Below are 278529 nucleotides of genomic sequence, written 5' to 3'. Positions count from 1 at the left end.
CAGTTATTCAATTCAGCTCATCTATTGAGGTTTCTATTTTTAAAATTGTATCTTACAGTTTCAAGATCTCTGATTTGTGTCTTTTTCACCTATTTGTACTTACAAACTCTTATTTTTTATTCTAACACTTATTTTTGTTTCTTGGATGTGTCAGCCTCTTTTCTCTCTGAAATTACTAAATATATTTGTTGTAAAGCTTTTTGCTTTTGTAATGTTGCATTGACTGTCTTTGTATTCAAGCCATTGTTTACACACTCACTTCCTTAGTAATGTGTGCTGTAAATAGAATACCGGCTCAAAGAGAATAGTTTTGAAGACTCCTGGAAGCTTCTAGTTTGCTTCCTGGAAAAGTAAAATTATTCCCACTATCATCCATCCATTCATTAATTCAAAATAATAGTGACAATATATATGTTGGCATATGGCAGGAATATCTCTTTTGCTACACTTGCAGTAATTCAAACTGTAGTGAAAGATATAAATTGCCCCAGATCATCTCCCCCAGCTACTCCATAACATATACTGTCACTCTGCTAGGTCCCCTTTTTGTGCATTTTTCCTTTGGGGCGATATGATTTCACTTCCAAAGGCCAGTACATGAGACTTCTTCCTCATTCTGCCTGGGGGCCACTAGTGCTCATTGCCGAGGGCAGAGGTTTGGAAGTGCTTAATCTCTACCAGGACATCCCTAGCCAATGACTGGAGGTGGCAGGGTTATGAATACCCAGCTTCCTGGTGTCGGTCCCAACAACTCGGAGATCTAAATTATACTACAGGGCTCCTGTGAGATAAGCCTGAACATGTACCTTGTTTGGGTTCTCCTTCCTTATTCTGCTTCTCCCACTCCCTTATCACTTTCTCTGGGGAACTCTTCTTTGGCAAATCACTTATACACAAATCGTCTCAGGGTCTGCTTCTGGGGGAAATGACCTAAGACACACTGCAATACCCCTGCTATAAATAATGCTAATTTGGAGTGCTTGGTCTCATACTTTTTCTCTTGCTTCTAAAACTTGTGTAGACATGGGAAAATGTTATACATTTCACTATCATCCTGTAATTCACCTTCATTCTTTATTTAGGTGGGTATCTTCCAAGTTGATACACAAAACACAAATTTTACACTTTTTAAAAAGTGCAATCAACTTTATTGAGGTTCCCTAGTATGCATATACTTTGACTTCTCAAATATCACTATAGATAGACACTAATATTATTTCAAATTTCATGCTATTGCAGTAACCTTGTATTGGCAGTGTTCAATAATGAAGTCAGGCTCTTGAGAGAGAAGGAGCCTTTGGCATTTTATAAAGTTCCCTTTAAATATGAAAAGACAGAGCCCAGAAGTCTGGGAACAGAGAGAACGTTATGTTCTGGTCATGGGGTGAGAAGTTGTAAGATGACAACTCAGGGACCAGTTTCTAACCATATAAAGGAGAAATAAAATTTCCTGGCTCAGAGACAAGCATTTTGGAAGAAACTGACAGGAAATCCGGAGAACTTTGAGGCTCCTGTGGGCCTTCCTCCAAGCCTCCCCTTTGGTGTGAGCGCCCGAGGAGGGACCTAGCGCAGCCGCCAGGTGGCTCCTCCCTGAGTGCTGCTGAGGGACTCTGCTGGAGCCATTTGGAGGGCTGTTGTCCGTGCTCTGAGGATAGTCAAACACTTTGACTCTCATTCCTGCCTTCAGGAAGATGTGTTGATCTAAAAGCAGAAAAACTATGTCTGTCTGCAGGGTGGATAGAAAGATATATTTTGGGCGTATCCTCTTTAAGAAAAAGAAAAATTATGTACCTTCCTTATAACAACCTCTGGGGGCTGCAGCAGAGCAAGGAGGCATGTTTTGATAGAGAGGGCCTTCGTTAGCTGCCCCCGACGGGCCTGACTCCTGCAGGCTGTGGAGAGAATGTCTGAAATGTTCCCAAGGTCGCCGCGGGGGAGTGGGAGGGAGCTGAGAACTGGACCACCGGACCCCTTGGCATGGCATGGGGGATAGACAGCCTACTCCAGGGTCTACTGAAAATATAGTTAATTGTTGGAGAATGAGGGACACCCTCTAAACTACAGAGGGGCCCAAGTCAGCAGGAGAAAACTGTGGAGCTGCCATGTGAGCAGTCATTACATGAGGCCAGTGCCGAGAGTATGGCAGGACATCACATCAGCCAGAGGCTGGGGTGCATGCCAAGGAGAGGGCAGCTGATGCCCAGGATCGTCAGGACGACTATCCAGTGGAGGCCAGAGAGGGCCAAGAAGCACTGATGAGATATAGACAGGACGGGCCCCTGGCCGGAGAGAAGGAAAGGCGAGCAGGGAGAATCCTAAAAGACTACCTTTTAAGCCAGAAGTGACTGACACACTTTGAACTGGTAAGAGAACAGCTTTGACCTGGAATTGGGAGCTTGGAGCTAGAGTTTAGAGAAAGAAAGAACATTCGAAGATCATATACCCAGAGATGTTTCCCTTATTATTAGTAAACCCACTGTTTATCCTTGAACATTCATCTTTGCACACTGATATTTTATTTTTGTTGGATTAGTTCTGAGAAATGGCTTGTAAATGCTGTAGGTTTTAAAATACATATTTTATCCAGACATCTATTTAATTACATTATTAATTATAAGAAGTTTTTTTATTGGTTCCTTTGGGTGGCCTAGGCATATCATCACATCCATGAATCACAGTACATATGTCTTCACATTTCCATTTGTTTCATGTCTTGTTGAGCAGATCAGACTTCTAGAACTACAAAAGATGTATATTCCTAATTTCAGAAGGAATAATACTTAACATGTCATTGAGCCATTGCTATGTGTCAGGCACAGTTCTAAGCACTTTATATATATTATTTCATTGTCACTACAACACTGAAAGGTAACATTCTCATTATCTCCATTTTGCAATGAGGAAACTGTGGCCAGATAGGTTAAATACCCTAAGCCAAGACAGGAAGTGGTAGAGTTGGCTCTGACTTAGAGCCTGCTGGTCTTTACCTCTAGCCAGGTGTGTTGGTAAATGTTTTAACATCCAGTTATCTGGAAAAAAAATGTGCCCTTGTTTATACACTTGCCAATTCTGGTGGTGTAAATACTTCCTCCATGGGTGACCTGGCATCACTGAATGTGGGTTTGGGAAGAGATCCTCATAATTCCTTTTGGGAGCCAGAACTGGCCACTTCACCAGTTCAGCACACCACACACCACAGCCTCTGGTGTTACACCACAGGATGAAGAGGAAGTGCTGTTTAATAAGATACCTATTAACCTCCAATTCTTTGGTTTTCAGAAACACCAATCAGCTGGAGCTGGCCTAAGCAGAAGGTGGAATTTACTAGAATTGGTACAGTCTCAGAATGAAGAACAGGAGGCACTGGGAATGGGGAACAGGGCCATAGAAGGACTGGGAATGCAGAAAAGATGTGTTGTGGGGCCTCAATGGGTCTCCTGTCTCCGGTTCTTGCAGAACAATACCACCCACTGCTCCGTAACTTACTAAGTTTCCTGCCACCAGCTGGTACAAGGGTCAGCTCAGGCCAGTCAGCCATGACCATGTGACATTAGTGGGTCTGTTTGCCTGTGGTCATGAGCATATTGGGGATGTCAGTCTAGATGAGAATCAGGCCCTTCTGTCTGTGAAACTGTTCCACAAAAACCCATCTTCATGCTGTGGTCCTCTGGGCTCCTTACCATCTGGGCCCTGATGACCTTTTTGAATGACATCATCCCAGGCAGTTTCCCCTTTGCTCACTCTCCATCCTGCCCTTCACATTAGTCCTTGAGCATTACAAGCTCATGCTCACCTCAGGGCCTTTGTACTTGCTGTTCCACAGGTCTTCTCATGGCTTACACCTTCCTTCATTCAGAGAGACCCTCCCTGAGCACCTGCCTGAAACAGTCTACTCCATCCACGCCTATCTGCTTACCTGCTTCATTGTTCTTCACAATGCTTAATGTCACCCAAAACTGTACTATGTATTCGACTTTCTGCTCAGGGTCTCCCCACTGGGATGAGCCCATGGGCTCAGGGATTTTTGTCTTGTGTTTGGCTGTATTTTCAGCATCTGGAACAGTGCTTGGCATGGAGTAGATACTCCAAACCTATTTGTTGAATGCATGATTAAATGAATGATGAATGAATGAGTTGCAGGCTTATTATGAAGAATACACTTAAAAATAAACCTTAACTATTGACTTAGTTTTCAAGAAGACTTTTGTTTATTCTGTACTTGAATAAAGTAGTATTTCTTTAAAAATGAGATGTAATTCCGATTTTTAATGGTGTGGCCTTCCCTGACCTACCCCTTAATGTGCCTCCTCCCAAGCCCACCTTACTGTATCCTAAATCTCTGAGGTTTTGCAGTAATATGTAGAAATAGGCTTTTGTTGTTCATTTGAGGCAGAAATAGTAGAGGTTAAGTATGATTTGATGACCTGAATGCTGTCATGGTAAGGAAGGGAGTGGCACGGAGAACTGGTGTTTTGTTTTCTATTTTTAAAGGCTCTGTGCAAGCAGAAAACATTTCCATTTGTGTACAAGACTGTTTCACAGAGGATTCCTGCAAAAGTTCTCTGTAGTTAAACCCCTGTACAGTAACTCAGAATTATCATCCAAATAGGCAGCTGAGGAAAAAGGGCCCTCTTTCTGCAAAAAATAATTGACCAAAGCACATTTCCAAGTGTCTGTCAAAAGGAGAGACATTTATTTTTCTCATGAAAAATTCAGAGCAAGAAGGAAAATATTATTTTCACAAGAGAAGCATGCCTTTGGCCATAGACAAGATTTTTTTCTTTCCAAAGCTGAGGAGATTTTCAGTTGAAGGAAATTGACAACTTTGTCTCCAGGCTGAATTGTATAGTTTTCACCAGCAACAGCTGTGTTTACTGATGGCCCTATGTTGTCTCCAAAAAAAAATTCAAGATTCAGTTAAAGGATTGGTGTTCTCAGACAATTACCAACAAACGTTCTCTCACTATTTGTGGAGCTCCAAGCTTCATGTCCTTACCTTTGAAAAATTACCTCAGAAGTTGACATATCTGGTAAAGTAGAATGTCCATACTGCTAAAGCTGTGGTTTCAACGTTGACTGCACCTTAGATTCACCTGGGAGCTTGAAAAGAAAATGCCCACCCATTGCCAGAGCTCTACCCAAGCCCAGATAAATAGAAAATATGGGCCCATACATCCTAATTGTTTTGAATTTTTCAGTATTAGCCAGGTGATTCCAACCTGTGGCCGGCATTGAGAACCACTCCCCTCCAGCCCTTACCACAGTGTACAGCTGAATTCCATCCTGGATGGGCATCTGGTGGTGGTGCCCACTGATCCTGCTCCCAGGCCAAGTTGTGAAGGCGGTTAGGTGTGTCCTCACTCTCTCACCTGCCTCTCTGTGCCCTTCTCCCCACTCCTGGAAACATGCCCCCCGGGGTATTTCTCAGGTGTTCTTGCTCTGCCCTGTGCCCACAGTTAAGCTGTTGGGCCCCAAGGAAATTCTTCCTTGCTGAAAAACAGTCCCACAATGTTCTCACCCTTTCCAGAGTAGTGTTATCCCTCTCGTCTCCCCACTTCCCCCAAACAAACAAACAAACAGCCCACCGCATAATAGAAAAAAATGTGGAATGTCACATAATGCAGCTGGTGAGTTGGAGGTAAAATTGAGGAGAAGAGGGAAGTCCTTCTGGCTCCCATCAGATCCCTTCTGGTAAGCGATGGTCTGTTCCAAAGGGTGGTTCTGCGGGGGACTCTGGCAACTTATTCAGCCTCTCTTTCTGTGCCTCAGTCTCCTCATCTGTCAAGTGGGGATGATATAAATACTGACCCATAAAGTTATTGTGAGGATTAAGTGTGTGAGGCATTTGAAGAGCCCTGATACGTACTAAGAGGCTGATGTACTTTAGCTGTTATTACTATCATCATTATCAGTGTTATAATTTCAAATTCTTGAATTTATAGTAAATTGGTATGATATATAGTTATTAGTTATTACTATTACTAATATATAGTGTTAGAATTATTAGTATTGTAATTTCAAATTCTTGAATTGCTTAAGGGAGAGTCCCACATGGAGCAAGCAAGTACATTCAAATGGAGAAGGCATTATGAAGGATTGTCTTTTGCAGCGAACGCAGTCAGATAAGGTTTTAAAAAGTATTTTGAGCTATGATATCTTCATTGACATATGTATCTTGCTTCTGTATCTCAAGGCAATGTTTAGTGTATGCCATCCATTTAGATAGATAAATTCTAAGCGCTTTTGGAAAAAATGCCCTTTCTTTACTTGTATATCTAAGACTCCGGAAACGATGGAAATGAGAGTGAGCAAATGCATAGCTGGAGAGAGACAAGTGCCTCTCTAACTGACTAATTCAACACAAAGTAATGAATTCAACAAACATTTCATAAGAAACTCTGTGCCATATGCCATGCGAGGAAGTGGGGACACCACAGGGAGGAGACATGGTGCATGCCGTCACGTAGCTCACAGTCCTGTGTGCTTGTGGAAGCGGGTGTTGTCCAACTCCAAGTCACAGACCACCGCGATGAAGACATGCACAGACCCTGCTTTCTTCAGAATTGGTTTAAAGCCCCCAGATAAACCATAATGTGTGAGGGTACTATGAGGAGGTTGGACTTGTTTCTCCTCTCAAGGGTCTTACTTTTTTAGGAAGGCTGGTTGGTCAAACAACTTATATATTCTTTTGCAGGAAATATGCTTTTTTATCTGGCACAGAAAAGTAAGAAGAGTATTTCTCACAAAGAACTGGGAGCAGAAATGCCCAAAATTTCATTGGTATTTCCCTTTATTTCCCTTTTGTGAGTTTTCTGAAGAAAGCTTAGAAGGGTGTGTTTGATTTTTTTAAAAGCTTCACTAAATTCATAGATGCTTTCAAATGGCTTAAAAGTGGTTTTTAGATCATGATAATAATGTGTAGTATAATTTTACTTTTACCATTGCCTAAAAATCTAATTTTTGTAAACGAGTAACTTTTGGCTGAACATTTCCAAGGTTCTTTTTAAGTTTAAAGAGTTTTAAGACCTACATCAGAATCTAAGAGATCTTCATTTATATTTGAACTTTAATTCACAATGAACTCCCACACTTGACAGTACTGCACCTCTTTCCTGTAGCCTTTCTGAGATAACCAGCTGCTAACTCACAAGAATGTGACCTAAGTGAGTCTGGTGTCTAATGTAGTATTACTGCAATGTTTCTTTAAAAATGTGTTTTTATTTGTATGAAATCTACTCTCTCATCTATTTGTTTTATAAGATATGATTTGTTTTTAAATATATGGTGATCTCAATGGACCGCACTTTGGAATCCATGCCCTTGCGCAGTCCTCTTCTTCGTTGATGGCGGTGTAGCTCATGACTTGCTTTAACCAACAGAATGTGGTGAGAGTGATACTGAGCTGTCCCATGACTAGCCTTTAAGAGGACTGCTTCCTCCTCTTGCAGTGTTTATTTTTGGGAGCCATGGGCTGATATAAAAGCAAATCCATACCCTGTTGAAGAGATGGCTCTGAGACTGTGTGGAGAGAGGGAGAGGCCCAGCGAGCTTGGTATTGCAGATGAGCCTCCGGATGACTCCAATCCTAGCTGTCATCTGACTTCAGCTGCACGTAAGATCTCAAAAGAGATCAGCAGAAGAATCACCCAGTTGAATCCAGCAGTCCGTAGAAGAGACAGTAAGATGCCCTAAGTTTTGGAGTACTTAGTTATGTAACATAGTTAATAATATATGACAAACCTGTTAACTGTAAGACTCCAAATGAAAGGAAAATGAATTGGTCTCCTCAGAATAATTCATGCAACTACCTTGAAGAATGTTTGCAGGAAAGTAAGTTGTCAGTACACGGAAAGTAAAACACTTAGTATCTAGTTAATGAGTAGCATTCTTATTCTTGATCAAAGAACTCATCAAAAAGTGGGAGTCTCTCTGTCCTGGTCCTCACCAGTGCTCGTGGCTTCTTCTCATCTTCCCCCAACTCCTCTGAGTCAGAGCTAGCACTGTCCCAAAGAAGCTGTCCCCGGGCTTCTTGTTCATGGAGCCATGATTCCATTTTGCCAATTTTCCGAGAACAATAGTCATTCCTTGCATGATGTTCCCAAAACACTTCATTTGAATTTCCTACAAAAATTAAAAAGCTTATTTAATCACAATTTTTCCCTAACAATGATTTATTTGTTTGCCTAGATTTTCACAATCACTGAATAATCTGCTTGTTATTTTTGAAATCTGTGGATTTGCTCTCTCCATCTATATGATTTCTCAACTGGTGTCTTCATAAGCATTAAAAATATTTTTCTTGTTATTTAAAAAAATTTTTAATCTTCTCAAAGTCACACAAATAATACAATACACACCTATATATACCCCAACCCACTGACAACATTTTGTCAGGATATTGCCTTATTAATATATATGAAATAATGTATATATAACACACACACACATATATATATATATATATATATACATATGCTTTTCAGCTGAACCATGAGAATTAGTTGAAGAGTCACATCCCCCCCCAAATATATCACCACAAATCCAGGAACAAGGACAATTTTCCCACATAATCACAATACAATTTTTACACTTAGGAAATTTAACATTGATGTAATACTACTGCTTTCTGATATATGGTCCATATTCAAATATCTATGGTTGTTCCAGTAATACTCTTTATAACTGCTTTTTATTTGCCCATTTGTGTTTTTAGATCCAGGGTCCAATACAGGATCATGCACTGCATTTTATTTTCTTGTCTCTTAGTAGCATTGATTCAAGAACACTGCTATCCCTCTCTTCTCTCCTTCCTTGCTTCCTTCCCCCCCACCCCCCGCACTCTCCCCCACTCTCCCAGGCACTCTCATCTCTGCCCATCTCTCTGTGTGTCCTCTTGTTCCTGCTCTCTCTCCTAGTCCACTTCCTTCTCACCTTCCTCTGCCTTATCTTCCTCATTCTTTCTATGCTAACATTTCAAAGAACCCAGGTCAGTTGTCTTACATATTGGCCCTAAATTTGGGCTTATCTGATTGTTTCCTTGTGATTAAATTAAAGCTAAACATTTTTGGCAAGAATATTGTACAAGTGATGTTGCCTAGTACTATTTATTGACTGTCTACTATGTGCTAGGCAGATGATGTATGCATTTTCTGTCTTTCACATCAAGTCTGACTTCATATCAGAATTACCTATGGAGCCCTTAGATACACAGATACCTGGGTGGCACCCCAGACCTATAGACTAGGGAGCTCAAGGGGTCAGGCATTTTATTTTCCATTGTATTTTTTTTTTGGAGAGATTTGATTGATTTTTTGGTGTAGAATTTTCTGTATGGATGGATGTCTTTACTTTAGCTTTTCACTTAAGCAGTGCTCCAGTGCCCTTTTAAAATGCACTTCAGAACAGGTTCTGAACATGGGTGTGTGTTGGAAGCCACAGGACAGCCTGAGGCTACTGAGCAATGTGGCCTGGTTGCAGTGTGGGTCTGGGTGCAAGAGTGGCAGCAGATGCAGCTAGGAAGGCAGGCTGCAGCTAGATCCTGAAGGCTTAGAGGATCACAGCAAGGTTTAGACTTGGTCCTCAGGCTGGTGGAGGTTCTCGAAAGGATGTTTTTTTAGCAAAAGAGTGATATGGTTGGATTTGTATTGTGTTAAGTTTCTCTGCAGTGCTTTAGGACTTTATTGAGCATAAGAACCACCTTGGGATCTTGATAAAATGCAGATCTTCACTCAGTAGATCTGCCGTGGTCCTGAAGTTTCATCCCAGGTGATGTAGATGCTTCTGGTCTGTGACAATTCTTTGATTACCAAATAAAGCAGTGGTTCTTAAACTTTACTGGTATAAGAATTACCTGGCCATTAAACCCAGATTGCTGGGTCCCACCTCTTCAGTTTCTGATTCAGCCACTGCGGCTGAGACCCTAACAAGTTCCCAGGAGATGCTGGTGATGTCTGGGGACCGCCCTGAAGGTGGAAGGAGATAGAAGGAGGGTAAGACTGGAGGGAGGGGTACAGCCCTGGTGTGACATGATGACCTAAGGGTGGTATTGGGAATGGGAGGGAGAGGGGAGATTTCAGCACTAGGTGACAGCAGCAGGACTTTGAGACTGACTAGGTGCAATAGTGGGAACATAAGGGCTGGAAAGGCCCTGGGTCCCTGGCCTGAGTGACACAGAGCATGGAGGTCTCACTTGCTGAGACAGTGGATGCAGCAGAAGCCTGGATGGGTAGCGATGCTGGATTGTTTTGGGCATTCTGAATGAGCAGAAGAGGGGAAAGGGTGGGGAGGGGGAGAGAGTGTCTGCATATGCCACCAGACTGACTGATACCAATTTGCCATTGAGTACATCCCTATGTGCTTCATTCTCTTTTACCACAAGATGAGGCTCTTTTGCCTTTCTCCTCCTAGGGATGGAGCAAAGATTGCAATAATGCATGTAAAGCACAGTAACCCTCTTAAAGGAGACATCCTACTATAGTTAAGTTTCTGTCTTTTCCTCCTGGCCATCTAAAATGATGTGACAATATGATCATTACATTCTAGGCTGCAGGACCCCAAGGCTATTTGCTATCCACTCCTTACTGCCGTTCCCACCAGGAGTTTATCTGATGAAGTTTTAAAAACACTTGAACTATTTTATTTTGCTAAAAAAATTATATGACTCACCCAGACTTCTCATCAAGGTATCACCAGATAGCAAGGTTAGGTCACCATCATTTCTTGGGATGCTCTGAAGGATTTTCTTGGCTTTATGGTCCCTCAGTGTTTGCTTACTAATTTTTGCCTCCTTGTGAAGACTTTTCTTCAACTCCACTTGGGCCTGAAAATGACCAGCTATAAATGATTATTGCTCTCTTCACCGAGCTGCTTTCACCAGCGTAGGAAAACAAATTGGTCACTTTGCAAATTATGTCTGTGTCTGTCCCATCTATGGTCTTCTAGGCAGAACATGGGTTGTTTTTTCTTATTAGAAAGTACAGAAACTTTCTTTGTGCACAGGTTTCTTAGGAGAAAGGAGAGTGTACCCGAAAAGTCTCAGGAAGGTATGGCTTGATTAAGATGAGAACCCTTATAAAAACATGTCTCTGTAGGCCAATTAATATGTTTGGAATTGCAGAAGACAGTAACTTTAGGCTTATTTCCTAGAGTGAAGAATTTGGAATATGACAGAGACAGGAGACATTACTTTAAAGGTATTTGTTACAACAGATCTTTTTTATAAGATAACTCTAGTGCATGAATTATGGAGAAATGCCTAGGTATCAAACTTAAGAACAACTCCCCCTCTACCTTTTACTAAACTGAGAAAAATTATCTAACCTGGTTTTCTCATAGCCAGAATGTCATAGGGGCAATTTATTTAAAACACAAAAGGAGATACTTGAGACACAGATAGATCTTGAGAGAACTGAAGCCAGAGAAAAGACTCCGAAGGGTTGGTAGCACAAGAGAGCTTGCTGATTCTTCCCAGCTCCAGTGGTTGGAGATTTGGCTCCAATGACTATATTTAAAATGCTAGGTAAAGACTGAAGATAAATACATAACCATATTCATGTGCCAGGGCAGTGATTTTGTAGAGTAAACTTGGTAAATATGACATTCTTCTCCCCTCTTTTCAGATTTACCTCTTGTCTTTTATGGTTCATTTCCAGCATTTGCATCTTATGTAAGTATTGTCTTTTCCCAGAAGTATACATTGGAGTTTGCATCTTCTGTTCCAGTTCCTGCTATGAAAGATGGCACAATCATTAGTATGGGGATAATTTGTTACTGACTCTGCAATCCACAGCTTGAACCTTTGTGATACAGAGTGAAATATTAATCAGTCAATCATCAATCATAATTCATTGAGATCTCTTGGGGTGTTGAAGGTGGATCACTGCAGTTTCCCTTGTCCTTTGCTCTGCTATCAGTGAATGAAGTGGTGCTTTGCTGTGTATGTAATGTAGAGTTTCACGAACCTTGAGTGAAAATATCTTCCCACATCTCATTGGGACAAGATATCACTTCCCCTGTCAACAGCTGCTTATTACTATCTCCCCAGAAATGTGTTCTGGTTTGATGACACCTGACCCTCTCTCTGCCTCTTCGGCCATTGGCTAATTGTCTGGCTATGAAATTAGAGGAAAGACACCGAATGGTTAAGTGGAACTTATTTCTGAAGTGTGTACCAGTATAAGCCCTTGTATATTTTAGGTTAGGAAGGATCTGGGTTGCAACTTGGCGATTTTGGTGATCTCCCTGTCGTGCATCATGAATTCTGATGGAACAGTGCAGATAGTTTTGAGGGCAACCAGGGATGGGTATGCCCTCATTCCTCATTTTCTGTGGCCAAGAAAGGGAAGGGATATGGAAGCCAAATGTGCTCAGCGATATCTTCCATGCTGGCCTGGATCAGTGACTATGTGGGCTGACAGGAGCGCATCCCTGCAGGTGGCCTGCAGGATCTAAAGTTACCTGGGCCTCTTTTACCAAATCAGCCAGGTGCATAGCAGCGTCTAGCTGGCTCCAGTCAGGAGTGGAAAGTGTTGAAAATCTACTACCTCACAGTTTTCAGTTCTACCTGAGAGGAGTTTTCTCGGCAGAGTTTGTAAAAGGAAAAAGATCAGACGACCCTTTCCAGGATGACTTTTTGGTGATTTTGTGATAAATAAGCTCACAGATATGATTTCCCCTGAAAACTGGCCACCTGAGGGGAGGAATGAAAGAGAAGAGTGATGCTGGGTTTCTCAATTGAACACTTCTAGAATTTCCAATGCCCAAGGACTACTCCTCCCTCTCATCTGCAGCTCCCTGTTTTCTCCCGGAGGCAGAGATGGGCCCATCGTTCATCCGAGAGGCCAGAGTAATTGCCAGCTGGAGACAGGCCCGGAAGAGAACGGACAGCTTTGAGGAGACCTAACTGAATAGTTTAATCGCCTGATTTGCCTTTGAAGTCTTCTGTGAAAAGGATAGCCAGTCCCCCGCGACCCAACCCCTCCGGTTGTTGCCAGAGCTCACCTTTGCTTTGTGAGCTGTCCTGGCTGCTTGCTGGCTCAGGAGCCTTTCAGAAGTAATTACTTGCGGCAGGTCAGTGGGTTCAAGCTTCTAGAAGTCCAACATTTAGAGCATTCAGCATTCCTCATACCAAGAGATGATGAAACATAAAAGCCAGATATTAAACTGTCTTAACACCTTGCAAAAGCAGCACTTACTCCTGACAGCACACAGGGAGGGCGATTTCAACAGGATTATAGTAGGATCTGTGCAAAAGGCTTTCAACCTCTCTGGATTCCTTTTTGTTCTATTGCACTGTTGCCAGTGACTTATTGATCTGAATATTGGTCAGAGAGTTAAAAGACTAAGAATCCTTTTCTGCCTGCATTGAGGGAACACGTCTAGAGTTATCAAACAATGTGGATCTTAGAATATTAGAGATGAAAGAGGCATCAGGAAGTTATTTTATTCATCCCTTAACCATCCACCTGAACTACTCCAGTCCTTAGGGAAGCGACCCATATTTAAGAGCTCCAGGGAAGCCTCCTCAGCCTCCTCAGCCTCCTCAGTACTGGTCACTGGTGCTTATGACACACATTTAAAGTGAAAGTGCAATGTGCTAACAGATCTTAGACATGGTTTTTTCCAGCAGGGGCTTGGCTTTATGGGGGAGGTCATGGTGGAGTTTCAAAGGATCACTGAGACTGCGCCCTACTTGCCTCAGATGACTTAGCGCTCTGGAAGCTGGAGCCCTGGGAAGTGACAGTAGGCCTGAGAGACAGAGGCTGGCTCCTTCACACTGGCATGCAGTCAGGAATCTGGAGGGTCATGGAGTTTATTTGATCACTTGATGAATATGTATTGAACAAATGCTACATGCCAGGCAGGGGGGTGCAAGGGTCAACAAAAATGTGCATGATCCCTCTGGAGCTTGTAATCTATGGGGGAACAATTGCACTTTTGCTTGTGTGACTATTTTATTAATAATTACAAACTGTGATTAGCACTTTGAAGGAAAAGTCTGTAGGGCAGGACTATGATAATATATACCTGGAGGACTCTACCTTGGAAATGGGGTGTGGTATGAGCTGAATTGTGCCTCCCCATTTATATGTTGAACTCATCCCCCAGTATCTCAGATGTGACCTTATTTGGAAATAGGGTCCCTGTAGGTGTAATTAGTTAAGATGAGGTCATATTGGAGGAGGGTGGACCCTTAATTCAGTATGTCTAGTGTTCCCATAAAAAGGGGAAATTTTGTGACATACACACACAGGGAGAGCACCACATGAAGGTGAAGGCAGAGGTCGGGGTGAAGCCTCTACAAGCTGAGGAACGACGGAGAGTGCCAGCAATCACCTCAGGCTAAGAGAAGCACAGAACACATTTTTCCTTTCAGTCCTCAGAAGGAATCAACACTGCCAACAACTTGATCTTGCACCTCTAGCTTCCAGGACTGTGAGATAATACATTTCTATTGTTTTAAGCCCCTCCAGTTCATTTTACTTTGTTAACAGCAGCCTAGAAAACTGATGCATGGGGGAGAGGAGTAAGGAGGCAGTCCAAGGAAGTTTCCTGAGAAAGTAATTTTTCAGCAGAAGTTGGAAGTTTGGCGAATCTTAGAGGGCTAAGTTGTTCCAGGTGGAAGGAACAATATGAACAATAGCTCTGAGGTGGGAGAGAGCGTGATCTGTTGAAGGAATAGCAAGAAGTCATTTGACTGCAGTTCAGAGTGAGAGGGAGAGCAGCGCCCGTGAGGCAGCAGAGGTGGGCAGGAGCCGGCTCTGGCAGGGCCTAATGGGGCATTCTTCTTGAGAGCAATAGGCAGTCACTGACATATGTCAAGCAAAGTAGTGACATGATTACATCTGCTTTAAAGAAAAGATCACTCTAGCTGCATTGTAGAAACTATGGAGAAGAGCTATTATGGATGGGAGGAGAGTGGTTAGAGGACAAAGATGATGGCCTGGAAGCTCATGGAAGGAAACCCATGCACTTCAATATTTAAAACTGACCAGACAAGATTTGTTATGGTTGGTGAGAGAGTGAAGTGCCCAAGTGACATTGATATCCAAGGGATGGAAAGGGTGACCATTCACTGAGACGGGGAATCCTCAAGGAGGAACAGGTTTGGATGGGATATGGCAGGAAGATGCAAGTTCAGTTTGCAGCAGGTTGAGTTGAGATGCCTTTGAGATACACCATAGATGGTGAGTAGATAATTAGGTTAAGGGCATTAGAGGTCTGTGCTGGGGATGCATGTTTGGGAATCATCCCTGGGTAGAAAATAACTGAAACCATAGTCATGGGTGAGAGGTAAAGCATGAGAAGGGCAGACCCAATGACTGAAAGTTTGAGGAGCTCCAAACTGAGGTTGGTGCCTGGGGATGAGCTGGCCAAAGAGACCAGAAGTGATGGCTCAAGGTGCAGGAGGAAAACCAGGAGATGCCATGCTACAACAAACTGTGAGCACCACTCCTACCTTAGGCCCACAATAAAGACAGATACTAATGTATTTTAAAATTATGTTCATTTTAGTCTGATTTGCTGCATTTTTAAGGGACCAGGGTAAAAAGAGATGGCAAGATCATGGAAAATGGACGTGGAGCACTCCTGAGGAGCATGACCATGCCTCCTGCTACTCCCATACAACTGCCTGGTGCCTGGGCCTGTTCTCTAGGGAGAACAGCCAGCATTCCTTTCTCCTGGAGCAGCCACAGCTCACCTGGCAAGGAAGGAAAAAGGGCAAAAGTTATGCGGGCAGGGAGGAGAGACAGGGGGAAGACCTCATCGTAGCGTTAGCTATGCACCAGGCAGTGGGTATTTGTGGTAGGAAGTGGCTCACAGCTGTCCGTTCTCACCTCTGGGGAGGAAGTGGGATTTGTAGCATAAAACTTAGCAAGGATGTAATGAGAGGTGATGGATTACTAGTAAGCGAGGCATTTGTCTGGATCTCTTCTCTGCAGGACATAAAGATGCGGGGAAATGGGACTTGCTGGCGCAGGAGGCAGCTCAAATCAGAAGCTTGAGGGGAATGAAAGAGGATAAGGAGGCTGAGGGAGAAGGGATATCCAGGCGCCTGTGGGTGGAAGAATCAGCAGTGGCTGGGGGAGGTTTTGGGGAGTGAGGAGAGAACAACGAAGTGTTTATGCCATCGCCTGGACCTGGTCAGGATTTGGTTCTTTGCAGCCACTGTGTCCATCATGCCCAAGGTCACAATATGTCATCTCATTCAATCCTCACATGAATCCTGTGGATAATTATGATGACTCCCCATTTTAAAGAGGTGAATAATTTGTCCAAGTTTGCACAGCTAGAAAATGGCAACTCCACTCTTTCCCTCACCATTTGTTCCTAAACCTGATTTATCATTAGAACTCTTGGAATTAAAAAAAAAAATTCCTAGGCTATTCATTCACTAGAGCAGATTTAGGTTCCCAGCAAAACCTAGCAGAAACTATAAAGAGTTCCCATATACTCCATATCCCCACACATGCACAGCCTTCCCCACTGTCAATGGTACCAGAATGGTACATTTGTTAAAATTGACAAACCTAGATTCAGATGTTATTATCACCGAAAGTCCAGAGTTTACATTACAGTTCACTCGTGGTGATGTACATTCTATGGGTTTGAACAAATATATAATGACATATCCACCAATGTAATAACAGAATAGTTTTGTTGCCCTAAAAATCCTTTGCGTTTTGTCCATTCATCCTTCCTTTTCTCCCCCTGACACCTGGCAACCACTGACCCTTCCACTGTCTCCACTGCTTTGCCTTTCCTAGAAGGTCAATGTACTTGGATTCACATAGTACCTGGCTTTTTCAGACTGGCTTCTTTCAGTTAATAATACACATTTAAGTTTCTTCCATGTCTCTTTATGACTTAATATTTCTTTTAAATTTTTATTTTGGTATCACTGGTATTAATCTACAATTACATGAAAAGCATTATGGTTACTAGACTTCCCCCATTATCAAGTCCCCCATTACTCCATTACAGTCACTGTCCATCAGCATAGTAAGATCTATAGAATTACTACTTGTCTTCTCTGTGTTGTACTGCCTTCCCCGTGCTCCCCCCCACTGCACATTGTGTGTGCTAATCGTAATGCCCCTTTTTCCCCCTTATCCCTCCTTTCCCACCCATCCTCCCCAGTCCCTATACCAGGTAACTGTTAGCCCATTCTTGGTCTCTGTGGGTCTACTGCTGTTTTGTTCCTTCAGTTTTTCTTTGTTCTTGTACTCCACAGATGAGTGAAATCATTTGATACTTGTTTTTCTCCACCTGGCTTATTTCACTGAGCATAATACCCTCTAGCTCCATCCATGTTGTTGCAAATGGTAAGATTTGTATTTTTCTTATGGCTAAATAATATTCCATTGTGTATATGTACCACATCTTCTTTATCCATTCATCTACTGATGGACACTTAGTTGCTTCCATTTCTTGGCTATTGTAAATAGTTCTGTGATAAACATAGGGGTGCATATATCTTTTTCAAACTGGGCTTCTGCATTCTTAGGGTAAATTCCTAGGAGTGGAATTCCTGGGTCAAATGGTATTTCTATTTTTAGTTTTTTGAGAAACCTCCATACTGCTTTCCACATTGGTTGAATTAATTTACATTTGCACCAGCAGTGTAAGAGGGTTCCCCTTTCTCCACATCCTCGCCAATATTTGTTGTTGTTTGTATTTAGGATGGTGGCCATCCTAACTGGTGTGAGGTGATATCTCATTGTGGTTTTAATTTGCATTTCTCTGATGATTAGCGATGTGGAGCATCTTTTCATGTGCCTGTTGTCCATCTGAATTTCTTCTTTGGAGAAGTGTCTGTTCAGCTCCTCTGCCCATTTTTTAATTGGATTATTTGCTTTTTGTTTGTTGAGGTGCATGAGCTCTTTATATATTTTGGATGTCAACCCTTTATCGGATATGTCATTTATGAATATATTCTCCCATACTGTAGGGTACCTTTTTGTTCTACTGATGGTGTCCTTTGCTGTACAGAAGCTTTTCAGTTTGATATAGTCCCACTTGTTCATTTTTGCTTTTGTTTCTCTTGCCCAGGGAGATATGTTCATGAAGAAGTTGTTCATATTTATGTCCAAGAGATTTTTGCCTATGTTTTTTTCTAAGAATTTTATGGTTTTATGATTTACATTTAGGTCTTTGATCCATTTTGAATTTACTTTTGTGTATGGGGTTAGACCATGATCCAGTTTCATTCTCTTACATGTAGCTGTCCAGTTTTGCCAACAGCAGCTGTTGAAGAGGCTGTCATTTCCCCATTGTCTATCCATGGCTCCTTTATCATATATTAACTGATGATATATGTTTGGGTTAATATCTGGACTTTCTATTCTCTTGCACTGGTCTATGGATCTATTCTTGTGCCAGTACCAAATTGTCTTGATTACTGTGGCTTTGTAGTAGAGCTTGAAGTTGGGAAGTGAGATCCCCCGGCTTTATTCTTCCTTCTCAGAATTGCTTTGACTATTCAGGGTCTTTTGTGGTTCCATATGAACTTTACAACTATTTGTTTCAGTTTGTTGAAGAATGCTGTTGGTATTTTGATAGGGATTGCATTGAATCTGTAGATTGCTTTGGGTGGGATGGCCATTTTGGCAATATTAATTCTTCCTAGCCAAGAGCATGGGATGAGTTTTCATTTATTAGTGTCCTCTTTAATCTCTCTTAGGAGTCTTGTAGTTTTCAGGGTATAGGTCTTTCACTTCCTTGGTTAGGTTTATTCCTAGGTATTTTATTCTTTTTGATGCAATTGTGAATGCCATTGTTTTCCTGATTTCTCTTTCTGCTATTTCATTGTTAGTGTATAGGAATGCAACACATTTCTGTGTGTTAATTTTGTATCCTGCAACTTTGCTGAATTCAGATATAATTCCAGTAGTTCGGGAGTGAATTCTTTAGGGTTTTTTATGTATAATATCATGTCATCTGCAAATAGTGACAGTTTGACTTCTTCCTTACCAATCTGGATGCCTTTTATTTCTCTGTTTTGTCTGATTGCCATGGCAAGACCTCCAGTACTATATTGGATAAAAGTGGAGAGAGTGGGCATCCCTGTCTTGTTCTCAATCTTAGATGAAAAGCTTTCAGCTTCTCGCTGTTAAGTATGATGTTGGCTGTGGGTTTGTCATATATGGCCTTTATTGTATTGAGGTACTTGCCTTCTATACCCATTTTGTTGAGAGTTTTTATCATGAATGGATGTTGAATTTGTCAAATGCTTTTTCACCATCCATGGAGATGATCATGTGGTTTTTGTCCTTCTTTTTGTTGATGTGGTGGATTATGTTGATGGATTTTCAAATGTTGTACCATCCTTGCATCCCTGAGATGAATCCTACTTGATGAAGGTGTTCGATCCTCTTGATGTATTTTTGAATTAGGTTTGCTAATATTTTGTTGAGTATTTTTGCATCTACGTTCATCAGGGATATTGGTCTGTAATTTTCTTTTTTTGTGGAGTCTTTGCCTGGTTTTGGTATGAGAGTGATGCTGACTTCATAGAATGAGTTTGGAAGTATTCCCTCCTCTTCTAGTTTTTGAAAACTTAAAGCAGAATGGGTATTATGTCTTCTCTGTATGTCTGATAAAATTCAGTGGTGAACCCATCTCATCTTGGGGTTTTGTTCTTGGGTAGTTTTTTGATTATCGATTCAATTTCATTGCTGGTAATTGGTCTGTTTAGATTTTCTGTTTCTTCTTTGGTCAGCCTTGGAAGATTGTATTTTTCTGGAAAGTTGTCCATTTCTTCTAGGTTATCCAGTTTGTTAGCATATAGATTTTCATAGTATTCTTAATAATTCTTTGTATTTCTGTGGTGGCCATCATGATTTTTCCCTTCTCATTTCTGATTCTGTTGATGTGTGTAGATTCTCTTTTTCTCTTAATAAGTCTCACTAGGGGCTTATCTATTTTGTTTATTTTCTCAAAGAAACAGCTCTTGATTTCATTGATTTTTTTCTATTGTTTTATTCTTCTCAATGTTATTTATTTCTTCTCTGATCTTTATTATGTCCCTTCTTCTGCTGACTTTGGGTTTCATTTGTTCTTCTTTCTCCAGTTTAATAGTTGTGACTTTAGACTATTTGTTTTGGATTGTTCTTCCTGGCCTAGTATGTGGTCTATTCTGGAGAATGTTCCATGTGCTCTTGAGAAGAATGTGTATCCTGTTGCTTTTGGATGTAGAGTTCTGTAGATGTCTGTTAGGTCCATCTGTTCTAGTGTGTTGTTCAGTGCCTCTGTGTCCTTACTTATTTTCTGTCTGGTTGATCTGTCCTTTGGAGTGAGTGGTGTATTGAAGTCTCCTAAAACGAATGCATTGCATTCTATTTCCTCCTTTAATTCTGTTAGTATTTGTTTCACATATGTCGGTGCCCTTGTGTTGGGTGCATATATATTTATAGTGGTTATATCCTCTTGTTGGACTGAGCCCTTTATCATTATGTAATGTCCTTCTTTATCTCTTGTTACTTTCTTTGTTTTGAAGTCTATTTTGTCTGATACAAGTACTGTAACACCTGCTTTTTTCTCCCTATTGTTTGCATGAAATATCTTTTTCCATCCCTTCACTTTTAGTCTGTGTATGTCTTTGGTTTGAGGTGCATCTCTTGTAAGCAGCATATAGATGTTTCTTCATTTTTTATCCATTCTATTACTCTGTGTTTTTTGATTCATGCATTCAGTCCATTTACGTTTAGGGTGATTATCTATAGATGTGTACTTACTGCCATTGCAGGCTTTGGATTCATGGTTACCAAAAGTTCATGGGTACCTGCTTTACTATCTAACTGTCTAACTTTAACTCACTTACTATGCTATTATAAACACAGTCTGGTGATTCTTTATTTCTCTCCCTTCTTAATTTCTTCCTCCACCCTTTATATGTTACGTGTTTTTTTCTGTACTCTTTTATGTTTCCTTTGACTACTTTTGGGGATATCTGATTATATTTTTTGCCTTTAGTTAGTATATGGTTGGTCTGCTTTCTTTGCTGTGATTTTATTTTGTCTGGTGACATCTATTTCACCTTAGGAATACTTCCATCTAGAGCATTCCCTTTAAAATACCGTGTAGAGGTGGTTTGTGGGAAGCAAATTCCCTCAACTTTGCTTTTTTGGAAATTGTTTAATCCTGCCTTCAAATTTTAATGATAATCTTGCTGGATACAGTATTCTTGGTTCAAGGCCCTTCTGTTTCATTGCAATAAATATATCATGCCATTCTCTGCTTGCCTGTAAGGTTTCTGTTGAGAAATCTGATGATAGCCTAATGGGTTTTCCTTTGTAGGTGATCTTTTTTCTCTCTCTGGCTGCCTTTAATACCCTTTCCTTGTCTTTGATCTTTGCCATTTTAATTATTATATGTCTTGGTGTTGTCCTCCTTGGGTCCCTTGTGTAGGGAGCTCTGTGGGCCTCCATGGTCTGAGAGACTATTTCCTTCTCCAGCTTGGGGAGATTTTCAGCAATTATTTCTTCAAAGACACTTTCTATCCCTTTTTCTCTCTCTTCTTCTTCTGGTGCCACTATAATGTGAATATTGTTCCGTTTGGATTGGTCACACAGTTCTCTTAACATTCTTTCATTCCTACAGATCCTTTTACCTCTCTCTGCCTCAGCTTCTCTGCATTCCTTTTCTCTGATTTCTATTCCATTGACAGACTCTTACACCTCATCCCATCTGCTCTTATGTCCTTCTATCGATTGTTTCATTTCTGTTATCTCCTTCGAGACTTCATCCCTTAGCCCTTGCATATTTCTATGCAGGTCCATCAGCATGGTTATGACTTTTATTTTGAATTCTTTTTCAGGAAGATTGGTTATATTTATCTTTTCAGGCCCTCTCTCTGGTGTTGTTAGAGTGGATCAGGTTTTTGACTGGATCAGGTTCTTGTACCTTTTCATGGCAATAGAAGTGATCACTGGCAGGTGGAGCATGTGTCAGCTGGGAGAACAAAGTCCCTTCCTGCTTGCTGGTCACCTTGCCCTTATCCCCTCCCTGTGCCAGTTACCTGTATACAGGGAGTAGTCTCTGGCTTAATCCCCTGAGCTGCTGTTGGGGAGGCTGCCCTTGGGATAGCCTAGGGCACTGTCCCCAGTTGCAGGTGTGCTGGGTGTCTTCTCCTGCGAGAACGGCATCCCTTCTTGCCTTCCGGACTTTGCGCCTGCTTCCTATGCCTGTGCTGGGCATGTGCATGCTGGCAGCAGCCTCTGCATCTGTCCCGGTTAGCTGCACACTGGGAGAACACTCTGTGTGGTTGCTGTGGGCAGGGCTGTTTCCTGACTGTTCTACAGCAGTGGTGGGTCAACCGGTTTACTTGCAGCACCAGTGGCGGGGAATAAATGGCAAGCTGCTTATCGCTGTGAGGGCCTTGGGTGCCTGAAGTTCCTTAAGATTCCCAGCCTGCTGGGCTGAGTGTGCTGGGATGATTTTGTCCACCTGTTAAACCCTTGTCCCTTTAAGACTTTTAAAGTGCCCACTTTTCTTTTGTCCCAGGTGTATAATTGCTAGATTGTAGGGTAAGAGTATGGTTAGTTTTGTGAGAAACTGCCAAACTGACTTCCAAAGAGGCTGTGCCATTTTGAATTCCTATCAGCAGTGAATGAGAGTTCCTGTTGTTCCACATTCTCTCCAGTACTTGGTGTTGTCAGTGTTCTGGATTTTAGCCATTCTAAAGGTTTATGATTATATCTCGTTTTTATTTGCAAATTTTTTGATGATGTATGATGTTGAACATATTTTCATATGTTTATTTACCATCTGTAGATCTTCCCTTCTCTTCACATTGTCTCTCACAGAGCAGAAGTTTTAAATTTTAATTGTCTAGACTTTCAATTTTTTTTTTTTTTTAATATCTATTTTTCAAAACTCTCCAGAGGATTTTGATGATTTCCTAGGTTGGTGTGCACTCGTTCCCAGACTGCCTCAAGTTAATAGAGGAACTAAATCAAAGTAGACCCCAGAGGATTTGTTTATGGAGCATTATTAAAAAACTGAGTCTGAAGAAGTCAGTTGTTTAATATTTTCAGTTACTTAATCTAGCCATAAGTTCTTTGGGGCCAAGTTTTTCTTTGAAAATATGAATATATGTTTTTCTATTTTCAGCCTCATTTTACTAAAATTCATAGTTCTGATAAGGGTTCTGTAGTTAAGTGTCTTTAAGAACTCTTTCCGACCAATTGTTTTCTTCTTGGCCTTTGAAAAGAACCTGAGTACCACACTATTCCTCCACAAAGGGCACTAGATGGCAGCAACTAACATTGCAAATAGGAATCCTGCATTAAATCATTTACATTTGGCCTGAGAAGCACTGCAGAAAGAAAGTGTTGGAGGATTGGCTTCTCTAAGCAAACCAGTAAAATAAAATTGCTTTGGCATTCTGGGTTTATATCTATGTTCCCTTTCCCCACCTGAGAAGCAAGATGCCTCACTTCATTATCTTCAGACAGAATATAATGGAAAGAATTATTGAAGAATTGGTGTGGTAGAATGACATCTTATGTTATAAAAAAATATATCAGTTTTCTAGGGTTTCTGGCTTATTTGGCTTCTCAAACAAAACAAATGTAATAATCAGTTGAAGTGTCCGGAGATGCAGGAACAGAGATTCAGTCAAGCCTAAGTCACTCAGCTTGGTGACACTAACCTGAGATGGTTGCTTCTTTTACTAGCAGGAAGTGATAGGTAGGCAGGAGACACTGAAAGAAACCGTAAAATCTGTTTCGTACTATGAATGAAGAATGTGTCTGGAAAGAAAGTAAAGGTGTCCGGGGCGGCCTTGGAGCAAGAAATGATAAGACCAAGGAGGAATTTGTGGTCAGTACATTGCAATGAGTTCATCTTTCAATAATGTTCTTTGCTCCAAACATTTGGCAATGAAAAATAAGACATAAAAGAAAAAAGATGTAGGCAGGCTTTGATATAATATCTTCATGGACCAGAAAACAGAAAAAATGAACATACTTGGGGGAAGCTGGTCATTGGAAATAGAGTTCCTTTTGGCTATGAGATATTTCTGTAGGTTAAAGGGGACCAAAAGTGCTCCGTATAAGATGGGAAACTAGAGCCAGGATCAAAGCTTGAATCAGGATTGAGTTGTTCTCCACCTTTCTACCTGGTATAAAAGAGCTGCATCAAAATGTAAGCTGAGAGATTTATTCTGTAAGCATTATCAAAAAGTTGAATATGAAGAAGCTAAGACTTTATAACAAAAAATTTTAAACTCTAGATAAATGGATTATTTTCTGGAAGGATTTAATTAGCAAAATTGAATCAGGAAGAAGTAAGATACCTAAATCAACTAAGAAATTGAGCTAGTAGGAAAATTTCTGAATTCCTTCAATTTCCAGTGTCCAAAGGTGGTTTCATAGGCCTACTTTACCAAATTTTCAAGGAACAGATAACAACTGTGTTTTATCAAATGTTTTACAATACAGGGAAAAGAAAAAGGTAATCAGCTCATTTTATAAAACTAGTATAACCTTGAGAGCAAAACTTCAAAAGGACAGTGTGGGAAAATTATAGAACAATTTCACTTATGAAAAATAGGCACAAAAGCGTAAGCATATAAAATTCAGCAATGTGTTTATATATGTATCTCATGACCAAGGAGGATTTATGCCAAGAATACAAGCATGGCTCAACGTAATATCATAAAATCTATTAGTGTGGTACATTATATCAATGAGTTAAAAAGAAAAATCATAAGAATATTATAATAGATGGAGGAAAAAATTCAATAAAATTTAACACCCAGACCTAAGAAAAATTCTTTAGCACACTAGAAATAACAGGAATGCCAATAAATTAATAAATGGCATTGTACCAGATATTTCCATTTGTTTCTCCAGGCCCACCTGCACATTTCTCTATCCTGTTGTCTGCCTGTAAAGATGAGCCAGTTTCTCCTGCTTTCTGGCTTTGCATTGGGTTCAGCCACTGAGGAGCCCTACCAGGAGATCTGAGAGAGGAAAAGGAATGAGGTCAGGGTATTTCTTCTTCTGGCTTCCTCCCTGCAAGGTCATTTTGAGTTGCCATAGTAGATATTAAGTCTTAGCTTAAAGGTACATAATTAAGGCAGTGTGCAATTCCTATGGAGGTACACAAATAAGGCAGTGCAACAGAAAAGAGAGCCCAGAAAGAGACTCAGGAAGTTCTGGAAATTGGATATATGACAGAAGTAACATTTCAAACCAATGGTAACAGAATGGATTATTCCATGAAAAGTGCTAGGACAACAAATTATTCAAAGGGAAAAAAAGTAAAATTAGATTCCAGCTTTATACCTGCACATAAATGAATTTCACATGGATTAAGACCTAAATGTGAAAAGGTAAATATTAGAAATTTTAGAAAGAAAGAATGAGAATATCTTTATGGTCTTGGGAAAATAAAAATTTCTAAGATAAAATACAAGAAATACAAAATATAAAGATTAAGATTGAGAAATTTGACATTAGAAGTAGAAATCTGTGTACACACACACACACACACACACACACACACACACACACACACACACAGGAAAGGCAAACAGACCATAGATGGAGAGAAGATATTTGTAACATGTATAACTAACAAAGGACTAGATCCAAGATACAGAAAGAATTCTCACAAATCACTGAGAAAAAGATAGAAAATGGCCAAAGAATTAGAAAGGGCAAGGAAAGGGAAGGAATTTGTGACTAATTATATAATATCAAAAACAATGAAACCATCCAAGTCAGAACTATCCTCCTTCTCTCTCACCAGCAGTCTTTACGCTCATCTGTCTCCCCTCTCCATTCATTCAGTTACCATGTATTCAACACATAGTTATTGATCACCTATTATGTGTCATGTACTCTTCTAGATACTTGGATACATTAGTGAAGGTAACAAACATCCCTGCCTCTGTGAAAATTATATTCTAGCACTGGTGGTGGTCAACAGGAAGCAGTGAAGAAAACACACAAAGAACATAACAGGTGAGTCAATTGCTTGGTGTGTTAGGTGGACATAAGTGATCTGGGGGAAAGAAAAGATAGTGAAGAGTCAGGGGAATCAGGAGTGCCAGGGTAAGGGCTGCAATTTCAAAAGGTTGTCATAACTAATCTTATAGGGAAGGTGAGAGTTAAGCAAAACTTTGGAGATGAGGGAGTCATCCAAAGAGATCACTCAAGGACATAAAATATGGGACTGAGGGTGGGGACCATCTCCACTTTAGGTTGGACCTAAGAAGGCTGAATGAGATGGTGAGTCAGACCAGAGGGACAGTGATAACCAACTTAGCAAAACAGGACAGGCATATTTGATTCAGAGTTCCTGAGCAGAAGCTCTCAGATCTTAGCAGCTCCAAATTGGAGATCTTAGCAGCTCCAAATTGGAGAACCTTAGTTCATGACCTGCTCTTCACTTTGAGGAGTAGATGTTCAGGAAGTGGAGAGAGCCAAATATGCAACTCAAATTATTTAGGATGCAATTAGATTTGGTTTAATAATTAAAAATACTTTCAGAATTTTCTTTGGCAGAGATTAGGCTATTAATTAACATGTCATGGGAACCCGGCATTTATTATTCTCTCCCAAACCCATTTGTGGTGGAAAATGTGCTGAGCCTCATTTGTGAAGATAATTATAGTTGAAGTCTTTGGGAGTGTCTGCCAAGTTCCCAGTGATTTCCCTCTTCTCTGGGAGCAGCTTGCAGAATCTATAGGGGTGGGGGAGGATTGCTCCTCCGCTCACATTTTCTGCATAAGCATATATCCTCTGATCACAGCTCATTGAAACATAATTGGAATCATGAGCAAAGCTGAGCCAGTCAGATCTGTTTTTCCCCAGGAATTTAAAATTGGAGCCAGAAGGGCCAGAGCAGTCTGTCCATTTGACTGGAACTGTAAGATGCAGATTCAGGGCAGCCGTATTTCACTACATGGCCTTGAGGAGCAGAGAACATCAGTCTGCAGAGAGAAGAGTAAAGCAAATGCATGGAGAGGAGCTTAGAGGAGTCACATGGGGAGTTATGCCTTTCCCGTTGCAAGGCACAGCTCTTCCCTGATGTCCAGGTGCCTCCTAGCTCTTGGGTTCTACAAAACAGTCCTATATCCTGTAATTCATCACATTGGCTGCTTTGGCTAGTCCATTGGATTTCCAATACAGTGATGCTACAGATCTGCAATAGCAGGGAGTGCCCTCTGATTTTTTTCCCACCAGGAAAATAGGTCTTACTATCATTCATTCATCTTTTCATTCACTCACCATTCATTCACTCACAAACTTTTGTGGGGTACATATGTGACTGAACATATAACACTAATAAGACATAGTCCTTGCACTCAAATAATTCATTAGTCTTGATTCCTTAGGATGTGGGGGTGCAGTCTTTGATTCAGAAATACCAAAGTTCTGTTTTTGAGCTTGATTGACTTGAGAGAATCAAAGCCTAACTTTAGCTGATTTAGGGTTGATAGATAGCACAAGTACTTTGTAAAATATAGACTGCTACACATTTTTCATTGGTTATAGTAATATTTTCTATTTGAGTTATTTGGCTTAGAGGCACCTCATGAATAGATATTAAACACTCCTTTAAAGGCTGCTTTTGATTTGAGAATAAAACAAGGTTTTAAGTTGTTGAGTTTAGCTAGAGATTTCAAAAATTTTAAATTAAGTATCAGTTTGATATAATTATACTTTATTTTTCTTTAGCTAAGCAATATTTTGAGGCTTCTAATATTTTGGGAGAAGATGATGCTCTTTTTCTGACCAAAGGATATAATCACTTCAAACAATGATTGTGAGCTTCTGGAGAAGACAGATAAATAAAAACCAACTGAAACAGAAATAATCTGCAACAAATGAGCTCAAACACCTCTGGGATTGGTCCAGAGGTCTGGGTGAATTGTGGAGCAGATGGTATTTAGCTCCAATTCCATTTGTCAAATGTCAATGATAGATCCTGCTCACAGAGAGCCCCAAACCCTCCTCTTAGCTTATGCTCATTTTCAAGGATCCACTCAGATCTCTTTCACCCTCTAGGATGAGAGTTGAAATTTATAATTCTCTAGAGGGGATTAATTCAATATTGATTAAGGTGAATGTATTTAAAGCTCTTGCTTTGCTGCTTTGGAATCCAATGTTCTCAATTTCAACAATCAGTTAACATTTAAAATGGTAAAATGTTAGGGATACAGGGTTACAGACAGCAACTGTGCTGATGTTTAAGAGCACACAACCTTTGGCTGGTTGATAAGTGGCCTCATCCGTAGGCAAGTTAGTTAACTCTCTAAACCACATGTGTAAAACAACTCTTCCTTCCTCATGAAGGGGTATCAGGATTAAATGAATGACACAGATCAAGTTACCTAGAGTATATCTGACTTGTAGTTAGGTTATAATTAAATAGTGGCCATTGGTGTTATTGTTATTATTGTTTAATGCAAGTGGTTTCCTCATAGACATCCAACTAATCAAAGCAAGATTCAGGTCCTCTGAGTCCCATCATGACCATGTCTTTTGTGCTATACATCCTTCTTTTTTGGTGGTGGTCCTACAAGTAAAATCACTATGAAAGGAAATCCTAAAGAAATATGGTCTTTGCAATCAACAGCATTCGCATTCTCCTTATCTTGTTCATTTTCAATACCCCTCATTTATGATCAGAGTTAAAAAGGGATGTTACCATTAAATTCCTTATGAAGCCTTTTAAATTCATCTTACTTGAAGTCTTCGTGGTGGATGCCTTTTAATAATACTTGTTTCTCCCTGTTCCAGTGGGATGTCAAAATCTGGCACTTGAAGGATTCGGGGAGAAATAAGAACAAATCATTAAAAATAATTTACTATTAAATTAGGCTGATCATTAATCATTAGACTTGTTAACATAATCTGGTGACTTTTCAGTTGTGTATGTCCAACTTATAGGTTGAATGTGGAGATGAGACACATAAATCAGGGGCTATACCTGAATGCAAGTGATACAATATTAGCCTACTAATACTAAATCCTACCAGGATATAATTTCTGCTTTCCTCATTTCCTCACCAGATTGGTATTTAAAGGAAGATCTAAAAAAAAATCACAATGAATTGACTATAAATGTTATTCAAACATAGAACTTGACCTGGAAAATAGATTTAATGATTTGTTTTATTTTCATGAAATCTCTCCAAAATAAATATTGGAAATCAGAGAAAAATATAGGTTTAAGAAATGAAAATAAATTATTTTTAGATGAAATAAATGGCAGATAGATAGGTTACATAAAAGGAAGAAGTGATAAATTGAAGTTTGAGTCTGTAATAGAAGTATATGCCGTGTTTGACATTGTATATTCCCAGTTAAATAGTCCCCCCAACTAGGGAAAGAAACTCCCACAGTTGCTACTATACTACAACCTATGTATCAGTATTTTTTTCTGGTGGAGCAAGCCAGGGCTACAAAGTTAACCCTTGTTAGAATACATTATTGATTTCATTTATTAGCTTGATTATCCTGACACCTTAGGACTATACCATGACCAATGCTGCATGAATAAAGTTCTGTCCTTTCCTCCTAACTATCTGGAAGCATTCTGATTTCTAGATTGTTGTGTAGACTATCCCACAGCCCCACTTTTCATTCTAAGTGGAAAAAAATCCTGGGGTATTCATGTGTATCTATTCTTACCACATTTGAATAACCATCTTAAAACTTTTTTATGTCCTTATTTTCTTTCAAGAGATGCCAGTATATTGAGCAAGAATAGAAACAAGGGTAATGGAAACAAAAAAATATTGGGTTTAAAAATGAAAATATTTCTGGCAAAATATTTTCAGCACCCTTACTACTCATTATTTTCATACTATGATGAGCGGTCTTAGAATTTATCTAAGTAATAATGATATCACCATATTATTTAATTTGATTCTCTCAAAATGGTATAGGCTGTGTCCATCAGTTATTCTTAGTACTGATTTGTAGATGAAGGAAATTGATGCAGTAACTTGCTCCCAAGTCATACAATTTAGTATTTGGTGGAGCTGGGGTTAGATTACAGATCTCTTGAAAATAGTGATCAGAACACTTACCATCCCCTTGTTATTTATTCTTAATGGGATCTTGTTATTTCAAAAACAAGAACATTTTCAGGTGGGACTGTAATATATTAGAATCAGGTTTTACCATTTACTTACCAAAATCTTAAAACTCTGGATAGAATGTTTGGGTAAAAAAGGAATTCTTCCATGAAACTAGAGGAAAATTCCCATTCATGTGCTTAGAAAGTTGGAGAACATAAAAGTAGGCTATGTGGAACCAAGCGGTTCTACAGAAAGTAGCCATGAAAATCAGTTTAGGTAAGATACACCACACAGTGAAAGAGAATATAAGGCTTTCTGGCCAACTGAACCAAAAATGGGAACTTACTTGCATTATTGATCCAGAATGTGAAGAAAAGAGAAAATTACATCCATGTATATGTATGTATACATTATATATTTATATTTCTCTTCCCAAGTTAGAATAGCTCTTTAATTATCACTGTGGTTGTCATTAAAACATTTAACATGTCTTATAAAATATCCCAGGGTAATTTATAGCCCCTGTAAGTTCAGAGCTCCCCATCATAATGGGAAAAATTTCTCTTAGTTTTGCAGATGTCAGAACTTGATTCATATTCTGCATAAAAAATGTGGTGTTGGGGAGGGTGACTCATCCGTTCGGCAATAAATCCATTCTGCTTGGGGTGGTTCCAAATACACATTAGTGTGATACAGTCCTAAAGTGGTGCTTTCAAAACAACAAAGCCTGATGCATTAAACGGTACTGGAGAGAATGATTTAAATTTAGAATTTAGTCAAAACATATGATTGTCATAGTTTATCACATCTTTATACAATTTTATCTGGCAACGCTAGGTATAAACATTGAAAGCACTATAAGCTGAAACAAAAATGATCTTTTCCTTCTCATGCGGAATGGTGTAAAGCCATTTGCACACAGTTTACACACTCATTCTTATGTATGCAGACTACTTACAGCTGACAAATATTCAACTTCACATTGAAAGGTGTTCCCTTACATTTCAGTAATTTAGAAACTTTCTGAGATTATGGAGATAGAAAGTCAGGTGAATCTGTCAGTAGCCCTTCTTGACCCAAGTACAACAATCTCAGGCTGAGTTACACATTTACCTGAAGAATATCTTCCATACCAGGTGTCTCGTAGCGGCGGCAGCTGCCCTTTTGAAGCTTTATTCCAGTCCTGCAGTCTTGCAAAGGATTCTGAACTCTTTTCTTCCAGAGTATTATGGAATGCAAACTCCACAGGGCTGGCTGAGGGAGTCTTTTCCTCCTTGTTTTGCAAGGGTGCTACTTTGGTCACCCTAGGGTAAGCCTTAGAGTGGCTCAGGCCCATTTCACATTAAAGACATTCAAAGGAAACCTATGAGGAAAGTGGTTTTGGGGCCTTTCATGTAACTGGTTTTAACTAAGCTTTTTCAGAAATTTACTGTGATTCTCCAACGCAGTCATTTGCCTCGTGACATCTTTCTAGTTCTGTTTCGCCACACACTAACCCCTCTGGCCACTTCCTGGGAGGCTGGTTTCCATGGAGACTTGCCTTCAACTCCTGCTTTGCCATTTCAGACCTAAAAGAATTCAGTTAAACATTGACTTGGTTATGCTGCTTTCTGAAAGACTCAGTGGTAGGAATGGAAACCTCTATTGATCATTAAACAAATCTCTAACACCAGGAAGGCTGTTAACAGAGATGGGGAGCAGAGGTCTGGAGAAGTCTTAAACTTGATGCTTTCATTATGTATACCTATGAACACCATCTGTAACAGCTACCAACTGAAAATAGCCAAATCACTTCTGGAAATGAAGGGATGCATGCTAATCATCATTTGTTAATCTTAATTTGTTAATTTTAATTGAAGAATTTATTTTCCAAATAGGAAAGAAAACGGCAGAATGGCTAAAATAATTTTATTTTTCTGCCAATAACTTGACTTGCCTTTGACAGGGATGAACACATTACAGGAAGGCAGGAATTTTTTCCTGGGCATAAGGGGACAATCTTCTTGAATCAGTGGTTCAAATAAACCTTGAGTTTTCAAAGATAGTTGATTTAAATGTTAAAAAAAGAAACAAAAAGACTGGAAGGAAATGTGATGAAATGTTAAGTACTGATTTTTGAATGGTGGGACTACAGGTGATTTTATTTCATTTTCTATACTTAGAAACAAAACTCTCAAGTTTTAATTATTCATGACTGCAGATTAGTCATGGTTTTATCATATCTGTATGTTCAAAGAAATTTATTTTTCATTTTTGCAAACTCCATTTGCTAAGAGGCTAATATGGGTTTGGAAAGTCATGATAGCCAATAGTGTTCATCTAGAAAGATGTCTGAGTTTAATTTTTTCCTACTCACTCCATGTGCATTTTACACAGTTTTCTCTGTGACAGAGAAACTTGTAAGATAGAATATACATATATAAGAAAGAATATATAATATATATTAACAGTATCTGCAAACAAAATTACCTCTGATAACTAGAGACTAGTTTAATTACAAAGATTAAAATACTTAAACATTATCTTGTCAGGTTTATTTGGACAAAATCAGTTCAGTATTTCTAAGGGCAGGGGAAAGTATTGCAAACTAGCGATAAACTAGAAATTGTACTGGAAACTGTGGACTTTATGAATCTGGACCAGTGAGGATTCAGCTCTGAATTTTGGCTTTATTATTATTTAAATTTGAGAGACTGTGGAGAATTTGAGCCTTTGTAGAGGAAGTTAGTTAATTGTGGAGGAAATGATAAAGAAATGAAGATTTGCGCTGTGTTCGTTTCTCTTTCTATTACTAGCTACATCCAAGCTTTGTAACTTGCCTAGATTACTCATCCATTCCATGTGTCAATTTCCTCATCTTTAAAATGGGATTAATGATAATATTTCCTGAAGAGTGAATCAGTTGAGAGCTCTTAGAATAATACTTGACATACAGTGGGCTCTCTGTAAATATTAGGCAGTATTCTTCTGGTCCTGAGGAAATATTGTGACATGTCTACATGTGTTAAGATAGTCTTTATTACCCATTGGTCAGAATCCATTAAAATAGGCATATTCCTATACACCTAAGTACAGACAGGACCACTGAGGAAAGGGTGAATTAATTGGGTCTCCTTAACTGGATCTCACCTATAGAGTTATATGTAAGATATAATTTCTTAACCACACAAGTCAGAAAATATTTTAAAAGGTCACATCCCCCCAAACCTTGACCATTTTCAGACTACCTACAATACTTTATAATGAGCCCTTGCTGTTCAAGAATGGTTATGAGCATGCATTATAAGATGAAAATATGATGATGACTGTAAAAGTCAGAATTTGTGAATATAAAGTGAGAATATAAATTTATCAATGTTGTAAGGCAGAGAGGATTTAGTTAAATTTCTCTAAAGCAAAAGATAGTGCCCAGAGAAAGCTTTATTAGGACAGAGGATATAGAGGGAAAAAGAAGAAAAGAAGAAGGTGATGGCCCAGGAGGAGAGGAGAGGAACAGGAATCAACAGTGTGGGTGAAATTGCAATATTTGCAGAATCTCTCCCCTGGCTTTAGTGCATCGGCATATCAGTAGGTGTTTCCAAGGAGTGGAGAGAATTAGTCCATCTACATATCAGTAGGTAATTACAAGGGGTAGCGAGGGCTTATCTGGACCCGAGAGGTTAGGTGGAGCTCTCTTCTGCAGCAGCCAGGTCAGGAGAGGGACAGGGACGACTGCTTGTAAGAAATAAAAGGGTTTCACAAGTAGTGATTCTATAGCATCTTAACACGCTGATAGACAGTGACTGTAATGGGCTATGTGGCGGGGGGGACTTGGTGATGGGGGCAGTCTCGTAACCATAATGTTGTTCATGTAATTGTACATTAATGATAGCAAAATAAAAATTAAAAAAAATCAAAAAAGCCTAGGCTACTACATATAAGCAGGAAAAAAAAAAAAAGAAATAAAAGGGTTTCTTAACTTTATTTCTCCCTTTCACTGATTATCGTTTTAGAGGTATTTTGCCCTGGGACTTCCCCCCTGGAGTTAACAAATAGCCAAATATGCTATTTTCACATTTGAGGGGTGGGAACTCCCAACTTGGAGCAGCTCTACAGGCAGCTTGGCCATGGGGTTCCCCAGGAATATCCTTGCCCAAGCTCAGAGCGCTCACACATTTCTTTGAACACCTTCCTTCAAGACACGTGGTGAACCCAGCTCCTGTTAGCTGCACTCCTAACTGCCTCTCCAGCCTTTAGATCCAGAGGAGGGAGGAGGCAAAAGCTACACAGCTGCTTTCTCAGCCGGAAGGCTCTGCTTTTGTTCTTGGTTCACTGGCTGTGGGCAAAATTGTTAAAGATCTTGTTAGTGGGTTGAAATTCTATGGAAACTCACTTCACATTCATAGGAGATGCATAGATTTTCCCATTCTCTAATAAGAGAAAGTTTTACATTTCAATGATGGAGAGCTTTAAGTGTGAGTTTGGCATCCAAGAGTGGCTGAGACACCCTCTGTTTTCCTTACAAGCTGTTATAGCCTTTTTTACTCTACAGTATCTAATCACAGCCAGAAAGACACAAGCTTGCGTGCATGTGTATGGAAACTTTGCCTACCTTTGGTCGTTGGATTGTGATTTCACAGCTCTTCCTTTAGTTTTGATGGACTTCCCAGGGCCATCCACACTCTCTTGGCCTCCCACCTTGATAAGATGGCTCGTGGAGACAAGGAGCCTGAGGAGAGGACAGGCAGACTTTCTACAGGTAGCTCACCAGTGCTAAGTGAACCAAATGGGAAATGGTGATTACAGTAGCAGTAGGTGCTAAGCAGCTACAGACAAATAGAAAACCATACAAATGCTCGATTGCTGTGTATATTAATGGGTAGTAAATGAAAAAATTTAAACAGTCTAATATTGGACAAATGAGTTTCTTTTTTTAATGGGCTGTGGATATATACATTTGTGAGACAGGGACCTTTGGTATAGTTTGAGTAGGGTGAGGGCCTCCAGAAAAAGCAAAGCAGGATATTGAGTCAGAGCAATGTAACTACATGCAAGGAAACCCCCTACCAAAACTCTGTTAAACATTAAGCTCTAGAGTCATTCTTCAGTGAGATCAGTTGATATTCCCCAGATAAAGAAAAGTAACTCATACTTTTATTATGCTAATCTTTTGTAATCATGTGTAAGATTCACTTTAGCATGCTAAAAGGGACTTAATGTCACATCAAGGACAAACATCCTAAGACCACTTTTAACAAGTCCACACCCCTAAGCCCTTTATCAGTTCCCCCAAATCCTCAACTGCCCATAAATCCCCTAGACGATGCACAACCCCGGGATCTCTTGTCCCCTCCTCCTGCAAGCCAGGAGCTTTTTCCTCTTACTTTATCTCTAAATAAAAGCCTCTCATTTACTTTCCTACTTTGAGTGTTTGTAAAGTTCATTCTTTGACTCCATGAACAAGAACCCCAGCATCATTTGGATGTTTTATATTAAGCAGGTGATGAATGGTAAGGTGATATTCCTTAGGATAGGATGATCGTGGTCGGGAGTCAGGTTGGTTATGAGACAGGGACCGTGGGTATAGTCAGAGTAGGGTGAGGGCCTCTGGAAAAAGCAAGGCAGGATATTTGCAGTCAGAGCAATGTAACTACATGCAAGGAACCGCCCCCCCCTACTAAAACTCTGTGTTAAATCTTCAGCTGTAGAGTCATTCTTCAGTGAGAACAGTTAATATACCCCAGATAAAGAGGAGTAGCACAATTTTATTTTATGCTAATTATTTATAATCATGTATAAGATTCACTTTAGCATGCTTAAAGGCCCAGGCCTATGTGCTGTCTTTCCTCCTTCAGACCTGATGAGGTGATTTTGTAAACTGGGCAAACTAATTTAGCCTGCAGACCCAGCCATAACACAGTAAAAGGCAAGAAAGATTCCACCTTAAAGATAAGATTGCACTTAATTTACTCTTTAGCAAACAATGCCTCAGCCCACCTTGGGGTCAGGCTGAGCAGGTGGCCTTGTTTCATATGCCCCCAGACCAAGATGCTGGTATCTCAGGGAAACATCAACAGAGCAGGAGGTTCCTTGTATCAAGTTAATTGTAAATATCCTACAAAGTCCACACCCCTAAGCATTTTCTCATGTTCTTGAAAAATCCTCAACTGCCTATAAAACCCCCTAGACAACACACCACTACGGACTCTCTTGTCCCCTCCTGGCCTGAGCCAGGAGCTCTGTCCTTTCACTTTATCTCTAAATAAAAGCCTGTACCTTGATCTCCTACCTTGAGTGTTTGTGAAGCTCATTCTTCGGCTTCGTGAAGCCGGCATCAGTTACATTGCCTTTTGACCCTTCAGCATACAGTTTTCTTGGAAAGGCTTCAGGCAGTACTTAAAACGACATGTCTATAAATATTTCTTAGGGTTGGAATTAATTTCAATCATGGGTCATTTAGCAAATAGGGCTTGAATTATAACTGTTTACAGGATTCCTAAATCATGCTGCTAATAAAGTTACAGATTTTCTGCAGCTGATCTGTAATGGACAAGCAATTACTGGAGTCTTTTCAGCGATGTGATTATGTGTTTGGATGCCAACTAAGCAGAGTTGGTGTATGACCCAAACCTTAATTTTCCTCCCAGTGATTATTTCCCTCTATATTTGTCCATACATTGGGCATAAGAGTGACAGTGTAACCAGACCTACTTGGTTTAGAAGTTCTGAAGCAAAACAAATGGAGAACATGTGAATTGAAGCTTCTTGTATAAACTGTCAAATGAGATCAGTTGAATCAAATTTGTATGCTTACCCTTTAAATGTAATCTGCAGGTTCATCATTGAATCAAACACTAAAACCAAACAAACCTTCACATACCTACTCCTCTGAAGACAGCCAGTGTTGAGTTTCTTAAAATGCTTGCTAGTGGGTTTAACTTAGGGAAGAGAATTTTTGTATATTTTCTCTCTCATTAGAAGAACATTAACCTTTGGCTATAATAATCCTTTATAAGCTGTCTTTAGAAAACCTTCTTCCTGCCTTTTTTTCTTAAGACAAGATTATATTTTAATTATTGTCCATGGATATTTGTCTCAAGAATTTACACAGAAATTCTAACCTTTAGTATATGGTTTCTGTCTGGGCTAAACAGTCATTCAGGATATAGGCCTTGATTGTATCATATTCCTTTTTTCCCTGATAAGGGGCCTGCTCTTATGGATGATAACTAAAACAAATTTTAGAGACTTCTGTTTTTTCAGAAATTTAAATTGTAGACTCAGAGGTGATGATGTGAATATTTAGCTTAAGAACAGGGTGGAGAGGAGTGTGGTGAACCAGATGTCCCAAAGTTCAGGGTGGGCTAAAGTGATCCAGAGCAGAGCTTCAGCTCATGGCTGGTGCCATTGAACTAAAGGCTAGGCTGGCCAATGCTCGTGCCTGAGCTCAGAAATCTCAGTTGTCAATGATATGTGGCAAAATGCGTCTGCTCTGGGTTCTGTACAAATCAAGGATGTCTCCCTGCTCTGGGAAACTCTATACTTTGATTTTTAAAAAATTGTTCTGAGATAAAATTTAGGACACTAAATAAAGAGACCTTTCCAAAAGATTTCCCTTTCCTTTTATTCTCTGTTTTATTACTTTTACTTCCCATCCAGTGTAATGCCAAGCAATACCGAGATTGCTCTGGCCCGCGTCCTCACTGCTCTGGCTCACTGCCTGACAGACTGTTCATTTGTCCAGGTGGTCCAGGAAACCTGATCTGGTGTAGGTCACAGGAAAATGCACTGAGAACACAGGGCTTCCTGTCCCCTGTGGTGGAGCTGCCACCAGCACAGGTGCTCAGCCTCTCTGACCTCATGGGTTACTTGCCTTGGGGCAGAAATTATATGTGCATGATGATATCCAGTCTTGAGTCTATTGGAACAGGTTTTTCCTTTCCTTTCCTTTCCTTCCTTCTTTTTTTTTTTTACAGACAGAAAGCAAGTCAGCGTGATTGCTAAACAAAGAGATAGAGGCAAAAGATTTGCTAATCATAAATTTGCCTCCTTGCTATCAATTTGCAGCCTAGTAAAGGACTGCTGCTGAGGCAAGGCAGGGGTTTTAGATTTCACTTTATTAGAACAATGCAGTTTCCTATGGGTCTTTGCCAGGGCTCCCTCAGTTATTCTGTGGAAAAGTAGGTCCCTGGTGCTGGACTCACAAGCAATCAGGTTCTCCTTCAGACCCTCACCCCTTCTAGATGTTTCTTGCTGTAACTGGCACAATGCCCTCTGCAGGATTTACACTTAGACTTCAGACATCTCAAGGCAAAAAGCAGTAGTGAATTGCTATGTAACTGCACAGCCATGGTGGCTACAAGTGCATAGGTTCTGTGTAACCAAAGTCTCTGGGAGTATCTCCAACCTCCTTGCCTGTTGCTCCTGGGAAAGCAGGGTGAGGAGGCTGCTGTCAAGGAGAAGCTGGGGGAAGCCCACTGTGCCAGGCGCTATGTGGGGATATCTAAGGTGCATGAGACACAACACTTAGCTTTTCCACTGGATTCAAAATCTAGCACAGACTGGAAAGGCAAGGAGTGGAGCAGAGCTCAGCTGATGCTAATAGCTGTGGTTTTGTGAGTACTTCCACAGCTTCCTGCTGCCCTGAAGGTAAAATTCAAACTCATTTACCAAGTATTTTAGTCCGACTTCCCTCAGACAAAGCTTCCCTCAGACAAAGCTTCCAGTATAAGCGGTTTATTTGGGAGGTGATCCTAGGAAACACAGGTAGATGATGGGTGGGGATGTAATTCAGAGAAGGGAAACAACCTAATAAAGGGTAGTTATCTAGCTTGTTCCACCATGCGTGAGCAGAACTCAATCATGCTGTGGATTTCTGGGAAATGGTGCAGCATCCACACCTCAGAGAGATCCCACTAGAGGAGCAAGGGAGCTGGGCTATCTGTATCCCACGCCTGCCTGTTGCAGGTCGAGAAATGCTGAGGGGAGGATAGAAGGGTGTTAATCCTTGGCATTCCCAGCCAGCCACACACCTGAGACAAGAGAGGGCTCTAGTGTTTCAGGGAAAGCCTGAGACTCAGAGTGGTGAGTGTGCTGACCGTGTGCCCTGCAGTGATAAAGGCCTCGAAGCCTGGGAGGGCCCCCAACAGACTCTGCTAAACATGCTCTTTCAGGTCCCCACACAGGCAGGCTCTGCAGGCTCTTTCCAGCCTTAACTCAGGAAGATGGAGTATATGAGGGGCCTTAGTGTTTGAGAGAGATGGTATTTCCACAGGGCCGACTAAGCTTCATTATGGAAAGCTGCTGATAAGTGGCAAGCAGGAAGGCCACGTTGGCATCAGGCTGCAGGCAGGGTGTTGCACAGGAACACGCTGTTCACGAGATCTCTAGTATGATCTAAGAGCTGCTGCGTTTGAGTTAGTGGACCTATGAGCTCTTCTAATCCATCTCATGCATTTTCTCAGTCTGTACAACAGCCCTATGAGGTAGAACGCATTATTCTCTTTTTGCAGCTAAGGACAAAAGGCTCAGAGAAGTTCAGTAACTTGGCTAAAGCCACATGCTTGAAAGCGGTAAAGACAATCATCCACGGCTTTTTGTTTTGCTTGGCCTTTGTGGTTGTTAGAGATCTAAAATGTCAAATCTTTTCATCTAAAGCAGTTCTCACATCGTTTACATGCCACTAACTTGTTGAAGAGACTGTGGAATCAGTGGTCCTGTGGAATGTCCCATATTCTGGATCTGATTGTTCCCTCCCTGAGTCATTTAGCTTGTTCCTCCAGCCCCTGAACTTTGTGTAAACTGAGTTCTAATAGCTTGTTGGATGCAGGTTCAATCATTTGGCAACATTGATTCTAGGTGGCTCTGTCTGCGGCACACCGCACCCATCCAGAGGCTGACGGGCCAGTGGGTTGAGGAGGTCACAGTTGATCCCTCCATTGCAAAGTTGCTTTTTTTCCCAATAAAATCAGTGAATAATGTGTGGGATGGTGCTTTCTAAGACTGTGCTCTTAACCATAATATAATAAAACTATCACAACTACAAGGTTTCAAATTAGATGTGGACCATGCCAAGTCTGACTTCCACCATGAAGCTGAGCATAAACTGAGAGGCATCTGAGTCTGACTTCAGACTGCCTCAGCCTTCTTTTAAAAAGAACTGGAGCAGAGGCAGGATGTGCCTCCTTTGCATATCCCTGGACCCAGACATGGTAGAGGCTTTATGAGTTTATCTTTTCAGGTTCCATGTGCAGATAATAATCAAGGCCATGGGGGTCAGGGCCATGGGGGCTGCAGAACTTGTCAGCATGGGAGATGCTGGCACAGAGCCGAGGACTGTGGCCTCAGCTCCTGCCTTCCTTTCTGGGGCCTGACGAGTGGTAGGGGCGGCCCCTCCTTTCCTGCCCTTGCCCAGATTCATCCCAGCTGATGCTGGGCCCCTCTTTGTCTCTCATGCCAGCTGCTGCAGGTCCCAAGCAAGCAAAGAAACTGCCAGTTTCCACTTCTAATTATGTTAAATGGGCCTATTAGGCAATCAGATCTGGTTGAGCCCGAGAATAGAGTCCAAAGCACCAAGTGATAACATTCCCCAGCGCTATGTTTTCACTAACATCTGCCTAGCCTGGTGAGCTGCCCAAGGTATCCAGGTGTGTCTGGGGGTGGGGTGGGGGGAGGCAGAACTCTCCTGGGAGAGCCGAGGGAAGAACTGCCCTGCTGCTCCCCCGGGGCCCAGAGGCAGACCCCACTGGCAGAGCCTGGCACTTTCCCTGCACATCACCACATTTCCTTGACATCTGAGTCCAGGGACGAAGTTCATGGGCCCCTCCATTCCAAAAGAGAGAGAGACAACCAGTAATACTAGTGGTTTGCCCTAAAGGGCAACCACAAGGCTTGGAGTGGGTGAGCGCTGGCTGGCCCATCTAAAAAGGACTCTTAATATTCTTCCGCATTCACAAGTCTTGCTGGGTCAGCAAAATACACATGGAAATACCCCTGAGCAAAGTAGTTGTACAGACCTTTGGTCACATCTAATCTTATTTTGTTCCTGGAGGGCAGGAAAGAAGTCTGCATGAACGAAGCAAGTTTTCAAGAAAAACATTAAAGCCCAATGAGGGTGTAGTGTGAATAGTGGAAAACTGACATAGGTAGCTCTATGGTCAGGGAGCAGGGAAGGTGGAGCTCAGAAGATTAAGAGCTAGGAAGACTGCTTTCGTGTTTGGAGGGACATGGCCCTAGGAAGCAATGCCGAAGTCAGCCCCAGAGCCAAGGGAGTGGCCAGCTCAAAGGAATAGCTAGGTTAGGGCACATGAGCATCTGGAGATGGGGGGTGGGGTTTCGGCCCATCGGAGAGAAGAGTAATCCTTATTTGGAGGGAACTTCTGTTTTTCATTCTTGTCAAATGTTTTACAAAAGTTCCCCTCCTAGAGGGGGCCAAACCCCTTCAATGTATATTCCTATTCAAAACACTTGGAAGAGACTAAGTCAGAGTCACATGGCACACAGTCAAACTAGAACAGTGACTACGGCCTACCTTCCTCCTGTGCCCACTCTCACCCCCCCGCTCGCTACAGACTTAAGGCAGAACCTCTCATGTAAGAAAGCCTGTGAATGTTTCTTGGAAGAATGATTCCCACTGGAGCTTCCCCTCTCTTCTGTCCCAGGCTCTGGTAAAAAAAAACCCTGGGTTTCTAATTTGTACTAGATCTCCAGAAAAACATAAGAAAAAAATCCTTAAATTCTCATTAAGCTCCTAGTGAGTTTTATTACAGGTACAAAGAAGGAAAGCGGTGACCATTTTGGATCTTGCAGCTGTTGACCTGTAATTGCCTTTCTTGTCATGTACATTGGTGTAAGACCGGAGAGAACAGAGGAAGGGACAGGTCTCACTGGAGGAACCTGACTCCAGCCAAGTAAGGAAGAGAACGGCAAATGTCACTCAAATGATTCAACAGACGGTCCCTAGCCGCAGGTCCCACCTAGAACGTGCGTCACAGTACTCTCTCCCCAGCAACCCAGCATGACAAATCATCGGTGATTACGACACCCACACTGGCCAATTAGTTCTGTTCACAATATCCTCAGGGCTCTCCAAGACCCCTTGATAAGCCTGTCACCCCTCCTGCTGGGCGTGACTTCTCTGGCCTGTGGATACGTGGACCGGTGAACCTCGCCCGGGATTGCGCTAATAAATTTTTTTTCCGCTTCTTTGTTGTGGCTTGCCTGGTCAGGTTTTGTTTACCTTACATTTGGTACTGAAACCCGGGAGGATGGTGTGGGGCCCCAGCAGGCTCCCCCTTCCTCTCCTGACCCGGGACCTGTCTCCAGAATAGGACCTGATCCCAGGGCCTCAGACAACTTGGTGAGTCCCTCATCTTCCCTGCTCCCTCCTCCTACCCTCTGCGGGGCACCCAGTCTGAAATCGCAGCCATGTCTGGACACCCCTCCAATCTGTGCCTATTTGGCTCTGGTATAGTGGAGATGTCCCTATCTCTGGATCACCAAACCTGTTTTTCCCATCCCTAACCAGAGTATATCCGGATGCTAGACCTACTCTGGGGCCCGGGGATGGAGGAGATAGTCATGGGAAGCCAACACTCAAGACCTGAGGCACAGACCCCACTGAGGTGTCTTACCTCCCATCTCACTACTCTGGGCATATCTGAGGATATCCGTAAATGGAAGGTGATCTTCCTTTGTTCCCGGGCCTGGTCCCAATATCCTCTGGATAATCAGTCTTGTTGGCCCCACAGGGAACTTTTGATTTCGGCCTCCTCACTGATTTCAGCAATTATTGTCACCAGACTGGGACATGGTGTGAGGTTCCCTATGTCCAGGCCTTTTGGGCATTGCGCTCCTGCCTAGACCTCTGTGTCGAGTATTCCTTGGCCCAGGTCCTCCTGGCTAAGTCCCCTGGTAGGGCCTACCAACTTCTCACTGTGCTGCAATCTTCCTTTACAGATCCCCCGGAAGACCTTGGCCTCCCCCCTCCAGCCCCTACCCTTCCTTCTCCTTCTCCTCTATCTCCTTTTCCTCAACCAACTGCCCCTTCCCAACCCCCCTTCTTATTCACCCTCCGATCCCCAGGCCTCTTCCATTCAGGTCTCTTCTGGGCCTACCCCTGTGTCATCTCCCGTCTCACCCCTCCCCCATCCGGCTCCCCCCACACAAACTGCCATCCACTTTAGTCCTGCCAAGTTCAGTCAATTCCCTTCCCCCACCTGCCTCTGTTCCCGCTACAGGAATACAACCACCTGCCTCCGGTCCTACTGATGTCACATCTAACTCCTCTATTTCCAGGCTTAATCCTGCCACTTGCAAGTTATACCCCACCCTTCCATCATCGCCGCCATCTTGTCCTTCTCCTACATTGCTTCCTACCCCCGCTCCACTGCCATCTTATGTCCCCATGCCGCCTCTTAACTGGGCCAGCCCTCTGGTCACTAGATCCCAGGCCCAATTATTAGCCCCCCTTCAGGAAGTGGCTGGCGCTAAGGGACTGGTTCGAGTACATGTTCCCTTCTCCCTGGGATACCTGTCTCAGGAAAATGCCTGGGCTAATACTCTGCCAATCCAACTGCCTATACCAAGGAGTTTCGATACCTCACTCAAGCATATGAACTCACATGGCATGACCTCCACATGATTCTAACCTCCACTCTCATCCCAGAGGAGCATGATCATGTCACCTCAGCAGCTCGAGACTACACCAACCAGGTACATAACTCCGACCAATCTCTACCGGTCGGGGCCACGGCAGTGCCCGCTGAAGACCCACAAGGAACTATCAAGATAATGCCACAGGTAGGACTAGGAGAAATCAGATGATCCCGTCTTATTGCAGGTATGGATAAGGCAGCTCAAAAAATTGTTAACTATGACAACTTGAGGGAGGTGACTCAAGAGCCTAATGAAAACCCAGCCTCTTTCCTTAATCGCTTAACAGAGGCTCTTACCCTCCACACCAGTTTAGATCCTTCCTCACAACCGGGGTCCATGGTCCTTGCTACCCACTTTATCACCCAGTATGCCCTGGACATCCGGTGTAAACTAAAAAAGGCAGAAGAGGGCCCCCAGACTCCACTCTGAGACCTGGTAAATATGGCCTTTAAAGTTTATAATGCCTGAGAGGAGGAAGCCGAGGTTGTTTGGGCCCAGAGGCTAAAACAGAAGGTGGCCCTTCAAACCTAAGCCCTGGTCACTGCCCTGCGGCCAGCACAGGGGTCCCCTGCCTCAGGAAACAATCTGAGACCCGCCTGCCTCTGGGAGCCTGCTTCAAGTGTGGCCAGGATGGCCACTGGGCAAAACATTGCCCCAACCCCAGGCCACCTACTCGGCCCTGCCCTGTCTGCAGACAGAAGGGTCACTGAAAGTCAGAGTGCCCCCTTGGGATGAGCCATCCTCAGGCGACAGAATTTTGCAGAGGGCCAGCTCCCCGGATGGGCCCCTCCTCAGAACTCCTGGGTCTCCTAGATGACCGAAGCTGCCTGGACTTGAGCACTCTGATCACCCTTGCTGAGCCCGGGCTACAATACGGGTAGCAGTCACACGGCGATCTGGAGGGAAAAGAGATTCTTAACTACCTGGGGAACTCCGGTGGTCAATAGTTGGATCGAGGCCTTCCCCACGTACTAGGAAACAGCATCCATAGTGGCTGAGATTCTGTTAGAACACATCATCCCCCAGTTTGGCCTCCCAGCCTCCATCCAATCAGACAACGGTCTGGCATTCATCTCCAAGGTCACCCAACTAGTGGCCGAGACTCTCAATATCACCTGGAAGTTATATTCCCTACCACCCCCAGTCCTCATATTTTTCAACAGTGACTGGCGGAAATCTCTCAAGTTACAGTTAACCAGATGCTGTTACACCAGTACTTGCCCCTTTCCTCCAAACCACCCCCGGCCACATACCAGCTGTAACTTCCCCACACCGCCCCTCCTCAGCAGGAAGTAGCTAGAACAAGCCAGTGCCCCCTATGACAAAAAGGCTAGAATGTAAGACTGGAGAGAGTGGAGGAAGGGATGGGTCTCACTGAAGGAACCCGACTCGAGCCAAGTAAGGAAGAGAATAGTGAATGTCACTCAAATGATTCAACAGAGGGTCCCTAGTCACAGGTCCCACCTAGAACATGCATCACAGTACTGTCTCTCCAGCAACCCAGCATGACCAATCATCGGTGATAACGACACCTACATAGGCCAATTAGTTCTGTTCACAATATCCTCAGGGCTCTCCCAGCTCCCTTGATAAGCCTGTCACCCCTCCTGCTGGGTGCGGCTTCTCTGGCCCGTGGATGTGTGGACTGGTGAACCTCGCCCAGGATTGCACTAATAAATATTATTTTGGCTCCTTTGTTGCTGCTTGCCTGGTCTGTGTAAGAATAGAAATAGGTTAGCATAAGCATAGCCATCTTAAAGGCCTAGAAGCCATTTTCTGAGTATGTGACTTAGAAAGAAAAACTGGAACTAGGTAAGGCCTTGAAAAACAAGCTAATCATGAACACCAGATGGTGGGCAGCTGTGGCCTTTAGTCAGCTAACCTTGGTCAGCTAATCCTACATACCAAGCTTATCGTGCAGAACCTCCCTGACAATTGAGGAGTGGTCTTATCTTGCTCCTGCCTAACCCCAGGATGTATGTCTTGCAAGAATAATGTGCAGCTGTGGAAAATTACTATGAGTTAAGTGTTTTGAAAATGCTATATAAACCCTTGGCTTTGAGTGCTCGGGGTCCTTGTTGAGACCCGCTGCGTCGGGCTGACTTGGACCCCAGCTAGCTGGCTGAATAAAGACTTTGCTTGAATTTACATCTCTATGCCTGTGTAGTTTGTTCTCTGGAGAAGCCTCGGAAGTCCGGACCCTAACATTTGGGGGCTTGTCCGGGATACGAGCGGCTTTCCTGAGAACAAAGGACAGCTGGAGGCAAGGTCTAATTGTCCAGACGGGGCAGTGTAATTCAAGGGTCGCCCCCTCGTGTCTGCATAAATCCGTTATAAAGCGGGAGTCGCCATCCCGTGTATGGTCTCGGGTTAGTGGTCCCGAGTGAGGAAGTCCGGGCTGGTAGTCCCGGCCCCCAGGTTAGCGACCCTGGGTAAAAGCCCAGGTAACCAATCCTGGCCCTAGGGTCCGAGTGACTCAGCCTTAGGAAGGCAAATCCGATCGGCAGAAAACTGGCGCCCGAAGAGGAAAAGATCGAGCTCGTCACCCTGCGGCAGTCCGAGTGGACGCCCTTCAGGAGAATTACGAGAGTTTTTGAGGACCCTGAAAGTGGTGAGTGTGGTGCGTACCAGAGTGAGAAAAGGACCGGTCCCAACGAGTGCGATCAGATGTGGTGTGTGTGCTTGGTGTTATCATTGACTGTTTTACTGTGTTTTGGTTTCGGTTTATATTTTTTTTGCGCTTCTCATTTTAAGTTTCCTTGTTCTAAGGTTCTCCTGCTCTCTCCGTTCCTCCTTTCTGCCACTACATCATTCCCTGCGGGCACGGGTCGGGCAATTAAGAGCCATTAGGGCGCCCGCTGCTAGAAGACTCCCGTGACAGGATAAGGGGGTCACAGCCGCGAATCCCAGATAAATTCGCGTCCCCCGCGGAAGGAAAACTGTGCAACGACAGGCACTTGTTCACAAGCACATACAACAGTCATTTTGTTTGAAGTGGCATCTTCATCCTTCGCCTTTGTCTCCCTCATATTCTTTTTCCTTCTTTCTCACCATGAGACAGACTCAGACGACCCCCTAAGTGTGTAAATGAATATATCTTTCTACCTCCGGATGGTATTAATGAAATTGATTTAAAGACAAGCGCTTGTGAAAATTGGGTATTCTAAAACTTCCAGAAAACCTGATAAAAAGTGTTAAGCATTAATGCTAATTTGAGTGTGCCTGAGGCGGGCATCTCCTTTTGGTTATCAGCTGCCTAAATTTACCTGAGGTCATTTAAGTCATGTTATCTGCTAAATCTTTTAAGAATAAAATGCTTAAAGGCTTGGCTTTGTCTAATATTCAGTAAAGGTCTTGTAAGTAATCTAGAATAGTTGTTACGAATGAGTGAACTAAATGACTGAAGCAAGTGAACACCTTTTTAATTGTGTGTTACAGTGTGTATACCTACCTACTGCCTGAGAATCTTTGTAGTAACCTAAAACCTTAAAGTTTTGCTAAGTTAAGAAGATATACTCTATGAGAGATTGTGCTGTAAAGCTCATGGTTACAGAAATTATAAAATGTGTTCATAAATTTGTCAATCTAAAGAATGTTAGTTTAACAGTTTACAATGGCCTGCTTCTCGGTGTTCACTGGAAATTAAAGTTTCTAATGGTTTTAAGTTTTAATTAAAACTACTTAAAGTAATAAACATTTCTCTATGCTAAAAAATGTATGTTTTAATAAGAAAAAGTATAAAGAATAAAAAGTCTTCTGCATGCTAAAGAATGTGTTTTGTGATAAAGGAAAGTAACTTTGTTCTAAAGTACAGCTATTTATTTAAAGAGAGAAAACAGCGTGGTGCCTTTTGTTGTAGAGGACCCGCTCAGCCTGTTGCTTTGGGGGGAAGGTCAGGATGTTTAGAGATTAGGTGAGATAAACCCAGTCAAGCCGCAGGCAAGCCCAGGCATAATTCTCACCGGCTTATGTGCTTGGGACCATGGGGCAAATGAAGAATAAATTACTATATTCTTACAGATATAGTCGTGCCTAGTGAAATTAAAGCAAGTGAGTCTTGATATCAAGTGCACAGCAAAATTAGAATCTCGTTTCTAGTTAAACAGTTTTCTTTAACTGTTAGTCTGCTCTTAATGTTGAAAGATCAAAGCAGTTTCTCATGCTTAAAGTCTCAGTGAGTTGCCAGAATATTTAAAAAAAAAAATGAAATCGTAATATTAAAAAGACTAAAAGCTAAAGTTTGTTAACAACTGTATAACCTTTATTTGCCTTTGAAATATTTTGTTATTGAAAACGATTGCATGGCCTGAGAAACTGAATTATTTATTCCATATATTTTTATAAGTGGAAAAATCTCTAACCAACAAATGATTAAAGTTGTTACTGATTATTTGTTTTCTTAATTTATCCTCCTAAGCAGAATGGTAACAAAGCTTTTTTCAGCTGATTAAATGCACTTAGTTAACAAACCAAAATTTATTCTTAAAAATTAAACTAGAATCTGGACAAGATTATGTTTCTCCCAGAAAAACAGGTTTCACTGTAAAAGTTTAAATGGACAAACGTGTGACGACTTTTGAGAAAAGTTGTGATAGATTTTTTTGACAACCACCAGGTCTTCTTGTTTAATTTATATGCTGTATGTTTAAAAAAAACATGGGGCATAAAAGGAAAGGAGCGACACATAGCAGCAATTAACTGGAGAGTTCCGCTTTATTAGGGAAAGGTGCTGGGTTATATAGGAAGGGGCATGAATTGATTGAGGTGTCACTTCTACAGGGCTGTTGGCTGTTGGCTAGGTGCTAGGATTGGGAGGGGGAGCGAGAGGTGATTGGGCTTCAGGTGGCGCCAGCGAGAACCAAGGACCCCCCCCCCCCCAAGAGAAGCCGGAAGTTTGCCATCTTACTAGTGGTGGTCCTTCAGGGGACTCTCCATATTTTTTAATGCAAATGATCTTAGAGCTTTTAATAGAATTTGCATAGCAGCTTATATCTACTATTAAAGAGTAAAACATTCTTGAAGCTTTCAGAGAAGACCTGTAGACTTATCTGATATATATATATATATATATATATATATATATATATTTACCAGGAAAGCACTGTGAAAGAGAATGATGCTAAACTTTGTTACTGAATGTTTTGTATTACAGAAATATCAGAATTTCCTTATGTCAACTGTCTTACAGTAAGCTCTCATCAGATCTTTAACCATTGTTATTTGTAAGTCTTTTGTCATTTATAGTATTATCCCTAAACTAGTAAAGAACTGGATTTCAGCAGAACAGGTATTAGTTACATAAGATTACATAAACTAAAGAAAATGATTTTGTGTCTTTTTGTTTCAAATGTTGCTGATAAAGTGTTTTAACCTTGTTCTCTTAAACTGTCAACAGTTTAGTAAATGACTATCTTTATGAGCAGAATTGAAACATCCTTCTCTTGACCTGATCCCTCCAGAGTTTAAAAACTTTCAGTGACTGTTTTTGTATTCCATGGCAGTATGTTTATTTGCACGAGTTCAATAAGAATCTGCTTTCCTTGTGATAAGACTACTTAAGAACACTGATTATACTGCCAGGGCTTTGACTGGAATGTCATACCTGAGAGACATGTGCATGGACTCAGATGTGAACAACTTTAAAGAACTAAGATTGACTTTATAAAGCCAACAAAGCCCCTTAGAAGAACTGGCCTGGTACCTTGCTTACAGAGTTCCCAGCAGCCTTACCAGGTGAGTAAAGAAGGTCACTTCCTGGCAGGTGCAGAGACCTCGAGAAGAGAAGAATTCATCCAAATCTACAGGTCCTGCAGGCAAAGCCTGATGGCAAGTCTAGCTTGGCTGTCTGGCCTCAAGAGGCCTTTAAAAGTTCAATCTGAAATTCCTTACAAAAAGTTCCAGCAAAGCATATTTAAAAGAGCATGTGTAATCAATTGCTCTTCTTGCTGCACTTGTGCAAATGATCAAGCCAGCTGTTAATTATTTTCTTAACCTAGTTACTTCTAATAAAAATGAGGGTGATTTTAGAGAAAAGTATTGTTTCAATAACGGCAGCCTCCTTCCAGAATAGAAAATCCAACTCCAGATGTTGCTACATAACCTAATAACACAATTTGTTTTATTTTACCTAGAAGCCACAAAACTGCAAATAGTAATAGAAGCGCCAGCCTTCTGAGGCCCTCTCAACTGACCAGTGATAGAGACCTAGCTGCACCCTTTACTGCGCCCCCTTCTCAGCACGAAGCAGCCAGAGCGGTCATCGCCCCTTTTCCCTAGCAGCAGCTAGAGTCCCTATCTGTAGAAGACAAAGACCGAGACTCACTTTATCCTCTGCAAGTAGGCAAAGAACCTGCATTGAGAGAGTTCCTAAAACTTACACCTCCCTCTGCAACAAGACAGAAGTAATCAGCACCACCCCAGCTTATTCTAACAAGTAGTAGGCCCGCCAAACCGGAGTCACTCCATGTGTTACCTTTATCAAAGAACGCATTAGCACCATGCAAATCATAGTGTTGAGACAGAACTATCAGAGTGTTAACCAAACAGATGACCCCTAATTTCATGATTGAAATAGATACAAGAAGAAGAGGGGAATGTAAGAATAGAAATAGGTTAGCATAAGCATAGCCATCTTAAAGGCCTAGAAGCCATTTTCTGAGTATGTGACTTAGAAAGAAAAACTGGAACTAGGTAAGGCCTTGAAAAACAAGCTAATCATGAACACCAGATGGTGGGCAGCTGTGGCCTTTAGTCAGCTAACCTTGGTCAGCTAATCCTACATACCAAGCTTATCGTGCAGAACCTCCCTGACAATTGAGGAGTGGTCTTATCTTGCTCCTGCCTAACCCCAGGATGTATGTCTTGCAAGAATAATGTGCAGCTGTGGAAAATTACTATGAGTTAAGTGTTTTGAAAATGCTATATAAACCCTTGGCTTTGAGTGCTCGGGGTCCTTGTTGAGACCCGCTGCGTCGGGCTGACTTGGACCCCAGCTAGCTGGCTGAATAAAGACTTTGCTTGAATTTACATCTCTATGCCTGTGTAGTTTGTTCTCTGGAGAAGCCTCGGAAGCCCGGACCCTAACAGTCTGGTTTCATTTACCTTACAATTAGGAAGACCCACGAGGAGCATTTCAAGTCCCTTGATTTGAAGAAAAGCTTGGACGCAGAAGCTGCTTTCTCAAAGCTGAAATGTGTGTGGAGGTAACGTCCATGAGGACTGTGGCATGCCCCCTCTCCAGAAAGTTGAAGGACAGCTCCCTTCAACCTGGCCAGTCCTTGCTGCATCTCTTCCCACTGCTCATTGCAATTTTGACTTCCATCTCTGGCCCCTTTACCAAGATGGCTAACAAGGACATCTGTTTGGTAAGGTGGAGATCACCTCACTTACAAGGTGAAGGAGTCTCCAGTACATTCACAGGCTTTAATTGGAAATGATTTCTAGCTTCTTCTGAGCTGGGTGAACCAGCCTGTTGGAAAGCCAGCATGGTCTGGAGCTGCCAAGTCATGCATTTGAACACCCATGATGAGGTGCTGTAGCAGAAGATAAAAATCAAGTGTGCTGCAACTAAAAACTTAGTGAAAAATTTCCACACACTCAGAAAGACTACCAAATGGTGACTCGTGATCCCATTGTGTTAAGTGATACTTGACTCAACCCAGTTCCAGTAGAATAAAAGAACTTAGAACACCCCTTGAAATGGGGTTTGACCTTTGGACTAGGAGGCCCCTATAGTTCAGAGGTTCTCACGCTGAGTCATCTGGGCTCTGACTTCCCCGTGGAGACAGCAGCTTTTTCTTTTTGTCATTTTTCCTTCTCCAGGGTAGCTCAGAATGAGATGACCCATATAGGTGGCATAAAGGGATGAACCTGGGCACCAAGAAGCCTGTGTTCTGGGGCTAGCTCTGTGTTTCACTAGCAATAACTGTTACATTTTGTTCACCTCGTGGTATGCAAGGTGTAGTATCAGGCACTTGACCTAATTAGGAGGCAGTAGACTAAGTGATTAAGAGCTTGGGCTCAGGAGACAGCTGCCTGCTTTGAATCATGCCTCCGTCACTTTCTGTGTTAAGTTACACATTAAGCTGTGTAACTTAATGTCTCTTTATGCCTCAGATCTGGTTTGTAGAATGGCAACAAAAACAGTTCTTACCTCATTGGGGTTGTTATGAAGATGAAATGAGCTAATATGTGAAACACTAGAAGAGGGCCTGGTATTGTCTATAAGATGTTTATAAGTGTTAAGAATAATAATAGAAATAGAAATAAGGCCCCACAATTCTATGAAGTAGGCAGCTTTTATTTCTATTCAAAGATGAGGAAATAGTAGCTTAAAGCCGTTCCTAAACTACTGAGAGATGGAGTCTGGATCCCAAACCATGAGCTTAACCCCCAGCACCTCCCTAAGGCCTCAGTCTGCCCAACTGTAAAATAAGGGGGCAACGTGGGCTCTGAGGTGCCTTTCAAACCCTAATATTCTACAAGCCCACTGCCCTCTAACCCTGTGCTCTCCACCTCTGCAGTTTATAAGGGATTTTCTCTTCCAACTTCAAATATGCCCAGCCCTCCCTCAGTCTAGAAGTTGGACCTTTCTGTCCATGCCAGCTTCAGTATTCCTTCCTTATCTTTAAATCCCAAGTTAAAAGGTGTACAGTCCACTCCCCTGAATCTCACATCATCTCCCTCCTATTTCCCCACCTCTATAGCTCAGCTGGTAAGGCTTCCCTGAAGGTCAGCGATGACTTCTACCCAAAGCCATTTGCCTTTCCCAGTTCTTCTCTTTCTTCCTCTTGCTCTGTCATAAACATAAACACTTTCATATAGTTCATGACATTGTGCCTCTTTTTTACCTCCTCAACCCAACATTGTATATTGGAGAACTTCTCAGGTCAGTCACCAAGAACTACCTTATCATTTGTGATTGATTACATTATTCATATACCTGATTATTCCCTTATTGATTGATGTTGAGTTTGCTTTTAATTCTTGATTGCAAACAATGCTTCAGTGAACATTCTTGAATTGCTTCTTTGGGTACAGAAGTAAAAATTTTTCTGGGATACATGTCAAGATGGACTTGCTGGGGTATGGCATTACATATTAATAGAAGTCTTTATTTTAGCTGCTAACTTTTAGGTCAGTCCAGCTCAAATCCAGGATCAAGGCATATTCTTAGTAGGGACACTGTTAGGAGATCCTATTTCAGCATTTGTGATTCACCCTAAGCTGACGTTGCTGCTGCCTCACCTCTGACCGTGGTAACCCAGTGTCTGAGCTCCTGCTTTTGTGCATTTCCTTTCCTGTCTCAGGGAATTGCCCTGATCTCACCCGTGTCTGGGTCGCCAAACACTGTACCTGTATCTCTGAGACACCCAATACCTACCTGTTGGAATCTCTACCAATGACTGCTCTGCACACTGGCCTGGGTGGACACACCAGCTCTTGGCCTCTGTTCTAACCTTGACTTGTAGAATTCTGATTTTGCTTGTCTTTTTCCCTCAGTCAAGTGAACTATGGCATGGCCCCATTAGAGTCCACATTCGTCAGCCCTACTTGTGATATTAATAACCTAAAATGACCCCTTGTTTGCCTCCTGCTTTACCCTGAAGTCCTGTTTAGACTTAGCCATGTCCTGGCCTGTGGCTGCCCAAGCTTACACGATGTGATTAGGTTTCACAATATCTTATAGTACTGATTATTCCATTTCTGATCACTCTCCGGGGTTTTACCTAGTGAAAAACTACCCTTCTTTTGTTTTTTCCCTGATTCTTTGATATTCTTTAAGGCTGAGTCTTTGGCCTGCTATTCTAAGTGCTTACTTCTTCAATGTTTTCCTACCCTTACTTACCTTAATAGACGTAAACACAGCTTATTACCAACTCTACATATCCAGCCTTCACCTTTCCCCATGCTCCATTACTGCATTTCTAATTGTTTACATTACATGTCCCTTTGGATGTACTGGGCTCTGAATTTGCCTGATGATACATACGAGAAGTGGTGGGTTGCGAATGGAATCTAGTCTGATTCCTGAGCCTATGATTTTGACCAGTGTGCTATGTATCAAAGGAGATGTTAAATTCTCCCCCATTACCTCAAATCCATGAGGTACATTCAGTGTACATCTTGTCACATTTTGTTTCATGTTCATATGAATACATGAACAGATATATGGGGGTTTTGTCCTTTTAAAACAACTGAATCATATTGCATGTTTTCATTTCATTTAATTAATGTTTATTGAATGCCCATTTTGTGCTTGGCACTGTGCCAGGTATTAGGATGAAGTGAAAGATGTATTCCCTGCTTTATAGGGATACGTATTTATCCCTAGGAATATTTAATCTCCTAGATTAATAGATTGAATATCCTGGTTTGTTCAGGGTTATTATCATAAGACGCTAGTTTTTTCAAAGAATTAGAGTACAATAAATATATTCAATGTTAAATAATACTAAATCTAAGTTTTTCTTTGATTAAGATATCATTTTACATTCTTGAAATATCTTTGCCTTTTTAGTATAAACATCAAATATCTTTGAATAATACAGCAAAAAATTCTATTATTTGAGTCTTCAGGTGTTTGGATTCTGGAGAAATAAGGCTACACTGTGCATTTAATCAGCCTTTTTGCCGACCGTCTTTTCTTAAACACCACCCTCCCCATAGCCTCACATTGTATGGGTTTGGTATCATTTCCTTGGATCCAGGCCAGGTGCCACATAAATTTAAAAAGAAAGCCCTTTATAATGTTGTCTAGGTTACTGGTGTGTCCAATTCTTGAACTAGTGATGAACTTTATGGTCTATTTAGCAGAGATTTTGCTTTATCATTTCACCCCTGAAGGGATAAAGTGGTGGTGACTAAAAAAGAAAACTTGTTTAGTTGAAAACAAATTGTTGGCTGAGAATGATGATGGTTTGCTGAGTGTATCAAGGAGAAAGTTGAGAGTTCTTGCAATTGATCTGAGAGCTGCTAAGTGTTTTCTTGTATATGTTGGTAAAAGCTTGGTTAGAGACAGAGCTTGAGTTATAGGTATTTTTACTGGAATTTGAAGATTGTCTCTTCAGAATTACTCTGGAGGTAACTAGCCACCTTTAAATCGAGTACAGGTCCTCATTTGTAATCTTTATCCTGCATGGCTTTCCTACAGTCTTGAATTTTGTCTGATAATAGGAGAAAAATGATTGATGTTAAACTGTGTGTGAGAGAGTAAGTTAATAAATCAGTCTTCAATTCTTTATCTGTAGAATGCAGTATTGCGTTGTACATGGTAGTGGCCTACTTAAGTTCTGGGAGTATATCAAATCCCCCAAACAAGAGCTGAGATGTGATCTCTTCATTGTGACTGATGTTCCAGCATCTGGGATCATGTTTACTGGCTGTAATCCAGTTCCAGGGGCTGCTATTGAACAATAATGATTGCAATCCACAAGTGATCTGTAAAGAGGAATGTCTCAGCTTGGATTACAACAATTTGTTCTGCCGCTTTTTTTTCTGATCAACTTTATTGAAGTATTGTTTGTAAACAATAAAATGCACACATATTAAGTACATATTTCAACAAGGGTAGATAAAATGTATACATCCATGTGACTACCACCTCAATCAATGTGCAAAATATTTCTCCCCAGAGAGTTACTTTGTGCTCCATCCAGGTTATTCTTCTCTCCATTCCCCATACTCCTAGCTCTAGGGAGCTGCTGACTTGCTTTTGTGTCTATGGATTCGATTTGTTCTTTCTACAGTTTCATGTGAATGAAAGCATCTGGGACGTACTTGTTTGAATCATCTGGGACATAGACGGTTGTGTCCATTTTCTATAACTCAGCATAATGATTTTGAGATTCATCCATGTTGCACATATGAGATGTTTATTCTTTTTTGATGTTGTCATATTCCATTGTATGAGTATATCATAATTTACTTATTAATAATTTCCCTGTTGATGGGATTGTTTTGGGTTGTTTTTAATTGTTGACATTGTTGACTATTATGATTAGAGTTGCCTTGAACATTTGTGTACAAGTGTTCATGTGGACACAAGTTTCATTTCTCTTGGTCAAGTGAATAAAAGTAAAATAGCTGAGTCATATTTTGGCTTCTTAAGAAACTGCTTACACAACTAACGGGCTTTTCAAAGTGGCTTTTCAACATGGTTTTACCATTTTATATTCCCACCAACAATGTGTGAGAGTTCTAGCTCTTCCACATCCTTGTCAACATTTAGTATTTTCAGTTATTTAAATTTTAGCCATTCTAGTGGGTGTGTAGCAGTATCTCATTGTAGTTTTAATTTGGGTTTCCATCTGAATGGATGCTACTTTACATTCATCTATCTTCTTTGGTGAAATAATCTGTTCAAATCTTTTGTCCATTTTAAATCTTTATTTTTGTCCATTAAAAATGCATTTTGGTTCTTTTATTCTTGAGTTCTAAGTTTTTGAGTTTTGGATAAAGGTCTTTTATCAGATATATGCTTTGCAAATATTTCTCCCAGTCTGAGACTGCTTTTAGATTTTTTGAAGAATGTCTTTTGAAAAGCAAGTTTTTAGACTTCTTTGGAGTCTAATCTCTCAAATTTGTTTATAGTTTTTGCTTTTTGTATTCTGAGAAATCTTTGCCTAATTGTTCTGCTACTTAAAAAAAAAAAACCTTTTCTTACAATGATCAAAATGAATTATTCACCAATGATATGACTAGATACTTAGAAAGATCAAGACAACTGACTTAACAATTATGAGAGCTAATGAGAAAATTAAATAAGGTGGCCAGGATGAAACTCAGATTGCAACTTCCTTGTATAAGAAAGCTGGCAGGAAGGCCCACACACTCAAAAGGGGTGACCAAAGGGGCTTTTTGCCATGGTGGTGGTAGGGTTAAGCATTAAATAGCAGGAAGCCATTACTAGCCTTAGGCCTGAAGGATCAGAGGAAATATGCAGTTTCTAGAACACAGGGAGACTTACAGCTGTATGAGGGGCCCCTCTGATGGAGGCTGTGGTCAATTGGTGGAGGAATATAGCCACTTTCAACCTGTGACCAGCAGGGAGGGAGTCAGGTGAATAAATGCTTCAATCTCTTTCTCCTCCCATCCTCTGAACCTTCTGCCAATGCCTCTCATTAGCCAAACTCAACTGGAAGCCAAATGATAAGGATGATCATCTGACATAGTCAATAAAAATCAGCCTCTCAGAGCTGACTACTGGTTCTTTGGCATAAAGAACCCAAACTGACTAGAGGGAAACCCCAGCTTCCAATTTAATGAAACACTGAGTGTGTTTACTGGTGGAATCACTTCTCCCTGGGGCAGGATGCCTTACAACACCATTAAGCTCAGGGCTGCAGCATCAATGTAAGAGGCAAAACTCCATACATGGGTTATTAAATCTAATAGTGAGAGGAACCATGCCCACCTCCACCCCTTGATTCCCAGACACTACAATTTCTCGCTGCAAGGAGATGGCACTGTAAATTTGCCTCTGGTTTATTGCACATACTCTGTCTTGTAGGAAGGCACCACATCTACAGAATTAGGCCCTAGACTTGGCTTTCAGAAACCTTGTTCCCATAGCTATGGAGATACAGCTTCTTTCAGAGCAGTCGTAGAAGCTTTCTGGTAACTTGTTGTAGGACTTTGGTGGGAAATGCAAGGCCCTAAGCTTATCAGTTTTTCTCCAAGCTGTCCAGCTCACTTAGAAACAAGTGACCAACCCCATACTCCACATAGTATATTTCCACTAAAATGTTCTTTAGCAGCAATGGCCTGATCATCCAGAGACTACCTTTTGTAGAAACTTGACTCCAGGTGACTAAAACTGTGCATTAAGTAACTTTTTTGTCACTCTGCCATTGACATTCTGTGTGCCTTTGATGAATGGAAACATGGCCATTAATACCTTTAAACCTAACCAATCAAAGAGCCAATGCCAGATTCCCACCCTCACCCTCTGTTCTCCTGGCACCATGGCTGGTATTAATAACTTTTTCAATCAAGGTTTAGGCAGGAGAGCTGAGTCCCTATGAAAGTGATGAGATGAGTGATTTATTGTGGAATTAGACTGTAAACAATTATGGGGGAGATATGTAAGTGAAGATCTAGAAGTGGTAGGGCCTCCTGAGACAGCAGCTTTTCTAGTTTTTACGGCAAGTTATATCCATAATCCCAAAACAGTCTTGCATTCCAAATCCAACCACTAGAAGAAATCGTATTTTGTTGCTCTTCCGTTTGTTTCCATAGTAAAGTTAAAGATGCTGTCAGTGAGATAAAAAGACATTGTTTTCTTCTTCCATTTCAACCTGCTGCATGATATTGAATCCATTCATTCATTCAACAAATTTTTCTTAAGCACTTACTGATCTAGAAGCTGGAACTACATTATGAACAAAATTGGTCAAAAAGTCCATCCTTATGGAGCTTGCATTCTGATGAGAGAATACTATAAATTAGGCCATCTAATTGTTATAGTAGATTGGAAGAGGAAAGGAAGTGGCTATTGAGAGGGAGGCTGACAAGCCTGAGACCCAAATCCCCAAAACTAGGTGTTTCTGCACCTGGTCTCGCTGGCCTCCCATAGTCTCATCCCACCTTGCCTTGCGTGCCTTGTCCTTAACTCCTCAACACTGACTCACCTTTCTAGCAAATGAGTTCTTTCTCCCTGTTCTTTCAACAAGCCTTGTCTTTCCTGAAAATCAAGCATCCCCACGCATGCATCAGGTTCCCTGGAGCCATTCCCAGGTCCCCCTGAGGCCTCCCTCTTTGATTCTGGGCTGTGACACATTCTAGAGCTAAGTTCTTAGCCTAATGTATTTCTGGCACATCTCCTCCTGTCTCCAGACCCCTCTTGCCCCTCACATGTGCACACAGCACTGGTGGTGTGGTCACTCATTCTGATCCAGATTTGCAAATTCATATTTTCTATCAGGTGAATCTGGAGCAGGGTGAGTGAAGTGCAGCAGTATCTCACTTGACCAAAAAAAAAAAGAAGTGTCAGTTTGCTGGGGCACAGAGAATGTGCACAGTTGGGAAATATAAATAAGAATGGCTGCAGAAAATAGATGGATGTGGAGCATGGAGATGATTTCCAAGTGGACATCACATAGTTTCCCTTGAAGAAATTAGCAGGGCTCATCCCTAACTCTTAACAGGATTAGGATATTATTCTGCCTTGGAAAGAAAGGACAATTGTCAAGGTGCAGATGAAACACTGTTTCCAGGAGATGGAGATGTTTCACAGTGCCTGGGACAAGGGCAAGCTCAGTCATGGTTTCAAAACACAGGACTTAGGGACCATACTTCCCTATATGTAGGGGCCCAAGGGAGTGACAGGCAGTCTGTGTGTGCTTGCTAGGTCTAGAGGCAGTATGTGATCTGAAGCGTTGGAAACTGTGCCCCTCAGCCTGGAATCATGTTTAGGATCTTGTCTAACCTTGTGACTCAGGGGCATGGGGACCAACACTGGCTCATGAGCACGCCTGTGTGGGGTGGGGTTTAGAGCGGGTGTGGAGCTGACTCAGGCCTGTGCACCTTTCTCAGCTCAGTCAGTCCTCAGCAATGGTGCACCCTATGGCAGTGTAGGAGAAGATTCCCAGGCCAGGAGGCTTAAGCTTCCTTTGGTGTAATCTCTAGGCTCACTATCATGGTGTAGGCAAATTTCAGCTCCAAAGCCAACACTCAAAATTCTCCTGGGAGTCGGAGGAAGCAGTGTAAAGTCATAGGTACAGGCTGCCTTCCTATTAATAGTTCCTATTAACATTTGTAGAGTGCTTTTAGCAGTTGTAAAGCTCTTTCATGTATATAGCCCCAGGAGTGCTTCCCAGATGAGAAAAAGGCTTTAAGAGGTCACGAGGAATCATGTAGAGGAGTCAGGACTTAGACCCAGTGCCCCCAAACCTGTGCTTTCTATACCATAGCACACTACATTTTGCCTAATGGACTGCAAAATAGCTGCCAGCCATTGTCTTCAGAGACTAACATTTTGCCTGTGAGTTTGTTCATAGTTCTGATGTGATAAAATCTTTTTGTGGAATGTTAGTAGGCAGATTCTTTTATTGGAAAGACACTAGATTAAAACTCACAAGCCTTGAATTCAAGTTCCAGCTTGGCCACAGGAGGGCTGTGTGATCCTGAGCCAGCTTTTTAACCTCTCTGGCCTTAGGTTCTATTAAACAAGGGACTCAAACTTGATGTCTGTACTGTTTTACGGCTGTCAAATTCTCAAGTGAACCCTGTTCTATTGGAGAAAACCATGCAGATGTCACTAAAGACAGGCTTTCTGAAAAACAAGCTCCAGTTCTGAACACCCTATCAAGTCTTTAACTTTTGTAAAGTCAAAGATTTGGCCTAAGAATCTTTGTAGTGTCTGTATGGCCACAGCTTTGTGTGTCTGTTGCAGTTACCTAGTTCCATGTAACCTAAGAGTAGTTGCTTAAAACAACAAGGATTTAGTATTTTTCACAGTTCTGTGGGTTGGCTGGGCTCAGCTGGACTGTTCTTCTGCTCCCTCCTGGGTCACTCCTACGGCTGTATTCAGCTGGATGCTTAGTTGGGTCTAGAATGTCCAAGATGGCCTCACTTACATAGTGGGGCCTAGGTTTTGGCTATTTACTGGGACTCTCAGCTCTCCTCAACTTGTCTTTCCAGCAGGTTCACCCACACTTCTTTTTATGCAACTGAAGGCTTTGAAGAGGGTAAAAATGCAAGTTGCAGGGCCTCTTAAAGCCTCAATTTGGAAGTCATACAGCATCGTTTCTGCTGTATTCTATTAATCAAATCAAGTCAGGGTCAACCTAGATTTGAGGGTAGAGGAAACAGACTCTCTACCTCTTGGTAGGAATAGTGGCAAGTCTCCTTTGCAAAAGAGCACACAGCATGCTGTCTTTAAAAAACAATCTGTGAAAGGAGAAGGAAATTATCCATGGATGAACTGGTGATGCAGATCAATAGAATAAGTAGACTCAGGATCCCCAAGTGTGCTGTGTCTCAGGGATGCCCAGACAGCTCACTGCATTTCTTGAGAAGATTGTGAGCTTCTGGGGTGCATTGGTAGAACTGGTTATCCATTACTAGTTGTCTACCTTAAGATGGACCCTATCACCTCTGAAGATTCTTCTTCTCTCTTCACTCCCTGCTCCTCCCTCACCATTTACCTACCTCCTGTCTCCCACCCCACTCTCATTGGCTCTCTGAACCCTTGTACTTGAGCTACTTATTTTTCTGGGAAGGGTGGGAAGGTATCTGGTGGAGAGTCCTATTCATTTGTACTGAAGTACCTGTGCACATACACACTCCAGGCCACACCCTTTGTGGACCACTAGAGAGTGTGTCATCTGGGGGACACAGTTTGCCTGCCATGGGGTGTTGCTTTGTTTTGTTTTTTGATCTGTGTCCTTCCTATAGGCTTTCATTCTCCAATTAGGCCATGAGCCCCAACAAATCCTATTGTTTTACACTAATGCTGCCCCCTTTTTACCTGTTTCTGTCATCTACCAGGCTCTTGAGGGAAGTTGTGTTTGCACCCTTGATCGAGTCCCAACACCACCAATTTAAGGTCAGGGAAACAAACAGCCCAGAGAGAAGAGGTAATCGACTTCTATAAACAAACAAACAAAAACTACTCATCCTTTTCTTTCTCATTTATTATTTTTTCATTCTTTCAGTAACCCAGCAGTAGAGTTCCTAAGGGAGAAAATCAATATTTTGGGTGTTAAAAAGGCCTAGAGCTTGGGTCTCTAGGCTTCCCTTCAGGCAGCCCCTTCCAGCCTGTGGGCTTGGCCTGGAACGTAAGGAAGGAAGAGTGTTTGCTGCTCCCAGGTTAGGTCAGCATTTCCCTGCGATTCCATGAGATCATCTGGACTCTCCCTAAGCTCAGTCCCTAAGTACTGAGCAGACTTGATTTTGTGTCCTTGAGGAGCCCTGAACAAGTGAAGTTGTTTACAGAGCCCCATGAATCATGTCACTTGTTGTGTTTCAGCAAATAATAAAAGCAAATGTGAAGCTCAAGTGAGCAGTATTACTTTGTGCAAACACTACAAAATATGTCTTTCAGCTTGCATTGTTGACTCCTAGAGAACAGGGGCCAGGTCACTCATTTGCTCAGCATCTAGAACACTGAATATAAAATTGTGCTTAATAAATAGTTGAAGCCATGAGTGGAATTTTTTTTTAGGTCAATAAGGTAAGACTTCTCTGCTTTCTCCTTGGATTAAAGACTTGGTGTCTGACATCTAACTGGCTCTGCGATCTTATTCAGATCTGTCTGAGCCTCACTTTTCTCATATCTAAAATGAAGTTAGAGAAGACAATATCTTGTGTTCATCCTAGGTTCAAAATTCTATAATTCTTTCATATTATATTGGTTCAAGAAATACGAAGAGGTACTTTGATCCAATATTTTCTAAGTTGTGGTATCAGTTTCTCACTTTTTGACTTCTGGGGTTTAAGCCCTTCTACTAAGAGAAGAAGAAGCAATTGGTGATTCTTGAGAGACATGCTCAGGAAGTTATGCTCAAGTTGAAGAAATAGAGTCTTACAGTAGCTATTGAGTGTGAGTCCCTGTGGCTCATTTTTATTTTACGCCACCAAATCTTGGAACAATGAGAGCTGGGGGAAGGAGAGAGCCAGAATAGCCTGTGGGTTTATAGGATAGGTCAATTATTGAAAATATTGTTTATTTAATAGATTATAAGATAATAAACCGAGAGACTTATTTCTAACTTTTCCAGGATGAGGAAGACTGGTGCTTTCTGAATATTCTGCTATGAATGTGAACAGAGACATAATGCCTGGCATCTAACTGATACTCAGTACAACTCAGCTGAGTGAGCCGATGCATGAATCAATGCATGATCTATATTGATGCATTCTTTTCTACTTAAACAGGAGCGAATCAATTGAGTTTTCTTCATTCTTTCTCTCTTTTCTTCTCTCCTGGTTTGAAAATTATGCATACTTTTTATATTCTCTTAGTGGTTGCCTGTAGTTCTGCTTTTCCCCAGATACAGTCTCATGTCCCCCATCCCCCTAACCCCTCTCCAAAGAGGCTGCCACTGTTACAATCTTGTTATTTTTTCCTGAGATACAGAGGTAGATTTTCTATGATGCTAATGAAGCTGAAGTTCAGAGCCCCTCCCTTTCATGCTGCAACATTTTAGTACATATTTAACAAATGTGAAGTTAATTATTGTCTCCATCCTCCTCCCACGAGGAGCTGCAGCATGCACATAAAGAACTGTGTGACTTTTCCAATATATATAGACAGAAATCTGGAGAATATGTATGGGAATGGATATTGAGAGTGTGTGATTAAGGCAGAAGGAATATAAAGCTGGAAAGCCTTAAAAATGGGGCTGAGGTTTTAGAGAAAGAGGGAGGGACAGGGAAGGGAGAGGATAGGAGGAGGAAGGGGGAGGGTAGAAGGGAGGAAGGGGGAGGGTAAAAGGGGGGAGGGGGAGGGAGAAGGAGAGGGAAAGAGAGAAAACCGTGGACAACACTTTGGCCTGTGCCTATGGGTTCTAGGCTGTTCCTGCTCTTCCCATCCTGCCTGCGTTTCCTATGGATTTTGAACTTGCTTAGCCGGCCCCCACAAGTGCATAAACCAATTCCTTGTAATAAATCTCTTCATATAACATCTAGTGGTTCTACTTCTCTGGTTAAACCCTACTGTTCAACTTGTCCTCTGACCTCACAGGGCACTTTTTTCAAACTCTTCTGCACCTGCCTTGTGGTTCTGTTTTATTTCTTCATTTATCTTTTGGAACATTTTGAAAGTGGTTATTTGAGAGTCTTTCAAAAATGATTCCCTTATTTACGGTTCTTGATTGCCAATCCTCCCACTTGCTGAGTTGATACCTTTCTCCACGTAGAGCAGAACTTTTACATATGGACTTCATTTCAGCAGTAGTTGTTCTCTGTGGGGGGTCTGTGGTATTTGAGCAGTGAAATATTTTGTTGAGTTGTCTCTATAGTGAAGTTGCACCAGAGGTCCTGTGAGTTGTCTCCAGTTCCAGGCCATTTTCCGTGCTAATTTATTGCCCTTGAATGCCTCCACCTTGCAGGTAATATGAATTCAGATCCCTCACCCATGTAGGGCACAAATCTGGCCTCTAATATTTATGGTGACTCTTTTTCCATTCACACAGTCCCACACAGACAGGATGATTCCTTCTATCATCTTTAAGTCTGTGGACAGAATATTTCTATTTGGCCTTCTTGAATGCAACACCCATGCTGTGACTTTCAGCTTTATTCAGTTCTTGATTTTATCAGTTCTTGATCCAAGCATACACAGAACCTTGGGCTGGAATCTTCTTCTCAGAGTGTAGGTCCCCAGCCTAAGGTGTTATGGGCTATTCTGATAACTTGGTGAGCTGTTTGGATCCAGCTTCCTTTCACATCTAACTTTTAGTTCATTTTTTATTTCTGACACTAGAAGACTTATCTTTCTTGGTTTCAAGCTTATTTTAATGTAGCATTTAAAGAATATGGAGATTTCCCTTATCAGTTTAATCCACTGTCTTGACTAGAAATGGTCCTATGTGTAGTTTTGGGAAAATTATGATACTTCCTTGGTACAGTTTGTGTTCTTTACATCTAGAGTATTTGAGTAATTTTCTATTTATCCTTAAAGACCATTTCAAAGGCTTTCTTGGAGAAACTGCTCCTCATTCTCCAAAAATCTGCTTCTTTCTCCTCTTACAACAATCTTTTCATCTAGAATTGACTTATTAACCTCAGATATGCAAAAATTATAGTTTATTTTCTATAGTGGATAGAATTTTATATAATATTTTATAATATCATGTAATATTTCTGGAGTACATAATCACATACTTTTAAGGCTTTCCCGCATCATATTCCTTCTACCTTAATCACATGCATTGTGTATAATATTTCCTAGAGTATAATCTTCCTCTTGTTCCTAGTGCCTATTCTCAAAAACAGGAATGAGAGAAGGCAGTGCTCTAATTATGTGCAGAATTTAAGATTATCCTTACTGAGCAGGTCAGTTTTGATTCCATTCCACTCTTTGACAAGCGTGTACTCTAATTTTATTTATTTTCCTTTTTGTAAAGGCAATGGCAAGGGAGGAAATGTTGAGAAGACTGGAGGTTGGGAGAAGGGCTGCTTTAATTGTTTTCCCCCTTTCTCCCCACCTGAATTTCAGACTCCATCTTGTTCCCTAAATATAGATCCTCTCATGCTAAATGAGGCTCAGGAAAACATAAGTGACTCAGCAGCCTTGAGTCTTAGATGGAGATTTTCATCCTTCTGTTTGTCCCCAGTTACAGATGCTATCACTTACACAAGCCATGGAGATAAAGGAGACTTTAGAATACATCACAGTGCTAGGAAGGAGATATATATTCCTAGCAAAATGTATCACAGAAGATGCACTGGCTGAGGTTTAATCATTATAACTGGAAACTGCTAGTTCTTTCAGATACTTATTTGAGCGTTTCTCTCTTCTCCATCACTACAGTGAGGCTATTAATCAACCCCTCCCCCTTCTATCCATTCTGGGGCACCAGAGAAAGACACAGAATGTCTTACAACTCCTAATGAAGGTAAGACATAGGAAAAGCAGGACTTTGATGAGGAAAAGGGCAGGGGGTGGGGCGGGCAAAAAGGACTGAGGACCTAGAGGTAGTGGGAGAGACAAAGCTGTGAGAAGGAGGGAAAAGGGGGAATATTCCGATGGGAGGGTGAGCTAGGAGGTTCTGTTCAAGGGACTGGACCAAGATCCAGTACCATGGAAAGAGCACTTGTAGACATACTGACAGACTAGAAATGTCAGCTGTTGTCTTAACATGGTTGGTAATTTTTCAATGGGCCAGATGTAAAGCCTGGCAGAATATTCTCTAGGATTGTGTGCGCATGCTTCCATGATTGACAGTAAAACCATTTTGTTTTAGGTTTAACTGCCTCTGCCTTATAATAAAGAGCATCATGCATGGTTACAGTAGAAAAAGAAATGTCATGCATCAGAGCAAAACAGCCATAGATCTTGAATGTTCTGATCTAATTACACTGCTTCTACCATCAAGTTCCCTTATTTCTCTCTAACCCCACCACCAGCCTCAGAAAGTCAGATTTCATGGATATGAGTGACTAACATCAAGCCATTCTTATGATTTATTAACTCAGTATCATGAATAATTTGTGTTGCACTTAACACACAGATGAAAAAATGCAGCAGTTACTTTTCTATCAGCTAAACCCGAGTAACTTTTTGAACAGTCAGCTATTATTTGATCAATTGATCCTTCAGTTAACCATGAACCTGGGTTAAAAGATAGTTGATGGTGAAATTAAATTGGAATGTTTCTTGAATCAAGGCATTAACATTGAAGAAAACTGTTCATTTCACAAACTGTAAGACTTTTGTAAATTACTGCTGTAAAAATGGGTACTTAAAAAATTATGCCCTGGGTTCTAGCTTAATTTTCAACTTTTTCTGTATTTTAATTTTATAAGTGATGTGCTCTTTAAGGAAATGGTGCTTTACTTACATTGTTGGGCATAAAACATTCCTGGTTTATCTGTAACAGCAGAATCTTGTTCTACTTTCTCATCCAAGTGAGAACAAAGACAGTAGAAGAACAATGGTGAGAAGGGAAACAATCAAAGATAACTGCTTATCAATTTGCCATTTTTAATAGGCATTGGCCTTGACATTCAATGGCAAATGTGAATCACTAATTTGGGAAGAGAGAACAAATGCTACTAATTTGGTGAAAACTAATACCCTTGCCCAGGATACCATGGGAAGTTGACTCTAGTGAAAAGAACCGAGGCTCAGGAGCCAGCCTGGGTTCAGACCAGAGATATAGCACAAGCTAATGTGCAGTCTTGGGCAAGCGACTCCTCTGGGTCTGGGTTTTCTAAAGTGTAAGGTGATGCTATTATTCTGGTAAGGTCTAAGACCCTTTCCAACTCTGGCCTTCTATAGCACCATATCAATGATGGCTCCCATCTTTACAAACCCTCAAAGCTGTGCTTTTGGGAAGAGACAGCTATTGTGTGCATGTCTGTGTGTCTGTGTGTATATGTGTGCACACATGCGCTTCTCTTCTCCAGCTTCTTCTTAACAAGATGGCACAACCTCACTGTGGTGGGCAGCCTCTCGAGTGGCCCCTGGTGATCCTCCTGCTATTCATGCCTTTGTGTAGTCTCTACAGTCCTCGCTTTGAGTTGAACTGGATTTACTGATTCATTTCTAACAGATAAAAAACAGTGGAAGTGATAGCATATCCTTTTTGAGGATGGTTATAAAAAGACTGTGGCTTCCATCTTGCTCACTTGCTCTGAGGAAAGACAGTTGCCATGTTGTGAGCTGCCCTAGGAGAGGCTCATGCATGTGATAGGAGCTGATGTTCTGTCCGGCAGCCAGGGGGCACTGAGTTCTGCCAACTATGGGAATGAGCTTGTATCAGGTCCTCTAAGCCACGCTCGGATTCCTAACCACCCCAAACTCTGATGTGATAAATGTATGTTGTTTTAGGCTGCTAAATATTGGAGTAATTTGTTATACATCATTAATTAACTAATATACTTATCAAAGACTTTACCTTCTAACTTACAAGCCTCTCTCATTACTGTTACTAAGATATCATTCTCCATCTTCAAACTGAGTTTATTTGGATGCTGGGGACAGTATTAGAAAGGGGAATATCTTTCTTTTTTGCCCTAAATTTTTAATAGTAATTATAAAGGCTTACTTTTGAGCACTTTCTATGTACTAAGCATTATGTGCTGATGTGCTTCACAAGTCTTTGAGGATTTTTATTATTATTGTTCTCATTGTACAGATGTGAAAATTGAGACCTGGAGAGGGTAAACAATGCAGGATGGTAATAATGCAGGGAGGTAAATAGTACATATGAAATAAAAGAGTGGTGGAGCTAGAGCGGCAGTGACAAAGGAAGTGATACTATCACTGCACCGTGAGTTGGTTAAACTACAAATGAGTATTTTTTGAGTTCAGGTTGGGACACTTCACCTTAGAAAGGATTTTACATCACTTAGCATAACACCATCCAGGTTCATCCATGTTGTTTCAAATGACAGGATTTCCTTATTGTTTTAAGGATGCACACACACACAAACACACACTAGAATATTACTGTATTCTATTACAGTGTTGATATATATGGAAAGTAGAACTTAAATGTTCTCACATACACACACAAAAGTAAATATGTGAGGTGATAGATGTGTTTATTAACTCAAAAAAGGGTTTTTATGAATCAAATGTGATATACCCACAGGGATATGATTATTTAGCTTAGAGGAAAAATCCAGAAGGAATTGACGTACCTCTTTGTAAGAGAAAATTTGACTTACTTGTGTGGCTGTAGGTAGTAGAGTTAGAATCATCAAATGGAAGTTTTAAAAAGGCAAATGTCTGCTCATTACAGGCAGGAAGTCCAACAATAACAAGAGTTTGAAACAGATGGGTTACTTAAAACAGTTATACTTCCCCTGGGGTATTCAGGCAAAGGCTTGATGGCCACTCCTCTGGAAAGGGTTGCAGGCAATTTGGGCACTGGGCAGGGCTGGAATGAAAGTTCCACAAGGAGTTTTCCAACTTAGATTTCACGATTCTGGACATTGATTTGAATTATGATGGCATCTTGATCATCATCCCAATGAATTATTCTTCCCTTCCTCATCTTTTCTTGTTTCTAGCTAGAACTATTTATTGAAGTGGCTAAACAAAAACATCATATTTGAAATAGGATTTTTTCTCTGATCTGGGCTGGTTCACAAACCCCTGCCTCTAGTACAAGGTGAGGGTACTTGTCTGTGAGGAGATCCAGAATACCTCTTCCCTCCATCTCAACCCAGGCCCACTTTTCAATCGTATACTTTAGGAAACACAGAATATTCACAACACGATTGACTTATTTTTATTTAAAATTTTTTTAGCCAGTGTCCTTAATCTCTCCCCTTCTAGTGATACTGGTTCTTACCAACACAAGGAGAAATGGAATTCTAAGTACTATAAAAATATACCAAGAAATATTTGTTTAGTAAAAATAAATCTTTATTTTTATATGACTGAGATTCCCTTCTTCCTTCCTTCCTAACTCTGAGTACCTAACTCTGAGCTATTTCTGGGCATGCAGAGATGAGCAGGACAGAGTCTCTGTTTTCAAAATCTCACAAATACTCACCTAGTTTCATAAGATTTTGATTATTTGTCAACAGATACCAGAAATGATATGACTATTTGACAGAATAAATACAGCATTGAATCTTGGTACCATATGATATATTCTATAATTACAGTATGAGCTCTCATTTTTATGACTCAGGAATGGATTGTTTTCATGAAATAAATATTCTTGTTAATATGTAGTTCCCATTTAGAAAAGCTGGATTGCCAGTCTTCTAAGAATCACAGTGTATCCAAACATACCCACTCCCAAACCATATGGAACAGCATTTTTTCTTGATGATTCAGAAGACATGTTAGAACATATAGAACTAAAGGGTCAACATTATGAATGTGGATTTTAATATTACTGTAAATGTAAAGTGGAAAAATAAGGATGCAGAGAGGATACAAATATGCCAGAGAAGCTCTTGGAAAACTAAGAGTTAAATGATAAAAGTCAACACCATTGTTAAGATTAGGTAACAGCAATGGCATCTTAAAGATAGTAGCTTTTCAAGGCCAGGACTGGGAAGAGCTTCAGAGTCCAGCTCAAACAGAATCAATGATGTTGACATTTCCAAGAGAAAAAAACCTATCAATATGAAACAGGAAGCATGGCAGTGTCCATTCAACACTGATCAGGGTACAGGGTCATGTGTAGGGACTATTGAAGGAAAGGGAACTCTTCTTTGTAAAAGGATGGAATTGGAGTGGTATTCACTGACAGAAATAGAACAATTAAAAATAAAAATATAATTGAAGTAAAAATTACAAGTCAGAGCTGGATTTCACAGAAAGCTTTATGAAAGGGATTTGTATAGCAAAGAACCAGCTCATAAAGAGAATGTTATGTCTGCTGGATCCCTCTGGGTCTATGAGCACCTGTATTGACTGTTTTGATACAACCAGTGTCTATAAACCAAGTTTTGGTAAATCTATGTCTATGTATTAATATCATCAGCTGAAGGGAACTTCAATCTGAGATTTGGCGGAACACATTCTGCTGTTGGCCTGTGTAGCTGGCCTGGGATGGGAGCAGTTGCTCCCTGGGATGGGAGTTCGTTCTTCTGGGGCCTTTGCTTGCTGCCTGCTGGTTTCCAGCAGGGATGGACCCATTCTCACAAGGAAATGGGAGCTGAAATGGAAACCAAAAACAGAAGGGCAGAATTGGAGTAGTACACGTGACTCTCCTTGCTTTGATTCCATGCTCAGCAAGCACCTTTTCATTAATTTTCAGCTTCTCAGGTAGATTTGCCTCTTAGGAAAGATTGCCTCTTAGGATTTATCCTGCTAATGTGCGAGTTTTATACCATATGATAGTTCACTTTATAATTGTCAATGAATGCAATTTATGTTTACAGTCTAGTGATCATTAGTGATTCTTAAACTTTAGCATGCATTAGAATCAACTGAGCATGTGCTTGGCTGATTTCAAGCAAGGCTTATTAAAACTAGATTGCTGGGTGCCACCATCCAGAGACTCTGCTTTCCTAGGTCTGGGATGGGGCTCAAGGATTTGCATTTCCACCAAGTCCTCAGGTGAGGCCACAGCAGCAGTCTGAGAACCACAGACTGGTCTTTAGGGCACTTACAGGACTTAGTTTCTGATTCCACAGTGCAGGGGACCAGACCCCAGACATTGGTGAATTCGAGGTAAATGACATCTTACAAAGTTTCTTGATGACCAGCTAACTATCCTGTCCTTGGCAACCATACTCTCTGGAGACCATTGTTATATTATTGATCAGAGTAAGTTATTACCTATAGGTGAAATCTTTCTTGATCTTATGATTTATATCAGAAACGGTCTAGTAAATTCTTGATTTTCACTTTGATTACTTGCTATTTACTACTGTCATAAGAGCAGACAACTCTACTATTGCCTTCTAAATAATATAATCTACAAGTTGATTACAAACGACATGTTGATCTCAAAGTCAAATGATCTGTTCCAAAATAACTTCTTCCTTTCCACTGCAGTCGTCATCAGTTTTTTTGACTTTCTAGAATTTAAAGCAATTTCTATTTATCCAGTAGTAAAAGCTGGTATCGGATGAAGTTCCCAACCCTCTCGTTCTTCTAGTTCACAAAGCTTTCCAGTCATTACAATTCCAAACTTCTGCCCTGTCCTCTATTTCTTCCCTCTCTTTGCCCATTGCTGGCAGTTTGAATTTGCATGACATAAAGAACACTCAGTATATTCTGTCATGATTGACAGAGTCTGACCAAATAATTGTTTCTTTCCAAAGCTGTTTCCTTCCCTCACTCTTACCTCTTTATCCCCTTAAAGTAAGTCATTCTTAACCTTTTAGAGACTCTCTGCTGAAAAGAAATGTAATGTGAGCCCCAAATGCAAGCTTCACATGTAATTTTGAAATTTCTAATAGTTTCATTAAAACAGTAAAAAGAAACAGGTGAAATGAGTTTTATATTTTATTTAACCCAACATATCCAAAATACATTTCAATATGTTGAGTATAAAGATATTAACAAAAAAGCCTACATTCTTTTATTCATACTAAGTCTTCAAAATCCAATGCATTTGATACAGCACATCTCAATCGTCCATACTTCAACAGCTACCCGTGGCTAGTGGCTAACACATTGAACAGTATGGGTGTAGAGCCTCTGAATTTATTTCTCCAGAATAAAAGTTAAGTTCACTCTATTTTGAAGAGTTTTCTCAGGGGTTTTGGAACAACCCTTATAGCCCATGCATCCCTGGAGCCCAGGTTAGAATTCTTGCTCTATAAGATCCCTCACACTCCGAAATGACCTGGTCTTCCTGTCTCTGGCAAACAATGACAAAAGAGCCTTTGCTTTGTGGCATATATGTAGGGCACACTAGCCAAGCAGAGCTTTAAATGTGGGGCTTCTCTTTCTGCCTCTGGGGGCTTGGTACACTAGCACTTTCACATCACCTCCTGTATTCTCCTGTTCTTATTTCACCCCCAACTGCTACAGATGTGGGGTGGGGGAAGAAAAAGAAGGAAAAGGAATTAGAATTAATAGAGACTTCTTGTTCTAGCTTGCCAGATAAACCAGCATCTCCTGAACGAGGTGTTCTTCATACTTGTGACAGGGGTTTATGGATAAATAAGAAAGAGGATTTATTCTTGAATATCACACACATTCTAATGCTTGGCCAGTTATACCGTTCACTTTTTTATTGCTTGCATTGTCCTCCAAATCATTTGTCCTCCAGTGGATCTTGACAAAGCGCCTGCACAAAATTAACAGGCATGCAAAGCCTGGATGAGCGAAATTGATTTGCCTATAATTTGTTTGTGAAGCCATCAGGACAGGATTGAAGTGATTTTAATTTCAGAGCCCTAGTAGCCAGTCTGTCTTTTTGTCAGGCAATTAGTTCCACTGGCTGGGCAAGAATGCCAAGGCGCGAGGAGAACCTGGCAAATGGAAACTGCCTACCCTCTTTTGCTTCCATTGAGTGCTCCTCATGCCAGGCTTCTTTTGTCTCTCTGTTTAATTTTGGGTAAAATTCCCTGCTCGGCACCAGGCTCTGGGACTTCGCTAGGCACAGGCTGTGGATAAGTGCCTGGGTAAGGACCTGGAGGGGAGTCAACAGAGACAGGGCACCTAGCAGCAGTTACTGCTCCTGGAATGTCAGGCAGTGTGTAAGCTCTTCAACACATGATTTTATTTAATATACTCAACAACCTCCGGAGACAGGTATTAATATCCTCATTTTACTGATGATGAAATCAAGGGGCAGAGAGAGGCTAGTGTTTCACCGAAGTATACATCTAAGAAAGTACAAAATCAGGACTGTGACCTGGGTGCGCTGATCCCTGAACTGTGATTCCCATCCAGTCCCCTACAGAAGCCCTGCCTCCTGGTCTCTGAGGAGGAACAGGTTTGGATAAAGAGACAAGGTAATAGTAACCTTGACAAGGAACTTCTATCCACAGATGAGAGATCTTGTCAGCTTCCTCCAATCCCAGCTGAACCTGACTCATTGAAGGCACAGCATAGGCACAGAGGAAGCATGGCCATATTTGCTCAGTGTCTGAAATACATTGTTTCATTGGACTCTCACCATAACCATGAGAGGCAGCAAGGAAAGGTATTATTATTTTCATTTGTGATTGATTTACTTTACCTGAATTAGCGGGAACAATGCACATTCCCAAAATGATTTAAAAATTTTTCTGAATTGTTGTTGAAATTGTCATGGTCATCCTTACCTATAAAGGTTGAAGCTCCCAGAAGCAGGGACTATTGCCTACACATTTTATATCCCTTTCCCCACAGCACAGAGGATATGTAATCACAGAAAGTTCTATTCGACGATGCTGCTCTAGAGGCAGGCCGAGGCTGCTTGGTGATGATCAAATATAACACCCTACTTCAGATCCAGAAGTAGAGCTTAATAATTTTTGAATGAATAAATGAATGAATACAATTAACGTAAGTGTTTTCTTAATATAGACTGATCTAATTATGGTGATCAGTCATAGGTTGAATTAGTGCATTCCAGGGTAGCTGACTCCATTTTTCAAAATGAATCATCAAAAAGAGCAAAACAGCTCATTTCTTAAAGATGTCAAATTGCAATTTTAAATGTCACACTAAGTAATAGCAAGATGCTGGGGTGGGTTAGTCAGTGATTACTACTATTTAACAGTAATTCAAAAATAAGGCAAAAGCAATGTTTGTACCAATATGGCATTTAAACAGCCCAAACCAGCTCTCCTTAGATAATGAATTAATTTGTATGTACTAATGATGTATTTCATTTATTTTGTTCCATTTTTCAGGAATCTTAAAGTTCATCATGGTTATTATTTCAGTTGATATCATGCCATCTTTCTATGCCAGGAGACTGGCATTGCCTTTGCAAAAAAAGACAGAGAAATGTAAAAATATTAAGGTTGAACATCAAGGTAAAAGCATTAACCATGATGCCCAGCCAGTGGGTGTGATATCCTGAGTCCCCTTTTTTGCCCTGTGATTGTCTCATCTATAATTTTAGAGACAACTGAATAAAAAAAAAACAAAGGATAGTAAAACAGATGCCAGAAAATTTTGGCTTCTTGTACTAAATTTCCCAGAAGATGCAGATTATCTTAAATTGTTAGATGCCCTAATCAGCGTCTTAGGGAAGAAGTGCCTTTTATCAGTTCAGCAAGTTGGTATTTTTTGGAAACACAGCAAAGGCTATGGCACATTTAAGCCCCTTTGGTCTGCTTTAACGAACCTCATCTATGAGAATGCCCTTCCTTAAGTAAGACTGGTGCAGCTTGGGGAAGGACGTATTGCGATAGTGTAAAACAACCCATTCATTCATTTATCGAGTGTCTCTAAGTGCCAGGCACTCTGCTAGGAACACAGTGATGAATGCCACACAATCCCTGCTCTCAAGGAGTTCAGGGTCTACTGGGAACTCAGACAAGAGACTGCCAACTACCACAGAAGGCAACCCGTGCAACCCCTCAGAATGGGCATAAGTGGGGGCTTCAAAGGGAGCCGTATTATTCAGCTTGGGGTATAGGAAAAGGCTTCCTGGGAAAACAGAAATAAATCGTGTCATGAGGCCTAGGTAAGAGTTATTCAAGTGATGAGAGAGGAAAAGGAATACATGAGATTTAATTGCAATTTGACATCTTTAAGAAATGAGCTCTCATTCAAGTGATGAGAGAGGAAAAGAAAGAGAGCATGTCTTGATTGAAGAACTGCAAGAATTTACTGTTGCTCAAGCATAGAGATTCCAGGGGGCCACGGAGGGTGGTGTGGTGGAAGGAAGCCCTGGAGCCGCGCTGTCTGATATGGTAGCCAATAGATGATTTCATTTATATGTGCAATCTATAAAAGTAAAACAAATGAACAGATGAAACAGAAATAGACTCATATGTACAGAGAACAAACGGATGGTTGCCATAGGGGAAGGGGTTGAGGGGACAGGCAAAATAGTGAAGGGGATAAAGAAGTACAAACTTCCAGTTATAAAATAAATAAGTCACAGGGATGAAAAGTAGAGCACAGGGAATGTAATGAATAATATTATAATAACTTTGTAGAGTGACATTTTGTAATGTGAGCATTTTTTAATGTGTCTAATTGTTGAATCACTGTCGTTCAACCTAAAACCAGTATGATGTTGTGTATCAACTATACTTCAATTATAAATAATAAATTTAAGTTTAAATTAGTTTAAAGTACATAAAATAAGAAATGCAGTCCTTCCATTACACTAGCCATATCTAAAAATGAAGGGCTCCCACCCGTAAGATGGCAAACTTCCTGCTTCTCTTCTGGGTCCTCGGTTCCCACCAGCGCCACCTGAAGCCCAATCACCTCTCGCCCCCCTCCCAATCCCAGCACCTAGCCAATAGCCACCAGCCCCGTAGAAGTAACACCTCCAATCACCTCATGCTCCTTCCTATATAACCTAGCACCTTTCCCTAATAAAGCGGAATTCTCTGGTGAATTGCTGCTGTGTGTCGCTCCTTCCTTTCAAAAGAGCTCGATGGCACTCATTGGGTGGTGCTGATACAGGTATTCCCATCATCGCAGGAAGTTCTGTTGCGTGGTGCTTCCCTACAGACAGTCGGGGCCCAAAGATGAGCCTCCCCATATGTAAAGGTGTTTGGACCTTATTCTGAGGGCAGTGAGATGCCGCTGAAGAGGGAGCATACAGGGGAGCAGAATGATCAAGTTTATGTATTAGAAAAGTCACTGTGCAGGGCACAAAAGAGATGAGAGAGAGGGAAGACTAGGAGTCAGAGAGACCAGTAAAGGGGGATTTCACTCCTTGGGGGAGACAATGGGGCTCAGGATGGGCAGTATAGTAGAGAAGTGTACAGATTCAGGAGATACTAAGAAAGGGAACCGACAGGATTTATGGCTTAGATGTGGAGGATGAGGAAGGCAGAAGCTAAGGTTGACCCCTGGCTTGAGCATCAGTGAGTGATGGTGCCATTAACCTAGAGAGAGAACAAGGAGAGGAGAGAATAGGTCTGGGGAAAAGAGATGATGGATTTAGCTTTGTTCTTTGAATTGAAGTGAACAACGAGGCATCCAAGTGAGCTTGCAGAATGCATTTGGACAGTGAGATCCTTAGCTCAGGGGACAAATCCAGCCTGGACATAAAGATTTTTAAGGAAGCACACATGGATGGCATTTGAAGCTGTGGGAGCAGATGAGATTCCGAGGGAGTAAACATGGAGTGAGATGCTAAGAAGGCCAAGGACTGGACACTGACAGTGATGGGACCAGCCTAGGAAGAGGGGCTCACAGAAGCGGACAGCAAGACAGAAAGAGCCAGGAGACTGTAGGGTATCTAGGTGAAGAGAAAATCTCAGGGAAAAGGAGTGGTCATCAAGGCAAGTGCTTCAGAGAGGACAAAAAGTAAGGGTTGGACAGTGTCAATATGGAATTTGCAAGAAAGAGAGGTCATTGGTGACTTTGTGAATGCACTTCCAGAAGAGGCATAGGGCAGAGGTGGATTGCATTGGGTTGAAGAGTGAGTGGGAGTTGGAGAAGTGACAGCAAACAAAAACATCTCTTCTAAAAAACTTGGTGGTGAAGGACTGTAGAGATGGGTGATAACAGTTGTCTTCTCTATTAACTACTGCCATTTTCAGATGTCTCTCCTATTAGAGAAATTTGTAACTTCTCTTACACTCTGTGCTACTCTAAGCAGGTTGTAAGTACAGATGGGGTCCTCTGTGTCTCCACATCTTCATTGTCCCTAGTGTAGGTCTTGCACATAGAAGATGCTCTACTGATATTTAATTACTTTCCAGCTTTTAATTTTAAGTCTCTTACTTGCCTTAAATATGTATAAAGTGAGTATCCTTTTCATGTGTTTTCCTTTTATGCAGCTTCCTCTGGTTGAATGAAAAGCTCTCATTCCAGGTGAAAAAAAGTTCATGACGGGCCCACAATTTCATAGAATCTCATGCTTTCAGGAAATTTTGTGAACTAGGGGGGAAAGTCCACCACCCTTCAATGGAAGAATTAGAACAAAGATGAGTATGTTTTAATAAAAAAATTTTATTATGATTATTTACACCAGTTCCTTGATAAGCATATAAATGTAAACTTTTATTGTTGGTGTTATTTCACATATGACTTTTCCAAATTCAGTTAATTGAGTGTACAGGTAGTGAGAAAAGTTTATTATATTCACAGAATATACATACACGTGCATTCAAAATGTGTCCCTCTTTAAGCCAGTGGTATAGACACTGTCCCGTTGGCCCTGCTTCTGCCCCGCAGGTGTACACTGGAATCAGTGATATCATCCACATGCTCCTCACCCTTCTTTTCCTTTAGACTGTTGATGAATCTCAGGGTAATTTCATCCCACTCCTCAGGCAGTAGCATCAGCAGAAACCCAATGCAGATGATGATGGTAGCAGCCAGGCGGACGACACTGAATATCACCTCCTGCTTCAGGAGATCCACAGCTAGGGAAGGAAAACCAAGTCAGTCAGTCTATGACTGTCTCTAAGGTCCTTTGAAAACAAATGCCTGATGGCAGAGTGACTTCTAGAGATTTCCAAAAGCCTCCCTTGTTTTTGTTTTTTGAGCTTGTCTTCCCTTGTTTCATACCTTTACTTACATTGTTTTCTTCTTTTGCTTGCCATTCTTTTTCTCTAAATCATAATTATCTTCCAAGGCTCATACCATGTGATTTAATTACCTCTGCAGTTTTATTTCTTAAAACTTTTCCTCTGCAACCCTTTATGCATCTTCGGTATCACTGGACCACTGAAGATTTTTGGGGATATATTTATTATTGAAGTATAGTTGATGTGCAATATTATACTGGGTGCAAGGATACAACATAGTGACTTGACACATTATTAAATGCTCACCCCAACTAGTACAGTTACTGTCAAAATTGTCAACATTGACAGTTACAGAACTATTGGCTATGTTCTCTATGCTGTACTGTCATCCTCATGGCTAATTTATATTATGATTGAGATTTTGTTTATTTTTCAAGTGAACCAAGCTCATGATTGTCTAGGTTTATGCACATGCTGTTCTTTTTAAAAATTTTAATTGAGAAATTCATATAAATTAAAACTAACCATTTTTAAGTGAATTTAGAGGCATCTTGTACATTCATAATGTCGTACAACCAGGACCTCTGTCTGGTTCTAAAACATCTGTATCACTTCGAAATAAAACCCAATGTCCATGAAGCAGTTATCTCCCCTATCCCTACCCGCCATCCCCACCCCACCCCGGTCTCTGGCAGCTGCTGACCTGCTGTTTGTTTCTGTGGGTTTACCTTTCATGGACATTTCATACAAATGGAATCACACAGTGAGTGACCTTTTGTGTCTGGGCTCTTTTGCACTTAGCATAATGTTTCCAAGATTCAGTCATGTTGTAACATGTATTAGTACTTCATTCCTTTTTTTGGGTGAATAATATATTGTTGTATCACAATTTGTTTATCAGTTTATCTACTGATGGACATATGGGTGTTTCCACTTTTCGGCCATTGAGAATAGTGTTGCTATGAGCATTCATGTACAAGTATATTTTTCAGTCCCTGTTCTCAGTTTTTTGAGGTATCTAGTAGAGGAATGTGCACAAAATGCCTTCTTCCTCATATCTGCATCATCCAGCCATCAGATCTCCCTTCAGGCTTCTTACAGGAAGCCTACCTGGTTGCTTCTGCTGTGTCTCTCAGAGCATTCAGTATGTACCTCTATCAAAACAATTCTCTCTCTACATTGTAATTACTCAATTCCTTTTTTCTCCTTCTCTATACTGCGTGGTCCTGACAGCTGTGTCTTATTCAGGATCTATCATCAGTATTAGCAGAATTATTTGCTAAATGTATGAATCCATGGATGAATGAATGAGTTTCCTTGATAACTCCACTCCTCCCTGATACTCCTTTCCTCTGAATATCTTACAGTCCTTGGAGTCTGTACCCTACAATGTGGTGTTTATTAATAAATTACTGTGTAGAGTCCCAAGTCATTTCAAGTATGTTGGTCTTGTTTTCCAAATTCAACATAAGCTTCTGATGGGGACAATAGCATCATTTTCCCCCTGTCTTTTCTACAATCCTGATCCCATAGTAAATGCTCAAAAAACATGTGCTGACTATCCTGGGGCAAAGAAAGATAATAACCTGAGACTTGGAAATACAGGATTTTTAAGTTAGAAGGACTGTATTGTCATCAACAATCCACTTTCAGTAATTGTTCCACCGACAGGTTTCACTAGAAAGATTATCCTGGAAAAATAGCTTCTCCTCTTGCCCCTGAAGGGAGTCAAATTGCCTTTTCCTATATGTCTTCCAGAGGACCATCTGCTCTGCCCCAGGAGAAGCTTTGGTGGCTCCCCATGGATAGTCTGATGGGGAGCCAGCACCCCGTATGTTTCCTACACTTTCATTAGTGACGTTTACTTGAGAGTCCTGAGCTGGGATGCCTTTGTTTCCATAGGATTTCCTCTAAAAATACCACAAAATTAGGTTGTCAGGGAGATTACATGAAACCCAAATGATACATTTGGTATTTAATTCTAAGAGCACAACGAAGTAAAAACAGTGTTTATAGCTGCAAATTTAAAATCTACTGCATAGTTATTCTGCTGTTTGTCACCTTCATGATATTTAAAAACATCTTCCCAGGCAAGAGACACAATTCACAATTGCTCAGAAAGACAACTCAGGGTGTAAAACAAATGCAAGCAGGAGACTTATTTTGCACATGTGAAGTCAGACCAGTACCTGCATTTCCAGGAACGCTGAGCACTGTCCCAATGGAGATTAAGATTGGGTACGTCAGCACCACACCGACATTCACCAGGATGTTGAAGGCTGTAAAGTAGAGGGAGTTGATAAGCCAGGCCCTTTCTTTCTTAAAATAAAAGAATCAATGTCTTTGGTAAACATGTCTTCTAACTGTTTGTACCGTTCGTCAATTAATCCCCCATGTTGGAGATGGATGCATGCATGTCCCACCTGAAGTGGTCATATTCCTTTTTTCTCCTTTGCCACCCTAGAGGTTGGGAAAGGGTGTACAGAGCAAGTGCAAAGAGGCAAAATAATCAATTTGCTTGTCGGCACTATAAAGGTAGATTGGGGCCAGCCAGAGGTTCTGAGCAAGAGACTAAAGTTTGGGGCTTTCTCCCTTTGTTGCTTTACTCTAGTAGGCCATATTCCTGGAGCACTAGAAACCTGCAGTGTTACTGCCTCCTCTAATGGGAAGAGCCATTCAAGGATGGCCTAAGCTGTTTCATTCCCTCTCTCGTGGTGAGCATCATGGACAAACAAAGATGTGTTCAGTGCAGTTCAGTGATCCCCTGGGACCTTTTCTACGTCCTGATTGGTGCACAGATAACCTAAAGGCAGGTCCATGGAACCAATGGAACATATAGTTGATACCTTTTAATTAATATCTTTGGTCCTTTTTAGTTAAATAGAATATTAGTTAAATTAATTATCTACCCCCTACAAAAATGGTCAGAACTACGTTTTCAAAAAGAAAAACAATTATAAATAACATAGTATTATTTTAATAGATTTCAATCCAATATTTATCTTAGAGGTTGGAGATATGAGCCTATCACCTCCCTGTTTAAAGCTTATTAAGTATAAAGCTATTAAGCTTCTAAATCCATCTTTTTCCACATGGCTTTCCAGGCCCTTCATAACCTGTTTCTCTCCTGAATGTCATCACTTTCTCCCTCCCCATTCCTCCTACACTCAGTGTTCCAGCCATTTTGATCCACTTTGAGCTCTGTGAGTGCATTATCCACTTTCTCCCTCTTCCTGACACAACGTGCCATGCATGGAGTGCAACAACACAGTACAGTGCATCATAAAGAATGGATGAGGACCAGGGGTGGTCAGAGAGGCCTGGGCCTCCAGCTCACCCTATAGCCCATGGGAGGCATACCAGTGGATAGCTGTGATCGAATCAAGCCATGCCCTGCAAAGAACCTCCTAACCATTGACCAACCTTAGGTATGTTTGGGAAAAAGAGAACAGAGATACCCAAGGGAATAATCCTATTATGATAATTTAACTATTAAAGGGAAGGTTGAGTGACACAGGGACTGGAACGCAAACTGTGGGGCCTCTTACCCAGCCACAGCCCTGCCATCCCACAGAGATAGCCCCACGGCAGGGCTGCAAATGAGGACCAGTGCTCCACCTTGGTGAAATACAGGATGACTGGGGTGAAGGAGATGAAGATTAAATTGAAGAATCCCAATGTAGAGACAAAGTGTGCTGCTTCACCAAAGTTAGCACTTCCAAGAAACATCTTAAACAACACCTAGAATGGGAAAAAACTCTTTAGCCACACAGACTTTGCTGGATCAGAAAGGCAAGTCCAGCATGGTGAACTAACAAGCCCTGAGTTTATCCTTTATTCCTTATTACCCCACCATCTCTGTGACACTAAACCGGCTGCTGAGATAAGAAATTAAAATGCCCTACAGCCTTCATATGCAACCACAAATGCCACAGAATGAATGCTTTCCAGTGCTGAAAGCGGCTCGGGTTAAACACCACCATCAGCTCTGGGTATGGAGTGAGTGATAAATAAGAGTGCAAACAAGCCCAGAATAATCTTCTAGGATTGAGGTGCCATCGATTCTTCCCTTCAAGCATGGGATTCATTTGACCCTAATTTTGACAGACACTAAAAACTAAATTGGACAGAGAAAGTCTGTCATTATGTTGTTGAGAGAAAGAATAATGACACCTTGGATTTATAAGCACTTTTCTCTCTGAGCTTAAATATTTTCACAAATACTGTGTTTATTCTCCAGATTAAAATATATATTTTTTTCTGGATATAAATCTGTGTACAGAGAAAGATGGCAAGGAGGTGTGAGTGGCTAGCCTCCAGTTACACATCAGGCTGGGGGTGGGGGCCAGGTCTCTGTGACCCAGATTTCTTGGCTTTTTAACCCCTCTGTTTCCTATATTAATCCTTGGACAATGTAGCATAGAGCAGGTCTTTTTTATGGTGCACATATGAAATATTATCATTTTTAGAATGGGTGTGTCTGTAACATGGTCAGGAGAATTCTTTCTGTAAGACAGCCACCCCAGTCACATAGCCATTCTGGAGATTGCATTTAATTTTCAGCTGAACTTATATTTTTTCCGGAGAGATTTAATCAAGAGAACTTGAGCACATGCTGTTCTTTGGTCCTACCCAACATCTCAGTAGAGTCTCCATTTGGGGCAAGTTAGACACTAATGGCAATTGAGTGAATACTTGTCAAGCTAGTCACAGAATCAGTGGACCAGGAAATGTTGATATGGAAATAGACTCAGTGTCCTCTGAGCTGCTGTGCTGGAGAATAATCAGAACAGGCATCCAGAGGGGCGCAAAGGGCATCACTGCCTTTCAGAGAGAATTTTCTGATTGAAACACCAGGAGAAGTAAAGTAGAGCAGTTTGTTGGCTACTCCAGAAAGTTGTCTCTGAACAGCAGAGCTTTGGGGGATAACATTTTAGACCTGCTGTCTTAGTCTTCACTGGAGGCAAAGACTCACTAGAATGCTCAATGATGACAGGCAGCTCCAGTGGAGGAAGAGCGCTGAGTACACAGTGGGGACTGAGTATCCTGGGAGAGGAAAAGAGCCCTTCATTCTGTGAGCCACAGATACTTCTGTGGTACAGGGTTAATGTGTAGCAAACAGGAAACTCTCAGGGGACAGCTTGTTTATTATCTTTGAAGCCTCATTGGAGTTAAAAGAATGACCCAAAGTATGCAATTAAAGACACATAAAGAGAGGAGAGGTCTTTCTCACCCCAGTCACATAGCCACTGCTATATCTGGTCCATAATTTGGGAAGGGCAGAGGCATAGAAACTGGCTTTGAGGTTGGCTGGCAAGTTTAAATCTTGGCTCTATCACTTCCCTGCTATATGACCATAGGCAAGTTACTAAATCTTTTAAAGCCTCAGTTTTCTCATCTGAAAAATGGGTAAGTACCTATGCCTCAGAAAGGTGAAAATTTCTGGCAAGTGCCCAGCATGTAGCAAGTACTTGGTATTATCAATAAATGAGTACTCAATATTACTATTTAAACCATCTTTCTTCTAGCTCAGATTTTCTTCATCCTTCCTTACTTTAATATTGAAGTCTGAGGTACAAATGACAGTTGACTACAAAAAAAGTGCACAACATACCTTATATAGTGCAGATGTAGAGGCTGAGCCTACTGCAAATGCCACCCCTATGATGGAATCAGTGTGGAAATTATCTGCATACGCCATCATGACAATGCCAGTGATTGCCATTATTGCAGCAACTATCTGTCGGATAGAATGCAAAGAAATTAAAAAAAAAATAGATGCCTCCATATCTCAGAGCAAGCAATTGAAGTCTTCATGAGAGTTGCTAAATGCCTTCTCAAACCCACTTGCCTCTTGTACATCACTGTTTAAATGTAGGAAAGGTCAGTATTAACAAGAAATCAGTATGCAGGCAGAGACTATCAGAGCGTTCACATTCTAATTAAGAGCTAGTAATTTTAGTTTAACTTTTTTGCTCAACTTTCTAGAGATTAATAACCATATTAGTGAAATACATTTAATAGGAAATAGCTTCTAAGTATTTTCATCTATAGATGAAATCTATAGATGTAATCTTTTTCTTCAAACAATTCAGAATATACATTTTAATCAGCTCCTTAGATCAATGTATGTTTCTGAAGATCTCCATATAACCAGGACTTGACTAGAGGGACATTGATGCAGCTAAGAGACAAAGTTTAAGTCACAGGTTAAAAAAAGAAAGTGAATGATCTTTCTTAATTAATAAGGAGTGAGCTGAGTTTGTACTGACACTTGGAATGTCAAATGGAGGCCAGTTTTTTTTGTTTGTTTGTTTACATGCAAATTAAACCACAGAAAGATAATTTCACTAAATTATTCTAGAGCATTAACTGCATAAAGTGAAATATTCATAATTTGATTAAATTCATAATGGTTTACTATAAATGGATATGACCCTTGGTATATTCAAAACAGGAATCCATGTCCTTAATGAAATGAGCGTTTGCATCTGTTTCTTTAATTATCTTGAACTGGTTGTACTGGAAAACATTTCAAAACTGTAGTAAACTGTGAAATAACAATCCTGGAAAAGAGGACAAAATGTCATTCCCTTGTGAAATAGTCTCACTAACTTTAAAATCAAGATGAAACTTTGTGAGAAATGTTTACTACATGACTAATTTTATTAAGCTTCAGTTCTGAGTATTCATTCCCAAGTAAATCAAACCCTCTGTAAATAGCTTTTCAACATGTGATTTTTTTCACCTTTCCAAACATTATTAGTCAATTGTTTATTGCAACGAAATGTAGATCTTCAAAATGTAACTGTAGACTTCCTTCAGGTCAGTGCAAAGTATGATAATGATGACACATATTATTTAGATGCTGCCAAAGCAATTCTTTTGTTAATGATCACCAAGAGCAAGTGCACAGCCGGTCTCAGAACTGGCTCCATACTAAAACATCTTTTATGAAAAACAGCAGGAGTAGTTGAGAACAGACGCTGACCTGTCGGCAGTGAAAAACTGTCTTCATAAAGCGTTTTCTGGGAGGCTGCTTGATGGGAGGTGTTTCTCTTGCTGAGTGAATATCATATTCTCTAAAGCTGCCAGGCATGTGTTCTAGTTAGGCTACTCCTTGAACTACAGGGAATAGAATTTAATACACATGCCATGAGGTGTCAGGGAAGTTTTCCATACAAGAAGTAATAGACTCATAAATAAACATGGTGAAAGAGTTATCAAGACCTGGAATTTCTGTGAGGGTTATCATTTTCTTTGATTTGGGGATTTATAGTTCAGCCAGGGATTTGGGCTGATTGTAGAGAAATGGGGAGGCACATCAGACACTGGCATTTTCTGGTTTGCTTTTGTGTATAAATAATGTTTAAGGACTAAAGTATTCAGGTGTACAAATAGATGGCCCTAATAAGACATAACTTGTAAGATAATAAATTTGAATTAATATTTGGTTTCTTTTGGCTAAACATCACTTGTATTTTCTTGGTCAAATAAACAAGTGTTTTTTTCAAGACAGTTAATAGAACACAGTGCTCATCTTAATGAAATTTAGCATGATATGCTGGTTCATATTTAAAATTATTAAGATTATTCTATAATATGTAATATCTGGGTTTAGGCAATTATGTATGATATATAATTCTGAGTTTAGGGAATTATGAAAGCAAACAGCACATATAAAAAAAATGCAAAAAACAAAAATGCTGGAAGTTGCTGAAGATTTAATAATATCACCCCTAAGATATGACCCCAGTTGGGAACTCTTCTTTTTCTGGGTCAGCCATTAGTAAAAATATATATGCATGATATTTCTATTATAAGTTTTCTCAAGATAGGAATTGGATATGGACAAAGATTACATAATTTTATAACAATTCAAAATTATAAACATCATGAGCCTTTTAAAGATCTGTTACATTTTATATTCCAGTGCTTGTGAAAATACTAGCCTGGTCCACTTAAATTGACATATCAATTATACCAGTGTCTCTTTCAATTGCCTTCTTGGAGAGAAGCATTTTTCACTTCAGGGGGCCAGACAATGCTGTTAGTTAAATTCTAAAAGCACGAAAATCTGAATATCTGAGATGTCAGAAAAATTATTTTCTATGGTATGAACAGTAATATATAGGTTACAAGGTTTCCTGGGGGGAAAGATAAGTTAAATTATTCTCCACATTTTAATTTAAATTTCTCAACTATCGTATAGAACAAATTCTCTCTGGCCACGTTTTAAGAAATTTTCAATCTGTTTCATATCTGTGCAGTTGGAACTAAGGGAAGGGAGCTCAGCTCATCTGAAAATTCAGGAAAATGTTCGGTGGAAGGCTCATTTGGAGTGGTTATTGGGATGAGCCACGCATAGCTCTGCTTGGCACCACTGGTTAACTGCAGAGTAAATGCTTTTCAAATTTCCAGAGAACAAATAACCTAAGCACAGATCTGAACCATGCACATTTTCAGAATTCATCAGTCATCAAGGAAGGATTAATAGTATGTTCTTCCCAATGACAAAAAACCATAAAAATGACTCTTCTCAGGCTCAGGACATTGGAAATGTGCCTGGAGGAAGCCAGTGCCTTATATATTGTGCCCAAGGTGCTCATGTGTGCACACCCACATGGTGCCAATCACAGAAATGCTTCTGAGCACGTTAGCAGCCGTATGAGGAGCTCTTCTGTTGCAGATGCACCATCACATGGAGCCACTTGCTTTGCTTGGGAAATGCGTGGCTCTCCTCAGAACCTGATCCAGTTCCAGCCCCATAACCAACCAGGGGTGTCTGCATGAGACAGAAACCCCACAACTACCATTAACTGAATCTTATTTGCATGAGAATGCTGGTAACCAAACCTGCCAATGCCTCTGTTAACTTTGTAAACCTCTCGGTCCTCTCACATCATGGTGTGTCCACCTGGGTATCTGAGAAAGAGCAGTTATTTAGCCCACTGTGCCAGCAAGCCGCTTGAGCAGCATCACCTCCCTGCTCCATTCCTCTGAAGGCTCAGCCCCCTGAGAGCCTGCGTATCAACTTTTGGGGCCAGTCGGAGGGGACCCTGAGGTTGAGCCTATTCCTAAAGCCCAAAGAGGCTTTAAAGGGAAATGTTTGGGGCTCTCACTGCCCTCTCTACCACCTGTGACCCTGCATGAATGGTGGGTTCTTTCACCTCTCAAAGAATTAGTTTGTACAGATAAAGGCTAGAAAAGCATCTGTTTGGGGGCTATTTTCTTGTATCTTCTTGTATCCATTCTTTCCCTTTGGCTCAGGCCCTCAAAAACCACAGGGCCCAGCATTCTTTGGCTCTCAGTGAGGGTTTACAGGCCTCATTACCTTCACTGGGCTTCCCATCAACAAATGGTTTCCAGAGTTACTCATAACAATCTCAGCTCTTCTAGGGTTCAGGGTATTGAGATGAACCTTTAATTGCTTCTCTAAGTGTAACCAAAGTAGCTTTCCTTAATTTGCCACATGGCTGACTCTATTTCTGAAGCCATGTGGAGCATGGAGGAGGTTCCTTGGCTCTTCAGCGGCCTCTGCAATGGAGGGCCTCAGAGATACACTGAGGGCAGGGATATACTCGAGTTCAAAACTAATGGTCAGTGGCTGAAGGTGGGATACACATTAATACATCAGCCAATGAGACCTGCTCTGACCGTCATCCTTGTTCTCAACAAATCAGTAGCAGTTCAGCTGCAGTGTCCTGATTTAGAGCTCTCTGGAGCTCAGTTAGAATTCAGGAAAGTGCAGTTTAAGCAATCAAAGATTTGGTCGAACTGACATACTGTAGTTCATCCTCGATGGATCTTAGAAGTCTCCAAAAAAGCCTTAGTTTGAGAAGTGAGCTGCATATGAACCCAATTACAGCTAGAAAATATGGAGAGGCCAAACTGAAGGGACATGAATTCACATCCTAAATCTGCTAAGACAGTTGGGGTCTGCTGAAACATTCACTACCCACCAATTTTCTTTGTTAAGTTCAAGGGAATTTGCAAATGAAAGAAAAATTTCAATTGATAGTATTAAAAATGGGAGGGACAATATCTTAAGGAAAGAATTTTAACTTTCTAGTCTGATATTTACTTTTCACTGGAGTGAAATAGATACCAGTAACAGAGAAGAAAATCCCCAGGCAGTAGCTCATTTTCTTTGAGAAGGAACTTTTCTTTAGTTAATGTGGTTTCTCTGGTTTTCATGAATTTAAGAACTCTAGTTAAATAAGACAGGATTTGGAAATAGGAAAACACCCATCTTCGAAGCTGCAAAAGCTGGATTCTGACTTACCAACATTTTTGCAATTAAAAAAATCTTTTAAAAAAGTTTACTAACTTCCATGGGATGATCAGCTATAAGCTCATGAAAGGGTTTTTTGACACACCAAAGTTTACCAGCAAATTGGTTAAAAAGATTTCATAATAGAAACTAAATGTAAAACAGATTTCCTTTCTATTTGTAATTCCATCAATAATCCAAGGAAACAAAATATTAAGTTATTTATAATAGATAAAACAGATCAAGCAAATGAGAATTACAAAACTGATCTGTTTCTATACTACTGGAATCTCAGAATGAGTCAGAAATACAAATTGAAATCTGATGACTGACAGCACCCCTTGAATGATTAAAAAAAAAAAGGTGTAGTCCAAGTGGGATGGCATCTACAGCCTCCGCTTTAGATTATCTGTGGATGTAGGCAACAAAAGCTGCATTTATGTTGTCAGTATTCTCTTCGCCCTCCTTTAATTTCTCAAATGACCTAATTATACATGTTCTCAATATGCCTCAGGGGGAAAAGAATTGCTGATACTGTCAAGAAGCAAAATGCTGAATATGTCTTGGTGCTGCTCATATATGGCCCGATTATGGACATCATTAAAATTACACCTTGACATTCTTCTCAAACACGGCATTAAACACTTCCTAATGTTGCACAGTGAGAAGTAAAGCACTTCCCATCATTTAAAAAGAAAAATATCTCACTTCTCCCAGCAGGCTTGACATTGGTGCTTACCGTTTTGCCATCTATGATGTCTTACTTTGTGTATATGCTATTAACAGGCACTTACTGTCTACTTAACATTTTCTAAATACTTACAGATGCTGTCTTAGTTTCCCAAGGCTGCTGTAACAAATTAGCACAAACTTGGTAACTAAAAACAATAGAAATTTATTCTCTCTCAGTTCTGGAGGCCAGAAGTTCAACATCTGGCAGGGCCATGCTCCCGCTGACAGCTCTAAAAGAGAATACACTCCTTGTCTCTTCCAGCTTCTGGCCCCAGCTTCCCTGGGCTTGTGGCCACATTGCTCCAATCTGCCTCTGTGGTCACATTGTCTCTCTCACTTCTGTGTTACTATCCTGTGTGTATCTCTTACAAGGATACTTATTATGATTGGATTTAGGGGCCAGCCAGATAATCCAAGAGATCTCCTCTTTGCAAAAGCCCTAAGTTAATTATGTCTGTTGCAAAAACCATTTTTCCAAATAAGATCACATTCACAGATTCTGGGGATTAGAATGTGAATACCTTATTTGGGGGCCACCATTCGATCCACTACAGATGCCAATTTAAAAATGCCAATGGTTTGCAGCCTCTAGTCAGGTTTCCTAAATCTGTGATTTAAATATAAATTACACAGCTGAGTGTTTTTCCCTAAAAGACCTCAAATAAACATCAAATCTCTTTTATATGACCTCTTGCCTCAGTAGGTCCCATGGGTAAATGTATTAATTCGCTCTTATACAATTGATTTTCTCACTGGTAAAACTCATAGTGAATGTATTGATTCTTCTAGGTATTCTGATGCCATTGAAAGGTCAGAAAAGCTCCTAAATTTCTCTTTCCCCCTCCAAATTCTTATGAGTTATCCATGGTGGTAACAGACAAAAAAGGGAAAGATCTCATAAGCACAGGTTCACTCACTGTCCCCTCAAATGTCTGAGCCCCTACTTGGTCCCTGCATTACTGTAGGTATTAGAGATAGGCTAGAGCTGGCTTCATGGGCATGCAACCTGTGCAGACGCATGGGCCCCATGATTAGAAAGGGCCTACCCTTTGTTTAATGCTCTGTTCTCACCATCTTGAAATTGTTACGAATTTTCTTGATGGGGGCCTTGCATTTTCCTTTTGCCTCGGGCATGCCTCGGGCATGTTCTGTAGCCCCTCCTGAATGGAGCAGTGAGCGATGCAGGGAAGGCCCCTGCTCTCACAAACTTGCCAGGGTACCTGATGATGCAAAGCCAGCACCAATGCTCCATATAGAAAACATGGTGTTAAGCCTTCTGGGTGCCAAATCTAAGATTAGCTGGCAGAGAATGTGATATCACATCTGGATAAATTCTAATAGTTCGTGCACTGATTCAGAGTTTCTTATCCCGTCTTCTGCCAGAGCTTTCTACTGCTTGTTCATGTCAAACATCAGCAGCTCCCAAGAAACCACTAGAATGTGCTAATTTGCTATTAAAATTTTTTTCTGGCTATCATAGACTCTCTAATACAGACATTAATTTCAGCATTTAGTTGGGTGAGCACCCTGAGATCACTGCAACAAAAGCCATATTTTGATAGCAAAATATATTCCAAATCCAATCTTGGACATGTCTTTCATCAGAGAACAATAATTGTGAGATGTTTATCCTCTGGGAAAAGGCTTTTCATTTAGACCTGTTCCTAAATAATTATTTCCTCAATGTTTTCATCATGGTGGCCTGCCAGATTACATGAATGAGATCTGGCTCCTTGAATCTGTGTGGCTTTCAATCAATCTAATATGGAATATCAGTACACAAAACCCCATTTTTAAAGACCATGTTACTTCTGAAGGGAATAAATTCAGAACTGAAGTGATTGGTGGAAATTTAACGCACTTCAATTACGGATTTGTACCCAAAAGTACAAGTTGTTGTTTTTAGTTCCACTTCCAGATTAGTCACTAGATATATAGCCACTTTTAGCAGTATTGTGCCATTACCAGTGACTTTAATTACTATTTGATAATCTTATCTGCTTACACCAGTATTAATTAAATCCATTTCTGGGGAACAAAAACATGAGGGAGTTGTCCCAACATGTTGATTGGAAAAAGAAATCATAATCTTTACCACAGCTAATTGCCTCAGAACCTTCTTTCCAAAAGATAGGAGGAATTGACCATACCATTGATTCTAAAAAAAAGAACTATTTTCCCTATCTGTTTAAGTGCCTCCTGTTGAATTCAGCTGACTGCCCAGTGGAAACAATCTCTTTATCCCTTCACGATGTGGTAATTGCCTGGCGTCCTAATGCATCTTCAGATTCCAGTTTGTACTGCAAACCAATGAGCAAAGTTCTACAGGAACTCCATGAAACAAAGCCTCTCTCCTGATGCCAAGGATTCACGATCAAGGGGCCTCCCACAGTGAATCAAGTGTGCCTTTACCCTTACTCCCATGAACCTGTCTTTCAGCACGATCCACGACAGCAGGAAGACAAAGGCTTTGTTACAACAGAACAGAGCAGAGACATCCGTGGCTGTCAGCTTCTTTAAAGCGAGCAAATACAGATAATTAGTCAAAGTCCATAGAATAGAAAAGGGAGCAGTTCTTTTAAGAAAGAGCTTCAACGTCAGACCATCTTCACCAAAAATCCGACTGCATTCCCTAAGGAAGAAAAAGAGGGTAACAGTCAGGTACTAATCAGGACACATCTTGCATTGCCCAACTTTTGACAGCCATTTTCAGATAAGAGCACCAACCCTCCAGACCTATCCTGTGTCTATGGGGCCTACTGAAGTCAGTTCTTCCATGTGCAGGCCACAGTGAGTACCAAGGATTCCGTGGCACTGAGCCCACATCTTCTCTGGCTCAGAGCTAGGCCCTCTTCTACCTAGGCGATGGGGGGACAGCCATTCTGCTATTGCTGAACATTCTCAGAGAAGCCTGGAGAAATATAGAAATGAGTAGTTGCTGGAATCACTAGCTACTAAGAGAGACAGAAGATTCTTTCCCAGTGGGTGAATGCGGAGGCTCAAGATGGCAGCTTCACACCAAACTAAGATGCTTGCAGCCTCTCACATTATGCAAAACCACACACAGCTTGGGACTTTATTATTCCTAAGACACTATGGCTCTTTCTAATGTATCTGCCCAATTGACTAAATTCTTTTCCCTCTAGCATTTTTAAGAGAAAAATGAAAAAAAAAAAAAAAAAAGAAGAAAGCTGCTGTGGTAACTCCAAAATGGTAAAATAAATAAATAAAATAACACTCAAGTTTTATTTATATACCAAGACTTGGCTGTTGTGGAGGAATTGTCTGCACTTGTGTAAAAATAGTCACTTCAGTTAAATCTTTGTTTGTTTGATTTCTGACTAAACTGATTATTTGGCCCAAGAGGCCATTTTAATCAAAATGTTCAAGCTAGTGATACAGACAAGCCATAACGGAAGTGATAGAATAGCAGTGCTTATCTGACTATGGACTGAAAACAGGCTTGCTGCTGGGAGAACGTAGCCTTATTTTCTCACTCAGATGCTCATGTATATCCAAGCATTTACCGGGCAGCTATCATGTGCCAGGCACTGTATTTTCAATAGTAGCATAAATAATCTTGTTCAAAGCAGCAAGTTACTGATGTCCGCATGCCTGTAATGAAATCTGCCCACAGATATGAGCACTGGTTTCTCTCCAGCTTTTTCTGAAAAGAAATAATTGTACCTCAAAGTATTACAAACCAAAGTAATCTCCAGCCCGTGTTTGCCTCACATGTATGAAGAGCCTTGCCCAACAGGAGGACCACACGGGGGTGAGGGAGGGATAAAGTAGTGAGGCTCTGAGCACAGGGGCTCGGCCTTCAGTACCAAAGCTCCTAGTAAATGTTGCTCCCATGCAGCTGAGAATGCCAAGAATTGTTGGTCAGCGAATCCAACAATTCGCTGACCAACAATTCTTGGTCAGCGAATTGTTGGCTAAAAATGCAGGCTAAAAATGCAGACTGCACACACAGAAACCTGTATAGTGGTTTTACTTTTATGTGGGAGACAACTACAAAGGAAGGGTTTTCAGAGCATGAAAAATGTGATTTCCCAAAGGTAAATTTTAAGTTGAAGGAGACTTCAACGAAGTTCAATGAAGGGACTAAATACCTAAAAGCAAAGGCTTTCACAAACAGAAATCACATTTGCTCACACACACACACACACACACACACGGAAAATGAACAGCCTCTTTCAGGTCGTGCAGCCATGGAGATCATCTGAATCACAGCCACACATAGACAAAGCAGCAGTTTTCAGAGAATATCCTGGACACAAGTTTTGCTTACAAAGGAGTTTGCTCTGGGGCCTAATCTGCAAGGGAGAGGAGTTGAGAGTCATGGGTTTATTTTGAAATCTACAACTAAACTAAATGCCTTTTGAAATTCACAATTATGAAGAACCACAACAAACCTGTTTCTGGATAAAGGACTTCTTTTCTTATCACTGGCCCTAGCCAGGGATGGTTCCTCCTTCCCAGAACCCACTGTCATGCTGGATTGAGTGCTCGCAAGGAAAGATTGTGTGCACGGGAACCTTCTGACTGTGGGGAAGACACGCAGAGGCAAACCGACAGGGAGGGCCCCCATGCAGAGGGCTGCTGCCTGGCAGAGCATGTTCTTATTGCCTCGCTCATCCTGTGCCCAGGTATGGGCTTCCTCCTTGTTCCCCTTGTTTTCCCTTCTCTCGCTGCCAACTTTCTCCCCATTGGTCACTGCTCTGGCAGCACTTGAAAACGCTCTCCATTCAAATGCCAGGTCACCTGTGTAGAACCTTATGCTACTTAAGTAGTAAGTGCTAAGAAATGTGAAAATTCAAAGAAGAATGAATTTCTAAAGAGAAGCACTTGTAACAAAGGGTCTCTCTTTGGGATGATACCAGAATTTCTACACAAGAGGCATTGACAGGTGGCAAAACTTGGAATGAAGCTTAGAAGTTGGGGTGATGCCAATAATTATGTTCATCATTGTTACAGCAGCTACTAGTCAGGGAGCCCTTTCTGTATGTCAGTTGGCATTTAAGCACATTTCATGGGTGCCTGACAGACAAAGGTATCTTTGGCCCTAGTTCCATGCTTTCCCAAGATTTGTCTCCTTTTGAAAACACTCTTGTTAAAACTAGAGTATGTAATTTTTTCTTCTTACATTTTAAATTCAACTGAGGCAATTGAATTCTCTTGACAGCATATAAATGGAATGACTGAAATATCAAAAACTAGTTCCAAATGGACAACCTTACCATCCAGATTTGATACTTTATTGAAAATTCTTTTGATGTTAATGATAAGGAAAAACTGGAAATGCTTTCATACCATTCAAGAGAAAAGGAGAGAATCATCAGTGAGTCTGGTGCTATGGGACAAATTCTGTTTACAGTCTTATACACTGTTTCCCCTTTTCCTGCCATGAGAGCTTTGGGAGGTGCCTTCTGATTGTTAGTGAGTCTACAGGGGAAAAAGATCAAGGACCTTAGAATTTTCTGGCAATGTTTACCTCTCATATGGAGCAGGCCATTGGAGAATATCCCCTTCAAAGATGCTGTTTTCTGCTTGACAATGAAAACTCTCTGATTTGGCTTCAGAAATGGTCAACTTCACTCCACCCACACTAACAGGTGGAGGTGTCTTGGCAAACCACAGATTTCTCTAAATTCAGTTAGTTCAACATGAGAGATGTGGTGAAGATGAAGCTCATTCCCAAAACAATTCTGTCAGCAGCAGCCTGTTATTGTAAATGTTATCTTAAACAAAATCGACTTGCCCATGTGTTGAGGTGTTCTTAGGTACTACTTCCCATATTAAGCTTTTACTGTTTTCATCAGTATGTGTTGCCCAAACCATAGGAGTATATGAGTAGAACACACACACTGTGATTAGGCAAATGTATTTTCAAATGGGAAGATTTTAGTCTAATAATTATATCCCCTATAATTGTTTATTAAATAATGTTATTGAAAAAGAGCTTATGCTCCAAGATCATGCCTATTTTGATGGGAATCAAATAGAAAGTAGCATTAGCAATCACAAACAGGTATCAGGCTTTTTTTCTTTCCTCCAAACCAGAAAGCATTTATTATGTTTATTTTGTTTCTTTAATTATAATTGAATTTTCATGGACACACATGGAAAATCAGTTCACAGTGTGACTTGTATATTTTCAGGCGCTTCCAAGCTGGTAAAGTTGAAGATACACCCTTAACAGTGTGTTAAGTTTTTAAGAACAGTCTTATAATGCACCAATTATAACAGTCATCCCTTCTTTTCATTAGGTTCCAGAACAAGAAAGAAAGGTTACGTGGGCTCCTGTAAGACAAATTTACTGTTGTTCTGCTGAGAAGCAATGAGGTGGTGCGAACCGCTGCTCTCCTCCTGCCGTCCACTGAGGTCCTGACCACTGTTCCCTCTCAGTGATCAGAGTGCCTGGAAGTTATTCCTTAGGTCTGGGCTTTTCCTTTTAGAGAAGCTGTCTCTTAGCAAAGAAACTTTGACCCAAATACTGCTTTTGCCTCCTGTCAGTGCTGGATGACACTGCCCTGCCAACTTCCTGAGCTGTCCACGTGGGGCTGTGGAAGACAGGGTCAGCACGGAGCGACCCCCAGAGCCATAGCACCACTAAGGTCATGGCTGGCAAGCCACAGATGAGGGTCCCATATGCTCTTAGTCCTCAAATACTGTCATCTTTTAAGCCAATCCAGGGCCAAATTCCCACTGCATGAAACCAAGTCATTTCATCTGCTGAGGCACCACAGCATCCAGAGTACTGGGCAAATATTTTTGTAACAATTGATCTTATTAGTACAGTTTTTTTTAAGGTGAGGTGGGGCACTTGAGACACTGGAGTGTTTTTTTTAAATATAACTTTTAGACATGAATAGATCTGGATTTAAGTCTGGGTTGCATATATTTAAGTGTGTGACCTTGGACAAGTCATTTAACCTTCCTGAATCTGTTTCCTTTCATGTTAAAAAAGAGATAATAACACCACCCTAAAAGATGGATGTCACCAATGATGATTAAATAAGATATATGAAAGCACCAGCACAGTGCTGGCATGCTGTAGGTACTCAACTATGTTTCAGTCAGGGCTGAGTCTGTTTCCAAGTGCTCACGTGTTCATTACCAACCTTAGATCCTGCCTCTCCTCACTTTCCAAGCCAACTCAGCCCAGCTCCCAAAAAAGATTTGCAAAATATTCCAAAAATTATGCCTATTTGCATGAAATTATTTTAAAACATCTCCTACTGGCCATTTAACATGAAACTTACCTGAATTTTTTCATTGGAGATTGCTTTTCTTGAGCAGTTGCCAGATGACCAGAATAATAGACTGGGAAAAACATAATGTTCCAGTTTGTTGAAAACCAAGTCATGAAAAACGGACAGTAGAAGTTCTTATAAGTAATTTTTACAATCTGTGTGGTTCCCACCCAAGACGACGACACTGACAAGATGATCAAGAGTCCCCAGACAGCCTTCAGAAGCACAGAGGTGCAGGACCGGCAGCACGCCCGCATTCTGTGCTCTTGGCCACTGTTCTCAGGATGAGCCTGAGCTCCATTGTCCCCTGAAAACAGGAAAGGAAAGCAGATGTGTAGAAATCAGGGTGTAAAACAGCAATGGAAGAGGCAGACCGTAGAATCACAGTGTTTTTCTTTTCTACTGTCATTAAAAGAGAGAGATGACGATGCTCATGAACCGGATGGCTGCTGCCCTGTTCTCCAGTGAACCCTACTCACTTCCTTGTGTACGTGCATCACACATCTCAGCTCCAAAGGCTTTGGCCTTGGCCACAGGACCTGCTTTGTGTGATCAAATGTGAGCAGACATGAGGTATGCTACTTCCAGCAGAAGCTTCAAGAGGCTCCGCAAGGTCCCACCAGTTCTCTCGCTCTTCCTCTCTGTCACTAGAATAGAAAATCCCAGGTAAGAGCTATTCTTTCAGTCTATGCGGGAGAATGAGCAGAACCCAGCCAAAATAGCACTGTGACTGCTAACATGAAAACTGAACAAGAAATAAGTATTTGTTTTATTTGTTTTCATATTCCACTGAGCTTTTTTTTTTTAAATTGCAGCAAAGATGACTATTAAATTGAAAAACAATGTGTCCCACGAACAGGGCAAGTCCTGACTACACAAAGTCACTTCCCACCTGAGAACAAATTACTATTTAATATGTTTCTGGCCTTGTATTTTTACATTTACCTAGAAAATTTGTTAGCATTTTTTTCCACACTATAATAGTCAAAGCTCTCTGAGAGTGACAATCCCGAAGGCCTTCTCCTCTGAGAGAGAAAAGAAGTTCAGCACGTTGAATTTGTGTACCTGCCAGAAGGTTGAATGAGAGCAGAGGTCACTTTGAGTCTCATGCTGAGATTCCAGGTCATAGAATCCTGGGGGAGGGGAGAAAGAACTGTCTGCGAGACTCTCTTAGATCTCCAGGCACCTTCCTTAAGCACAAAGCTTCTCCTGGGGGTTAAGAAAGTGGTGCATCCCGCAGATTACAGGTGGAAGCATATGAGTTTCTCACTCTATCTCTCCAGAACCTGCTGGGTCTCCTGCTAAAAGTGTTTCTACCACTTAATGAGCCAGGCATGACTGCCCCACTGGGGTAAAAACTTTCACCTAGCTAAGGCTTTCTATTTGGGGAGAGGGGTAGCCAGCCTTGAAAGCGAATTCTTCTTTGGAGAGTGTAAACCAGTAAGGATGAACACAGTAATTTCTGTGTGACTTCCATGTCTGATAAATATTACTGAATTCTTGAAGCCTTGGCCTCCAGATGAAAATTGGTATTCTTTTATTCCTTTATTCAACAAAATCCTAGAGAACTACGAGGAGCTAGCTGGCCAGTTGGATGGCAGGGATTCAATGATGAAAGAGCTTGAGCTCATGGCTTAGTGGAAAGCCAGAAAACACATTCAATACAGTGTGTAAAGGCCAACTATGGCAGACACAGGCCATATGGCGGCAGAGAAGCACTTGTTAAAGGGTGAGATGGGAAATTATCAGGAGAAACTTCCATGGTGCAGGGATGTTTAGATGAGTCTGGAAGTAGGGTTAGCCTGCCCCTGTGACTGTATACAGACAATACCTGATCTTCATGACAGTTTTGCATATTCCCTCTATGACCATTTAGCTTATGTAAAGAGTGGAGAGAAAAAACAATAAAGTGAATAAGATGATAGAATAAGAGACTTTTGCATTGGGAAGGGAATACAAACCTACCCAATTAAGTAGATAGTAACATTCCCATTTCCCAGGTAAAAATACTGAGATTTGTGTTAAAGGTTATCTAAGGTTGAACCCAAGTCAGTATGACTCCAGGGTCCAAATTTTTATCTAAATACTCGTCCTGTCTATGTTTCAGGCTTGAGCTCTCCATTTAAGCACTGGAAGTTTCAGAAGTGGTTTGGAGAAAAAGTTCTGTTTCCTGACAGGAATGGCAATCTTGTATGAGGCTCACAAGAGGTGATACTTAAGAGAAAGGTATACCATACTTCACTTCAGATTAGATCATTCTCAGGGGCTATCTCATAAGGGAGGAATAATTCTACAAAGACTCTTAAGTATCACTTTGAGGTAATACCTGCCTTCGTCATCACCTTCTTTGAAGACTGCTTCTGTACCACCATCTTATATTGGACTGCACTTTTGATGACACCTATAATCACTTAAATCCATCCAAAGCATTGACCTATGCTTGTGCTAACTAGATTTAATTGTTGCCAACCTTTAGATTTTACCATCTACAGATGCCATGGAAAGATTGGGTTCCCAAAACTTTCATTTACCTGACCATTTTTAGCATGATTTTCTATAGTCATGCTTAGATTTATAGTGCTGTATATATCATTAAAACTGATTTTATTTATTATGAGCCATCCATTTCTATGCATCTTGATGGGGTCAAATAAATTGATGGTAGAGGCCCCTGGAATTTGGAAACACAAGTGTAATTCCTAGCCCTGCCATTGTATGGCCCTGAGTACATGTTTAATTTCAGGCTTATCTTTATTTGTCAAATAGTAATAATATCTATCTCATGGGATTTGTTTTGAGGGTTATTACCATAACATTCATGAAAGCATGGTAAGATGCTCTTCAGATAATTCTCCTTTTCTCTTTTCTCTTAGGTGCCCTGGAATCTCCCCAAGTGCCTTCTGAATGATTACTGAAAGAGTATATTATGTCCCATATGATCTTTAATGGTATAGCCTTTGAAATTTGTAGTCTGTAAAATAAATAGGGCAAGTCTTTATTAACCAGCATATTTAATTAAGTGGAACATACTGTTCTGCAAATAACTGAGATAATAGGAATATTACTGCAATATATTAAAGCCAATTAAAACCTTCTGAAGATTTAAGATGTCCTTTCTCTTTTTCTTCTTTTAGAATTTTAGCCTTGGGGTCCACAGTTGCTGAGATACCATTTAAAAATATTGTCACTTTTTGAAACATATCTTTCTCATAAAAAAACCTCTTCTCAAATTAGCAGGGCCCTTAAAGAGGTTTTAATATCTCCTCTATACTTTTGTTTACCCCCATCCCTACTTAAGTCCACTGAACTGTCATTTCTCTTTTGGTTTTGTTTCAAAGCCAGTTTTCTCAAAGTTCTGGAGGTTTTTTTCTCCTTTTTTATTTTTTGCTATCCATTTATTTTGGATGGAGTATTTTGGTTTTTGCTGTTGTTATACTTTTTAAAGATGCAAGGGATTTTAAAATGTGCTGGCTAAGCTGAAGGATACGAAGAAATTGAAAAGAGGGGAAAGAGGTGGAGAGGAAGTTATCCTGAATAAGGAAAGGAGCTAACATCCCAAAGGTAGAAAACATACAGGTCAAAGGGGGAGTTCCGATGATGGCAACTGGCAAACAAAGAACAGAGACATTTTTAGGCAAAGAGGAAAGCGGGGTTTAGCATACATTTCGGGAAGGTGGGAGTGTGGTCATATGATGAGAGGGAGTGAGCATGGACTCAGGGCTTGACCGCATTCTGTGGCGAAGGCAGTAAGACATCCACTACCAAAAAATGTCAGTAATGGGCAGTAGCCTAGTGGCCCACGCTGCATTTTTTAATGATAAATTTGCTGGCAAACCATAGATTTAATCATGAGATTTACCTAGTGATTCCAGTCACCGAACTAACCCAGGAGTTGGGGAGTGGACAGGTGGATGGGAGGAAAGGCTAAAGGTCTTGACTGATCAGTAAATGCTGATCAGGAAGGCAAGTGAAGTGTCCTGAGGGAGGTGTAAATTTGGGGAAACTAGAGGGGCTCCAAGGACTGGCAGCCCCGGTGAGGACAAGAGCAGATTGTGACTTTACTGGTGTTTTTATTCTTTTCAGAACGGGCACAGTGTCCTGTTACCCCAGGGTGGAGGTAAAGATGCTGTCATTTGATACTCTGCAGATGAAAAACTGGTTATATTATATACTTCATTAAAAGTCATCATTTAACCATTTGTTAAGCTTCTCAGTGATAGGTCTTAGTAACCAGTTTCTCTGCTACACCTACACCACTAATAGATTGTATGTATGCTTTCCTTCTTCCTTCCCCTCCTACTCGATAAACCTTCCCCACACCCCCTCGAAGTCCATGTAATATCTCTGCATTCTGTGCCCATGGTGAGACCTTTCTGACTGTTCAGGTTACCTAGATGATCTGTTGTTTAAGAGGAGGTCGCCAGCATACCTGATCTGTTCTGCCTCTCTGTTCTATGTCCACAAATGCCAGAGGATCCTCGGCTCTGTAGTTCAAGAATTGGAGCAGAAGAATCTTCAGTGACAGATAGAGGGGACAATTGTCTACTAATGCCACTGTGTGAACTGGGGCAGTTGGCCCCTGGTTTACATCGGGTAACTGATGATCTGGAGGTACCTGGAAGAAAAGAGTTCACACTGGATTGAGAACTGCCTGGAGGAAAAACTGGACACAGATTTTCAAATTCTTTGGCAGCACAATATATTGCAGGAGCAATCACAGTCTTGATGCAACAGTCATTGAGCTCATTTCTAATTTTATAAAAGGGGTTCCTAAAAAGAAGGGTCTATGTTGACAATTTCTGTGCCCCCAAGATAAAGGTTCTTTTTTGATAAGTCCATCAATTAGAAATAAACATTAGATGGTTTGGTTTGATACACCTGTTCTGAATTAGAACTGCTAACACAGTCACATAGTTTGCCTCAAGAAAACAGAAGTGTTAAGTTGTACTTCCTTCCTGCCTTTTCTCCCTAAGCCTGAGTGTTGAATGCCTAACTGGTAAAACTATCAACAGTGTCTCCTATCTAGTCCACTATACATTTTTCCTTCAGACTTAAATTCAACTAAATCAACTTCTTGTGTTTCCTCAATCACTTCTAGACTCTATTCATTGCTATAGACAAAAACAGATCTGCCCAGGCTAAGCCCTCTCCTATCCTGATTAATCTTCCATGAGTCCTCAGCCCAGGGCCAGCTTCCTGAGTCAGCAACCAGTGGGGTCACACAGGACACCACTCAGGACATCACCCCCCCACCCCCCGCCCCCACCACACACGCCCAGGTGTGGACATTCTATAGTTGCTACCAGGAAGTTCTTAATACTTCCACATTTTCATTTATTTTTGTAAGTGATGTATGATGGAATAATGGCACACACACGGGGACTTGGAGCCTCAGTTCATGCATGCTGTCTCTCTGCCTCCTGAGGTGGATCTTCAGCCACCACTCCCCTGTCCCTGCCTAGCAACCATACACTGGTGTGGGGAGCACTGGGGTCTCAGGGTGGGGCCTCCAGTGTCTGTGAGGGCCTGCACTCCCCAGCAACTGTCCCCTTGTCCAAGGAAGCAAACATTCAATAGCAAAAACAAAACAAACACCATGGCACACGTAGAGAGAGAGATCTCATGTACCTTTCATTCCAACTTCTTCTAATGTTAACATGTTACATACTTTCGATGCCTTTGTCAAAATTAAGAGCTTAAAACTGTCAATTACTATTACCATGCTCCAAACTTCACTTGGATTTCACTAGTTTTATCACTAATGACCTTTCTCTACTCCAGGATGCCACTCAGGACACCACATTACATTTAGTCGTCATCTCTCCACAGCCGCCTCTAGTCTGTGACAGTTTTTTCATCTTCCCTTATTTTTCAAACTATGACCTTGACAATTCTGAGAAATGCTATTGAAGCATTTTGTAGAATGTCCCTGGGATTCGGGTTTGTCAGCTGTTTTTTTCTCATGGTTATTTTGAGGTTATGCATTTTGGGGAAGAACATCACAGAGGTGAAGTGCTCTTATCACATGATATCAGTTGTTCTGTGCTACCTATGTGACTTACTACCGATGATGTTAACCTTGATCACCTGCCAGGGTAGCATTTGTCTGATTTCTCCACTATGTTTCTCCCTTTTCCATCCTCTGTTCTTTAGAAGCAAGTCACTAAGTCCAGCCCACACTCTGGGATGTGGAATGGGGAAGTGGCAAGCTTTACCTTCTGAAGGGAGATTTTCTACATATATTATTTGGAAATTTTATAAAAGGAAGATTTGTCTCTTTTCCTACCATTATTTTTTATGCAATTACTCATTTATATGGATATGGATTTATTTTATATTTGGGGTATGATCAAACCTGGATTGTTTACTCTTTTGCTCAAATTCTTCCATTTTTGCTATTGGGGTTTTTTTCAGACTGGCTCCTGGGTTCCTTTGACATACCCCCATTCATTTGTTTTTTGAGCTCTTCCTTACTTTCTGGAACTATGAGATGCTCTGGGTTCATATTTTCTTTTCCATGCCCCACTTTTAGAATCAGTCATTTCTCCAGGGATTCCAATTTCCTTTAAATGGAGAATGATATTTAGAAACCAAGATCTGGCTGTATGCTCCTTGTTAATGGGGTATCCCTGATTGTAGGTCTTCTCAGTAGTTGGAGCTAGGAAATATGTGTGTATGTTAACCCATGTACATAAAAACATCCATAATTATTTCTGTATTTATTTACCCTACACTTTTTAAATGATCTCTAAGAACCAGGTAAAATGCTCTATACACAGTGCAACCTCAAACATTACCTGTTGAATTTGATAAGGATCAACTGGGATGATTAGATGTACAGTATCAGAATCAACTGATGGACATCAACACCAAGGTTGGTATACTGCCCTGGCCACCCTCTGGAGCATTTGTGTGTGTTCTTCCTGGTAAGTTACGAGTTTTGTTTATTCTCAGGGACACAAGGTGAAGAACAGAGACTATTCTCTCTGGGTCATGGAGGCTACGTCTTGGTGAGGTGCTTCTGAGATGGTAGAAAGGAGATAGAAACAGTCAAATGAAAAGCAAAATCCTGCAATGGCAATGACATCTTGGCTTAAGTTGGCTTTGAGTACATGTCATGGACTATGTAAGTAATCACTTGAAGCATTAAATCAGAACCTGACCAAGAGGTAGGGATGCCCCAAAAAAGAAAGCTTGAGTTCCTGAGCCATCGTCTGCAACAGGAACCTAGCAGGACAGCTGAGTAACTTAAACACAACCAGGACAGTTCAGGCCTCTCCACCTAGGACGAAAGGGTATTCTGCTTTCTTTTCCTTCTTTTTGTTTTTCTCTCAATCTTGGGAAAAATAAGTAGAGGTACATACAAATGGAGTTAGCTGTACCATTTATTATTAAGTATCCCAAGTTGGCTTAAAATGTGTTATTTACTCTTTAATTTAAAAAATTAAGAATGTAAAGTTACTCAAAAAGTCAATAGAACATTACAAACTGATTACTATGCTTAAATTAATGCTATGTTAATATTGTTATTATAAAAGTGTCAAAATGCATAGGTTCTTATTTTACTTATCCAAAATGTTCACTCTACCTTTCACAACTGAGTTTCCAAATACTTCGAATTCAATGAACAGACGCTGTGTAAAATTTAGTGCTTTCTCATTTACTCATGTTCTTCAAGAGGTGCTGACACTGAAGTACTTCAAGTCATTTTTAATTTATCTTGTAAGTATCTTTTACAATTTATTTTTATAAGAGCTTTGCCTTTTCATCTTTTCTTGAGTGAAATCGCATTTCATCTTGTGATCATTCAGCAATTACAGGAGGAAAGGAGGAAATCCAAAAATTGGTTGGGTAGCAAGTGGAGTCAGCGTTGAGCTAAAGTACTGGCAATACTTACTAAAAAATTGGTAAACATGTGCAGCTAGCAAGTGTTGGATTTGTAAGGCAAACTACTAATTCTCTTGCTTCCTCACGTCACTGAGGTGTTATATCTTGGCTTCTGTATCTTCTGGTACTTAGACAATATAGCTCAATGGCCATTTTCTGCTGCCAGCTGCTTCCCACAGTTTGGTTTGTGGGAGAGACCCAAGAGTAGTGTGAACCACTGGAGACACTGAAATTATTGTCCTTGAAAGGCAAACTCTAAACTTCAGAGCCAGGCCCATAGGCATGCTCAGGGCTTGGGCCATGAAACAGTCATCTCCAATCTTGAAAATGATTGCTATATGGTCTCATAACATTCAATTAAAATAAAGACAGCTCTGACAAATATAAATAGTCAGAACGTTGCCCAGGATGTAGCCAAGGATCATGAATAAATCATATCTGCTTCCTATTTTCTATGAGTGCAGTGAGTGCTGAGCATTGTGAATTCAGCTAGTGAGCAGGGGTTCAGATTTTAATAGGTATTGAGAGTAAACTGTATTAAAAGTGATGGATTGGACATCTCTCATTAGTCACACCAGACAGTCACCCCTCTCCCTTGTGAAAACAGCTGCTCACCTGAGCCATAGCAGTAGGGCCATCTAGTGCCATTTTTCATATTTTTCCAGGCAGAAGAATATTATTTCTTCATCTATACTGGTTAGGCTCTGCATGATCCCAAGATGAGCTTAACTCAACAAGTAGTTATTAAGAACTTATTCTAGGGCAGGAATTTTATCAGGAACAAGAGTTAGACAAATGAAGAATACATGCTCCATGCCTGCCTGGAGCATTCAACATAGTATTAGAGTCAAACATGTAGCCAATTAACCATGATTTAATGTGCACTGGAGAGCAAGCCGAAAAGGAATGGATGATTCATTCAGCCTGGAGCAGAAAGGCTCTATGGGAGGTTAATCAAAGTGGGCTTTGAAGGATGAGCAGGACTTTGGCAGACAGAGTTTTAGGCTGATGAATAGGCAGTAGAGTCAGAGTAAACCATAGGAGCAAATACTCAGAGTGTAAGGTGCATGCTGTGAAACTTAGTAGTAAGATGATCAACTCTAAGGTGCTGAATTCTGAGTAGAAAAGAGCATTGATGTTGCATTCTCCTTCCCTTGCCTGTTACTTGAAAAGAAACTTTAATGTAGTTGAGACCCAGACAGAACATGGTGGTTAATAGTCCTGGGGAGACTTGATAGGCATCTAGGCTCAGCCATGTCTAGCTGCAGGACACTGAGCCAAAAGATGGCCACATAATCTCTCTCAGTCTCAGTTTTCCCTCCTGTTATACCCATTTTGAGGAGTGTTGTGTGGATTAAATGATCCATGGAATGCACTCAATAAATGCAGACTATTACAACTAGTAATGAGCAGGTAAATAACAATGATGAAAATTAGTGGTACTTTATCAATTACAATGTTTGACTTCAGGTAATAGAAATCCAAACTGAATTGGTTTAAGCAAAAATGGGGAGTTTTTAGGAGCTTATCAGCCAAGGGACAGGACAGCCAGGAATGTCCCTAAACCTCAGGAACCACTAGAACCTGGGGTGTGGTATAGTTGAACAGTCTTCCCATCTCTCCCTGCCGGGTATCAGCTTCATTTCTTCTCACTTGGCTACTGCTGGCCTTTCTCTGCAGGAAATTTGGTTGTTCAAAGCTCCCAAGTTCCTATCGCACATCTTTAGCCTCCTAGAAGAAATCTAGTTACCTTGAGTTGAAAATCCTGAGGAAGGAATCTGTGCCTTATACTGACTCCTGGTTCAGTTTCTGTGCACTAGGCTGCAGTTCCCAGGGAAGGTGGGTGGAGATGGGCAGGCAGTGCCTTGGGCACCTCTTTAGAAAAGTCAAAGCAAACAGAGCAAAGAGGAGCTACAATTGCTGAGTAAAGCGATCACCTTAACAGATGGAGTGTGAGCTGTGGGGTCCTTAGAGCACTTATAGAGCCAACCTGATAAGATGAACCAGGAAAAGGTCTTTGGAAAGTAGGCAAGAGAGAAAGAAAGGGTCAGGTAAGGTTCTGTGTGAGCAAATGCAAGAAAACTTGGTGGATAATAGATCAGACTCCCAGATATCATTCAAACAAGGGCCTTGCCATTGCTTCTTTATCTTTTATGAGCACAAAAACTCAATGAAACATGTGGCTCTACTGAGCACTGTCCTGAAAACTCTGCTAGACATCTTATCCCAAGTCGCCCCGAACTATGGTGCGTGTTTACCTGAAACACAGTGTGTAGCTCTGGTGTCCAAACCTAGAGGCAGAGTGTGGAGAAAGTGAAGGTTCCTATGGCCATAATTCTCACCTGGCCCTGGTCAGCTGGCTCACTACACACGTGTGGGCAATACCTTGTTATTGACTCTATATAAAGAGCTATGCCCATTGCTCTGGGCGACATGGTAGCACGGTTGCTGGGGAGCAGACGCTGGAGTGACGGCAGCGCCCAGGACAGACAGACAGCTGTGGGGGCAGAGAGGCCCAGAGGCAGAGACCGGCTTGCTGCATGCAGACTCGCTCTGAGTGGACGGGATTCTAGTGATTGACCTGCCACTGTGGGAATGAAGTTCAGTATAACCCTTTCACCCCAAGAACGTTCCACTGTCATTTCTTTGATCTCATTGAGTCCATAGTGAACTTGCCTGGGGCTGAAACCCATTGGCAAGACCTAGCGATAAGGGAAATACAGAAGGTGCTTACACAGTCTAGGGGATGGGTATGTGTGTCGCTGGAGAGGCAGGTCGTGGGAGGGGTAGGAGCTGACATATGACAAGGGACAGCATAGTATCCTGGAAAGACTTCCCTGAAAAGCAGGACACCAACTGGCTAATGTTATCTTAAGTAAAGCACTTGTCTATATTCTTTCTACTCTGAAATTAATGATTGGGTCAAATGACTTCCTAAATCCCTATAGCTTTCTCTTCTTTGACTTGAAGATTTTTCAAACAAGTACCCACAAATCATGTTGAATCTTAAAACAAACTTTGTCTATTTTCAACTAATTTTTCATAGCCAATTTTATTAGTCAAGGTTCCAGAAGGAGGAGATAGCAAACTCATATTAGGATTATTTATAAAAAGGTAGACAACATAGGGCTATAGGGCAGTGGTTCTCTAAGCCTCCCACCCCAGCATCACCTGGGGGCTTGTTAGAAGTACAAATTTTCAGCAGCCATCTCAGGCCTCTTGAATCAGAAACTCTGCAGTGGGGGTAACCTATGGTTTAAGATGCCCTCCATGTGATTACAATGCAAATTAAAATTTGATAACAACTGTGTGTGTAAAACAGCCCTGGGGGTAGGATCTCAACAGGGTAGCAACAGCTCTTACCACACTTGTTTGAAGAGACAGGAGGAAGGAAGAATTGGAAAAATCTTGAAGGAGAGGTTGCCTGGAGATGAATTATGACCTTCATAGAGAAAGTGAAGGTTCCTATGGCCAGGATTCTCACCTAACTCTAGTCGGCTTGCTCTCTGCACACATGTGGGCAATACTTTATTACTGACTCTATATAAGGAGCTCCACCCCCACCCCCACCTCCACCCCGTGTTCCAGGCTGCAGGAGAGCAGAGACTGAGATGGCTGCGGGAGGCAGAGAGGCCCAGAGGCAGAGACCAGCTTGCTGCATGCAGACTCACTCTGAGTGGACAGGATTCTAGTGACTGACCTCCCACCGTGGGAATAAAGGTGGGTGTAAACCCTTTCACCCCAAGAATGTTTGTTGTAATTTTTTGGTCTCACCGAATCAAGAGTGAACTTGCTCCGGGCTGAAACCCACTGGAGAAACATCTTTCCTTAAGGTAGGCATACAACTGGGGGGCCCTGAAAACACTCCCTTCTTTTGATATTCCGTACGGACTCCCCACTGGTCAGTATACTGAAGCCAGACTCAAAGCCTGCCTTTTTCTGTGGTGCTCCGGGTTTCACTGCCGCATGGAGAGGCAGGAGGAGAGAGGGGTTCTCTCTAGAGACTCTAGAGAGGAAAGAAGGCATCTAACATACCATTTTCTACAATAATAATATCGTCACAAAGCAAGGGTTAAAGTACATGGTCTTCTAGCTTTAAAGTCTCTTTGCTGGATGATTCTTCCAACCAATCTCTTGCAAATCATATTTTAAGCCTAAAACTAGCTTTGACTGTTTTCAACTAATCTTTTATAAGTGTGTATCTTTTAAATATAGATGATCTTTTCTGTGAAGGTGTTATAGTCATTGAAGAAACAATAAAGACAGAAATGTGATCTTGAATTTTGGCTTGGAGTTGGTTGAAGCCATAATTAGTACTTTGACATTTTGTTTTAAAAAAAGATTAAGTTATCAATTCAACAAAAGAGTGTGTGAAAGCTATATTATTTTAAAACTCATTCTGTTGAGTTACAAGGGCAACAAATATTACTTGTTGTAAGGGAATATTTATTATCTGTATTGGTTGGGTTTTCATAGAAGTCCGTATAGAATTTGCCAAAAACTTACTCTCTTCTTAGGTAAACACTTAACCCTAGAATTATTGAAAGGGGTTAGCATAGTAGATGGTTTATGCACAAGCAAAATACCAACTTTCCATTTCAGGTTGCATCACTTTATTCTTTTAAGGTCAAAATCCCCCAGAATAGTACTATTTTATTTACCAAATACTATTCAGTCTCTGTAGCTCTGAACACTAGATTCATTACATAAAGAAATATCTTTAAAAATGACCTGGTTGTTGGTTTTATTATTATCCATTTCTTTTGTGTGACTGCTATGTTTAATATTAAAAATATTCTTTCAAGACTTGCTAATTATCATACTGCAAATGATAATCAAATGACCATTACCTAAAAGCTGGATTTTCAAGATGCGAATCTGAAATACAGTTACTTATACATACATATTAGAGTGACTTTTATAAAACCTTTTAAAACTGAATTCATTTTTTATTTACCTAAAACGTGTATTTGGAAGAAAGGACTAATGATTATATTTGTTCCCTACATGTCTTGTCCCTGAAACAGTATTAATTTTTTCTACCTGAAATACAATTTATTGTCTTTACCAATGACTAACTTGAAAATTAAAGTCTATATCACTTCTAAATATTGATGATCTTTTCTGTGAAGATGTTATAGTCATTGATGAAACATTGTAAAAATAAAGATGCTTCGCACTTATTTAGCACTTATTTAACTTATTAAGGCCAAGAACTTAACACATGATTTCCAGACATTATAACAACACTGTGGGTGGATTTTATTATCTCCATTTTACAGATGAGGAAAGTGGATCTTCAGTAGCCCAAGTAAGAATTAAGTCAGGCATGTCCTCTTCCAAAGCTCATATTCTTCCCAGTGTGCTTTGCTAACCATTTCAGCCATCCAACATTGTTTTGTTCTTTCTGCACGCAAGAAGCTTACAATCTTTTTGGGAAGATAGGAGGATATATTTGCAAAAATAGCTAAGAATACAAAGGGGAAACAGTTCAGTGGTACAGAAAATAAGGACAATTATTGTTCAGAGAGTGAAGGGATGAATTTCATCCTGGGCAGTTAGAAAATTCTTAGTAGAGGATGGTGGAGACTAGCAGATCCTTGAGCAGGGCAGGATTTGGATAGGAAAAGAGCCTGGAGCAGCTTCCAACAAAGAAAAGGGGGGATTTTACCCTTTCAGTTGTTGAGAGGGGAAGAGGTCATTTGAAGAGGGATAATGAGCTGGAAGCAGAGTCTCATGGCAGCAAAACTGACAGGAGACAACAGGATGCACAGAACAGAGAGAACCTGGAGGGAAGACACCTATTTGGAAGTCATGCAAGCAAAAATTACTCTTTAAAGACAGAAGGCTGTCCCCTTTAGAAACATGTATTGCAGTGGATTATTTTTTCCCTAAGAAGATCCAGGCATTCACATGGTAAAAGCAGAAAGAACATCAATGATAATAGTAGCTTGGGCAGGTGAACTGGTCATAGTCAGTCTTCCTGGTCAGGACCTCACCCTTGTGCAAAGCAACCACAGCACCCCTTACCCTGTGTATGCCAAAGAGCCCCGATCTTGCTTAGGCAACCCCTATGCTGTCGAACATACGTTGTGGATTGGTATACCAAAGCAGAGGTTGAGGTCATGATGCATTTCTTCTGGCTCCCTTCTCCCAAATAAAATACCATCCTTAACACTTGCCTGTTTAGTTCATTTTTGGTTCTATATATCCAGCCACTATCCAACCTTTAGTTCCTCAGCGCTGCCCAAGGATGACCCCCTCTTCTCGGCTAAGGCCCTAACCAGACCCATGCTTTATGAAGCCTAACGTTTTCCTAATTCCACAACCTCTTACCTTGCCCATACCTAGTATCGGTCTACTCAGCCTGCTCAGTCCTTACGCCTTCTGTCATCCTGCAGAATGAGATTATGGGTTAACCTTGATGATTTCTGCTGAGCATTCATAGAAATCTGAAATGGATTTTTTTAGTATTCCCCAAGGTACCTAAAGAAGAATTTTGAATCCATTTGGCAGATCCTAGATATGAATCAGCAAAAATGCCTCAAAAGTGCCTTTATAATTTTTTTGGAGATCATCTTAGTTTTAAATAATTTCTCAGATAAAAGAAAGTGTTTTTCATTGCAAAAGAACCAAGAACAATTGAAAACAATCTGAGCCCAATTAACAACTCCCTGAATGTTTTTAATGTGGATCTCTTGGCCCTCTGTCCTGTTCTTAACTGCCCAGTACTCAACTCTTTTCAGCTCCTTTCCTGTCTAGCCTCAGGTGGGAAGACACCCCATATCTCACCACGGAAGCTAAAGGAAACCAAATAACACTCCCGCCCCTGGCAATAGGGTGCAGTCATTAGTTGGTTTCAGACCGTCAGACCATTCTGCATAGATTCTCTGGGAAACCAGGGTGGCTACAGCTTTGAGCAGCAGCAGCCAGCGTGCAGCATGCTGGCAGATTGCTCTGACTGCTCTTTTGGTTCCTGCACAGCTCCCAAGGGTCTGTGAATCCCTTTCCCAAGACCACCCATTACATCTCCCTTTGGCCAGCCACAACCACCTTCCAAGGCTTCCATTCGAGAGCCCTGTCTGATACCAACCCTTCAGGGCCTTCACCTGCACCCACACCTACAGCGCCCTCCTCTCCTGTTCTTTCCCCTTTCTCTCTCATGTCTTCACTCACCACTTCTCTTTGAATGGCAGCCGTCTGTATGGGTGACAGTCTCTGTTCTCAGAGAGGGCCCACTGAGACCATCTAGGAAGATTTTCTGGAATTCTTGCCGGCTTCCCCAAAAGATCCAAAGGGCAGATATTCATTTTTTTAAACTTTTAATTAAGGTATCATTGATATACACTCTTATGAAGGTTTTGCAAGAAAAACAGTGTGGTTATTACATTTGCCTTTATTATTGAGTACCCCCTCCATACCCCACAGCAGTCACTGTCCATCAGTGTAGTAAGATGCCGCAGAGTCCCCATTTGTCTTCTCTGAGCTACACTGTCCTCCCTGTGTCCCCACACACACACCATGTGCACCAATCATGATACCCCACAAACCCCTTCTCCCTCCCTCCCTGCCCACCCTTCCCCACCCCTCCCCTTTGGTAACCACTAGTCCCTTCTTGGAGTCTGTAAGTCTACTGCTGTTTTGTTCCCTCAGGTTTGCTTCATTGTTATACTCCACAAATGAGGGAAATCATTTGGTATTTGTCTTTCTCTGCCTTACTTATTTCACTGAGCATAATACCCTCTAGCTCCATCCATGTTGTTGCAAGTGGGAGGATTTGTTTCATTCTTATGGCCGAATAGTATTCCATTACGTATATGTACCACATCTTCTTTATCCATTCATCTACTGATGGACGGTTAGGTTACTTCCATATCTTGGCTATTGTAAAAAGTGCTACGATAAACATAGGGGTGCATATGTTTTTTTTTGAATCTGAGTTGTTTTCTTTGGGTAAATTCCTAGAAGTGGAATTCCCGGGTCAAATGGTATTTCTATTTTCAGTTTTTTGAGGAACCTCCCTATTGCTTTCCACAATGGTTGAAGTAGCTTACACTCCCACCAGCAGTCTAGGAGGGTCCCCCTTTCTCCACACCCTCGCCAGCATTTGTTGTTCTTAGTCTTTTCTATGTTGGCCATCCTAACTGGTATGAGGTGATATCTCATTGTGGTTTTAATTTGCATTTCCCTGATAATTAGCAATGTGGAACATCTTTTCATGTGAATGTTGGCCATCTGAATTTCTTCTTTGGAGAAGTGTCTGTTCATATCCTCCACCCATTTTTTAATAGGGTTATTTGCTTTTTGGGTGTTGAAGCATGTGAGTTCTTTATATATTTTGGATGTTAACCCCTTGTCAGGTATGTCATTTGCAAATATATTCTCCCATACTGTAGGATGCCTTTTTGTTCTGCTGATGGTGTCCTTTGCTGTACAGAGGCTTTTTAGCTTGATGTAGTCCCATTTGTTAATTTTTTATTTTGTTTCCCTTGCCAAGGGCAGATATTCTTAAGGGTGTACAGCTGGCCCTTACCTTTGTTGAACACCTGGGGTAAGTTTTCCCCTGAAAGAGAGCTGGCTGACTCCCAGGTGCAGATGGAGAGGGAGAATCTCTAAGATACCCCACCCCCACTTCTCCTGTGAGTCACTCCAGGTACTCTGATGCCAACAGCAAGTGGAGATTCACTGGCTATACAGTGAAAAAGCCTGTCCTGATGGTTCTGAAATATTCACTTTAGCCCAGGAAACCAGAAGAAATCTAGAACCCACTTTAGGACATTTTCCTAAGAGATTAGCTCAATACATTGAAGCATAATAGGTAAGAAAATGCTGTGCTATACAAAAAAAATAAAATTAAAAGTGCTATCCTGGTCTGGTAGATATCTGTAGTTCAGTTAGTCCTAGAGTATTAAATGCAGTCCTGGAAATTGTATCTTTGAATACACACCCCTTTCAGTTGGTAAGATGCTGGCATTAAGACTATACAACTATTTTACTTTTCATTATACCACATGTACTATTTTAAAAATACATACAAATGTTATGGTATTTTAAAATAATATTTTGGGTATAGGGGTGTTTATGCTTGAAATAAGAGCTTCTTGTTAAAATAAGTGATTCTAATTTGATTTCTAATTCTGGATTTTCATGTGTTAGATTTGCTTACTTGAATCATCCTGTTTGCTTTTCATTAAGCCTTCACATTGACTTTCTTCTAGTTGAGCCTTTGTCTCTTCTGCCCCCAAAGTCTTCATTTCTGTATAATTTGAACCAGGGTGTTTACCCATAGACAGATACATACAAAGGGTACTAAGATCCCGGGATACCTTGCAGCCTCAGTACCACCCTCTTGCAGTGTCACAATTACCCTGTAAATCTTGGAAAATACTCCTTACTGTTTGTAGAAACCCTTTACTTAACAAATCCTCCCGGGTGGCTCTCCCAAAATACATTCCCTTCCCAATGGCCCTGGTAAGTTTCTTGAATGATGGATTTGACAAAGCATTAATAAGGCAGCTTTATAATTCATTATAGTCAAAAACTAATTCAGGATAAACTGAAAGACTTGTAGCTATCTGCCTACTCCTGTGATGACCCTTCGAACAACATGTTGTCAATGCCTACTATGTGCCTAGCCCTCTGCTAAGTGCAAGGAAGATAAGATGGCATGATGCCTGCCCTCATTTTCATATTGTTCAGGCAGGGAAAAGCCAATTACACAGTAATTTCTATAAAGAACGTTAAATGCTAAATGCATGGACAAGCTAGCCTTTAATCTGGGCGCCAGCTGACAGCTCAGCTTCTTGCCACTGCCAGTGGTCTGCAAGTATCTTCTCATTTGGGAATTGGCTTTTAAGCCGTAAACCTGTTGGATCAGTTCACAAAATATTTATGCCTTACTCCTGAGCAGAAAGAAAGAAATGGCCAGACCAGCATGCCAGGGTACAGCTAATGCTGTTAGCATGTACATTTGTCACTTAGGAGGAGTGCACATCAGGGACTGGCAAAGGCAGCCGCTTAGGCAGCTCCACTGTGGTTTAAGCCACCATATAAATAAAACTATTTGCAAGTTTCTACCTCAGGGGAGAAGGGAAGAAGGGGAAAGCTAAACAATCAGCATTAGGTCATTTTCACATCTGGGATGGGTATCCACACCTACCAGGTGGGAGGTCTTTGAACCTAAACGCACAGTGTAAGTCCCAGCTCTACAGTCATACAAGCCTCTTCCTCACTTACCTAGATTTTATTCTCTTTCCATTTCCAGCCCGATGCCTGGTACCAGCTGTCTGAGTCCCATATCTACTTCCAAAGTCACTTAGTGCCACTGAATGGTTCTAAGCAAGGAAATGGAATGATCAGATTTGGGTTTTTAGAAGATTGCTCTGCAATGTGGAGATTCGATCAAGAGGGAGTAGAACGAGACATAGAATGACTTGTTGAGAGACTACTGGAGTGGTCTGGGGGAGAGAGAACAGTAACCTTGATGAGGTGGTAGCAGTGAGGTCTAACAGAGGTAGATTTGACAGTATGCAGAGATAGGATTGATATAACTTGGTAAGTGATTGGATGTAGTTGTAGAAATGAATGAAAGGGAGGAGTCAAGTATAAGTGTCAGTTTCTCTCCAGGACAACTGAATTGATAAGACACTATTCACTGAACTAGGATGAAAACATATTTCATGGGGGAGGGTAATGAATGCAGTCTTAGACATATGGAGTTTAAGGAGCATGAAAGTCAGCCACAGGGAGATGGACAACAGGCAGTTGGCCACACAGGTATAGAGCTCAGAAAATAAGTTTGCCCTGGAGATACAGGTTTGAGAGTCTTCAGAATAGGGACAGTCATTGAAGCCATATCCCTTTCCAAATTCACCTGTTGAAGTCCTAACCCCTAATATATCAGATATGGTCTTAGTTGGAGATAGGGGGCAATCAAACTAAAATGAAAGCGTTAGAGTGGGCTCTAGTCCCTTATTACTGGTGTCCTTATAAAAAGGGTAAATTTGGACACAGACATGCACACAGGGAAAACACTGAAAATGAAGGTAGAAATCAGGCTGATGCATCTACAAGTCAAAGAAGGAAAAGACTGTAAACAAATCACCAGGAGCTGGCAGATATATGCAATAGATGACTTCTCACAGACTTTAAAAGGAAGCCTGACACCTCAATCCCAGACTTCTGGCCTCCAAAAACATGAGACAATAAATACCTCATTTAAGAAATATTAAGCCACCACATTTGTGGGTACCTTCTGACAACAGCCCTAGTAAAAGCATAAAGGAGGGAATGAGATCATCCAGAGAGAATGCTGACTGGGAAATGCAGATACCTGGGGCTGAGGCTCAAGAAAAACCAATAATCAAAGGGATATGAACTTACACCAAAGCAGCCCAAAGGGTGGGGGGAAAAACCAGGAGGATGTAACAACATGGAAGCCAAGGAAAGAATAGGAGGAGAAGGCCACAGCACAAAGTGACCCAACAGGCATTGTGGCCTGGGGAAGGAGCACTGTCAGTGGAGTTGCAGGGGCCAAAGGATTGCTGTTTTCTGAAAAGGTCATGGAGGTGAGAAAGCACATGCAGGAAGTGTAGACAGCACACAAATGGAAAGAGAAAGGAAGTGATTTTAATACAGAGATTTTGAAAATACAGAAATCATGTTACTTTAAGGAGTAGACAAACCATCTCAAATCTGTTATGTGGGAGATGGGGATGGACACCCATGAAGATGGATGGATGGAGGGAGAAAACCAAGTCTCTCTGCCTTTGCTCATGGGATATTGAGGCAAAAAGGCTGGGAAACAGGTGAGCTAAAATAACCCAATATGGAAATCTCTAATATATTCACAAATCCTTGGTTGTTGCAAAGGTTTAATAAAAATCCTCACTAGAAAGGTTATTTCTTAGGCAAAATGAGGAATAAATATTAAAGTATTTATTCTGTTCCTTTGGTACAAATGAGGGTAAATCATGCCCTAGGAGTACTGTATTCACTCATGTGAGGCAAATTGCAGCAGCTATGCAAGTGTTAGAATGCTTAATGCTTATTGACAGCTGAGAATAATATATTTAAAAACTCTCTTGTAGAGTCAGCTCTAACAGTATGTTAGGCATGCTCCTCTTGCGACCCGGAGTTTATCTAATGGAGTGGAATATACTTCTGATGTTCACACTATCTGGAAGATGACTGAAATTTATTATGCAGGCCCTGAAATAAGGTTAAGGGTCCTGCTGGCATCACCTTCTAAGTATTCCTGGATTCCATCTCTTCTCACCATCATAACACTTCATTCATTCTGTTTCACATAACTGACTGCCATGTTCTCCCAGCCCCATAGGATTGCATCATTGCTGCCATATGAGGATGGAAATTATCTGATATTAGAGATAAAACTCTGGGAAAACCTTAACCCACACTCCTGTAGTCCAGAGACTAATTTTCCTGGCCACTATTTGTTTTGGCTAGAGGAGATTTGGCAACCCTTATATTATATTCATTCATAAACATTTACTGAAGGGTCCCCTGTTGCCAGACAATAGGCTAGATGGGCTACACAAAGGTTGAAGACCACATGTCTCTGCCTTGGTTCACAGTATACTGGGCAGAGTCTGGAAAACAGATGAATTATAACCCAACATGGAAAACACTAAAATACTGATAAATCTTGGGCTTAATGGAAAAAAGAATCTATAGGAGCCGGGGCCCGGAAGGCATGAGAAATTGTAAGGCAACTATTTCTTGCGAAATTAGTCAAAACCAACTGGAAAACAGCTTGATGACTGCTCATAGTCTGTAGGGTCAACAGTATGATCTGAATTCAACAATGGCAAAGCTAAGCCATATGAAGTACAATTTAGGCTATGAGACCAATTATGATTTTCATTTTTAAAAACACTGTAACTACTTTCTTTCCCCAAAGCCCCATCCCACAGAACCTAACCCCTTGATTTCTGTCAGCTCAATGTTCATTCTGACTTAAAAACCTTATTTTTCTTCAATATATGAACAAAAAGTTGCAGATGGAACTGCAGATGGAAGACTTGCTTTATATGTTTGTGTTTCCAACATCAACGCTTAGCACAGGAAACCCGAGGTGGAGGATCTTTCTGTAGAGAATATAAGGATAGTGGGTCTGGTTATGGGCTCATACATCCAACAAATATTTACAAGTACTTAGCATGTGCCAGGCACCAAACAGCTAGGTACCAACAGCTTAATTAATAATACAGACATGGTCTCAGTCCTTGTGAAGCTTAGAGTAAGTGAACAAATACATAACCATATGAATATGCATGAGTAAACAAATACATCAACAAATAATTACAAATTATTAGGACTGAAGAAAGCAGGGAGTAGTGATCAAGAATAACAGAATAGTGTTTAGGTAGATTGTCAAGGGAAGTCATTCTGAGGAGATTACAGGTGGACTGAGATTTTAGGATGAGGAGCAGATAGACGTGCAAAAACAGTGGACAGAGTGATTCAGGAAGCATGAACAGCATGTGCGAAGACCCTGAGGTGGTGAAGAGTTTTGTGTGTTTTGGGAGATAAATGCAGATCAGTGTCAATGAAGTACAGTAGACAAAGGAGAGAACAGCAATAAATAAGGTTAGAAAGGAGACAGAAACCAGATCAATTTTGAGGTGGGACATCCAGATACAAATATCTGCTAGGCAATTAGAGAATTCGGACAAGAGTTCCAGGGAAGAAGACAAAAAGTTGGGATCATTAGCATAAAAGAAACAGTGGAAAGCATGACAAGAAATTAACTCTCTAAAGCTATGAGCAAAGAGAAGATGCCTAGAGGGTCCAGGATAAGCATGTCTGGGACAGTCCTGGGGAACTCCTGCTATCAGACAATGGAGAAACTGAGGCCAGCAAACAAAATGGAGGAGGAGGAGGCAGAGGGAGAAGCAGAATCATAGGAGTGAGAATCCAAGTGAAGAGAGTTTCCAAAAGGAGAAACCAGTTAACCATTTATACTGCCAAGAGGTCAGGGAGGCAAGGTGGAGGAAACACCTCCACCGACTATGGCAATAAGGATGTCACAGGTGTCTTGTGAAAAATCAGTTTCAGTGGAGGAGAAGGAATAAGAATGGAGGCAGAGGTTTGAGAAATTGAAAAATAGGCAGCATCAGGGTTGAGGGAAGGGTTATTTGACATGAAGAGCTCCAGCTCAGATGAAGCAGCTTGCGCAGGACCAGTGCTCCTTCCCAGCGCAACCCAGCGGGACAAACTGTGTGAGGCAACTGTTTTCGAGCGCTGGCCAACAGGTGGCGCAAGAGTGCACTCTCCAGGAACACTCAAGGTCAGCCCCCTGAGCTCCAGTTTCTGCTTGGGGACAGTATCCTCCGTGGTGTAGAAAGCTGCATCTCAGAGTCAAGAGGTACCACCGAGTTGAGGAGGCACAAAGTCTGGGGCACCTGAAGTAGTTGGAATTTACTGGGCAGTGGAAGAGAAGATAGCTATGGCTTCTGAGGTTGTTACAAGCAGATCAAAAGCTCACCTTTTCCTCTAGCTGTGCCCTTGACCCTGTCTCCCCATGCAGCCCCTGGACATATACTCTGTAGAATTCATATATAAGCTTCAAGAGTTAGTTCAACTGTTGCCCACCCTCAAGAGCATTCCTTGGCCATTTGCCCTCCTCTGTACATGCTGTACTGACTTAATTATACCATGTTGTATTGTAATTTCTGGTTTACTTATTTCCTCCCTCGCTGTGAGCTTCTTAATAGTTAGGGCTCTGCCTTGGCCGTTTCTGTGTTCCTAGTCTTGGCACTTTTTGTGAGCATGTGTTGAGTTGCCTGGCCCTTGAGGACAAACTAAGTGTAGCTCCTAATTATGCTCTACTATGTTCAATAACTTTAATGTGAGTATGTCTTATCATCCTCATACATGCTCAAGAAATATTTGTTTAATGATTAAATAAATAATTGATGAGATTAGCAATGTCTTACTTGAGGGCAAGAACAAATTCTGCTTGTTTTGAATCTCTTATCCCTCTGTGAAAGGATCCTGGGCACATACTAACTACTCAAAAAATACTTGTGAAACTGATTGATTAGGAGGTTAAGTCAATAAACTGTAGATGCATCAAGCATTTCTTCATACTTGCCTCTTTGACATGGGAGCATGGGCTGGGATCTGCGCTGGCAATTACTTTTAGACCTCTCACGAGCCCCGGAGGAGATCGGCTCTTAGGAGCTTTCACAGCTAAGATCCAGGCAGCAAGGACAACATTGTTTTTGTGTCCTCATTTCTGTCTTCTGGACAGAGACTGTTAATAGATGTGCTGAGTTGGTCTGATCAGCAGGTGCATGGAGTAGAATCAGCTCCCCAGGCTTTTTGGAAAATCTAAATAGAGTAATTATATAATTTATTGTGTGTCTGGCTCCATCAGGGGTTTAGATCAAAGTGAAATATCTGAGACTTGATATTTACAAGGTCTTGTTGAAGAGCAAAACAAAAATCTGTCATCCACTCCCCTGAGCAGATGGCAGTTTGTGCTTCTCCCGCTTCCCCTCTCCTCACCAAGGGGCGACTCAAGAGTCACAAGCTCGGGAGTCTCCCAGTCCTCTCTGGCGTCTGAGTTCCTTCAGTGGCACTTTTTGATCTATCAGTAAACTTGGGATAACATTCACTAAGAGGCATTTCTAATATACCAATAGTCAGGGGAAACTTTTTCCCATCTGAGCTTCAACACAAATTTTTATCTTTTCCTGGAAGCTGCTGACAGAATAGCTTCCAAGGTTTATCTAAGGTCCAGCTTGCTTCCAGCATGGTGCATAATTAGAGTATAATTTCTGCACCACAGCACAGTTGAAAGAGCCCAGACTTGGAAGTCAGACAACCTAGGATGGAACGTCAGCTCTGCCTAGACTCGGGGATATCAGTGCATTTGGAACTTTCCCTGGAGTAAAAGATCTATGTGAGAATACCTGAAAGAACAAGAAACAGAAACTGACATTCCTTTTAAATATAGAAACTGCTCATACTCTGCAGTGTTAAATGCTGCTCTAAAGAGTTACTTTAAAGAGAAAATTCAATAGGTATAGGATTAATTTATTAAACTTATGTACTAAGGGTTTTGGTCAAAGGACATAGTTTTAAAAAGCTGCTGCACACATTAAGAAATTGACCATCATTACACAGCTCCATCATGAGGGTTGTAGAATCTTAATTTTCATAATGAAGGGGTAGGGTTTGGCTTTGGAGTTTTACTTGAAAAGAACAGTATGCCAGAAATTCAGATTCCCTTGGGTGGTGGCCAGTTGAACTCCTGTCTGAGCAATCTGATACTGGGTGTTTCTTTTATCATTCTGTCTCTTGATTTTCTATATATGAAACTGGGAAATAACTAAAATTTCCTCATGTGAAGCTCTTATTGCTATTCTCTTATAATTTTTTATTGTGGTATTAGAGTATAACATAAAGCTTACCATTTTAAATCATTTTAAGTGTATAGTTCAGTGGCATTAAGTACATTCATATTGTTGTTTAACCATCACTACCATCCATCTTCAAAACTTTTATCTTCCCAAACTGTAACTCTGTACGTATTCTCTTATTTTAATAGTTTTTCTCTTGATCCACTTTGAACATTAACTGGTAGAGTTCCCATACCATGTATCCCTTTGGTGTGGTGGTGAGAAAATAATTTTACAGTATTATGAAGGAGAAATGGAAAACTGCAGAATTGCTAATTTGATGTCAAATGTACTGCAAGGCTTACATATCAAGTTGTGATGATTGAAAGCCCCCTTGGGTCACACTCAAATGTGTGAACATTTAAACCCTGGGATGTATATACTCCCCCTGTGCAAAACACACCAAGAGGTTTCTTGTCCCCTTCAGGGAAGAACACCAAGTAGTCCCTGAAAAGACTGACGGACTCCAGACGATCAGCCTTTAAGGGAAGCAGATAAATCAGGTGGGCTGGTTGCATTTGCCCAAAAGAGACACCCTTTGTGTTGTAGCATCTGGGGAGTTCCTCAGCCTCTCTGTCTTACCATCTACTCCCTGTTATATGCTGTTCATTTTAAATCCCATTCCCTTTTCTTGCTGCTTTGGACCATCCTTGTTTCTCTGCCTCTTGCCCATACATCCCAGGTCTCTCTACCCTTCATCCGCAGCTCCACCTCATCTTGGATAAGGATGAGGTTCCCTTTTGCCCAGTCCCACACCATTTTAGGTCAGCCTCTTCCATTCCTTTCCTGGCCACAGCTGGCTAAGCCTTATCTCTTGTCTCTCTGCCCTTTGCCTGCTCTTTCCCTCCCAGCCAAAGCCATAGCCATCGCATTGCACATTATGAAAATGTGGTCTTCTATGGTTTGCAAAAAACACCATCAATATTCAATTGAATAATTTGAGCCTCAGCTTTGTGATGCTGGTTTGTAAGTCAGAATTCCATGTAGGCAAGTCCCATATTGGAAATCTGAGCTCATTATAACTGTACTTATTCTTAAAAAATATGATGGAGCTATACAGAGATATCTTTCATATACAAAGTGTTATATATTTGTCCATCCATTTCCTCAGCCAACATTCACTCCATATCCTGCATGTGCTAGGCATTAGCTTGGGCACTGGGAAAATAACTGGACAAGAATGTTGTTGCCCTCACAGAGTTTAAAGTCTTTATGGAAATACAGACCAGCACATGGGCAAGCGGGATAGTATAGATAAGCACTGTGACAGGAGAGGTAGAGTGGGTCTGCCTGAGCCATGGTGGGGCTGTGACAAGCCTTGCTAGGGGAATGGTATTTATGCAGAAGCCCAAGAAGAGAAAGACACATTGCATGCTATTCACAGGTCATGATAATTTTGCTTGTGTTCAAAACATTAAATGTTACTATTATCAAAAAAGTAAAATAAACTCATATCTGATATGTAGGCAACAGAAAGGACTTAAAGATGCCTTCTAAATACAGTACAGTCTGCTTGTCCTTGAGGTAAATAATGATGCTGTCTTATGATGAGATTTATTTTCTTTTTGCATCTCAGTAATAAAATCATATCAAGTAGGATCCAAGAGAAGATTTAAAACTAGCCTTAAGTATTTCTACCTGACATTTAGAGTTTATTATTAGTATATGAGTAAAACAGATTTATCATGTGGCCAAGACTTCCAAATGAATTGTTAAAAGAATTTATATATTTGATTTTAAGAATCCAGTCATGCATAAAGTACCAGTAACGCCTTTATTCTTTTAACTCACACATGAAAAAGATGTATGTCTCCATCAAACTCTTTACCCAGGGTCCCAGAACATCTGGGGGCTGCAGGAGCTCTCCAGATGCTAGAAAATTATATCAAAAAATTGTGTGTATGTACATATTCCTGGGGAGATGTTCCATAACTTTAATTGGCTACCCAATAATGAATCCATATTCCCCAAAAGTTCAAGAAGCAGCACTTGGTAGTATGGCAGTTAAATGTGATTAGAGCTGTATGGAACTTCAGAGATCCTCAAACATGAATTATTCCACTTGTGGATTAAGAAACGGAGGTACTTGCATACTCATATTTAAACTGAATGTGTTCTCCAGGCAAGAAAATCAACTTAAAATGTGGCAGTGAAGATTTTGGTTAATCTAAAGCCAGTTCAGGGAAGGAATTCCAAACAAAAAGGACTGATAAACAGTAGAGTGATGCCTCTAAACAGACATGTAGAACTCTGCTCTTTGAAAATTTTCTTCAGAAAAATATCAGGTTTGCAAGGTTGGGGTGGGCGAGTGATGGTTCCTGGCTAAAGGCAAGAGAATAAACATGACAGTGCCATCCTCAAATGCTCCCACTTCTCTTTCCTGGTCCATGGCAACATTCCAGCAAATTATGTCACAAGCCCATCCAAAAGGAAACGCAATGTACGATTTTCACAACTCTGCCTTTAATGTAAAATCAGCAGTTGGAAAAGTACTGTGTTTATTTTTCTAGCTTTGCCAATGGGAGGTAATGGAAGACTTCAGGCCCCATAACTTGTTTTAGAATGGACATAAAATCCCAGTATTTGGGATTCCAGTATTATGTTTTGTGATCACTGGACTATAAGCCAGATTGGAGCTTAGCTTTATAGTCTCAAAAAATGGTCTGGCAGACACATTTAGAGGAATAAGATAGAGGAAGAATGTTTAACCTGTCAGACTCCTTTGCAAGTATTTATCTGCATTTCAAATACCAACTGTTAATAAGCTATCTAGCAAGAGCATTCAATCCTTGCATCAGGTTGAAGCAACATCTTTGTTAGCTAATTATTTATGGAACTATATCTACTTGAATAATTTAACTGCTTTTTAAAAAGAGCATTTTTTTGTCAAAACTTTACATTATTACATTTATTTTACTGCTTAGCTGAGCTTTTTGCCTAATTGGTTTATATTTATTGTTATTCATCACTGACATATGAATGAAATACACAACTTCTCAAATGAACCCAAGTAATAGTATAACAGAAATTACCTTACTACTCATTCTAGAATACAATATTTATGAATCAGTTCTTAGTCAAGTAATTCTAAAACAGCCCCTCATTAAATAAAGACATTATCAGTTTGCCAATCCAGAATTTAAAATTCTGATGTCTAAACTAATACAGGTAGAATGATGGTAAAGAGATAATTTTATTTCTCTGCTTTAAAAAAAGACAAAACCCAGCCTTCAATGTATTAGTCTTTAAGATTCAATATTGGTTAACATCTAGGAGTCAAAAGGACTGACAGTTTCATCTTAACCAATTAATAATGGTTTCCTTTTTGTTCTTAAGCATTACACTGAATCCAAACTCACATGGGATGCCAGGCTGATAAGGATCTCAATTCAGGTAGGAAAGCAGACATTTTATTCAATTCCTTTAGTATTCCTCTATTTTTCAAAGGCTAGACTTTAATGTGTAAGTCTTACTTTATATACCTTCCATATCTACACTGTTAAAAGAACAGCAGCAAAATAGATAACTGAAATATTAGAGAAATCAAAGACAGAAACCTCTGTAGTAAGAATGCAATAATGAGAAAGCCCAGGTTCCAAATAAACTGATACCAAAATAAGTCAAATCTATGCAACTTTTTAAAGTTTTCTCCTTTGGGGAATCTAACAAATTGTCCCTAAGGTAATTTTCACCTCCAAACTGCCAATTATATAAGTAAAAACTGTATGTAGGTAACAGGTATTTTCCGCTCCTTCAAGCATTTCTGCAGAGAACAAACATAAGTGACACGAGTGAGCAAGAGAAGGACCAACGCCAGCAGCATGGAGAGGGGCGAATGCCCCGGAAACAGCTGTCCCGCCTGATAGAGGCGACTGTGCTCAGAAGCACTGTGGGAGGCTAAGGGCACTCTTGCAGAATTCTTCTTTGTCTTTTGTAATGAGTCGCCTTGTTCACACTACTTTTTCTGAGTTCGTTCTGAGTCTCCTGTTCTACAGCAAACACTCGTCCGTGGCTGGTCTAGGTGCCATTCTGCAGGGGCTGCTGCAAACCGCAAGGACTGATGTACTCTTCCTTGGGAAGCCGTTTGCCACGCATTCACACAGTGTTTTCCCTCCACTAAAATTTGTCTCTTATTCAGTTGTGAGACACAATGGGAAACTGGAAACTGAAAGGGGAAATCAAGATTGCTTTCCACTTAAAGGGCAGCAGGGTTGTATGTATATGTATATTTAAAATCTTTATATGTACATAAAAATATACAAGATCTTTATAATCTTTATATATATAAAATCTTATATATATATATATATACTATATCCTCATACATAATTATATATATAAATGTATATGTACTTACATGTGTTAAATTTAACTGAGGTACAATATATTCAGGGTGCAACCAGAATGAAGCAAAGGCAATAAAATCTACAGGAAAATGTTGAGCTCATTGTGCAAATCACATGGGAAGACTGAGGTCAGGGTAGACATTCTGATTTTGATGAAAGATGATTAATTTGTGTAGAACTTTCAAGATGAAGATGTTTCCTATATACATACCAATTTACTCACAATTAGCATAGATAGATCTGTGTGATTGCTGTGCACTTGGGCATCTAGGAAAGGGGGATGGAACTCTAGAACATCCATGCCGAGACTATAGTCATGGGAGGAGCTGAGAACTCACAGGGAGAGTCTGCAGGAAATAAAAGCAGGCCTCCAGCAGAGCCCTGAAGAATACCTTTTTAAAAAGATGTTTATTTTGAAATCATTTTAAACTTATGTAGAAGTTGCAAAAAGTTATACAGACATTCTGTGAACCCTTCACCAACCATTTTTGTCAAACATAGAAATTGGTCTAACCACCACAGTCAGGATACCCACAGCGCCATCGCCTCTAACCCTCCCATAACAGAATGCCCTGACATCCATCCAAGATTTTTGTGTCCTAGTAGTTTGTTCCTTTTTATTGCTGAGTAGTATTCCATGGTATGAATGTACCTGTTGGAACACTAACTTTTACAGGCCTGAGAGAAGAAAAGGAGCTCATGTAAAAGAATAAGAAAAATGAGACCAAGCAAGAGAGAAGCAGTGAGCTGGAGTCTGTTACTAGAGGAAGAGACTGCTTCAACAAGGAGGGTGTGCTCCTGTGTCAAAGGCTCCTGCACAAGAGAATAAAAATTTAGCAGCAACAATCACATCCAACAAGGAAGTGAGCCCCCACCATGTGCTAGGGATGCGCTAGGCTCTGAAGATAGAATGGGAAGCAAAAACAGACAAGGTTTTTGAGACTAGACAGAGAGAAGAACTTGAGCAAGTAATCACATAATAAAATATAAATGATAAGTATGGATGAAAGAAAGGGAATGATGTTACAAGAATGTATAATAGAGGAACCAGACCTAATCTAGAGATTATTCATTCATTCTTTTTCTTTACATTCATTGTGCAAATTTTATTGAGTGCCTAGTATGTGCCAGTTCTGTGCAAGGTGATATTGGTACATATGGACTGGGTTTCTATCCTTGTTGTGTTTACATTCTAGGGTATGGAAGTGATGAGATCTGAATGCTAAGAAGTAGTAAACTGGGTGGCAGATGGCTATTCAATAGAGAGGGAATCGTATGCAAAGGTCCTGGGCAAGATGCAGCATGGTTCATTGGAGAAACTGAGAAAATTCCCATGTAGCTAACATGTAGTAAATGAGAAATATACAGAAGTGAGATAAAGCTGTGAAGACCAGTTTTATGGCTTTTTCCCCTAAATATAATTTAAAGCTATTGGGTGATTTTGAACAGGGAAGTCAGCTGATCTTATTTATGGTTTAAAAGGATCACTGGGGTAATTGTGTGGAGAGTGGACTGTAATAAAGAGAAGGGTTCAGGTGAGAGATGGTAGCTCTGATTAGGGTGGTGTGAGGATATAGCCAGAGCTGAGACAATTTTGGGAACAGACCTGCCAAGATTTGGTGATATATTGTCCAACACAAGCCAGGAAGAGCAGTAGAAGGCAGGAGATGAGGGAGAAAAAGCATTAAGAATATTTCCCAAATTTCTGGTTTTGCTGCTGAAGGGATATTACTGAATGATGGAGGAAAACAAATATGGGAGAGGAGAGGATCCATTGGGATGCAGAAAAGGGTGGGAGGGAGACTAAGTGATCCATTTTAGGTGTATTAAATTTGAAAAGTTTATGCAATATCCAAGGTGGGGATGTCAGAAAGGCTGCCAGGCCACACAATCTGTTGCTCAGAAGGTAACACTGAACTGAAGGAACATGGAAGTGTCAGGTCAGAGATTTTTAAAATTGCTGCAAGTTTGGGTGAGATCAACTACAAAGGAGAAGAACTACAAGTAGAAACAGCATGGAGTCCCAAGACCTCCATCATGAGACTGAAATGGAGCCAGGAAAGGAAATGGATGCTTAATAAGTGAGCATAGGTGAAACTGAAGTTCAGAAAGGCCTCAAGGATGGTAGCTTGATGTGCCACATTTGAAATGCCAATGGAAATGATTTTCCAGGAATTACAAATGCATTCTTGGAAGCTAATGAGCTGTTTTGATTTCTGAGAACAAATTTAAATAAGTTTGAGAAATTGCACCAAACAATTTATGCCAGGGTATGTAATCACACCAACATATATGGCACCTAAAAACCACTCACTACTTCAAAAGCCTGTGAAAATGTCAGCAACGCAAAGGAGAGCAGAGCCTGAGCTCATAGATTCCCAGCTGTACCAGGTGAAGTAAACAGCTTCTACTTCCACTTAGGGCTTTGGGATTGACTTGTTTTTGTAAGTTTTACTTTAACAGATACTCCAGGAAAACTACCCAGAAATTCCATAGCAAACCTTAATGATTGCTTCACAATCACCAAATTAGCCAGCCTGAGACATGAAAGGGAGCAGGGATTGGCATACAGGGGTTTTGGAAAACCGGAAGGAGGTAGGCACACTTTAATGCCTTGTACAAGCCCATCTAAGCATAAACATCAAGCACAGCCTCCTCTGTCAGGGTCAGGGTGGGGGAAATGGGAACAGCTTCAGAAGAACCAATTTCTACACTAGGTTTACTTAGTAAATATGTAGATTTTACTGAAACATTTTGAAAACTTACTTTCTACTCTTTATTGCAGAGGCTACACTGAAAATATCATTCCCAACAGCTTTCCCCTTTGTGCCGTTTATAATACAACTGTATCACATCTGTAGATTGCCTTAAGAATTTATGAAGACTGCTAATATAATCCCATTTCATGTTACACTTCCATTAATCTGGGAGGCACTTACTATTATTTTTGCTTAACTGACAAGAAAACCAAAGCTCAAAAGGGTTGCTAAAAGTAATGTGTCACATAGGCAAGAGTTTTCCAAATAAATATTCCAATGATTGTTTTATTCCAGAATCAGATATTAAGCACTTGCTTGGGTCAGGCATTGTGCTAGGATCTGGAAATATAAAACTAAATTGGATAACAATTTCTATTCACAGTCCACTGATACTTATTAATGAGGTAACCAGATAAAATCCTGTGCAATATTAAAGGATAGACTTATGCTAAAAATTACTCATTGTTTATCTGACTCACACTTAGCTGGGCATTCTGTAATTTTTTTTTTTTGGTATCATTAATCTACAGTTACATGAGGAACATTATATTTACTAGACTCCCCCCATAACCAAGTCCCCCCCACAAACCCCATTATAGTCACTTTCCATTAGCGTAGTAAGATGCTGTAGAATCACTACTTGTCTTTGTGTTGCACAGCCCTCCCTGTGGGCCCCCCCCACCCATACACATTATACAGGCATTCTGCATTTTTATGTGCAAAGTCTGGCAGCTCTACAAGTTATGAGAAATTTTTATGAACTACCTAGGCCAACAGAGTTCCCCTTGTTATTTTTACATTAAACAAAGTGATTCTAAATGTTTTATTTTCTAGAAGAATTATACCTGCCAACAAAATGCAAAACACAATGATATTTATTCATCACAGCACAACCAGACAACAAATTATAAGGCTCTAAGAAAAATTTCATCTCTTAATTGATCACATATAAAAGAGTTTTGTAGTTTTCAGAGTTTTACATACATTACCTCATTGGAGCTTACACAGAGCAAGTGATATTAAATCCAATTTACAGATGTGGAAACCAAGCCTTAGAGAAGTGGCTTGTTTGTAAGTGAATAGTAAGCCATGGTGCTCTGAAACCAGTTGATGAACTTCCAGCTCACGTGTTTCTTTTTCTATAGGATTCTGGATGCTAATGGAAGTAATTGCTAAAGTAGAATCCTAAAATTGAACTCTCCCTCTCACTTTTAGATGAGGCCACAAAGGCAGGGAATAATACAGATCTTCCTCAGCTTACCATGGAGATATATCCCAATAAACCCATCATAAGTTGAAAGTGTCCTAAGTGGGAAACATATTTAATATACCTAACCTACCAAACATCATCACGTAGCCTAGCCTACCTTAAATGTGCTGAGAACATTTAGTCTATATTTGGGCAAAATCATTTAACACAAAGCCTACTTTATAATAAAGTGTTATAATGATAATAAAGTTAATAATGGAGTGTAATTTAGTAATAATGAAATGTAATTTATCATGTAATTTATTGAATACTGTATTGAGAGCATGGTTATATGGGTACAAGGTGGTTCCAGTACACCGGTTGCTTGCCCTCGAGATTGGGAAGCTGACTGGGAGCCATAGCTCGCTGCCACTGCCCAGCCTCACAAGAGAGTATTGCTAGGAAACAGACCCAAATTCCAAGTTGGAATCTCATATTGAGGCTCTCATAATTCCATATTAAAAGAATTTCAGGAACATTATTGCTTTCTTGCTGAGAGGCCCAATAATTTATTAGGAGATGTGGCAGAGGACAAGGTACTGACCCTAATAGGGTCTATCACTTGTAAATGAAGTGGTCAAACTGAATGCATATCATTTCCACACCATCCTGAAGTTGAAAAATTGGAAGTCAGAGACTGCAAAAGTTCCCAAATGTCCCCCAGACCCTGAAGCCAGGGTGCACCGCCTAGGACCCTGGAGGGGATTGTGCTGTGCTGTGGCGCCCTCACCCCCTTGCCCCATGGTGGGGTGGGGAGGAGTGCTTCTCCCCCACTTTAGGTGTAGGGGCAACCTGTGGATCACTTCAAGGCACTTGGCATATGTCCTCCCGGGGCTGGGCTTCGTAAGCCCGGTGGCCTGAGTCTCTCCAGGAGAAGTCCCAAGGTGGGGTGCTGTGACGGCTGCTCCCTGGGTGACAGCAGCGGACAAAGAGCAGCACTGGGGCGAGCGGCCCTTCTTCCAACAACTGGACAAAATGTGTGCTGGGGACCAGTGAGGGAACTGGCCCAGTGGTCTTATAAGGGCTTCTGCCCAATATGACTGCCAAGAGGGGGCACATGACCCCAACAGAGAGTAGGGGGTTGGGAACCCCAGGAACTGGGCTGAAGACATCATAATCAGCCAGTTTGTGTGAGAGAAGCAATTTCTTGGAACTCTTTGAATTGCTGAATATACATTAACTCTCATTAATTGTCATTCCAATACTATGAACTAAGTACTATTATTATCCCATTTTATAGATAAGGAAACCCAAGCATGTATGTAAGTGAATTACCAGCCCAAGATCATACAGGTGATGAAGCTGGAATGTAAACTGAGGAAGTCTAACTCCAGAAACAGGCTCTTCAGCTCTATTGATTCTACCAAGTCCTTATTTTGCTTAATCCTTGAACAACCCTATTATTGTCCTATGGTTAAACTGAGCTCAGTCAATAGGATATGAAGTGATGGCTTCTCAGAAGCTATTGATATTGTCATAGAGAGAAAAAAAAAAAATCTTGCCTTGCACCACCACATGCTAGGGAAGGAGATGTGATATATATATATATATATATATATATTTATTTATTTAATATATATATATTTACTTTGAGTTTTAGAGCCATCCAGGCCATACTCTACACACATCCCCTACTCCGAGAGGCTCTGGAAATCATTGACAAATAGCAGAAAGGATGAAGACAAAGCAATGCAAAGTGTGTTCTTAGACATACTGGAGCTCCTGTGCAGTCTCCAGCTTTAAGCTTCTGATACTCAGTCATAGGTCATAGGGAGGCAATAAGAAGTAAAGACACAAGAAATAAAGAAATTCCAATCTTAATTGGCATAATGAAAATTTTAATTTATAAAAAAGCCTTCAGTCTAATGCATAGTATATAGAAACACATGCAAGTGTATGAATATATAAAATGAAATCTTCCTGAGGAAGGTTCCAGCCAGGACTACGGTACTAAAAGCAAGCTCAGTCTTCCAAGCTAACTGATGGAGATGCTAAAAGTCACCTTTAAAAAGAATTATCACCATCAGAATCTATCATTTTACATACACTACATACATTACTGTTTTATAGAACTTAATATGAATATTATTACAAACATTTCCTAAGGAGACTAGGGCATAAAGCCAGCTGGTTTGGTGCTTTACATAGTCAAGTGGGACTAAAGCGAGAGTCGGCCTTTCTTGTACAAGAAATGCTACTGCAAAGAAAGGCAGGTGGCTGGAGGGAACACATTACTGTAGCCTGTCCCAAACCACTTCATGATAAGCACCTGTGATGATCCCATGAGAAGCCACCTCTGTTCCACTCCTACACGGGTAGGTGAAGCTGACACCCCTCCATATGCCCTCAAGTCAAGGATGGATGTGCAACCCAGGCTGTCCAATCAGTCTGTTCCATAACTCGGCCACACAAGTCGCAAGTTAATCTGATGAGGGCTGGCCCCAGGACTCTTGCTGGATCTTTATGAGAAAGGAAAGTTCAGTTCCTGCAATTGCTTAAATTAGTAGAATGCAAGCCTAGAGTTGTTGGCTCATCTCTGCCACAAAAGAAAATGGACAGAGATGAGGTCAGCATTGTTTTAGCCCTCGTCATCAGGCATCACCTGAACTCAGTACACCCCCTGGACTTTTCAGTTTCATGAGCCAGTAATTCATTGTTTTCCTTGGGTTTGGTTTTTCCTGAATCCTGTTTGAGTTAGGGTCTATCACTTGTATATGAAGTGGTCAACAACACTTCAATGGCCACAAGCAATGGAAGCTGAGGACATTTGACCCAAGCAGCTACTGCCAGCTCTTAGAAAACAATTTGAAAAATAACCTCATTAGCTACATCAAAGATTAAGTCAATGACCCAGAATTTGACCTGACAGGAGATAATGAAAGATGCCCCTGAATCACTGCACTGCCTATTTCCTGCCCAAAATGTATTGTCTCACTGACACAAGCTATCCCATTTCTCATTTTTTTCTTGTGGAACCATTCTCTCATCCTCTTTTATCCATGTATGTAGATTAGAAAGACAGAAAATTCATCCCCATCTCCCCATCCTATCTTCTGCTTGAGATAAGTTTGTATTTATAAAATTTCATGTTGGTTCATGATTATGCTTGGCTTAGTGTTCACCAAAACACAAGTCAAATAAAGGACATATTATTTGTTCATCAGTGTCAGATAAAACTTTTAAATATCTCATATTGAGGCTCTCTTAATTCCATATTAAAACAATTTCAGGAACATTATTTCTTTCTTGGTGAGAGCCCAATAATTTATTAGGAGATGTGGCAGAGGACCCTAATTTATTGCATAAATGACAATGGTCTAAATCTACTAGTCTACTAGGTCCAAGAATTGACTAGTATATACGACTACTATTACTTCTACCAGCAAACCTCCTACCTTAGAAAACTTGGCTTCCTGGGTATCTGGAGCAATGAAGGGAATACACAGGCTGATCTGTCCAAGAGAACCTTAAGAAACTCTTTCCATTTTATGGTGCCTATTGATGTCAGGGTGTATGAGGCATCATCTCAAGTCCAACTTGAGGAAGCAAAAGTCAACAATATGGATCCAGAGTAAGACGCTGTGGACCTGGACCACGAGGAGAGCCTAAACTCTCTGGGCCTCAGTTTCCCCATCTTTAAAATGAGCATGTTGGACTGGATGACCCTAGGCAGCAAAATCCAGCAATGTAACAAAAACACCCACCAAAATAACAAAGTAGGAAATGCAGGTACATTTTCTAGCTGAAGATTTGCAATTGGCCCGTTATAATCGTGACTTATTTCTATAAAAAGTACTTAAGCCACCAAACTCACAAAATGGATAAAGTGGGAATTACTGGAAAATGATTTATTCCATAATTCTTTTAAATGTCAACATACTGTGGCACAAGTAAAACACAGATTTATAAAAAAGGAAAGGATCACCTATGCAATTTTAATACTATAGCTATTACATAGAGTAAATAATGTAAAATTAAATTATTATATAGATATTACATATTAATATGTAACAATTTATGAACATCTTTGGATGTGCTTTATGAAGGACATGGACATTTTTATGAGGATAAATAATATTCACCTGTTTAGATTAATTGAGGAATAGTGCAGTCTTAAAAGTGGTAGATATAAGTAACCTCTAGGCTGATGAGCCTCTGTCTTACTAAAAGACATTGGGAATTTTTAAAGATTATCTTATTTGGACAGGACATTGGGGATTACATAATCAATGTTAATCTGCAAACACAAATAATCATTGTCTTAACACAAATACATAGTCTCTATTTCTGGAATGTCTGCATATCTGGAATGTTCAACCTTAGAGCTTCATTACAGTTTAATTGCCTTACTTAATTTTATTAGTTTATCCCACAGTTGCCCATTAATAAATGAAATATCAATGAGGCCACTTTCTAAGATGAAATAGTGGGGGTAGGGGGGTTGATTTTTAACCATATCTAGATAAATGCCTAATTGACCTTGGCTGCAATCACCACTTCTTTTTATGCCCACTCCCACTATTGCTGATAAAGTTGCACTGACAACTGGGTGCTAATGAAAAAGACACCCCTCCTACTGGGGTGATTTCATATAAACAACACATTAACTCATGCTCAGCTGATAATTTCATTTTTCCAGATTACATCTGTTTGGAATACTAGATCATCCTAGTAATGGGAATTACTATATTTCATAATGTGGATTTTTCACAGTCAAACCTCTGAAATCAGGATTTGTCTTTGAGCTAATGGCATCTTCTAGTCACTGTTTGCTGCATGGCAGTGTGTCATTTCCTTGCATTTGAGTATGTGACACTTCATTGTAATTTCTGGTGTCATGACTGGCCAACTTCAATCCCTTGATATTCCAGTCAATAAACCCCTTAAGGACTATCTGAGGGGGAAAAGGAATCCTGGCTATTGTTTGAAAACCTTCCATTGATACTTTCTGGCAAGATAAAAAAAAAAAAACCTGCCAGCATCATAGCTGCACTGTGGATGTCAACAGCTTGGAAGAAAATTTTGGAGACAATAATGGAGTGAAGAAATGGTATATACTCATTCCTTTTGATTGTGCAGAGGATGATATAGCATGGAAAATATGGACTTCCAAAACTGAACTGATGAAAGATTTGAACAACTGGAGCATTTAACTTTTCACATATTCACAAGCAATAGATGATAATGTATAATGTCTAAATTAATCCAAAGAGCTCTTTCAATAAATGTAAAAAAATAAGAACATAATGTGTAATGATTTAATTCCCATTATCTTCTGAGAATTACATAAAGTACTGGTACATCTTAAAATAATAGATTTGATGACACACAATGAGTTTCTGCTGGGATGCCTCATCTGATGAATGAGTGGTGGTTACTTAAAGAATAAACTTTGAGACCACAGCCGACTCAGTGGACAGGAGGGCACTCAGAGATGCTTGTGGCGGAGACTGGAGGGGGGAGGGGCCGCAGCCTACCATTTTTCTTCACATGGCTTCTCAAAACAAGATTCCTTCCCTTCTTCTTCAGCTTAAAAATATGAATGTGGATGCTTTATGAACCTTTCTTTAAAAGGTGGGAGTAAACTGAACTTCTAAAAAGTATGTACAATGCATTTTTTTCTGAAAAATTAAATATGAACTTTAATCAAGCTCTTCAGCAATAGCTTACATGAGCTGACTTCTGAATCTTCAGTCTCCTTCATACTAGTTGTCAGATAACATACAGATAAATACTGTGTGGAATATACTATGCTAAAGATTATCTATTGTTGAGCTGAAATTCAAACTTACCCAGGTGTCCTGTAATTTTATTTGCTGATTTTGGCAACCCTCGCCACCACTCACTGCTCTGGTTACCCCAGCTCCTCTCTGCTCCCCGAATGCCCACGCTTTTGGCTCCATGTTTACACACCTGCTGTCCCCCCCTGCCTAGCTCCTCCCATCTGTCAGGTCTCACTCAGCTTAAGTGTCACTCCTCAGAGACATTCCTGATTCCTTACTCTAAGTCAGTTCTGTTAAAACTTCCCATCACACCTGTTCCTTTTCTTCACAGCCCTTATTACAGTTTGTAATTACTTTATTTGTGTTAATATGATTAGCATCTGAATGAATTTCCTCTTGCTGCTATAAGAAATTATCAAAACTTAATGGCTTAAAATAACACAAATTTATTATTTTGCAGTTCTGACGGTTAAAGTCTGAAATTGGCTGTCCTTCTGAGGCTCTAGGAGAGAACTGTTTCCTTTCCTTGTCCAGCTTTTAGAAACTGCCTTCTTTCTTGGGCTCATGCGCCCACACCGCTCCTGCTTCCATCCTAATAACTTTGACTCTCTTGCTTCCCTTTTACAAGAAACCCTGTGATTAGACTGAGCTGACCCAAATAATCCAAAATAATTTTTCTGTTTCCAGATCCTTAGTTGATTCACATCTGCAAAGTCCCTTTGGCATGTAAGGTAAGGTGGACACCTATGAGGCATCATTATTCTGCATCTCATAGACTGTGGAAATGGACCATGTCTATTTTTCCCCACTGTGTCTGCAGGGACTAGCATGTAATGGGCACTAGATAAACATTGGTGAAATGAATGAATGTATCTTTTCTGTTGCCTTACATAGAAGTAAATAGCGAAATCCCCAATTTACTGAATAGAACTCACTAACATGAACACTTACTCAGAGATTTGCTATTTCAAAAGTGTTCCTGAGGCTGACGGGTGAGAAATCCTGCATGTGCCAAGGCAGCCCCAGATGTGCACCCAGTGCTTCATGCCTTCCTTCATCTTTCCTGACCTCTCAAGAGCACTGGGTGCATCTGCCTTTTCCTTCCATCTTTAAGCACCCAAGTCTTAGCTGTGAGACCGCCATGCCCTCCTGGGTTTCCTCCTGCCCCTCTAGCAGTTCCTTCTTAGCCGGCTTTCCTGGCTGCCATTCCCCCTGACCATGAATGGTGGAGTGCCAGAGGCTTGGTGTGGGTCCTTTTGTCATCTCTGACCTTGCTCATTCCCCTAAGGGGATCTCACCCAGCCGAGGACGTGAACGTTCTCCACCTGTTTGATGACTCCAAATGGTCTCCAGCCATGACTTTTCCCATAGCTCCAAAATCACATATCCAGCTTCCTACTTGGCACTCTTACCTGAATATTATCTCAACGTAGAATGTCCCAAACAGAGCTTTTTATTTCTCTCACCCCCAAATGCATTTCTCCCCTCAGACATCTACATTTCAACAAACAGCACTTTCTCTCCCTAAAAGTGTAACATCCACTTCCCTCCATTTCAGTGCCCATCATCTAATGCATACGTGCATCATCTCTAGCCTGGTCCACCGTAATAATCTGCCAACAGATCTCTCTGCTTCCATCCCTTCCTCCTTCCTATACTACATGCTCCACTCAGCAGCCAGAGTGTGGTCTTTTTAAAATGTCAGTCAGTTCACGTCATTCCCTACATAAATCCATTCTGTGCCTTCACTGCACTTAAATCCAGACTCTCCTCTTTGGCTTTCACAGCCCTCCATGAACTGACCCCTGCCCACCCGACAGCCCCATCTTGAGGCACTCCTCTCACTCATTGGTCCCTGTGATGTTCTTAAACCGGCCATGCTGGCTTATGTGTCAGAGCCTTAGCATCTGCCGTTCCCTGTGCCTGGGCCTCTTCCCCCAGCTCCTCACATGGCTGGGAACTTACAGTCCTTCAGGTCTCAGATTAAGTATCACCTCCTCACAGGTGATTCCCTAAAGCCTCCATCTAGAGTAGCTACTTTCTGGTCCCACTCCATACATTACCTCATTTATTTCCTTTAGGCACATACCACAGTCTGAAATCTCATTTCTGTGTTTATGTGAGTATAGCCTGTCTCTCATTAGGGTAAAAGGGATCGTGAAGACAGGATTTTTCAGTCCTGTTCACCACTAGATCAGGACCTAACACATAGGAGGTCCTCAAAAAGTGCCAGTGAACTGACTGAATGAATGAGAAAATGGTTTATAAGACTAAATAGACCAGAGCTTGAGAAATATATCAATATCAGACTGTTTGGCTTGTGCAGTTGCTTACTGGGGAGTCTTTAGGGGGCCATTCTGAGAAATGAGTCATCCAGGAGGGAACAGGAATGGTGATGGGTGAACTGCCTCCACCCCCATGGAGCCCGGCCAGTGCACCCCAGCCAGCACTGGTGAGTGCCTGAGGCCGCCCCCTTTCTCTGCAGTGCTGTGATAAGTAAGGTACAGAAAGTGCTGCCTGCAAAGGAGCAGCTCTGAGTACTAGCCCTGCTGTGCGGGCAGCAAGAGGAACCGGGACAGTCCTTGGAACAGGAGGAGGGCGGTGGGGCGAGGTCCAGCCATTCGAGCTTTGAGGCTGTAGCTTAGCACAGTCTCTCTCTATGGGAGTGTGAGCTGAGAGCCCTGCGTACCTAAAGTTCTGTATTCCTGGGAGTCAGGGGGAGCAGCGGGGGATGCAGCACAAAGGGAGGTGGTTAATCCTCCCCATGAGGCAAGACCAAGAACGGTCAAGTAGGATGTAGCTGGGCCGAGCAGTGGGCAGGGACTTCACAGCAACCACAGCCAAGGGCAGGTTTCTTCTCCAAGAGGAAATAAAAAGCTAGATTCTCCATGCTGTACTACAAAAATTCTCAATCATAATATAAGTTGGTCATGGGAATAGCAGTACAGCACAGAAGTACTCTTTCATGCCTTATTCTGTGGGCCTAGCAGGATACTGCATGCACTTCAGGGAGGGGTTCTATTTTTCTCTCTTCTCTAAAGCTACAGTGCATCAACATCAAATAATTTATTTAATAGTAACCACAAAAGGCCTTTGAAAGTAATCCTTGTAAATGGGCCTGTGACTTTAGTGATATTGAACTTCCAAAGGAATATGTCCTTGAGATTTTTTAATATATTGAAGGCTGACACACTAAACTCTGAGTGTCCTAGGTTCCTGAAGGATGCCTAGGAAGGAAGTTCCAAGAGAAAAGGAAGACATTCCAGCTATGGGCAGGAGGAAGTCTCTGAATCGCTAACATGAATCTCAAGTGGGATGTGACTTAACTTCATTTCCCAAGTGGGCAAAATCAGGTACATAAGTTTAGTGTGCACGAGACTAGAATTTTCCAGAAGCTTTTGCAAGCTTGATTATGAACTTCACAGGGCTAATATTTTAATAGTCATCACTAAACCAGGGACAAGAAATATTGATAAGAAACCCCATGGACAGGCACTGGGGTGTTCTATGTTCTTTCCCGGCTCCCCCAATTCCTCAGAAATATTTAAGCCAGGCATACTGCTTTTGGTAACTAAAGACTAACCAGGATGTGTCCTCATTCATTCCCAGAAGCAACTCCAAAATCAACACTTCTTCCCTCATTTAGAGCAGTGGTTCTCAACAGGGATGATTTTGCCTCTGGGCACACTTAGTCAAGTTTGGAGACAATTTTTGGTTGCTGTAATTGTGGGGGGCACAGTGCTACTGGCATCTAGTAGGTGGAGGGCAGGGATGCTGCTGAAGAGCCTGCCATGCGCAGGACAACAGCCCTCCATGAGAGAGAATCCTCCTGCATGAAATGTCAGTGTGCTGAGTTTGAGAGTCCTGATTTATACTAAAATGTACTCACATCTGTTCCTGGCTATGGCCCTGTAATTATGAGTATGAGAAGAAAAAGGGAAATGACTGTGAAACTGCGTCAAAGCTGACCATTCATCTTGCAAATGGTTTGAATCCAGAGCAGTTTAACTAAGCACTAATTTCCCTTTTGATTGATTCCATGCCATCTCATGGAAGATCCTGCTTAGACTGCTCAGGGATTTTCTCCTCCTTTGAATAACCTCCTCAGATGGCAAGCAACCTCTTCGGAACTGGTAGAGGCATTCACCTTCAATATGTTAAAACAACTCAAGGACATATTCCTTTGGAAGTTCGATACCACCAAAGTCACAAGGCCATTTACAGGGATTACTTTCAAAGGCCTTTTGCGGTTACTATTAAATAAATTATTCGATGTTGGTGTATTGTAGCTTTAGAGAGGAGAGAAAAATAGAAGCCCTCCTTAAAGTGCCTGCAATATCCTGCTACGCCCACAGAATAAGGCATGAAAGAGTACTTCCGTGCTATACTGCTATCCCCATGACCAACTTATATTATGAATGAGAACTTTTGTAGTACAACATGGAGAATATAGCCCATGATTCTTGTAACATCATCCTATGTTGACAGACAGGTGAGGATTTAATATGGGTAACTGTTGAACCACTGTGTTGTATATTTGAAACCAATGTAAGATTGTATATCAATGATACCTCAATGAAAAAATTAAAAATAAAAATAAACACCTTCATACCATTAAAAAAAAAAGAGTACTTCCATGTAACAAGAGCAGTCAGGTCTCATGAGGGGAAAAATTCACTAGGGAGACCATTTCAAAGAGAGGGCCCAGCGACACCAAGGGTATTCCCTCTGCTAGAGAACAAGTAGCTGGAGGGCAGTGGGGGCCTCTGCACCCCTTGCCGTGCACCTCAAGTTAATGTGCATAGAATCACCGGTGGGCAGGAGGGAAGGCCCCCAGGGGCCTCCACCCAAGCTGTTGGCTCAGTGTCCAACTATGTGGTGAGAAAAGTTCTATTCTGGGCCTATGATTCACTTTCTATCACCACAAATTTAGATACTGAATAAAATTGCTGGAAACACAGATCTGTTTAGCTTCCTTGTCTGCCTCCTAATCAAGACCTTGGTGCTATCCTGAAAATGTGGCTCTGCAGTCATATATGCCAGGAAGCAGGGGTCACTGTGCAAAAGAGAGCCCCCTCCTGGGGTGGCCACTTTATCAGGGCTGGAGCCACTCTTGATTGGTGGTGTATTTGTTTGCTAGAGCTGTGGTAACAAAGCCCCAAAAACTAAGTGGCCTAAACCATAGCAATGTGTTGTCTTGCAATTCTGGAGGCTAGAAGTCTGAGATCAAAGTATCAACAGAATTGGTTTCATCTGAGGCCATGAGGAAGCAACTGCTCCAGGCCTCCCCAGGGGTTTGCTGGCACTCTGATATCCTGTGGTTCATATAAACATCACCCTGACTCTGCCTTCATGATCACATGGCATTCCCCCTACATGTGTGTCTATGTCCAAATTTCCCCTGTCTGTAAGGGTATCAGTCGTAATGGATTAGGGGCCACCCTACACCAGTGCGGCCTCATCTCAGCTAATGCATCTGCAACAACTCTGTTCCCAAACACAGTCACACTCTGAGGGACTAGAGGTTAGGACTTCAAAATATTGGGAATGTGATTCAATCCATAACAGGAAGCTGGAAAGAAGGGAAGGTTTCTGAGCTCCCAGCATTCTAGCTTACTTAAAGGCCTGCTGATGATGCCAGAATGCCTCCCAACTGTAGGATGTATAAGGGATTCCCCAGCCTTGATTCTGTACTCCATGGCAGCCCTACTGAACCTATGGCGGCTATGAGTCTTCAGATCTTAACATGAGCCACTCTGGATAGGTCTCTCTCCACTGTCTAGAGTCACCCTGGCATTTCATCATGTTCTTCAGCGTGTATCAGAAAGGCTGAGCTGCTGAACACCACCCTATTCTAATCTTCTTTTTTTTAAAAAGTAAAATAAGTGATAAAGAAACAAATTATTATTAACCTCTTTCTAGACTTACATGTTATTCAACAACAAGTTCCTATTCAATAGTCAAGTTCCTGCTCTGTTTGGGGAGGGTCTGTCCTCATCAAGTGTACTGCTGAGAAACACAGCAACAAGACATCAGGATATTCTTATGCCCAAGAGGTCTGAGGATCCAAACTAGGGCTTCAGTACCCAGAGGGTGAAACACATGATGGGGAAGAAGGGTGCATGTTTGGGGCTGCAGGACGATGTGTGTGACATCACTCAAGGGGTTGCCATTCACACCTGGAACCTATAAAGTTTGGGGCTCTGTGTTTACCATCCTTTCTTCGCTTTCTCAGTCCTTGTATTACCATCTCACCCAAAACTGTTGCTGCAGACTGGACGTTTAAGTCCCCCCAAAATTCCTATGTTGAAACCTAATCCCCAGTGTGATAGTGTTAAGAGTGATTAGGTCCTGAGAGTGGAGCCTTCATGAATGGGATCAGTGGTTGATAAAAGAGACCCCCGAGAGCTCCTGTGCCTCACCCCTGTAGGAGAGCTCAGCGAGAACACAACCATCTTTGTGCTTGGATGCCAGTTCTCTCCAGACACCAGATTTGCTGATGCCTTAACCTTGGGTTCCTCAGCCTGAAGAACTGTGAGGAATAACTTTCTGCCATTGATACCTCTGTGACAGAGGTCTGAAGGACAAGGCCATGATGCCTGCTGATGCCCACATGGCAGGTTTCTGTGACCCCTTCTTGGTTCTCTCTGCTGATAGACACCTGTAGACTGGCAATCTATGCCAACGTGCATGTCCTAATGCATGTGACCCTAATCCATGAACAGCATCCCTGAGGTATAAGGCAAGAGGGAATTCACTGCTCCGCACTGCTCCCAGGCTCATCTTCCTAAGACACAGAGCCCATTCTGTCACTCTCCTGTCCTGGAGTCTGCAAGAGCTTCCCCTTGCCTTCAGGAAAAATGCTCCATGTTTTAGCCCAGATTACCTCTGGTAGAGGTATTCACCTTCTCTGCCCCTTCTCTTCCCTACCTGCATTCCTGATCTCATCTTCTACTCTCCCTTGACATCATGCATTCTAGCCAAATCGGACAACTTTCCATTCTGAACCTTTATTTTTACTGTTCTGCTTAATATTCCTTGCCCCAATGATATGTGCCAAATCCTATTCAATTCTCCTAATAAGAATTTATTCCTCTCCCATTCTGTGCTCCCGTGACATTCAAGTCTATGATAAATTTCTTTGCAAGTGTGCATATATTTGAGAGTCTCAGATGAAAGCCTCTCTATGAATGGAGAAATTTACACTGTTTCTCCAACATCATTTGCTTTGGGAGTGCCCTCTGCCAGGAGAGTAGCCCTGAGAAGGGGCCTATGTAGCAAGAAACTAAAGCCTCCTGCCAACACGAGTAGGTCTGAAAACAGATCCCCCAGCCCAATCAAGCCATCAAACATTTGATGCAGATCACTGACTTGGTACAGTGATCACATTCCGTCGTGACATCATTTATTTGTCCTTCTTGTCTTGCCTTAGATAGTAGACTCTGTAAGGTCTCCTCAAAGCACTAAGCACAGAGACATATATATGGCAGGTGCTTAGTGAAGAGTCAATTTTGATTGGACTTAAAGCTGTCGATGAGTCAGAAAGCACTAGTTTAAGCATGATCTGGGGTTGGACTCAAATGGCTTTTGTCTGTTTTTTTTTTAAATTTCTTCTATGCCCAAGTCTTTTTCATAGAAATCAGATTCCAAGTGTGTATTTTTCCCTTTATCTTTCCCCTTTTCAAGGATGGAGGGGGATGGGGCATGAGACTCCCACACTGGCTTCTTAGTCCTGCCCTGGGCCTTGATACTGTTATGATGTCTCTGTTAGAATGTGTTGAGCACAGCTTTCCAGCACTGATCCTTCTGATACATCAATGTAAGCATTATGTCAGAACTGTGGACTGTCTCATGCTATGGGTCTGTCTCTTCTTTTCATGAACTTTCTATATTAACACATTGCCATTAGCGATTTTGGGGGTTTTGGTGCAATATAACTTACCCTACCACCTCAGACTACCAGTTGCTAGAAAGACTGTCACAATATCAAACATGCATCATTTCCCCCAAAATACAGATTTGTGCTGGTCTTTGCTTTTCTCCACTGTGCTTTTCTCACCAATAGCATTACACACGAAATTCTGTGCAGCTGCAGAAAGTTCACACTACCAGTGGGGGCTAGATAGTTCTCCAACATGCTGCAGCCCCAACTCAGGCTCTGACTATGATTTAGTTAGCTTAATAATACTGGCGGATAATTCATTATTCTGGGGAATTTGAGGTTTTTAAGCATTCTAAAATAATTAAATAAACAGAGTTGGAGAGGCACCCAAAAGAAAGGTCTCTGTTTTGTGTTTGCCACTGATTTACTACAGATAGCACAGCGGCATGAATTTGGGGAAGTGACTTGTCACTTTGGGGAAGTAGCCTAACCTCTCTGATCTCAGTTACTGTGCCTATTCATGGAGCTTTTTTGAGAATCAAATGAGAATACACATAAAGCACACCAACAGCGTGCCAGACACATGGCAAACACTCAGTGAGAAGCAGCTATTATGATTATGGAACATAGGGCTGTTGTTTTTCCCCTTGCTAACTTCATTCTTCCCTCTTCAGAAGAGAGATCATAGCTGTCACTTAGTGTCATCTGAAAAGAGTGTTTTATAACAATATCCATGAAAGCCACCAAGAGTCTCAGATGAAAGCCTCTCCATGAAGGGAGAAATTTAAAATGTGTTTCAGAGAAACAATTAGCTATGATTTCATATGAAATATTTGGTCTCCCAATACTTTATTAATAAAACAGATGCCAAATATGTAAACTTTCTAAATGTTCCAATTCATTATTTTAAGTGCCTCTTTATCAAATGGAAATATCTGTATTGAAACGACTTTGATTCAGTGTTTGTCACAGTGACAGTGGTATTTATCAAGTCTATGATAAATTTCTTTGCAAGTGTGCATATATTTGAGATGCTCAACAATTAATTAGAGAGAGAAGAAACTCCTTAGGAAAAATAAAATGATAGAAAAATGGTGGACAGGAAAAGAAGAGCGCTGTCAGGCTCCAAGGGACTGTCTGGCAGTTTTGCTTTTTTTAATTTTTTTATAAGTTTAAGGGCACATCATTGATTTCTAATTTGGATGCCAATTCCTAAACTGAAATCCAGTTTAAAGCCAGATATGGCTCTGGGTTCCAAGGTTCTTTGGAGAAATGTTAAGGGTCACGAAGGCTGACTCAGTAGGCAAGGCTCTGTAGTGAATGTGTTGGCAATAAAATCATGAAAAAATGCTTTTGTAATAGAGCAGATCTACTATAGACATAAAACAGTAACTCTGAGAAGCCTGCTGAAGAAGCAAGAAGCGGAGAGCTAGTTAGCTCATGCAGATGCTCAGAAGACACATGGTAGTGTGACTTGCATATGCATTTGTGAGGGGTTAGCAGATAGGTTTGAGCAGCCTGGATAAACAGGACTCCAAGGGAGTGAGCATGGATAGAAAGGGTAGATGAAGCATGATCTGTGAAGTCTTTTTGGCCGATGAATATTTGCAGGCCACTGTCTTCAGGTGTGCCTATGTGTGCATGTATAACTGATCCTGTTGCATGTAGGATGTAACTGAAACATCAAAAAGCAGTATCTGGAATAAATTCAAAGGCATCACAATTAGCAAAAATGTTTTAGCTTTCAACCACCTCCTGCTGGGTCTACTTTTATAGTTCGCAGGTGTTCTGACACCTGTACCAATCACAATTTGTGAAGCAATTCCATCCACAACTACACTGTCTACTGTAGTAACTGGCCTCCAAGATGGTCCCTGATGGTCCTATCTCCTGGTGTTCACACATCACGTAGTCCCCTCCCACACTGAACTAGCGTTGGTCTATATGACCAGTAGATTCTGGCAGTAATGATGGCATGACACTTTTGAGATTAAGTTATAAAAGACATTGTTATATATTATCTTTATCACATCATTTGCTTTGGGGGTGCCTGCTGCCAGGAGAGCAACCCTGAGAAGGGGCCTATGTAGCAAGACACTAAAGCCTTCTGCCAACACAAGTAGGTTTGAAAACAGATCCCCCAGCCCAATCAAGCCATCAAACATTTGACTGCAATTTCATGAGAGACCTGGAGCCAGAACCACCCAATTAAGCCATGCCCAGATTCTTGACTTGCAGGAACTATGTAAAATAATAAATTTGTTGTTGTAAGCTATTTACTGTGGGATAAGTTATTACACAGCAATAGGGAACTAACACTTGGCTAACACTTGTCAGTTTGAATTGCTCAGTTTCTGCTGTACTATAGATGATCTCAAGCAGCAGTCTCACTGAAAATTAAATTGGGCAGACCAATCTTGTCATCACATAAATAGAGTTACAGAATATTGGTACAGTCCCTTCATGCTTTTCATTTTTACAGTTCCAGGTCCACAGAAGTGCAATGACTTGTCCATGGTCACCCAGTCAATGTCATGATGTCATTGCCTTTTTAGGCACCTCCAAATCCATCAGGAATCTCTAGGGCCCCCAGCCAGTCAGGGATCACAGGCTAGGGGGCAGCAGTGAGTGGGAACTAGGAGGAGACTTTATGCTTGGTGGTCTTATTGCTGCCTGTTTTTCCCCAAGACAATAGTCTCCAACAATCCAAGACAAAATGGTTTGAAGAACTGTAGAGAAAATGAAAGTTCCTATGGCCAGGATTCTCACCTGACCCTTGTCTGTTCCCACTGCACACGTGTGGGCAATATGCTGTTACTGATTCTATATAAAGAGCTCCGCCCAGTGCTCTGGGCTGCACAGCTGCAGGAGAGCAGAGCCGGAGTGATCATAGCACTAAGGACAGAGACTGAGATGGATGAGAGGATGAAGACGCCCAGAGGCAGGCACCGGCTTGCTGCATGCAGACTTGCTCTGAGGTGGAAGGGATCTTAGTACTTGACCATGGGAATAAAGTTGGGAATAACCCTTTCACCCCAAGAGTGTTCCATTGTCATTTTTTGGTCTCACCGAATCAAAAGTGAACTTGCCCAGAGCTAACAACCATCGGTGAGAAAAGAACCAAGGATCAGACCAAAGCTAGAGTTTGTTTTTCTGCTGGGCTGGGTTGACACTTCTTTATTGTAGCTTTGGGAGGCACTGCACAGGAACCTGTTAAGCCACTAGACTTCTTACCCACAGAAACTGAGATGATAAATGTATGTTGTTTTAAGCCATTAAGTTTGTAGTAATTTGTTATATAACAATAAAAAAATACCAAAACAAATACATTTCTAATTTTTTTTGCAACTGACAGTAGTCACTCAGCAATAAGCAGCAGTCAAAAAAGCTATCAAGGCCATTTCAAAATGCTTTATTCTGGGGAACCTAGTATGTATGCAGCACTCAGCTTAGTGCAGGCTGGGCTTCCTAGAAGATACAAAGTTGCCCACCACCCTGCCTCAGGGAGACAGACTTCAAACAGGAACTATAATGCAGAACGTTCTAGAACAGTGGATATGTGGAATGCTCTGGGGTTAGAACACAAGCTATGAGTTCTTCAGTGGGAGGAAGCATGGGCAAAGGCAAATAGGGGTAACTTTTGATTTAGATCTTCCAGGAGAAGAATCAAGAGCTCCTTACAAAGCATTTTCTAGTAACATTGGTGAAGAAAACAGGCCCAGCTCTGCTTTTCCTTGGTGAAGAAGAACAAACAGATCCAGGGATATTTTATGTAGCTCTTCCTGGTGTCTATTGATTCATATTTAATAGTTTCTAACCCCAGAAAGACTGTGGAACTACAGAAGCAGTGGGCACGGCTGTGGATGGTCACCGACCCATTCCCTTATTCAGCAGCTGTGACTATCAGAGATGTGTCCATGAGTGATGGAACTGCCTCCCCCATGCAGACAACCAGGAGTGCCTGGGAGGCTATTAGCACCCCCTCCACTTCAGTGCCCCAGCTGGTGGCCAAGATAGATGGACTAGTGTGGACTAGCCCAGGTTCTTTCCCATGAAGCAGGACAAACCCTGGTATAACTAACACTCGAGAGCTCCCAACAGAATCATGCCAAGTGTGAGATGACACTTGATACCATATCTTTTCTTGGTTTCTTCCCCTTTGCTATCCTACTTCCCCTTCTCCTGGAAGTATTTACTCAATAAATCTGTTACACTTGAACCTTGAGCTCAGAAGTGCTTCTGGGAGAACCCAAAAGAGAAATCGAAACATTCCATGGCTTTAGATATGTGGTGTTTGGCTGCATTTTGGATGTCGGTGATCTACTTTGCCCAGGGAATATATCTAGAACATTTTGTGAGGTGGACTGCGGTACAGGATCATGCCCACCCCTGAGGTCACATATTTCTTTCTAAGTACTCCTTTACATGTTACCCAGTCCTAAGGCCCATCTCTTTCTGCCAACACCTTGCAGCTGCTGCCAAGATCAGCCAGGCCACCGTGGACAAAAATCCTGCAAAAATTCTGTTCTGAGCAGAGGACACTGTAGCCCAGTTCTGACACCAACACTTAAAAGTGAAAACTCAAGAAAAATTATAATAGTTAACAATGCTCTCAAAAAAAACTATAATAGAAATAGTGACCACAACTCTGTAACCGAAGACTTGAACCAGGATGACATACATCATGACGCATATGCTCTTTAATGGTTTATTACAGAGGAAAACTACAGGTCCGTAGCACTTTCTTCTATTAAACTCACAAAAATATGCTATTGGCCCTCATGGAACAGTAAAATCAGGACAATATTAACACTACTGTTACATAATTGTAAAATAACTCTCCTAAAACGTGAAAGCTCTTCCTTGTATCTTACTGCATTCATTTATACTTAAATCTACTTGAGCTTGCCATATGCTTTTTAGAGTTGTGAACAAAAGAGAAAAAATTAATGAATAACAAATGTCCTTATTTGGATCCTCATCCAGCATAGTAAGTAAGATCTAGGAGGTTAGTTTTGTTTTATCACTTAGAGTTGGAATAACACAGTTGAGTTAGGACAAAAAAGTGGGCCACTAACAAAGGCTGAATCCCTTAATATGAAATAGAGACTTTTGACCAAACTGCCCCCACACCAAGTAGTTTTCACAGTTTCACAGTGCAGATTAAAACTTTTCCTTAAGAAAATAGGAATTAAAATTTGCCTAAAACAATCCTTTAAGAAAAGGCAACAAAAACATTTTAAATTTGAATCAGCAGTTCATTACATGAATCTTGTTTCACTTTCATATACTACTTTTCAATATGTCATTTTGTTTTGTAAGACAAACCAATCACAAAACATGAACAATACAATAGAGAAGTATCAGGATGACAGTGATAGCCAAATAATGATATGAATGCTGAAGTGCGTAGAAAGAAAGTGCATAGTAGAGCCTCGAACCTTGAAGAGCACTCAAAATAAGTTGGGTTAATGGACTGATAAAGAGATGATGAACAGATGGATGGCTATGCATAAAACAAATATGGGGAAAGAGTTAATGGCAGAACCTAGAAGGTGTGTATGCAGGTGTTCTGTCTGAAAATTTTTGTAATTAAAATGTTGAAGAAAAAAATGGACAGAAGCTTTTGGTTTGATTAAGTCCCACTTGCTTATTTTTGCTTTTGTTTCCCTTGCCCAGGTAGACTTGTCCAGAAAAAAACTGCTCATGCTTATGTTCAAGAGACTTTTGCCTATGTTTTCTTCTAAGAGTTTTATGGTTCCATGTCATATTTCAAGTTTACTTTTGCATATGGTGTTAAACAGTAATCCAGTTTAATTCTCTTGCATGTAGCTGTCCAGTTTTCCCAACACCATTTATTGAAGACACTGTCTTCTCCCCATTATTTATTCATTGCTCCTTTGTCATATATTAATTGACCATATATGTGTGGTTTTATTTTTGGGGTCTCTAGTCTGTTCCATTGATCTATGGGTCTGTTTTGTGCCAGTACCATGCTGTTTGATTACTGTAGCATTGTAGTATAGCTTGAAGTCAGGAAGCTTGATAACCCCAGCTTTGATCTTTCTCAAGATTACTTTGGCTATTTGGGATCTTTTGTGGTTCCATATAAATTTTAGGATTATTTGTTCTACTTCATTGAAACATTCCACTGGTAATTTGATAAGGATTGCACTGAATCTGTAAATTGCTTTGGATATAATCAACAAAACAAAAAGGCAACCTACAGAATGGAAAAATATATTCACAAATGATATATCCATTAAGGGGTTAACATTGAAAATATATAAACAACTCGTATACCTCAACACCAAAAAAAACAAATAACCTGATTAAAAAATAGTTTGAGGACCTGAATAGCCATTTTTCCAAAGAAGACATACAAATGGCCAACAGGCACATGAAAAGATCTCCACATCACTAATAATCAGGGAAATGTAAATCAAACCATGATGATGTATCACCTCACACCAGTCAGATGGCTTCTATTCAAAACACAAGAAATAACAAGTGTTGGCAAGGGTGTGGAGCAAAGGGAAACCTCCTGCACTGTTGGGAATGTGAACTGCTACAGCCACTACAGAAAACAGTGTGGAGGTTCCTCAAAAAATTAAAAATAGAAATACCATATGGCCCAGTAACTCCACTTCTGGGAATTTACCCAAAGAAAACAAAATCGCTGCTTCAAAATGGTATATGCACCCCTTTGTTATTGCCACATTATTTACAATAGCCAAGATATGGAAGCAGCCAAAGTGTCCATCAATAGATGAATACATAAAGATGTAGTATGTATATATAATGGAATATTATATGGCCATAAAAAAGAAATCCTGCCATTTGCAACAACATGGATGAAACTACAGGGTATTATATTAAATGAAATAAGCCAGGCAGAGAAAGACAACTGTATGATTTCACTTATATGTGGAATCTAAAAATAAAACAAAACAAAATGAACAAAATAGCAAAATACTCATAGACAGGGATGAAAGTACAGCATAGAGAATATAGTCAGTGGTTCTGTAACATCTTTCTGTTTTGACAGATAGTAACTACACTAGTTAGGGTAAGGATTTGATTGTGTAGTTAACTGTTGAATCACTATGTTGTATACTTGGAATCAATATGCTATAGGATATCAACTATACTTCAATAAAAATACCAAAAAAGAAAAAAATGGAAGTCTAAAATAATAAGGAAACATGGATGGACATGAGGAGAGGCCTTTCTAAATCAAACGGTAGAGAAAAAGCAACAAAAGGAAAAAATTAGATAGAGATGACTACATACTTTTTAAAACTTGCACACCACCAAAATACACCCTTCCCACATACATATATGCACACAGTCAAGTGGTGAAAATGAAGAGTTCTGACAAATCAGAAAGGAAAAGATTGACACCAATAGGAAAATCGGTAAAGGTCATGAATAGGCAATACAAAGAAAAGGAATGCAAAAATTAATATCATTACAAAGAAATTGTGCGTATCACTAGCAATGAGAGACAAACTAAAGCATCAGTAAAATGCCACTTTTTGCCTACTTAATTGGCAAAGAACTTTTAAATGATTGCACCCAGTTTTTAACTAAACTGCACCCAGGTGCAGATATGAGGCTGATTTAGCTGACCAGACAGCATGAGTTTGAATCTCAGCTCCTCCACTTAACAAGCTGAGTTAACCTTGGGCAGGTTACTTAACCTCTCTGTGTATCAGTGTCCTCATCTATGATATTGGAAAAATGTTAGTGTCTATTAATTCAATATACCACATTTCAACCCTGTATCTGGGCACAGAGAATATGGCAATAGTTCAAAACAAACAAAACAAAAAACCTGGTATGTAGATTTTGGGTAGGTCAGAGCATGGAATTCACAGGGCCCCAAGCTTGATTTCAATTACAGTGGGAAGGACTCTGTTCTATGGTGGAAAAATACCTCCAGTATTCTTAAGATAAATATGACTAACTTGTTTTTTGAGGCTTCTCTCTGTAAAACTGATGTATCATTATTTTTCCCAGACATAAAACACCTACTGGAGTTAGCAGAAAGGAATGCACATCTTAAAGAAAACTCCACAAAGTCACATTTGAGCTTTTTCCTTTGTAAACAAGATGGAGCAAAACTCATCAAAATCATTTCAGTAAAAGACTTTTCTACCATTGTGGCAAGTTAAAAAGAAATGCTAAAATAAAAGAACACATTTTTAAAGCTGGGTTTAAAAAAAATTCAGCAACATCTCAGACCTGGAAAAGTCCTGGCACTGTTTCCAGGATCACCTGTTCCCCTGCGATCACAGCCGCTCTGGGAGCACGATGCCCAGGTCGGGAAGGCCACGTCCTCCTGTCTCAGGGCTGGGTACAACCTGGCTGGGTGACGTGCACACAGGCTCCCAGGTAGAATCGCAGAATCTTCTCCTTCCCCTGACAATGTCTGGGCTGCTTTCAACTACACTTTCCCTTTCTTCTCCACCTTAATAACATAAATTTATGTCACTTTTGATTTCTAAAATTAGTCCACTGTAGTTAAAAAATATCAGTTTAATACCTGATTCAGCCTCTTTTCCCCATCACAGACTAGACTAGGGGCTCACAGGGCTTTCTGGAGGGATAAGGTAGGGGGCATGCCTTCCTCTGAGATGCCTCTTGCCCCACCAGCATCTGATGGGACCCAAATGAAGAGAGACCAGAGACAACTCCCACTGTTAACCAGCCACCCTGCTGTAAGAAGACTGTTCACCTACCTCAACCCTGCAGGAGCTGGGTTTGGCTGGAGGTAGTTTTCTCTGGGTGGTGTGCATTTCCTTTTTAGGTCCCTCCATCAGTAAGGAAGCCTCTCCACCCCCAGAAGCACCCGTATCTCCCTCTAACTCCTCCTCTCCATCATTCCCTGTACTCCTGGAGGAACCATGAGAATCATGGCATCTCTGTTCCACAGCCTCCCTGGGCCTTGGAGAATGGATGGGGTAGGAGGTGGCTGGTTCAGTCCACTCCCTAGTACCCCAGTCGCCCCTCTTGGAAGGCACCCTCAGTCTCTAAGAGTCTTCTCACTTCTTTTGGCTTTGAGGAGGAGAATGCTCTCTCTTCCTCTCTCATGGTGGGTCTCTTCATTGTTAGAGGGTTTTTTGAGCAGATTCTGTGGCTCCTTAGCTGTTTAGTGGGTGCAGAAAAGAGGAGAGGTCTAGCCCCAGTTGTGGGTGGCTCCTGAGATACTTAGCACCTTTCCATTTGAGCTTTAGGACCTCACTGTAAATCAGAACAATGTGAAAATCCTACTTGGTATTACATGTGACATGTATATTTCTTCCAGAAATTTGGATAAAGGAGTATAAATGAGTCAGTATACATTATCTTTGCCAGAAGCAGCAGATATTCAAAATGCTATAAAAGAAGTGGTTTAGTCATATCTTTATTGCAAGTAAGGGTAAGCAGTATTCTTATTAACTGGGAGTGAAGATAAAAACATTGAACAGACCTTCAGGCCACCCACCCGGGGGTCTCTAGTAGCATCTATTGCTGGATTTGCCCTATCCGGCTGATGAGAAAGGCAAAGTCACATGGGAAATCAAGTACAGGCAGGTATGGCCTTGAAGAAAGGTTAGGGCCTTGGGTTGACCCGACCACCAAAGATTAATTTTGGTATCTTTAAGGGGATTTGAAGGAAGACCAGAGGACACCCTTTGATTAGAAATGAACAGTTATAGTAAATCTTTAGCTTCAGATATCATTAGCAAATGGATGATTTTCCTCAAGTAGCTCAAGTATTACCTTTTTCAATACCAAAGCTCCTTTTATTTTATTTTATTTGGGCTGAACCATTCCAAAGCTTCTTTACATTCCTAAACAGTATACTGATCACACTCTTCTTAACTCTTCACGATCATCATTACCAATTCCAGCTTGTGTTCTAGGATATTACACAGTGACACATTCAAAACCACTTGACCATGAGCTGACTCTTTGCCGCATACACTAAACAATCTCCACATTCACTGCTTTTTGAATTATGCATTCATTAGAGACTTTTCTGAAATTTTTCTTAGGGTCACTCAGATGACCCTTCTCTCTGCTGCATACTATCCATTAGGAGTCCTTTTAATCTGATGCTCCCAGCCTCTGGGCTTGGAAACCAGGTAACCATGTTCATTTGAACTGCGTGAAAGCCAAGAGTGAATGAGTTAAGAGTGTGGGTCTGAGCAGATCTCCAGGAAACAAAGTACATTATCTTCAGCGCATGTGACATCAAGGTTTGCTGCTCAGGAGCCAGTTGTGGTTAGTTCTTGGTTCTTGGCTGTGTTTGGATGTGTGAGGCCACCAGGTACCTTATTTGAGTCCCAAATAAGTAATGTTAAATGACAGTTTCTAGATAGAAATTAAGCATCGTGAGGAGGCATTGATTCTCATATCACTGGGTTGTTATTTCAATTAAAAATCTATCAGATGAAAATAGTTGGCACATCTTTGAAAATGTCTTAATGTTACCAAGGAGTCAGTCTCTTACCTGGCCCATATCTTGAAAGTAATTCTTAAAGCTATTTATACTATGCAGGCTGTTCCTGGAGCCACACTTTAAAAGATGCTATTTCCAGCATGAGTTCAGTTGTTCAGGGCAGTATCCTGGGGTTTTCAGTTCAAAAAATCAAATTAGTACAGCTGGGCCAATTACCAAGAGCCATTAGAAGACTCCAGTTGTCTTTTTAACAGCTCCCTACTCTCTGCACTCTTGCTGCCGAGGAGCCACGGATATTCAGTGTGAGAGCTTTTTTCCCGAATTGCTTTTGGCACAAGCTGCAGGCAGGGAAGCGTGCAGTCAGGAGCTCATCCAGAATCAAAGTTATGTGACAGTGCTTATCTTGGTTCTGAAAGTCAAAAGGAAAGTCACATTTTGGCGCAAGTACTCCTGCTTTGACCCATGTCAAGGATATTCACTCATTTTTCAGGGCTTTTGATAACTTCATGTCAGTATTAAAATGTGGGACTCAACATAATAAAAAAATCACTGTAGTCTTTGTGAATTACATTTTCAGATTTAATAAGAGTTGTTTCTTAGAGTTCTAGGTTTGTGATGGGCTGAATTGTGTCCTCCCAAAAATCCATATGTTGGGAGTCCTAATCTCCAGTATCTCAGAATGTAACTGTATTTGGAAAAACGAAGTTAAAATGAGGTCATTAGGGTAGACTCTGATTCAATAGGACTGGTTTTATTATAAGAAAAGATTAGGACATATAGGCACAGAAGAAGGACTATATGAGGGCACAGAGCAGAGACGGCCATCTACAAGCCAAGGAGAGAGATGTCGGAAGTAACCAAACCTACTGACACCTTGATCTTGGACTTCCAGCCTTCAAAACTTGGAGAAAATAAATTTCTGCTGTTCAAGCTACCCAGTCATTGTTATGGCAGTCCTAGCAAATTAATAGATTTCATTGATTAAAAATCTATATCATAAATAAGAGGTACAAGAAAGCTCATAACCACATATGGCAATGGTCCTACCAAGGATAGTATCTGAATTACATTTGAGGGTATCGCTTAAACAGGACATGTTTTGTTTTGTTTTTTTACTGAGACATAATTAACATTAGTTTCAGGTGTACAACATAATGGGCAATATTGGTATATATTGTGAAATGATTCCCACAATTAGTGTAAATATCTCTCACCATCCATAGTTTAAAAAAAAGTTCTTCTTGTGATAAAACCTACTCTTTTAGCAATTTCCATATATGTAATACAGTAGTATTAACTACAGTCACCATGCTGTACATTATATCCTCATGTGCTGTAAGTTTATACCTTTTGACCCCCTTCACCATTTCAGCTACCCCCCCACCTCTGGCAACCAAACCTCTCTGTGCTATGAACTTGGTTTTTGCCTGTTTTGCATTTTTTTAAGAGTCCACATGTAAGTGAGATCATACAGTATTCATCTTCCTCTGTCTGACTTATTTCACTCAGCATAATGTCCTCCAGGTCCACATTGTCACAAATGGCAGGATTTTATTCTTTTTTATGACAGAATAATATTGGTGTGTGTGTGTGTGTGTGTGTGTGTGTGTGTGTGTGTGTGTGTGTGTGTGCACGTATCATATTTTCTTTATCCATTCATCCACCAATGGTCACTTAGGTTGTCTTCATATTTTAGTTATTGTAAATAATACTGCAATGAACATGGGCTGTGTAGATGTCTTTTTGAATTAGTGTTTTTGTTTTCTCCAGATAAATACCTGGAAGTGGAATTGCTGAATCCTACAGTGGTTCTTTTTCTAACTATTTGAAGAAACTCCATACTATATTCCATAGTGACTGTACCAATGTACATCCTCACCAACACTTGTTCTTTCTTGTCTTTTTTATTATAGCCATTCTAACAGGTGTGAGGTGACATCTCATTGTAGTTTTAATTTGCATTTCCCTGATGATTAGTGATGTGTAGCTTTTTTTCATGTACCTGTATATCATACATGAATATATATCATATATTCATGGCCATCTGTATATCTTCTTTGGAAAAAATATCTATTCAGTTCTTCAGCCCATCTTTTAATTAAATTGGTTTTTTTGCTGTTGCAGTTGGCCTGTTTAATTTCAATTATAGGTAGAACTTGGAGGTACCCATTATAGGTCCCCACAAAATAATTACTCTTTGGACAAAGATTTTCTTTGTTCTGGTCCAAACATGAACATCTCCCTCACTCTGAACACTCTTCTCATCTTCTAGAGCTCAATGTGCTCTGCTGATTCCAGGCTTTATGTCTTTCATTCTTTTTCCAGGATCTGTGTGGCAGCTGAGCTAACCCTCTCCCTCCCCAGTATCAGCTAATTAACCTGTCTCCCACCATCTCCTGGATTCCTTTCTTCTCCACCCAAAAGGAGAGACTCTCAGGAGAGTCACACACACAGGCAGGTGCTGCTTTTCGATACCTTATGGGTTATCTCCTTTACTGACTTTAACTTAGTCACCAAGAATTAATCAGCTATTAGAGTTCTTATTTACTTTTAAAAGGGAAAAAAATTCATCGATGTACTGAAGTGTGATTTCTGAAGAACATAAACAAGAGAACTCTAAATGGAGAAAAAAATATTTTCAACCACATGTGAAGACTGAGACAGCTGTGTGTGTATTCAGATTAAAATAGCAGGGATAGAAGATTAATTGTAATGCTGCAGGTCTGTGGCTCATCCACTTGGACTTGCTCCTAGAGAAGGGTAGTTCTCATGTCCAGGTGGGTTTCCTGAGGAACATTTAGAAAATTCTGACAGATCTTATTCACAGAGATCCTGATTTAATTGCTGTAGGGCAGGACCCTTTCATCAGCATTTCAAAAATATATCGGAATTTGAAGGAGGGTTTATTAATGAGGGAAAGAGAGAGAAACATTAGTGACAAAGAGAGAGGTCACAAGAGATTGAAGGATAAATGGAAGAAAAAAAGGCATCAGTTTATTGTTTGTTCTCAGCTGCTGTGCAGGACCCAGTCTTTCCTTTGCAAGCAAAAGTTGGAATAAATTAGGTTTGATTGCAGCTAAGAGCATCATATTAAGACCTTGGAAAAACAACTCAAATTGTTGCATTGCAGAATGGATGTTATCTTTAACTGTGAGACAGCTTTATAAATTACAGGGTACATTAGGTTATTTTGATGAGATTATGGGTTCTTTATATTGCTTACTCAGACAGGGATAATAACAGAATACAACCATGTGTGTTTATAGTTTCTATTGAAAACACTCTTAAAGACGACCAAGATGGAATTAATGATGATTGCATCTCTGAGATGTGTTTTCTTTATAATGAGGTTGGTGCCACATCTTAAACTGAGCTACCACATTTAGACGTCACGGTGGACAAGATTCCATCTAGATTAAACCAGTGGTCTGCTGTTTAAGAGCAACCTGGTCTTCCCTGCTCTTCTTCCTACTGGGAAATACTCATTTGTTGACTTTGTAGAGGTTCTCAAGTTACAAATACTTGAAAATTCAAGCAGGGTGGGAAGTTATTACAAAGGACTGTTCAATATTTGGCACTGTAAATTAATTTAATTTTTTTCCTTTCTTCAATGTAATAGACAACAAGAAAAACTTAGTTAAAATAGTGCCCTGTCAGTATGATGTTTAGACCCAGGAGGAAAAGCCGTAGATACAGAAGTTTACTGAGATATGTCAAAGTTACTGTGTACATAGTGTTTGTTAGTCAACTGCAATAAAGAATATCTTTATAAAGACATTTATAAAAATTAAGAAAACCATTGTTTTCCTGTGTGTCCTCTTTCTCCATCTAAACATCATATCATGTTTCAAATTCAGCGTTCTTCAAAATGAGAATCAAAATTCTTGATCTCAATTAACTGCATCCTCCTCCAATCAAGTTAGAAACCTCCACACCACCATCAACTCTGAATTTTTCCTTCCTACTTTTTTCTGGAGTTCATCCCACCACCCTGTAGCCCACTGCAGTAGCTTACTTCAGGTCTATACCACCACTTACCTGGGGAAGTGCAAGTGTTTCCTAATAGAGCGCCAAGCCTTCTCAAATGCTCACTTACTTTTAGGAATGAGGAAGTTGTTAAAAGGAAAAACACCACCAACAACAAAAAACTTCCTGTGCCTGGTCTCAGTTCCCTTCCCCAGCCTCCCAAGCCATCTTTCATAACATTTCCAGGGATGTCTTTTGAAAAGAAAAATTAAATATATCATTCTTTTGCATAAGACCTTCCAATGCTTTAAAGATATTGTTCAAATTTCTTCCAAATATTTCCTCCACACCCACATGGATGATTCCATGTCCTTCTCCAACAAGCCATGCTCTCTACAACACCTAGCTCTTTCACACTCCACTTGCTCTTTCCGGAATATCCTTTAGGACTCCCTGTCTCTAATCCTAAATTTCTTTTCTACCTCAACTTTTGAGTTTAAAATCAAATGTTACCACAGAGATTGAGTTACCTCTTAGAATGAGTTAGGTGTTCCTTATTGTCAGTAGCCCTAGCGCTTACAAATTCTCACTGTAAGTAATTTGTAGGGCAATAAATATTAAATACATACTGTGTGCTAAATGCTAGGGACACTGTAGCAAATAAGAAAGGTAAAGTCCATACTCTCATATAATTAACATTCTAGCGGGGAGAGGCAGATAACAGTAAACAGAGAGAGTAGTGTCTATAGCAATGTAGGAACAGAACCCCAAATAGAATAGGTTGAGAAGAAAATAGGAAATGAAAAAATGGAGACAATTTAGCACATTTTGGAGTTTTAAATCTGTTTCTATGTCTTCCTTGTCCTCTAGACTGTGACCTGCAAAAAAGCAATGATATCTTATTTATTGATGTAAATGAGGGCACAGCACAGTGTCTGGCTTGTAGTAAGCAATCAATAAATGTTGGGTTAAATAAAGAACAAATGAAGGAAGGAAAGAAGGAAGAGAATGAAAAGACAAAACCCCATACTCAGTTTCTGCCACACCTATTTTGGGGAATACACCAAAACTGAAGGGTGAAAGCTTAAATGCTAAAGTCAGAAAAATCACATACTTCAAATAAGATGGACTGACACCTGATTTCATACACGGAAGGTCAAAGGGAACTACAGTGCGCAGCAAGCAAGGGTGGGAGTTCAGGGGTAGTAACAGATTTTGTACATGTCATGGAGTCAGATCCAGAACTGGTATTGAGGTGCATATAATGATTGACATGCTATTTGGGAAAATTAAGAACAGGGTGCTGATTATAATACCAGAGAGTGAATGATCAACAGAAAAATTGAAGCTTATGTTGGCAATTAAAAATAATATTAACTGCAACCATATATGTGAACTGCTGACCATTTATTTATGTTTAATTATCTTGCAGCACAATGATAATTTTTACTCATATAAGATTGCATTTTTAAAACTACCTTTGTTAATTACCTTATCCAACTAATATTAAACTTGTGCCTGCCATGTTAGATGTTCAGCTGGACTCTCTGAGGGGCTGTGCAAAAGTTCAGAGAACAAAATCCTTCCTCTAAGGAGTTACAGATAGGGGAGGAAAAAATTCTCATATAATATGATTTCAAATGTGACAGATTCTTTATAAGAGATAATGCTGTAGGAGTAGAAGGCTGTACTAAGGAGGTCTCATGGGAGATTAGGGTAAAAGGATGTGGTAGGATTTGGCCAGATGAAGATGGTGGGAGAAATAAAAATGGTCTTTCATTGCAGATGACATGATCTTATATACAAAAAATTCTAAAGACAGAAATACTGTTAGAATTAATCAACAAATCCAGTAAAATTGCAGGATACAAAATCAACATATAAAAATTAGCCACATACACTAACAATGAACTATCTGAAAAATAAAGAAAGAAAACAACCCCATTACAATAGCGCCAAAAACAATGCAATACTTAGGAATAAAGCTAACCAACAAGGTGAAAGATCTGTACACTGAAAATTATAAAACATTGATTAAAGAAATTGGAGAAGACACAGATAAATAGAAAGGCATTGATTAAAAATTCATGGATTAAAAATTCAATATTATTAAGACATCTATACTACCCAAAGTCATTGACAGATTCAGTGCAATCTCTGTTAAGATGTTACAACACATTTTTCATAGAAATAGGAATGAAAATCTTAAAATTTGTTTAAACTATAAAAAACTACCACAGCAATCTTGAGTAAGAAGAAAAAACCTGGAGAGGCACCACACCCCCTAATTTCAAAATATATTACAAAGCTGAAGTAATAGAAAACGCATGGTACTGGCAGTAAAAACAGATACATAGACCACTGGAACCGAAAAACCCAGAAAGAAATCCATACTTACACAGTCACCTAATATTTGATTTAACAAGGGAGCCAGGAATACTCAATGGAGAAAGAATAGTCTCTTCCATAAATGGTGTTGGGAAAACTGGGTATTAACATGCAAAAGAATGAAATTGGACCACTCAAAAAAGTTAATTTGAAATAGGTTTTAAAGAAATACATGTAAGACCTGAAACCTTCAGCTCTTAGAAGAAAACAGCAAAAACACTCCTTGACATTGTTTTTGGCATTTGACACTGTTTTGACAGTGATTTTTTGGATATGATACCAAGAGAACAAGCAGCAAAAGTAAAAAATCAACAACTGGAACTACATCAAACTAAAAATCTTCTGTAAAGTGAAAGAAACAATCAACAGTGAAAAGGCAACCTATCGAATAGGAGAAAGGTATGTAAACTGTACATCTGACTAAAATTGGAAAATATATAAGGAACAAAACATTTAAGGAAATCATAAAACTCAGTAACAAAAACCCAGATACTCTGATTTAAAACTGGGCAAAAGACCTGAATAGATACTTCTCTGGAGAAGATACACAGAGGCCAACAGGTACATGAAAAGGTATTCAGCATCACTAATCATTAGGGAAATGAGAATCAAAACCACAATGAGATATCACCTCACACTGTTAGAATAGCTATTCTTAAAAAGAAAAGACAAGAAATAAGTGTTGGTGAGAGTAAAAGGAACCCTTGTACACTGTTGGTGGGAATGTATGTTGGTACGGACATGGAAAGTAATATGGAGGTTCCTCAAATTTAAAAAATAGAAACATCTTGTGATCCAGCACCCCTGCTCTTAATTAAACTTGCAAAGGAAACAAAATCACTATCTCAAAGAGAATCCTGCATTCCCACATTCATTGCAGCATTATTCACAATAGCCATGATATGAAAACAAACTAAATGTCCATTGACAGATGAATGGGTAAAGAAAATGTGATGTGGGTATATATGTGTGTGTGTGTGTGTGTGTGAAAATTATCCAGACATAAATAAGAAAGAAATATCCCCATGTGTGACAACATAGATAAATGTGGAAAACATAATGCCAAGTAAGATAAGCCACACATGGAAACACAAATACTGCATGATCTCACTCACATGTAGAATCTAAAATAGTCAAACTCACAGAGGCACAGAGTAAAATGGTAGTTGTCAGGTTCTGGGGTGGGGTGTGGGAGAAACAGGCAGATGTTCAGTTATAAACATTTATAAACAGGTATAAAATTTCAGTTACACAAGATGAGTAAATTCCGAGGACCTAATGTATAGCATGGTGACTATAGTTAACAATACTGTATTGTGTACTTGAAAGTTGCTAAAAAATTTGGTCTTCAATCTTCTCACCACATCTGCACACAGAAAAGTGACTATGTCATGTGATGGATGCTCTAACTAACCTTATTGTGGTAACCATTTTGAAATATAAGCATGTGTCAAATCATCACATGTATACCTTAAGCTTATACAATGTTATACATCAATTATACCTCAATAAAGCTGGAGAAAATAAACATAAAATTTTATAAAGTAAAAAAAAAGAAAATGGTTGGAAAAAAGGATATTCTAAAATAAACAAAGTTTATTTCTTGGACACACTGTGGTGTGTGTCCAAGAAACTATGAGTAATTCCATCTGACAGTAAAGTAAAATATGTAAAGGGGTGAAAAAGGAGGGAAGACTGGAAGAATGGATTGAGAAGAGATCACGATAGCTAAGTAAAGGCTTATATTTTGTCCACTTCCTTACAAATTCCCAGAAAACATTCAATAATGTGCATTTGGAATTCTTTATGCTGTGTCCAATAGGTTTTCTTATTCCCAATCAAGGCTTTTAGTACAAGAAAGCTCCACCGCGGGAGGATTCCCAAGATGCAGCTCACGAGGGGTAAATCCACTGAGCTTTCACTAGTCATGCCTTCAGGCTTTTAGTCTCAGTTGTCACCGGTTTGTGCTATGTATGGGTGGTAGACCCACTTACAAGTTATCATTTATTGCCTGTACCTGTGTTTGTTGATTTATAATTTATAAATATAAGGTCTGTCTGTCAATTATCTATTTTGGTTTTCCGTTTACTTTAACAAATTTCCCTTTTCAGAGGTGTTAAATTACATTTATTTCCTAAGAGACTCCCTGGGCCTTCTTGTGGAGAAGGATCTTGGGCAAAGAGTTTCTCGTTGTTCATACCAGAGCAACAGCAAGGAGATGCAATCTAACTGTAAAACCTTAATTTATAACCCAAAAGGCTGAGTGCATGGTCTATAGTAGACTGCAGTTATTCATTTTTCATATTATTTGTGTGCAAATCTCCACCTCCAGGTGGAGCCAGTGTTCTAGGAAGTCCCAGGAAATGTAGACAAGTCTGTTGAGATAAATGCTCCCAGAAGGACTCATTATCTATATAACTGTATCACACAGCTTTTGTTAACTACCTATTTGAGTACTCCAAACATGAAAAAAATAAGAAAATGTTTCTTACTCTTTTTTATTAATTAAAAAAATTTTCAACATTGAGTATGAGAGCTGGTTTTGATTCTCAAATAGTTGACCATTCAAGGAAAATAATAAATGCAGGTGGTTCCACAGTGCTTCTTTTTGTATGCAATTCTATTTAAAATATGTATACTTCTCCACAAAGAGCTGAATTTACCAAATGAGTTGGGCGTTAAGAACAAGTTTATGTAAAGACATTTCCAATGATACAATATCGTTTGTCCCCCAACATTTTTTCTCAATATGTAAAGGTTCTATGTTCACTCAGTAGAGTTGGTTAGAATCTTAATCAGGATCCTAGCACAGATAAGACACATGTCCTCTCCCAAGAACTTTCAATCTGATGTACTTATGACACATGGATCCAGAGTCAAACTTTGGAAATAAAAGAATTTCACCCAGATCAACTACATTTTTTTTAAAACCCTTTTTTAAATTGCAGAATACAACATAGATATAAGGAAGCACACAAACTAAAAGTGTAAAACTCAGTAATTTATAACACAGTAATCACCATTCAATCACTTTCCACATCAAGAAAACAGAACACTGGAAGCACCCAAAAACCCCTGCCATGTCCTCTCCCAAACACTATCTTCTCCCTCCAAATAGAACCACATCGTTTTACTATTTTCTTATTTCCATTAGTTTTCTTCATAGTTCGCCTACTAACTGTACATCTCTAAATTCTATTTAATTTTGCCTCACTGTTTTTTGAAATTTATGTAAATGTGATCATGTAGCATTTTTAAGTGCCTTGCTTCTTTCATTCTATGTAATGCTTGTGAGATTCATACAAACATATTTTGAAGCTGCAGTGTATTCATTTTCATCACAAAATAGTACTCCATTGTGTGACTATACAACAGTTAACTATCCATTCTAGTGTTAATAGACATTTAGTTATTTCTCATTTGGAACTATTAAAAATAATGCTGAGAGTTTGATAGGAGTTTCATAGAATCTATCAATCATTTGGAAAGAACTGACATCTTTACACTACTGAGCCATCCATCTATAACCATAGTATATTTTTCCATTTATCTAAATCTTGTCTAATTTCTCCCAGAATTTTATAGTTTTCTGTGTAGAGGTTTTGCATGTAATTTGTTAGATTTATTCTTAGATATTTGATTTTTTTATGCCATTGTGGGTGGGTTTTTCATCTTCTGCTTATTGCTAACATGTAGAATTAATTATGTTTACCTAATTTTATAGTTATAATATAACAGCATTGATAAACTCTCTAATTTATTATGGGAAAATAATGAATATTTTATTCCTTTTAATCCTTATATCTTTATTACTTTTTCTTGTCTCATTGCACTGCTATGATCTCCAGTACAATGCTGAATAGAAGTGGCATTCTCAATCTCATAGTAGAGAAAAACTTGAGACATTTCACTATTACTGCATATATATCTGCTGGAGGTTTTTTTGTATATAGTATTTAACAGATTATGAGGCTTTATTTTCCTATTTCCACAAGTAGTTATTTTTTTAAATTAAAAGTTCACAAATGGATATTGAATTTTATCAAGCAAACTAAATTGGTAGTCAAAAAATTTTCCTTAGTACTTCTGCAGTTTTAACAGCTATAAGACCTAGATAATTTTGCTGGCAAGTTTTACCATACTTTTAAAATAGATATTATCTGTATTGTACAAGTCGTTTAGGAAACTAAAAAATGGGAGGAAGATATACAATATATTTTTATGAGATTTGTGTAACCATAATAACAAAACCAATTAAAGACAGCATAAGAAAAGTATATCTCAATAGCATTTTTATTTGCTTTTTCCAGCTTTACTGAGGTATAAATGACAAATAAAAATTATATACTTAAGGTGTACAGTGTGATATTTTGATATATGAATACATTGTGAAATGATCAGCACAGTCACGCTAATTGATATATCAATTATCAACTTCGTGGTGAAACTTTAGAAACAACCCCAGTAAAGTCAAGAATGGAGGATGGTGTTCATCATGCTAACTCTTTAACATTATACCTTTGGTCTTATCCAATAAGGAAAATAAATGAGAGGAATAAAAATTGGAAAGAAAGAAACAAAATATCCATATTTGTGAATCCCATAGAATATTCCAAAGAACCTACATGAGAAATTTCTTGGTTTTAAGATTTAAGTATAAAAACACATACCATTAGGATGAATAAAAATAGAACAATTACACGACCCTTCAAAATTTTCTTGTGCCCATTTGTAGTAAACCCCACCTTTGACTTTCAGTTCCTGGAAATCATTGATTTGCTTTCTATCCCTATAATTTTGGCATTTTCCAAAAAAGCCATGCAAATGAAATAATTTAATATTTAGCCTTTTGAATCTGGCTTCTTTCATTAGCATAATGTATTTGACTCAACCACACTGTTTCATGAGTTAGTGGGTCATTATTTTTACTGCTAAGTAGTATTCCACTGTATGGTGTACTACAGTTCGTTTTTCCATTTACCAGTTAAAGGACATTAGGATATATCCAGTTTTTTGTAACTATGAATAAAGCTTCTACAAACATGCACATACAAGTTTTTGAGTGAACATAAGTTATCATATCTCTTTGGGACATTTAGAGGTGGCATAGCTGTCAAACTATTTTCAAAAGTAACTATCATTTTGTTTTCCTTCAGCAACATATAAGTATACCACTTGCTCTACATCCTCGTCAGCACTTGGTATTGTCACTGTTTTTTATTTTAGCCATTCTAATAGGTAAATAGAGGAATCTTCTTGTTTTACCTTGTATTTTCCAACTGATTAGTGTATTTGGTTTATGGTTTTGTTTTCTTTCAATGTCTTTGATTTTGGTGTCAGGATGATGTTGGCTTTGTAGAATGAATTGGGAAGTATTCCTTCATCTTCTGTTTTCTAGAAGAGATTGTGTAGAATTGGTATTATTTATTCCTAAAATAATTGGTAGATTTCACCAGTGAAGCCATCTGGGCCCAAAAGATTTTTAACTGTGAGCTCCATTTCTTCAATGTACATAAAGTAATTCATATTCTTTTTCTGTGAACTTTGATAGTTTATGTTTTTCCAGGACTTTGTCCATTTTATCTAATAAAATTTATAGACATAAACTGTTTTTAATATTCCTTTATTATTTGTTTAATATCTCATGGGTTTATAGCTATGTCTCCTTTTCCATTCCTGATATTCATAATTTGTGACTTCTTTCTATTTTTGTGGTCAGTCTGGCTAAAGGTTTATCAGTTTTATTGACCTTTTCAGAGAACCAATTTTTGGTTTCATTAATTTCCTATTTTACTGTTTTCATTTTCACTTCTTATTTTTATTCCTACATTTTAATGCTTGCTTTGGGTTTAATTTGCTCTATTTTTTTTAGGTTTCTTAAGGTCAAAACTTAGATCACTGACTTAAGACTTCTATTATTTTTTAATACAAGTACTCAACAATATAAATTGCTCTCCAAGCATGGTTATAGATGAACCCCACAAATTTTGATATGTTGTATTTTTATTTTTATTCAATTCAAAATATTTCTAATTTCCCTTGTGACTTTCTCTTTGATCATTTAAAAGTGTACTATTTAATTCCAAATATTTAGAGCATTTTCAGACATAGCTGTTACTAATTTCAAGTTTAATTCATTTATATCCAAAGACCATACTTAGTATAATTTCAATTTTTAAAAATTTTATTAAGGTTTTTCTAGTTGCCCAGATTGATTATTATAGAACATTTAGAAAATTCATGTAAGCAAAAACAATATTTTGAAAATCTGTGGCCCAGAAATAATTAATACTTCGATATATATTTTTCAGTTTCAGTTAAGGAAACTGTTTTATAGCATGTGAAGTGCCTAGAAATATAGATTTCTCTATGTAAATATAAATTTCTCTATTACATGTATATAAATAAAATTATATTCATGTAAAATTATATATTATATATAAAGTTGTATATATATTCAATGTATATTTTATATATTTATTATATATACAATGAATTGGAAAGGGTTCCAAGTCTCCTTGTTACACATCAGAGACTCTGGCCCTTGGGGCTCCACTGAGTGGAGGGTCCATGGCTACATGCAGGATACAATCAAATGAGCACCAGGTAGCATGAGGCAGGTTTATGGAGAGGCAGAAGGTATGGATTACACAGCAAAGTGGAGCAGACTACTCCACAGGCACAGTAAACACACACACACACACACACACACACACACACACACACACACACACCACTGCCAGTTTATTCCTTTACTGGAAGTATAAAGAGTATGTAAAGCAAAGCACAGAATAGTCATGATTTCTCTGAGAAGGTTCTTGGAAGAAGCGGTCTTTTTCTTATTAGACCTATTCTGTGGATTGTCCTGACAATTGTAAACCATCATAGTGCTGATGGGTGTGATTTTTACTAGGTAAATGAAATTTTAATGAAGTTAGAGGTCTATTCCCATACAATTGGATTGGCTTAGTTCCAGCCAACTTCTGCACCTATTTGTCAGTTTCAGCCCCTCTGCCCAGGTTTGCCCACTGTTCTCATGCTGCCTGCTTAAGCCAGCTCAAACTTTCTGGCTGCTTCACTCTGCCATTCCCTTCCCTGTCTCACTCATACACACACACCCTCAACACACACAGACACATACATACACACATAAACAGAAGTAAAGAAGGATGCTGTTTCCAACCATGAATATGTAGCTCCCTGATTTGAAGAACAAGTACACTTGATTCATAAGAGCAAAAAATGGAGGATTTGGGGCCAATGTACTGAAATCCTAAATGGAAGTGTTTAGGGAGGTAAGGAATATGGCATGAAGAAGGCTTCAGAGTTTTACAGTAACATTCTTTCATATTAAACCTCTTTCCCCAACATGAAGCAAACGTTTTACTGGCCAGCAAGTAAATACAGCCAAAGCCAGGATCTCTTCATCTTAGCTAGAAAAGTGTGGCTCATGGAACCCAGGCCAGACATTCTCACATATTTAACCAAGCCTTAAAGGCAAAGAGCTCCAACCATTCTTCTTAGAAATCAAGATTTGCCATAGGGTAAAATTAATCATACAAAACGAGAGGTCCCTCCAGGGACGCCATCTTACCTCCAGAAGCTACAGCAGAACAAAAAGGCAGCCCTGTTGGGGGGCGGGGGGAGAATTGAAGAATTTCTATTTCCTTACAGTAAACAAACCAGCTGAGAGAAAAAAGCGAAGATCTTTAAGAACAAATAGACCCTGAGAACTAGAAAATTTAGGTCCACAAAATTTTATTCCCTAAAATAACACTCTTTAAAAAGAATTATAGTTCTTCCAAAATATAATCTATACCCCAAGGCTAACTTTTCTTTGAGTCTAGAATCAGTGGGAATCTTACATAAAATTAAAAGTTCAATTGCACAAAATAACTAATTTACTAAATCTTCAATATTCCAAGCATGTGAAGGAGACCAAATAATGCAACAGCCATCAAGAGAGACAAAACTGTGTCCAAGGGCTTGATTAGAAGGTGGTCTGTCTGGAAAACAAGATACTTAACAGAAAACTAGTATCAAACCTGAGCCCCTTCTTTTAATTTTACTTCCTTCTACTTTAGATAATATTCTGTTACCAGTCATGAATGGATATGTCCTTTCGTACAAATTCATATGCCTTTTTCTTTAATTCAGTTGAATAAAATATCTCATTTACAAGTTGGTAATGACAGCTTATCAAAATGTTTGCTCCTTGCCTCCTTCATGGATGCACATTAAAAGAAACAGTGAAAAGCATAATGTCAACTCTTCACCTAATTTAAACATCTTCAGATTGAGAGAGATTTCAAAACTAATTTGTTCTAGACCAGCAAAGTACAGCACTTCTCTTTTCAAAGTGCTTTTTTTATTATTAATCACTTTATCTGCACAACATCCCATAAACTGATTCAGTCTAATCCCCATTTTATGGATGAGTACGTTTGGGCAATGAGATGACAGTAATCTGCTACAGGCTATGAAATGAGAGTAGTGGACAGTGGCTACCACCACTGAGGATGATGACTTTCTGAGTCCTAATCCTGACTTTCCTGTAGATTGTTAGAATTTTATTTTTACTACTTTTTTAAAAATACATGCACACACATACACATACAAACATGTTCTTTATATCAAGCTACCACTTATGTTGACCTTGCACACATAGATATAAAATGAACCACCAGCTACTCTGTAAGGCAGATGGCACAGCAGATTAGAAATCTGGAATCAAGTAGACCAATTCAAATTTTGGTTTTGCCATCTACCAGTTACATAACCCTCTCTGAGTGCCACTTTCCTCATCTGTAAAATGGGGCTAAGAGCATCATCTTCAGAGAGGTAGTGAGATAATAGAGCAAATGCAAGCACAATAACTGGTACACAGTTGATGCTTGAATATCTGTTCCCTTCTTCTTTCTCCCCACCTCATTAGTAAATATAGCAGGTAGCAAATAAAGTTAAATCAGTGTCCTTTACTACTTACCCTGAAATGCAAGCAGCAAACAGCTCAGGATAGAGCTAAATTGGACACATGCAATCCTCAGATAAACTGTTCACAAATGGCCAAACAGACAGATATGAGTAATTCCCATGTTCCTGTCATTACTTATTCTATCCAAAGGGCTAATGGTGGTGACAGCTGCCAACAGGCAGGCCGTGGAAGAAGTGAGTTGTTAGGGACAGGAATAATGCAATACCAGATAATTCCTCATATAATCAGGGGTTGAATCAGTGCAGACTCTTTCCTTAAGCCCTTCTCTTTCCTATAGATGTTTAACTTAGCATAGTTTAACTCTCAGACTGCTTTCTACTTAATAGCATTGGTTTCTAAAACTGCTCAGGAAATTCTTTGCCATTATTCTGAAGAGAATCACTCTAAAAAGCTGAAAATATCAAGACACCTTTCCCTACCACTTTCATGCTATTTGAATACTCTTTATTGTCATATTTTGCCAGTTTGAAAACAAGTGTCTCAAAGGGCCCATTCCCCTCTTCAAAAGGATGGACTGTGTCTTATGCTCTGGAAAAGGACCACAGTAATGATGCAGTGAGCCTCAGACTCCCAAAGATTCTTCAGGTTCCCTGAAGGAACTTTCCACTGCTGCTGCCCAAGGTCCTAACACCAATACCCTGATCCCAAAGTATTTCTCCTCACCTTTTCTCCAGCACACAAGACTTAGAGAGTTCAACACTTTTTTTTTTTTTTAGTGTGAAGAACTGTAGGGACCCAAAATTTCATTACATGGCCTGGCACAAGTGCTCTAACCTCTCAGGACTACAAAGAGGTTGGTAGCAAGCTTGGCAACCTGGCCACTATTCCACGGTTTCCTATGTAGAGAAATAGTCTGGTTTTTGGGACCTCTGGACTAGGAGTTGGAAGGGCTGGTCCTGGGCCCTAGTTCTGATAACATTTGAGTGGGGCCTTGACTTCTGCAGCTTCAGCTTCCTCTATTTACACAGTAACAGTCAATGGCTAGATCAGGGGTTTTGATGAAAGCTGACTATTGCCCCAGGGACATGCTTATAGTCACAAAGATTGGCATAACATATCAGGAGATGGCCTGGCCCACAGGGCTGGGTGGCCTTCCGCACTCTAGGACTCAGAGGTTACTGTTCCCATGTATCCTGACAGGAAGGGGTGCCTCCTCACCTACTGGCCCCTGTTGCTCTGGTTGCAGGAGACAAGGAAGAATACATTAAGGAGAAAGAAGCATGAGCAGGCCAAGATAAGATGTACTAGACCCGTAGCTTGATATACTCTCCCTAGCCATAAAGTGCGGCCTCTGCAAAGAAAGATCTCGCTTCTGTGGCCCTGTGTACATTTACGTAGGAAGCCAGCCAAAAGGTCTCACTTATTGTTGATGTTATATGCATGAGAGAGAGAGCCTGCCCTGTAGTCACTCCCTATCCAGGAAAACTCTGCAGAAACGCACGCTGCATACAAATTGCCCAGCAGAGCTTTTTGCAGCAGAGTGGAGGTGAGAAGTGTTCTGTGGCCAGTGTCTTATTCCAGTGAGGGCCGGGCAGCAGCAGCCTCTGCAGTGGCAATAGAAGGTCCTTGGAAGTATCTCAGCAGCTCCAAAAGTAAGGACAAAGAATAAGGTATAGTTCTACATTGCCTGCTACTAATTAGGCAACAGTATACCTAGCTCATAACATTGCTCTAAAGTAAATGAATTAATAAACGTGAAGGACTTTAACAATGCCTGGCCCTAAGACAAGACTACTAAATGTTAGCTATTAGCGCCATAAACTACCTCACAAAGAAAAAATCTCCTGGAATTCAATCCAACAGTATGAAATCAAAAGATCTTCTTTTACACTCAATTGAATACAAAGACCAGGAACTAGAAGATATGGTTAGTCCTTAATTCCTTTATTTAGCACAGTAAGAAATGCAGATTCTAATGCATATACTGTTATTATAAAATAATAACTGTATTATAATATATACTATTATATATTATACATATACTACCTGAGTTGGGTGTCTGTTTGACTCCACCCCACCCAGATCCTTTCTCTACCTTTCTCTGTGCTACTTAGTATCCCAGAAAGCCAACCTCTCTCATGTGGGCCCCTCCCTCACTGAATCCTGCCTGGATCGGACAGCGGGAGGCTCCAGCCAGAGATGGAAGCAGCTGCATCCCCCACGGCTATGCTCCTGCTTAGTTGGCCCTCTCTCAGGACCCAGCTCCCTCAGGGTTTGAGTAGCCACTCCTTCCCTTTGCCCCCTCAGGCCAAGGAATTACAACAACTTTCCAACAGACTAATCTGTGGATATTTCACCATCCATTGCTAGTCCCCTTAACACCGTCCACACCTCTGAAAATAGTCTATTACATTATCTTTAGTTCAATGCTTCAGACTGTGGCTTCAATTTCCTCTTGGGACACTAACTAAAACACCTTCTTATTTTCTTATCTAGATTTGTCCTTGAAGTTAATCTTTTCTTATCAGCCAGAAGTTAGCAGAATTGCCTTCAATGTCCTTCATGCTTTCTCTCTTACATCTCATTCCCCCTCTCCCACCCAAACACAACAGCAAGAGTTACATACTCAGGGCACAAAAATACAGCTGACGGGCTAGTGCTCCATGCAATTCCATGTTTTCCCCAAATAAAGGTACCTTTAACTAAGGAAATCATCTCTAAAACTTGACATGCCTGTTGCAATGAGTCTTTGTACTTCACGGCTGAGCTGTTCTTGATAGTTTAGACCAATTATTTTCAACAGTAATGTCAAACTTAACACAGCATGAACTCAACTGTGAACTCTGCCACAGTAATCAGTTACTAATAATAACTATATAGACATGTTACATATATGATATCTATGTCTATCTATACAAAAATTTAGGGAAGATTCACATTTTGTCAAAAAATATCACTATCTTTGCTTAAATTTCAGTCTTCTCTTCAAAGGGAGAGGAAAAAGAGAAGTCCTATTACCAAAAGGGCAATGGGAATTTTATAAGAATAAGCTAAGAATCTGATTGCAAAAGTTGAAAGTGTTCATGAGTGTCATTTCTTTTCATTACTACATGTTTGTTGAAGTCTTCCATGTGGTAGACCCTGTACCAATCATGGAGGATCCAGAAGTAAACAAGACAGAAATGACCTCTACCCTCAAGGATTTGACAGTGTGATGGTCCAGACAATTTTGACTAAGTTCATGAGTAGGATGAATGTCATGAGAGATTCAGATGCTATTTGAGAACACAAAGGGACTCAACTGACCCTGGGCTGTCAAGGAAGGTTCCTGTAAGGAAATTTAAGCTGATCCCTGATAGACTGGCATTGTCTAGACTGGCAGGAACATACCAGTGGAACAGAGCAAGATATGGGGAAGAAGATCACATGTTCAAGGAGTTGAAATAGGCCAGCGTTGCTACAGTAGAAGGAGGACAAGATGAGGTTGTAGAAGAGGGCCAGAGATTGCAGAAGATTGACTGGATTTAGAACAAGAATGTTATCTTGAGGCCAATGGGGAGCCATTGAAGGGCTTTAAGGAGAGAGTCATTACTAGATTCTGAAAGATCTGTCTGGCTGCAATAGAAAATTGGATCAAAGAGGTCAGGAAAGGATGTGGGGAGACTGTTTGGGAGGCTGGTACATCTAGTCCAAGCCAAGGATGACACTTCTTTGAACCAAGAGAGCAGTAATGATGGAAGAAAGTGTTTGGATTCAAAAGGTATTGAGAAAAAGAATCAGTAAGACTTGGAAATTGGTGGGATATGGAGAGTGAAGGACAAGGTAGAGTTTGACAACTCCCAGTTGTCTGGCTTAAGTAACTGGATGGATGATGCTGCCATTTCCTGAGATACAGTTCAATCCCCTTAGCATGACGTGCAAGGCCACCTGTCTCGTAGCTTTCTTCCCTTTCCAGCCTTACTCCCTGTTTCCTGAGATAGGGGAACACAAGATAAAGACAGGGCTGGGAGCATAAGAATGTCATGCATATAGATGAAGAAAAATAGTTAAGAACCACTGAGTTAAACTGTAGGTTGCATCATATAAAACTGTCAATATTGGACCATTTTTGATGTATAAAAATGTAAATTTAATTTGGTCCAACTTAATAGCAGTAGTACTGGTACAAAAACACCTCTCCCAGGATTAACATAATGTTTAAGGAACCACTGTTTGATTATGGTCTTCTATGAGCCTTTCTTCAAGGACACGTCAGTAATGTCTATAATCATATTCAAGAAGAAGCCATAGGAAGGGGGCACAGAGATACATGAACACACATACACCAGAGGACCTAACTTCAGGTATGAAAAGGTACAGACTCATCAAACCCAAGTGAAGAGAATTCAGCTGCATGCAGCACATCCAGTGTACCCCAGGGCTATTCTAGGACTATTGGAAAACACTTATGCAATTAACTTAAAGCCTGCAGTGAAGTTGGAATTTAAAAACTGGTTCACACTTATTCACCATAACACAAAGGAAAAGCAGGCAAGAAAGGTACTGTGTTTCTAATTCTAAACAAGAATCTAGGTTTCTCGCTCTGGAATTCACTTAGAGAAACAGGTAACAGAACACCACATGGAGGTTCCATCCTAGATCTTGGCTCACTGTCAACTGTCTGTATTGCATATTGAAAGCCTGCAGCTCTGTTTTTGTATAGGATATAAAGGACAATAAAGAGTATTAATCAGGATCTAGCATTTCTCAGAGCATTTTCTGGCGGAATATACCTCCTCAGGCTGTGTCCTTTGCTACTGAATTCCAAGGTTCTTATCCTCTTTATCTCGAAGTGAAATCACAAATGTAACAGAGTGGATGGTGGAGGCAGGTAGCATCAGTTGTCTATACAATCTGATATTATTCTCACTGAGCACAGCTTTATCCTGAGGTCACTTCAAATTAGGGATTCACTTCTGTTTGCTTCTCTCTGGTGTTAGTACCTTACTCATGATTAAATAGGGGTCAGAGAAATAAGCTGCTAGTAAAAGATAAAATTGCACACATAAAAGGCTCAATCTAATACGAAAACTACTAGCTCAAGTTAATATTGACCCAGAGTTTTTCAATGTATTGATATTAACAAGTTTGATTTCTTACACACTATTTTTCCATGTGAAGTCTCACTACCAGGCATGTAACAGTACCTGGCTGTTTTCTTCATTCCTCTAACCTTGGGGTGGGAGGAGGGAAATTTATGCTCCATATTTAATCAACTTCTTTGCTTATTTTATTTCTGAAATGCTTTAACAAGTAGATGGAATATTTTGAATTTGTTACATTTGTTAGTTTCTTTCAAAACACTAATTTGACATTTATATTTCAAAATTTTTAAAGAGCTTCTAAATGCCTGTCAAAAAAGCAGATGCTGTTTATAATCTGCTTATTGGTTGATTTTAACATTTTATAAACATGTGTATGGCTAGTTGGTTAGAGCAGTAATTCTCCACCCTTGGGGATTTTCAATACCTTGTTATTTTTGGTTTCATTTTATATTTCCAACTACGTCCACCTTCTCAGGGATGACATATACTCATCTTTCTATAAACTACCTAAGCCAGAACCCCCCCAAATATCTGCATACCTTCTTTCCCTTCATCCAAGTCTCTTCCCAGGGTCAATCAAGTTACCAAATTCTGCATCTGTCTTCTCTGCTTCATCTTCGAATCTGCTACCTTGTCTTAAGCCTTATAACCTATCACACCAACAACTGCCAGAGCCTCACAACTCTTTACCCTGTTTTTAACTATGCCCTGATTCATGCAGCCCTCTGTGCATCCAGCACAACCTTTCTAAACACACAGATGTGGTCATTTGCTTCCCATTTCAACCCCTCAGTGGCTCTCCCTTGCTTATAGAATATAGTTCAGTGCTCTTAGCATGATGTGCAAGGCCATCTGTCTTGTAGCTCTTCCTTCTTCCTTCCCTTCCCAGCCTTACTCCCCTTTCCTCGTCCAGCACAGCCTCTAAGCACCAGCCATGACCACTTATCTCTAAGTTCCTGAATATGCTCTATACTGGCTCACACCTTTATACTATTATATTTTATTCTCTCTACATAAGAATATACCCTGCCAAATTAAGTTTTCCCTCTTTTGTGCTGCATCAAACTGGGTAGATAGCTCTGTATTTGGATCTGTCACACTATACAATAATTTTGTTTCCATGGCTGCTTTCCTCTGTAGAACACAAGAAGGGCAAAGAGTTTTCTTATTCATTTGACCAATGACAATGCCTGGCATAGTGGCTAACCTATGGTATATGCTCAGTCAATGGATGGATAAGGTGTTAAGGTGCATTTGCCTAAGTTTTTAAAAATTGATGAACATTATTTTGCTATAAGAATATAGAAAATTTCTTTGAATACATAAATTATAAAGTGCTGTCCAATCTTCACTGAATTGTTGTAGTAACCTCCCCATTTCCCCCACCCCCAGTGGGTCTACTTTTCTTTTCCAAAAGCCACAGACAATCTCTGATTCACAATCATACAAATATTTCTAACTGATGCCTAAGCATAAATATATAATTCATAATTTAAAAAATTTCACGTAATATGTGTAAAAGAGGGACAGTAGGTGCATTCTTATATATAAGACAGCATTATGGATATAAACTTAACATTCAAGGGGATAAATGCCTAGTGGCAAGCTTCCCTGTGCTCCCATCTGTCTGCCTGGCCTGCTCAGCCCAGCAGCACTACCATTGCTGCCCAGCAGGCAGAAGGTGACCCCACTCACAACAATCCAGCAGAAGGCCACACAGCACACAAAAAGCCTGCTGAAATGAGCTGTCAGTTGCTGCTCACAGAGATAAGCCACTGTCTCAGACAGGCAGAAAGGCAGCCCCACCTACAGCCAACCAACAGCAACTGAGGCTCTACCACAAAGAGAAACGGGCACTGGAGAGTAAAAAGTCTTGAGCTCCTGGGCACCACAGGATGCCTTCTTCATAAAGCTGTTACTTTTTAGACTAGGAGTCATAGTAAATATGTCTAATACAAAGGAAGAAACACAGAAACCCTGACAAAATAGGAAGCAGAGGAATATGTCCCAAACAAAAGAACAGGATAAGACATCAGAAAAGGGCCAAATGAAATGTAGATCACCAATCTTCTCGACAAAGATTTCAAAGTAAAGGTCATAAAGATGCTCACTGACCTGGGGAAAAAAATTGATGATCTGAGCAAGAACTTCAACAAAAAGATAGAAGAGTTGAAAAAGAGCCCTTCAGAGCTGAAGAATACAATAACTGAAATTAAATAGAGGGAATGAATAACAGATTACTACAAGTAGAGGGGACAATCAGTAGGTGGAAATTAAAGAAGAGGAAAACAAAAAAACTGAGTAACAGAGAGAAAAAAGAATTTTTAAACATGAGATGATGCTGAGAGCTGTATGACAAATCCAAATGAAAACAATATTCACATAATAGGGTTACCAGAAGGAGAAAAGAGAGACAAAGGAGTAGAAAGTCTCTTTGAAGAAATAATTGCTGAAACTTCTTCAGTCTGGGGAAAGAAATAGACACCCAAGTCCTAGAAGCTCGGAGAGTCTCTAACAAGAGTAAACCCAGGAAAATAACACCAAGACATATAGTAATTAAAATGGCAAAAATTAAAGATAAATAGGGAATCTTAAAAGCAGAAAGAGAGAGGCAGACAGTTACCTATAAGGGGAACTCCATAAGGCTATCAGCAGACTGTTCAGCAGAAACTTTACAGGCCAGAAGGAGTGGCATGAAATATTTCATGTACTGAAAGGGAAGAACCTACAACCAAGAATCCTCTATCCACTGAGGTTATCATTCAGAAGTGAAGGAGAGATGAAAAGTTTCCCAAATAAGTGAAAGTTGAAAGAATTCACCACCACTTAACTGGCATTACAGGATCTGTTAAAGGGACTTCTGTAGATGGAAATTTTCTTAAGTCTAAATATTTTAATTAGTGAAAATAAACCTACAGTAAAGGTAATAGACCAATTACTAACTAAACAAGTATGAAGTAAAAAAAACAAAAGTAGTAAAATCAACTATACACAAAGTCAGCCAAGAGATACACAAAAGAGGTAAATTATGAAATCTTACACATAAAGTATAGAAGAGGCAGAAGAATAAAAAGTAGTATTTTTAGATTGTGTTCAAAATAGAGCTATCAAAAACTTAATATAGACTGTTATATATTTTAGAAACTATCAATGAACCTTATGGTAACCACAAAGCTAAAGCCTATAATAGATGCACAAACAATTAAAAGAAATCAACTGTTAAGGGGAAAAAAGATGGCACCGTGAGAAGTGAACCACAAACCTCCCAAAACCATATAACACAAAAATACAGCAAATACAACTAATCCTGAAAGAGCAATCCAAAGACTGCAATAAACTGCCTACATCAGTGGAAAAGAGAAGACTTCACAGAAAAGAATAAAGCAGCAAAGCTGAGATCCAGTGGGACCCAAGCCCTCCCAGCACCCCAGCTCACAGGCAGGAGGAGGAGAAATGGAGCAGGGAGGGAGTACAAGCCCGGGACTGCTAAACACCCTCCCCTGGAAATCTGCTCTAGGAGCATGAATCCACATTACATGGTGTTCTAGATATTAGAGGGATTAGAAAGCAAAGACAGGCAGAATATTGGAGAGACAGATTCCAGCTGCTTGTGGAGAACAGGTACTCACAACTGGCTGCTCTGGGACTGAAGAAAAGTGGACACTTGGAAAGACTTCCCAACAGTGAGAGGGGTGCTGAGAGGAAAGTATTACACAGAATTGCTGCTCAGGAGAAAGGACAGGGGGACAAAATTTTCCCAGCAGCCCAGCAGTTTGGGAATTTTCAGGATCTTCAGACATTCCAGCACCCTGGCTGGCAATGCAGCAATGAGGCCCCTGACTGCAATATGCACCCTGCTGCTCCTTCCTCCCAGCATGCATGTGTCCACACAGCTGCTGCCCCTGCCACTGCACCAGGCTAGACAGATGGCAGCCCTGCCTACAGCAGCTACAAGGGCATAGCATAGAGGCTCCTCCCTCACACTCAGTCCACTGGCCCTAGCAGTGGAGGCAGGCACTGCAAACAGGAAACAGGAAAGAGCTCTGTCCTCTCAGCAGGTGCCTGTGAAACCTGCCATAACTCCAGGTGCTGGGCAGCTCCAGAGAGTAAAGCTTCAGGGATCTAGAGGGCACCACCTAAACATAGTTATTATTACATAATAATCATTAGTAATATGAAATGGCAAGAGAATTTTGTAAAAACAAAAACTGCAAAAACACAAGAAAGATGGCTAAGTGAAACTGAAATCACCAATCTTCTTGATAAAGATTTCAAAATAAAAATCATAAACATGTTGACAGAGCTACAGAAAAATATTCAAGATCTCAGGCAGGACTTCAAGAAAGAGAAACTTTGAAAAATACAGTATGTGAAATGAAACATACAATGGAGGAATTTAAAAGCAGATTACATGAAATAGAGGAGAGGGTAAATGAAATAGAAATTAGAGAACAGGAAAACAAGAAGCTAAGGTACAGAGAGAAAAAAAGTACATCCAGGAATGAAAGATAAGAGAACAGTGTGACCAACCAAACAGAACAATATTTGCATTATAGGGGTGCCAGAATAAAAAGAGAGAGAAAAGGGGATAGAAAGCCTCTTTGAGGAAATAATTGCTGAAAACTTGCCCAACTGGGAAAGGAAATAGTATCCCATGTCATGGAAGTGGAGAGATCTCCCAAAATAAGCAACCCTAGGAAGACAACACCAAGACATACAATAATTAAAATAGCAAAGATCAAGGACAAGGAAAGAGTATTGAAAGCAGCTAGAGAGAGAAAAAAGATCACCTACAAAGGAAAAACCCATCATGCTATAATCAGACTTCTAAACAGAAACCTTACAGGCCAGAAGGGAGTGGCATCATATATTTAATGCAATGAAACGGAAGGGCCTCCAACCAAGAATACTCTACCCAGCAAGATTATCATTTAAATTTGAAGCAGGGATTAAACGATTTTCAAATAAGCAAATTTGAGGGAATTTACCTCCTGCAAACTTTCTCCACAGTGTATTTTAAAGGGACTGCTATAGATGGAAGGGCTCCTAAGGCTAAATAGCTGTCACAAGAGAAAATAAAACCACAGTAAAGGAAGTAAACCAATTAATTACTAAGCAAATGCAAAATCAAAATAAATACTCACAAAGTCAGTCAAGGAATATACAAAGAGTACAGAATATGACACCAAATATATAAAGACTGGAGAGGGAAGAAAAAGAAGGGAGAAAGAAAAAAATAAAAAGAACACTTACTTGGTGTTTGAAATAGAGTAATAAGCAAGTTAAGCTAGACTGCTAGATAGCAAAGAAGCTACCCTTGAACCTTTGGTAAGCACGAATCTAAAGCCTGCAATTGTAATAAGTACATATCTACCAATAATCACCTTAAATGTAAATGGACTGAATGCACCAATCAAAAGACATAGAGTCACTGAATGGATAAAAAAAGAAGACCCATCTATATGCTGCCTACAAGAGACTCACTTTAAACCCAAAGATATACACACACTAAAAGTGGAGGGATGGAAAAAGATATTTCATGCAACTAACAGACAGAAAAAAGCAGGAGTCGCAGTACTTGTATCAGACAAAATAAACTTCAAAACACAGAAAGTCACAAGAGACAAAGAAGGACATTACATAATGATAAAGGGGTCAATCCAAAAAGAAGGTATAACTATTATAAATATCTATGGTCCAAACACAGGAGCACCCACATATGTGAAACAAATACTAACAGAATTAAAAGGGGAACTAGAATGCAATGCATTCATTCTAGGAGACTTTAACATTCCACTCACTCTGAAGGACAGATCAACCAGACAGAAGATAAGTAAGGAGACAGAGGCACTGAACAACACAATAGAACAAATGGACCTAACAGACATCAATAGAACTCTACACCCAAAAGCAGCAGGATACATATTCTTCTCAAGTGCACATGGAACATTTTCAAGAATAGATCATATACTAGGCCACAAAAAGAGCCTCATTAAGTTCAAAAAGATTGAAATTGTACCAACCAGTTTCTCAGACCACAAAGCTATGAAACTAGAAATAAATTACACAAAGAAAATGAAAAATCCCACAAACACATGGAGGCTTCACAACATGCTCCAAAATAACCAATGGATCAATGACCAAATAAAAACAGAGATCAACCAATATATGGAGACAAATGACAACAATAATTCAACACTGCAAAATCTGTAGGATGCAGCCAAAGCTGTGCTAAGAGGAAAGTATATTGCAATACAGGCTTACCTCAAGAAAGAAGAACAATCCCATATAAGCAGTCTAAACTCACAATTAATGAAACTAGAAAAAGAGGAACAAATGAGGCCCAAGTCAGTAGAAAGAGGTACATAATGAACAGGAGAGAGAAATGAATAAAATTGTGAAGAATAAAACAATAGAAAGAATCAATGAAACCAGACACTGGTTCTTTGAAAAATAAACAAAATATATAAACCCTTAGCCAGAATTATCAAGAAAAAGAAGTGTACAAACATAAACAGAATCAGAAATGAGAACGGAAAATCACTATGGACACCACAGAAATACAAAGAATTATTAGAGAATACTATGAAAAATTATATGCTAACAAACTGGATAACATAGAAGAAATGTACAGCTTTCTAGAAAAATACAACCTTCCAAGACTGACCCAGAAAGAAACAGAAAATCTGAATGGACCAATTAGTAGCAAAGAAATTGAACTGGTAATCAAAAAACTACCTAAGAACAAAATGCCTGGACCAGAAGGCTTCACCACTGAACTTTGTCAAACATTTAGTGAAGACCTAATACCCATCCTCATTCAAGTTTTCTGAAAAGTAGAAGAGGAGGGAAAACTTACAAACTCATTCTATGAGACCAGAATCCCTCTAATACCCAAACCAGGCAAAGACACCACAGAACAAGAAAATTACAAACCAAATCCCTGATGAACATAGATTCAAAAATGCTCAACAAAATATTAGCAAACTGAATTCAAACCACATCAAAAAGATTTTCCATCATGATCAAAAAGGATTTATTTCAGGGATCAAAGGATGGTACAATATTCAAAAACCCATCAACATCATCCACCACATCAACAAAAAGAAGAACAAAAATCACATGATCATCTCAATAGATGCTAAAAAAGCATTTGACAAAATTCAATACCCATTCATGGTAAAAACTCAACAAAATGGGTATAGAGGACAAGTACCTCAACATAACAAAGGCCAAATATAACAAACCCACAGCCGACATCATACTTAACAGTGAGAAGCTGAAAGCTTTCCTCTAAGATTTGGAGTAAGACAAAGATATCCACTCTTACCACTTTTATTCAACATAAGACTATAGGTCCTAGCCATGGCAATCAGACAACACTGAGAAATAAAAGGCATCTAGACTGGTAAGGAAGAAGTTAAACTGTCCCTGTTTTCAGATGACATGATATTGTACATAAAAACCCCTAAAGAATCCACCCCCAAAATAATAGAACTAATAACTGAATTCAGCAAAGTTGCAGGAAATGAAATTAATACACAGAAATCCGTTGTATTCCTATATAGTAACAATGAACTAGCAGAAAGTGAAATCAGAAAAACAATTCCATTCACAATTGCATCAAAAAGAATAAAATACCTAGGAATAAACTAACCAAGGAGGTGAAAACTACAAGACATTCATGAGAGAAATTAAAGACAACACCAATAAATGGAAATACATCCCATGCTCATGGATAGAAAGAATTGATATTGTCAAAATGGCCATCCTGCCTAAAGCAATCCACAGGTTCAGAGCAATCCCTATCAAAATACCAACAGCATTCTTCAACTAACTAGAACAAATAGTTCTAAAATTTATATGGAACCACAAAAGACTGAATAGCCAAAACAATCCTCAGAAGGAAGAATAAAGTTGGGGCATTATGCTCCCATCTTCAAGCTCTCCTACAAAGCCACAGTAAGCAAGGCTATTTGGTACTGGTAAAAGAACAGAGTACAGAACCCAGATATAAACTGAAGCATATATGGTCAATTAATGTATGATAAAGGAGCCATGGATATACAATGGGGAAACAACAGCCTCTTCAACAACTTGTGTTGGAAAAACTGGACAGCTACATGTAATAGAATGAAACTGGATTATGGTCTAACTACATACACAAAAGTAAACTCAAAATGTATCAAAGACCTGAATGTAAGTCATGAAACCATAAAACTCTTAGAAGAAAATATAGGCAAAAATCTCTTAAATATAAACATGAGCAACTTTTTCCTGAACACATCTCCTCTGGCAAGGGAAACAAAAGCAAAAAGAAACACATGGGACTACATCAAACTAAAAAGTTTCTGTACAGGAAAGAACACCATCAGTAGCACAAAAAAGAATCCTATAGTTGGAAAATATATTTGTAAATGACATATCCGACAAGGGGTTAACATCAAAAATATATAAAGAGTTCACACACTTCAACACCCAAAAAGCAAATAACCCTATTAAAAAATGGGCAGAGGATCTGAACAGACACTTCTCCAAAGAAAAAATTCAGATGGCCAACAGGCACATGAAAAGATGCTCCACATCACTAATCATCTGAGAAATGCAAATAAAAACCACAATGAGACATCACCTCATACCAGTTAGGATGACCAACATTAAAAAGATAAGAAACCAGAAATGCTGGTGAGGATGTGGAGAAAGGGGAACCCTCAGACGCTGTTGGTGGGAATATAAATTAGTTCAGCCATTATGGAAAGCAATATGGAGGTTCCTGAGAAAATTAAAAATAGAAATACCATTTGACCCAGGAATTCCACTCCTAGGAACTTTCCCAAAGGAAACAAGATCCCAGATTCAAAAAGACATATGTACCTCTATGTTTACTTCAGCACTATTTACAATAGCCAAGATATGGAAGCAACCTAAGTGTCCATCAGTAGATGATCGATAAAGATGTGGTATATGTACACAATGGAATATTATTCAGCCATAAGAAGAAAACAAATCCTACCATTTGCAACAACATGGATAGAGCTAGAGGGTATTATGCTCAGTGAAATAAGCCAGCTGGAGAAAGACAAATACCAAATCATTTCACTCATCTGTGGAGTATAACAACAAAGCAAAACTGTAGGAACAAAACAGCAGTGGACTCATAGACTCTAAGAGGGGACTAGTGGTTACCAAATGGAAGTGGTTGGGAAGGGAGAGAGAAGGGATTTAAGGGGCATTATGATTAGCCCACATAATGAAGGGAGGGTACAGGGAAGGCAGTAGAGCACAGAGAAGACAAGTAGTGACTCTATAGTATCTTACTATGCTGATGGACAGTGACTGCATTGGTCTGTGTGTGGGGGACTTGATAATATGTTTGAATGTTGTAACCACAATATTGATCATGTGAAACCTTCATAAGGTTGTGTATCAATGATATATTAATAAAATAATCCAACTGTAACACTTAAAAAAATCAAATAACTTAAGAAGAGTATAAAAGAGGAAGAAAAGAACAGAGGGGAACTACAAAAACAACTAGAAAACAATTAATTAAATTGGAATAAGTACATTCCTATCAATAATTACCTTTAATGTAAATGGACTGAATGCACTAATGAGACTGAAAGTGAAAAGATTAAAAAACCTATTTTGTGCAAATAAAAGGAAGAAAAAAGCAGGACTAGAAATACTTACATCAGACAAAATATATTTCAAAACAAAGTGACAAGAGACAATGAAGGACATTACTAATGATAAAGGGGTCAGTCCAGTAAGTGAATATAACAATTGTAAATATCAATGCACCAAATATAGGAGCACCTAAATACATAAATCAAATACTAACAGACCTAAAGGGGGAAATAGACAGCAATACAATCATATAAGGGGATTTCAACACCCCACTTACATCAGTGGACAGATGATCTAGACAGAAAATAAATAAGGAAACAGATGCATTGAAGAACACATTAGACCAGATGGACTTAACAGATACATACAAATCATTTCACCCAAAAGCATCAGGATACACATTTGTCTCAAGTGTACTTGGAATGTTCTCCAGAATATATCACATATTAGGACACAAGAGCCTCCAAAAATTTTAACAGACTGAAATTTTATTAAACACCTTCAGACCACAATAGCATGAAACTAGAAATCAATTACATGAAGAAAACAAGCACCGAAAATTCCACAAACACATGGAGGCTAAACAACATGCTTCTGAATAATCAATGGATTAATGAACAAATCAAAGAAGAGATCAAGCAATACATAGAGACAAATGAAAACAAAAATACAACAGTCCAAAATCTGTGGGATTTCACACATGCAGTTCTAAGAGGGAAGTACATAGAAATACAGACCTACCTTAAGAAACAAGATCAAACTGAAATAAGCAGTCTAAACTCACAATTAAAGAAATGAAGAACAAATGAAACCAAAGTTAGTAGAAGAAGAGACATATAAAGATCAGAGCAGAACTAAATAAAATAGATAATAAGAAAATAGAAAAAAATTAATGAAACCAGGAGCTGGTTCTTTGAGAAGATAAACAAAAGAGACAAACACTTATCCAGATTTATCAAGAAAAAAAAGAGTACACAAATCAGAATGAAAAAGATGAAGTTAAAACTGACACCACAGAAATACAAAGAATTACTAGAGAATTCTATTAAAAATTATATGCCAATAAATTGCACAACCTAGAAGATACGGACAAATTCCTAGGAAACCACAACCTTCCAAGATAGACTGAAGAAGAAAAAATAATCTGAACAGACCAACAACTGGTAACAAAACTGAATTGGTAATCAGAAGATTCCCAAAAACAAAAGGCCAGGAACAAATGGCTTCACAGCTGAATTCTACCAAACATTTAAAGAGTTAATACCATCCTTCATAAGGTATTCCAAAAAGTAGAAGAGGAGGGAATACTTCCAAACTCATTCTATGAAGCCTGCATCACTCAATACTAACACCAGACAAAGACACCACAAAGAAAGAAAATTATAGACCAATATCCTTGATGAACATAGATGCAAAGTCCTCAACAAAATACTAGTAAACTGAATTAAAAATAGATCAGAAGGATCATCCATCAAGACCATATAGGATTTATTCCAGGTATGCAAGGATGTTGTAATATTCATAAATCAATCAATGTGATATACCACATTAACAAAATGAAGAATAAAAACCATATGATTATCTCAATAGATCCTGAAAAAGCATTTTACAAAAGTGAATATTTATTCATGATAAAAACTGTCAACAAAATGGGCATAGAGGGTACATACCTCAACATAATAAAGACATATGACAAACCCACAGCTACCATCATACTCAATGGCAAAATGGTGAAAGCTTTTCCTTTAGGAAATAAGACAAGATTAGGAATAATACAAGGATGCCCACTCTCAGTTCTTTTATTCAGCATAGAACTGGAGGTCCTAGCCATGACAATTAGACAATACAAAGAGATAAAAGGCATCCAAATTGGTAGGAAAGAAGTAAAACTGTCACTATTTGCAGATGCCATGACACTATATGTAGAAAACCCTAAAGACTCCACCAAAAAAAATATTAGAACTAATAACTGGGTTCAGAAAAATTGCTGGATATAAATCAATATACACAAATCTGTTTCATCCCTGTATACTAACAATGAACTAGCAGAAAGAGAAATCAGGAAAACAATTCCATTTACAATTGCATCAAAAAGATTAAAATACCTAGGAATAAACCTTACCAAGGAGGTGAAAGACCTGTACTCTGACAACTCTAAGATACTCATGAGAGAAATTAAAGAAGACACAAACAAATGAAAGGTATCCTATGTTCACGGATTGGAAGAATAAATATTGTCAAAATGGCCATCCTGTCCAAAGTAATTTGCAGATTCAACGCAATCCCTATCAAAATACCAACAGCATTTTTCAATGAAGTAGAGCAAATAATCCTAAAACTTATATGGAACCACAAAAAACCCAGAAGAGTCAAAGCAATCTTGAGAAAGAAGAACAAAGCTGGGAGTATTAGGTTCCCTGACTTCAAGCTCTACTACAAAGCTACAGTAATCAAAATAGTATGGTACTGGCATAAGAAGAGACTCACAGATCAATGTATTAGAATAGAGAGCCCAGAAATAAACCCATGCATATATGGCAATTAATATATGATAAAGGAGCCTGGAATATAAAATGGGAAAAAGCCTGTCTCTTCAATAAATGGTATTGGGTAAACTGAATGAAACTGGATTAACTCCATATACAAAAGTAAACTTGAAATGGATTAAAAACCTAGATACAAGACACAAAACTATAAAACTCTTAGACAAAAGCAGGCATCAATCTCTTTAACATAAACATGATCAATTTTTTTCTGGACACAACTACCCAGGCAAAGGAAACAAAAGCAAAAATAAAGGAGCAGGATTACGTCAAACTAAGAAGCTCCTGTACAGCAAAGAACACCATCAACAAAAAGAAAAATATGGAAGAGCATATTCATAAGTGGTTTAACCAATAAGGGGTTAACATCCAAACACTAATAAAGAACCCTTTTGACTCAATACCAAAAAAACATATAACCTGATTTAAAAATGTGCAGAGGGCCTGAACAGGCATTTTTCCAAAGAAGAAATACAGATGGCCAACAGGCACATGAAAGGATGCTCCACATTGCTAATCATTAGGGAAATTCAAATCAAAACCACAATGAGATATCACCTCACACCAGTTAGAATGGCCACCATCCAAAAGATAAGAAATAACAAAAAATGTTGGCAAGAATGTAGAGAAAAGGAAACCCTCCTACAGTGTTGACTGGAATGTAAATTGGCACAGCCACTGTAGAAAGCAGTATGGATATTCCTCAAAAGACTAAAAGTAGAAATACCATACAACCCTGTAACTCCACTTCTAGGAATTTACCCAAAGAAAGCAAAAAGATATAATCACCTATATGTTTATTGCCACATTATTTACAATAACCAAGATATAGAAGCAACCAAAGTATTCATTGATAGATGAATAGATAAAGAAGAGGGGGTACACATATACAATGGAATATTATTCAGCCATAAAAAAGAAAGAAATCCTGCCATTGATGACATTATGGGTGGATCTAGAGGGTATTCTGCTCAGTAAAAAAAAGCCAAACAGAGAAAGACAAATACCATATGATTTCACTTATATGAGGGATCTAAAAACAAAACAAAATGAACAAAACATCAGTAGACTCATAGACACTGAGAAGTGACTGGTGGTTACCATCGGGGAGGGATTGGTCTGGGTGGATGAAACAGGTGAAGGGAATAAAGAGGCACAAAATCTCAGTCATAATATAAGCTGGTCACAGGGTGGAGATGCAGCATGGAGAATATAGCCAATGGTCTGTAACAGCTTCCTACGTTGACATATAGTAACGGCACTAGTGGGGGTGAGGATTTAATAATGTGTGTAACTGTTCAATCACTGTTCTGTATACTTGAAACCAATATAATTTTGTATCTCAACTATACTTCAATTTAAAAAAAAAGAGGAGAAATGCCTACTCAGAGTCAAGGAGCAACTTGAAAATCTTTCTTTGTACTAAAACTAGATTATTTTGTGAAAATATCATTATTTTCGACTCATCCTAAAAGAAGGAGCTCCCCCCAAAATGTTCAGGTCATAGACCTTACAAAAAATAGTGCATCCACATGTTAGGCCAGAAATTCAGTCTTGCATCAAAACACAATGGAAAATAAAAATCCCAGGGCCTGAGTAATATTTTAATTTATCATTCACTCCTTTAAGATGTTTAGCCAGAACTGCTAAAATGTGTTTCCCCATTGAGAGTCTTAAAAATAAATTTTAAACTTAAGAGCTCTGTGAATTGAGTCCCTTTACAGATTGAAACCAGTTTATTTGTTAACTTAGCTTACAAGTAAAAACATACAGCTTCTGTTTAGTTTAATTAACCAAGGATATAAATTGCCCAGAAGTGTTTTTCTTGCTTTTTATAAAAAAAACTACCAAGGAAGAATACAGAAGATATTGCCTGCCTGTGTGTATTCATTCTTCCAGAGAACTTCTACTGAAAGCCCTTGGCAAGCCCTGGGGCTACTGAAATGAATAATTCACAGTCCTCTCCTTCAAGAGTTTCCCAGCTCAGTGGGGATATGATGCCTAATCCACAACTGTGAGACCATGTGGGAGGTTAGTGATAGAGAAGCACAGGGTTTGGGCCCAGAAGAAGAGTATCTAACCCACAGGTGGCTGAGCAGAACAGACATCCATTTTTGAGACTTAAGGGACCAGGAATAGGCACATTAGAAGTAAATTTATAGTGAGATATGAGGAATGGGAAGATGTAGAACTTACAGCTACTGATCTCAGTTCCCTCAATAGCAGAGGATTCTAGATCCTTTGCTGAGAGAAAGGAGTCAAATATTTGAGTAGGGGGATCTCTTCTAAGAGTAATGAAAGTGTGGAATCATTTTGGGGAAGAATAGGAAAGGGAAGTGGCTAAAGAAAAGAAAACAAAGGGTGGCTGTGAGGGCTCAGTTAGGGGTCTGAATCTATCGGTAAGCCAGAAAAAGCAAACAGCAACACTATTCCACATCGGGGTTTTGTACACCCACACAGCAGAAAGATACAAGAGGAATTAAGAAGGCTGGTGAGAAACTGGTTCAAATGGCTAGTTATAGGTTGGATGGGAAAGGAAGGTTATTCAGCAGTGTATGAGGAGTTGTGTGATCATTCACCCATGTTTGCCTAGGACCTTCCTGGTATAATTATTGTAGTGTCCACTTTCACTTGCAAAAACACATCCCTGTTGATGGCCAGGGAGATAAAATAAGGGAATGGGTCTCCATGAGGTTAAAGGAATAGAGTGTTTTAACAAAAGACTGGAATGAAGGAGTTATGATTGGAGAAGGATGGGGTTCCTGATAATGAGAAGATAAAGGGCATGGTCCTGGGAGAGAGTAGCTGAGATGGCACAGAGACGACAGTCTTCATGGTTATGTTAGCCCAGGAATTATGAAGCTAATTGGTTGGACAGGTCATTTTCATGGCCACTGAGATCAGCAGCTGGTACTCAGTAGACATTCCAGAAATGCTGGAAGATGTGGCAGGAGTTGGAGTGGGAAGGGAGGCCATGAATCAGGTCCCCAGGTTACAGACTATAGGGAGCTCACCAGACAAGGAGAGACAGAAATGAAGAGGGGTTCAAGATGGCATAGATGTATGCCGGAGATGGAACATAATAATGTACTTTTAAAAGAAGGAAGAATAATGATTAAACAGCAATAAGGAGCAAGCTGGTAGTTGATGGGGTGCTGGCCACAGCAAAAGTGCTGTCCCCAAGAGACAGGAATAGTGAGCACCACTGTGTGAGAGCTTGCACACGGGGTCTGCAGAGGGCGGCAGACGTCCCACTAGGGGAGAGAACATGGGCTCTATCTCAGTGTAAGTGCATCCAATTGACATCAAAAAATCCAAAAACCGAACTCCAAGCTTCAGAGGAAGTTTAAGGGTTCTGGGTAACTTCTCATGCATCATTTTTCTTTTATTGTATAATCCTAATACACCTTGAAGGGCTGGTATAATGAAACAAAGACAATACACTGCTTTAACCTTTCTGAGCTAAAGTGTTACTTAATCATGTTAATTAATTGTTATTACCTAACAATTACTAGAAAAAAGACTGATGTTATAAATAAGTCATTTCTGCTCCCCACATAAGATCTTTTCTCAGTGTTTGAGGAGAGAACTGTAGCTTCTCCTAGCATGTCTTTTTCTGTCTGTGTGGAGCATAGAGACAGACCTCAATAAGTAACTACCCAAGAGTTGTTCTGGATTCCCTAAAAATATACAACATACTAAATAGTCTCAAAGTATCCTTTAAAATTGCAAATTAAGTGATCGCCAGATATAAAGATGATAAAACTCAAAATGTTTTAACTCAACTAAAAGATTTTCATGAAATTCAGTATTTTTAGGCTAATTTGAAATTTTGGGGTTCCTCTGCCCTTAAATAGTAGTTTGCAGTAGAGTGGAGAGTAGCCAGTCAGAGAATTCCTGACCTATTGACTCAGGGGAAAAATGGAGAGGAGTTGGATAAAGGTCCACCCCAAAACCTAATCTAGTGAAATAGGTCCTGGATCTCCTGTGCACACCCATGTCCCAGTTACGAGGAGGCCTGAGATACATGTTTTTGAGCACATAGCAAAAGTCTCTTGACTACAGGTGTCCTTTTCATCTGGTACTGACCTCAGTATTTCCATCTTTTCAAGTGTTGACTATAATGGTACTTCTCAGTCCCAGGACTCCTGAGACTGATGCATTGGCTGTCTACTGGTTTTCATGATCTTATGATCTTTCTTCTGCTTAGCCCCAGTCTAAATGTCAAATAAGACAATGGGAAGATTGCAACTAAGGTCACAAGTTGTGTAGAAATAAGGGAGATGACTTCTATGGTCTGTCCTTATGAGGAACTCTTGTGTGTGAATAATCTAAACTTAATAAAAATATCACTGTCTGAGCTAGGGGTGTCTCTGAAAAAGGTAGCAATACAGTGTGCATTATTTTATTTCTCTGTGTTTCATTATTTAGACCCACACATTCTGCAGTGGTAGGTATCTATATTTATCTCATAAGTCTGTCAAAATACACTGCAGTATGAGTTTAGCCAACAAATACAAATAAGAGACCAGCACCTTTTAAAAATGATTTTGAATTTCAGATCAAAATGTCATATCGCACAGTGAAAGAGACAGAGCTTTTCAGAATGCAGTTTGTGTTAGGGGCAGTGGTGACAGTTACAGATGGAATTGCTGAGGGAAAGGATTATATTTAAATTAAAGTAGCAGGGGGAGGTCCCTCTTGGGTAGGAGACATTTTCCTTCTTCAATTCATGGAAGAGGAAGCTTTAAAAAGGCAGAAGGGATCATTTAGTGCAATCTCTTCATTTTACCAAGCAAAAGATGAGAAGCCAGAGTTTCAGAAACTGTTCAAAGACCTAAAGAAAGCCCAGGTGAGAACCTGGGAACTGGAGTGCCACAGAGGGGGTCAGTGCTCTACTCTGCACAGTGTCTTTAATAAATGGAAACCAAATCATGCCTTCACGTTTGGAGATAACGCAGTAGGGGTTTCTACAAAACACTCCATGGCTATTGTGCACACCTACCATTTTTTTGACCACCCAGCATTATTTCCTACAGTCCTCTGATTCCTCTTGTGAAATCACCTCTCTCCTACTGGGAGAGGTCTTGGAGGGAGGGTCTATCCAGGCACCTGTCCCTCTATTGTGGAACCTAAAACAGACTCTGGAGTCTCTTCTGCTAGAGCCTTTTTCTCCACCCTACAAGCCAGAGGCAGGCGTATGGTTGGGTACAATGGTTCCAGCAGCCAAGTCTGCTAAGACCTTCAGGCAGTCAGTTCCTGCTCTTGAGAATTAAAACCTGTCTTTCCTAAGCTTGGGTTTTGAGCACTACAGTCCAGAGATTTTCCTATATTTTTGCAACAAAATCTCATTTATTCTAAGTTAGAGTCAGTGTTGATTTCTATTACAACTTGAAACCTCTTGGAGGAAAAGCATGGAGAAGTCCAAGGAATAGTGAGATTCTAATTCTGAAACTAGTACACACATTAAAGGAATTCCTTTAGTTAAACATTTCCACTGTGGCAAAAGCAGAGAAAAGCTACAGATCTACTGAAGTTTGAGTATAAACAACTAATGACATTTTGATATCATACTGGTATTATCTTGGGGTTAAACTTAGAGTCTAGCACCCTTTAGAAGAATGTTGAACCCAGAGCCTTTCAGAAAAATGGAGAAAGTTTCAGTTCCAAGATAAAATTTAAGATGAATTATGACGAAACAACACACCCCAGTATGAGGCTAAAACCAGGATTAAATTTTAAGAGATAACAATATGATCAGTGTGAAAGGCATTATCTATGACTAGGCATTTATTTTTGAAATCTTTATATTTACTTAAATCCAGTGTTTAGTAGTTTCATAATATTGTATTTTGCTATGTTGAGTTTTATTTTTAAAAAAATGCCAGAGGGTGGACAAAGTGGTAGAATGATGGGGGGGAGGGGGAATTCATCTCAGGCAAAAAAATAAAAAATCACCTCTATGCTTGTGCTTTATTATGACCATGACAGCATGATCACCTCCTTGTGGTGGTATACTTTAATTGCAGTTACATTTATCTAATGAATAAACCCTTTGAAAGACTGACCTTACAACTAAAAGTATAATACACAAGGGCAATAAAGTCATGATTTATATGTGAATTAGAGAAAAGAAATTATTTCATATGATAGGAAAAGCTTTTTAGTTCCAAAATGTTGGAGAGTAAAAAAATTCTGGTTGATGATAATTAACAAGCTAAACGTTCAGTCGTATTGTTCTGTCATGTTCTTTATCCTAAGATTTGTAAATCAGTATGTTGAGCCAACAACTTTTTGGAAACTAGAAATGGAGCCTTCCAGTTGTAGTAACCAGGCAGATGGTACTACAAATAGAGTTCAAGAGCTTCTGTCAGAGCAACAGGTTTTACAAGTTGGGGTTTAAAAAAACCCAGACTGAGCTAAACTGGGTTATAAGAATGCAATAAGGAGTCTTTCTTTCTTAGTTGGAAGGAAAATTTATCTACAAAAAAATCACCCAGAATATCATACATTAGAACATTCATGCAAGCAGATAAAAGCCAGCATGAATTTCTAACACATAAAAATCATTTTCACAGTCTACATGGAAAATTAAAAATTTTATTTCAAAATTCACATTGCATTTTGAAAACAAGCCATCTGTTGTTTGTAGGGAAGGTGTTAAAAGTTTTTCAAGAAGAGAGTATCAAGTGAGCTTCAGAACCAAAGGTGACAGGAAGGGCACTTATTCATGTATAATTATGTAAATATAAAAAAACAGCCTCCAGATTCCCAGAACACAGATAATTTATCACCAGAATTTGCCAACATCAGGAGCTGCACTGTTTTGGCTTTGCTACCGTTTAGCTTGGGCCTCAGTCCAAATGCCACATTATGGGTTTGTGTAGGCAATATCAGAAACCCTACTGATTTGGAAAGTAGGTACTTTGATAATTAGTTTTATACTCAGAAATCAAGATAGAAATCTGAGTATAGATTTTAAAAAATATATTTCTGCTACAAGAGAATGTCAAATTTCTTTTTTTAAATTGATCCTGACTACTAAAGTCAGTTTCTGTGTCCAAAGATAAGTAGAGAGATATTCAATTACCCAATGAATTTAGAAATATTTAGGAAAACTTTTTTGGGAGGCACAAAGGAAGCAAGACTGAACTTAGAAGCACATGCTGGTTGAACAATCACACATCTTAAATTTTTAAGACTGATGTGTATAAAAGATTTTTAAAAATACTGGAACACTTTTTCTATTAATGAATAGGTGACATTAAGGGGGAAATTTTCATATTATAATACAAAGAGTAAACTTTAAAAGCTTTGAACCTTTTAATTATGGAAACTTTCAGACATATACAAAAGTAGATACAAAAGTAGGATAGTAATGAACTTCCAACAAACTAGCTTCAGTAATTACAGTTCACCTCCTGGGCATGGCAGAGCCCAGGCTGTGGACAGCACTCTCAGTATGCTGTAAAGGACAATACTTTTAATTTATTTTCCAAATGAACTGTTTACCTTTACCCTATTCCATGGCTACCACCTGTAGTCTCAAATATAGATACCTATTTTTAGAATAAAAAAAAGCATACTGAGGGGAACTTAGAGGTCATTATCTAATCAAACACTTCCTCATTCAATTGAAAGTCCCCTTTACCCCCAATATCCTTATGCAGTGTATAGAAAGTTTTTCTAGAAACAATAAGAATCATTTAAAATCCAAGAAAGCTGCCATATGAAGCAGTGGAAAGGTTGAGATAGAGATACAGGCTGGAGTTCAGGAAGCACTTAATATCATGATATATCGGGAAGAGTGTGTGCTTGGCAAACAGATAGACCTAAGTTTGAATCCTGCCTTTGCCACTTGATAGTTGTGCCTCTTCTGAGTCTCAACCCTTCCACCCCAGGATTGCCATTAGGATCAAATGAGATCACATAAATAAAATGTCTAGCACACAGGAGAAACATAATAATCTCTTTCTTTCATCTCTCTTTACTCCCAAGATAAGTTGCACAAAATGACAGAAAACACACCAGGATATAACAATATCACACTAAATGAAGCCACATACAAGTGTAATTTTTCAGTCATAGTCTTATTATGGGATAACATTTACTGAGGTATTAAATTGGCGGGGTTTTTCCCATGGCTAAACTTTTCCCTAGACAATCCACATGTAAAAAGGATTGGAGAACATAATGCTTTCATATCAGTTTATTAAACTGGGACAACACAGGGCAAATCACTCCAGAGCAATAAGAATGAAATCAGTTTGTTTTTCTTCAGTCATATTCTTATGCTATAGAGAATATCAAATTTGGAAAAACAGAAGTGTTTGATAGAAGGAAGAGAATGTTATTAAAAGGAAATGGGAAAAAAAATCCCGAAATAGACAAATTCTTAAATACCCTTTTTCTCACGAGCTTAATCTCAGCTCTAATTGTATAATATTTCAAATTAATAACCCTCCAGGTGGTTTCCTTGCCTTTGAACCTTCAGTATAAAATAAGTCTTCATGTAGCCTTGTGCCCATAATCAGCATCTCTGAGGAATGGCTGGCTCTCTATGCCTCCCAATACTCACTCCCAATGTGAAAAATGTCTAACAGCTACATGAGGCAACATTATTACTCCATATGGAACCAATTTTTTTAAAAGGCTCTTTCCTAAAATACCTGTCATATGAAAAGTACTGACATCTGTGACATATACAACACAACATGCTAGGGCATATGAGAATCTCTCTGGATTGGTTTCTCATCTATGGTGCATAGGACTTTTGTGACTTTAATGCACATAATTTTCTTCTTGAATATTGTGCTCTGCTTTTTCTCTTTTCATAGGTATCCTACAGCCATCAAAGTAAAGGTGATTCTTTTTTAAAGCCTGAATGTTAAAATTATTTACTGAGAGTTTTTCAGTTAGCCTATGCTGCATAACAAATTAGCCCCAAACTTGTCTGCTTAAAACAACAGTGCTTGTTTTTTGTCTCATGATTCTGCAGTTTAGCTGACATTCCTCTTCTTATTTTGCCTGAGCTCTCTTATGCAGCTTCATTCATCCCAGAGTTAGATGGGCTGGAAGGTTCAAGCTGGCCTCACTTACATCTAGCAGTTGATGCTGGCTGTTGGCCAGGGTGCCTCAGTGCTTCTCCACTTGGCCTCTCATCCTCCAGTAGGCCCATCTCGCTTTCCTACATGACGGTCTCAGGCACTGTGCTTATCCTAAAGCAGAAAGTGCAAGGCCTCTTAAGCCTTCAGAAGTTGTATAATGGTATTCCCATCACATTCTATCTATCGGTAAAACAAGTAAAAAATGCAGCCCTTATTCAAGGGATGGAGAAATAGACTCCACCTCTTAATAGGAGAAGCAGCCAAGTCACACTGCAGAAAGTTGGGGAGGAAATGTTACAACCATTGTTGAAACCAGTCAGCCACCGAGGATACTAAACACTGGTATACCATTGTCTTGTTTTTCTCAGAACTAAGCTTGTCTTCTTCTACAACCCAAGCACAGCACAATGCCTCTGGCTGTGATCTCCTAAGAGTCAGAATCTAAGCCTTTGCTTAAAATTGTAACACATCTCTCAGTGTTCTGGCTACTTTAATAATCCTTTTATCCCCACCTGCAAGTAGAAGTTGAGGAAGGAAAAAAAAAGTTTACTTTTTTTCCACACTAACAGCTTGTTTCCAAATGGGAAGAATAATGTAGAAAAAAGTTTTCAATCCTTTTAATACCTACACTCGCCATGCTCAGAAGGTCATGCAGTAAAATCTTTGAGATCCACAGGTGGAGAACTTCACTGGGATGGCACAGTGGCCATCCGTGTACCCCGTGGTGTCCCAGTGAGCACAGAGCAGCTTCTCCCATACTCAGCATGCCCTGACAAAAGCCAGCAGTAACAAGTGGGTGGGTCATGCTCGGACTGGTACTCAGCAGCCTGGAGCTCTGACCTCTCCGATTGCTACCTACCTGATGGTGAACCTGACTCTTGTGTTTTTCTGTGCATGACCGTATTGCAATTGCTCACAGGATATGCAGAAAGCCTTTTAGATGTCTTCGATAAGATAAAATGGTAAAATACCAGACTATGGTTTTCCCCCCCAAAATTGGCTACTGCTAATCAATCGGTAGGACATTTGAAGAGACTGGAGTGCAAACAGAAACCTGCCATAAGTTTTAAAATACTTCATTTGGAAAAAATATAATCATGAAGTTATCACAGAGCTTTGAGAGCCAAAATTTGGTTCTGTAGTCATCATACTAAATTATAGTGAGAAACACTATATAGATTTTTTTTCTATAAATCAGTGATTAGCATCTTAAAAGGTTTTATGGAAGATATTTTGAGGTGTCAGGTGTTTATCTGGTGGTTTTGATGATTTATGAAATAGATTCCCATTTTGCTCTAGTAAAACATACAGGAAGATGTGTGTGTGTGTTTGTGTGTGTAAGAGTGAGATCTCATTCACCTATGCTATATAAGGCACTCCTAAGGGAACAAACCCACCTAATGTCCAAAGCAATATGTGCTTTTACTGATTACCTGGCTACTGATCTTCCACACCAGCTACCGTTAGTAATTAGGAACACCTGGGTGCCATATCACAGCTGGAGGTTTTATTTTCCTCCAAGCTATTCCCTATTCTGCACCTGTTTGGGCTCCTCGTTTGTTGTCTTCCTTCCTGACAGAGCCCAAACAGGAATACCACCTTTTTTAATAAGCCCACCCACCGTCTCAGAGAGACCTAGGTGTCATCTTACCTAGGCTACAAGCATTCTCTGGAGGACATGTCAGCAAGCCACAAACCCACATTTTCCCTGACCCCTCCTCTCAAAAGCCTGCTGAAAAACCTGGCCATAAAAAGCCTCTTAGCCTGTGAGAGACGCCTTCTTTGTTCTGCTCGCCAGAAGAGAGGGGTCCCTCTCAGGTTTAGCAATATACCTGCTTGGACTGTTGAGTATGTATCCCTTCTTTTCCTTTTACTCCTTTTCTGGGGTTAACTGATGATAGATATTTTACTAGTTTGAAGGAACATAAGCTCTGTCATCCCTTCTTGACTATGGACTCTGAATTATGGCACTTAAAGAATGTACACTGTCCAGAACTGTGAACAGGTAACCGGAAAGGAGTTAATAGAAAGGTTGCAGGAAAGGTAAAATCACCCAGGTAGCTGCCAGAGGTTAACTACGTGAGCTGTGGACAGCAGTTCTTGCCAGCAGCTCGAGGTTCAGGCCTCGGCTTCTTACACTTCCTCCCTCTAAACTCTCCCAGAGTATCATAATGCACATTTTATTACTGCAAGCCATGCTACACTGGGCTTTCTCAAAGAGTGATGAAATGCCAACAGCTCCAGCAGAAAGCAACAGAACAATGGGGAGAAAACCACAAACGAGCAGAAGCTTGGCCCTCACCGCCTCTAAGGGCAGAGTAGTTAAATTCATCTTTTCTCAGTGCCAGCTAATTGGATCTTCAACTGCAAAAGTAAACAGACGTAAGGCTTATTAGACTATAATGTTCTTAAGTGGGAAAGGATCAGCAAGTACTAGGAGTAGCTAGGAAAAAAATTCTATGAGGACAAAAAATTAAACATGCTGAAACTTTGAGCAAGGAAAAAAACATTAATTTCCACATAAAACATTCTCTACGGTGTCCTAATTACACTTGTAAATGAAGGCTCAGTAATATATGAAGTTAATTTCTCATTCCAGAAATCCTCATATCTCCCTACCTTGGAGGACATTAGGATCTACTTGACTCCTGAGAGGCAGGTACTGCCTCATCTGCCCTCACTTATGATTCCCCAAATTTTTGTTGACCTCTATCCATATGGCTACATCCACTTCAATAATGTAAATCTGGACAGAAAGCAAAATGGCTTCTGTCCTAGGCAGAGAAGTCATCAATTCTACCATTGCTAAGGCAATTCTACAATTCTACCATTGTAATTCTACCTTCCCTCCAAGTTTATCTGGCTCCCCTTCCCTCCCTACTCTCATGGACTTCCTGGACCCTGACCACCCAACCTTGGCCTCCATCGGCTTCTTCCTCCACTTGATTCTACTTGCCTGTCGTATGTAGGTTCTTGTGGGCTCCAGGGCTTGGCTCTGCCTCCCTAGCTGTGCCCTGCTGCAAACAGTTCTGGCATTGTCAACTGCTGCCCATGTTCAGATGTAGATTGTTATGCAAAGATGTTTAAGGGAGAAAAAATGGAAAAACTTTAACCTGCTTTTCAGCCAAATTAACTTTGTTTTGTTTATTTCTCCACATCATTGGAAGTCTCCCGAATTCCACTGGATTTACCATTCCAAACTCATTAGTGTACATATAGAGGCTTTGTCTCATGAATGTGTGAATTTTCATGTATTTTTTTAAAGCTGCTATCAGTGGTATAATTCAGGCGAAATCTCACTGCTGTGTTTGTTGGACAGCTTTCCTCCCAAGTGGACACAAAGCAATGACTTTCACTCTCACTTTGAAGTTAATAAAAATAATTCAACCAAAGCTTCATTTTGTAACCGTTTTACAGATGGTGGTCCCGTCTTTGCGTATGTGACATTGTGTCTCTTCTTACACACCGGCTGTCCTGGGACCATTCATTGCTTATGTATCCTGCTGGGAGGTGGAGCGTCTGCTTCTGAGACCAGGACTGGGGAACAGAGTAGTTAGGGTGCCTCTAAGCATTAATGCAATCATTTAGACATCTAGGTGTTGTAAAGACAAGCCACCACCACCCACCAGAGGGTCCCACCTTTGAGCAGTTCTGTTCCAGAGCTCTTAGGGACCCAGGGAGCAGAAGGCACCCCAGCACATCAAAGGGTAACACTTTGCTACTTCCTTTCCTCTCTCCCTCCTTTTGGTGATTGGAAGGTGGAAGGTAGGGCTGGATGGCTGTTTAGTACAAGCACACCCTGAACACCCCAGGTCTTCATCATCTCTCAAATGCATAGGTCCATCCTCCTCTGTATTCCCACCAAGCAGAAGTGTAGTAAAACATGATGTTTGCATGCCAAGGTCAGAGATTCCAAGGGGGTCAATCCAGGGAATCTCCTTGGTAACTAAGAATTTCCAGATGGCAGACCTTGATCTTGGGATGCTGGCCATGCTGGGATTGGGGTGGGGGCCCCAGAGAGTTGCTAGGTCAGTTTCTACACAGTAAAAAGCTTACTGCTTGTAGAGCCCAGCACTGATGCTTTATCTAGTCAGCCACTCCTGGACTACCGGTTCATAAGCTCCCCTAATAAACCTATGTCTCCATCGCTGTCTCTGTGGTCTCTCTGGACCATCCTGCATCCCTGGCTTAGAGTAAGCTGGGGTGCAGCAACATGGAAGTTTGCTTTGGGTGGGAAGAGTAAAAGAATGCACTGTTGGCTTGGGGAATTAGTTCTTAACCACACAACTCCTAGATCTAACTGGGAAGTACATGGCTTCCACACATAACTTTCAGTTCTAGACCCCAGAACAGGGGGCAGAAAATGCTTTACTAAGCAAAAAGCCAGAATCCAAAGATCCTCCCTTGCCCCATGGGTTTTATTGCAGAATGGAGGTAGCTTAATAGGCAACAGTGTGGGGCCTTGGCCCAAGGCGGGGCTTGAAGCAAATATTACTGTCCAAATATGCTGAAACTCTTAAGCTGTCTAAACTCCACAGCAGGCTCACAAGGAATGCTTGCTGGAAGAATGGGAAGGCTTAGTGATTCGAGTGTTTTTTTATGTTGTATGGTTTTTTTGCAGGGGGAGAGCTGGCTGTTTTGGTCTTCTTCCAAAGCTTCGTGTCATTCCAAAATCACTCAAACAGATATTATGCAAGCACTATTTACTATCCAGAAATGCAAGGATAGAGAAAGTATGCTTCAAAAATACAGGAGGGTTATAACGAAGGGGTGAAGGGTACAGTCTGGAGTGTGGGGGCATGTCTGAGTTCAAGTCTGTTTCTAAGGGCTCTGCAGCAGCTCTGGACGGAATAGTCTGGCCACCCACTTGCCATCTCCTGCTCCACTCAAGGAAAGAATCCTGGAAGAAATCCTCAGCATGGGAGCTTTTGAGATAATCCTCTTTACCAAATAACTGAGATTTTTAAAAGAGATATGCATTCTATTAGGATAGTCTGAGTCCAGAAGACTAAAATAAAACAAAAAGGAAATAAACGTGAGCAATGAGGCCTCCTAAAATACTTGGCTTGCTCCTTTGAAGTTTATCTCAGAACAAAGGCCTTCTACAATGACACACTCAAATAAGAAGACTTACTATGTAAAGCCAAGAATTTCAGAGGTCAAATGCTTACTTCAGTGGGCAGTGTTGGGCAATACGCCGCCAAGGACCAGCTAGAGGGAGTCAGTGCATTCTCTCTCAGTGAGAAACTCAGGCGTGTTTTATGCCCATGGATAAAAATAGGAGGTTTGCACTGGTGTAGCCCAATTTCCAACATTCTCAACCAAAAAGGATGGACTTTGTCTTTACACCACTAAAGCTGCTTCTAATTTTGACTAGCTTTTTCCTTAACATTTTCATGTTAAGATGAAAATGTTAAATGAAATGAAACATTTCAAATAGGATATTAAAGTTAAGAAAATGGAATGATGAGCCTTTGGGTACCTATCACCAACTTCAACCTCTAGCCACCCTGGTCAATCTTGCTCTATCTAAATCCCTATCTTACTCATCCTGTGCCTGGATTATTTTGAAGCAAGTCCCACTTCCTTATATCACTTTACCCATAAATATTTCAGCATGCATCTTTAAAAGATTAGAATTCTCTCCTTATACCTAACTACAATACTATCATGCCATTGAAAAACATTTATACTGATTCCTCAACATCATTAAATATCCAACTCTGGAGACCTTTTGCATAATTACCCACCCGTTACTTTCACATGAAAATGACAGCGTCACCAATCTTTTAACACTCTTTGTTAGAATTCAGTTATGGATGGCAAAGAGTGTCTAGCCTAAGTTTCAAGAACAAAAGTCTATTTCCGTGAAGAGGGTGATCCACTTTGAGGAGAATTTGCTCTCCTTGGTGAACTTAAATAGTACATTTAATCCATCCACTTAACTCAAAGTGATGGAGTGCGTGCACATAGAAAATTGAAAGCATGTTATTTTTAGGCTCACGCTGTAGAACTCTATATCTGACCAAGAAAACAACATAGAAATCTAATGAAGTCAGCTTGACCAAGACAGCAGTTGGCTTATTTGTTGGTATATGAAAGAAAAATATGAGCTTTGTCACTGGTAGGTTAGAAAAGTCAAAAATATTAACAATTAAAGTCCAAGTATTAAATAGGTCTGAATGCTGAGGCTGCTTTTACAGTACATTAACAGTATAGACCTGTGTGTGTGTGCATGTGCATGTGTGTGTCTATGTGTGTGTATTAGTTTTATGTAATTTTATTACATGTAGATGTGTGTGAACACCAACACACTCAAGGCACAGGAGAGTTCCATTACAAGGATACCTCATGCTACGCTCTTATAGACACAGTGGTGTTTGTTGTGTTATGTTTTGTTTTTACCATTTGATTCATGAACCCCCTGCATCAAAATCATCCGGGGAGGGTGGGGGGCTGGGGCCAGGTGTTGCTTATACATTCTGGAGCCTCACTCAAGGAGAGCTGAGATAGAACTGCTGCAGGCTGGGTCTGAGAATTTGCATTTTAAAAGCTGCCCAAGGAATTTTTATTTATACTAGGTTTTAAGAACTTCTGTCATATTTCAGTATTCTGGCTTTAGTATGTATTTTACTTAAAACTAGGACTGAAGGGATCTAGAACTTTTAAATTAAAGTGCAATCAGAATTGTTGAGCCTAAATATAAAGCATCTAGTCCAAACTCAAATGGAAAGGCTATTTTACATTTGGGGGAGAAATGCAATGTGTATAGTTCTATGGTTGCATCTAGAGTCAGTTAAAATTGCAAAGTTTACATGGTGAATTTCTAAATATGCCATGTAAAGTAATCCTCTGCTAGTTATACTAGGTTCCTAGCAGGACACTCCGTCAGATTCTTTACCAACACAAGGCATGTAACCCTCACCAGGGTTCTATGTTGTGGGTCTAAAGATCCACATTTTATGGATGAAGAAACAGAGGCTCAGAGAAATTACTTGTCCAATGGATACACAGCTGGGCAGCAGCTGAGCTGGATTAAAATACAGGTATGTCTGACATCAATATTCATACTCTTTCCCCAATGCCAAGAGGATTTAGACATAAAACAGAGGAAGTTAAGTTAGATTGATATGAACATTCTAAATTTCCTATTTTGTGATTGAAATTTTATCTTCACTAAATTTTCTGCTGTGGTTGTCCTCATGTTAGGTTCCAAACAGGACTACAATAGGATGGGGCAGCACCCTTCAGAATATCTGACTAGACTGTGACAGAGCAAGGAGGGAAGCTGAGGGCAAGCCCTGAGAAATGGTCACAGCAGTAGGGCATTGATTGCTGTGGTCTGAGCAAGTGAGCAGAAGATTCATCTCCTCAGACAGACCAGTCAGAATGCCCCACTCACGTGATGAGTTCTGTGGGCTCAAGCCCACAGACCAGGGCTTGGGGCAGGACCAGGTATGGCTTTGTGACGGACTGGAACAAAGAATTGGTCCTTCCCTACAGATAGTTTGAAGAGCACCAGCTTTTGCAATTAAAAATTTTAAAGGTGTAGTAGATGCACCTTGCCTCTCATTTGCCCATGGTGCAGGGTGGATGTAAGCTAATCAGCCTCTCAGAAAATGCCCAGGCCTTATCGAGCCCACAGCTGTCCCCTTAGGTGACACACTAAAGCTTCCTCAGCCACCATCACCATCCCACCAACTACAGGCCACAGCATGCTCTTCCAAAGCAGTGTCTTTGGATGTTGCTGTTGGTCCCTCCATTGGCCTGCTTTCATCATCAGTGCAGAAGCCTTTTGATTTGGAATCGGATGTCCCTTGAGTCACCTGTGCAGCTCTCTTGTCTCCTTTTACCTAAGATACACAATTTAGAACCTCAGCAGCATCATTAAGCAGCTACAGTATGCTAAAAACTGATGTGTCAAACACCAACACATGGGGCTTTATGTAAATTATTTCAGTTAATTCACTAAACAACATAAAGTATGTATAATTATCTCTAGTTTTCATAATAAGGAACCAAAGTTTGATGTGTCAAACACCATACATGGGGCTTTATGTAAATTATTTCAGTTAATTCAGAAAATAACATAAAGTATGTATAATTATCTCTAGTTTTCATAATAAGGAACCAAAGTTTAAATTATTTTCTCTGGGTAACATGGCTAATAAGAGGCAGGGCAAAGAACTGATTTCAAACCCTACATTCTTAACTACTTTAAATAAATAAATATTCAGCTTTATTAATGTCTCCATGTAGTTAATAGGCAATATTTCCATTTTAAAGATGAGAAAACTGAGGTACAGAGATGTTCGGATACCTGGTAATAAGACAAGTTAAGTTCTCATGCCTCAGAATGAAGCCCTTCGGACTAGTGCTCAGTTAGAGATTGTGGTTTTCCTTTTGCTACTCCTACCCACAAATGTCCCACTCTGCTGTTTCAGAGTCATTACTGGTACTTTTTAAATGGAGATTTACTTGAGCAAAGTATCTCAGAAAAGGCAACAGCAAAATAAATCATTTCACTTAAATTTATGAATGCTTACAGCTTCTGGATTCTGTTTTTATTTGGGTTAACATCTAATTTAGCCTCCTTGTGAAGGCAAAATGAGGGGATATACAACAAGAGAAAACTGAACTACATTACAAGGGCTGGGATAAAAATGGAAGTATGTTAATTTTCAAAAATGATGGTGGATATATTAAAAATTCTATCTCACAATGTAGGCATTAGCAACTTTTTAGGGCATAGAATTTGGCCTTATTAAATTTTTAATAAGTCAATATGGAACACTGAATCCAAACACTGAGATTCTAAAAATAAGCCCTTACGAAACATTTTCTCTGTGCGTCTGTGTGTTCGTGTGCATGTATATTTTGTTTTCCTCCCAACCAAGCAATCCATGACTTTTTTTCAGATACTGGGGCAGGGAAAGTAAAATAGCTAATTAGACTTCCCTACTCCAGCCTCCAGAAGTTAATCTCCACCTTCCCACTGCTGCCTTTCTGACGGAGCCAGGGTACTCAGTGCAAACCCCAGAAAGTCACTCGAGAAAGAGAGATCGTTTGTTGGAGAATGGTAGGTTCCTAAAGGAATTTCTTACATTTCAGTGGTTTTGGTTTTGGTGGTCTAATTCCTAATCCTTTTTTGTGACAATTGGCTGACAAGAGTTTACCTAAAAGCGTAACTCAGACTTGCCAAGAGAGGAGCCCCTCCTCCCTCCTGTGCCCCTAGCTCCAGCTCCTCCCTCCACCACTCCCAGCGCCAGCCTAGCTCCAGCTGTTTGGAGGAGCACGGGCACCCAGCATTCAGGATAGGCGGACACTCCGCGTTGAGATGGAAGGCCCTGTGCCTTGTAGGGAGCCTAATATGGCCTTTACTCAGAATCTGAGACAGCCATTTCCTATTTTGTTTAAGAAACCCTGATACTCCAGGAAAGTGAATGGGACCCTGCTGTGGCTACAGGAAAAGCAGGAGAGCAGGGATGCACGACCTTGGGAAGCAGGTAAAAAGCCCCATGGCAAGGATGGCCCTCTGGCCAGGGCTCTATCTGAGCACTGCACATTGCCACTGTCAATGCCTTTGCTCCTCCCTTCAAACACTGGGATGCTCAGGGGCTCTGCATGAGCACTGAAGACTGCAAGGGGAGAGAAAAGAGCTTCTGCTTACTTGACACAGCCGCATGTTCATGGTGGGGCTGTGCCTGTGGCCTCAGTAGGACTTCGGTTACTTCTGATGAATACTGGCAGCCTCTGATAAAGAGGTGGTTTCTGCAGGGTGGTATGTAAAACCTTCTCAGGACAGTGTTCAGCCACACCCAGGCTCCTGAGGACACCCTACAGGGGTTGCATATCCGCCTTTGGTCTCCCCGACACTTGACCAACCAACACCTGGGCGGCCCCATGGTTCTTGACTCTCTTCCAATTCCCATGAGCCTTTACAGGGAACTACAGAAGCCTCAGAGGAATTCTTCCACATCCTCTGAGGGCTGAATAAATGCATATGCGGTAGGAGTTGCCCCCTTTTTTCCCCAGATACCTCATGTCAAATCCCATTGGCATGGGCTGCTCTATTGGGCCCTCGGATGCCTATAGACTGATGCAGATACCCATTGCTCTGTTCCCCATATGCCCTCAAGCCTCAGGGAAATCATGGTCCCTTGGCTTCCAGCTGGAAGGCCTCCAATGGACCCTCCTGCCCACCCTGGGTCTGCCATGTGGCTCACTGTGTTAGCAGAGATCCAGGCACTGGGTATTGTGGCAGAGACCCACGCACGGCCCCCAGGATTGAGGCAGCTGGCCAGGCCCTGACCAAACGACCCAGCCACCAAAATCTAAACAGCAGCACAGGGTAGATCTGAGGACCCTGGCACTCTACCCTAACAAGATCCCATGAACCAAACCCAGGGGCCAGGTCTGAGAGAGGGGGCAGAAATAGGAGAGGCAAGCATATACTATTTAGTTTAGTGTGCAAGGTAGTTTAATGTGAGGTTGTCAACTATTTCTTGAAGGTGGGAGTTTCAAAGGGAGACCAGATTGATTATAAACAAAAACCATGGATTTGCATTTCTTCTGCATATCTAAGTTCATAACCCCACTACGTTGTATGCTGTCCCAAGTGCTATACTAACATTTTAATTATGTTATAAAAGAAAACAAAGATGGCATGTGTAAGTAAAATCCACACATATAATTCCCTTGTTTCCATTTATCTTAAAATTCTTAACTTCTTCTTGCCAAACATTATATATACTTCACATTCTTTCAGCAGTTTTATGTAAATTACTTTCACATGCATTATCTAATTTGACCTCAACACAAACTTGGCAAGACAGGTAGGAAAGATGCCATTGTCCACATTTTGCAAAGGACTCAGAGACACTAAGTGACTTGCCCAAGGTTATAGGGTCATTAGAGGCAGTACCAGACCTAGGAGCCAATGTCCCTTATGCAAGCTCAGCACTGTGTAGTTAGACTGCTAAAATGCGATAAATGTAGTAGTTTCCTGCTCCCTTCCTTTTGTGGTCAGGGCATTTCCCTTAGGCAGCTGTTCTGTTTTCTATTTCACTGTTTTCTGCTCTGACTTGTGCATTTTCTTTCCTTCTCCTTACTTTGCTTTAACTTTCTCCTTTTTGTTAGTCTCCTCAGTTGGGAGCTGAGGTCTTTTATTTGAGACCTTTCTTCTTTCTAATGTAGGCATTTAGTGCTATAAATTTTACTCCAACTACATCTCTGGTAGGATCCTACACATTTTAATATGTGGTATTTTAATTTCCTTTCCACTTCATTCAGTTAAAGCTTCCAAAAAGAAATATTTGACTCACTTTTTTTCAGAAATGTGCTATTTAGTTTCCAAATATTTGAGGATTTTCTAGATAGCTTTCTGTTATTTATTTCCAGTTTAATTCCATTGAGAACAGGAAACAGTCTGCATCACTTAAGTCTTTTAAAGATTTCTTTTTAAGGCCAGAATATAGTTTATCTTGGTAAACATTCTCTGTGTATCCTGTTGTTTGGTGGTATGGTTCATAAACATCAATTAGATAACTGACCATAGCCATAGTAAGTTAATAGTGTTGTTCAAATCTTCTAATCCTTAAAATTTCTTATCTATATATTCTATCAATTTTTCAGAGAGGGATACTGAAATGTTTTATTATAATTGTGAATGTTTTGATTTCCCTTTGCAATTCTATCAACTTTTGCTTCATGTATTTTAAAGTCTGTTATTAAGTGCATAAATATTTAGCATTTTTATCTCCTCTTGTTGAATTGTCTCCATTATCATGATGAAATGACCTTTTTTATCTCTGGTATTATTCTTTGCTCTGAAATCTTTGATATTAATATAGCCAACTATGTGAGGGTTTTTCTATTTTTATAACTTTATTTTTATTGTGGCAAAATATGCATACATAAAATTTACCATAGCAACTATTTTTAACATTCAATGGTATTAAATACATTTATAATGTTGTATAACTATCACCACCAACTATCCATAACTCTTTTCATCTTCATAGTGAAGATGGCAGTTACCATGGCCAGGATCCTCATCTGACCCTGATCTACTTGTCCACTGCACACCTGCAATGATGTAATGGGCCTACTGCATAAGCACATGCTTACTTACACACCTGTTGGCAATGAGCCATTATTGTCTGTGTTGCTATATAAATAACTCCACCCAGTGCTCTTTCCCACTCCCGGCTGGTGGAGTCTGAGATGGATTGCAGACTTACAGGATGCAGACATGATTCTAGCGTTTGACCTGCCACTATGAGAATAAAGCTTGGTATAAACACTTTTACCCATAACATTCCATTGTCATTATTCAGTCTCACCAAATTCAGAGTGAACTTGCCCAGGGCTGAGACCTCCAGTGAGACAATCTTATAAAACTGAAAATGGAAGTCCCATTGCCAGGATCCTCACCTGACCCTAATCTACTCTCTCATGCACATGCAGTGATGTAATACTTAGCCTACTGTGCAGGAACATGCTTGCACATGTGTTGGTAATAAGCCATTATTGCCTGTGTTGCTACCTAAAGAGCTCTGCATGGTGCTAAGAGCAGAGGTTGGAGCAGAGGCAGAGATGGACACAGACTTGCTACATGCAGACTTGCAGGAGGCAGACATGATTCTAGCACTAGACCTGCTGTCAGGTCTAGCGTAAGCTTGGTGTAAAACCTTTCACACCACAACCCCCCAACACACACCCTGCAAAGTTCTGTTGTAATTTCTTGGTCTCAATGAATCCAGAGTGAACTTGCCCAGAACTGAGAACCCCCTCCAGCCTGGAGCTACACCCATTAAACAAGGGTCTAAGATTTGGACATGGGGTAAAGGGATTACTGATAACCCTTTCTATGTAGTACTAGGCATTACTTAGCAGGCCTGAATGAGGGTTATCTGATTTTCTAGAGATTTGCACCTTTGTTCACCTTGCTACTTGCTATGAATAAGGATATTTTGTAACTCCATAAAGGCAAATATTAATAGTAGAAAACAGTGATGTAACTTGTCTCATAGCAATGCAAATGAGTTAGTCCAGCAATGCAAATAATTTCCATCAGAAAGAAAAAAGAGCCTCTAAGTTGTAGTTTTACTACAAAATATACAAAAATAAAACATCGTCCACTTTTACATCTAAATTATTCATCTTATTCAAATATCCTTTCTTCCTCTTTATAAAAACACTTTAGTTTCTCTAGTTCTCTTTGAACCAACCCTCCATCTTGCTTGTTCCATCTTTAACAAGTTAAATAAGCTTTGAAATGCATTCATTCTTTATACAGACTTACAGAGATCATACGCCACCTGTAGTCGGGGTTTTAACTTTTTGGAATTTATATTTTGATAATGCTTTCTGCCAATATTGAAATACTCAGCTTCAAGAAATACCCTGCACCTTCAATTTTCTCTAGCTAATTTGTGGAAAAAAAGAAAAAAAATATGTAGAGAAAGAAGTCTGTTCTCTTTAACATGACAAAGGCATACTAGAGAATATTTTTTTGCTTTTTAAAAAAAATCTAAGATGAAAAGAATATCAAATATTCAGAGGCATGATGTTATTGTGATGAAAACTCCAGAGTCAGAATAACTGTTATTTACTGGCAGTTGCTCACAAAGCCTGTCTGCAGTGGGAACTATAGATACAAGCATTTTAAGAACCTAGAAAAAAATTTGATAATTGAGGGGAAAATTATTGGCTTCAAAAAAACAAATCTGCTAAATCAATATTAATAGATGTTTAATTAAATGCCTACAAAATGTAGCTTTGTGTCAACAGCACTAATTGTTAAAATTAGTGTTCACTAAAATGTCATTACATTTGGAAGTAATTAATTGATCAGATTATCTCATTTGCAAGAATTCTTGAATGTGTATGATTGCCAAGAAATCATTGTCAATCATAAATTAAACAAGTGGCCAAATAATTTCCAGAAGAAACTTAAAAATTTCCTTTCTTACAGTTAATATCAAATGAATGTGGGATACAGGTTTGTGTCAATGTGTATGATAGAAGGTGGAGTATAATATCTATAAGTTTGAAAACTTACAGGGAACAAAGGTTTTAAATGTTAACCAAAGGCCTGGTTGCCTAGAGAGTTCTGGGCTAAGTGATTTCCCAGCCATATTGAGGCAGGGCAGTTATTAAATAGGGAAGGGTATTAGCAAGGGCCACCAGAGACACCCTAAACCCTTGTAGTACCTCTATGTGATTTAGAAAAAGGTGACCCTCCCAAACAGATGCAGTTCCACCCAGGTACAGCACTTGAGCTGGGAGTAGACTCTATTTCAGCTCCCATGTACCTCCTGGCCTTCTGCCCTTATTCAGACATGACCTGAGCATGTAATCAGGTGTCCATGATGGTTCTCTGTAATAATCGTCGGCTATTCTGTGACTCTCCCTCCCTCCCATAGTCCTAAAACCTTAATCAAGTGTTCATGGAAAGTTTTGGCATAGTCACTGTTTTGCTATAAGAAACTGAGGGGAAGGAGTTGTCTCATCTTTGAGACAAAAAAAAAAAAAAAAAGACCAGGAGTGCCCTCTCTTAGTTCAGAATGGTATAACCAAAGATAGTTGTGTGCAGAAGAATGGGGATCTGGCAAGAGTCACTGCAGCCAATTAGGCTGAGCCAGAGCCCAAGGGATGGAAACCCACCCTGAGCATGAGATAGCATGCAGGGAGCCCTTAGAAATATAACTATGTCACAAGCACAGCATGTGACAGTCAGGTGATGGGAGACTTAAAAATCAAGTGCAAAGTTATTTTGTAGTGACAGGTTAGTTAAGCCAAAGTACTAGGGTGATAGCTTCTTTCCTTCACAAAGGCTCTATGTAATATTTTACCACACATTTAAAGAGAAACTAACACCAATTTTATACAATCTCTTATCATTTTATGGTACCAAAAATGATGTCATTTTATCTTGATATCAAAACCAAGCAAAGAAAATACAAGAAAAAATGAAACAGCAATTTTTTTAGAATTTTCTATTGGCTTTACCTGTATCAAAATTTTTTTTCTTCAGTTTATCCAATAAGGGATATATATATTTTTTCTAATTTACCTGTCCAACTTAGACTTTTACTCTTCAATGGAAGCTATTTCTAAGAGAATGTAGTGAAAATCCAATTTTTGGTTAAAAAGGCTAGGGAAAAAATTCTTTCCAAAAATACAATGATGTTTTCTCCAAAACTGTCCTGACACCAGCAAGGCCTATAACAATGAGCAGCAAAATGTACTGGGGAAGCAAATCCACAAATTTCATTTTTGATTTTTGGTCAGCCACCCTCATGGAGTCACTAACCAATACCACATGAATCCTTCCTAAGTCCAAATTCTCAAAAAAGCTTCCTAAAGTAAACTCCTGGCCTCAGTGACAAGTTACATATTTTTTCTATTTGCCTGGGTTTGGAGTCACCATAAGTTATTCATAGAGTGACAGAGAAAAAAAAAAGGAAACTTTAATATCTCCATCATGGGGTATACTTTTAGAAAAGTCAACTTTGGTTCTCATTTTTCAGTTGCTCCAAAGAATCCCAAGTTTGTGAGGAATTTCCAGAAAACATCACCCCTGACTTCAGAGACTAGTGTGGTTATACTATCCTAAGAATATTAATCCATCAGCCCTAAAACTTCAGAGCAACCTGTGTAAGAACAACCCAAGCCTTTTCTAATAAGCCATTTTGTTGCTTTTCATCAGTATTTGGTTAATAGACTCCAGTGCCCCTGCTGGGCATCCATTAGCTAGACCAGCCATGGACCTAACTCACCCATAGGGCCAGGCACCCCTTTTCATAACATGATTTCTTTGAGCTCAGCTGTAGGGCCTAATGTGCATGTTTTCCTTGAAACTATCTCTGTGTAAACCAGGCAAATTTATTCTCAGAAGAGTATATGCCAGACTGTTAAACATTTATCCATAGAAATATAAGGTTGGGTTCTGAATCTGTACTGGTGCAATCAGCCCTAACTTCATAAAATAATTCCATAATTTCCTTGTCACACAATCATCATGTTACCTATTTCTTCTTATATTTAATGAATGGAAACCTGCTTTTCTCATTTTGGAAGGTGATTTTGTGGGTTCTAGTAAGAAATATCTCTGAACAAAGGCTGTATAGAGCCAAAAGGCAAGCATTCAACTGGAAAAACTGTCAGAGCTAGAAAGGCCACATCATTACCTACTATGGGCTCCTACGAAAAGTGTGGAAAAGCAGACAAAGGTACTTGGTACAAAGTTGCTTGGATGCTTAGAGATTCTGAGACAGTGCTTTTAAGTCATATTGTGAAAGGAACGAAAATGAATTTTCTGCCCCTTTTTTATAAGACCTAATGTCACATAAATTTTAAATGGACTTTGACCACAATTTCCTGTAAGTCAAGGATAAGTCAAGGATAAGTATTTTTTGAAAGAAAGCAGCTATATTTTCAACATTTAAAAACACCATCTGCCTCCTTTGCCAAAGGCCCCAGTTCTGAATTTAGAAGAGAAAGTACAACAAAAAACCCACAGAAACAAAAATTAAGCTATAAAAACACTAACCCAACAATAAATTCTGTAGACAGTGGAGCAGGTTCCCCGGTGATCCATTTAGAACAATGAAATGGAAGCCTGCACTACTGAGTGAGGAGCCTATTAAAATGCCTCTCATCGGTGGCAGAAAAGTGCACTTCAGAGGACAATTCAAAGGGAAGGGTACAGGGGTCACAAGGCTCTTCCCATCTGACAAGTGGTAGCCGGTGCAAGCATTAACTGACAGGACATCTATCTGATTACCACGTAATGTGGTAGCATTTAGGGGTTGTTGGGAGCAGTGGGGGATGTTGGGCATGGCTTGTTTTGGTTCTACAATTACAAAGCCAGAGATACTGTATTTCCTATTTAGTCATTATCATTGAGATAAGGGTATTCTCATAACCAGTGATCATCTCATCACAGTTCCCAGAAAAACATAGAGTATGCAATCAAGCATTCTGAGAGGTGGGAAAAGAGAGGAGGACTTAACCTCTTGGGTTATTTTCCACCTTCATGGCCTCTCTCTTCCTTGCATGCTCTCCAAGCACCACAAGCTGTGAAGCAGGGGTACCTCTGGTGCCAGGTAGAGCTTCATAGGAAGAGCTTGCACACGCATGACATGCAAGGGCTGCCATGGCAGATTTCATGGGTGCCTTTCTGAGGGTGAGCAAATGACTACGGGTCCTCGTATATTTTGTGATTCAGTAAATGCTTGGAACTTTCAGGGAGACTTATTATCCTGTAAGTCACAGTATAGAATAATAAAACCTGGTTGTTGTGTCTATCTTGGTGCATTTATAACCATGGGAAGAACTGATACATACCAAAAGTTCTTTATGTTGTCCTGCACACTCAGGGGACTAGGATTTCTTTACTTCAAATTTCTTAATGGGAGAAACAGAGATGCTAATATTTCACATACTCAAAACTTCACTGGCCAATTGGCCAATTTTAAACTTTAAATCAGGCTTTCCCCCACCATTTCCTCACAGGTTACTCTCCATCTCATAAACAATTTCAGTGCTACTTCAGGGCCACTGCTCACTTCTATGGCATAGATGGGGTCTTTGGGGGAGTATAATTTGAGCTCATATTCTTCTAATGACTTTCCTCCTAGCTTTAGTTCCCCCAAGTCTCTTAAGTCAATTTTTTCCCCTCGATCTGTACATATTAACTGTAAATAGACCTGACTGGAAATCTCTCCTCACCCACTCCACCTCCATTTTTGTTCCTACCCATAGCTGAATTTAAAAACTCTGGAAACTAATTTCTAATGTGCAGTCACAAATTCCTCCCCCTTCCTTAAGTGGGGCTGAAAATATGCTTCATAGCTTAGAAGTCACTTCAGCCCAAAGCTTCTACGAAGCTGTAATGGAATTGCACAAACACTGCAGCAGCCTGCGTGGAGAGACTGGTAGGGCAAGATCTCCATCAACATACAGCTAAAGGCTAATGGTGAGCTCCATGCACACAAAATCTACTACTGATTATTTTCTGAGTTACAGGTTGTTACTTTATAGAATCGTCCAACATTCTGTAAATTGTGTTATTATGTTTTTCTAGGTGTATCTTTGTTTCACACAGTATGTCCTCACAATTAATTTCACTTTGCATAGCACATGTTCTCTTGGGCTCTATGATCCCTTTTCCAATCCCTACCTATCCCTGTGTCTCCATGCATAATTACACATAGAAATAAGAAAACCTATCTGAAGCAACACTCAAGGCTTATGTCATATCCTGGATCACACATGCTCTTAGTCACTTTTTCACCAGGAAATGAAATGCCATGAACAGTGAATTAGCAGAAGGGGAAATTTTTCTCAAATTTTCTCTTCCAGATCATGAAAGTAAAGGTAATGTTCAGGGTCAAATCCAGGGAATAATTCCTGGAATAAGAAATATAGCAAAATCAGACTTTTACTGCTTCCCTGAAGACAATTGTTTCCTTAAAGAAAACAGTTGGGCATGTTAAAGAATATTGACTAGTTTTTATTGAGTACTTACTCTGTGCTAAGTATATGTATTATACATATACACCATAAATAATTCACAACCCTACCAAGAAGTTGTATCGAACCCATCTTATGGATGAGGCAGAAGACATCATTCTATTGAGGTCTTACAGTTAGTACAGGAGAAAGCCAGTAAACTGTAAAATCTTACAGTTTGTATGAGAAGAAGCCAGAATTCATACACAGGTCTGTCTGCCATCAAGGCTTGTGCTTTTTCTTTCTGCCACAGTGAAGGGACATCCTTTATCAGGAAAGCCAGCCCAAAATATTTGGCAATAACTTTCTCACCATAAATACTGGTAATTCAATTTTAAGGAACAGTCTTTATAAAGACCAGTCTTTATTTTTTAATAGAATTTATGATGAAAGAGGCTCTAGAGAAACAATCCCTCTAACATGACCTGAAACCTGAAACTAACTGACAACTCTATCATTGCCGTGGCAATTGCTAGTTCCTTTGGGATGCTGTGAGAGTGGATTTTCATACAGTCACCACCACAGTGTCACCAGGCTCTCTGATGGAGTTTCTCAGAAGCCAAGTGCTGAGTTTAGGCCCTGAGGAATCATGTGCATCAGTCACAGAAGCTGTATGTTCAGTTCATGCCACCAGTACATATATCTCCCAGGACTCATCTTCCCTAAGGACTGAAGGAGGAAAACCATAAAAAGTACAACAGAGTTCAGAAGGAAAAGCAATCCAAGTAAGACCTTGGTCATCTTTGAGAGGCCAACTGTGTGTCAGAGTAGCACAAGTAACAAGTGTACCACAACCACCCTCAGTTATCAAGGACAGTTTCAGCATACCTATCACCACCACAGTCACTAGTAAAACACTTTTTAGAAATGTAACCAAAATGATTAATCTTTGAGTCCATCACATTTACCTAAATGAATGCAAGTAATTTCAATGCTTTGATGATGAAAAATGTAGGCCTCAGTTACCTGGAGTGTCATACTATGTTAAATATCTCTGAGATGACGCCAGACATCACAATTTAACCAGGATGGCAGCTTTGGAAGTTCACTGACCCATGGCTTTGGGCACCATTCTCCTCTTCTTGCTGCTAGACAATCCGGCCACTTCACTGTGCAGCTCCCCTGCCTACTTTCTCTGACAATGAGATAACACCACAGTTAAGAAACTCCTTTTTTATAAAGCAATCAACAAAATCAACATATATGAATTACAAAAAAAAAAGTAAGTAGTGTCTGGAAAGCAGGCAACAGAATTCTCCAAGGGCCAGATCTCACCTTACTGTATAACTTATCAAACGCTGAGAACATGCCCCGGGTACCTCTGATTAATAGGATATAAAAAGCAAGTAATAGTAAAAGAGGTGTACCTGAGAAAAATCACATCTATCCCTCCTTTTCTATGCTCATTTCTTAAACTTTCTTTCCCGTCTTTCTCCTATCTAGTAGCCAGGACCGTATAACCAGATCTGTGGACCCACTCGTTCATTTTAACTCACCCTTTGGACTTGGGCTTCATGCAGATTTCTGATTTCCTTCAACATTCTGGCTATGGGACATGGGGCAAAAAGGCCTCTTTGGGTGTGTTCTGAAAACGTTATGACTGGTAACCCTTCAAATAATACATAAATAAAACTACTAAAGATTATGTGCTTCAGATGCACAGATAAAACATACTTCTGGAAAAAAAGTGACCTTTTAAGGATTCAGCTACAATACATATTGGCAGAGATTAATGAAAAGACAAGAAATCTTGAAGATGTTGGTGGAAGTCAGAGAACTGGGTTTTGAATTCCTGTCCCACCATTTACTAGCTATATAACTTTGAACAAGCTACATTACCTAAACCAAGGTTTCCTCGCCTATTAACTAAGGATAAAATGGGCTCCTTGCCTCATCTGAGTTGTTATGAGAATTTAAATGAGATGATGCCTGTTTGTAAGTGCTCAATAAATGTTAGTTACTAAGATCTCCATTAAATGTAATCCTATCTTCCCTAGTCAGTTTGTATGTATAGATACTTCAGTTTAGAATATTTACCAAGTTCAGATCAATGAAAAAATAGAAAAATCTTAGCAAACCAACTTTAATGTTTTGTCTATGGCTTTCATGGATGCGCTCCCCCTTAGGTTTCCTTGAGGTAATCTAAAAGAAGCTCAAAAGATTTCATTCATTAGGAAGCAATCGCTGAGGCCGTGTAAAGAAAGAAAAAATATTTAAGAACTTGTCACCATGTTTACTCCCAAGGACCCAAATGATCACAGTGGTCAGAATTTTTATATATTCAAGTAATTTAACCAATCTGGCCATGTGGTGATTCAATATTACCAGAAATTCCAAATCAGCCATGTGTCTTGCCAATGGGTTTCAGCCCTGGGGCAAGTTTGCTATGGATTCCATGTGACCAAAGAAAATTGACAGCAGAATGCTCTTTGGGGTGAAAGGGTTATACCCAACTTCATTTCCAGGTGGCAGGTCAGTCACTAAAATCACGCTCACTCAGAGTGAGTCTGCATGCAGCAAGCCGGTCTCTGCCTCTGGGCCCCTGTGTCCGCACAGCCGTCCCACACAGCTGCCCTCTGGACCTCTGTCCTTGGTGCTGCCACCACTCCAGCCTCTGCTCTGCTCTCCTGCAGTCTTGCAGCCCTGCCACCGTGTCGTACCCAGAACACTGGGTGGAGCTCTTTTTATGGAGTCAACAGCCATGTATTGTCCACAGGTGTGCAGTGAGCTAGTCAACCAGGGCCAGGTGAGAATCCTGGCCACAGGAACTCTCATTTTATCCACACCATGATACAGTATTATAGATTCCATCAGAAACATCAGCTACAGGAAAGTCACCCAGAAGCCCAGTGGATTAGAAACCACTAGATGTGAAAGACCAAATATCACCCATTTGGAAAAGGAACCTAAGGAAATATGAGGTCAGTTTCTAAAGAAAATTAAATGAATGAAAGTGATACATAAATTATCATATAAAAATACTCTTCAGTGAACTCATGAATAATTACTAAATTAATAACCAAAATCTTTAACTTTTCATTTCTACAGAGTAAGAATTCTCTACCCCTGTATCACATGTTTTCATTTCTGATAAGTAGTCATCATTTGTTATTTTCCTCAGGTTCATAAAGCTTTGTTTGATCACCTGAGCTGCAGAATTAACTCTGCTCATTCAGACCTGTGAATTTTAATTTTTACATAACTTTTTTCAGTCAAAGTTAGAAATGATTAGAAGTATTATCCAGTATGATAAAGATCACACATTTCTATCTATGCAAGTTTTTTTCAAATTGACATCAATGGAACATATCAAAATCATATAATCAAAATAATTGAGAACAGAGTAGGTAATAAAAGGAACCTCTCAGGCAGCAAAAGACAACCAGCTGAATTTTGGTTCTTCCTCCAAAAAATGTTTTTTTTTAATTTTCATGTAAATAGTGTCATTCTAAAGCACCATATGTGCAGAATGAAACAAGCACACACAGCTGGCTCCTGGCCATAGCAGATGGAAGGAAACCAATAAAGCAGTTAAGCATCAAGCTGAGGGCCTCTCTCTCTCCCTCTTTCTCTCTCTCTTTCTCTCTCTCTCTCTCTCTCTCTCACACACACACACACACACGCACACACACACACACACTCACTCACTCAATAAATATTATCTGATGTTGATGAAGTACTCAGTTTTGCTGGGAATCTCAGATGACAGGTGACATGAGTGAAATTATTAACAACTTTATAAATACTAACAAGGTGGATGTGCTCTTACCGCTCAGTTAACATAGAAACACATTCATTTGCACATGCACATCCATAAACCATCTCAGACTTCCTAATTTTATGACCCTCTCCCTCACAGAAGGGCTGTCAGAACGATGCTTAAATTTCCACAGAAAATACCTTGCTATAACCTCCAGGGACTGAAAGGATCGGTGAAAACATTTTAAAAAGCTGTCCTCAGTGAAGGTTGTCAACCTGCCATACAGAAGATGGGTGACTTTGGTCCAGACCCCAGCAATCCGTGCTCTGTCATGCCTGCTGGGGCAGGATAGACACCCCTCCACTGCCTGCAGGGCAACTTGCTGGTGGGACTCCCTGGTGCTCCCACTGCCCCAGGCTTACTAAATGTACTAAATGTACTAAATGTACTAAATGTACTAAATGTACTAAAAATGTATTACCCTATTTTTAGTATTCCCAGTGCAGGCAGGCCAGGGGGACTCCTCCTGGGAAGTGGCATGGGGTTTGGCATAGAATGAGATAGGGCACATGGGTCAAAGGGAAAAGGAACAATAGAAGGTCCTGCTCCCCACCTTGCACATTAAGATATATCATTACTGACCAGCAGTGTGTTCTCATACCGGTCATCAAACCTCTTTGGACTTCAGTTTTCTAATCTGCAAAATTATAGAATTGAGACTCTAAAGTACCTTCCAATTCAACCAGTTTTGTGAGGAGTAGCTGCAGAGTCTTCCATGCCCATTAAACTTAGGAGCGCTTTCTGGGGAGAAGAGTCTAGTGATGACAAAGGCATCAAAAATGCACAGAAAAGACCAGCTGTCATAAAAATGGAAACCAATAGAGGAAAAAAATATCTAAGCCTCAAATACAGCATGTTAAACACTGTGTGGTAGAAGAATTATTGGTCTCTATTTGTCACTCTTTTGTCCCTGTCATATCCCAATAGTGTACAAAATATACCGCCCCATCCCTTCACCTTGGACTTGGCCAAGGGACTCACTTTTGTCCATGGTGCATTAGTGAAGGCAATAAAACAGAGATAACATGTGCTTGTGTATAGGGGTTGCCCTCCTGAGCTTCTGCCGTTCTCAGGGGGAGAGAGCCCCACAAGTAGGCACGGCCCATGCAGCCTGAACCTCAGAAGAGACCCAGCAAGTGTCCGGAATCAGGCCAGCAGCTGGAAGCCCAGCGGGGCCCTGGTGAACATCACAGACCCGGGAGCAAGGGAAAAAGCACTTTTGTTGTCAGCCACCAAGACTTTGAGGTTGTAACATAGCTTCTTCATAAGAAAAGCTGACTGATAAACCCTGCAAAGAAATAACATGTGGAGTATGAAGAAAATGTCTAGACAACATGAGAAGATAAACACTATTCACATAGGTACCACAGAACCTAGAATGAGGTGTACTCAACATGTCACAAGTGTGTCAAAATAACAGTGATGTCAATTTGGAAACTACACACAAATTACAACAGGACCTTCAATGCTCAGTTTAAAACCAGTATAATTAGTGACCACAAGTGGTTAGCTTGATCACTAAATTAGACCTTTATGGGAACAGGTAAAACTATGGGAAATCTCACAATTCCTGAAACTTCATTTGGAATGTTGGTTTTCAACAAACTACCACATACTGTCTTTTCACATTGTATTCAGCCTGGGGATGCTGCAGATGTTTATCACCATAAGCCATGGGGCTGTCAAGAACACACCTTTTTTGTTTTCTTTACAAATGGACTTTTATTCTTTATTTTTTAGAACTGAGATATAACTAATATATAACACTATGTAAATTTAAGGTGTGCGTGTTGGTTTGATACATTTATACACTGCAATATGATTACCACCTAAGCATTAGCTAACAGCTCTATCACATTACATAATTATCATTTCATTTTTGCAGTGAGAACAATTAGGATCTAGTCTCTTAGCAACTTTGAAGTTTATAATACAGTATTGTTGACTATAATCACTTTCCAGCACTTACTCATCTTCTAGTTGCAAGTTTATACCCTTAAAGAGCATCTTCCCAATTCCCCCAGCCCCTGCCCCTTGTAACCACCACTCTACCCTGTTCCTATGAGATCCACTTTTTTTAGATTCCACATATGAGCTCACACAGTATTTGTCTTTCTATTAGACTTATCTTACATAGCATAGTGTCCTCAAGCTTCCTCTATGTTGTTGCAGGATTTTCTTCTTTCTCATAGCTCAATAATACTCCATTATATGTCTACATCACATCTCCTTTATCCATTGACACACATTTAGGCTGCTTCCATATCTTGGCCATTATGAATAATGCACAGTAAACATGGGAGTGCAGGTGTCTCTTTGAGATCCTGATTTCATTTCCTTCAATATATACCCAAAGTAGGACTGCTGGATTATACGGTAATTCTATTTTTAATTTTTTGAGAAACCACCATATTGTTTTCCATAATGGCTGTTTTATGTTTTACATTTACATTTTACACTCCCACCAACAGTTGGTGGGATGAATTTTCTTCACATCCTCACCAACTCTTATCTTTTATTTATTTTCTTGATAACAGCCATCCTAACAGGTGTGAGGTGATGTCTCATTGTGGTTTTGACTTGCATTCCCTGATGATTAGTGATGTTGAGTACCTTTTCATGTACCTGTTGGCCATTTGTATGTCTTCTTTGGAAAAACGTCCATTTGGGTCTTTTGCCCATTTTTAAATTGCATCATTCGCTTTTGTGCTATTGAATTGCAGAAGTTTTTTATATATTTTATATTTTAACCTCTTATCAGATATATAGTTTATGAATACATTCTCCCACTCTGTACTTTATGTTGCCTTTTCAACTTACTGATTTTCCTTTGTTTTGCACAATCTCTTTACTGTAATGTAGTCCCGCATGTTTGTTTTGGTTGTGTTGCCTGGAGAACACACCTCCTTAAGTGACAATGTTTCCATTTTTCCGAGGATCCAGAAGCTACTGGATGGGAACAAGTCAACTTTGCAGAGAAATATAGACTTATCTGTCTTGTAATTAAATAACGTAATCACCATGTTGCAGCTGATTTTTATGCTGCTTTGTGTATTGGAGCCAGAAGTTCTGCTCAAGCATCTAGGGCTTACAGTAAATGTTCCAAAGTCTTAGTTTTGCTTAACAGACTAGGCAGAGAGGGCCAGAAAATAAACTAGGCAGAGAGGATAAACTGCCAAAACTCAATCAATCACGCTAATATGAGTGAAGTATCTATTATTTTATAACATTTGATAATAAACTATGTAGTCAATGAAATCAAGGTTTGTGAAAATCTATAAATTGTTTATGCTGTGATTTTAAGTGGAAAAAAAGTACACAAAACAGTATCTATTTAAGTATCTATAGTAAGATCACAACAATCTAAAAATAAGTGCAATCAGATTTTTAAATATTCTCAGAATTGTTAACACATTGCCTTTGAGTGGTGGAGCATCTAAGTGATTAATTTTTTTCTTTTTATTTTTCTTCATTATCTATATTTTCCATATTGAATGTGCATTACTCAAATAAAATACCTTTTGAAATCACTTTTCCTAAGTTACAACTTTATTGTTTCAAAATGTAGTTTTTCTTTTTGGTATGCTTTGTTCTCTGTCTTCTTCCACATCCTTACGAAAAGGAGGAAAAGTAAATTAATATTGCAATAAAGTTAATGTATTTACACCTGATCTTCAAAAGTTTTGTTCATTACCAACAACACAAATGTTTGGTCCCATTGCTAAAATTACAGGTGCAATCTTTTAGAGCCTAATGCCAACTAGAACAATGAAATGTTGCCATCTCCGTAAATGAGTTGACAATGCCTCACAGCATGGTCATTAAAAATGAAGATGCAATTTTATATTGCAAGGCCAGGGAAAATTTGACACCACACAGGACATGAAAATATTGTGTCCCAAACACATCAATCATATCTCCAAATTTGTAATTAACAGAACAGACTGGCCTACCTCAAAAGTTATATCTAAATAAATCTCAAAAGAATAAGTAGTTAGCATACTCTTCACCCCTGAGGGCTTCAAATACTTTATTTAAAAGAATATCATGATCTCTGTTTCTTCAAAGACAAATAGAAAATTGAAATGTAAAATGATTTTCCTAAGGCCACAAAGAGTAAAATGTAATTGAGCAAGATACTTAGTGATTTATGAATGTTTCCTGAGTGTGTCATTAGAATCTTGAAAATATATGTTGTCACTGGGCTACACAGAGAAAATGGCTCTATTTTTTTAATCACAATTCCCAGGTTGTAAAAGTAATTTTGTATAAAGTAATATTCAGTGTTTAATTTCCAAAGCAAACATTTGAAAAAAATAAAACTACTTCCTACTTGCTTTGTGGGGAATTGCTACTAATAACTATCGTTAAACAGCCTGCAAAAAATATGACATGCTATTTCATTGCCTAATAATAATAAGCTTAGCAGAACAAAGCATAAATAACTCTGCTATTGTTTTTCAGCTTCAGAAAATTACGCTAGCTTTTACTAGTTGATAATTTTGTGCACTTAAAATCTAGAAACACTCATTAAAATTAATACTCTTGTGTCATAAATAATATAAGCATATCTTTAAAATTATTGGAAGATAGATTATTTGCACTTTGTAAAATTAACAATGAAAAGACTACTACTACTTTGAACTGCTTCAAAGATTTACCTAAATTCCTAGGTAGCCTCACGAACTATTCCAGGAGTTTGTTCACTGTATACATTCTCTTATGATTTGAAAGAGCCAATAAGCAGCAAAAATCACCTATCTATTCCAACATATCACACACACACACACACACACACATTACATCATAGCACTAAGATCACCCATGAATTGATTTTAGGGGCTTTACTACTTTTTTTTCTTCCTCATAAAAAGAAAATACCTTAACTTGCCCATGACTGCCTGGAGAGAGAAGCAGAAGCTCACCAGGTTTAGGACAAACCTGTACAGAGACCCAGTGAGCAATGTCATACGATATTAATTAACACTAGAAAGAGCAGTGCAGACATTTTTAAGTCATACGGATACACAGGAGACCAAACAATAGAGCAGGGGGCTTTATTAGAAAGAAACCACTATTTTGCCTCCACAAAAATGAATTTTTCCTAAGCACACTCTCTAGCCCTGAAGAAGAGTGACAAACAGGACTGGTAAATTTGGGGCAGTGGGAAAGGACATGCTCCCATTAGCTCTGCTTTTCTTCCTCTTGAGAATGAGCAGAGCACGAGTTCTGTCTGTTCCTCCATGTCCAGAGCCTCCCCTGGGCAGGCTTCTTCCTCCAGGGGAATCCTGCCCACCCTACCGGGTGGCACCTGCGACCAGTGATCAGTTCTGCCTAACTCAGGGGCAACCCACGTGGCCAGCAGAGCGAGCACCATCGCCTTCCTCCTGACTTCTGGTAGTACACAGTAGGTATCTGATCCCTGTCTTTATGCTGTTTTATATCTCAACTTGTTCAGAAACCAAGCCTTTTTGGGTATCAGTTTTAGGATTGTTATGTTCCAACAGTGCCATAGCAAATCACTATACTTACTCTCAGAAAAGGGCTTTCATTCATTGCTGATTGATTTGCAAATCTCCAAGCCAGATCTACTGCCTGATCTATAAGGAAGCCATCAATCATCACATCAGACAGTCAGCCCACACTTGAATAATCTGCTTACCAACGTCACAATACTGGCCATAGCACTCTATGACTTATGCTATTATTTATTAATGTTTTTTTAAGAAGCTCATTGTTTTTTACTTTAAACTATTATGCCAAAAGGAAACTACATCACCCCTGAGAAAGGGAAATGAGTACCACTTGTCAAGGATTAACGCCAAAAACATACACAGCACTTAATATATGTGAGGCATCACTAGAAGTACTTTGTAAGTATTAACTCAATAAATTATCACAACAATCCTACAAGGTAGGCACTATTATTTCTATTATTTTATAGATGAGAAAACTGAGGCATGGAGAGATTAGGAAACTTGTTCAAAGCCAGGCAGCTAGTGAAGGGCAGCCTGAGCTCTGTCCCAGATGTCCTGGCTCCGAAGTCAGCTCTGACCCACCCGGAACACAGGAAGTGACTGTGAAGACAAAGGCAGCGAAAATAAATCAATGTTCTCACAGTATAAAAATGAAAATGAAATGCAAAACATAAAAACCAATTGAGTTACAGAAATTCACACCTGAAAATTCTATTTTTCTTGCACAAGGAATAACTGTTCATGGTCAGTCAATAATAAAATTTTAAATTTAAAAACAAACATAAAATACAAAGCATCATAGCCAATTGATTTCTGAAAAATCCACTCCAGAAAATTCTATTTTTCTCATGCAAGAGCTAACTACTGATGACAAGCCAATAATAAAAACTTCATTTTAAGTAGATTCATTTTAAGATTAGAGTGAAAGGGAAAAAGCATTTTGATTTGTTTTTGTTCCCCCTTTGCTGTGTCCGAAATCTACAGAGGCTAAAGAGACTTGAATCACTCTGAGTTTACATAATGGCACTTTCGGCATAATGGCACATTCTTCAATGTCCTTCCTTATCAGTAGTGATTTTTTACCTCCCACCCCACCTCTTTTCCCCCAGGAACCTGCCTTCAAGTGATTCACATAGTCAGCAGGAAGTGAATCATAGTCCTTGGCCCTACCACTTTGGTTTCACCTGAGCAATAATTCTGTATTTGTGAAGTCGGGATTTGATGGGATCCTCTTTTTCATGAAGTATGCATGAATAGAGTGTAAAATCTCCCCACCCCATATCCTTTGCCTCCCAGTGAGTGGCTACTTTACATTTCCCAGGCTCTCTTGCAGTTAAGTGGGGTCATAAGACTGACTCTGGCCAATGGAATGTGGTAGAAATGATTCATGGCCCCCAAACAGAAATGTGACTACCTGAATGACTGTGCAATACAGGACCCACCCCCACCAAAGCCCACAGTGGACTACAATGTGAGGTGAGAAATAACCTTTTAGTCTCTTAACTCACTTCAGTTTTGAGATAGCTTATGACAGCAGTTACTTTGTTTTGATTAATATGATACATGAAACCAAATGCAGCTCTTTGTTCTCTGCCAGAGCATTCACCATCCCATCTCTCTGGCTTTTTGGATTTCCCAGCAAGAATGGGGGAGAAGGGACACGAGTCTATCAATCCCTTGTACCCACAAGGCTCACATTCTAAACCCTCTAGGTAGCTGGGTGGAAGTCCCTGACTCAGATTGAGATGAGGTTGGGGGTACCTCCCTACATTTTCCTCTTGGTTAGTTTAGGGAGAATCACATCACAGCTTCCCCCTGAGAAATCCTCCTCACGAAATAGTTTTAATTTTGAATCTTCATTTCACTTATCCTTGACATAGGTGAGGGGCTCAATGAGTCATGTTCATGGTGCTCAGATTCCCCTTTTCTAAATTCTGCTTATGGCTTAACATCCAACCCTTTTGGAGCAAACCTTCTGTTTATCTTGGTGCCTCTGCCGAAACCTCACAATTTTTGCAATCCCAGTTAAATCAAGGTTTACTTGTGAGCTACCACTCCAGTTAATACATGTTTTTAGGCTCTGGCATCTTATTTAACATGGGTACACTTTAGTGTGGCTTACCTATTATTTCTTACACATAGTAATTGCTCAGTTTGGTGAGTTAAGAGCTATTCTACTTCTATTTCCTTTGAGCATACAATTTAATTTTTTTCTGACTACTCCTGTAGGGGGACCTTGTCAGTCTAAGTGTCTATTCTACCTTCACAGGGTGGCAGTCTGGTTGGAGGTGAAGGCTAGGAGACATTCTTGTAGTTGTGATTTCACAGTTCTCAGATCATATATTGCTGATCAGTAAGAACACCAAAGGATTCTGAAGATGCTTTTGTTCACACTTGACACAGATGAGAAAGTCTCACTGTCCATCTTAAAGGCATCTTCATGAATATATTTACTTACTTGCTCATTGTCTGTCCCTCTTCCCACACATCCCCACCCCAGTAATGTGGGCTCCCTGACAACAGAGCGCTTACCCATAGGGCAGACTACTGTCAACTATCCCCCATGCCTGTGATGTGACACAAAAGACGCTCTACGCCAGTGTTTCCGGACTTCAGAGCACATAAGCATCCTTTGGGCATGATTCTGATTCAGGAGGCCTGTGGTGGGGCCAGAGAGGCTGTTTTTCTAACAAGCTCCCAGGTGATGCTGATGGTCTGAGGGCAACCACATATTTGGTAGTGAGGTCAAAAGAAAATTATTGAATGAATTTTATTTTTTGCTTGCTTATTTGTTGTTTACCATCATTCAGGGCAGCTGATGGAGATTATGGGGCAGGGAGTCCCTCAAAGTTGTCCCTTGCCACCAACAATGACTATCCCCACTTTTAGCTTCTGTTCTCATCTTTCTTAGCATCAACACCTCATGTCTTTCACTTGGGTCCGCATGAGCCCATCCTTCCCAAGTGCCTGACAGCTCCAAGATTGTCTCTAGCAAGCAGTTTTCCCAGTTGAAAAATGACAGCTCTCTCTCTCTGACTTTTGTCAGAATCTGTTCCTGGTCTTGATAGTATCCCAGAGGACACCATGCAGAAGGGCCAGCCCTTAGCCTGGGGTTGAGGACTCTGCATTGCACAACCCTCAATGAGGCTTGAACAAAAAGGCACATCCCACCCTCTAGAGAAGTGGAAGTGGCCATTCAGATTACACACCAAAACAGTGTGGGCCCATCTTACTTTCTTAACTCCTCTATGGAGGTAAAGGCTTTGCACAAATTCACAAAATATGAGGTGATTCCAATACTGTCGGGTGATAAACTGACTATCCCAGTTTGGGACACAATAAACAAAACAGATATTTCCTAGAAATATCTGGAAATCAGTGTAGCAGGCAGTGTGGGTAGCAGAGGCCCTGGCAGAGCTAAGCTGCAGAGAGGAGTCTGTGAAGTTTGATTGGAGATCTGGAATGACAACTGAAGTAGCAGGCTCTCCAAGTTCAAGTTTGTATTACTTGTTACTTGAATTGGCTCATTCTCTCTCCCTAATTTCCCAGCATAAGCAAGCACTGCAGCCTCTCAAGGTGAGGGAAAGTCGAGTGGACAGAGCAAAGATCTCCTCAGAGTGTGGGTTTACTTTCAGACTCCCTACTTACTTACCATGCAGCTTGGGGCAAGTTACATAAACTTTCTGAGCTTCAGTTGTCTCATCTCTACAATAAGAATAATAGTTTTGCAAGGGCATTACAAGAATTAAACTAAATGTGTACTGAGAGGCTTAATGTAATGCTGTGCATTTAGCAGGTACTGACCAAAGAGCCCCCTCCCCATTCAAGGATCACCACAAACATGGGAGGCACATGGTGTTCTGCAGACACCTGAGGTGTGTGAAGCACTTTAACTTTTAAAGCACCTTTACAGCTGTTTTCTTACTTTGTTTTTCTATAAAAATATGGAAAAGGAAGATGTGAATAAAAGAAACACAGAAAGAGGGTACCATGGAAGAGGCACAGGACATTGCAAAACAAAACAAAAGCCTAAACTTCCATCAGACGTAGGGATGCAGCATGACCATCAGAGGCTCTCACAGGCAAGTGAAGGTCAACTGACAGCAAATCAAATCTGCAGTAAATGCTCTCTATTTAAAATAATAGTAAGTCAAGCATCTGAATTTGTTGTGAATTTGACCCAGAAATTAATTTTTTTTTGAGAGGGCATCGCTCATATTTATTGATCAAATGGTTGTTAACAACAATAAAATTCTGTATAGGGGAGTCAATGCTCAATGCATAATCATTAATCCACCCCCAGACTAATTCTCGTCAGTCTCCAATCTTCTGAAACATAACGAACAAGTTCTTACATGGTGAACAAATTCTTACATAGTGAATAAGTTCTTACATGGTGAACAGTACAAGGGCAGTCATCACAAAAACTTTCAATTTTGATCACTCATTATGAACTATAAACAATCAGGTCAAATATGAATATTCGTTTGATTTTTATACTTGATTTATATGTAAATCCCACATTTCTCCCTTTATTATTATTATTATTATTTTTTTAATAAAATGCTGAAGTGGTAGGTAGATGCAAGATAAAGGTAGAAAACATAGTTTAGTGTTGTAAGAGAGCAAATGTAGATGATCGGGTGTGTGCCTGTAGACTGTGTGTTAATCCAAGCTAGACAAGGGCAATAAAACATCCATGGATGCAGAAGATTTCTCTCAGAACAGGGGGTGGTGAGGTTCTAAGCCTCACCTCTGTTGATCCCCAATTTCTCACCTGATGGCCCCCCTGCGACTGTGCCTGTCTTAGGTTGTTCCTCCCTTGAGGAATCTTACCCGTCTCTGGCTAACCAGTCATCTTCCGGAGCCATACAGGGAAATGTTAAGTTGGTGAGAGAGGTCATATTGTTTGAAAAGGTTAGCTTTTTACTTCTTTGCAGATTTATGCCCTGTGGCTTCTATGCCCAGCATTTGTCTTGAGGTATCTTTACCACTTGGAGGAATTATGATGCTCGGTGAATTCTATATGAGGCACGAATTCTATTTAAGGGTTGTAATTAGGAAGGAAGAAGAAAAGCTATAGAGGTAGCAGACGGAAGAAAACATGGGAAGATTGATTACTTCTTTGACATATCTTCTTGTAGAGTAACTTAAGCATGTATAGGTTTTAAACTCCTAATTAAATTGTGCACACACATTAACATAATAGGAATACAGTTATATAACCAAAGCAGATCTATAATTACCAGCTATCTCCAGTGAAGCCAAGAAAACCGTTAGGCACCCTAGGCATTTGTGAAAATTTGTCTATGATATAATGGATATTGTCCAACTGTACTTGAACAGTCTGAGAGAAAACAGACAAATTAAAACAACCGATTCCTGGGAACTGTTCACATCCCATATGTTATTTTAATAGTAGATAGTCTGTAGTTGTAAGATTTTGGAGCGCTACAACTTGCACTTCTCCTAATTCTTGGTTGAGTTCCAACAGTATAGATCCAGTCAAATTTGTTGTTTTACTGTATGCACAGGCCAGCTTAGATATCTCCTTCTTCACTCCAATGGCAAGTCCAGGAACCGGTGGGATGAATGCAGATACAACTGCAGCATCGCCTGGATCTTTATTGAGGTTTTTTGATGATCATCTTCTGGTATGACTCTTTCAGAGAGTGCTGATGTTGGAAGTTCTTCTTCATATCATATCTTAGTTCATTTTCTGGGTAGTCAAATTAGGCTTTGAACCTCTGTATAAACACAAACAGACCCTTGCCCACACTTTGATATGCCCTTTATACCACTGTGTAGAACTCATTGGAGGTCACAACACAGGAACTGCCTTTTTTTTTTTAAGAGAAAGGAATATTATCAGAAAAGTGTACCTCCATAGCTGATCATCTGACACCCTTTAAGTGATCAAAATTAAGGATATTTAAAGCATGCATTAATTGTCGATTTACAGTTAGTTTTATCCTGTCAGGGAGTAATCCCCCTTCTCTTTCATTCTTTTTTTGTTGTTGTTATATTTAATCTACACTTACATGAAGAATATTATGTTTACTAGGCTCTCCCCTATACCACGTCCCCCCTATAAACCCCTTTACAGTCACTGTCCATCAGCATAGCAAAATGTTGTAGAATCCCTACTTGTCTTCTCTGTCTTGTACAGCCCTCCCCTTTCTCCCACCCCCCCATGCATGTTAATGTTAATTCCTCTCTTCTTCTCCCCCGCCCTTATCCCTTCCTACCCACCCATCCTCCCCAGCCCCTTTCCCTTTGGTACCTGTTAGTCCATTCTTGGGTTCTGTGATTCCGCTGCTGTTTTGTTCCTTCAGTTTTTCCTTTGTTCTTATACTCCACAGATGAGTGAAATCATTTGGTATTTCTCTTTCTCCGCTTGGCTTATTTCACTGAGCATAATACCCTCAAGGTCCATCCATGTTGCTGCAAATGGTAGGATTTGCCCTCTTCTTATGGCTGAGTAGTATTCCATTGTGTATATGTACCACATGTTCTTTATCCATTCATCTACCAATGGACATTTAGGTTGCTTCCAATTCTTGGCTATTGTACATAGTGCTGCGATAAACATAGGGGTGCATCTGTCTTTCTGACACTTGATTGCTGCGTTCTTAGGGTAAATTCCTAGGAGTGGAATTCCTGGGTCAAATGGTAAGTCTGTTTTGAGCATTTTGATGAACCTCCATACTGCTTTCCACAATGGTTGAACTAATTTACATTCCCACCAGCAGTAGTTCCCCTTTCTCCACAGCCTCGCCAACATTTGTTGTTGTTTGTCTTTTGGATGGCAGCCATCCTTACTGGTGTGAGATGATACCTCATTGTAGTTTTAATTTGCATTTCTCTGATAATTAGTGATGTGGAGCATCTTTTCATGTGTCTGTTGGCCATCTGTATTTCTTTTTTGGAGAACTGTCTGTTCAGTTCCTCTGCCCATTTTTTAATTGGATTATTTGATTTTTGTTTGTTGAGGCATGTGAGCTCTTTATATATTTTGGACGTCAAGCCTTTATCGGATCTGTCATTTACAAATATATTCTCCCATACTGTAGGGTTCCTTTTTGTTCTATTGATGGTGTCTTTTGCAGTACAGAAGCTTTTCAGCTCAATATAGTCCCACTTGTTCATTTTTGCTGTTGTTTTTCTTGCCCAGGGAGATATGTTCAAGAAGAGGTCACTCATGTTTATATCTAAGAGGTTTTTGCCTATGTTTTTTTCCAAGAGTTTAATGGTTTCATGACTTACATTCAGGTCTTTGATCCATTTTGAATTTACTTTTGTATATGGGGTTAGACAATGGTCCAGTTTCATTCTCCTACATGTAGCTGTCCAGTTTTGCCAGCACCATCTGTTGAAGAGACTGTCATTTTGCCATTGTATGTCCATGGCTCCTTTATCACATATTAATTGACCATATATGTTTGGGTTAATGTCTGGAGTCTCTAGTCTGTTCCACTGGTCTGTGGCTCTGTTCTTGTGCCAGTACCAAATTGTCTTGATTACTATGGCTTTATAGTAGAGCTTGAAGTTGGGGAGTGAGATCCCCCCTACTTTATTCTTGTTTCTCAGGATTGCTTTGGCTATTCGGGGTCTTTGGTGTTTCCATATGAATTTTTGAACCATTTGTTCAAGTTCATTACAGAATGTTGTTGGTAATTTGATAGGGATTCCATCAAATCTGTATATTGCTTTGGGCAATATGGCCATTTTGACAATATTAATTCTTCCTACCCAAGAGCATGGGATGAGTTTCCATTTGTTAGTGTCCTCTTTAATTTCTCTTAAGAGTGTCTTATAGTTTTCAGGGTATAGGTCTTTCACTTCTTTGGTTAGGTTTATTCCTAGGTATTTTATTCTTTTTGATGCAATTGTGAATGAAATTGTTTTCCTGATTTCTCTTTCTATTGGTTCATTGTTAGTGTATAGGAAAGCCACAGATTTCTGTGTGTTAATTTTGTATCCTGCAACTTTGCTGTATTCCGATACCAGTTCTAGTAATTTTGGGGTGGAGTCTTTAGGGTTTTTTATGTACAATATCATGTCATCTGCAAATAGTGACAGTTTAACTTCTTCTTTACCAATCTGGATTCCTTGTATTTCTTTGTTTTGCCTGATTGCCGTGGCTAGGACCTCCAGGACTATGTTAAATAGCAGTGGGGAGAGTGGGCATCCCTGTTTACTTCCCGATCTCAGAGGAACAGAAATTGATTTTTGAGAAGAAAACTATCTTGTATTCCAATTGCCTGCAAGTAGAGCGACAGTGGTGTGTGGCCTTGGTAATCACTGATGATTCCCTGCTGATTTCCTGCCAGGACCTAAGGGATACATCCATGCTGTAGAAGGAGCCATGCTACCTTACTAAAACCTCCTAAATGTAGCCTGTGATGTCCGCCAGACCCTTTTACATGTCACAAGCCAACAAGTACAAATCTGCAGCACAGGAAAAATGGTGGCCCAGCTGGAGCTCAAACTGTGCCCTGTCCTTCCCCTCCTCCCTTTTAGGGTGAACTTACATGGAGCCACTAGGCATCTTCCAAGACAAGTCAGGCTAAGGAAGGGACCGTCAGCCTCCAGCCTGGCCCACCAACATGGCCCTCTGCCCTTTGACTAAGTCCTTGAACTAGGGCAACTTGGGGAGATACTCACAACACACATTCACAACTCTGGGAGACACTGGCCACATCAGGCAGCAGAACTTTGGGAGGATGTGACAAAGTGAGGTAAAGAGTGGGGAAACGGAGCTGTCTCATGCCACTGGTGTAGCATTTCACCCGGTGGTCAGGTGTCCTGGGCCCAACGGATAGGGCTGGAATCTGGGTTCTGCCATTCCCTAAGTGTATGAGTTGGGGCAAGTTTGTTAATCTCCATTTCGTTTTCTATAAAATGGACACAAAAATATAAGCACCTCTTAGAGCCTCTCTGAGGCTTCTATGAGACCCATGCAAAAGAAGGGCCTACCAACTTTTCTCAAGTCATGGCAGTTACAGAAAATGACTCATTAACATTATAATCCCATGACATATCGGGGGTGCTTAATCCCAGAGGTGATAAAATTAGAAGTCCTTGGGCTGAAGGGATAAAAATAGCAATAGTGACAGCAAATAGCACCTTATATGCTTCCTAAGAGCCAGGTGCTATTCTAAGTGCTCCATATTGATTAACTCATATGATCCTCGCAGCAGTCTTGTGAGATGAAAGCATTATTATAATCCTTTTTTCACAGATGAGCAAAATGAGAGACCAAGTAATTTGCCCAAAATGACATAGCCTCTGAGTATCGGGGCCAGGTCCAGCCCAGATAGTTAGATCCAGAATCCTTGTTTTCCACTATCACACAATACAACTTCTTGGTATCATGACCCAACTCCAACCCAGATGTGGCACACACAGTCCTTCTCACAAAGCCTGGCACACAGCATCTAACAAACATCAGTATTTACAGCAGCTCAATCAAGTGTGTGGATGCCCCAACAAGATCCACAGACAGGTGGGCTTGACAGAGCAGGACAGCCTAGGGCAGAGGGCACCGGCACGGTTGACTGTGGCAGGAATCACAGAGAGACAGTCACAACTGGCTCAGCTCCCACACCACTGGGCAGGGAAAAAGAGGATGGAACTGGTAAATGTGTGCTCTGGGCTTGTAGCACTCTCCAATAAGCCAGCATGGGGCACTTCAAATTAAGGCTAGAAGCCTAGCATTATATAAATATATTAAATATTTTTAACAATAATGGTGGGAATTAGAGCTGTTGTGTTCTGAACAGTCAGTGTTACTGTCACAGTTACACCTAAACTGGCCTGCTTGCAGAAGCCCAGGGTGTGGCTGGAGGCATCTGTCCAGCTTCAAAGCTCCTCTTGCTGATCATAAACTGTAAATTCCTAAAAGGCAGAGAATGTGTGTATTGCATTCTGATAGCCCCCTCACTTGTTAGAGGCCTTTTTTCACAGAGTAGGCCATCCATACATGGGTAATAATTAAGTCAGCCAAATATATTTAATAAAGGCTTACTACTTAGGGCTAGCCCTCAAGGATTTTCTTTTGCAGAGGCAATGGCATAAACCAGTATCTCTTGCCCTAAGTTTAAGAACAGGAAAACTCATCATGGCAAAGATCAAACTCTGAACATGCTTATTGCACACCAACTCAATGCAAGACTCTCTTTAAGCCTTACGGCAGCTTTTCCTACATAGGGAAAGACAAAGCAGAAAAAAATATACTGTTTACAAACTCAGTCTTGTTTTTTCCCCTAAAGCAAAGAATTCATGACTAACAGCAGTTTATCATCATCATCATTATTATTATTGCTATTGCTCACACTTTGCCAGTTATGAGTGCATTAATCAAGTGTTGTTTAATGAAATAATAGTTGTTCCAATGACTCTGGGAAGAAAAGTTGCGGCAGTCTGGGCCATCTTTAAGACACTGGTTTTCAAATGTATAAAGGTAGCTTCAGGTCAGCTTAGGGCACAGGCCATCATGTCCCAACATCCAGACCCCTGGTGTGGGGATGAAACAGGGACAGAATGTGATGAAGCAAACATAAATTAAATAAGATTGCATTTTCTTTCATGCCCCCTCCCCCGCTCAAGAAATGCTTGTCATGGAAACTGTGACAATCCTGTTCTACAAAACAAAATGTGACCTAGCAGTGCTTTGCCTGTTAACATCTCAGTGAGAATACCAACATCTCAGTGACAATTTAGAAGGATACCAAAACTCATTTCACCAATCCACAGCCCAGCTTCCTAAGACATCTGCATGTAATTAGGGTCATTAAATGTTTTAAAGCATTTATACACTTTATTCCTTGAATCATCAACATGATGCTTATTAAAGAGGCGCACGTGCTGCTGTAAGGTGGTAACAAGGGAACTAGAAGTAAGTTAAGGGTTCTGCCCTTAATATTGGTGTTTGGCATGTCACTCATGTGCACAAAGTCAGATTTGTGGCTCTTATTGCATTTCCTTCCCTGCGTAGGTGTCTTACCTGTCCCCTTAACTCCAAGGGCTGGGCCAACTCAAAAACATTAAAATGTATATGTAAGAAACAGAACTGAAAAATATATCCCTCCATTCTTCAGATGTGACCCTTCTTATTTGTACCTTTGATGCTTGTCTAGCTGTAGCCTTGTTAGCCTGGCCTCCCCCAAACAGCTCATGGACCAGGCAGCACTCACTTAATGACATGTGAACGCCCCCCACAGGAACCCCTGCTCCCCACTCATTAGACCTTTTTCTTCCCTCATCCCCTTTCTTCCCCCTAAATAGTCCTACATCTCCCAGGATGTTAGACTGGCAGAGAACAGCAGTGTTATCATGATTTCCAGTAATAACTGATGATCCTTTTTATACTCCTCCTCATGAGTGTAAATAAAGGAAAAATGTAGAAAAAGGAAACTTCAGAAAGTAAAAATGAAAAACAGTGGTGAGAAGACCTGTGGAGGAGGAAAAGCTGGTAGAAAAGGGGGAAGAAGACATGGAGGAACTACACCACAGGCAAAACCCTATCAGCAAAGAAGCAATGAAGAACTGGGCTGCCAGAAGAGAAGGAAGAATACAGGACATTCTAGTTTTACCCACTGACCTTGTTCTTTCAAAGCACATCTTTTATTTTCTCAGGGAGGAGGTGCCTGATGTTGCACTTTACATATTTGCAACCCAGGGAGAACACAGTGACAGTGGTAGATCTCTCTCTTATGAGTTATTTAGCCCCAGACATACAGGATCCCATTTTCACCAACTTCATAGCGCCCTGTAATGTCTTTGCTTTACTCTCACTAAATAGAAATAGATCCAAATGGCTACACTGCAGAAGAGGCTTCTGTCTACAGATAGTTGTAGAGCAAAAACAAATCAGGCACTGAAACTCAAACACCAGCTCGCAATCCACCAACTCTTCCAACCCAACCAGTCATGCAGAAAATGAATTTCCCTGTATTCCACATTTCTACTAGTTAGAAGCCCAGCTCAGGGCCTGTCTGATTTGGGATTCATCACTCTAACTTCTGAACAAAGCATCTATTTACTACCTCAAAATCAGAAAACAGGTAATATCTTCTAACATCTACCAGATGTTAATTTCCTGCACTGAGTTTATTGATAATAAAAAACACGGTAGGGTCTCTTTTATAGGCATTTAACCTTACATATTCATAGGTTCATAGGGCTGGGATAAGGATGAGACCCTAGGGAAAGGTGCCGAGGGCACAAAGTTTAAGGAGGCACTTGCTCTTATAAGTACAGAGTCAGTAATCTCTGAGCAATGGGGAATGCGAGTTTATGGATAAATGCTCCACCCTCCCATGCTCCAAGTGCACTATTTGAGTTGCATTCTGTAGGCTGTGCAGAAGGATATTATGGCTGTGTTCTGGTTGCCCACATCAGTGACCACTTTATAATAAATCTTTGCATTTGCCTTTCCCTCCTCCTCTGTTTGAAATTCCTACCCTAGCTCCATGGAATCCCCTCTTAACTATCACTTCCTAAATGCAAGCCTATAAACCAGGCTGTGCTTTCTGGAAAAACCCAACCTAAGAGAATCAGTGTAGGAAGCAGACAGTCAGGATGGGACTCTGTAATTAGTGATTCACCAGTGACCAGGATCACTGTCCTAAGACTCACCCACAGTGAACCACTGGTTTCTGCACTTGAACAATGTGAGGGGATGGGACTTAAAAGGATTGTAGGGCTGGCTGGTTTTCATTTACTGTAACAATAGGGAAGATCGTGTTGAAAATTAGATTCAGGATTTATTTTGAAAGATGCAGAGTTACAAGAGGTCTTTGATATGTCTCCTATGTCTACAGCACTTCAGGCACCCTAAGTGTGAAGCCCTGAGACCCACATGTACAATGACCTGAGAATAATGTACCCCATGAGTCCTGTGAATTCACCTACCCTAGAAGAAGCATTTCTCTTTCTAAAGAAGAGCCTCCTTTCATGTGGAGATCTGCAAAGATCTCACCTGAGGCAGGTGCTTCGTGTGATAAGGCTTGCCCACCTGAAGAGCTACTCCACTTCCCTTTACCACCTCGAGACCAGGGTGTGCCACAGTCCAAGGAGGGAAACAATTCCTGCTCTGGTAGGAGTGAGGATACATGCTCAAAGAATGGAGGATACATGGGACAATGGGTCTTTGAGGTTTGGGACTTGGAGACATAAGCTATAGCTGGGATACCAAGGAATTTATTGACATAAGAGTCTTTTCCTATGATTTGGGAGCTTAATGTTCTGACAAGAGCACCTGAGAATAGTCCAAAAATATGCTTGGAATGGCCCCTTGAAGACCAAATATGACAGTAGCTCACAGTTAATGAGGTGGAGATGATGGAATTCTCCTAGAAGCGTATTGAGGGAGGGGTCAAGATCTGAGATACTAGAATGAATTTAAGTGAGGTTAGAAAACTCACTGCCTGAATTTAATCTCCAGAAAAGCCCAAAGACAGAAAGAAAAGATGAGAAGCAGAGCAGACTCACTGAGAAGCCAAGCGACGGCTGTCCTTTGTAGGTTAACATTCACAGTAGGAGACACTGTTCTGGAACTGGCTTCTGACTTCAATATCAACATATCACAGTATTGATGATATCTGAGGATGGTAGAGACCAAATGATGGCACTTCATCATCAGAGGCAAGATAGAAATGATTGTTCTCACGATACCGAACCTGGAGTGGCAATCAGGGGGCTTTGTCTCCATGACTAGAATACACGGGTGTGCAACCAGCAGATAGAAGTAGGATCAGTGATCCACTTACTGAATGTGTGCTTTTTCTCTCCACAACTTTAGCATCTGCTTGTGAACCTCCTGGAAGGAGAAGCTTCTAGCAGAGGACCCAGCCTGAACCTGAAGAAGACTCCACTTAGTCATGTGGCTCCTCATTCCAGGAGACAAGTAGCCAAAGAAAGGATGATTGTTGAGGTGGCAGTTAATGACCCTGATAACAGTAAATAAAGACCTAGGCAGTTAATGACCCTGATAACAATAAATAAAGATCTAGGATTGCTGCTGTGCAATTGGAGCAGAAAGGAAAATGTCTGGAAACTAAGGAATTCACTGCGGTATACTGCATGGTGCCTCTGTGCCCTGTGATCATATTAAACGGGAAATCTCAGCATCCATGGTCCAACAGGTGTTAAAATAAAAATAAAAATAGACAAAGGCTCAGACCTCAAAGGGATGAAGATCTGGGTCATTGACCAGGCAAACAACTTAGAATTAGACCTGCTTGAACACTGTCTAAGCATAAACAAATGCTAGAACGGTTTATAGAGGAGTGTGATAACGGATTTCAATTACTGCTTCAGGAAAATTGCAAATTGAGGCTTGTGGCTTGTCCCAGTAACCCTGCTGCTTTATGCCTTTCATGGGATTGCAGCAATTTTGCTGATAATCTGATAATATTTTTACCAAAACCCTATGATAAAACTTTAGGAACATTCTCTTTAAATTCAGTATCAAGGAGAGTACTAGTAGAACAGCTAATTAATGTGCTGCAGGTATCCTATCCAGTATGTCAAATTAATATCAATATTGAGAGGAATAAGAATTGGAAAGAGATAAAATTGTCCCTTATTGTAAATGATATGATATAATATAGAAAATCCAAGAATATGTGCAGATAAATTACTAGGACTGATAAAAAAAAGTTAGCCAAGTTGTGAAATATGAGATCCGCATTCTAAAATCAGTAACATTCCTTTTTACCCATTATATTAAATTAGAAAATAAAATTTAAAGATTCCATTGACAAAGTGTGTAGAGATGTATTGAATGGAGAAAAGTACAAAACATTATGGGGAAATTTAAAATACATAAATAAACAAACAGATAATGTTAAGGATGTGGAGATTCTCCTAATTAATCCATGAATCAAATGTAATTCTAATGGAAATGTCAACAAAGTTGTTCATGAAATTTGGTAAGTTGATTCTATGACTTATAGGGAAGAGCAAAAAGCTAAGTATAGCACAGACAATTTTGAACAAGATAGGAGAGCTATCAATATCGATGCTTCTTATAAACCCATAGTAATTAAGAGTGTGTGGCCTTGGGCATTTGTAAATTGTCTAATGGAATAAAGGACTCAGAAATAGACCCATATAAAAACCTGATACTGGGTGCGGGAGTAGGGATTGGAACTGCAAATAAGTAGGAGAATATATGGCTGAATAATACAGTAAATCTACTGGGACAACCAGTTATCCATGTGGGAAAAATAATACATTTGGATGCCTATACCACATCACAAACAAAAATTAATTCCAATTATATTAAACACCTATATACGATAAAATAAAATGAAATTTTTAGAAGAAAATACACAATTTTTATGATCTTTCTGCCAGGAAAAGATTTTTGGAAAAAAATCACACCCACCCACACAAAGAAATCATAAAAGAAAAAAAGACAAGTACAGTGTTCAGCCTATAATGCAGACATCATCTTCCAGTGTGTGCTGATCATTACTAATGGGTTACATTCATTTTCACATCATCTGTGCCACTTTATTCTAAATAAATTCGGAAAATTAAGAGACGGCTGAAGAGAGGGCAGTAATTGAGGGCAAAATGTGACACTGGCTAAGTAAGAGGGTAATAGGATACTTTATGTAAGAGTTGGAGCTCTCCGTAGCACAGAAAGCGAGCCACAGGTCAGACAAACTGCCAGCCAGCACAAGGTATGTTTCTCACCAATGATCAGAGGTGACTCTATAGCTATAAACATCTCAGTAATTAACGTTTATTCTGAACTCCAGTTAATTGTTCTCTTCAGAGTATCTGTAATGCAGCAGCCCAAATTGCTTCACATGTTTTCCCTATGGAAAGTACTTGCTAAGTGAGAGGGAAATAGAAAGGAGAGAAAACTTCTTTTTTGGTAATATATAAAACTCCTTGAGTTTTAGATTATGAAATGAGTAAGCCCCTGAGAAGGACATTTTAAGTGTTTGATCTCATGACAAGGTACTGGCTTCTATAAGGGTCATCAGTCTCACAAATTTAAGTTGACTGAAGTAATATGAAAACTCGGCAAAAATGGAAATCTAAAGGGGAAAAGGGATTAAGATTTCTAATCATATGACTAATGTCTTAGAAAAGTGTGGTTAAACAAAGTTTGCCATCCCATTAAGCTTATAAAACATCTTATTCTTTAATGTGACCTACTTTTTTCAGTTTGATTTGCTATGTCAGTTATTTGTCCTTTTTCATTTTTCATATATTTCCTATTTCTTATTTTTAAGAATTAATCCACTCATGATTGCCTCTGTTGCCTGATTGTCCTATAGCTGGTTTGCTCCTTATAAAAGCAAGTCAAAGGTTAAAACAATGCTATTTCAGCCATGGTTTCACAGTCCTACATGCAACTTCTTCCCAGGCTTTCAGATTTCTGTGATAGCATACCAGATTATACTAGAATCCAGACTCTAAAGTTGGCTTTATTAGCAAAGAGTGATTACAGTTTAGTACAGAAATTCACTTTAGAGCCCAGTCTACCACTGGGCAAAAGCAGACTTTAAATAGCCAATAGATTTCTAAGGGTAAGTTGAAGGGTGTATTCATGCACCATGTTAACTGTGACAGCAGGTAATAGGGGCATTTTATAAAACTAAAGCAAGATACTAAGGGGCCTAGAGAAACAATCTCAGAAGGGAAGTTCTCTCAGTAAGTATGTATCTGCAGACAACTATGAGCATCTCAACTTCAGTCAATCCTTTGTCTTTCACCATGGTTGGAGAAGGCTGCTTAAATTAAAAATTCTGGCCAATTACAATATTAAGAAAATTAATTTGCAGAAATGGACTTGCAGCAACTCTAAAGCCTGGTTCTGCTCTCAGTATCCAGGGATGCTGGGAAAATGACGTTCATTTCAACCACCGCAGAGGTCAGCCCTCAAAAATAGCATTTTCTTAGTAAATTTGTGCTGTTGTTGCCATGTGATAAAGGAATAATTAGAATGAAATCCATGGCAAATCACATAGAAGAACCATTTTCCAAAAGTCATCCATAAGGCCACCTGAGGACAAACATCTAGAGGGGCCCTGAGAAACCAGAGAAATAAGGCACCGATCCCAAGTTGAAGACTGAAGTGGGAAGGAACACAAACTTGTAAATAAAAATAATTGTACAGTGATCACCAAGGGGGACTGTGGGTGGAGAAGGGCATCTTGGACTATGGAGATTGGCCACTGCTTGTTTCCAGGGCACAGACTGTGGGCAACAGTGTGGAGCACCCAGCATGGACAGCCAGACTAGGACTGGCTCCTTCTCTGCATGGACACAGCAGGCTTGCAGGGTGGGGGCCGAATGGATCTTAAAAACCTCTGTGTTTCATAGAAGCATTAATCCTTTCTGGTGTCCAGCCCACCAGCACCACTCTACATCTCCCCAGTGCCCAGCCTGCCAGCACCACCCTACAGCGCCCCATACCCAGCCCACCAGCACCACCCTACAGCCCCCAGTGCCCAGCCCGCCAGCACCACCCTACAGCCCCCCATACCCAGCCCACCAGCACCACCCTACAGCCCCCAGTGCCCAGCCCGCCAGCACCACCCTACAGCCCCAAGTGAGCACAAGTGCTGGGGGCCTGATGGGGGAGGGCATGGGACAGAGGCTGGAGGAGGGGCTGTGGGGCCCATTAGGGCCCAGCACTTCCCTCATGTGTGGGTGGATCTGGAGCCGGGGCCCACCTGGTCAGCACAACGACTACATCTCACTTCTTGAAGAAGTCTTGGGCCTTGCCAACATTCATGGTCAAGCTCACCCAGAGGTTGCCATCCTCAGGCCGGGTCTCCTGCGCTGGGTCCTTACACACCACAGACTAGATGCCACTGTACAGGTGTGCCTGGCGAACTGTCTGGTGATTAAGCAATGAGGAGCCTGGGGGCAGTATCTGGTTACCTGGTAAGCAGACCTGCCAGACTCAGAGTTGCGGTGCGTCAGTTACATGGACATGGTGAGGAGGCTGGCATTCAGGTGATCCAGAACAGTGAGAGAGACTGGGAACAGGGCCGGACTAGGGTGGGGGGTGACTGCCCTGGAGCGAAACTTAAGGAGGCACTCACACTCAGGCACTGACCCTGCGTGTGCACACTCCTGAAAGTGAGTGCCTCCTTAAATTCTGTGCCCTGGCCCCTTCACTCCCCTCACCCTCAACCTGTGGCTGGCCAAGAGGGGACAACAAAGAGTGTGAACCCAGAGACATCCTCAGGCCATGCTGATGCTTCTCTAACAGCTGAAGGCCCTGTGGGAAAGGGGGACCTGGAAAGCCTGCACTCCTGGGAGTGTGTTGCATTGTCTGATTTCTGTGGTCGCCTGCCTAGAGGTAAATTTCTGGGTCCTCTGCAGTTAAATAATCTTTGCATCCTTTAACTGTTGTCTCTTGGCACTTTCCTGTCAATTACATCTCTGTCTTGCGGTATCACTTATGCAATTCTTAACACCAAAATAAGATTCAAAATCAGTGTCAGAAAATCAAGTTTAGCACTGTGAACATCAGTGAAGGTACTGCAGGCATAAGGAATTAGCAGACAATAGCCCCAGGGGAAGAAGGCTAGGTAAGCTAGGTTACTCTCTATATCCACAGCAAGTCACTGAATAAGGTATTGGAGAAAGATAAAAAGCTGAAGAAAGCTGGATGCCTGCTCTCAATGTATTTATAGTCTGAATAGAGAGATGATATTAGAAAGTATAACCATAGAGTAAAGAGAGTTAAAAGGGGGAGGTGAGAAGATGCTGAAGGTATTTATAGTCTGTTGAGGCCATGAGAAGAAAAAACATGTAAGTAGGTAGCAAGTGAGTACTACAAATCAAAGGAGAGATAATGATAAAGCCCTGTGGGGATGAAGACAGGGAGGATAACACCTGGATAGGATAATCAGGCTTCTTGAGGAAAGTGCATTTAACATGAACCTTGAACTATCAGTGACAGTTTTGACCTAAAGGGATAGGGAAGGCACTTGATGATAAAAGAAACATTTTTTTTTTGAGAGGGCATCTCTCATATTTATTGATCAAATGGTTGTTAACAACAATAAAATTCTGTATAGGGGACTCAATGCACAATCATTAATCAACCCCAAGCCTAATTCTCAACAGTCTCCAATATTCTGAAGCATAACGAATAAGTTCGATAAAAGACATTTTAAGAAAAGCAAAGAGGCCAAAACATATATACAGAAAATAATAAGCAGTTAAATCCAAACAAAATGTCTCCCCAACTCAACTTTTAACTAGGTCCCAAAACTTCCAACAATCATTCCAACACCACTTGCCCTGCCTGAGGGGAAGTGCGAGGTTTCCAAGACCACTCCCTGCCCACAGGTGCAGTACCTGCAGCTCCAGAGCCAGAAGACCCAGCTAAGTCTCACCTGCACTTCTGACCCACGGAAACTGTAAGATAGTAAATGTTGTCGTAAGCCCCTAAGTTTTGGGATAATTTTCAATTATGGTATGTCTGTGTCTGGTAACAATCAAGAGAATCTCTTTTCTTATTTTTTCCCCTGGATCCAGGTTTGCAAACAGACTGACAGGGCAAGCTACAGGTCTTGTCATCAAAGCAATTTATCTGCACGTAGAGAGATTACTGAGGTTTCTCCAAGTCAGATAATTTCATAGATCTAATAATAAAACAGCTTTAAAGAAGATATTATGTTTGATAATGCTCAGAATTGTTGTGAGGATAAAATTTGTGGATTTCTCAGAAAGCACTTTGCAAACCCTAATGCATCTAACACAGCATAAATTATATGAAAATACCCTAGTACAAGAAGCTGATGATTGGAGATCTTCAGTGCTTGTGAAGGGTCATGCTGTGACTATCAGAGAGGACTCAGGACCCAGACCTTCACTATTACGGTCATCTCTTTTGTAGCCAGAACACAGGGCTTGGGTTCAAAACTCAGCTTGATCACTTACTAACTATGGCTTGGACAAGTGTCTTAATTTCTCCAGGCTCCAGATTCCTCACACACAAAATAGGAGTATTAAAATCTACTTCATAGCACTGTTGAGAGTATTAAAAAATATAATGTATGGAATGTTTAGTACAGCCTGGCATGTAGAAAATACTCAGTAAATGGAAGTTATTATTATAATGATTGTTACCATTTTGTGCCATTTTCACTGAATTGGATAGTACCAAATTCTTGTAGCTCATTGGTCATGATTTCTGGTACCAGGCAGTATCAAAAAATAGGTATAACCCATATTTAACATCTTACCCCTTCCCTTTCCAAGTGCTTCTCCCCCAGATCTTACCTCCAGGGCTGGAACTCATGGTCAAGCAAGATTTGAGGTAGTACTATAAGCATCCTGTCCTTTTCCCTCCTTTTCTGTCTAAGCTTTAACTGTGTCTTGTTCCCTCTGGGCCCTGCACTCTGCTTCCCAAAGCAACAGCTAATAACGTGACAGACTAACTTACTAAGGTATTGACTACTCAAATTATATTGTGAATTACTTTTGGCCCAATCTGAGATATCTTCATCTTAACAAAAGACCCACAGGTATGCAAGCTGTTTGTAAACCATAATGACCCTGCCTCCTATAAATCTACCTCTACAACTCCATGTCTGAAAGGCTATAGGACACAGAAAACTGGGAGGTCAGATCATGTTTTGCATAATTTTGAGGGAGAATAAGCAGTTAACTTGATTTCTCATAGTCTGGCTGAAAGAATATTTTAGAAGCCCATGCCTGGCAAGGAAAAAAGATAGTGGCATGAGAAATAAAAAAAGGCATTCCCAAAGAGACACAGGAATAAAATGAACACATTAGGTAGGTTTGCAGACAGACCAAATTTCCCTCTGTAAAATAAGTAGGAAAATGTAATATATGACCAGGCCCATTTGGGAAGGAGAGAAAGAAGGTTAGGAAAGGCACCCACGAAGATGTACCCCTTGGGGGTGTGAAATGCAGCATCAGAAGCTTAGAGCCCTGCCCCTGGTCCTTGGGGCTCGGACTCCATCTCTCCATAGTTTTGCTACCAAAGAAGGTACCCAGTAGCATCATGATCACGCTACACTCTAAAAATATCCATTGCTTTTCTGAAAGGATTAGGTTAAAAAAATACATCCTCATTTATAGTAACGTATGTGCTTAAATACACTAATAATTAATTTAACAAAGCAGAAAAATCAAAGTTATCCATAATCCCTCTGCCAAAGTATAATTGCTGAAGATTTTTGCACATGTAGTTCTTCTGATTTCTTCTCTGTCGATAGACACATAGACACCTAGGTATATAGAGATAGACATATATATATATGTGTGTATATGTATATATCTATAAACAACACATATACATACATAATGAATAGCTGGGTTCATCTCATGTATAAAATTTTGCTCTGTGATTTTTTTATCACATTATGTAACATTCTTTATAAACTCAATTTTAATGACTGCATGATATCCTTTAATTCATGAAACTATTTCCACATAGCTGAACATCAAGTTATTATGAATTATTATAAATAATAATATTATAGGATTATTTGTGCACATTATCATTGGAAGTCCAATTACTTCCTTTAGATGGATTGATAGAAGTAGAATTACCAGATAAACAAGTTAAATATTTTGAAGGTTCTTACCATAAACTGCCAAATTTCTATCCATCAAGTTTATAGTAATTTATCATCCCACCAGAAAATACAAAATGTTCAGCTTATCACACTCTCTCCATGTGATGACTATTATTTTTAAAATAAGAAAATAGAGCAAGATGTACTTTAGAATCTAGGAAGCTTGTGGCCTCTCAGCTCAGTCACTTCAGTAGCCATTTCCCCTGAATAAATCAAGAAGTGAATATTATAGTAACAACAGGTCAATGAGCAAAGTACTGATGTTGCAAAGAGGTTCTTAATGGTCTTTTGTAATCAGTTCGTTGGACAGTCAATCAGTCAGGGCCCCAGCACAAACTAGACTGTACTCTGGAAAGGGGAGCTGAGGAGCATTGAATAAGTGACTCCTTTCAAAGGAGTGGGGCAGAGTCCAGACTGGCCAGAGGACAGCAGGACTGCATGATGGAGATACTACCACCTGTAGGGTTAAAGGAGGGGGATGGAGCAGGCCATGACAGATGGAAGTAGTAGAAGGTGCCTAAAGGGAGAGGCAGCCCAAAGGCGGGAGCCAGTAGAAGGACACCCTGACTTCACTCTCCTCCAGCCTTCCAACCAGGGTCATTTCTTACATTATTAAACAAGCATGCATCACTTCCCTAGGGCAGGCCAAGGGAGCCTGGTTACTATGCACTGAATATGTCCCCTCAGCAATCACAGGTTGATGCTCTAACCCCAGTAAAATGATATAAGGAGGTGGGGCCTTCAGAAGACACTTAGGTTTAAATGACATTGCGAGCGTGGAGCCCCCACACTGAGATTTAAAAAGAAGAGGATTCGACCAGAGCCCTCTCCCTGTCCACCAGGAGATGAAGCAGAAGGAAGGCAGCCATCTGCAAGCCAGCAAGAGTCCTCACCAGAAGCAGAACGGCTGGCACCTTGATCTTGGACTTCCTTGCCTCCAGTGAAATAAATAGCTATGGCATTTTGTTACTGCAGCCTGAGAAAACTAAGACACTGGTAGACGCTGTCATAGACTCCACCTCCTGGTCACAGAGGAGGGTGGGAAAGGGGCGAGAAGGGACCTTGCCAGGCAAACCGAAACCGCACAGCAGAGACAGTGAGTGGGAGGCCAGCAGGTCTGCAGGATGGCAGCAGCGCACACCTCACAAACCACCACAGGAAATAATCCATCTAGTGTTTTGTTTTCTGTGGAATCCTCAAGCAGCAAGTGGGAATATTACAACATAATCGTTTCCCTTTACTTCAGTAATTTTAAGAGAGAAAATCTTGAAACTTTTTTCTTCTCAAGAGACCAGAGTATATTTGTGGGCCCAAATCACATCTTTGCAGAATAGAGGAAACATTAACTGTACCTTTTTACATTTCCCAGGCAGAGGAATGCATTCTAATAAGCAATTGAGTGAAAAACCCTACTGTGATAGGATTTATTTTTCCAGAGAAATGTGGGAAATAGTCATGAATGTTTCATTAAAACTCTCCCTCGTCATAAATGTATATCCAGGTCTTACCAAGTACATGTTTTTAGCGCTTCAACACTCTGCTCCAGCAAACAACTTTGCAAAATTGTCTTTAATCCGTCACAAATGACTCAGGAGTGCCACTGAGGCTTTATCGCAAAGTATTTACTAACTCAATGAATCTACAAACCAGGAAACATGGAAAGCCATAGCAACAAGGGATAAGACTGGAGAGACAGAGAGTTTTTGAAGGACAACACGAGGACAGACAGAGCCTGGCTGAGTGCTGAAGCCCGCTCATTCCGAGCCCGCTCAACTTGACTTGACCTTGCATTCATCACTCTGCCCCGTCTTCAGACTCAGTACAGGAATCTGACGCTGGAATGGGCTTCAAGACGTTAACTGTTCTAGTCCCCTGCTTACAGACAAACTGTTATCACCTTATACATGAGACCCAAGGACTTCAAGGGGCTTGTCCAAGGTCAAAAAGCTAATAAATAAAAAGAGAAAAGACTAGAACTCAAGTCCTGATCTTTCTAGTTCAATGCTTATACCAACTCCAATTTTTGTATGGTCTGCTTCTATGAAAGTGATGAGGGAAAAGGGAACTCAAATTCTCTAAACAGCTCTGACAACAGTAAACATGCTATTATGGTTATTGGAAATAGCATACTGAAACTGAAATTAATCTATAAAATTGCACTCACTGATAAATTTCACATTTCATAGCAAATTTACCTGTCAGAAAATATCATGAAATATATCAGGTGTTGGTTTCTGCCATAGCCAGCACAGACCCAGTATGCTTTTATTCCTTCCAAGTACTCATAATTGTTGGAGAATTTGTTCATTTAGTTAATGATATTTTAAGAACATGAAAGCAGGTATCCACTGAATGATGTTGATTAAGGAGACACAAATAACATGCACAAAGAAGTGCAAGTATCAGTCTCTACTTAGAGCTAACAGAAGCAAGACTGATGTAAAGCTTAGGGCTTCTCCATTATCATCATCATCATCCAATCAGGGCAACTTCATTGGAGACAGAATTCTCATCTTCTTTCTTGGTCTCTCATGAATTTACCTCAACCCTACCCCTAGCACTGTATGTGTGGGGATATTAAATGAAATTTGCCAACAACCATCCCTGATAGCTAAGCAGGCTTTTTCATGCCTTTGTGAACATCAGCACAGATTTCCCATGCCTCACACCTCCAGAGAGGCTGAGTCAGTGTTCTGGTATGGAGCCCAGGCATTCGTGTGTTGTGAAAGCTCCCCAGGTGATTCTGATGAATCAAAACGCAGATGCCTGGGCTCTGTCCCAAAACAACTGACTCAGAATCTCCAGGATTCAAGGCCTGGGAGGTTTGTATTGTAAAATGCTCCCCTAAGTTGATTCTGATGCTTGCCAAAAATTGATACATGCTGTCCTAAACTGACAGGCATAAATCTATCCAGGCCATCAGGGGGTACACTGGAGCAACAATCTATGTTAAATGAATATTCAAATAGAGACCGACTCAGCTATGCCCACAGCTAACCTCTCACTGGCTCTCCAGTTTGGATAAATGCTAAATTTGCTCCTTAGGGCAGCTGTTGAGGGTATTTAAATATACCGTGGAGACTGCATGCACAAGTCTGGTGCATCTCTTGTTTTTCCTTTATCCACAAATCATCTCTACAAACACTAACTTTACACTAAATGACAAAAATGCACATTAAACAAGAGCACAAACCAAGCAGCAGCCTCAATTTGAAAACGTGTTTAATTTTACTATAAGAACCTTTGTGTTCCCTTTCCTTTCACATGTTAATATAAATCTGAATCTATTTACAAAATCTTGTGCTAAATTGAGTGAAACATAAAAGAAATGACACACCTCATTAAAAATTTATAAGTTGAAATAACATCAGTAACAGACTCCAAAATCCATCTAAAACAAGAGCAACCTAGCATTTTAAGATGCACTTTACCAGAGAACAAGTCAGCAACCAGAATATCTTAAAACTTCAGAGTACAAAATGTTAACACCGAAAGGACTTAGCTGGTAAAAATTCAGAACAAGTGGGTTCAGAGAAGTATAATCTGTTTCAAACAAATCACTGCAGGATTGTGCACTTCCCTGAATAACTGCAGCACATTACTGTTTACTTTTCTGTTCTCTTTTTCCTCTACAGATTCATTCTCTCTGCTTTGTGCAAGCCCTAACAGTGAGCTACAGAAAATGTCATAAATTATGGAGTACAAATAGTGTCAAATCCTGTGCTCCCAAGGAGGCCCAAAGTGGTGATCATGTTTGTCTCAGTTTTAAATACACAGAAAACTGCGCTCTTTGCCTACAAAGTAAAATGATGACAATTGCAAAAAACATTTCAGGATAGCTGATCCCTGGACTTGGCTGCCAATGAAGGGAAGAGAAATGATAAGGCAGGCATTAGAAAGGACACTGGCATTGCTAAACCACCATTCTATTAATGGAAAGTCCAAATACAATGGAAGAGCAACATCATATTTACTCCAACTAAAATTAGATCAAATCCTTCCTGTCCACCATGGCAGTACAGCAAGCTGCCTCTTAAAGAGCCAAAATAGAATGAAGTGTTAACAGACCAATGCAAAAGCTGCTCTTTGCCACAGAAACTTGAAAAATAGAACCAGTGTTATTCACTATTACCATCAGGTGACCCAGGCTTGGAGTAAAGGGCCTATGCCAGCCCCCTCAAATGCTGCAATCATATTGTTGATCAAGTTTTTTAAAAAGCGACCAAGTCTAGATAGGTCTTGTAGGATGTCTCCAGTTAGCCCCCACACTTCACAAGCCATGGTGAATTAATCACATTAATTACAGCCACTTCTCAACGATCTAGTCAGAGAAAATAACGGATGGGGAATATAATCAGAATTCAGTAATAATGGAAAAGTTCACACAGACCAATAGTTTCTAACTCTCCCATCCCCCAAGCCTTTCTCAACTCCCCTAAAAAGCAGCAAATGACTGATTTGTATTTCACACCCTCTCCCTTTTTTTGTTCTATCTCATTATTTGTCAGCAGAATAATACTCAAAACATGACTGACAGGAAAGGAGTGGGAAGCACAAGGATTCTGTAATGTTTCTGCCCTGTAATCACCTACTGAACACTCAAGAGTTGGTGGGAGAGAAATGGCCCTGCCCAGTTTCTGCTGCTATCAACATGCAGGAAAACCAAAAGACACCCCAAATTCAACATGCTTAAAGCCCCATTTGCCAAAGATCATCTAAGAACACTTCCCCCTTGCAGTCTCCCTAGTCAGTCAGAGTCGCCATCATGCCATCATTAAAACCTTGGAATTACCCTTACCTCCTTCTTATCCTGGTATCACGTCATAGTTAGGCCCAAGAGATTTCAACTCTTCCTTCAGGGCCTCTCAGAAAATTCCTTTCTTTTCATTTCCATTGTTTGTGGGCTGAGAAATAAAGCATGAGCAGGAATTTTACAAGGAAAAATGCTTGGAAGACATTCTGAGAAACAAAACAGTCCCCACGAAAGCATAGGGGTGTGAGAGCACGGCACACCAGGGAGCTCCCGGGGTCCAGGTACTGTTGTGTCTGGACAGGTGAGAAAGGAGGAGAGAAAGGGCTCTAACAGAAGGATGTAGATACCCCAGTGAGAAGCCTGGACTCTTCCCAATAGGCTAACATTTTGTAGACTTCAGTAATTTGACTAATGCCCGATCCACATACCACCTATATTATTTGCTTTAGTTTTTCTGCACATGAATATTTCTCAATATTAATTTATTTAACATTGAAATTTTCTCTTAACTTTTAAACATTTTATTATGGAAAAATTCAAATATATACATAATTAGAGACAATAGTAAAATATATACACATGTGCCTAGCACACAAATATCACCCCAAGTGTAATCTTGTTTCCTCTATAATCCCTGTACCATACCACCTCCACTAGCTCACACACAGCTGAATTATTTCATCTGTGATAAATAGATCACAGGTACTATGTGATTTTACTTTTTTCAGCTTTTTAAAAATATAACTACATTACCATCATCACACCAAAGGAAGTTAGTTAATAATAATTCCCAAATATCATTTAATATCCAGGACATTAAAATTTTACATCACTGCAATGTCTGAAAAAGTGAAATAATTTGTCATGGATTTTTAAAAGAAAATAATATTATTAAAATTATGGCATGATATGCTTGCATTTGAAACGCTTAACTTGAAGCCTGCTCTCCTTATTAAAAATGGAGATTAAAGAGCATTAGATATTTTAGTTTTATACTTCCTCATTGTCAACAGCAGAAGAATTGAAAGACAATTTCAAAAGGAATAAATTTCTAACTATATAACTTAAGATTAGTTAATGCCATGCCAAAATCATGCCCAAATCACCAGGAATATCTGCCCCATACTTTGGGAGACACTGCTATAGGGAACCATCTAAGAATTTTGGGCTTGATGGAATTCATACTTTGGGGAAATTGTTGTAGCAGCAAGAACAGAAGGGAGCTACACAGGAAGAAAGGACAGCCTCCTACTGGGCTCCACACCTTATGGAGCCACCTCATTACTTCTTGAGAGCCTCTTTGATTTCACTAGAGGAATTCTCCTAGTGCTTTCATAGGCAGCACACATGCTCACACACCCTTGACCAAAGAATAGACCTCCTCTCCAGGGGAAGGTTTTCTTCAACTGATCTCACAGCTTCTGGTGGAAAGAATGCACACAGATGTTCTGTCTACCCAACCAGATCAGTGAAATCAAACCTGGCAATCAATGAGTTGACTGATGACACAGACAGATGACCCTCCCATCCCACCCCCTCATTTCTTGACTCCTCACTGCCAATCTATCCCCACCTCCCCAAGGCCAGTCTTTCCCAGAAGGGCTTCAGTGCCAGGCCCCAGATCCTCCTTCCTCTTGGGTGCTCTATCCTGTGACTAAATCACCAAGCTTTCAAGAAATGCCAAAATATGACATTTCTCCAGAATATTTCTCACTCCCACCTCTACACACACACTCAATGTCTCCCACAGCTCCCCTTCCACACACAGAGAAGTTCACATCTTGGCCGTACTATTCAAGAATCTTCCAGATCTGGCTCTCACTGATCTTTCCAACTTTATTTCCTGACATTCTTCCAGAGTCCTCTGCTTTAGGTTACCATTTAGTCACTGTCACCTAAACATGCCTAGGCACAAAACATTTATGTCCACCTAACATAGTTCACTTCATAACTACCCTATGTCCTGATGATTTCACTCATTATTTGTCCCACCTTCCCAAGGTAAAAGGCAGAAAAGTCATATCTCCAGACTCTCAATATTAGGGCATGGGAATGTGACTTAGCATCTTAGTATGCAGAGACTGTGTGAGCTCTGATACTCTTAAAAATTCCTTTTTGCCTTATATTAACTGGAATTTATTCTATTGTGTGAAACCCAAAACCCTCACTGATGCACTGCCCCTGTCCCTTGATGTAGCTCATTTCCTCTCCTAGAAATGTCCTCCTCCATCTTCTACACATGGCCAAATCTAACTCCTCCATCAAGTCTACCTTGCTGAATATTTCATCCTTAGGTTTCCTCAAACCTCTTTCCAAACTGGTGCAGCCAATTGTTTGTATCATTCATCAGAAATCTGAAACATGTGTTGCTACTTTATAGCTACCCTCTTTTGCCCTGTCCTATTTCTACAACTTGACTATGAGTCCCTGTGTCTTTACACTCATTCAGTAGTTAATAAGTTATTTCTATAGGTAAAGTATTATGTTTAATGCCAGTGGTATCTGACTAAGATGACCAAGCCAGTATCTATGCCCTCAGGAACTCACAGGCCATTGGAGAGATAAGTGAATAAACAAAGGGATACAAAGCAGTATTTCAGAGTTCAGGTGAAGGAAGAACTCACTCTTCCTGGGTAGGTTCTGTGAAGGTGGGGAGGACAGAAGTGAGGCTTCAAGAGCAAGTGGGAATTCACCAGACAGGCAAACAAAGAAGGAGAATTTTTCCTACTCATTTACTCCTAGGATCCCCCAAACTTAGCTTGTTCCCTAAACATTCTATGTGCTCAAAATACCTTCTAGTCAGAGGCCAGCAATATGTACATGCAAGAGCTTCAACAAAACACCTTGATCAAAACCCCATGAAGAAAATGAAGGAATCAGAAGAAAATAGAGTCAAACAAATTTTTTTCCAAATCAGTGTATCTTCATTGAACTCTTCTTATGTGAAATATAATTTAATATTGTCCCTGCCTTCAAGGTCCATTGTTTATTTAAATGCAGTCTAGCTGAGGAGCCATATATATATATAAGAGAGGAGAGTTATACATTAATAAAAGACTTGACAGTTCAGTCTAATAATAGAGAAAAAGACACATGATTAGTTCCCAAAATTAATGCAACCATGAGAATTTTTTTTGAGAGTGACCACTTTACATGTGTGGGTTGGGGAAACTTTTTGGAGATGTAGATGTATGTAGAGTGGTGCTAAGAGAAGGGCAGAAAAATACAGGACAAGTTCAGGGATTAGTAAATAAATCAATTTTGCTGGAAAGGAAAATCTAAGTGGGAGAAGATCATGAATAAAAGAACTGGAAAAATAGGAAGGATGTTGGTTCATAAACTCAGGAGTTTCCTACATCAAATCTTAAGCTGGCCCCTGTTCACAGAGGGCAAGGAGCTACCAAAGAAAGAGGCAGGCCACTTCAAATGGTAGATGGTGGCTTAATAAACAAGGGAACTTACCTACCAGGCTGTTTCAGGTGGCCGCAAGACTAAGAGATATCAGCACTCGCCTGCTGTAGTTTTAAAAGTTAATGTAAACCAATCAACTGGGTCAGTCATATACGTTGCCCAGATGTTCTCAAAACACATCACTATCTCAAGGCTGCCTCCTTGAAAATGGCTCTGGCTTTGGGAATGGTGAGCAGAACATATAACCTGAGGACTGAGAAGGGGGTGAGGAGCCTCACGTTGCCCAGGTTTAGTTCAGGAGTCACGGCCTCTAGGTGACCTCTTCCAACAAGGAGTCATTTTTGAGGATGCAGCATGTACACACACGCACACACACACACACAGCACAATAACTACTTGTTGAGCACCTATTACCTATAAATTAAACAGGTTCCCATAAATTATACAAGTACCCATAAGTTATCTAAATTAATTCTCAGATAAGAACACAGGGGGCTTATAGATATTAAGTAATTTGTTCAAGATCACTTCAGAATATCCAGATGCAAAAGACAGACATATGGTTGCTGACCTCCAGGCTTACAGACGAGCATTCCCAAAGCTCATAGGTGGATGGGCTGCATCCATACCCTGCACTACTAGGCCCAGGCTCATCATACTCCAGCCCTCCGTCCCTGCCTAGCACCCTACTAGGTCAAATATTAGAAAACCTTACCCTTCTTACCTTACACATTTTGGTTGCTCTTAGTGAAATATTTATGGCAATGACTCTTGAGCTAGCCTGTACACCACAATCACCTGTCGAGCTTTTTAAAAATGCACATGCCCTGGACCCAATCCCAAAGACCTGAATGGGACCCAGGCATCTGTAGTTTTTAAATATTCCACAGGAGACCCTGCTGCACAGCCAGTGTTAAGAACTTGATAGCTACTCAATAGTCCACAACATGCCCCAAAACTTACCTAAGATCTAAATGACATCCACACATGCACACTCCTGCTATGTCTTTCAGAGTGTTCTACTCCCTTAGAAGAAATCCAGATTATGCTAATGATACTCGTGATAATAATAACATTAATGGCTATCTTTTATTGAGTGCTTGCTCTCCCCCCAGGTGCTACACTAATATTTTTTTACACATATTACCTGATTTAATTCTCACAAAATCCAAACAGGAAAGAACTCTTAATATTCCTATTACCAAAATCATAATGCTGGGAGGCAAAGCTGGAATTCATACCAAGAGAATATTAATCCCAAATAAATACTCTTAATAGTCACTTCACTACATGCCTCCCAAAACTAATGACATTTCTTCATTTGCTGAATATCTTATCAAGTGCCGTCTATATGCCAGGTATTGTGTCATCGGTCACACATAGCATAAATCAAGAGTTATGTACTCCAAGGTAACAATATATTTTTATTCAAGCTCCAAAGGATAAAATTGTCACAGAGACTGTACCAAATAGGCTGAAAACAGAATGAACAATAAAATCTGTCATCAAGCAGTTTAACAAAAAGCAAAGACTTAGTACACAAAATATTAGGGCTTTCTAGGGAGGGAAAAAACTATAAGCTATATTTATTGGAACACATAAGTGAGGTTTTGAGAAAATGGACTTTGATAGATTCCCATGGGTCTAGGCTCCCAAAAATCTGAGTCCCGCTCATCCTCATTCATTTCTGGAAGATGAATTTTAACCATCAGATCACCTTATTCTTGACCCCAAAAAAGAAACCCTGTACACAGTATTTTAGACCACCTAACATCATTTGATATTGCTATTTTTCAGTATGCTTCTACAGAATATCCAAATGCCCTGAAAGAATGAATGTTATCAAAAAAGTAAATCATGTATTCATTTCTTTCCCATACCTTTTAAGCCTGTGATTATTTTAATATTTTGAGGGCCACAAGTGCCACTGAGAATCTAAAGAACTTTAGAAAGATTTTCAGAAAAACACACATATGTCCATGTACATTTCTTTAGACTAAGAATCTCTCATCTAAACAACTCTTTCATTTGTTCTTTTTCTGTTTAATTAAAAAAATTAAGTGTTATTTCAGACACTGGCATTACCTTGATAAGTAAGAGAGAGAGATGCTCTTTGTCCCAATGGAATTCATCTACAATCTTATTTATTACTAGGTTTTGAAAAAGAAAATATATAACAAACAATATTATCAATTAACAACAGCACATAAACCATGAATGACTAGCTATACAGGTATGGCTAATGCCTGGATACCAATCAGAACACAGGGCTGAGTAGATCAAGAGAAGTTTGACCTTCAGGTGATGGGAGAAGATCCAAGGAGGGGAGAAGTTTGTAGCCTGGAAAACCTGGCAATAGGTAGTGAGAATTATGCAAAAGGGGCTTGATTCATTGGCAGTTCCTAAGAAGACACAGGTCAAGGCTTAAGGCAAAACACCAGTCTCTAGAGTAAGTCGCAGAAAACCAAATCAGGGATTGAGACAGTGGAGTCTTAGAGACCCAGACTAACTCACTGACATTGGACTATGAAGGAGTTCATCAAATGGAAACAGGAAAAACTCCATACTTGGAATGGGCACAAGATCAGAATAAGATTCACAGCATACTGAACCTGGGAGCCACTGGCCCACTGCTTTTCAGTGCCCTCCATACACATTCCTTAGACGACTGGTGCCAGGTACCAGTGGGAAGGGCAAATCTGCAGATGAGAGTCACTTGGTTAAATCCAGCTGTGGAGATTATAAATCTACAGGAGCTAGAAACCAAAAAGATCATTACAAGTAGTAACCATGTCTCACAAAATATCTCCCATTGAAATTCTGGGATGTGATTCTTCCAAGATAATAAGGATGGAAAACTAGAATAAAGAAATCAACTAAGCACTTGGAAATTTTGTTTGCTGAATGTCAGGCATCTTGATGTTTAGAAATCACATAAAGGAGATGTTTGAAATACCAAGTTATTGGGCCCCCATTGGATGCTGTAATCATGATCTATTTTCTGGTAGAAGCAAATTCTTCACAGTAGGTAACTCTGTAGTGAGTCTCTCTTTCATGCCTCTCTCTGTAACAGAAATGCTGAGCTATATGCTGCTCAGAGTATAGAAAAGGGTAGGAAAATAAACTAAAAATAGTAAACAACTAACATGGCTGATGGCTTATCTAGGCCATTAAAAAAAATCAAAAAACATTTGTTCCCTGCACATTTTCATGTATCCCTTCCATATATGGGTTCACAGTCATTAAATAAAGGATATTTAGTTTCTTCTCTAGAAGGGCATTCTGAAACAGGGCCAAGATTCAAGGCAGCTCTACCTAACAGGAGCAGGATAAAACAAGATGTCCTTTGGGGCAGTGCTGGAGGCACTCTGTTTGTCTCTCCCCCGTGAACTCTGGCCCAGATGCTGAGCTGTGTGCTCCCCGTCTGTGGCACCCCTTGCTCCTTGGCTTCCATGTTGTTCAGTCAATGGACACCACCCGCCCACAGCACATGGGAGGGATACAGAAGAATGAGGTCAACATATTTGCACTCCAGCTCCTGCTCAGAAGGTCATCACAGGCCACAGCAACCCTCCATTCAACACAGATCCTGTCAGGCAGCCCTTGCACACAGCCATCCCTCGTTGCCCATGTTTCAGGAGCGGCTGCCTCCCCTTGTGCTCTCATAGGCCACAGCTTCCAGTCTTTCCAGTTCCCATACACCCTGCCTATCACTCCTCTAATTGTCCACTGTGAGTGTGTATCTGTTTCCTGCCAGGATCCAGACTGAATATCCTCATCCCACTATGAATGGTGGGTAATAATCTCTACTAGAAATACTGTTTGGGTTAGTGTTTAAAAGGTTCAGTCCTGGGCTCAAGGGAAGGGGGTCGGTTACTTCTACTTGACCAAACATCCTGAGGGCAGTACCAGATCTCACCTTCCCCAGAATCAGGGGAGGTTTTGAGAGGTTTTGAGAGATTTTGGTGTCAGGGTATCTTGAAGAACAAAAAATGATCTCATCTCACTTACACCACGAGCAACTCCACAAAACAAAGCAACCAAAAAAAGTTCTGAAAGGCTAGAGTAGAAAGGGTTTGAAGCATGGTTTCTCCTCATTTAGGTTTTTTTCCTAAGGTACTTAGAACATTTCTCTTAGGTTTATAATAAAAAATTAAAAACTGAATTTCTCTCTTCACTTGTTAGATTCTCAAAAGAATTAGAATATGATATTCCTGCAACATAATCAAAACTCCAAAACAATCTGAATAGCTCTACAGGATATTATAACTTCCTGGGAGCTTCTGTTTTAAATACAGTTTTTGGTTTTATTTTCCATCAAATGGTCAGAAACTTTATAAATTTTAGAAAAGTTCAACTTTTGTTGAAGATAGAAATAGGTAGGAATAATTCATCTTAAAAGGTAAATGGTTACCCATTAAACATAAATACAATTGGTGTAACATTTTTTTAAAACCCCATTGATTTTATTATTAATACCGTAGCTGAGAAACTTAGAAAGGTTTTCTGAAGACATTCATCCAGAAATGTTGGGAACAAGCATGATTTATCTACAATGGGGATGAATCCAAGAATGCTCAAAACCACATCGCTGGAATGAGGCATCACTACAGCCACACTTACATTTCCAAGGACATCACAGAGGTGTGCACTGAATCCTAGAAAAACCTCAGTAATGTGAATAACAAAGGGCAAGACTATGCGACCTGTCGAGTCAATATTAAAGCAATATTGGACTCCTTTCTCTGAAAAGGATAGCAGCAATACCACTACCAACATCCCAGTGCTTTAAGCTATAATCAGAGAAAGTTTATTAGATCTTAGAGCAAGCATCAACAGCTAAGACTGATGTATGGTTAGAAGTCCATGAATACGTCCTGCTCTCAGGTACCATGCCAGGCACAAATGACTTAAAACTACAGACATCTGTACTTCACCACAGGAATAGACAACATCCTTTCCTTCTATGCCCTTAAACAGGCTTACTTATTTTTAATTTACAGATGCAGAAAATAGAGAATACTTCTCAAGATGAAAAGCTGTCCTCTAGAAGCAAGTTTTCCTCAGTGCAACCAGAGAGCTATAGCCCTTCAAATAAACAGGTAAGATTTTGAAGGAACCAGGTGGGGCTCAAGGGGAAGACACTCCTCTTATCCCTCGGCCCTTCCTCCCTCCTTTCCTAAGAAAAGGTGAGATTCCAGGTACCAGTTGGATTTTAGTAGAATTGTGTGTGTGTGTGTGTGTGTGTGTGTGTGTGTGTGTGTGTGTGTGTCTCTCTCACACACACACACAGCACCTGATTCTCAAGCCTTCTTGTTCAATCTCTCCTCTTCTTTCCACAGCATCCATCTGAGGTGAAACTCACACTTTGAGGAGAGGGAGGAGCTCCACTTAGGCTCAGTCCTTTATCGGAGCTGAGCTGTGCATTGCAAGTTAGGGCATGTCTAAAAATGAACTGGAAGTTTACCTTCTTTCCTGACTTTAGGAGGAGGTGGAAGAGCTAGGCTACAGGAGGATCTGAATTTTACAATTTTAACTTTTTGGTGTCTCTCTATGGGTTTGGGAACCAGACAGCTGTTGGTTCAAACTCTAGTTCTGGCACCTGACCGCTGTGTCCTTGGGCAAGGAAATTTCTCTGCGCCTCAACTTCCTCATTCATAACATAGTGATAATAACCCCCACTTCACAGAGAGGCTGTGTTTTCACGAAATCATGTCTGCTTTTGCCTCATGGTAAGTTAAGTCTCCTGTTACGTCTTTCGGAGTGTTTGCATAAGTCTCATAAACATTTCATCTTTGCTCAATCTTCAAAGTTTACTCTGCACACAGTTTAGCCTTCATCAGTTATAATCCTACCATGGCTGTACATAATACATATTGAGGTATTTCTATTATAAGCCATAGGACAACTAACTCCTTAAATTATAGCATATGCTAAGGTTCTTATTCCTAGTTTTCTTCCTTAATAAGCTTTCATGTGCCAGATGTTATGTGTGCTAGGGGTTTTGCATGAACATGCCTTACATAGAGTGTAAAACCTTAAAGAAGATAGAAATCTAGAAACAAGTACATCAGACACTATGCCTTCCTTTTCCCTCCCTTCTCAAGTAACCAATCCTGAGTTGGGAAGGGTACCGGAGTCCAAAGTCACCACATATCCACTCTGTCCTCTCTGCTTCCTTCCTCTGAGACAAACCTAAGTCATACCTAGGGGGCCACCATGAAATCCCACATTCCCAGCAAATATAAATCAGAATGTAGCAGATGTCAATAAGAGTAATAAAGTATTGAACATAGCTTTATTAAAGGCCACACAAGGGACTGAGTGTGGAATGAACAACATCTGGTGTAGCCTTTGGTTCTCTAATAAGCATAATTGTGTCATCTTCTCTGAAACAGGTGAGCCAATATTTAGAAAGGAAGGAAAACAAGACATGTCTCGGTCCATGGTAATCAGATCATCTGTTTTGCTGGAATTCAATTGTATCACCATCAGAATAATCTCCCAAAAGGAAGGCAATATGATGTCCTCATCAGAACATTCATCTGAGTCATTTTCAACTCCTCCCTAGAAAGGTCGCACCAATTCCAGACCTTGCTCTCCATTCCATGCTTCATAAACTTAATGAGATTCCTTCCACATGGGTAAATTTCCATGTTCTGGACTGTTGGGCTAAGTACCTAGGGATAGCAGATTATAGCAACTACTTCCTCTCATTCGGTCCTGCAAACACAACAGGCAGCCCCACAGGCCTCTGGGTGAAACTTCACTTGCCTTTGGAGACTCCAGCCCAAGTAACAGGAGAGAATTCATTGCATCCTAGCCTAAGGTGCAAAATCACTAAGAACAAAGTGAATTTTTGGTGCTGAGAGTCTTTGGTGGATTTTTCTCTGAAATTCACTTGTACATACAATTTACAGATTAAATCCATTACAAACATATATAATATCACAGGCTACAATTTTAGTAGTTACAAGTTTTTCCTGAACTGGTATAACTGAGGGGAAACAATACTTGGAAAACCTCAAATGAACACAAGAGTTATTAGCAAAGGTTTCACCCCATGCTTTCAGAGCCCAGACATGTATCAGAGTAGATACAGTCTATCAGTGGCACTGTAGAAAATGGCGGGAGCACACACTACAGGACCCCGTCCAAACCCTCCTCAGTCTCCAAAAAGACTCCACAGAGAGGAGAGGGTACGGATAAGCTCACACTCATAAAGAGAGACAGTACTCCAGCATTTTGAGTAGTCAGTGCTACCCAAGGCATGCTCTGCCGACTGGTACTGGCCATGAACTAGTACTAGTCTGTGGCGAGGTATATACAGGAATTGAGAGTATGCGCTGAGAAAACCTTATGTCAAGTTGACATTGCCATGATATTTCTGTGCATGACTGTTTTTTCTATTATTCATTTTTATTGATTTTGCAACAGTATTGATCTATGATGAGTTGGAAATTAAAAAACACAAACTGGTTCTTCACCACAGATAGTTTGAGAAACATTGCCCTAGACTTGTGTTCACAGTCTTGTCTGTTCATTGGACTCTCCTGAGGAGCTGTGAAAAGTACTGAAGCTTGCATCTCAATCCCAGAGAATCTGTTTTAATTAGAATGGAATGCAGCCTTAGCATTGGGATATTTTTTAGAACTCCCAGGAGTTTCTAATATGCAGCAAAGGATTTCAGAACCACTTTATTCATACCATTAAGGGATTAGGGAATGCACTTAAGGGTTAGTGAATTGGGAACACACAAAAGTCATTATTTATTTTATGTAACTTTGAAATCTTGAAAAAAAATTATAAGTTATAGTTCAATGTTTTATTAAAAACAATGGTAAAATGGACTGGAATGCTATACTGCATAGTCATGTTATTTGATGTAGATTTTGTACTGCAATGTAACATGCAAACAGAAAAGTACACAGACCTTAAAGTACACTTCATGATGACATTTTCACAAAGTAAACACATCTGCTGAACTAGCATTCAGATTAAGAAACACATAATGCACAGTACTATTTGCCCCCGTATTATGATATCTAAAATAGCTTCCACTGGGAGAAAATAAAGATGAGTACTCTGCTATGATCATGACATTTGTCTTGGTTTACAGAGATCTAATTTAAATTGGAAGATTTCAAAGAATAGAAATAGAGAATACAATGATTCTTCTTGGTAAAGATGGCAGATTGAATACACACACATCTTTATTTGTTCATTCAAGAAATACCACTAAAATGACAATATGTGAAATTCTTAAAGGTACAAATCCACAAGAACTAGAGAGAAGATAATAATAAAATTTTAGAAGCTGGAAAGTGGTAAATGACTTGTCAGGCTGAGGGTGTTGGTCCAAAGAGCTATAGAGAATTTTCCAAAGTCACCAGTTGCCACTGTAAGAGATAACAGTAAGGCTAAAATCAAGAGCCTTGGTTAAATTAACTCTGTTTAAGAAGCTCGATGGCTTCTTAATCCCAACTCTCACTATGGGACTATGCCTCCCTTCACTCTGGCAAAAGCCAGTGCTGTATTCTCTGGAGAAGCCCAAACAGGAGTCTACACGGACACCAGGCATGGTTGAAGCCTGAGATACCTACCAAAAATCTGGAGGAATTAAGTGAGTCAATGCACACTGCTCACAGAGATGCACTGGCTTCTTTCCTACTTGGTTCCCAGGATTCCTGTGATAAGACAAAAAAGCCTTCTATGATCCAAAGGAACAGATCTTAAGAAAATGATTTTGAAGGTTCCCAAGGAAACAGCCTAGCTGTTGGACAGTTATAATAGACAAGTCCCTGTTAGGAGACAAGTCCCCATAGTTCTCTCTTTCATTTCTGAACATCTAATGTAGGTTCTGATAGCTTTTTGTTCTGCATTACCTTTTCAAGTCCCTATACAGTGAACAATTTGGAAGATAAAGATAATGTCTCCCTCCAGAACAGAAAGCAGATTTGTTTGCAAACATGTCCCTCTGAAACAAAGACTGGGTAAGTCTATTTGTGGGCTATTATAAATGATGAAGATTTCCTAAGCTCTAGAGTCCTCAGCTGTGACACAAACCTACTACACAGTGAGGGTCCACTTCCTTGTTCTCTATTGTCTCTGTGGAACTTGGGGACCAACAAGGTACTATGGTGAGCATGAAGTTCATGCTGCTTGCTGGACTGTGAGTTAATAAAAATTCTTTGTATGTCACCCAGGATCTCAGTCTTCTGTTAGTATCCATAAAACAGTAGCAGGCTAACTTGTAAGGGAAGGGTAACACCCTTCATAATTCTTGATCTTCTCAGCAATTCTTGTAGCTTCCAAATAGTTTTGGAATCTACATTCTAGAAGATAAGCAGATAAAGAAAAATCACAAAACATCCAAGAATATTGGATAAAAATTTTTTTTTAATTTTTAAACAACTTGGAGCAAACAGCCCATTTAAGAGAAGAAAACTACAAAAAATGTATTAGTAATATCCTCAGGGAATAAGAGAAGATATTATATCCATTAAAAAGAACAGATGTCATATTTTTAAAAGAAATATTAGGAAAACAAAAGGGACCTATTACAACTTTAAGTGAAAAACTTAAGAGTTTGAAAAGAAAATATCCTGTAAAATAACATGATACTATACATAGAGAGAAAAACCTAAAGACACCACTAAAAAACTATTAGAACTAGTAAATGAATTCAGTAAAATTGCATGATACAAAATCAATACACAGAAATCTGTTGCATTTCTAGACACTAACAACAAACTAGCAGAAAGAGAAATTAAGAAAACAATTACATTCACAATTGCATCAAGAGGAATAAAATACCTAGGAATTAACCTAACCAAAGAGGTAAAAGACCTACACTCTGAAAACTATAAGACACTGATGAAAGAAATTGAAGAGGACACAAATAAATGGAAATCTATCCCATGCTCATGGATAAGAAGAATTAATATTGTCAAAATGGCCATCCTACCCAAAGAAACTTACAGATTCTATGCAATCCCTATCAAAAGACCAATGACATTTTTTCAATAAACTAGAGCAAACAATCCTAAAACTTATATGGAACCACAAAAGACTCTCAATAGCTAAAGAAATTTTGAGAAAAAAGCTACAGTAATCAAAACAGTATGGTACTGGCACAAGAACACACCCATAGATCAATGGAACAGAATAGAGCCTAGAATTAAGCCCATGCAAAGATGGTCAATTATACATGATAAAGAAGCCATGAAATATACAATGGGGAAAAGACAGTCTTTTCAATAAATGGTATTGGGAAAACTGGACAGCTACATGCAAGAGAATGAAACTGGATTACTCTGTAACTCCATACACAAAAGGAAACTTGAAATGGATTAAAGACCTAAATATAAGACAAGAACCCATAAAAATCTTAGTAGAAACAGGCAAAAAATCTCTTGAACAAAAACATGATCAATTTTTTTCTGGACACATCTCCCCAGGCAAGGGAAACACAAACAAAAATAAATAAGTGGGACTACATCAAACTAAAAAGTTTCTGTAAAGCAAAGCACACTATCAACAAAAAGAAAAATATGGAAGAACATATATGACTTATCCAATAAGGGATTAACATCCCAACATATAAAGAACTTGTATGCCTCACCACCAAAAAAAAAAACATATAATCCAATTAAAAAATGGACAACCTGACAGACATTTTTCCAAAGAAATACAGATGGCCAACAGGCACATAAAAAGATGCTCCACATCGCTAATCATCAGGGAAATGCAAATTAAAACCACCTTGAGATATCACCTCACACCAGTTAGAATGGCCACTATCTAAAAGACAAGAAATAACACGTGTTGGCAAGGATGTAGAGAACATGTATACACTCCTACCCTGTTGGTAGGAATGTACATTGCTGCAGCCACTATGGAAAGCAGTATGGAGGTTCCTCAAAAAATATCCTACAAAGTACAACACATAGACAAAAAGATGGAAAACAGGAGAGTAAATATTAGAATCTCAGTATGTCATTATAACATGAGCCATCAAGTCAGCCATCTCACTTCTCAATTTCCTGCTAAAAAGAGAACAGACTTCCTTATTGCTTAAGCCAATATAAGTTGAATTTTCTTTACTTGTAGTCAAATTCATCCTAGGGAGACCTTGGGAACCAGTGTGCCTTGGAAAAGAATAAACTGGCTTGTGGTCACAGCAGGGGATAAAACTGGAAGCAGTGCCCTTACTGAATAAAGTCCTCTCCCCAAACTTGCTCATTTTCCATAATTTAGATGCAAATATTGGAGATACTGTCAGATCTGCTATTTCCCTTTAGCAAATAACTGTATGTCTCACACTGCTTCCCACTCCTGATTTTCTGTTACATGTATATGAATGTCACCCTAAAGAGAATGGCTATTCTGTGAGCTTTCTGGAAACATGAAAGGTTGCATTGTCAAACAAATGTAAGTTGTGCTGCTTTGGTAATGGAAGTAGCTTTGCCTATCAGTGTAACTTGTTGCCTTATATGCATTAGCATGTAGGAGCACCCAAAATATTGTCAATGATTCCACAAGAAATCTTTTATATATTGCCTTGCAAGTCAATTCCTTCAGAACCAGTAAAGAGAGTGTGGAGTTCCTGACTACCTGGAAGCCAATGTCTTCCCAGAGCCCATGGCCTGAAATCTCTGAGTGACATTTAGAAGGCCATTTGCATCGCCTTTGAGAGAAAAGGGAAGCCTGTCCTGAGAACAGTCAGTGCACTAAGGAGAAATTCATTCTTCACTTTGCTTACTTTATAGATACGAACATGTTCCACTTCCTCACTGAAAGCTTTAAAGTCACTATCATAATGCAGCTGAAAGCTACAAGTTCTTCTGGAAGCACAGCTCTTCAGAAAAATAAGGATCCAAAGTGACAACATGTCTTAAAATGTTTTGCAGACAATCTGGAAGTACCTAGATACACTGCGGGATGCATTGGAAGGCTAATTATGCTTAGACAACCTTAATTTGAAGCAAGGATTCATCATTCTTTCTGCGCTGGCAGAGACAACGTGGATGATGCAGATCTCACCTCAAAGATGACCTCATTGACTTGAATACAAATGAAATTATGTGACATTAATTCAACTTGAAGAACCTTTGAGAAGTCTGATGTTTCTTGATATAAACTCACCCTCCTCCTGCAAAATTAGCTGTAGTATCTCTAATTTCATTTGCTACTTCATACCCTTGGAGTGAGAGATTTTGGGTGTTAAGATTTAATCAAATTGAAGTCAACTAGACCTCAAAGATGAGCTGCACATTCCCAGGCCACTCCAAAGTTTCAGCTTCTTACTCAATCCAAACTATAAGCGCTCTCTCCCCAAAATTCACTTTTGAATAAAACTGAAGTCCATTTTTATTTTAGTTAACAAATCTGAATTACTTCAATTTTTTTCCAGACATTACCATTAAAGTTTGCACACATTCACACAAAACCAAAAAACAGATATAATTCATTGGAATTATCATTTTTATATCCTGTTCCGGTGAAGTAATAAATTTCTAGTGTAATAAAATTAACTGCTTGAAAATGTTTAGTTTATGTGCATTTTGTGGAGAAGTGGTAATTTATAGCTTTATTTAGATTTTCCAAGATTTCTTTGTCCCCTAAAATTGTTAATAGGTAGAAACGCTAAAAACTGCTGTCCTACACTATGAAACAGTCCTCTTATATAGTATGTAATTACCATGTCAAGTCATAGGTCATTTCTGACATGGATTTAATCCAATGTTGTGTTGAAAACTAGTAGTTAAATTTTCAAATGTGATATGATCCTAGCCCTAAAAACTCGGTCAGGAAGTTCCTATAAAATTGAAATTATCCTTTCAAGTTCAATTCATTAAAAGCCCACTTAAGAGACACAACAACTAAGTGCAATGCAGTAACCTGGATTGGATCCTAAACCAGCAAGAGTGCCTTAATGGAGAAAATGGTGAAATCCAAACAAAGCATGGCATTTAGTTACTGGCAATATATCAATATTGGTTCTTAGTTTTGAAAAATACCCACTGGAAATGTGATGTGACAGTGGGGAAACTGGGTGAAGGGTATACAGGGATTGAATATTTATTATACCCTTTGTATTATCTTTGCAACTTTTCTGTAAATAGAAAATATATTCAAAATACAAAGCTGATTTTTTTTAAGTCTACTGGAAAATTTGAACATCCTTTGATCACACATTCAAAATATTCATGGAGTATACTGGCACATACTGGTCTCTGTGCTGGGCACACAGTACCAAACAAAACAAACCCATCCCTTCCCTTAGGGAGCTAAGAGACTAGTGGACAAGAAGAATCTCAGTGTACTATAGTTGTTTAAACAGCCTCACTGAAGGGTTTGTAGACAAAGATGATAACCTAACAAATTTGGAAATGAATAGAATCTATATTACTAAAGGCAAACCTAACTGTACTTCGCAGTACTCTATGTTTGATAAAGTTGCTTCCTACTGGCATGTGGGTTAGCAATTTTGAAAGCCCAATATGTGGATACTGAAATTGAACAATTAAAGTAAATGGACAGCAGATTATGGGAACCAGCTTTCTCACTGTTGGAGTGGGGGAAGAAGGACATTAAATAGTCACAAATAATCAACCGAAATTGTAATCACAGTTTGTAGTAAGTGCTATAAAGGAAAAGTACATGAGATCAGAGAGGTGCAAACCTGGAGAGGCCTCTCTGAGGCAGTGGACTTATGAGACCTGAGGGATGGCGAGGGGACAGCCAGGGAATAGCACCCAGAAGGGGGAAGAGCTTGTCTGCCCTCTGAGAGGAAGGAAAGAGCCTGGAGCACATGCCAGGACACCCAACGCATAAGAGAAGGCATGGAGGAGGGAGGCCATCTGAAAAACCCAGCCACATAGGACCTTTCAGGGTGGGTTCAGGGTTTTAAAGTTTTCTGATGAGAAATAGGAAACCACTAAAGACTTTAACCAGAAGCATGGCATGATCCAATTAATGCTTTTTAAAGATCATGAATGGCTGCTACATGGATGTGACCTAAAAAGGAACAAGACAAGAAGCTCTCACTTCAGGTGATCAAAAATTTTTTTTAATGTAGGAGAAATAAAAAGTTCTCAACTTCTAAATATATTTATTCCAAAAGCCTCCTGGGAAATAATAACACCATTTTAGGTGTGTGTATTGCTGCTTTAAACCTACCACCACAACTCCAGCAGGGAAGATGGCGCTCCAAATGGCTCCCAGCTCACTTGATCTGGATCTTTCCTCTAGAATGTCTATGATTAAACATAGGTATGAATTTAAAAAAACAAGCTAGATATGGAAGTCACATGACTTGGAGTTTAGCAAGTTATTGATAGAAAAAACCTGCAGGCTCTAACACCTTTAGGTTTCACAAGGGATAAAGAAGTCTTAGTACATCTAGTTTTTAGGACCATAAAACTATTACTGACACCTCAATAGTGCCATCTTGGCATTAGCCCAGGACTAAATATAGAAAATCTCTGGCTGCAGGATAGTGTAATTTTCAATCCCTGTTTAAAATATACAGTGTTAAATGTCATCCTCACTTCTATACCTTGAGTCTGAAGGAACTGGTGTGCTGCCCTATCTGACTTAGAAAAGGAAACACGTCTTCCAAACTTGATGTAACCAGTAGCACTTCAATAAAACTTAACAAGCAATCTGCAGTACTGGTGTGGTACTTCTAAACAGAATTCCCTAGGGACTCATACTCTAAACAGACACTTGGATTTTTCTCAGTTTGTAGGACTACAGTATCTATAACTTCACAAACATTATCTAGATACACTCTAAGGGCTAGCACAACCAGAAGAAAGAAAAGATTGGATTTTGACTAAAGTCTATGATAAGATATGAAAAACTTTTTATGCAAAGCTTTGTGAACCAAATAGCTATTAAGTTGACTGTCCAACCAGTTGCTCCTTTTCTCTGGAAACTGCCCCGTCCCAGACAGTCGACAAGGTTACAGGAGTGAGGCTTTGGCAGCCAGGATTGTACAGCTTGGCCCTGCCCTGAACCACCACAGTCAATGGATCATGAGTGTGCACTTGCCACAAATTGAGCCAAAAAGTCGCTTTCCCTGGAATCTGGATTTAGAAGTAAGAAATTCTTGCTCAATCTGTCTGCTCCCTTGAATAGAGGACATGTAAATACTGGAACTGCTGGTAGAGGCTATTTTCAACCATTTGAACAGGGAAACTGAGAAAACAAGCCTGTAGCAAGAGACTAGAATGGAGAACATGTGCCAGAAAAAAGATGAAAGGAAGAGATAAACGGCTGTTTCCCCCACAACGTTTCTTATCCCACCTTACCCCTGCCTTAAAATTCATGGAGCCTGTCAGTATCCTTTCGATCACTTCCATTTTTGTTTAAGCCACTTCAAGTGGAATCCTGTGACTAGAAACCAAACAAGCTCTCACTAACACTCTAGGTCTCTCCATTTTATTTAGTCTCAATAACTGAGAACCAGCTTGCCCAAACTCTTTAAGCCAAGATCTCTGAAAAGAGAATCTAATTTCAACTCTCAAAGCAGATAAGTGCAAAAAAAAGAAAAATGTTTACCCTAAAATGTTAAGTAGAAAAAAGTCAGGGCACAAAATCACATATATTTCAGAATAACGACTACACTGTAGTTTTTGATTGTCAATAAATCAAGCAGTGAAGCCCTATATGCATTAGGAAGGTTAGAAGGAAATTAACCAAAATAACAGCAGTTGTGTTAGGGTGACAAGATTATTGTCCTTTTCCTCTATATTCCTCTGTGCCTGTAAGTAGTTAAATACTTCATAACTTAAAAAAGTGATAACTCCAAACACTATGTAGAAATAGGTAAATGTTTTTATAGCAAAATGATGTGTTTTTAAAAGAAGAATATGAAATACCCTGTTACATTTGCCGCTATGTAAGTAGTCCAAAGAGGAGCTGCCCCTTTAGACGCCACATATAAAATGAACAATGCAACTTCCAACAGACTGGTCCCAAATTAATCCTCAGCTTTCACTTCCTCACCACCTATTCGCCCTTCCAATCCCATGTAGCTCTTCCCACCCCAGCCCATGCTACATATCTTTAGCTGGGATTCCACCCTTTCCCTCCCTCATTCCTCCCCTTTCCCCACCCCACCCACCCCTGCAGGCCCATTTACTTTGTCTGGTGTGTCTGCATCTCCAGACATGCAGACCCGTAGACCCTATATTTGTCTTCTTTCTTTTGGATCAGCCCATTGAGACCAGCTTCATCACAAATGGCCTCCGGCCCATTTTATCTGTCCATTGGGGCAATCCAGGTAAGACTGCACTTTCTGCTATAGCACCAGGCAAGCCAGAGTGGAAGGCAGCATCCAAAAAATAAAAGCCATTATGAACTTGGATAATTTGTACATTATCTTTAACATTGCTGAAATGCAATTTTTAATAACAATTCAAACTACAACATTGGATACTAATAAAAAATAGTAAACCATTTATTTACAAGGAAAATGTGAGCAACACTCTTTGAAATCATGAAGCTGTTTCTATTGTTTTCCTCATAACAGCTTCCATACATTGAACTGGGCATTATGCCAGACATTCTATATACATTATATTATTTTCCCAATGACATGTACAACTATTATTATTCCAGATTTACACACACAAAATTGTTGATCTGAGGTTAAGTTACTTATCCAAGTTTAAAAGGTAGCAAGTAACAGAGCAGGATCTTGTGGTCTTTGCATTAGGTCTCAGAGCCTCAAACAGGCCTAGTTAGGCCTAAAATAACATTTATCTGCCTCTACTGCTGCACCCACATGCTAGCTCTTAGTAGTAGTAGTATTTTGTAATACAAATATCCAGCTTATATGTAAACTTTTACTTTAAATGAAAAATCCACATCAGAATAAACAATGTAGAAATTACACCCTTTCCAATGTGAGTGACATATGATATTCAGTATCAATATAGCCCTTAAACATTATAGTTAAAAACAATGTTACAAAGACTCTCAATACTACCCCTCAATGGTAATTACAACTGTTTACAGAACACTACCTCTCATATACAAAGAAGCATAAAGCTTATTATCAAGGTATAAACAGAATAGGAACTGAGAGATTGTTTTTATTTTGCTATCATTAATGTAAAATTACATGAACAACATTATGGTTACTAGACTCCCCCTATTATCAAGTCCCCATCACATACACCATTACAGTCACTGTCCATCAGCGTAGTAAGATGCTATAGAATCACTACTTGTCTTCTCTGTGTTATACTGCCTTCCCCGTCCCCCACACACACATTATGCATGCTAATCGTAATGATCCTTTTTCCCCCTTATCCCTCCCTTCCCACCCATCCTCCCCAATCTCTTTCCCTTTGGTAACTGTTAGTCCATTCTTGGGGTCTGTGAGTCTGCTGCTGTTTTGTTTCTTCAGTTTTTGCTTTGCTCTTATGCTCTACAGATGAGTGAAATCATGGAACTGGAACAAGTATTTATTTCATTCATTACACAAGTAAGAGACAACATCATAATTTACTCCACTTAGAGTGCCTAAGTGTTATATTAATATTGTATCCTGAAGACCAGTAGTAACTATTTCAAAAGGGAGGGAAGAACCACATTTTACTTCTTATAATTCTAGTAACTTTATACTACACTGCATTACAAAAAAAAAAAAAAAAAAGCCTTTTCTCCCACATTTAAGTCAGAAAACATTATGAAGGAAATAAGAAGGATGCAAAACCACAAAGGTGAAGTGATCATAAAATACTATTTGGTGTTTTCTCACTCTGAATAGGCACATCTGGTTGATTCACAGCTAGTGAATTTTTTCTTTCTCTCCAATCACTACCAGCATAGACCCTTTTTTTTTCTGTGTGAAAATTATTAACTTCCTTCAAAGAAAAGTATATTCATTCATTCATTAGTACAATAAACTTCAGTGACCACCCGGAATATACTAGACACTCTGCCTAATAGGAAAAGAAATAAATAAAGTAAGTCCCTGCCCTCTCCAAGCTCTGTGGGTGAGACAGTCTTGTGTAAAGTAAACAGCCTCAAATAGTGTGCTAAATGCTGGAGCAGAGGTGAGCACACAGTATTACAGGAGCACAGAGGGAGGATTCACCCAGCCTGGGGCGATCAAGAAGCTTTACAGAGGACAGGGCATTTACACTCAGCCTTTAAAGATAAACAGACACTTTCCACAGAGTGATGAAGGAGACATAGGGAAAGGAAGCTATTAAGGCCATAGTATAGAAAGGCACTGAGAAGCAAGGAGCAAGGGGACAGTAATGTTATTAACACAATGAGTTGCTTGAGGAAACTAAGACCAGGGTTTGTAGAGGCCATGTGGGATATGAAATTAAAAAGAAAATTGGACTAAAAATCCAACAATTTAAGTAGATTAAGGTGCTTGACTATATGGATGATTATACATATGTTAAAGTTATTAAATATATAGAGACCAATGAGAGAAACACTCAGTATGAAATAAAAAGCATTTGCATGTGCCTATGGATGTAAAAAAGACCAAAAGGTTGGTGTTAACCAAATGTTAATGCTAAGCACCTCTGGGTGGTGGAATTATGAGAAATTTTGTTTTAATCTCTCTTTGCTTCTCTGCCTTCCATATTTTCTGCATTAAGCATGCATTAGTTAAGCAATTAGGAAGGAAAATGTGTACAAAAATAGAACAATGTAAGCTGGGCTCAGATTGTGGCATGCTAAGGAGTCTGGACATAATTCCACAGAAAATGAAGATACATGCCAGGCATTTGATCAGTGTTATAAAATGAACAGATTTGCATTTTAGGGAATTAAATGTTGTTAAAATGCACACATTGGATTAGAAGGAGTTGAGGCTGGGTGAAAGATGTGATGGAAAGAACTAAGGGAGTGACAGTAGGGGTGGAAAGCACCTATTGGGGTAGAATAGATAGGATTTATAAATTAATACAGGGTAAGGGGAAAGAGCAGAGTTTGAGGAGAACTTCAGATTTCTGTGCCATTGTTTACATACAGATATTGGAAGCTAACAAGCATAAGACGAAAAAGTCCCATTGTAAGGACCAGATGATTAATTTAGTTTTGTGTGTGACATGACTGGAGGATATCCAGGTAGAAGGGAACCCTAGTAGGAAGTTTGAGATACGTATCTGGGCTCAGAAAAAGTTAACCTAGATACACAGACACATAGAATATGGTGAAGTGAAGGGATTGAATGAGTTGCTTAGGAAAAGTGGGGTGAGAAGAGAAGCTAAGGCTGAACCTCAGGAAATGCCAAGTCATAGTAGTGCCAGAGAAGTCAGGCAGCCAGAAGAGCTGGGAGTTGGTAGAGTTTTTTTGGAGACAGGATGGTCAGTGCTGGGATCAGAACAAGGGGGAGAAGTTTTACTATAAATTTGCAGTCACCAATAAAAAACCACCACAGAACTTGATCACTATGGGACATAGAAAAAAAAAAGGCCAATAAGTACAAACGGAATAGCACAAAGAGAAGCAACTGGCCACCACCTGAGTTGGCAGGTGAGACAAGGAAAGGCAAAGTAAACGTACTAGATTCTTCCGTGGAAGGTGGGACTTCTCTGAAAGATATCAAAGCTGATCTACTGCATGGCTGTTCTGAGACGGTGACTTCTACCCTCTTTTTCATGGACAAGAGAACTGATGCCTATAGAGAAGTGTCCCAGGTCTCAGAGCCAGTTCCTGGCAGAATCTATTTCCAAACACTAGGCCTTAATTCACTACACACCGCCATAACTTCCTCTTGATACAAACACAAAAAGAAGGCTTATCCCAAATATATTGATTATGAAATATAGTAAAACAGAAATTGAATTATTCTTTGACTTGATTTATGGAAATGAATAACATCTTACAGCATACAACCCTCTCTGACCACCACCTCTTGCCTTCCTGCTAACTTCCACTAGATTTTGATCCTACTGAGATTTCCAATTCATTGATCCTACCACATTTTTCATTCTCCCTAATCATCTTCATTTCCTCTCTTCTCTACTTACCAGCTTTAATGCTGTGGTCAATTATTACAGTAATACCTTCCTTGCAAACATTCACAACCCCCTGGCCCTATTATCTTATTGTACCCATTGGATAATCTGCAACTCTCGTTAAATCCTTCCCTTCACTTGTTCCATGCCTCTACTGTGTCAATGACTACAAAAGCCTACTGACTGATCTCACTTTAAATTTGTGACCAGAATCTTTAAGTGGGCCCTTTCAGGCAGCCAGACAGCCTTACTGTACTTCTCCAGTCTGTTCACTCTACCTGCTTAACTTTTTTATACCTGTGCTCTCCTTGGACCCCTAACACTTCCTCTCCCATCCTCACTCTCTGTTCATGTCCTTGCTTTCTATTTGGACAAAACTAAAGCAACCAGAAGTCAACCTCAACAGACTCCCACCATCTCAGTTATCCACCTTCCAGATCATACACACAGAGTGCATCCACACACTATGCCCTGTATCCACAAAAATGTCCTTTCTCTTGTGCACTAGATTCTCTTCCCTATCTTTCCAAAATCACTAATTTTTCTTTCTCTATGGAATCATTCTCAAGTGCATGCAAACATGCTGTCATTTTTCCCATCCTTAACAAAAACTTTCTTAGCCCTATGATCCCCATGTCCCTTGCTCCCTTTTGCACAAAATCCTTGAAGAACTGTCTGTACTCACGTTTCTAATTCCTCTCTCTAATTCTCTCATACTACACATTCTAGTCCATTTTATCCTGCCTTCTCTGCTCTTGTCAAAGTCACCAGTGAACCCTGCCAAAAACTCAGTGATCAGTTAGTTACCAGTCTTCATTTTACCTGGCCTTTCAGCAGCACTGGACTCAACTAATCTCTTCCCCTTGAAATTCCTCCCTGGCTTCCAGGGTATCACAGGCTCTCGGGTTGTCCTCTACCTTCCCGGGTGCTCCTTCTTGGTCTCCCTTGGTGGTTTCTCCTTTCTCCCCGTCCTCTTAATGTCTAAGTGCCCCAGGGTGAGCCCTTATTCCTGTTGTCTTCTCTAGATATATTCACTCCTTGGAGACCTCATCAGTCTTAGACATTAAATCTTTAAATATCATCCAAATGCTGAAAAATCTCTAATCTTTATCTCCATTCAGGTTTCTCTAAGTTCCAGGCCTCCTGTCTATCTCCCGTTACATTTAACATTTCCAAAATAGTATCCCTGTCCCCTGAAAGCTTCTCTGCCTTGAGGCCTTCCACACTTCAGCCATCAGCATCTCAAACTTGGTCAAACCAGAAAATGTGGGATCATGTTTCACTCCTCTCTCTCTTGCAGATACTATATCAGATCCATCATGAAACCTTATTGGTTCTAATTTCAGATATATCCAGAATCTGACCACCTCTTACCACCTCTACTGCTACTCCTTTGGTTTAAGCCATCATCACCTTTTGCCTAGATTATTGTAATAACATACTAATTAGTCTCTCTGCTTCCGCCTCTGCCCAAATAGAGCAGTCAGATTGATACTTTTGAAAGGTAAGTCAAGTTACATCACTGCTCTGTCAAAAACCTATGAAGGCTCCCCAGCCAAAGGACTCACAATGGCCTGTGAGCCCCTGCATCCACAGGGACCTCATCTCCACACACCCTCCCAATTGTTAACCCCCCTTCAGCTATGCTGGCCTCCTTGCTATGCCAGCGTGCTCCACAGAGCCTTGCACTGGCTGTTTCCTCTGCCTGTAATGTCTTCTCCTCCCATCTTTCAAGTCTTCTTTTAGTTTGAGCTCCTCTGTGAAGCCTTACCTGACCACCCTATTTAAAACTGCCGCAATCTCTAACCCCCTCAGAATTGTTTATCCTTTTTACTCTGTTGTGGTTTTTTAAAAGCATCTATCATCACCAGAAATATACTGCTTTACTTATTTTTATTTCTTATTATCTGTAGACTAGGACTTAGGCTTCAGACCGGCAAATACTTTCATCTGTTTTGTTCATTAACACATTCCTGGCATATAGGAGGTGGCCAATTAATACTTGTTGAGTAAATGAATCTATTTCCTCTATCAGACCATAAGTAACATGAGGCCAGACAAGTGCTTTAATCATCTCTGTACCCTGATTTTATACATACACATTTATAAAATATAAAAAAATATATATATTTATAAAATATTTATAAAGGATATATATTTTTAAATATATACACACCATCACTTTTTTGTACCAGCCTGACTACTAGAATTTGTGCTGGACAGAGTGCTCATCTTCCTGACTGGCAGTGATGCCAGCAGTATGCAGTAACACAAAGGCTGATTGCTGATGTATTTCTTGCATGCAAGCCCCTACCTACCTCTAAAAACCAAAATGGCATAGCTATCGAGAGATCATCCCTTCCTTAAGGCCTCATACATGACCAGTCAGAAAACAAGAAAGTCCCTTGCCTTCAATAATAGCATATATTCTTCTCCGTAGCCTTTTCCTAGACATATCCCTGCAGACTTCTCCCAAGCTGTTGCTCATTCCTGGTAACAGCTGAATCAATTGGCCATATTGTACTGGTTTGCTTCAGTGTGTTTGTTTACTAGTTGAAGCCTGCATTAAGGACAGGCTTATTTCATGGAGCTTGGTTGCTTGGCCCTCTTCCAGTTCTCTCCTCTCCTAGGCTCTTACTGTGCAAAATGGCAATCTCTTTCTACCTCTGAAAGCATGGACATCCAGAAAGATATTTGACTGTCACATAGTTCTCTGTCTTGTGAAATTCTCTGCTTTCACTGTTTGAATTCCGTGGCCTGAAGTTAAGGAAGTGCCCATCACAAGTAACTGTGCCAAATGCATCTTTATCCCTTTTAGCTTCAGTTACTGTCTTGGCCAATGCTCTTGCCTCTTTTTGTCTTATTGCAAATGAAACGTGCAGCTATTTGAACAAGTATGAAGAGACAATATGAACATATCTTTAACTAAAATGTCACTTTGCCAATATTCCTTTTTAGGTTTTTTTCCTTAACTAAAGTTCCATTACTATAAAAATTGTAATAGTAAACTACCCTGAGTCTTGTAATTTCACAGACAACTTCTACATTCTCTAAGCAACCAAAATCCTATGGTTCTTAATTAAAATATTGAAGGATGAAATCCAAATAATTTCCACATGTTATGCTAGTTCCTTTGCTTAAGTTTCTAGGGTTAAAAAAGAAACCTTTTGACAACAGGAAAAAGAAAAGTTTTTGAGCCTATAGTACAAAGACTTCAAACTGCATTCCACAGTGTGTTATTTTCCTTCCAGAAAATTCTAACACTATATAATTACTTTTGTATGGAAAATGAATAATGTAAGCCTCTAATGCTAAAAACAGCTAGACAGAAACCATCCAAATCAGACAGGCCTTTCCTGAAACCAAATGAAATATTAAACTACAGAATATCTGTGTAAGAGCAGACCATGGAACAAAGCTCTTGAATTATTATTAAATAGGGAACATAGTGGGGGAGAAAGTTACATGAAAAAAGGTGTTTTCTCCTCCGTGCGTCAGGGTTTGTCTGATTCAGAGAAATTGTAACATTGTACCCCAAAATGTCACAGGAAAATACCAATCAGCAATGCATCTAGGAGCTTCTAAGGCTTCTGGTTAAAAATAAAAGCAAAAACATCAATTAAGCCCCATCTATTGCAACAGATGTAGAAAAAGCGATATAGAAAAAGCGAAATCCGACCTGCATGGGAATTAAGCCGCAGCTACTCCCCCAATTGAGAGAAAACCGAGCTCCACTTCTATCGCTGTCAGAACTAATCCCAGCAAATGTAGCCAGTTGGGCTTGTGTGTTGGGGGAGGGGACAGAGTAGACTGCACCTCATCGCCCTCCCGGCAAAACTGCTCCAGAAACGTGAAAGCATCCGCGCCGCATGACCTCGCTTAGCCGAGAGAAGCCGGTATTGAACAGAAAAGCCTGCTCAGCCCCGGAGGTAGTCGCGACGGGCGGCGGGCAGCGGGGGTGCCTGGCCCTGTCGCGCCTCTCCCTCCCGTACACCTTACCCCCAGGCGTTTGTGCGGGTCTCTGGCCCCGAGCTCCGGGACTCGTAGACCTGAGCAGGTTCTCTCTCTCTACTGAGGACGGAGAACCTCTCAGACGTTTTGACCGGAGTAATTCCCGCGCTGGCAACGTCTCAACAGCCCGGAGTGAACAAGCTGACCCAGCCGGCACCGGGACCCAGGTCTGGGTGGGTTGCCCCCTCCGGCCCCACCCCAGAGCCTACCAGCCTGCGTCCCCAGCGCCCAGCCAGCAGCCTGGCACCCAGTAGGGATTTTGAGGGAGTGCGGCTCCACAGGCTGACTTTCCGCTAAGCGAACAGCCATGTTAGCCTCCTCCGGTCGTAAATAAGCCAGATGTGAGACGGCCACGATCACAAGGAGCGCTCCCCGGGTCCGCTCTGCTCTTCTGCCCCCAAATCTGCGACTGTTTCCAAACTCCCAGATGCAAGCTGCCCGGGTCCCCGTTCCTTCTCATGGTTCAGCACCTAGGACAGCGGACATACTTTTGGCCCGGGTAGCCCCGCCGCCGAGAGAGTGGCGTTAGCGGCGCAGGCAGGGCTGCAGGTGTCCGGACCGCGCACCTCCCGCATCCCACCCTTTCGGCGCCAAGAGCAAGGCAGCCCCGCGGCGTCTTACTTTTCTGGCTGGAGTAACCCGGATAATAGCCATAGTAGCCGGTGATCCGCAGGATGCGGTCCTCGATGGTGGCCACCCCATTGGGGGCCTCCTTGACATCCATAGAGAGGGCGGGGCGGCAGCCCCGGGCGCTCCGGGGCGGAGAACGCAGCCTGGGGCTCGGGGGCTGAAACAGGTGCCGCCGCCGCCGCCACCGGTGCGGATGTTGCAGCTCGTGCTCCCGCGCCCGGGCTCTGACTCCACCGCCCCGCGCAGCACCGGCTCCGCATCACAGCGGCGGCGGCGGCGGCGGCGGCGGCGGCGGCGGCGGAGCGGCCCCCACTCGGGCCGGCCTCTCCGTCAGCCTGGCAGCTCTCCCGCCCGCCACCGGAGCACTGCTGCCCGAACAGCGCCCCCTCACCTCCGACGCCCGCCGCGGCCGAGTGCCGAGAGCTGGTGTGGGCGCCCCACCTGGCCGCCGACTCCTCTCATTAACCCCTTCCCCGAGGAGCAGACATCCTCCACCACCACCTGACAGAGGGATGTTCGCTCCGCGTGCGTGGGAGAAACGAAGGCGAGATGGTGGCAGGGGCTCAGGGAGGAGGGCTGGGGTTGGAAGAGATCCAAAAGGAATCAAGGGCTGTTAATGTGAGAGGTGAACACTCGCTAAAGGAGGTGACACCGGGGGCCGCCCCGGGGGCTTGGTCCATGCTTGGCGTCTACACCACCTGGAGTCTGCTGATCCGCCAGCGTTCCCAGGCGTTAATTAGTTCTCACAACTTGCCTAGACGACGCGAAGTCCTTTTTAAGAAATGAAAAGAAAAATGAGGCCCCGCAAGTGGTACGTGGAGTGATTATCCAGGCATTGTGGACACAAAGACTGAGTGATCAAGCCCTCTAATCTTGCAGTCCACGTCCGGCCCCTCCATCCGCCCAGTGAACACACCAAAGGCTTGGGAGACGCAGCTGCGCACAGCATGTTTATTTTACCAATTCTAAATGCTCTGAGGAGAAATGATTTTCTCCTTTACTGCCAGAAACATCAGGAGGGAAGCCTTTCAAGCTGTAAATATCTGGACGCGTGAAAGTTTTAGCTACAGTCCAAAGACTTGGCATCTGAGTCTAGAACGTCCTGGAATGTGTGTGCTCAGTGAACACCCTCCCCTCACATACGATTCTTCTGCTTCGGCAAGAGACCTACTGGGCTGGAGTCAGGATGCAGTGGGGATGATTTCCTCTATTCATAGTTTACAGTCACAGCCTCCTGAAAAACAGGTGTTAAAGTTTCATCTCAGAAGCTAAAGGGGAGTGTGGGGGGTGGTCAGCTCATCAGCTTAGAGGTTATTATATTCACCTTACAATCGAAAGCCAGTTTAAGACATTCCTGACAGATTTTACATTTATAAAGTTTGGGGGAGGGGGACAAAAACAAGCTAACATCAGTGGTCCCTCAGAAACCTCTGATGAACCTATCCCACCATTCTGCCTTCAAGCATTTTCCACGTCAAGTGTGGGTCCTTAAGAGGGAAGAAGTAGGCAAACTGTTTTTTAAGATGAATTAGGTTCGAACATATGAAAATACGGTATTAAATTTCACAACGTGTTAAGGATTTTCATCCAGACATAAAGCCTATCACAGAATTGTGAGAGTGGAGTGAATCTGAGATGATTGTAGCTGGGAGCAGAGTTCATAGAGAAACCAATTTCCTCCCACACCTGCTTTCTGGGCTAGGAAAGATGGAAGGGTGAAAGGAACAAAAAGGTCAAAATGAACTTAAAGGAAAAAGCAACTCCAGTGCAATTGTGGAGATTGAAAAACTTTAACAAGAATGAAAGGATTATGCCTTTACATTCCACCATCCCCCCAACCCCAATTTTCAGCACACTTTTGATACTTTCATTTTTATTTCTGTAGCAAACTTCTTACAAAATGTATACATGACACACTGGTAAAATGGATTAATCATATTAATTCAAGATATGCCTTTGTTTAAAGTGTCTATATAACAAGTGTGCCTGTATTATGTCTTATGTGTTTAATAACATCATAATTCTTAGCATAATAATATATAAATTCAGTAAAAGAGAAATTAAGAAGTTTAAGCAAAATCCTTCTAATGTAACAGGAATGTGAATATGCACAAACTTTAAAGGCAGGGTCTTTCCTATTAATGTTTATACCTTACCTTACCATAATTAATGTTACTTATTATATAATTTGTTGCCTTCTTCCTGGTTTTGCTTTGTTTTCAGAAATTTTCAGAGTAGGTAGAAATGTATTTTACTGGATCTCATCATTCATACAAACAGCAAATTCAGAAAAAAATCTAAATAATGTAAATACACCCACAATAGACTATGTTTTCTTAGAGAAAT

General features: G+C 40.2%; 2 protein-coding genes across 4 annotated transcripts; both read right to left on the bottom strand.

The window, feature by feature from the left end:
* Window positions 1-7046: 7046 nt before the first annotated feature.
* CCDC198 (coiled-coil domain containing 198) lies at window positions 7047-31605 on the bottom strand. 3 transcript variants are annotated; one of them, XM_017662536.3, is made up of 6 exons: window positions 31157-31605; window positions 28704-28777; window positions 13000-13086; window positions 11625-11726; window positions 10666-10819; window positions 7047-8121 (listed from the first exon to the last, which is right to left on the bottom strand). In XM_017662536.3, exons 1-6 carry the CDS (start codon window positions 31377-31379, stop codon window positions 7889-7891), a joined length of 873 nt encoding a protein of 290 aa, XP_017518025.2. In that variant the 5' UTR covers window positions 31380-31605; the 3' UTR covers window positions 7047-7888. The 3 variants fall into 3 exon arrangements, with proteins under 3 accessions (XP_017518025.2, XP_017518026.2, XP_017518028.2); XM_017662537.3 differs by having other exon boundaries at window positions 11625-11723; XM_017662539.3 differs by having other exon boundaries at window positions 11625-11723; window positions 28666-28777; window positions 31157-31229.
* Window positions 31606-76842: 45237 nt separating this feature from the next.
* On the bottom strand, window positions 76843-276704 carry SLC35F4 (solute carrier family 35 member F4). Its single transcript, XM_017650841.3, has 8 exons — window positions 276175-276704; window positions 100068-100253; window positions 95648-95945; window positions 90792-91011; window positions 82989-83114; window positions 80923-81115; window positions 79564-79653; window positions 76843-77269 (listed from the first exon to the last, which is right to left on the bottom strand). The coding sequence occupies exons 1-8, from the start codon at window positions 276275-276277 to the stop codon at window positions 77028-77030; spliced, it is 1458 nt and encodes a 485-aa protein (XP_017506330.1). The 5' UTR covers window positions 276278-276704; the 3' UTR covers window positions 76843-77027.
* Between the last annotated feature and the right edge of the window lie 1825 nt (window positions 276705-278529).

Source organism: Manis javanica, chromosome 8 (genome assembly GCF_040802235.1).
Source record: "Manis javanica isolate MJ-LG chromosome 8, MJ_LKY, whole genome shotgun sequence".
Taxonomy (NCBI): Eukaryota; Metazoa; Chordata; class Mammalia; order Pholidota; family Manidae; genus Manis; species Manis javanica.
This window is presented reverse-complemented; position numbering and strand designations above follow the sequence as displayed.

Bases quoted from the DNA above. Each gene is read 5' to 3' on its own strand.
- CCDC198 (XM_017662536.3), bottom strand. From the start codon at position 31,379: ATGGGCCTGAGCCACTCTAAGGCTTACCCTAGGGTGACCAAAGTAGCA. The intron at 10,820-11,624 runs GTAAATCTGAAA...GGTCATTTTCAG, and splicing joins TGAACCATAAAAGACAAGAG to GCCCAAGTGGAGTTGAAGAA. The intron at 8,122-10,665 runs GTGAGTCATATA...TAATTTTTGTAG, and splicing joins TACCTTGATGAGAAGTCTGG to GAAATTCAAATGAAGTGTTT.
- SLC35F4 (XM_017650841.3), bottom strand. From the start codon at position 276,277: ATGGATGTCAAGGAGGCCCCCAATGGGGTGGCCACCATCGAGGACCGC. The intron at 91,012-95,647 runs GTAAGTTTCATG...TTTCTTCCTTAG, and splicing joins TCTCCAATGAAAAAATTCAG to GGAATGCAGTCGGATTTTTG. The intron at 83,115-90,791 runs GTAAAGGCACAC...TCTATCCGACAG, and splicing joins ACAGGTTCATGGGAGTAAGG to ATAGTTGCTGCAATAATGGC.